The 275,042-nt window shown below is 42.3% G+C and overlaps 10 protein-coding genes and 1 pseudogene across 25 annotated transcripts; 5 read left to right on the forward strand and 6 right to left on the reverse strand.

Annotated features, from left to right (window-relative positions):
* Nucleotides 1–15,881: 15,881 nt before the first annotated feature.
* LOC135504334 (msx2-interacting protein-like) lies at nt 15,882–48,362 on the reverse strand. Its single transcript, XM_064922805.1, is given in 16 exon segments — nt 15,882–17,794; nt 17,941–18,099; nt 18,257–18,451; nt 18,620–18,955; nt 19,165–21,758; nt 21,761–26,979; nt 27,095–27,195; nt 27,319–27,432; nt 27,561–27,674; nt 27,817–27,942; nt 28,049–28,200; nt 28,335–28,535; nt 32,150–32,310; nt 38,135–38,755; nt 44,975–45,295; nt 47,962–48,362. Coding segments are annotated over 16 exon segments (10,629 nt in total). The 5' UTR covers nt 48,045–48,362; the 3' UTR covers nt 15,882–17,662.
* A 6,631-nt stretch (nt 48,363–54,993) lies between these two features.
* Nucleotides 54,994–58,844, reverse strand: LOC135559336 (transmembrane protein 82-like; annotated as a pseudogene).
* A 10,031-nt stretch (nt 58,845–68,875) lies between these two features.
* On the forward strand, nt 68,876–74,022 carry LOC135504335 (SUZ domain-containing protein 1-like). The gene is made up of 4 exons (XM_064922807.1): nt 68,876–69,029; nt 70,200–70,249; nt 70,483–70,752; nt 71,082–74,022. The coding sequence occupies exons 2-4, from the start codon at nt 70,203–70,205 to the stop codon at nt 71,188–71,190; spliced, it is 426 nt and encodes a 141-aa protein (XP_064778879.1). The 5' UTR covers nt 68,876–69,029; nt 70,200–70,202; the 3' UTR covers nt 71,191–74,022.
* An 11,612-nt stretch (nt 74,023–85,634) lies between these two features.
* Nucleotides 85,635–99,625, forward strand: LOC135504336 (ATPase family AAA domain-containing protein 3-like). The gene is made up of 16 exons (XM_064922808.1): nt 85,635–85,943; nt 86,808–86,884; nt 87,373–87,474; nt 87,683–87,742; nt 87,893–87,962; nt 88,392–88,557; nt 88,866–88,935; nt 89,072–89,227; nt 91,878–91,934; nt 92,109–92,234; nt 92,497–92,621; nt 97,537–97,588; nt 97,677–97,747; nt 97,905–98,072; nt 98,247–98,355; nt 98,437–99,625. Exons 1-16 carry the CDS (start codon nt 85,757–85,759, stop codon nt 98,980–98,982), a joined length of 2,142 nt encoding a protein of 713 aa, XP_064778880.1. The 5' UTR covers nt 85,635–85,756; the 3' UTR covers nt 98,983–99,625.
* Nucleotides 99,626–101,885: 2,260 nt separating this feature from the next.
* Nucleotides 101,886–118,997, reverse strand: LOC135503663 (transmembrane protein 240-like). Its single transcript, XM_064921813.1, has 4 exons — nt 118,140–118,997; nt 117,699–117,805; nt 108,017–108,225; nt 101,886–102,383 (listed from the first exon to the last, which is right to left on the reverse strand). Exons 1-4 carry the CDS (start codon nt 118,194–118,196, stop codon nt 102,229–102,231), a joined length of 528 nt encoding a protein of 175 aa, XP_064777885.1. The 5' UTR covers nt 118,197–118,997; the 3' UTR covers nt 101,886–102,228.
* A 19,571-nt stretch (nt 118,998–138,568) lies between these two features.
* otud3 (OTU deubiquitinase 3) lies at nt 138,569–144,234 on the forward strand. Of its 2 annotated transcripts, none has more exons than XM_064922809.1 (8): nt 138,569–138,696; nt 141,074–141,380; nt 141,648–141,796; nt 141,960–142,072; nt 142,477–142,599; nt 142,712–142,841; nt 143,127–143,317; nt 143,538–144,234. In XM_064922809.1, the coding sequence occupies exons 2-8, from the start codon at nt 141,172–141,174 to the stop codon at nt 143,694–143,696; spliced, it is 1,074 nt and encodes a 357-aa protein (XP_064778881.1). In that variant the 5' UTR covers nt 138,569–138,696; nt 141,074–141,171; the 3' UTR covers nt 143,697–144,234. The 2 variants fall into 2 exon arrangements, with proteins under 2 accessions (XP_064778881.1, XP_064778882.1); XM_064922810.1 differs by having other exon boundaries at nt 138,580–138,638.
* An 11,595-nt stretch (nt 144,235–155,829) lies between these two features.
* On the reverse strand, nt 155,830–176,528 carry vwa1 (von Willebrand factor A domain containing 1). The gene is made up of 6 exons (XM_064922811.1): nt 176,074–176,528; nt 171,079–171,627; nt 169,844–170,176; nt 169,342–169,617; nt 168,792–169,073; nt 155,830–162,050 (listed from the first exon to the last, which is right to left on the reverse strand). The coding sequence occupies exons 1-6, from the start codon at nt 176,156–176,158 to the stop codon at nt 162,022–162,024; spliced, it is 1,554 nt and encodes a 517-aa protein (XP_064778883.1). The 5' UTR covers nt 176,159–176,528; the 3' UTR covers nt 155,830–162,021.
* Nucleotides 176,529–197,277: 20,749 nt separating this feature from the next.
* On the forward strand, nt 197,278–214,719 carry tmco4 (transmembrane and coiled-coil domains 4). Of its 2 annotated transcripts, XM_064922812.1 has the most exons (14): nt 197,278–197,437; nt 197,970–198,120; nt 198,290–198,464; nt 198,686–198,713; nt 198,820–198,949; nt 199,330–199,427; nt 201,145–201,288; nt 201,459–201,578; nt 201,910–202,074; nt 202,781–202,917; nt 205,630–205,714; nt 205,996–206,113; nt 206,402–206,519; nt 213,461–214,719. In XM_064922812.1, exons 1-14 carry the CDS (start codon nt 197,386–197,388, stop codon nt 214,103–214,105), a joined length of 2,166 nt encoding a protein of 721 aa, XP_064778884.1. In that variant the 5' UTR covers nt 197,278–197,385; the 3' UTR covers nt 214,106–214,719. The 2 variants fall into 2 exon arrangements, with proteins under 2 accessions (XP_064778884.1, XP_064778885.1); XM_064922813.1 differs by lacking the exon at nt 201,145–201,288 and having other exon boundaries at nt 213,461–214,718.
* LOC135504340 (5-hydroxytryptamine receptor 6-like) lies at nt 214,626–225,933 on the reverse strand. The gene is made up of 3 exons (XM_064922815.1): nt 224,660–225,933; nt 220,513–220,647; nt 214,626–214,973 (listed from the first exon to the last, which is right to left on the reverse strand). Exons 1-3 carry the CDS (start codon nt 225,623–225,625, stop codon nt 214,626–214,628), a joined length of 1,449 nt encoding a protein of 482 aa, XP_064778887.1. The 5' UTR covers nt 225,626–225,933.
* Nucleotides 225,934–236,606: 10,673 nt separating this feature from the next.
* sike1 (suppressor of IKBKE 1) lies at nt 236,607–239,274 on the reverse strand. 2 transcript variants are annotated; one of them, XM_064922817.1, is made up of 6 exons: nt 239,186–239,274; nt 238,770–238,943; nt 238,558–238,663; nt 238,226–238,368; nt 237,990–238,103; nt 236,607–237,870 (listed from the first exon to the last, which is right to left on the reverse strand). In XM_064922817.1, exons 2-6 carry the CDS (start codon nt 238,926–238,928, stop codon nt 237,751–237,753), a joined length of 642 nt encoding a protein of 213 aa, XP_064778889.1. In that variant the 5' UTR covers nt 238,929–238,943; nt 239,186–239,274; the 3' UTR covers nt 236,607–237,750. The 2 variants fall into 2 exon arrangements, with proteins under 2 accessions (XP_064778889.1, XP_064778888.1); XM_064922816.1 differs by having other exon boundaries at nt 238,770–239,244.
* A 10,954-nt stretch (nt 239,275–250,228) lies between these two features.
* On the forward strand, nt 250,229–269,509 carry LOC135504342 (cold shock domain-containing protein E1-like). 13 transcript variants are annotated; one of them, XM_064922819.1, is made up of 21 exons: nt 250,229–250,296; nt 253,761–254,375; nt 255,336–255,581; nt 259,331–259,529; nt 259,888–260,054; nt 260,772–260,858; nt 260,928–261,046; nt 261,144–261,225; nt 261,321–261,449; nt 262,015–262,140; nt 262,238–262,477; nt 262,896–263,060; nt 263,359–263,529; nt 266,078–266,185; nt 266,306–266,481; nt 266,608–266,720; nt 266,837–266,956; nt 267,083–267,261; nt 267,466–267,629; nt 267,868–268,000; nt 268,117–269,509. In XM_064922819.1, exons 3-21 carry the CDS (start codon nt 255,456–255,458, stop codon nt 268,162–268,164), a joined length of 2,652 nt encoding a protein of 883 aa, XP_064778891.1. In that variant the 5' UTR covers nt 250,229–250,296; nt 253,761–254,375; nt 255,336–255,455; the 3' UTR covers nt 268,165–269,509. The 13 variants fall into 13 exon arrangements, with proteins under 13 accessions (XP_064778891.1, XP_064778903.1, XP_064778892.1 ...); XM_064922820.1 differs by having other exon boundaries at nt 250,241–250,296; nt 254,288–254,375; XM_064922831.1 differs by lacking the exon at nt 255,336–255,581.
* Nucleotides 269,510–275,042: the final 5,533 nt, after the last annotated feature.

The following is a 275,042-nucleotide window of genomic DNA, read 5'->3' on the forward strand; positions in this document are numbered from 1 at the left end:
GATGAAATTCTGTGAAAAGGTTGGCATATGAAGTCTATGGGTTTGAGACGGCAGTGATTCAGTGAAACCCACAAGAAGAGTCACAGTTAAGTAACACATAATTTCAAATGGATATTTTGGTATTGCTGTGTCAAGACCAGACAAGTTGCCTCCCAGGAGACATGTCCAGTGGTGTTGTGGATGTTGGATTAAGCTGTTATGGAGTCCAAAGATCTTAGTCGGAACACTGTGTCCCAGTGAGTCTGTAACGATTGTGGCGTAAATCACATTTTTATGTAAAAAACAGACAATAAACCAGTCCATGATAACTGCCTAAACACGGTTAATCCACAGTGTACTGTAAATGTACTGTAAATCTGTAGTGTACTGTAAATGTACTGTAAATCTGTACAGTGTACTGTAAATCAGAATGGAAGTAGTTTGAGAGGAGTTGATTTTATGAAATAACATCAAGTTTTTTTGTATCCTCCCCGATGTCAATTCACTAAACACCTGACTTTCTACAGTAAATTCCTAGCATCTTGCGACGGTGATATCAAATCACACTTTGGCTGTCTTGCGATATGAGAAAAAAATTAAACTTGCGATTGTGCTTGATGCCACAGTGGTCACCACAAATTGTGACGCAGAAAGAAAAAAAGGAACTTTTCAACCAGCAATAAACAAATACAAGGGTGCAACGATCCAGTAAAGGTTGGTGACCCTTCCTAACCCTTTAACTACCATCCCACCCCACCCTTTTTCTGATGAGCCCTGCACAAAACCCCTTGAGGAATTACAAAATTTAAAATAACCTGAGGTGACTTTAATCCTGCGTCACCATCTACCTACAGTAAGAACCCAACAGATACAATCTCTCACACTCATTCATTGTCACTGGCATATTGGATTTCAACTCTGGAACGGATATAGCCAAAATAGAAGGGGGCTGTACTGTATCCACAGAATTGAAAAACCACAAAAACACTATTTTATTTAAACCCTGAAAGTGAAACGAGCACAATCGACATCACTTCCACAAGTTCCTCCAAAGCCACATTTCATTTCATTACCATCCAAAACCGACTGTGACGTAACAGTAGAAGTGTGTGTGTGTGTGTGTGTGTGTGTGTGTGTGTGTGTGTGTGTGTGTGTGTGTGTGTGTGTGTGTGTGTGTGTGTGTGTGTGTGTGTGTGTGTGTGTGTGTGTGTGTGTGTGTGCGCGCACGCGCGCATACACGTAAGACCATTACAGAAAGTAAGAATGACACAAAGTTGTAGTGTTGATAGTTGTTGTAGTCGGTTGTGGAAAAAGTACCCAATTTTTATAAAGTACAGATGCCTAACCAAAGAACAATACATGATCTATTCTACTCTGAGATGCTTGATACATATGGCCCCAGGTCAGATTTCAGCCTGGGAGGAAAGGAGCTGATGAAACCAGATGATAACAAGTTTTTATGTATTTATGTTGACTCTGAGTCACCTGGTAAAGACCCATACCTGGAGCTCTCCCTTCCTGTCCCAACCTAAGAGTCTATTCTACAACATGTACCATGACCGTTTAGAGTTTGCAATTCCTCCTGTGGCATTGTATTGGGGTATTGACTGGAGAAAGTGGAACTGTCACGACTCCTACCGTAGGTGGCTCCCCTTCCTGTTCGGGTGGCGCTCGGCGGTCATCGTCACCGGCCTACTAGCTGCCACGGATCCCTTTTTTCCCCTTTTCTTGTTTATTGGTTTCACCTGTGTTTAGTTTAGGCTGATTGGTTGGTTGGGCTTTATTTACCAGCCGGCCCGCCTGCTGGTTGTGCGGGATTATTTCGATGTACATGTGTACACGTCTGTTTGTCACGGTTGTCCGTGTGTTTGGATTTTTGCTGGACTGTTTAAGTCCCCCGTGTTTGGGGCATTTGTTTTTGGTTGGCATTTGTTCCCCGTTGTGGTGCATTAAAAGTTAACACTACCCTGAACTCTCTGCTTCCTGCGCCTGACTTCTTCCCCACTACACCCCAGGCGTTACAGGAACTATCACCTCATCCTATTCCTTTCTCTGGTCCTATCATGTTTAGATGATAATATTGACCTTTTCGACAAAAAGGCCTCCGGATGTGAGCTCACTTAAAGGAAAGCGTGTTGGATGTATCATACATGCAGTATGTACCGTGGGTTGACACCTTTCTCTTATGACCAGGTAATAGGGACAAAAGAGGACAGGGAGGTATTAAACTTTACATATAGGAGTGTATGGAGGCATAGCCATGTTGTACTGAGTCAGAGACCAAATGCAGTATTAGTGGTATTAGGCTGTGTGATGTTTTGCATTACTGCATAAACTGTGTGTATATCTATACACATGACCTTTGCTCCCTTGTACTTCCTGCTTCTACTATTATTCTGCTACTATAAGCAGCCTGTCATCTGTCTCTCTCCAAGTTGTCTGTGTTCATATCAAGGCTCTTAGATTAAGGAGTTTACAGAAAGGCTCCAGTCTGTTACACTCCATAACATTTTGCATTCAATTGCCCATTACTAATGAAGTGCAATAGCCATAAATACCATTCATTAACTGATTATTGCAAATAATAAAAGGAGAAAATAGAACCAAGATTGGTGAACACCACCAAGATTGGTAAATATTCCCAAGATTGGTAAATACCAGAAGCTTATCAGGAACTCACAACAACATTAATACAGGATCAGTGTCCCCCAGCTGGACGGTTGAGCTAACATAGGCTAATGTGATTAGCATGAGGTTGTAAGAAACAAAAACAATCCCAGGACATACACATATCTGATATGGGCAGAAAGCTTAAATTCTTGTTAATCTAACTGCACTGTCCAATTTATAGTAGCTGTTGCAGTGAAATAATACCATTCCATTGTTTGAGGAGAGTGCAAAATTATAAACTTGAAAATGTATGAATAAAACAATTAGGCACATTTGGGCAGTCTTGATACAACATTTTGAACAGATATGCAATGGCTCATTGGATCAGTGTAAAACGTTGCACATACACTGCTGCCATCTATTGGCCAAAGTCTAAATTGAGCCTGGGCTGCATTTCAAAGATCATGGTACAAAATACATTTAAAAAAATGCATAGGTTTTTCTTTGTATTATCTTTTACCAGATCTAATGTGTTGTATTCTCCTACATTAATTTCACATTTCCACAAACTTCAAAGGGTTTCCTTTCAAATGGTATCAAGAATATGCATATCTTTGCTTCAGGTCCTGAGCAACAGATTTGGGTATGTCATTTTAGGCAAAAATGGAAAAAAAGGGGCGGATCCTTTAAGAGGTCTTCATCTTGACTTACAACTTAAGACATTAACCTCGAGTCCCACTTTCATGCCTGAGTGATGTAGTGCTTCTAACCCCTTTTAAACATTATGTGATTATCCTGTCTTATCTGGAGTCCTATGTGAATTTATGCATGCTCCCTCTAATTCTCTCTCTCCCTCCCCTCCCGGAGGACCTGAGGCCTAGGACCATGCCACAGGAGTACCTAGCCTGATGATTTTGGATTTGTCTATATTTCTTCTGCATCCACCGATACCAACCATTAGCCTGTGCAGTTGAAGGGTGCTGAACTAGAGCAGTGTTTGTGAGACAAGGCTAGATCCTGAAAACGGATCTTCTCACAACAACAACTGTAAAGTCTGAACGGTTTGAGCTGCAAACTATACTGAACAAAACTATAAACACAACATGCAAACATTTAAAAGATTTTACTGAGTTACAGTTCATATAAGGAAATCAGTCAACTGAAATAAATAAATTAGGCCAAAATCCATGAATTTTACATGACAGGCCAGGGCACAGCCATGGATGGGCCTGGGATTGCATAGGTCCACCCACTGAGGAGTCAGGTCCAGCCAACCAATATGGGGATTTCGCCACAAAAGGGACGTACTGCCAAATTCTGTAAAATGATGTTGGAGGCAGATTATGGTAAAGAAATTAACATTTAATTACTGGGAAACAGCTCTGGTGGACAATCCTGCAGTCAGCATGCCAATTGCACACTCCCGCAAAACTTGATACCACTGTGGCATTGGGTTGTGAGACAAAGCTGCACATTATAAAGTGTCATTTTGTTGTCCCCAGCACAAGGTGCAACTGTATAATGATCGTGCTGTTTAATCAGCTTCTTGATATGCCACACCTGTCAGGTGCATGTATTATCTTGGCAAAAGAAAAAATGCTCACTAACAGGGACGTGAACAAGTTTGTGCAGAAAATTTGAGAGAAGTTGTCATGTCTTGTTATGTCTGTTCCTGTCCTTTCTCTTCACTCTGTCTCTCTCTGCTGGTCTTTTTAGGTTACCTTCTCTGTCTCTCATTCTTCAGCTGTTCTACATCTCCCCTAACTAGCTCATTCACCCTTTCCCCACCTGTTCTCTCTTCCCCCTCTGATTAGGTCTCTATTTCTCTCTCTGTTCCTGCTACTTTCAGTGTCTGATTCTTGTTTGTGTTTTTGATGCCAGAAGCAAGCTGTCGTCTCGTTTGCTTCCACCTTGTCCTGTCCTGTCGGAGTTGCACTATACTAACGTTCTTTTTGTTCCGCTGACAACGTTGGAAGAGGATTTATGCCATTCCTGTTTTTCATTAAAGAACTCTGTTTTCTGTTAAAACCGCTTTTGGGTCTTCACTCAAGTTCATAACAGAAGAATCAGACCAAGAATGGACCCAGCGGCTCCGGACCCTTTTCACTCCGCCGTCGAGATCAGGGACTGTCTGCTGCTCAACATGCCGTTGAGACCCTGGCCGTCCAAGTCTCCGACCTCACAAGACAGGTTCACCAACTCCACCTCGATCCACCGCCCACTGGGTTTCCGAGTCTCCGGAGCCCAGGATCAACACCCGCCGTGTTACTCTGGGGAGCCCACTGAGTGCCGCTCATTCCTCACTCAGTGTGATGTGGTGTTCTCTCTCCAGCCCAACACTTACTCCAGGAGCGCAGCCCGCAACGTCATTTCTCTCCTTACCGGAAAATTTGAGTGTATTAACCAGTATCAGGACTTTAAGGAGGAGATGATACGGGTTTTTGACCGTTCTGTTTTTGGCGACATGTCAGGGGAATCGATCCATAACGGATTATTCTATTGAGTTTCATGGAACAGCCGGCTTTGCTCGCTCGTTTTCTGGAGGGTCTCCTCGTCGAGGTTAAGGATGAGATCCTCTCCCGGGAGGTTCCTTCCAGTCTGGACTCCTTAAAATTCATGAAAACATCTTCGTCGCCGAGCTCGTGGAAAGGAGCTCGCGTTCTCCGTTGCTCCCCTCTCCACATCACTGCCACCTGCCGCATCACTGCCACCCTCCTCCGCCGGCTCGGATGCTGAGCCTATGCAGCTGGGGGTATCATCTCGGCCATATCACCACCCTCTGTCTCTACTGCGGCTCCGCTGGTCATTTTGTCACCTCATGTCCAGTAAAAGCCAGAGCTCATCAGTAAGAGGAGGGCTACTGGTGAGCGCAACTACTCAGGCCTCTCCTTCTGGATCACGCACTACCTTTCCGGTCCATCTCCGCTGGCCCGGTTCATCTGCTTCCTGCAGTGCCTTGATAGACTCTGGGGCGGAGGGCTGTTTTATGGATTGCAACATGACATTCCTCTCAGACAGTTAGGGATTGTTCGCTTTAGATGGTAGTTCTCTCCCCAAGATTCAGCGTGAGACGCTGACTTTAACCCTCACTGTCTCTGGTAATCATCAAAAACCATTTCTTTTTGAATTTTTCGTTCACCTTTTACACCTGTTGTTTTGGGTCATCCCTGGCTTGCGCCATAACCCTTCTATTAATTGGTCTAGTAATACTATCCTATCCTGGAATGTTTCTTGTCATGTAACCTGTTTAATGTCTGCTATCCCTCCTGTTTCCTCTGTCTCTTCTTCACAGGAGGAGCCTGGCGATTTGACAGGGGTGCCGGAGGAGTATCACGATCTGCGCACGGTGTTCATGTTCCAAGGCCACTTCTCTCCCTCCACACCGGTCGTATGACTGTAGTATTGATCTCCTTCCGGGAACTACTCCCCCGGGGTAGATTATACTTCTATCGGCTCCCGAACGTAAGGCTCTTTATTTGTCTTTCGCACCATAGTCTCCTCCTCCTCTCCCGCCGGGCCGGAGCGGGGTTTTTTTTGTTCAGAAGAATTCCCTGCGCCCATGCGTGGATTATCGAGGGCTGAATGACATAACAGTTAAGAATCGTTATCCGCTTCCTCTTATGTCTTCAGCCTTGAGATCCTGCAGGGAGCCAGGTTTTTCACCAAATTGGACCTTCGTAACGCCTACCATCTCGTGCGCATCAGGGAGGGGGACAAGTTTTAGGGCACTTTGACAGCTGTCTTTCAGGCACTTTAACGAAAGACATGCTGAACATTTTTGTTTTCGTTTACATGGACGATATCCTGATTTTTTTCACCGTCTCTCTCGATTCATGTTCACACGTGCGACGTCCTCCAGCGCCTTTTGGAGAACTGTCTTTATGTGAAGGCTGAGAAGTGCACTTTTCATGCCGCCTCTGTCCCTTTTCTCGGTTCCGTTATTTCCGCTGAGGGCATTAAGATGGATCCCGCTAAGGTCCAGGCTGTCATTTTGATCTTCTTAAGAATCGATTGGCCCGTTCAACCCGGCTAAGTCACGCGTCGAGCTGCAGCGCTTTCTGGGCTTCGCTAATTTCTATCGTCGTTGGCAAAAGACGTGCTTTAAGTGGTCCGTTTCCGCCCAGGGAGCTTTTGATCTTCTTAAGAATCGTTTTACATCCGCACCTATTCTTGTTACACCTGACATCTCTAGACAGTTTGTTGTTGAGGTTGACGTGAGGTGGGCGTGGGAGCCATTCTTTCTCAGCGCTCTCTCTGACAGCAAGGTCCATCCTTGCGCGTTTTTCTCTCATCGCTTGCCGTCAAGTAACTATGATGTTGGTAATCGCGAACTGCTCTTTTAGAACATTTCTGTTCCTTTTGTCGACTGACCATTTGATATCCGTTCAGCCATGAAATGCAGGCTCGTTGGAGTTTGATTTCTTATCGTAAATGATTTTATCTACTCTTCAGTTCTTCTGAGGTCTCCACCGACCCCGATGGGATTCTCCCTGAGGGGCGTGTTGTCGGGTTGACTGTCTGGGGAATTGAGAGGCAGGTAAAGCATTCTGTTCGTTTCGTTCCGTATTTCTCAGGTCAATGACTAAATGTCTCCTGTGTTACAAAAAATGATTTCAAGTTTTATGTCTGTTCCTGTCCTTTCTCTTCAAAATTCCTGTTTTCATTAAAGAACTCTGTTTTCTGTTAAAACCGCTTTTGGGTCTTCACTCAAGTTCATAACAGAAGTAAGCCTTTTAGAACATTTCTGGGACTTTATATTTCAGCTCATGAAACATGGGATTGAGTAAATGTTTTTATTACTCATCAATCTACATACAATATACATCCTTGTCGGGCCGTAATAAAAAACTGAAATATGACATTTACATACTCATTTAAGTACTCAGACCCTTGTTGATGCACCTTTGGCGGCGATTACAGCCTCAAGTCTTCTTGTGTATGACGCTACAGGCTTGGCACACCTGTATTTGGGGAGTTTCTCCCATTCTTCTCTGCAGATCGTCTCAAGCTCTGTCAAGTTGGATGGGACAGCATTTGTGAGCAGCTATTTTAAGGTCTCTCCAGAGATGTTCGATCGGGTTCAAGTCCGGGCTCTGGGTGGGCCGCTCTAAGACATTGGGGTGGCAGGGTAGACAAGTGGTTAGAGGTTTGGACTAGTAACCGGAAGGTTGCAAGTTCAAATCCCCGAGCTGACAAGGTACAAATCTGTCGTTCTGCCCCTGAACAGGCAGTTAACCCACTGTTCCTAGGCCGTCATTGAAAATAAGAATTTGTTCTTAACTGACTTGCCTAGTTAAATAAAAAATCACTCCTGCATTGTCTTGGCTGTGTGCTTAGGGTCATTGGTGTACCAGTCTGAGGTCCTGAGCACTCTGGAGCAGTTTTCATCAAGGATCTCTCTGTACTTTGCTCTGTTCATCTTTCCCTCAATCTGGACTAGTCTCTCAGTCCCTGCCACTGAAAAACATCCCCATAGCATGATGCTGCCACCACCATGCTTCACCCTAGGGATAGTGCCAGGTTTCTTCCAGATATGATGCTTGGCATTCAGGCCAAAGAGTTCAATCTTGGTTTCATCAGACCAGAGAATCTTGTTTCTCATGGTCTGAGAGTCTTTCTGTGCCTTTTGGCAAACTCCAAATGGGCTGTCATGTTCCTTTTACTGAGGAGTGGCTTCCATCAGGCCACTCTACCATAAATGCCAGATTGGTGGAGTGCTGCAAAGATTGTTGTCCTTCTGGAAGGTTCTCCCATCTCCACAGAGGAACTATAGATCTCTGTCAGAGTGACCATTGGGTTCTTGGTCACCTCCCTGACCAAGGCCTATCTCCCCCGATTGCTCAGGTTGGCCGGGCGGTCATCTCTAGGAAGAGTCTTGGTGGTTCCAAACTTCTTCCATTTAAGAATGATGGAGGCCACTGTGTTCTTGGGGACCTTCAATGCTGCCGAAATCCTTTGGTAAGTTGTAGAACCATCTCAAGGATGATCAATGGAAACACAATGTAATATATTTGCAAATATTTAAAAAACATTTTTTTTCACTTTATCATTATGGGATATTATGTGTAGATTTCTGAGGATTTGTTTTATTTAATCCATTTTAGAATAAGGCTGCAACGTAACAAAATGAGGAAAAAGTCAAGGGGTCTGAATACTTTCTGAAGGCACTGTATGTAGTTGCAGCATTGTTATAAATGCATTTGTATCAGGTTCATGGCAAACTTTATTTGTATATTGACATTTGTCAATAAAACTCATGAATGAAACTGTTTATGTCAAATTGTTTTGTGTTCTACTTGTAGCCCTGGTTGTCCTGAAAATAAAATGTCAAAACACTTAATTTCAGCTTTTTCACATTGGGAGCCCGGGAACCAATTGTCACCAACAGTGTTTACTCATAACATTTATTTTCTCCATTAACATTGTTCACAAAAGTTGAATTTAATGACTGTATGTAGCTGTGATGTTCGCCGTGCTCACGCTATCACAAAGGCGCAGTGAGGGGGTGTTCTTTTAAAACATACTCCCTCAAATTACTCAGTTTTAGACAGGGATCTGGAATTCTCCATACCACCCTATTATCAAGTCCTCCCACACACAGTCAAGGGAGGGGTGAGCCATGCCGCTGAAATCTCCCATCCCAGAGTATCCACAAGACAAACATGTAAAGCGCAGGCTGCTCTGGTCTGATCCCCCAAATGAAGAGCTTACTGAACAATGAACATCCCATTCATCATTTGGGGTCACAATTCACTCCAGGGCACATTTGCTGCCCCCACTCTAGACCTCTTCTTAATGGTTCAGCCTAGGTCTTGCAACAGTTATTGTTCAGACAATTAAAATGTCAATCTGAGTTCTCCAGTGGTCTTAAGGATTATTTTCTGTTGCATCCAGAGCCACATTCACAGATTGTTAAGCAGCAATGCTGTAGAACCACTGATCCCATTCTTTACTTTTTATGCCTTTGCATGATGGAACCTGATTAGGTAAGGTGATCATTCGGTCATAAAATGGATGCCTGCATCACCCAGGAGGATGGTCCACATTGATGGTAGATGAAGTGAGTTTACCCCTACATAATGTAACTTCAGGGTATCTCTTACAGACCCAGAGGAAAGCATTTCATAAATGCATTCCATAATTTGTCATTCTTCCTGTCTAGTTGTGTTTATCATGTGTTGAAATGTGTCTGTGGATAATACATTCAGAACAACATCTGCATGGAATGTCATAGCAACAAGCCAAAAAAGGAAAAACAAGAAAACAAGCACTTATCAGTGTCAGAAAAAGCCAAAACCAGCATTTTCAACATTCTTTGTATTTTCTTTTAATACCTACATTTGGCCTTTGGAATGTAATGTTTGGGGCTAAGCATTCAAGAGACAGACTGAAAGATGAAGTTGGTTGAGCAAGCATTAAGGACGCATAACTTGTATCCTTTGTACTATAGCTGCTGTTAGGAGGGGGTGAGGAGAGGAGCAGCATCTTAAGCTTCCACTTTGCTTTGTGTCCTCCCCTCACACTGTGTCCCAGCACAGCATCTCTGCTTCTTCTCATGCTGGGCCTTAATTAACATTCCTTGTCTTAGCCTGTCTAGGCACTATATTGCGCTTCACGTCTTTTCATAGTCACACTCCCTTTTTCCTCCTATAATGAAAAGTGAAAACTTCATAGTGTCATGTTTTTGCAAAAAGTTTTGCATTACATTTACATTACATTTAAGTCATTTAGCAGACGCTCTTATCCAGAGCGACTTACAAATTGGTGAATTCACCTTCTGACATCCAGTGGAACAGCCACTTTACAATAGTGCATCTAAATCATTTAAGGGGGGGGTGAGAAGGATTACTTTATCCTATCCTAGGTATTCCTTGAAGAGGTGGGGTTTCAGGTGTCTCCGGAAGGTGGTGATTGACTCCGCTGTCCTGGCGTCGTGAGGGAGTTTGTTCCACCATTGGGGGGCCAGAGCAGCGAACAGTTTTGACTGGGCTGAGCGGGAACTGTACTTCCTCAGTGGTAGGGAGGCGAGCAGGCCAGAGGTGGATGAACGCAGTGCCCTTGTTTGGGTGTAGGGCATGATCAGAGCCTGGAGGTACTGCGGTGCCGTTCCCCTCACAGCTCCGTAGGCAAGCACCATGGTCATGTAGCGGATGCGAGCTTCAACTGGAAGCCAGTGGAGAGAGTGGAGGAGCGGGGTGACGTGAGAGAACTTGGGAAGGTTGAACACCAGACGGGCTGCGGCGTTCTGGATGAGTTGTAGGGGTTTAATGGCACAGGCAGGGAGCCCAGCCAACAGCGAGTTGCAGTAATCCAGACGGGAGATGACAAGTGCCTGGATTAGGACCTGCGCCGCTTCCTGTGTGAGGCAGGGTCGTACTCTGCGGATGTTGTAGAGCATGAACCTACAGGAACGGGCCACCGCCATGATGTTAGTTGAGAACGACAGGGTGTTGTCCAGGATCACGCCAAGGTTCTTAGTGCTCTGGGAGGAGGACACAATGGAGTTGTCAACCGTGATGGCGAGATCACAATGGAGTTGTCAACCGTGATGGCGAGATCATGGAACGGGCAGTCCTTCCCTGGGAGGAAGAGCAGCTCCGTCTTGCCGAGGTTCAGCTTGAGGTGGTGATCCGTCATCCACACTGTTATGTCTGCCAGACATGCAGAGATGCGATTCGCCACCTGGTCATCAGAAGGGGGAAAGGAGAAGAGTAATTGTGTGTCGTCTGCATAGCAATGATAGGAGAGACCATGTAAGGTTATGACAGAGCCAAGTGACTTGGTGTATAGCGAGAATAGGAGAGGGCCTAGAACAGAGCCCTGGGGGACACCATTAAACAATGGATGTTTATGTCAATTGGCCATGCTCCCAGCAGGCTTTGCGGTGCCAATAGGAAAAGATGAGCCTCAACCACTTGACGCTTATGTCAATACATCACAGTCAATGGGAAAAGATGATTGTCACAAGGTTGATACTTATGTCAATACATTTATGGTCAATGGGAAAATATGACTGTCAATACATGACATTTAAAGGTGAAAAGATGAGTGTCACAAGGATGAGGCTTATGTCAATACATTGCATTTAATGTAAAAGAAGAGTGTCACAGGGTTGCATTGCATTCAATGAGATGAGTGTCAAGTAGAGGTCTTCACAGGTCCACCCAAACCCGAATACCAGATACCCAACCCGGATCCGAGCGGGTCCAGGTCCAAAATTCTACCTTTTGCCTCGGTTCTGGGTTGGGTCCTGTCTGATTGTCATCGGGGCTCGGGTCTATTTAACTACTGTTGATTGACCGAGTGGACCCAAATAAGATTCATTTATTGACTTATATATGGCCTAACCAACATCTAAAATCCTATTCATTAACCAAAAGAACAAGTTGGCTGATAAACTTAGTTTTTTTGTCACTCCGGTCCAATCGGGTCTGTTGTAGACCGGGTCTGGGTTGGGTCTTGGTTTAGTTGTCATCGGGTCCATTCGGGTTCTGGGTCTGATTGTCCTTGGGTCTGTTCGGGTCCGGGTCAAACCTTTTGACCAAAGAAGACCTCTAGTGTCAACCAATTGATGCTTATGTCAATACATTGCATTCAATGGGAAAAGATGAGTGTCACAAGCTTGATTGTTATGTTAATACATCACAGACAATGGGAAAAGATACATGTCAACCAATTGATGCTTATGTCAATACATTTACAGTCAATGGGAAAATATTTGTCAACCTATTGATGCTTATTACAATACATTCCAGCCAATGGGAAAAGATGAAGAGGAGTATGTGGAGACCTGCTCGTCGAACATCTCATTACAAAATCATGGGCAGGCTTTCCCGGGGACTTGCTTCCATTCAGCCACAAGAGCATTAGTGAAGTCAGGAACTAACGTTGGGCAATTAGGCCTGGCTTGCAGTTGGCGTTACAAATCAGGGTTGAAGTCAGGGCTCTGAGCAGACCAGTCAAGTTCTCCCACAATGTCTCAACAAAGCATTTCTGTATGGACCTCACTTTGTGCACGGGGGCATTGTCATGTTGAAACAGGAAAGGGCCTTCCCCAAACCGTTGCCACTAAGTTGGAAACACAGAATCATCTAGAATGTCATTGTATGCTGTAGCACTAAGAACTAAGGGGCCGAGCCCGATCCATGAAGAACAGCCCCAGACCATTATTCCTCCTCCACTAAACTACAGTTGGCACAATGCATTCGGGCAGGTAGCGTTCACCTGGCATCCGCAAAGCCCAGATTCGTCTGTCAGACTGCCAGATGGTGAAGCGTGATTCATCACTCCAGAGAACGTGTTTCCACTGCTCTAGAGCCCAACGGTGGCGAGCTTTACACGACTCCAGCCGACACTTGGCATTGCGTATAGTGATCTTCGTCTTGTGTGTGGCTTGTGTGAGCCCATTTCATGAAGCTCCCGACGAACAGTTCTTGTGCTGACGTTGCTGCTCTGTGAGATTGTGTGGCCTACCACTTCAGGGCTGAGCCATGTTGCTCCTAGATGTTTCCACTTCACAATAACAGCACTTACAGTTGACCGGGGCGGCTCTATCAGGGAAAAAAAATCTAATGAACTGACTTGTTGGAAAGGTGGCCTCCTATTGTATGATGGAGCTACGTATGGAGATTGCATGGCTGTGTGCTCGATTTTATACACCTGTCAGCAACGGGTGTGGCTGAATCAGCCGAATCCACTAATTTGAAGAGGTGTCCACATACTTTTGTATATACAGTGCCTTTGGAAGGTATTCAGACCACTTCCCATTTTCCACATTTTGTTACGATACAGCCTTATTATAAAATTGATTAAATGACTTTGTTTCTCATCATACACACAATACCCTATAATAACAAAGTGAAAATAGGTTTTATAAATGTTTGCAAATTTATATATATTTTTAAAAAACATACCTTTATAAACAGACATACCTCATTTATGTATTCAGACGCTTTGCTATTGAGACTCAAAATTGAGCTCAGGTGCATCCTGTTTCCAAGGATCATCCTTGAGAGGTTTCTACAGCTTGATTGGAGTCCACCTGTTGTAAATTCAATTGATTGGACATGATTTGGAAAGGCACACACCAAGCCATGAGGTCAAAGGAATTGTCCATAAAGCTCAGAGACAAGATTGTGTCGAGGCACAGATCTGGTGAAGGGTACCAAAACATTTATGCAGCATTGAAGGTTCCCAATTACACAGTGGCCTCCATCATTCTTAAATGGAAGAAGTTTGGAACCACCAAGACCTCTCCACCCAGACAAACTGAGCAACCGGGGGAGAAGGGCCTTGGTCAGGGAGGTGACTATGAACCCAATGGTCACTCTGACAGAGCTCCAGAGTTCCACTGTGGAGATGGGAGAACCCTCCAGATGGACAACCATCTCTGCAGCACTCCAACAATCAGGACTTTATGGTAGAGTGGCCACACGGAAGCCACTCCTCAGTAAAAGGCACATGACAGCCCGCTTTGAGTTTGCCAAAAGGCACCTGAAGGACTCTGGTCTGATGAAACCAAAATTGAACTCTTTTGCCTGAATACCAAGCGTCACTTCTGGAGGAAACCTGGCACCATCCCTACGGTGAAGAATGGTGTGGGAATGCTTTTCAGCAGCAGAGAATGGGAGACTAGTCAGGATTCAGGGAAAGATGAACGGAAGTACAGAGATCCTTGACGAAAACTGTCCTTCTACAGGACAATGACTGTAAGCACACAGCCAAGACAACGCAGGCATGGCTTTGGGACAAGTCTCAGTGTCCTTGAGTGGTCCAGCCAGAGCCTGGACTTGAACCCGATCGAACATCTCTGGAGAGACCTGAAAATAGCTGTCCAGTGACGCTCCCCATCCAACTTGACAGTGCTTGAGAGGATCTGCACAGAAGAATGGGAGAAACTCCCCAAATACAGGTGTGCCAAGCTGGTAGCGCCATACCCTAGAAGACTTGAGGCCATAATCGCTGCCAAAGGTGCTTCAAAAAAGTACTGAGTAAAGGGTTTGTATACTTATGTAAATGTTATTTCAGTTTTTTATACATTTACAAAAAGTTATAAAAACCTGTTTGTTTTGTCTTTATGGAGTAGTGTGTTAATTGGAGGGGGAAAAAACAATTTAATCAATTTTAGAATAAGGCTGTAATGTAACAACATGTGGAAAAAGGTCAAGGGGTCTGCATACTTTCTGAATTTACTGTATAGGGTACATGACAGGATGGCGTTTTGAGGCTGATAATGGGATGAAAGAACAGAGGTGTGCACTCCCTCAGATATCCAGTGGCAACCTCAATGCATTTTGAGAACCTCCATTTTCACAACCTCAGCCCTTCTACATCTCTTTGTCTCCCTTTTCTCTCTGATACGATATACTGTTTTGAAAAGTTCTATATTATTTCATTAGGCATGGGGGATGAGTGTTTCAATTACCAGAAACCACAGTTGACAATTCAGGAAGAAGCCATTATTTAAGAAATATAGAACATCCTTGTAGGCTGAAATTGAGGGCTATAAAACCATGATGTACAGTTGGGGATCTTCGCTGCAGGCAGTCCCCCATTAATTTCCCCCTTTTCAGTACCTCCAAATATGAGTCCCCCGCAGGCCTGACTGCCAAACATTTCCGTAAGTAATACCTCACCACTATCTCACCATTGCCATTCCTCTGAGGATTCTCCAGTTGCTTTTGAATGTTACAGGAACAGCCAGGAAACCCACATTTTCAGGCACGAGTCTTTAAAATTCTCCAAACCATGGAGACCTATGGCCTCGGGGAGGATAAGTACAAAAGTGCAACTTTAACTGCCCTTCCCTTGTGCCGATTCCCAATTTAGACATTTTTCCAGTCACTAATCTTCAAACTGCTTCACAGAAATTCAAAATATTGCTACAGATTATCAGATACAAATGTCTGACTTGCAAGACTAAGAACTCAACTTCTCTACGCTCTCTCCTATGCATGTTCTGTTGATTTTGTTACGGCAGTTGCCTTGTGTATACATTTGTGACAGTTCTTAAAAAACAAATTTATGAGAGGCATTTGCCCACATAAACTAGGATTGTGAAATACAAGTGCAGATACAGGACTCCGACTCAAAACATAAAATGGCCATGGTCGGCTTTAGGCTACAGACACGTGCAAAATGCCTATGCTGACATCTTGTGACTTCAAGGTGCACTGCAACATATAGTAATAACATTATGATAAACTGTTGGCATTATATTATCATACAGTAATGTAATCTATAGTGGAACAAGCCATACCAAGACAACTGACACAATCAAGAAAACGCCAATCGAGAGTGACAGACCATTTAATGATCTGTAAGTATGTTAAACAACCATTTTACAGTTTAAAATGTCCTCATAGAGGAACAGCAAAATACACAAATTATGAAATAAGATTTGATCAAAAGACAGTCTAAGATTTTTTTGTTGTATTTAGTTGTCATTTGTATATCAAAATTAAGTGCCTTCAACATTACCATGAGAGTATTCAGCCTGCAGTAATTTAAATATTTACAGCACAAAAACTGAGAATCATGGTTTACTTTCTGCATCGGTTTACAACTAGCTGCGTCTCTTTCAGACTGCCTTGTTTTGTCACACAAATCAAAATATGAGGACCCTGAATGGAGACAGTAATACGGGAAAGTACACAAGAGCACAGATTGGGAACATGAGTATTTACAGCATTGGCTCAGGGAGACACTAGTTCAGAGAAAGGAAAGAGAGATGGACAGTTTACACATCCATTCCTGGCATTGTTTAAAGTTTAAGTCACATTTGTTGCCTCATGGATTGGTTTCCCCTTTACTTCTTCAAGTTAAGCATGCTACAGCTGTCATTTAGTAATTTGCTTTTTGACTTTGGGAACACATATTGGTATCCAGGAGTATTTTCAGGGGAGCAGTATGGGGCAGTGGAGGACACGAGGAGAGAGAAGGACTATGCTTACTAGTTTTCTAAACTGTATCCACAATTCAACATCAAATAGAACTGTTAATGGTACTCAATGGAAATGAGGACATGATTTCACAATGGAGTAGCAGTAGGCTGTAACAGGTTGGGCTGATGAAGAAAATATAATCAAAAACAGAGGCTATTACAGTAGATCTGAGTGACGAATACAAATTCAAGTATGAAAATAGGTTCAGATTATTTAGATACATTGTGGTGATTTTTCCTTTGAAAAATACATTTTGGCACATAATCAATTCTAAAAACAAGGGTTCATAAATGTCACTGAACTGAGTTTTGTTGGGATCCTTGTCAGTTGCCACCCCCCTCCCTAAAATTTTAAAAGTGATAATCTGTCATGTAATCCACTTGGTCTCCCTAAATCTTTTTAATCTTTAAACATTAGACTTGAAAAGGAGGCAAATAAAAATTCTATATTCTTTAAATATATATTTAGTCCTGTGTTGAGGCATGTACAACTCAAAGTTCCCATATAGCTTCCTGGGGAACATTGAGGAAAGCTGACTGGAAATGAAGTAGAAGGAAATTAAATTGTCAGATGGTAGAATAATAAAAGCAGTACAAAAGATTGGTCACTGGAGCATGTCTTATATGTGTTCTCTTTTTCTCAATCTGTAAAAATATCATGTTTTTGATTTACCTATTGATTTTGTTTTCTCAACATAGAAAACAATTCCGACCAGTCATTACGCAAAAAAAATAAAATCAAAACATTATTTAGATAAGAGTAAAAACATCCCTTAGCTATCCTTCTAATTTAGTTCCCTTGTCCCTTTCAATACTTAGAAAATCAAGACGCAATCCAGTTAAACTTCAACAATGGCAAAAGCGAAATGGATGATCATAGAATTGATCATCAAAACTCCTAATCCACCCTTCCGTATGCTCTCAGTAAAGGCAGAGATTTGTGGAATCAGAGGTGGTAGGATGATTTAAGGACTCGGTGAAGAGAAAAAATATTTTTTTAAAACAAAAAATGGTTAAACCCATCCAAACTGAGGCATTTCCAGTTTTCTAAACTGGATGAAAGTCCTAAAAGGCTGGTGTTGGCTTGGTTCTGGTGGGTTCAAGAAAATATAGTTTTTTTATGGAGAGGTATTACACGGAGGCAATGACAATCATGAGGTGAGGGGAGATGCTGGAGATACTGTTGAGAAGGTCGGGGGCAAGCCGGCACAGGTGGCTCTCTGAGAACTCACACGGTGGGAAAATCTGCACCACATATGCCGGCTGGGAAGAAATAGACAAAACACATGGTTTGAAGTCAGTTCAGTAGCATACTCCCATCTCCAACTAATGTTTACTTGAATACAGAAAGGAACAGGTCTGTTTGAAAATAGATGCTTACATGGCATAACAGTCAATGCACAACATACCTGATTAGAGCCGGGGTTGGGGACGTTGATGATCCCAGCTGCCTGTTTTTTCTGTAGGTAGGTGATGAAGCCTCCTTTCAAGAGAAGGGTCTGGCTGTGAACGTCCTCCTGATCTCGTCCACATGGCAGAGCTAGCAAGAGGCAGTAGTCATTCTCCACCTGTAAACAACAACCCAATCAAATCAGTTGAGCTTTTCTACTGAAATATTAAGCATGTTTAAGGAACTAGCTGCCTGAAAAGAAAACATCACCAATGAGCGTCCTAAGAATCGTGGTAAAAATGCATTGTTTTGATGGCGAACAGCTAGCATCTCACCATCATCCTGCGAGCCACGCCCTCCAGCTGGGACGCTTCCAGTCTCATCCTCTGTGCAATGCGGAGTGGGGCACCTCCCTCCAGGGGCGGCAGTGAGTGGTGAGCCAGCACATTGTTGCCAGAGACAAAGTGGAGCTGCACGGCAACTGAGTCACTCTTCAGTGCCAGCAGGCCTTGCCACACTATGGGGTATGTCTGCACAAACAAAAGTAGAGCAAAGACAGGTCAGATAAATAGGTTAAATCTTAAGAACAAGCAATGTTACGTAAACGGATTATTATTCTAATCTTACAAATGACGACTGAATGTCTTCAGTATTGCCCCTCTAGTAATTGTTCTTATTCCCATGATCAGCCTCATTACCGTTAAAAGCTGCACCATATCGACGGACCGGTATCCTGAGTGCCCCAGTTTACCCTCAGGGCGCAACTCCGAGGAACTTAAGAGGGGTGCTGCTGGAGGGCTCGACATGAAGACTGGTGGGCCCTTCTGCAGAACTAGCTCTTGCTTGTGGGAGAGAGCCATGGGAGATGTATAAGAGGGTGAAATGGTGTCCCTCTGTATCCGGGGCATGTGGGATAGGTCCATGGAGGTTGTGTGATGGAGGTGGGAGTTGTCCGATTTGGTTTCACATCCTCCACCAAGTGACCCAGCAGATAGTGACTGAGACAGCATTCCCCTGTGGCTGAGATCAGCATCCTGAGGAAACATATAAAAAAATAGATGTTTAGAAACATAAGTCACAAATAGGACTACAGTGCTGCATGCATAGAAGTAATCATGTAGGAGAGAAACAATGTAATAGTAAAAGTCCATCCTAACTGAAAACACTTTGGCAAAAACACTGAACAGATGAAAGCTTATAAACTAATGAACTAAATGTAAGCATGAATGCATTGTTCTCTGACCTGGGAAGGTGTGATGCCGCGGGAAGCCAGGTTAAATCCCATCGAAGAGTGACTGGAAAACTGGGAGTGGAAGCCCCGCATATCCCTGTACACTGGAAAGGAGCCAGCGCCGCCTGGATGAATCAGCTGAACCCCTTGAGGATGATGATGAGGAGATACCATAACAGGGACGGATGAATGGACGCCCATGATCCTGCTGCTCTCGGTATGAGGTGGGTGAGACATATTTGCTTCCAATGGTTTGGGAGTCTCCTTCCCCATCTGTGTCATGCCTTTTCCAACCAAGGGACTATTGGAAGCAGCAGAGATGTTGGTAATTGAGGTTGCTCCTGCCTCAGGAGTTCGTGACTGACGTCCCTCTGCGATGGTGTGCTCTCCTAGCTGATGGTGCATCAGGATGCGCATGTCCCGTATGTCTCTGATGTCTCGGGAGGCCATGCTGGACTGGTCCAGACGTAGACCTGCGTGATGCAGCCCTCTCCGTTTCTCTGCCTGCATCATCATCACATCTGACTGGAGCTGGGGTGTGGAGGATCTGCACAGCCCCTGGTGGTAGTGCCTTATGTCCTCCCCGACGCTGCAGTCTGAGGCTCCCCGAGTGGGGCCCACGTGGGACTGCACCACCATGTCTCTGATCACGGCTGGCATGTTGGAGCGCTGAGGGGGCCCGGTGTGGGAAGATGGTAGGAAATCCACCCGTCTTCCGTAATTCATTCCAGAAAGGTGTGGGGTGTTGATCCTGACCTCGCCGTGAGAGAGGCGACCCATAGACACTGACTGGGTGACGCTATGCGACACTGGGGTCATGATAACAGACTGCTCTGGGTGGGGGTGGTGCATACTGGAGATGTACAGAGACATCTCAGGCATACCAGGATGCAAAACCATAGAGCTGCCATGGGGGGACATTGAGTTGCTGGGAGGGCAAACTTTGGCAAAAGGTGAGTGGCCTGTTGTTCGAGGGGAATAGGGCTCTTGCTTGAGGTGTGGGACTGACTGATCAGTTGGGGTACTGGGACTAGGACTCATACGGTTTCCAGTCAAAGATGGGTGATGTGGATTCATGATTGGACTGAGGTTGGATGTCTGGTGTGCCTTTGCCATATCCGCCAGCATTGGTATAGATTCTACTCCAAGCCCTTTCTTGTACATCAATACTTGAGGACTTGTGACCGGTTGTTGAATCATCTTTGGTTGAATCATCATTACTGTGCTACCCTGAAGTCCAGTGTGATATGACGACTCTGACTTGTCAGAACCAGGACTCTCCTGCTTAATAGTGGAGATGACAGGCTGAAAATTGTATGACTGGCCAGTTAAGAGTACCCCAGGGTGTCCGTACCCTGTGGGTGTCAGGGGTCCCTTGGGGGTGGAAGGCTGGGATGGGGTAAGCGGTTCTTGCTTAATCTGAGATTTAGAGACAGACTGCTGGAACTCTATGTCAACTGCACTGGCTGGTGGGATCTGGCTAATTTTGGCGCTGATCCGTTGAGGTCCCTCTGTTTTTTGCCCTGAGTAACTTAGTACTACCACACCCTGTGATGTATTCACCCTGAGGCCAGGACTGGAGTCTGTGTTGTAGGGTGTGCTCTCAACTACAGACCATCCTCTGCTGTTCAAATCCACTGCCGCATCCACTCCATGGTAACGATTGTTCTCGTTCATACTTGATCCGAATTTCTGTTTGGGTAAAGATAGGCCAGCATTACGGTTACTTAGGGAGATTCGAGGTGCTTCCTCAGTATCATAGGGCATTGGAATCCGGCTGATGACAGAGGTAGTAGGCGAAGAAATTACTGAATGGACTATCTTCTCTCCAAAGTTCTGCTGGGTCTCTGTGAGCGGGGAAGGTTTTTGAAAAGTGGGATGTGGTATCAAAGGCGAGGTTCTGTCTTTAAGATGCTTGTTCCAAGTGGTCATTGTGTCAGACGAGTTCTCATTCTCTGACATGCGAATGTCTGTCAGCGTTGTCGTTAAGACTGTAGTAGGGATGGCATTGCTGTTTGATGCTGATACATATTTCGGCTCCATGAGGATCTTTCTTAGAGTGCTGGAGCTAGGGTCAATATCCGATGCCTTAGTATCAGGAGGCATGGGTGGATTTGCTGACTGGTTCCCAAGTGCAGTTACTGCTTGTGCAGAGGGAGTGACTACATTAACTTGAATTGCAGGAGTAGCATGAATTCTACTTTCTTCAGATCTGGGAAGCCAGTCTGGTGAAACAGGCATCATGCCGGGGCGGGGTGGAGGGACATTCAAATGGGTTGGATATGGTTTGAGCGCAAGGGATGAAGAAAGAGCAGGGGCTACTGCTGATAGTTGAAACGTTTTGAAATGAGGAGGACTCTTGGTGCTAGCGTGAAAGGCAGATTCTTCAGGTACGGGTTGTTCCACAGCAGGTTGTTCTGCCTCCTTAGGGGTGTCCACAGTCATGGTGCATGTGACATCCACTGTTGCTGTAGCAGTAGCTGCCTTAGAGTTGATTATTTCCATATCTTCAAGAATGGACTCTGTTGGCTTGATAGGGGAGGTCTCAGCTTCTGGTACATCTTCAGCAGTCTCTCCCTTCCTGTTGATACAAGCCTTTCGTCCCTGGACCTCTTTGGAATCTTAGCTCTGACTGCTTTCCCTGTTTTCTTGGGTGTTTCTGGTGAAGGGGAATCATCTTGGGCAGAGGCCCCAGAAACAGATGATTCAGAGGCTTTAGCATCTGGCATCAAGGGCTTGACACTGGGAATCAGAACTCCCATCTCTGGGTCTGGGTCAACAACATGTTTTTCTGGTTCCAAAACATAATCGGCAGAGGGGGAGACCAGGGGCTCTGGGGTAGGAACAAGTGCAGTGTAAGTGGGAGGAGCTGTGAACCCATCTGTATCAGTAGGTATGTCTTCAGCAGTAATGGAATCAATGGCAGCAGCCAGTTCGGTTTCACTGGCAGGATTAGCAGACTTCTCCCCCTCCATTTCTACAGTGACAGGGGGCAGTAGGGTACATGGCTCTGCAGGTGGTTCCTTATAGGGTTGAATAGGTTTCTCAACTGTAAGTTTGGCAATATTCTCCACTGCCCGTTCCAGTTCCATCTGACGTGCCAAAAGAGCGGCTGCTGGGTCCACCGGTGGTTCAGGGTCTAATAGAACTTCCTTTTCCTCTGGGCTGAGTTCTACTGCTTCTTTCAGATACTGAGTCCTTGTTTCTTCTTTATCTGGTGTTCCTGGTTTGGCCTTTTTAACAGTGGTCTCAAAAGATTCAGACTCATCCTCCCCAGAGCAAAGCAACCCTTTCACATCATCTACGCTTACGCGAATCTCAAAGTTTCTCAAGCAATGCGATTTATCCTCTGTCACCAATTTGGCATTTTGTGTCAACCTTGGTGCTTTTACTTTCCCACTCTTTTCAGATTGTTGTCTTTTCTCTACATGGGTAGATTCTATCCTCTCAATGTCCCTTTCAGATAACTTTTTAGCAATTTGATCAGTTAGATCTTTGTCTTTATGTGTTGGCAAGCATTGCTTTGCTTCCTCTAATAATGTCCCTGCTTCTTCAGACTCAACTTTTATTTTGGGCTCAGGCACTTCAGTATTATCACCCGACTTCTCTCCTGTTGATGTTGCACTCTCAGATTGTTTGTCTACTCTACTTTCTCTCCTGCCAACAGAGGTTCCAGTAGGTGAAGAGACTTGAGCGGTCTGCACTTTCTGCATACGAGGTGAATGCCACCCCTCAGACATTCTTAAACCCTCTCCAGTGTTCACAGGCTCTTTGATATCAATGTCTTCCTCGGTTGCTTTCTGTGAGTCTCCTTTCACTGGTGACACATCTTCCCCTCGCCTGCGTGACTTGGATGGGCGACCTCGCCTTGTGTTAGTAGATGTGTTCAATGTGTCCTGCTGCAGCTGCTGCACTGGTTCTTTGTCAACACCACGTTTACGTGTGGCGCGGGAATACTCCACCACCTCTTTACCTGGTGGCTGGGCCTCCCCTTCAGATGGTGTGGCATAAACAGACCGAACATTTCGGCGTCTAGTCCTTCCGAGGAATAGGCTTGATTCATTCTCAGGGTCAAGGACATGAACTGGTGACTTGGTTATAGGCTCTGATAATATTTCTCCTCGTGGAGATGAAGACCTTTTCAGTTTCTCTCTGTCAATTCGCTCACTCTTTCGGGTAACTGGTTTCTCAGAGACAACGGTTTCGGGGGGCTTCAGGATTTGTGTTTCGGACACATTTGGCTTAGCCCTTTTACTCTTGGGTTGTTTGCGAATTGGCTTTGCTGGTTTCATTTCAGCCTCTGAAACTGACACGTGAACCTCATGGGAAGCTTCATATTTCTGAGGTGTATCAAAGTCCTTAGAATCTGTTTTTTTCTTTACCATGTTCATATTCTCTTCAATCTTGGGGGAAGCAGAGCAAGGGAATTCGGCAGCCTCTGCATCAAAACAACTTAATGAGGCACCAGGAGTGGGAAGCTTATCATCAAAGAAAGACACATGATCCACTGTAATATTGCTCTCAGTTGTAAATTTGGGTTCACATAGTTCCTCTCTAGGTTCAACTTTAACCTCAGCCTCTGAAAGGACAGACCGTAGGGGTGTGATTACAATCGAGGATGGTGGTTGGATCTCTACTAGTGGAGGAGATTGGGGTGGGGACAAATCACGATTATGTTCCACTTTTTCCTCTTTAATCCGTGAGACAGTCTGTTCAGATGAGTAAGTTAAAACAGCCTCTTTCTCCTGCTGTGGCAATATCTCTCTGGGTAAAGGAAGAAACAATGAAATTGGTAGGATGAGAGAAGAGCCGACTGATTTAATATCAGCCTTCTGCATGAACTCTGAAACTTTGGAAAAGCCTTCTTGTTGTTCATTCTGAACTTCTCCTTCACTCTTATCAACCACATCAATGTTTTCAATTTCTGGTGGAAAGTGGTCCCTTGAGGTCTCCTTCCGTTGTTGAAGCTCTAGAAAGCGGCTATGAAAAAGCACTATGGGCTCTTGAAGGTCCACTCCTCCTGGCTCAGGTTGTCCTTCGACAGAATCCTGTTTGGAAAGATGTCTATCAAATCCAGACTTAGGATCTGGATCTTTGCGCTCAAGATGTTGCAATCGCCGTGAATCTTGCTCAAAGATTGAACTATGAAGAAAACGAGAGGCAAACAGCTCTTGCCGTTGCTGATCGTCTGCTTTGGGGTCCTCCTTTTTGTTATCCAGTTTACCTTCAGAGTCAGTATGAATCTTCTTCTTCTTCATGTACCAAGACGGGATAGGTTGTGGTGCAGACTCTGCCTTTTCTTTGTCTGATCTACTGTGAAGACTTGCAAAGCAAGAGTCTCTGTCAAGAAAGGACCAATTATCCTCCCTTGAGGAAGACAATGACTTGGCTCGCTCAAGAAGTGCTTTTGTGTCTGGAGTTATAGTCTTGTCTAATGCAAAAGAATAAAACTTATTCTTCTCCAGGGAGCCTGAGAAATTCAGGTCTGTCAACCTTTCTTCACGTTCCCTGAGGATAGAGGACAGTGAAGTGTTGGGCTTAGTGGAGTGGTTTTTGTTCTCCCCATCATGATCTGAATCTGACTGTACTTCTCCAGGCTCTAGTTCACGCACAAGACGTTTGCGAATGCTTTCACGTTTCACAATGCTACTGGGGAATGTCATGTCCATTCTGAGGATGTCAGATTTGATTCCGCTCTCCCACCGTTGAAGTAGCTCCTCATCACACCCAAGCAATGTTGTCTTAGACTTAGGAAATTCTATGTTCGGGGAACTGAGACTATTGGGTGTCACGTCCAAGCTGTATTTCAATGAATCTACATGCGAGTAGACTTTGTCCTCTTTTTTAGGAGAGTCTTTAGTCTCTTTATTGGTAACTGATTGTGATAACTGGGAAGCATACACTTCATTTGAGGGAAAGTGACCAGAGCCAGAAAAGGCTGTGACACTCCGGCAAAGGTCTTCATTTAATTCCTGGGAAGACCTGTGGTGTCGTTCTCTCTTAGCACTTAGCAAGTCAAAGTTAAAACTATCAGATTTCTTACGTTTGTTAGATGGAGAATCATGTGTGACATCTTGACGTGATTTTCCTACCTCATGCAACAGACTGCAACGTTCAAAGTCCTCTGTGTTGCTGCCTTGTGGGCTTTCAGTTTTATCTGATTTGTCAGGCTCTTCTAGCTTCTGCCAAAGCCATTGGCTCTGTTCCATTTGTTTTGGGCAGCTCTGAGAGTGGTCAATGTCAGACGCAAGTCGTTCCTCAGTCTTCCCTCTGCTTTTGTATAGTCCTACACCCTGCCCACCATTGTCTTCTTGCGGCTGTACCTTGAATGCGTCCTGGTCAAGACTCCCATCATCAGGGATTTTCATGAGACTTGAACTCCTCTGGATTTTTGATCCCCAAAACTCAATTTTCAGACAGGGTGGGTCTAATGGATCGGTTTCATCTTCTGTTGGCTCTCGAAGTCGTGACTGAAGTTCCAAACTGAGTCCAAGGCCCATTCCCATGGAGACAATATCAGACTCTTGTTTATCTTTAGGACTGAAAACAGTAACAAGTCTCTCAGATTTAGCTTTGCAATGCTCTTTCTTATGAATCCCTATTTGCAATAGGCTCTTGTCACCCTCATTCTCCTCCTCAGCTGGCTTCCTGAGTCCCAATCTACCACACTCTTCCTCTTCCTGACTGGCCCTCTTCAGTCGATCGGTCTTCAGCATGGATTCTTCAAAACGCCTCTTTCGTGCAGCTAGACGGTCAACATCTAAAGAGTTAGAACCATCAAACCCAGGGCCAGCTTTCATATGTATTTTGGCTTTCATTTTAACATCATTTTCTACAACTTCAACCAGTCTTGCCATGTTTTTGTCTTTGGGCACCTTTCCATGCTTGATTATATCTCCTTTTTGAGGCTTTATGTGAAAGGGAGGATTGTTCTGGTCACTTGAGGGTGATTCAAGCCGAATACTGTCATTCCCACGTTTTTGTTTTTCTAGGACAGCATGACCAAGCGATTTTCCTTCCTTCTCCTTCACACGTGTTAGCTGCACCACACAAGGTGGTAGGTCTAGCTGTCCTTTGCCCGAGCCTTCTTTTTCCTTAGGAGGAAACTTGCTGACTTTGGTTCGAAGGCCTGGACTACCTTCTCTTTCAAGTTCAGGGTCCGTCTCAGGCGATGGAATACTGGGCGATAGCAACTTAAATTTCCTCAGCTTCTCACCTTTCTCCTTTTCACCCTTCTCCTTGCGCCCGGCCCGCCTTTCCTTTTCACCGCCAATACCACGTTCAACTTCAAAGGATCTCTCCTTCTCTGGCTTATCACTCTTATTATACCGGTCAGGGTGTTCCTTGTCAGGCTTGTCAAATCTTGGAGGTGAGAGTGAACTGCAGCTGCCACTTTGCTCTGAGGATCTACAGCAAATGCGGCGATCAGAGTCACTTGGTAGACGCTCAGAGAGAGAGGGGGACACTGTAGGACTGACAGGGCAATTAGGGTGAGAAGGGCTCTGGCTGTGTTCAATTGTCCTCCGCCCATGGTCACGTTCACGGTCTGTTTCAAAGCGCTCCCTCTCACGCTCCCTCTGCAAGTAACTGTATTTGCGGATGTCCTGCTCATAAGGGTCTCTGTGATCTCTGTATTCACGCGGGTCATCAAAGTAACGTGGGTCATAGAAATCTCCCTGGTATGGGTCCCATTCAGCGTAGGACTCGCGGTTCCTGGCAGGTAACTTGCGACGGGGGTCTTCTATTAAGGCTCCTCCAGGTGTTCGCACATTGTTGTCAAAGAATGGCCGTTCAATTGCAAACTCATATTGAGGCCTGCATTCATCACTGAAAAACACAAAAATATACACAGGAACCAAAATCATTATTTATATATCATTTATATCATTATTTTTCAATGGGGATCTGTGATAAAAGAAAACTAGAGCTAAATTATACAAACCTTCCTTCAGATAGGATTTCATAGAAGTCGCGAATGTCCTGCCCAGATGCCTGCATTGAGCGATAGAAAGCCATCTGACTTTCCTGATTGGCAAAGTCCACCTGCAAACACATGGAAATTGATAAGGTGGACAACAATTATTGTTTGGACTATGGTCTTCAATCATCTGGCCTATTCCCCCCAACGACAGGCATTCTAGTTCAAAATATGTTTTTTCTGCTGACCTTAATTTTGTTGCCACCAATCTTCCAACCCTTGGTCTCTTTGACAGCGGCCTGTGCATATTCAATGTTTTTATACAGGATAAGGGCCATTCCTTTGGGTCTGTCAAATACAACCTGTGGTGGGAGGGGAGAGAAGTATGACATAAATTTGGTAAAATAATATGATCCTTTAGATAACATGTGGAATGAAATGAAATGTGTCATGAGAAAATGGCTTAAACAGGAATAAGCAGCAGGCTTACCTTGACAACGTGTCCATAACGACAGAAATGACGAGTGAGATACTGCTCTGTGATGTTGGAGGCTAAACCATCCAACCAAACACAAGTTGTGGGCATGCTTTTTCCAAATCCCAGCTGTAAAAATGGGGATAAATAACATATCAACAATATTATCCTGTTGGCAATAGTCCTGTCACTACTATCAACAACTAAAATCTCAGTTGTACATTCAGAATAAGTGTTTTGTGCAAAATGAGAGTTATAATGCTGTCCTCACCTTTAGCCTATTGTTGCAAAGGTACTCTCCATCCATCTTCGTTATGGCCTTACAAACACTGCCAATGTCACAGTACTGTAGAAAGGCATACTGAGGGGCACCATTAACTTTCTTGATGTCAATATCCTATGTGAATGGAAAGGAAGGCAACACTAAATTTAGAGAGGCAGTGTTGAATTAGGCAATTCCTCACAAAATCTCCTCTGCAACATGCAGAATGTATTTTACATACCACTATCTCCCCAAAACGCTGAAAGATATTGAGAAGGTCATGGTAGCTGGTGGTCTTTTCCAGGTTGCCAATAAACAGAGTTCGTGTGGCTTTGGGGTGAAATTCATCTATCCTCTCATCCAGAGGTCGGTACTCATTCTCGCTTTCAGTCTCTAAAAAAGAGAAATTCATGTTTTCATAAACCTGTATAAATCATGTTTAAAAAGGTAGAGCACAGAGATTTTCCTGGTCAGGTTAAGTGGTTAGGAAAAACTCAAGCCACTTTATATACCAGTTGTGGACGCACCAGTGCCATTCCAGATGATGACCTCAATTTGCATGCCAAAAAACAGCTTCCCCTTTGATGCGCCAAGGGCCTTCTCCTGGTCCTCTTGCTGGCGAAAGAACACAAGTCCATAGCGCTCCTCTAAAGCTCCATGGATTTGCACAGAAGTCACCTTCCCATACTTCTTGAACTCATGGAACAGGCCATCCTTCAGACTTGTATCTGAAAGAGGGAAAAAAGACCATATAAAAGCTTGACTAAATACTTTCAGGTGCATACAGTGCATTTGGAAAGTATTCAGACCCCTTCACTTTTTCCACATTTTGTTACGTTACAGCCTTATTCTAAAATGGATTCAAACATTTGATATCATTAATCTACACACAATACCTCATAATGAGAAAGTGAAAACAGGTTTTTAGAAATTTCTGCAAATGTTTAAAGAATATATAAAACAAAAAAAATGTATTTACATACAGTTGAAGTCGGATGTTTACATACACCTTAGCCAATTACATTTAAACTCAGTTTTTCACAATTCCTGACATTTAATCCTAGTAAAAAGTCCCTGTCTTAGGTCTGTCAGGATCACCACTTAAATTTAAGAATGTGAAATGTCAGAATAATAGTAGAGAAGCTTTATTTCAGCTTTTATTAATTTCATCACATTCCCAGTGGGTCAGAAGTTTACATGCACTCAATTAGTATTTGGTAGTATTGCCTTTAAATTGATCAACTTGGGTCAAACATTTTGGGTAGCCTTCCACAAGCTTCCCACAATAAGTTGGGTGAATTTTGGTCCATTCCTCCTGACAGAGCTTGTGTAAGTAACTGAGTCAGGTTTGTAGGCCTCCTTGTTCGCACATGCTTTTTCAGTTCTGCCCAAAAATGTTCTATAGGATTGCGGTCAGGGATTTGTGATGGCCACTCCAATACCTTGACTTTGTTGTCCTTAAGCCCTTTTGCTACAACTTTGGAAGTTTGCTTGGGGTCATTGTCCATTTGGAAGACCCATTTGCAACCAAGCTTTAACTTCCTGAATGATGTCTTGAGATGTTGCTTCAATATATCCACATAATTTTCCTCATCATGATGCCATCTATTTTGTGAAGTGCACCAGTCCCTCCTGCAGCAATGCACCCCCACAACATGATGCTGCCACCCCCGTGCTTCATGGTTGGGATGGTGTTCTTCAGCTTGCAAGCCTCCCCCTTTTTCCTCCAAACATAATGATGGTCATTATGGCCAAACAGTTCTATTTTTGTTTCATCAGACCAGAAGACATTTCTCCAAAAAGTACGATCTTTGTCCCCATGTGCAAACCGTAGTCTGGCTTTTTTTATGGAGGTTTTGGAGCAGTGGCTTCTTCCTTGCTGAGCGGCCTTTCAGGTTATGTCGATATAGGACTTGTTTTAATGTGGATATAGATACTTTTGTAACTGTTTCCTCCAGCATCTTTGCAAGATCCTTTGCTGTTGTTCTGGGATTGATTTGCACTTTTCGCACCAAAGTAAGTTAATTTCTAGGAGACAGAACGCGTCTCCTTCCTGAGCGGTATGACGGCTGCGTGGTCCCATAGTGTTTATACTTGCGTACCATTGTTTGTACAGATGAACGTGGTACCTTCAGGCATTTGGAAATTGCTCCCAAAAATGAACCAGACTTGTGGAGGTCTACAATTTATTTTCTGAGGTCTTGGCTGATTTCTTTTGATTTTCCCATGATGTCAAGCAAAGAGGCACTGAGTTTGAAGGTAGGCCTTGAAATACATCCATAGGTACACCTCCAATTGACTCAAATTATGTCAATTAGCCTATCAGAAGCTTCTAAAGCCATGACATTTTCTGGAATTTTCCAAGCTGTTTAAAGGCACAGTCAACTTAGTGTATGTAAATTTCTGGCCCACTGGAATTGTGAAACAGTGAAATAATCTGTCTGTAAACAATTGTTGGAAAAATTACTTGCGTTATGCACAAAGTAGATGTCCTAACCGACTTGCCAAAATTATAGTTTGTTATCAAGAAATGTGTGGAGTGGTTGAAAAACGAGTTTTAATGACTCCAACCTAAATGTATGTAAACTTCTGACTTCAACTGTAATTATTCCGATCCATTGATATGAGACCCAAAATTGAGCTCCGGTGCATCCAGTATCCTTTGATCATCCTTGAGATGTTTCTACAACTTGATTGGAGCTCACCTGTGGTAAATTCAATTGACTGGACATGATTTGGAAAGCACACACCTGTCTATATAAGGTCCCACAGTTGACAGTGCATGTCAGAGCAAAAACCAAGCCAGGATTGTGTCAAGGCACAGATCTGGGGAAGGGTACCTAAAATATTCTGCAGCATTGAAGGTCCCCAAGAACACAATGGCCTCCAACATTCTTAAAGGTAGGAAGTTTGGAACCACCAAGACTCTTCCTAGAGCTGGCCACCCGGCCAAACTGAGCAATCGGGAGAGATGTGCTTAGGTCAGGGAGGTGACCAAGAACCCAATAGTCACTCTGACAGAGCTCTATAGTTCTTCTTTGGAGATGGGAGAACCTTCCAGAAGGACAACCATCTCTGCAGCACTCCACCAATCAGGCCTTTATTGTAGAGTGACCAGGTGTAAGCCACTCCTCAGTAAAAGGCACATGACAGCCCATTTGGAGTTTGCAAAAAAGGCACATAAAGACTCTCAGACCGTGAGAAACAAGATTCTCTGGTCTGATGAAACCAAGATTGAACACTTTGGCCTGAATGCCAAGCGTCATATCTGGAGGAAACCTGGCACCATCCCTAGGGTGAAGCATGGTGGTGGCAGCATCATGCTGTGGGGATGCTTTTAGCAGCAGGGAGTGGGAGACTAGTTAGGATCGAGGGAAAGATGAACAGAGCAAAGTACAGAGAGATCCTTGATTAAAACCTGCTCCAGAGCGCTCAGGATCTCAGACTGGAGCGAAGGTTCAACTTCCAACAGGACAACGACCCTAAGCACACAGCCAAGACAATGCAGGAGTGGCTTCTCTGAATGTCATTGAGTGGCCCAGCCAGAGCCTGGACTTGAACCTGATCCAACATCTCTGGAGAGACCTGAAAATAGCTGGGCAGTGACGCTCCACATCCAACCTGACAGAGCTTGAGAGGATCTACAGAGAAACTCCCCAAATACAGGTGTGCCAAGCTTGTAGCATCATATCCAAGAAGACTCAAGGTTGTAATTGCTGCCAAAGGGGCTTCATCAAAGTACTGAGTAAATGGTCTGAATACTTATGTAAATGTAATATATATTTTTTTTAAATACATTTGCAAAATGTCTCAACTGTTTTTTCTCCGTCATTATGAGGTATTGTATGTAGATTGATGAGGGAAAAAACTATTAATCCATTTTAGAATAAGGCTGTAACGTAACAACAATCGTGGAAAATGTCAAAAGGTCTGAATATTTTACAAATACACTGTACATAGTGAATAATTCATTTCTGCAGTACAAAGAGCCTCAACAACAATGTCATTAACTCAACAAACGTAATTATTGCCAAAACCTAACAGTATATTGACCCTGTAGTCTAAACTAGACAATGTATGGTATATGGGCGACAGGGTAAGGGTAGCCTAGTGGTTAGAGCGTTGGACTAGTAACCGGAAGGTTGTGAGTTCAAACCCCCGAGCTGACAAGGTACAAATCTGTCGTTCTGCCCTTGAACAGGCAGTTAACCCACTGTTCCCAGGCCGTCATTGAAAATAAGAATTTGTTCTTAACTTACTTGCCTGGTTAAATAAAGGTAAAAAAAATAAAATAATAATTTTTTAAAACATATACACAGCAGAAAAGGGTTCAAATCCTCACCTGTAGAACGCACAGGAAGATTCTGAACCTTGACACCAAAACTTTTTCGAGGCTCATCCTTGTCAACGGCAGATAAAGCCAGAGCTGAAGGTGCAGGGACGGCAGCAGACAGAACTGAACGTGCTGGGGAGTCATCACTCGAACTACTGCTGGAATCACTGCTGCCAGAGAGGAACAGAGGCTTAGTGGAAAATAGCATACTGTGAATGTCATAGAACCTCAGACATAAGAAGAGGAGTAAATCTCTGTAAAGAACTCTAATTCAGAAATTGTGTACTTTTGTCTGAACAATTACAAAAGATTTTGATATAGCTCACAGATCTGTATATCGTAAACATCATCAATCCATTACACACTCAACAATCAGGTTTGTTTGAACAACCTTCTGTATGAGGTTGGAAATAATGAAGGTTAAACTAACATGAAGATATGGAATACCATTATTTGTCTTGCAGTGGCACTGTCATCGGCCCAATTCATCAACATGAAATTAAATCTGTTTTGATACAGGTTTTGTTCTATTCATATGTTGAAGCAGAATATTCTGCATAACCATTCACAAGTTAATATACAAATTATCCCACGAGTGCATTAAGGCTTGAAATATTGGCCACCATTGTTCCAATTTCTCAAAATGTTCAGCAGGTCGTGCCCATATGGATTTGAATGAAATCACCTTGACTAACAACCAAGGTTGGGAGAGTAGCATAGAACTACTACAATAGGGGAAATAGAGAGCAATTTGGACAGAAGACTGCTTGTGCTGTTAAATCGGTGTTTGAAATTCACAGCTCGACTGAGGGACCTTACCTTATGTATGTGTGGGGTACAGAGATGAGTTAGTCATTCAAAAATCATGTTTAACACTATTATTGCACACAGAAAGTCCATGCAACTTAATATGTGACTTGTTCAGCACATTTTTACTCCTGAACTTGTTTAGGCTTGCCATAGCAAAGGGGTTGAATACTTACTGACTCAAGACATTTCAGCTTTTAATTTTCTATTAATTTGAATACAATTAAAAAAACAACTCCACTTTGACATTATGGGGTATCGTGCGTAGGGCAATGACAAAAAAATTTGGGCTAGAACACAAAAGTCTAGGAGTGTGAATACTTTCTGAGTTTTCCCTTAATAGTACACCCCAATATTCCTTTCTCTATTTTCCAGCCTTCTCCCTGTCAATTGTTTCCTGCTGCTCCTCCTCCTTCTCTTAAACACTCCATGAAGTGCTGCTAATGGAGTCTGGCCTGTGGGAGTGGGCAGGGAGCCAGCAGTGGCCAGAAATGTCCAGTTCCAACTGGATCTCACGGAGGGGGGGAGCTATCACCCATACACAGAGGTAGGCAGTGAGAAAATGCACCAGCCATCTCCAAACATTCTCTGTAGCATTTGTCCCTTAAACCACATGTGCAGCTGAGTGCACACCCTGGTTTTCCAGAAATCCTGCTTATTCCCTCCTGTTTTCGGGAATCATCCAAACGGGATATAGCAAACATCAGGGAATTTATTGAACGTTTTTAGAATTTTGCAACCCTAGTCCTGTCATTACTAAATGTGTTGTGTGATATGTTTTTGAATATTTATTTATTTAAAAAATATATATTTTTACACACAAGAACATTTGATTAATAATAAAATATTTAAATCCGTCATCTTCCTCAAATATAGTCCGGAGAATGAAGGGATGATGACCCACTCTCCGAGAGGAAGGGAATCTACTTTGATTGGTCATCAACTCATGGCTCACACACTTCATTCAGGATAAGTAGAGTTAACCTCGAGTTAGCCTGCCCCGAAGCAGGTTAGTTCTGAAGGATTTGTTGCCATAGAAATTGATCTGGCTAAAAGGTGAGCCACTTTCGTGTCAGCAGTTATAACGAGTTGACCAAAGTTACCTCACTAACTCCTCGAGTGGCGCAGCGGTCTAAGGCACTGCATCTTAGTGCAAGAGGCATCACTATAGTCCCTGGTTCGGAATCCAGGCTGTATCACATCCGTCCATGATTTGGAGTCGTCCCATAGGGCGGCGCACAACTGGCCCAGCGTTGTCCGGGTTTGGCTGGGGTAGGCCGTCATTGTAAATAAGAATTTGTTCTTAACTGACTTGCCTAGTTAAATAAAGGTTAAATACAAAAATACAAAAAACATATTCATAGTATCGGGCTCTGAGGCCAGATTCACAAAACACTACTTAAGAAAAAACACAAGTTTCTTATGGAAAAAAAATAAAAAGTTCATATGATAGTTCGTAAGTGCATTCCTTAATGTTCTTAGGAATTCATAGTTTTCTTAGGAACTTCGTAAATATCTTTCCTAGAACTGTGTAAATACCTTCTCATGTGGCATTGACATTAGTGACGTGCTTGAAATCAATAAATAAACCTGTGACAGGGATGATAGGATTTGGCCCATTATAATAAAGTGTTGATATTTCAATTTTATTACATTTATTTATCTGCTTTATGTCTCGAGAATATAATTTTTTTAGGTGACTCGCAAACCCTTCAAACACAAAAATAAACATTTTTTACAGTTATATCAACAACAAAAATGGATAACCAAGAAAAGCACAAAATTTCAGCAAACAAGAGCTTAAATTAATGGTGGAGGAAATAGCAGCCAGGAAAAGGTTGCTGTTGGGGAGACTCGATAACTGTGGAGTCACTGCAGAGACCAAAAAGAGAGGATGGGTGAGAGTGGCCGAGTCTGTCTCTCCCGTCGGGGGTATGGCAAGGGACGGTGATGTTGTAAAAAAAAAAGTGTGTGGTGGGGGGGGGGGTAATCGACCATTCATGTGGACCAGCTGGAATGAAGGAGACACAGTGGTAGAGGGACTGCGTGACCGGTAAGTTAGCTAGTTAAGTTAGCCAAGTTCTTCTTTACAAATTGACGAGCTAACACTAGCTATTTAACACTTCTAGAATATTGTAATATATTGTTAATTACTAGCTAGCTAGATAATGCGCGTTTAATTCGTTTTCTTGCTGTATTTAAATGTTCGGAAGCAGACTGTCTGTGGCAGTGGCGCAAGAAAACGTTCACGGTTACAAAAATATCCAGTTGTCACAAGACAAGGGTTTAGCTGTGCTAAAGTTAAGTAGTTTTCCACAAGAAATCTTAAAACAATATTTTCAAGAATCCCATTTCCTCTTAACTTTTTACTTAGGAGAAACACAGGAAAAAAACTTAAGAACATTTCCAATAACTTTATTGAGGAACAGCAACTTTGCTTAAAACTTCTAATATATCCCATTTAGCAGACGCTTTTGTCCAAAGCGACTTACAAGTCGGCTGGGGCCACTACTTTTACATATGGGTGGCCCCAGCGGAGGCGCCATGCTCTACCGACTGAGCCACACAGTTCGGTGTTCAGCTAACGTAGGCAAATGTGATTAGCATGAGGTTGTAAGTAACAAGAACATTTCCCAGGACATAGACAGTTTTTTAATCTAACTGCAGTGTCCAATTTACAGTAGCTATTACAGTGAAATAATACTATGCTATTGTTTGTGGAGAGTGCACAGTTATGAACTTGAAAATCTATTAATAAACCAATTAAGCACATTTGGGCAACATTTTGAACAGAAATGCAATGCTTCATTGGATCAGCCTAAAACTTTGCACAAACACTGTTGCCATCTAGTGGCCAAAATCTAAATAGCGCCTAGATTCCTAAGTCATATATTGGCCTTTCTCTTGCATTTCAAAGGTGTTAAATAAAAATGTTAAAAGGTGTATGTTTTTTTTCTTTGTATTATCTTTTACCAAATCTAATGTGTTATATTCTCCTACATTAATTTCACATTTCCACAAACTTCAAAGTGTTTTCTTTCAAATGGTATCAAGAAGATGCATATCCTTGCTTTAGGTCCTGAGCTACAGGCAGTTAGATTTGGGTATGTCATTTTAGGTGAAAATTCTTACATACGCTAGCCTATTAACCACGTTATGACTGACTTGTTAGTCCTTGCTAGTTTGATTGTATTGACATACCAATCCTTAAAGTTACATTAGTCCGTTTATGTCCAAAATATTGAGTTATTGAAACTGAAACAGTGCATCACGAATGGAGGCAGAAAACAATGAACCAGGCTAGCTGTGATTTACAACCTGATAGCAATATGTTTTGGACTCCAATAAATGTATTGGTGAATTATATTAATCATGCATTGAACTGCATCGATCTATTCTGCCAACAATGCGTTAGTGTATGTCATTGGAATGTTAAATCAAATATAACCTATTTTTAAACCTCTTATAAAGTTGTTTTATGCCTCCTTACTCGCACACGCCTTTTCAGTTCTGCCCACAACTTTTCTATAGGAGAGGACAACACTTTGTGATGGCCACTCCAATACCTTGACTGTGTTGTCCTTAAGCCCTTTTGCCACAACTTTGGAAGTTTGCTTGGGATCATTGTCCATTTGGAAGACCCATTTGCAACCAAGTTTTAACTTCCTGACTGATGTCTTGAGATGTTGCTTCACTATATCCACATAATTTTCCCTCATCATGATGCCATCTATTTGTGCAGTGCACCAGTCCCTCCTACAGCAAAGCACCTCCACAACATGATGCTGCCACCCCCGTGCTTCATGGTTGGGATGGTGATCTTTGGCTTGCAAGCCTCCCCCTTTTTCCTCCAAACATAACGATGGTCATTATGGCCAAACAGTTCCATTTTTGTTTCATCAGACCAGAGGACATTTCTCCAAAAAGTATGATCTCTTAAGCTCGTAAAACTGACTATCCTACCGATCCTTGACTTCGGCGATGTAATTTGTAAAATAGCCTCCAACACTCTACTCAGCAAATTGGATGCAGTCTATCACAGTGCCATCCGTTTTGTCACTAAAGCCCCATATACTACCCACCACTGCGACCTGTATGCTCTCGTTGGCTGGCCCTCGCTCCATATTTGTCGCCAAACCCACTGGCTCCAGGTCATCTATAAGTATTTGCTAGGTAAAGCCCCGCCTTATCTCAGCTCACTGGTCACCATAGCAGCACCCACCCGTGCTCCAGCAGGTATATTTCACTGGTCACCCCCAAAGCCAATTCCTCGTTTGGCCGCCTTTCCTTTCAGTTCTCTGCTGCAAATGACTGGAACGAATTGCAAAAATAAAATCACTGAAGCTGGAGACTCATATCTTCTTCACTAACTTTAAGCACCAGCTGTCAGACCAGCTCACAGATCACTGCACCTGTACATAGCCCATCTGTAAATAGCCCATCCAACTACCTCATCCCCATAGTGTTATTTTTTGTTGTTGTTGCTTCTTTGCACCCCAGTATCTCTACTTGCACATTCATCTTCTGCACATTCATCTTCTGCACACCTATCTTCTGCACACCTATCACTCCAGTGTTAAATTGGTAATTTGTAATTATTTTGCCACTATAGCCTATTTATTGCATTACCTCCCTTATTTTACCTCATTTGCACACACTGTACATACTTCTTTTGACTGTATGTTTGTTTATTCCATGTGTAAATCTGTGTTGTTGTTTGTGTTGCACTGCTTTGCTTTATCTTGGCCAGGTCGCAGTTGTAAATGAGAACTTGTTCTCAACTAGCCTACCTGGTTAAATAAAGGTTAAATTAAAAATTAAAAAAAGAGCGTGCAAAGCTGTCATCAAGGCAAAGGGTGGCTACTTTGAAGAATCGCAAATATAAAATATATTTGGATTTGTTTAACACTTTGTTGTTTACTACTTGATTCCATATATGTTATTTCATAGTTTTGATTTCTTCACTATTATTCTACACTGTAGAAAATGGTAAAAATAAAGAAAAACCCTTAAATGAGTAGTTGTGTCCAAACTTTTGACTGGTACTGTATATATTTGTACTTTTTTGACCAATCAAAAGTGGAGCGCCTCCTCTAATGGACGAGCCGCTACTGAGAGACACCATATGATAAACTACAGGGGACAGAATGCATGACAGTGAAACTGATGAGAACTCGCTCTACCTACCTGCCACTGGTGCTGCTGCTGGTGCTGCTGACGCTGCTGACAGAGTTGGAACTGGAGGAACGGCTGCGAGAGCCAGTGCCACTGTGGGAGCGCGGAGGCCAGGATGCTGGACTCGCGAACCTTTGTGGAGAGAGGTTACGTGAATGTGAATGTGAAGAGTGTGGAGACAGGCTGCGACTGTCGTGGTAAGATCGATCTCCATGTCGTCCCTGCTCTTCTTGGTACAGATCCCTGTGATCTATGCTGCCCAGTATAAAGGGTTCTCTGGCACGAGTATCATATTGAGGCTCTGGTGTATCAAAGTGGCTCGGGCTCCGGCTATGTGAACGATAATATCCCACACCAACCGATGAAGATCCTCCACTTCCTCCAGCCACAGTCCCAGCCCCACCACCTGTTCCACAGGCACTGACGCAAGTACCTACAACTCCTCCACCGACCCCTGCAGAGCCAGCCCCAACACCTCCACTGGCAGTGCCGGAGCCAGTGTTAAGCATTCTCTCCCTGGTATCTCTGTAATAGTCTGAGTCGTAGTGACGCTGCCGGTCAAAGCTACTGCCAGCACGCTCGTGATGTCCGTAGGCATTGTTATCATATGCTCGATCCCGACTTTCAGCAGTCCTGAGTGACAGGGAGAGGGATGGAAGGAGGAAAAGGAGAGAGTGAGTGAGAGAGAGAGAGAGAGTGAGAGAGTGAGAGAGTGAGAGAGAGAGAGAGAGAGAGAGAGAGAGAGAGAGAGAGAGAGAGAGAGAGAGAGAGAGAAACGTTATGCTTTTTGACACTAATTAGTAATCAACTAGTTGAGCTTTACAAGGTGGTAAATAAGTGTCAGGCTATCAAATAACTAAGACAGCAGTCAAGTTGAGTGTTCAAAGGGTGTTTCTGTTTATTTGAGACTTAAAATATACAGTAAACATATCAATTGATATCATACTTTACTTATTAGATATTTGTAAAAATTTCTCATTCATTCATATTGCTCATTATATTTTGCATAATTTGTCACTTTTATGCAGATACTTTCTGATTTCTATCTAAATTAAATTGAACAATTACTAACTAGGCATGGCGATTAATCTTTCACTTGTTTGTGATTTTTTTCCCCCTAGTATTTGACAAACATCCAAATCTTCGCAATTGGAAAATGTCATGAAAACTAGATAAAAGGAGTAGATATTTTGTACATGGAATTACATGTGCTCGACAGAAAAGCAGAATGAAAAGAAAACTAGTTTCTATATAATTCACATGACCCACACAATAGAGAGCACAACCGGATGTGGAAAAACAAAAGTCTGGAGACTTCAATGGATGCAGTGCTAAAACCTAACGTTATTAAAAAATATATTTGTCCTATTCTGGACAGCCGTACATTAATAGTGCAGGATCAGACAGATCAAAGATGATGGTTAGCTCCAGTTTATATTTTGCAACCCTAATAACAATACAACAAATATTATTGACGAGAAACTATTTCAAAGTATGGAATCCATTCTTAAATTGAACTGAGGAGCATTTCAGGCACTAGACAAGTAGTTGATAGTTCAATACTAATGTACTGAGCTCGCATGTTAGCTTGTCATTAGGGATGTCCAGGATTAGATTTTGATATTATGATAACCCTAAAATATCGCAATTACATGGTTTTCACTGTATTGTGCAATTAAGATCATAATGTTATTGCACAATTTGTTATGTTATCTTATAATTCAATTCACAGGGGTAGCTGCTAGCTAGAAAGATACCACACTTATTCATAATCAATTATGTAATCAGTACAATGCTGAAGTTTCTGAGGATTATCCTGCAAGATACTGCAACTTGCTATCTAGAAAGTAGAAAATCACCAGACCTCCTAACTGGTAGCTTGTCAAGGTGTGACAGCCTTCATCTATGTCAGAATGGCCTAAAACACCAATCGAAATATTTTAGGTACACTGAAATTGATTGATATCCTCTGCTCTGATAAATTAGTACAATTCTATTCATTAGTTATGTTCTTATAGCAGGTACACCACCACCTCAATAAGGAGGCAGTCGGGGTCCATAAAAAAATGCATGAGTTAGCGAAGTGGTGAATTATCAACAAATATTTAAAAATGGTGTGAATTAGGGCAGAGAAATAAAAAAGCCCAATTCATGCCTACTTAAAAATGGAACAGCTTACAATGTAGCAAACACACTTAGATGATTAATTCACTTTTTCATACGTATGAGATTAATCTGTGACTTATTGAAACGCAGTATAAAAGGGGCTGGCGGTGTAACTTCTGCTTTGCTTGAGTCTATCAATCTCAAAGAAACCAAAGTATAACTAATATACAATCTAATTGAAATTATAAACTGGGTGATTCGAGCCCTGAATGCTGATTCGTTGACAGTCGTGGTATATCAGACCGTACACCACGGGTATGACAAAATATTTATTTTTACTGCTCTAATTACGTTGGTAACCAGTTTATAATAGCAATAAGGCACCTCTGGGATTTGTGGTTTAGGGCCAATATACCTCGGCTAAGAACTGTATCCAGGCACTCCACGTTGTGTCGTGAAAAAGAACATCCCTTCGCCGTGGTATATTGTCCATAGACCACACCCCCTTGTGCCTGATACATAGCTAGCTGTAAAATGAAGCTTTACAATAACTTCATTTCCGAATAAAGTGATGAGTATGACTGAAGTCTAAATGATTGGTTAGTCACAATTAGAAAGTTTCAAAAACCTAATGTTACTTTAAGAAGAATGGCCAAAGGGGCATTTCCCGAGTTGCAAAATACAATATAGTACTGCCTGTTGTCAAACTGGTGAAGTTGATCTTCCTTCAAAACAAAATAGATTTTTAGGGTAATTAATTGACTTTTCAAAAATGTATTTATAAGAGACAGTTTGGATTGGAGTGTTTGCAAGTTGTTTTAGATACATTAAGTAGCTAAAAGCCTGGGAATCTAAAACATTGTATGAATGAGGTTTAGCTATTAATTAGCAAAATACATATGAAAACCATTCTGGGTGAAACAAAAACAGTCAACTTAAGTGGAAAAATCATTTATTTGCAATGAGCTATTACTTAACAATCGAGCCCACTAGCCTTTTTTTCTGTGAGCAAATGCATACATATTTATGTTTTCAGGTAGATTTGCATGGCTGCATGATGACATGCTGGACAATAGAGCTATATAGAGGACTCCTCTTTGTATCTGTGCCATTATACCATCTGTGATATCCTCAATGGTGCTGCACATGCAATCTTTATTTTGAAGTAGTATATTTTCTTCTTCGCAATTGGCTGATCCCTCCTGATGACATGTTTAGACATGACTCCAACAAGGTTACCATAAGGGATCAGTCAATGAATTTGTAAGTCCCACCCAGTTGACTAAATTAAAATGGTGGAAACCCTCAATGGCGCTGCCCATGCTAATACAGCCTTATGGTCACTAGATTGGTCACTATCATTCTCTATATGCCCCCACCCTAAGTTTCTGAGCAAATATTTGTATTTATTTAATATTGGACATAAAATACTTTAAAAACACCAGGAAATCAGCCCCAAGCGATTTAAATGTTGGAAATGTGTTCCCAATTATTCCCAAGCATAACAGAGAGTCTCATAATCATATACAAATGCAAGCAAGATTTAAAATTATTATGGTTTAGTCAAATATCATATTACATCTTTTTGGGCTTCTTGCGGTCAATTTGCAGTCTACAAATTATTTGAAATGATGTTCCGGCCCCCTGACCACCCACTCAACAATTCAATTGGCCCACAGCAAAATCTAGTTGATGATCCCTGCTCTATGGTTTGGATGCAAACTTTTGTGAACTCCTCCATGTAGATATTTGCAACTATGCTGTTTAGTCCAAATCTGGACAGAACCGCGTTAACTTATTTTGGGACTTTCTGAATATTTGAATCTCAAATGTGTGTACAATGCCAGTGTCTCCATTGTCCTGACACTCATGGAATTTGAATTATTCATGAATCGTCAAATAATTAAACCTATTAAGGCAGGATTTTTATCTATAATTGTTTGTTACCATCACATGCTGGTACTGTATACAGCGAATGGATTGCTAGCTAGCTACTGTTGTAGGTGCGTTGCTGTCAAGTGCATGCACTGCCCATAGCCATAAGGAATAACGGTTCTTTGGCACTGACATATTTAGCTACTTTGTGGCTGCCAGTATCATGTAAAAACTGTGAGGTTAATGTGAATAGGTCATGCTACCTACCAGATCAACAAAAAATTATAATAATCGCAGTTCTCTGATTTTACATGCAACATTGTAAATTGTGACAATTAGGGGTTGCTGAAGCCAATGGATAATTTGGCTTTGAGTATAAATTCTACATCAGGAATCTGTTCCTGGACTTATCCTGCTCTTGGGCTCAGAAGAAAAAAGGACTTGACCACAAGTTTCCAAGGTTAGGCTACTAACGATCATGTAGCAAGACCAAATGAGAGACTAGCTATCTAAACATTGGCACAAACCCTTTAGTGGTGGCAAATCTGACAGTAAAATGTAATATACAATAGCAATTCAAATTGGGTTGAATATAATCCGATTTTGATTAACTGATACAACTATTAAATATGACGTAATTGTTCATGGTTTAAAAAGCATTCAGAGGAGGTGCATGATTCCTTCTCTGTTTACCATGATCTGGCCTGCATCTACATTTTTCACTTTAATGTGAAAAATGCCTCAGCAAAGTGGTACTATTGACTAGGGAGAGCAGGGATTAGCAGCTGGGAAGTGGGCAGGGTAGGTTCAAGGTGAGGGGAGACAGCAGGTAAAAAGTAAAGAGTCTGCAAATAACAACAAGCAGTTAAACCGTATGTTTAACAGCTACTTCTGTTAGTGAAAAATATGGAGAGAGACAGGGGTTCAAACTAGGGGTTAGAGAGAACAGCTAAAATACACAGGGCAGGATATACCAACCTTTTGAGACAGCAGTAACCCGACCTACAATTCCAAATACAATCTAGGGAGACAGAACTTTGTGAGCAAAAAAAGGAAAAACCAATAGGGTGGGCATAAAAATGTATCAAAAACATTCTGGTAGGTTATTGTTCAAACAAAAGTCTTCGCAGCCAAGATAATAAATTATTCCAAGCAGATGTTTGCAGTGCTAATTCCAAAAAGAGTCCATGTAAAAATATATCCACAGAGAAAAGCACACAGTATAGGGAGGTTTATGTTCAAAATAGTAATCCTCATCAGTATGGCAGGAATCCTCACTTGCTTTGATCAGATAAATCCAAAAATCAAATCCAATTGTAACAAGATTTTGATGTGGTGGAAAATAGTCATAGGACTAAACTATCCTTTCAAAAATGGTTACATAAAACATAACTGATAAAAAATAAAAATCATGGAAAATTAGGCTACAGAGTCCAGTCAAATCAAGAAATTATATCCAATTGTCCAGCTTCTGTAAACAGTGCTCTATTGATACCCCATGAGCAATGAGTCTGGAACATCATGGCACACGATTTTATGGAAAAGTCTTTCATCTTCATCTTTAATAGTCTGCCACATTCTGTGTGCAAAATTGAGCAATAGTCCAACTAGATCCATTGAAGCAAAAATGATCTGACCGTAACACAGTTTACCTGTCAGAAATAATCCAGTTCACCCAATGATTCTCCCGAACATGTACAGTTCCCTTAAAGGCAGTAGGTTTATTCTTTGGGAAGAAGTTGACAGGATGATGTGTGTTCTGATTCTGGGAATAATTGTATCCAAGGATGGACAGATGTAGTTCCACATTCAGGAGGCAGGTAATCCAATGCCAGAAGACAGGTAGCCCCATATTTCCATGTAATTGTATTGATTTGTATGATCCAAAAATAGTCCAAACCTCTAATAAATTATGTTTAATGCTTCCCCCTACATCCAATGGACAGTCTCACTCTTTCAAGAGCAAAAATATAAAAAATAAAATAATTTGAACCACCAACAAAATTAACTTTTCAAAAAAAGTGTTTGTAATTTGCTCAACATTTCTGTAATTTCTCTACAAAGTTGATCAACAGTAGAGGTCTCCCAGCATTTAATTCTTAAAACCTGAAACAAAACATAATCCCACACAAAACCGGAAAACCCACAACTTTATTGAATGATAGAATATCCTTTTGTGATTGGCCAGTTTTAATCCAACGGGAATACATATCCGGTTTAGGTTATCCACATGACTCCGGACCACAAGGGAAGTGATGCATTTGAAAACACCACTGGAATGGGTGCAGAATGATCGAGAACCCAATTTCTACTAATCCAAAAACAAATGAATGCGTCTTTAATATGCAAATATGTATTCTTGGTTGAATTGTTATACAAAAATGACCCATTAATCCACCAAGGAGGGCATGGTACTCCAGATCAGGGTGATTCCAGGGAAGGCCGCTGGAACAAACTCTCTCCAGCATCCATTAATCCCGGGAGATTTACGATATCCAATATGCCCCATACTCTCTGCAAATGGGATATCCACCTCACAGGAATGTTTAAGTTTACAAAGATAATCCTCAACAGCAAATACGCTATTTACTACACACATAGAAATACAATTGTGTGCATGATATACATACATGCTCATTTACAGTTTATCTTGGTGTCTACCATATCAATCCATGAGCGATGGTGACGCTCTGAGGACTTTGGAAGGGATGCCTACAGATTTATTCCTGCGTATGAACTTATTTTATTTCCCCCCCATTCTCCTCTTTAACCCCCAAACAAGTAAATTAATAGATTGTGGAATATGCTTGGAGGTAAGGCGTTACAAGAAACCAAGTTCCCCCTGCGTTCAGAGAAACTTTGTCCACTTACCCGTCTAGTCTGCGTTCATAGCGTCCCTCTCTGCTGTGGAGCAATGCAGGGGGCACATACACCAGGTCCCCTGCCACCCTTGTGAACCCTGAAACATCCCGCCCACGAGAGCCTAAGGACAGGCTATTGTCCAGCCCTCTCACGGCACTAGGGATTGTGCCTGGCTCATTGTAATCAGTGCGCAAGTCTCTATCCCCCATCTTGTTGATAGAATTATGAGCCTTCTGGGCACTTTTAATGTCCACAAAATCAACAAAGGCTGCAACTCCACCTTCTGACCCCCGCTTTGGAAGGACCTTGACACTCTCCACACGTCCATATCTATGGAGGAAAGGGGGAATTATAAGGAAAAGAGATCAGCAACAAATAATTAATTGATTTAAGGTGTATGCCATATTTCATTGGAAATGGAAACAAGTCAATGTGTAAAGGAGCCTACTGTTCACCATATATGTGTTTTATAATATTGAAATGGAAGGGAAAACCTAGTCAGTTGCACAACTGAAAGATCTCGCTCTCTCTCATCCCTTTGTGACACATTATTCGTTATTTTTCATAATGCATTGTTGGTTAAGCAGATAGCACTATACATACATTTTTCAATAGAGGATGTATTCTAGTTATGAGAAAAGTTCATCCTTCTAGCTATTCAAAGATGGAACTCTGATGAGGTCTGCACAATGCAGCATAACTACACGTGACATTTCCTGGTTTCCTCTTGCTTGTGGGTGCAATACGTTTTATGCAATATGGCATTCCAAAAAGGCTTAAGAGAAATACAGGAAAAAAGTGATGATTTCAATCGTTACCTTGAATGTATGTAGCCTAAAATTAAAATGGTTTACTGCCTGAAAATGTATCTTTTTATAGCCTATGGCGTTTATAAACCAACTGGAGAAAGAAAATTGTGTTTGGGGTTATTTGCCAGTCTTGGAGAGCTTAGCTCCATGCAACACTTTTTCTATTCAATGAAAACTAGAGCATAAATCTGTTTCTGCTTATTTTCCGAAAGACACCCTGAGAATGCCCATAAGTGTAGTCTCTCTGTCATGCCAGTTCCCACATTGAATACCCTCCGACGCCATTTTAGAAAACCGTTCACACTGCTTCCTCATTCTGCCGTCCCCCATCTTCAAGGACTCCAATCACAAATTTAGCTGTAATGCACCTGCATACGCTGGCTGTTTCTTGTTACAAAAGCTTTAACTAAAGACTGCTTGAAGAACAGTAAGTAGACTACCCCGAAATGTGTTTTCCACGCGCACTCATTCCCCTCAACAAAATGCTCCATCCTCAAAAGTCAAAACAATATGTATGTGATCAATTGTCCAAAACGTTTGTCTTATTATACGTGTTATAGCCTAAGCATATTACATTTTTATGACGTAACCAATGCATTAAAATCATAAGCATGACATAAATGCCCCGCAAGATTTGAAAAACAGTTATGCTATCATAAGCCATGCATCTGACAATACCATCAAAGGCTAAGGATTACATTAAAGGAAAGTATGCCTAAATAAACGTCCGTTTTGGCCATTTCGGGCTGTATTTTGTATTTTGATACTCTTGAAGTCATAATGATCTGATGAATATTGTCTACATACACTGCATAGCAAACAATGCGCTTGAAATCGTAGCAGAAATACATACGCCATTTAGCCTACAACACAGGATAGAGCCATAATGTTACATGAATGTAGCACTTCAGCTAACGTAAAGAAATAATATGGATGTCACATCTTTTAATTAGGCTACTCCTCGTGCCTAGATCGAAAGATAGGCAGGCTGTTTTTTCCTTGGCGGCCAGTATGGAGCTAGAGAGTGCACACAGCGTCGAAACAAGAACCAAATGTATTCAGATGTTGGGAAATGTTTAATGCACAAAAACGATAGCCTTTGCCGTCAAATCTGATTTGACATACTGATAACAATGTGAAGTAATAGTAATGGAACAATGTGGCAAAAATGTTGCCCTTTACATTTCAGTAGTGAAAAATAATTATTATCAACAATAGCCTACCGTTTTTATATAAAGTTTTTTTTTAAGTAAAAAAAATGCTATATCAACATGTAGTCTACAATCGAGAATATGATCCGTGCCATATATAGCCGTGTTTCTTATATGTTGGCAGTTTCATTAGGGCTTATAATCATCATATGGTCGTTTGTTTACACAACCTATGAATGCAACCAATGTAAAGGAAGGAAATCTTAGTGACATTGTAGGATATCACTGTAATCTATACCAAATGGTATGTTAATCAACTGAATAACAACTAATAGCAACATTCCATTAACATTTCAGTTTATTTTGATAGTCAACTGGTATAGCCACTGACATTTAATGACATTAGGCTAATTGACGCCATATCAGTTACATTATGATGCTGCTGGCAAAAGTCAGCTCTGCATCACTTCACACAAGCCACCTCAATATTTGCTACAATGTTGCAGTGAGTCTTGGCGGAACTGCAAACTACCTCAATTGTTTTTGCTTAGTTAGAATTCCATTGCACGAGACACTCTCCGCAACTGGCAAGTTTTAGGCTAACCATAAAAGTGTAAATACAATTCAAGTCACTGTCTTAACACACCACAACCGGTAGGCTGTTACAGTGGCAAGAGCATTCAGTGGTGCTAGCTATAGCTGTTTTGCTAAAGCAATTAGCTAGCTAGGCTATTTCCAAGTCCACGGTGTGGGAAAGATGGCTTACAAGACCGCGAAATGCAGGTGTGGGTCATAAGATTGCAATTTGTACGTTCATGTTAGTTAACTACAATATCTATCGACTTACTCTTCATCCGAGTTTTGTGAGCTTGTGTTGCTGGTTTGCTGGCAGTTGCCTAGCCAGGCTACCTACTGTCACTGCCTGGGCAATTCGCTCCAGGATTGATCATCTTCTGAGTTTAGGGGAATCCGGCAGACAGATGCTGACAGTTGTGACCTACTCAATCAAATATTCGGAATAAGATCGTTTACTCACCGCTTGAAGTGCTCAATGATTTTCTCCTCTCGTACATTTTCGGGTAAATTTCCCACCCATAAATGTCTGGTTTCACGGACCATACTGTGCGCTCCTGTCCCCCGATCATACAGAAGAGTTTGTGATGTCCTTATATTTTCCGATACAAAGTAAAATACGTTGCGAAATTGAGCGCAGCAAAGTATTGTGCGTAGATCATCAACTGTTTGTTCTGAACCAATGTAACCATTAGGTTCAATTATTGCACTCTGTTTGATTTCCTTTACTGTGCGCGATCTGGGTGTACGAGCATGCGGTCTATTACCATTCCCGTGACTAGGCGCGTCCCTGACACCATGCGACCTTTGGCTGTCGAAATAATGCTTGTAGCTACCTAAAAAGATGCAGCACCCTTGCTCGTAATGAGGCGCACACAGCGCACGCGTGGCACTGTGTGTGAACTATTTTTTTCCGCTTTCAGTTGAGATCGCCTTTCGTCTTGCGCATGCGTGGGTATCGAATGCTTGAGTTTGGGGTTTGGGTCATTGGTTTGGGTAGACGAAGGGTATGAAATTAATCTTTCACACACACAGGCAGCAACTGGAAAGCAGTCCAACAACAGGCCATTGAAACATGTTTTACATTGTGACATTGAATAGTGTATTATCCATTGGATAAGAAAACATATAAAACTGTAGGTTACTGCAGTTACTATACAAAGACGCAAATGACAAAAACAACACATTTAGTAATAAAACCTTTATTAGACAGTTGTACTAAGCTTATATGGAATTTATAAGCTAATAGACATGTATTATTTAAAAAAATTTGAGGTGCTTAATAAGGTTGAATAATTTTTTTTAAGTAGGCTTAGGTAGGTTGTACATGCCTTTATTATTATTGCATTATGTAAAATAAAGAGTTAATTATGACGAAAGATGAATGTTCAAATGTGTTATGGAATTGTTTCACCCTGCTGCAAATAGTTTTCTACAGAATAACCCCTTGGCTTGAAGGACATTGTGGTTACTGGTAGAGTAGAATTCCACTACCTTGGTATGAGAGAACTACAGCGACAGAATTCAGAACATGGACCGTTCTTACAGTATTCTCCCTGTACATCAAGTCAGAACCGTAGCATAAATAAAGGGGGAGACAATGAACGCTCTTACAATATTCGATGACTTCACGTGTGCTCCCTCTCCGGCCTCTAGGTCACCAGTCTACTCGTTATGGCGCACACCTGTCACCATCGTTACGCGCACCTGCGCGTCATCAGAATCACCTGGACTCCATCACTTCCCTGATTACGTTCCCTATATATATCACTCCCTTTGGTTCCTTCCCCAGGCATTATTGTTTTGTGTGTTATGTCTGTGTTATGTCTGTGCATTGTTCGTGTTTCTTATTTTGTATTATGCTGTGTTCATTTATTAAAACACTCACTCCCTGAACTTGCTTCCCGACTCTTAGCGCATATCGTTACAGAATAATGCCTCAACAAAGGGAAGCATCAGGGAGTGTTTTTAGTTTTTTGTGTCAGTGGAAAGACGTCAGATCCGGGAGCCGCTACAGGCTCTCATGCTTCAGCCAGATCGCCAGGCTCCCCTGCCTCCGCCAACTCGCCAGGCTTCCCTGCCTCCGCCAGCTTGTCAGGCTTTCATGCCTCAGCCGGATCTCTAGGCTCCCCTGCCTCAGCCAGTCTGTCAGGTTCCCGCACCCCAGGCGGATTGACAGGGTTCCCACGCCTCAGCAGAGGTGAACGGTCCACTCCTGATCCCCGGGATCGTAATTTTGGTCAGCGCCCTGCGGTCGGAACCGCACGTAACCGCCTCTCTGGCCTCTAGGTCACCAGCCTGCTCGTTATGGTGCACACCTGTCACCATCGTTACGCGCACCTGCGCATCATCAGACTCACCTGAAATCCATCACTTCCCTGATTACCTTCCCTATATATCCCCAGGCATTATTGTTTCTGTTCTTGTGTTATGTCTGTGCGATGTTCGTATTTCTTCATTTGTGTTAAGTTGTGTTTATTTATTAATACACTCCCTGAACTTGCTTCCCGACTCTCAGCTCACATCGTTAGATGTGCACCACCAAATCAGAACAGTAGGCTAAGTTATGAGGGGGAAAGGGACCAAATTATTAGGGTGAGGCACATGCGCTACAAACAGCTTACTACACAACATACACTTAGTATTACTTTATTAGCTACAGTGTACATATATACCTGGAATATTACATAAATTATGCAGCAGCATACAATACATTTGTGGACTCACCTTGTTGTGCTGTGCCCACTTGAACAGGAAGGTGACGCAACGGTCCTTCTTGTGGGTACATTTTGTCAATCAAGGTTTGTTATCAAAGTCTGGCATTCTCTGGATTTATGGTGCTTTTAAGATAACTGAAAACTCTGAAATAAACCAGGTCGAATCGTGACGTCAGTGATCTTCAAGTTGGAGCTCTAGAAAGAGGCTTGAGTTCCCGACTTGGAATTCCAAGTTGGAAACTTATTTTCCAAGTCAGAGCTTGTATTTTTTTTCAGAGTTCCCAGTTGTCTTGAACTCACTGAAGTCTGAGATTCTCCAGTTGTTTTGAACGCAGCAAAAGTCATGCTGGATTGACAGCATTGTCAATGTATTCAACGTTTTCTGGCCCATGGTGTTGATTTTTAACCTTTTAAGCTTGGAAAAGAGACCCTTAAACCCAGACTTGGACCACATACCCACTCCATTGAATAGCAGTCTAGTGATTGCTTTGCAACACTTGCAGTTAGCCACTGATTCCTTCCAAACGACTCATTGTTGAATTTGCAATTACCAACTTGTTGTGTAATGTGGATGTCCAATGGCCGATGAGCATCAATACGTTTTATCTATAATTTCTCTTCATATGACAAGGATTGAAAAGGATTTGCCACTAGATTGTCGAATTGAGTCATGACGATGACTGCTTGTCTAGCTTGCTAGCTAAGATTTTGAAAGTATGATGTTGACATGATCAGTCTAATCAAAGTACGGTAGATTAAACATAATTTTATCTGTGGCCAATGACCTTGAGCCTTTTTGGATGGGCATTTCTAATGTAACTCTATGGCAGCACCCAAAGGGCTTAAATTTGAGCTCTCCGCGTAGATTTTGCGGCGACATAGTGTCCCCATGCGTTACATAACACTGAGCCAATCACAGCGCAACTAGAGGACATTACCAACCTCTATGCTCCATATTTTCCGCTGGCTGCCCCACCACCACAGAAAGCACTGAGCTAGGCAGAAACACCTGCATTTTGGAGCTGCCTTACTCAAGAAAGCAAAAAAGAGACCATGTTTGTATGCATCTTATTAACTCAATATTTAATTTTTACATTGTTTGCAAACTGATATGTGACACCTGCCCTGAATGATGGGTCGCCACTTTAAATTGATCTTTATTTGCATAGGGTATACTCACAGCGCTCAGGGTTTCCCCCTTTTTTACCACTTCATCCCTGGAGGATAACTAACCTAGCAAAATACACTACATGACCAAAAGTATGTGGACACCTACTCGTTGAACATCTCATTCCAAAATCATGGGTATTAATATGGAGTTGGTTCCCCCTTTGCTCTATAACAGTCTCCACTGTTCTGGGAAGGCTTTCCACTAGATGTTGGAACATTGCTGTGGGGACTTGATTCCCCGTAGCAATGTCACTGAGCTCTTCAGTAAGGCCATTCTACTGCCACTGTTTGTCTATGGAGATTGCTTGGCGGTGTGCTCAATTTCATACACATCAGCAACAGGTGTGGCTGAAATAGCCAAATCCACTCATTTGAAGGGTGTCCACATACTTCTGTGTATACAGTGTATATCTTTGCCCTTTTGAATAAGTCAAATCAAAGTGTATTGGTGGCTTACCCAGATTTGCAGGGAAATGTAGCAAAATGCTTATGTTTCTAGCTCCAACACTAAGTTGCAATGCCATTTCAACTTAGTGGCTATACCACAGACGTCAGTAACTCAACTCTTTTGCTAGTTTCTGAGCTCTGTTTAATAATTAACAGCATAATCAGGCACAAGGCCACAAAACAAAGTAAGGTGATAAGATATAATTGCCTATAGGTCAAAGTCCTTGCGTTGCAAGTTCAGTAGGCCAGCCTTGTTAATGTTATTAAATATCAAATTACGTGATAGAACCGTAGGCTACAGTTTACAGTGAAGGTTTTATGAAATCTAATGGACAGTTTGAATAAAGATGGTTAGGCCTACGTGAAGAAAACAAATCCATTGTTTTAGGCTACGCATGCGCTGCAATGTGGTAAAAAAAAAGGGGGAAAGGAGCTGCATTTGAACAAGGACGCATGCGTATGGCTCACCTACCAAGGGGCCAGAGATAGGCATTTCTAGAAAGGCTACAGTTGAGTCAAGTCGTCAACGAGGAGGGACTGGCACGTTATAATTTCCACGAACTCCATACATGAATGCTCTTGGAAATAATCGTGTGCTTCCAATAACAGCGCAACGCAAGCAATTTTTTTTCTGATGTAAAAAGGAACTGCTAAATAAAATCCAATAACATCGTGGATTGTACAATTGTTTTATTGTCCAAGACAGGCATTTTGTGGTGGAACTATCAAGCCTATACCATGCCATATTCCTTTACACCTTCAGTCTTGGTCGACCCTGGATTATATTGATCATGCGGCACCGTTTTATTATCCACACTTCTTCAAATGATCATGGAATAAATAAACGGAATAAACAAGTCTAATGTTGGAGGCAGGCAAATAAATACCTTACTGTGAAATACAATCTGTGCATACAAATAGTGGCCAGAAAACTTCTCAAAAGATAGAAAAGGACTGATAAAAAATCGGCTCTGTAGGTGCCATAAATGTGGGGTTTAAATGTGGTAGGCCTATCTGCATTCGGCAAAAAACAGTGCCGAATAGATTTTTCTGTGAGGCGTAATTTACATTGTCATGTTTATATTCGATGTAAATTTGACTTAGACTACTTTTGGGGGTCCAAATCAAAGTTTATTTGTCACGTAAGGTCTACACCTTACAGTGAAATGCTTACTTACAGGCTCTAACCAATAGCGCAAAAAAAGGTATTAGGGGAACAATAGGTAAGTAAAGAAATAAAACAACAGTAAAAGGACAGGCCATATACAGTAGCGAGGCTATAAAAGTAGCGAAGCTACATACAGACACCGGTTAGTCAGGCTGGTTGATGTAGTATGTACATGTAGATATGATTAAAGTGACTATGCATATATGATGAACAGATAGTTGCAGTAGCGTAAAAGAGGGGTTGGCGGGTGGCGGGACACAATTCAGATAGCCCGGTTAGTCAATGTGCGGGAGCACTGGTTGGTCGGCCCAATTGAGGTAGTATGTACATGAATGTATAGTTGAAGTGACTATTCATTTATGATAAACAGAGAGTAGCAGCAGCGTAAAAAGAGGGGGGGGGGGGGTCACACAATGCAAATAGTCCGGGTAGTCATTTGATTACCTGTGCCTTTTTGTCCTAGACTTGGCACTCTGGTAGCGCTTGCCATGCAGTAGTAGAGAGAGCAGTCTTTGACTGGGGTGGCTGGGGTTTTTAACCATTTTTAGGGCCTTCCTCTGACACCGGCTGGTGTAGAGGTCCTGGATGGCAGGCAGCTTAGACCCACTGATGTACTGGGCCATAAGCACTACCCTCTGTAGTGCCTTGCGGTCAGAGGCCGAGCAATTGCCGTACCAGGCAGTGATGCAACTGGTCAGGATGCTCTCCATGTTGCAGCTGTAGAACCTTTTGAGGATCTCAGGACCCATACCAAATCTTTTTAGTTTCCTGAGGGGGAATAGGCTTTGTTGTGCCCTCTTCACAACTGTCTTGGTGTGTTTAGACCATTCTAGTTTGTTGTTGATGAGAATGGGGGCGTGCTCGGTCCTCCTTTTTCTGTGGTCCACAATCATCTCCTAAATCTTGGTTACGTTGAGGGATAGGTTGTTATTCTGGCACCACCCAGCCAGGTCTCTTATCTCTTCCCTATAGGCTGTCTCGTCATTGTCGGTGATCAGGCCTACCACTGTTGTGTTGTCTGCAAACTTAATGATGGTGTTGGAGTCGTGCCTGGCCGTTCAGTCATGAGTGAACAGGGAGTACAGGAGGGGGCTGAGCACGCACCCCTGGGGAGCTCCAGTGTTGAGGATCAGCGTGGCAGATGTGTTGCTACCAACCCTCACCACCTGGGGGCGGCCCGTCAGGAAGTCCAGGATCCAGTTGCAGAGGGAGGTGTTTAGTCCCAGGATCCTTAGGTTTAGTGATGAGCTTTGAGGGTACTATGGTGTTGAACGCTGAGCTGTGGTCAAAGATAGCATTCTCACATAAGTGTTCCTTTTGTCCAGGTGGGAAAGGGCAGTGTGGAGTGCAATAGAGATTGCATCATCTGTGGATCTGTTTGGGTGGTATGCAAATTGGAGTGGGTCTAGAGTTTCTGGGATAATGGTGTTGATGTGAGCCATGACCAACCTTTCAAAGCACTTCATGGTTATGGAAGCGAGTGCTACGGGTCTGTAGTCATTTTGGCAGGTTGCCTTTGTGTTCTTGGGCACAGGGACTATGGTGGTCTGCTTGAAACATGTTGGTATTACAGACTCAATCAGGGACATGTTGAAAATGTCAGTGACGACACCTGCCAGTTGGTCAGCACGTGCCCGGAGCACACGTTCTGGTAATCCGTCTGGCCCCGCAGCCTTGTGTATGTTGACCTGTTTAAAGGTCTTACTCATGTCGGCTACAGAGAGCGTGATCACACAGTCGTCCAGAACAGCTGATGCTCTCATGCATGCCTCAGTGTTGCTTGCCTCAAAGCGAACATAGAAGTGATTTAGCTCATCTGGTAGACTCGTGTCACTGGGCAGCTCGCAGCTGTGCTACTACCCTTTGTAGTCTGTAAACGTTTGCAAGCCCTGCCACATATGACGAGCGTCAGAGCCGGTGTAGTATGATTCAATCCAGGAAAATGTATGGAGTGAAAAGTACAATATTTTCTTAAAAGGAATGTAGTGAAGTAAAAGTAAAAGTAGTCAAAAATATGAATAGAAAAGTAAAGTACAGATACCCCCCAAAAAACACTTAAGTAGTACTTTAAACTATTTTTTATTTAAGTACTTTACACCACTGATAATCAATAATAATACAAAATATAATTGAAGACTGATGCTCTAAGAGTCCCAGCACAAACAGTTTCTTCCCATGTCAATTAGTCTAACTCTGGTGGTCTTTGCCAGGTGTCAGGCATCTCCTCTGGTTCTTACTCCTCTGAGAATGTGGTAACTGGTAACTTCCTCCATATCCTGCAAAATACACACATTTATATTATGTAAGATACATTGAAATGACAGAAATATTTAGATAAATTGATAAACGTACAACAAGCTGGAATAGCACGGTCAATTGAGGGACACTCATTCTCACCTGTGTTGTAACATCCAATAGGTCTCTGGAGGGTATCAGACAGCTAGACTCACCCAGGAAGCACAGGATGATGTGGACCACATCTGCCCAGCGGCTGACAAACAGCATCAGGACCATGAGCCTCCCCCAAGACGCACCACCACTGTGTTTATAACAGCTTGGCCACTTGGCTGACGATGTTGCTCCTCTGAGTAGAAAATAATTATCATCAGCTTTCTCAATGAGAATGACAACAATATGCTTGTCCTTTACTTGCTTTCTGCTATGTATAAAATACCAAATAGTCTCTGACATTCTGCTGTTTAAAAGTTTAACCATGTAGTCTACTGTATGTTCAGTCTCTCACCCTGCATATACACCACCAGCAGTGTGTAGCAGATTGTCAGTGGAGTCCAGAACCTGAGGGGGGCAATGGTAGCCACTGCAAAGGTGACCACAAGGTCCCTGGTCAGGCGAGGTAACAGAAAGCAACCTGATGTTAGCAGTGTCATGCACACTCCACAGTAGCACTGGGAACTGTGTAGTCTGTACAGTGCCATGACATGGAGTCGTAGGCACCCAGTTTGGCTGGCCAGGAACCAGCTCAGTCCTGCAGCAAGGAGCAGGCAGAGCCAGAGCGGTGGCGCCCCCTCGTGGAGGAAATGGAGACTGCAGCTGAGAGCACAGCCCAAGGAGAACTGACTTTTTTTTTTTTACCTTTATTTAACTAGGCAAGTCAGTTAAGAACAAATTCTTATTTTCAATGACTGCCTAGGAACAGTGGGTTAACTGCCTGTTCAGGGGCAGAATGACAGATTTGTACCTTGTCAACTAGGGGATTTGAACTTGCAAACTTCCGGTTACAAGCCCAACGCTCTAACCACTAGGTTACATTGGACCAGCAGCTGCTGTAGGAACCTACTGGACTCCTGCAGATTCAGAGAGCGGGAGGGAAATTAATTAAGAGGAGAGATGAATCAAGGCTGATGAATGTGAGAATGATTTTCATGTAATTTTTAGTGACAAGTATGCTATTATAATGCTCACTGGTCCAGCTGTGACCTAAACTGACATTGTTCTGAGGGAGAACTCTAGAACCACCAGGGATGAAACCCGAGAGCCCACTACAGACTGCATCACCGGCGGGAACAAGAAACTGGAGAGCTTCACTTAGCCCAATTTTAGTACTGGCTTGATGCCTTGGTATCTTCTGCATAGATGTATCTTTACTGCTGCCTTCATTATTTGAACTGAGTAGACAGAGTAACTTGAGACAGTATACATTTCAAGGCAGTGAAATACAAAACAATGATTTCTAAGGATACATTGATTACTGTTGCCAATGTAAATCATATAACAGTCTGTTCATAGTGATGAATACAAGCATGTTATTCAATAGCACAAATTAGTAAACTGTACATCAATAGTCCTAAGGTTAGTAGGGAAAAGGTCAGTTATACACATCTTGGATATCCTTTGGTCCACTTCTCAAGTGTTTGTTTTTTTATGAGTCCCTCCCTATCTATGAAATGATAATTGCATTCAGATTATAATTCTAGGGCAAAAGGAGGTTTAGCAACAATCGATTTCGAGTTTGTTTGCTAGTCAAATGGATGTAAAATTGTAATGTGTGAAACAAGTATAACAGCTAACAATATAGCCTAACCTATACACTGAAGCTGCCTATGTAACTAACATGTAATAACATTATACACTCGTTACTGAGACACGTGGAATCATATCTTCCCATATGATCTTTCGGGACATTACCATTGGCGTATACGTTTCTCACTTTTCAGCCTTTAAGAATAAGTGTACTCTCATCAGGTTACAGAGAACAGAGATCCCACATGCGCAGTCCTGTATATTACCAAGAATATTTGATCACCTGACATCTCCAAAATTGACGTATTCAACAAAAATGGTTCTTAAAATAAAGGTAGACTACAGCATGAGTGGTAACCTGCAAAAGGGCATTCAAAATAAACCAAGAAAGGATCAGGCCAAGCGCCGACCTACCTGGGGTAGCCTAGAGAACGATACGCAAATCTCACTTAAGAGTAGACTGTCCAGAGGGTTTGCGTCCAGCGTTAGCCATCCAGATAAACTCGGAAGAAATTAGGTAATGAAGGATAACATTTGCGGTAAATCGCTTCAGTATTAGCCTTACGTTTCCCTATATCTATAGTTTCGATATCAAACCTGTTGAAATTATAGGCTATTTTCGGAAATAGGTCATTTCATAGCAACAATTATATTTCGATAAAAGATAAGACCACGCCCGCTTATCAATTGACAGGATACTACAATAATTTCAAAATTTAAATTTCTACCTCGGCTGTTTATGTCCCTATGATTAAATAACACTGAGCTTTGCTCATTCATTGTGCTGTTTATAGGTCAGAGTCATGGGCAGACATTTTATTTTTATTTAACCTTTATTTAACTAGGCAAGTCAGTTAAAGAACAAATTCTCATTTACAATGACGGCCTACCAAAAGGCAAAAGGCCTTTTCCCCTTTTGGTAGGCTGGGATTAAAAATAAAATCAAAATATAGGACAAAACTCACATCACAACAAGAGAGACAACACTACATAAAGAGAAACCTAACATGCTGACTACACCGCTCACGTCACGTGCGTGAGCATTGCAAAATCAATTTAAACATACATGTTATTCAATTATTGCACCCACACTGCTCGCAAACGAGCGTCTGTGTTGCCAAGTGCTAAAATAGAAGTCAGTTCTATTTGTACCGCTTGATCGTGGAGCAAATCCTGCCTCTCCCATCTCCTCATTGGTTTATAGAAACAGATACCCACATGCCATCTCCTCATTGGTTATACCCACATGGGCGATTGAAAGACAACTGAGTTTGTCGGTCGTCGTGGTAATACTATGAAAGTTTAGATGCCAATCTCCATATAAAGTCCAAAGAAGAAAAAGCCTGGAAGGAGGAGAGATGACTAGAAACAATTCGGTTGACTGTTTTATGTGTGGATTAATTTGTCGGAATAGAGGACCTTGTACATTTCAGGTAAAATAACAACTCAACGTTTATATCCCAGGACAAATTAGCTAGCACCAGCAAGCTAGCTAAAAATGACAAATTCACCATGATTTAAGATCAGATCCACTATCTCCTGGGTCCATGTGGTTTCTATCAGGAATAGATATTGGTATCACATGCGTTCTTACTCACCTGATACTGATGATATTTGTATATTGTCAAAAATTCAAAATGTTGTCATAATACACCGTTTTTTACCCTCACAGAACAAGCATCCTCTTCCATTCCTACTTTATTCACTGTCGAATCATTCATTAGTTATATCTTTGAGTTGAGTATATACTTTTCCTCACCTGCCTCACCTTTTCCTTAGAATTTCTCCACTTGTTCCCAGTGTGAGACTATGGGCTCCAGCAATGGGATCCCTTGTATCTCCTTCAGGTGGCAACGCGTCCATCTCCACTATTTTTCACCTGTGGTGTGAGAGATCAAATAGGTGGAATGGTAGGAGTACTGATGGACGGTGGACCTCATTAGGCTATTATCTATCTTAGTAAACTGAACTCTGTTCATTAAGTAGATGGCGACTCGACTAAAGTGAGTTTAGAGCAGTGATTCGTTTGAGCCGTATCCAAAGCCACTGTAAGTAGTTTGGTTAGGGGCGCCACTTTCTCTGGAGACATTCTGAAATTGCATTTTTGCCCCCCCCCCCCAGTTTTATCATTGGAATGTGATTCAAAACAAGGCAACAGTTGCTTAAGGAACCTGCCTCCGAGCAGTCGGGTAAGCTGTTTGGAGTGTTTATCCTACTTGATAAAAAAAAAAACAATTACGTACCCCTCACTTTTAAATTCACAGTTAGGCCCCTGAGTTTGGGGGTGGATGTTGAATTATTTTGTTTTGCTATATACACCCTCAAATAATTGTCACTTTTTGCAATGTAAAAATTATAATAAAACAAATTATAATAAAAGCAATCAAAGTTCCTTCGGGTTCCCCCCCGACCCCGCAACAGTAATGTGAAGAAATAGATTTTCAGCCCGGGCATGAAATTCTAATGGTTGATTCACATTGGGCCTGCCCAGGTTTATGGTTTGCTTAACATTGTAACCTGGAGATCAATGCCTGGCTGTATGAGAGGCACACCTGTATCTCTTACAGAACTAGAATGAGATTCTCTTTAAATTATCTCTCGCCCTCTCTCAACTGTGATAGACCAAGACATGAGCCTGCAACTCTCATTTTATAGGCTTTCAACGCATCGACCATCACCCCCAAGTGAGCTGCACATCATTGGGTGAATTCAGTGAAACTGGGAGGCATTTTTAGGACTATAATTTCCTCTTCATATTGTAGCCTACAATACGTGTCTGGACACACCTAAGCCTTAGGCTATTTATGGATTCAAGATGAGGTCGTTTTTATTGATCTCAAATTCTCAGTTTGTCAGCGTCAAAGTAGCCTGTCATTTCGATCATTTGTACAGTATGCCCCAAAAAACATTCTGCGAACATCTCCAGTTATGTAAATGAAATGCGTTTATAAAAGGTCCTAGGTAAAAACAGATTCAGGTTGGATATTCGATAGATATTCGCCTGTAGTTTTCCTTACGTCCACCAACAGCAGTTAGGGACCATCAACATAGTGACAAATCAACATTTTCAAATTTCAATAGCTCTTTAACCAATACTCCTAAAACTTTCAAAACTGGTTCTAGCTCACCCGATGGCATAGACACACATTGCACACACTTTTTTGTTGATTTACATCTCGCACTATTTTTTATTATTATTTGTTTATTTTTTTATTTCAATAGCAATTTGGTCATGTGACCTACTGACTTCAAACAAGGTTCAGAATGTACACTCAGAGGGCCTACACATTGCACACCCTTCCCTTTAGTTTATCCCCCCCCCCCACGTGCGTCAAAACGAGTGCGCCCCACATGTGGTTGTGTGCAGAAGGCTACTCCAGTGGTTATAGGCCTGCATCTGTTTGCATTTATTTCATTGGAGAGTTGAATAAAGAATTTATTTAATTTACTATAAGGATGCCTAATGCCCAAACAATCAAATTCATTTTATTCTCAGTCAAGATGGTGATGGCAAGAGCTTTTAATGTTGTTTTTCTCTTGTTATTGACCCTGAGAGGGATAACTTATTCCTATCCTTTGGCTTTAAAAAAACAAGAGGTGGGCCTATCACGCTGGCCAGGACAAATCATCAATGTACGCTTTAGACGTGTCTCATCTATAAATGCACTAAAGAGGAACATATTGAAGATGTACATGCTCCACAGGATGTTGTTGGCACCTTAATTGGGGAGGACGGGCTTGTGGTAATGGCTGGAGCAGAATCAGTGGAATGGTATCATATACATCAAACACATGGTTTGATGCCATTCCATTTGCTATGTTCCAGGCATTATTATGAGCCGTCCTCCCCTCAGCAGCCTCCACTGCCACGCTTGCCCCCAGAATCTTTTCACGTGTGTATTTTCAAAGGATAAAGCAAAGAACATTAACAACCTATTAGTTAGGAACACTATAAGAATATGGAAGAAATTAAACCGATTCTCCACAATAAATTGGTCCACATGGAAAACTAATGGCATAGAAACCGTAAATTACTTGGTAATAGGAAATACATTTATTTCCATAACAGAATTCAAAAGTAATTATGGACTGACCAATGTAGATGTTTTCAAATAAAGTACATGCAACTTAAAAGTTTCATGTCATTACATTATGATTTGAAATATTTTGGACATTTTGAGGGAATCCTATTTGAGTCAGAAAAGGATACTCATATGATAGGTAAGATATCCAAATTTTACAGCACAACGACAGAGTCATGTCTTAAGGTGTAAAACGAACAATGACTCAAAAATCCATTACTTCTGGGAATGCTATGAAGTCCAAAAGTTATGAGCGCCATTAGAAAGTTGGCTGTCAGAAGTATTACAATTTACACTGAGTATACAAAACATTAAGGACACCTGCTCCTTCCATGACATAGACTGACCAGATGAATCCAAGTGGAAGCTATGATCCCATATTGATGTCACCTTTTAAATCCACTTCAATCAGTGTACAGTGCCTTTGGAAAGTGTTCAGACCCCTTGACTCTTATTTATATTGAGACCCTTTGCTATGAGACTCGAAATGTAGCTCAGGTGCATCCTGTTTCCATTGACAATCCTTGAGATGTTTCTACAACTTAGATTTCACCTGTGGTAAATTCAATTGATTGGACATTATTTGGAAAGGCACACACCTGTCTATATAAGGTCCCACAGTTGACAGTGCACATCAGAGCAAAAACCAAGCCATGAGGCGAAGGAATTGTCCGTAGAGCTACGGGACAGAATTGTGTCGAGGCACAGATCTGGTGAAGGGTACCAACAAATTCTACAGCATTGAAGGTCCCCAAGAACACAGTGGTCTCCATTATTCTTAAATGGAAGAAGTTTGGAATCACCAAGACTTTTCATAGAGCTGACCGGCAGGCCAAACCGATGGTCACTCCGACAGAGCTCCAGAGTTCCTCTGTGGAGATGGGAGAACCTTCCAGAAGGACAACCATCTCTGCAGCACTCCACCAATCAGGTCTTTATGGTAGAGTGGCCAGACACAAGCCACTCCTCAGTAAAAGGCACATGACAGCCCGCTTCAAGTTTGCCAAATGCACCTAAAGACTCTCAGACCATGAGAAACAAGATTCTCTGGTCTGATGAAACCAAGATTGAACTCCTTTGCCTGAATGCTAAGCGTCACATCTGGAAGAAACCTGGAACCATCTGTAGGGTGAAGCATGGTGGTGGCAGCATTATTCTGTGGGGATGTTTTTCAGTGGCAGGAACTGAGAGACTAGTCAAGATTAAGGGAAAGATGAACGGAGCAAAGTACAGAGAGATGTTTGAAAAAGACAATGCAGTGGCTTCGGGACAACCTCTCCCTCAAAACGATCAAGACAAAGGAGATGATCATGGACTACAGGAAAAGAAGGGCCGAGCACACCCTCATTCTCATTGACGGGGCTGTGGTGGAGCAGGTTGAGAGCTTCCAGTTCTTTTATGTCCACATCACCAATTCTTCCATTTAAGAATGATGGAGGACACAGTGACCTTGGGGACCTTCAATGCTGCAGACATTTTTTTGTATCCTTCCCCAGATCTGTGCCTCGACACAATCCTGTTTCGGAGCTCTATAAACAATTCCTTCGACCTCATGGCTTGGTTTTTGCTCTGATATGCACTGTCAATTGTGGGACCTTATATAGACAGGTGTGTGCCTTTCCAAATCGTATCCAATCAATTGGATTTACCACAGCTGGACACCGATCAAGTTCAAACACATTTCAAGGATGATTAACAGAAATAGGATGCACCTGATCTTATTTTCGAGTCTCATAGCGAAGGGTCTGAATATTTATTTCTAAAAACCTGTTTTCGCTTTGTCATTGTGGGGTATTGTGTGTAGATTGGTGAGGAAAGAAAATAATTTAGTCAATTTCAGAATAAGGCTGTATCGAAACAAAATGTGGAAAAGGTTAAGGTGTTCTGAATACTTTCCGAAGGCACTGTATGCGAACTGTAGAGATAAACATCCAACTGAAAGAAAATACTCTTAACACTCTCATACCCACAAATCATATTCAAGAATGTACCTTTTTATTGTAAATATTTCTTTAATTGACTGTGTTTGAAGACAGACAGGGATGCCCTCTGTCCAGTTATTGATTTGCTCTGGCCATAGAACCCCTAGCTTCAATAAATAGTACTCATATATAGTTTGGTGGAGAACAATGTGATATCATTGTATGCAGGTTACATTTTACTGTATTTATCTGAACAAGAACATTGTCAGTCATTTATTTGCTATTCCGGCGCCGACAGAGATAGCCGCCTTGCTTCGCGTTCCTAGGAAACTATGCAGTTTTTTGTTTTTTTTACGTGTTATGTCTTACATTAGTACCCCAGGTCATCTTAGGTTTCATTACATACAGTCGAGAAGAACTACTGAATATAAGATCAGCGTCAACTCACCATCAGTACGACCAAGAATATGACTTTCGCGAAGCGGATCCTTTGTTCTGCCTTTCACCCAGGACAACGGAATGGATCCCAGCCGGCGACCGAAAAAAACGACTCCGTAAAAGAGGGAAACAAGGCAGTCTTCTGGTCAGACTCCAGAGACGGGCACATCGTGCACCACTCCCTAGCATTCTTCTCGCCAATGTCCAGTCTCTTGACAACAAGGTTGATGAAATCCGAGCAAGGGTAGCATACCAGAGGGACATCAGAGACTGTAACGTTCTTTGCTTCACGGAAACATGGCTCACTGGAGAGACGCTATCGGAGTCGGTGCAGCCAGCGGGTTTCTCCACGCATCGCGCCGACAGAAACATCTTTCTGGTAAGAAGAGGGGCGGAGGCGTATGCCTTATGGCTAACGAGACGTGGTGTGATCACAGAAACATACAGGAACTCAAATCCTTCTGTTCACCTAATTTAGAATTCCTCACAATCAAATGTCCACCGCATTATCTACCAAGAGAATTATCTTCGATTATAATCACAGCCGTATATATTCCCCCCCAAGCAGACACATCGATGGCTCTGAACGAACTTTATTTGACACTTTGCAAACTGGAATCCATACATCCTGAGGCTGCATTCATTGTAGCTTGGGATTTTAACAAGGCTAATCTGAAAACAAGACTCCCTAAATTGTATCAGCATATCGATTGCGCAACCAGGGGTGGAAAAACCTTGGATCATTGTTATTCAAACTTCCGCGACGCATATAAGGCCCTGCCCCGCCCTCCTTTCGGAAAACCTGACCACGACTCCATTTTGCTGATCCCTGCCTACAGACAGAAACGAAAACAAGAAGCTCCCACACTGAGGTCTGTCCAATGCTGGTCCGACCAAGCTGATTCCACACTCCAAGACTGCTTCCATCACGTGGACTGGGATATGTTTCGTATTGCGTCAGACAACAACATTGACGAATACGCTGATTTGGTGAGCGAGTTCATTAGAACGTGCGTTGAAGATGTCGTTCCCATAGCAACGATTAAAACATTCCCAAACCAGAAACTGTGGATTGATGGCAGCATTCGCGTGAAACTGAAAGCGCGAACCACTGCTTTTAATCAGGGCAAGGTGACTGGTAACATGACCGAATACAAACAGTGCAGCTATTCCCTCCGCAAGGCTATCAAACAAGCTAAGCGTTAGTATGGAGACAAAGTAGAATCTCAATTCAACGGCTCAGACACAAGAGGTATGTGGCAGGGTCTACAGTCAATCACGGACTGCAAAAAGAAAACCAGCCCAGTCACGGACCAGGATGTCTTGCTCCAACAACATCTCCACCCCGCTGATCCTCAACACTGGGGCCCCACAAGGGTGCGTTCTGAGCCCTCTCCTGTACTCCCTGTTCACCCACGACTGCGTGGCCACGCACGCCTCCAACTCAATCATCAAGTTTGCGGACGACACAACAGTGGTAGGCTTGATTACCAACAACGGCGAGACGGCCTACAGGGAGGAGGTGAGGGCCCTCGGAGTGTGGTGTCAGGAAAATAACCTCACACTCAACGTCAACAAAACTAAGGAGATGATTGTGGACTTCAGGAAACAGCAGAGGGAACACCCCCCTATCCACATCGATGGAACAGTAGTGGAGAGGGTAGTACGTTTTAAGTTCCTCGGCATACACATCACAGACAAACTGAATTGGTCCACTCACACAGACAGCATCGTGAAGAAGGCGCAGCAGCGCCTCTTCAACCTCAGGAGGCTGAAGAAATTCGGCTTGTCACCAAAAGCACTCACAAACTTCTACAGATGCACAATCGAGAGCATCCTGGCGGGCTGTATCACCGCCTGGTATGGCAACTCCTCAGGAGGCTGAAGAAATTCGGCTTGTCACCAAAAGCACTCACAAACTTCTACAGATGCACAATCGAGAGCATCCTGGCGGGCTACATCACCGCCTGGTACGGCAACTGCTCCTCCCACAACCGTAAGGCTCTCCAGAGGGTAGTGAGGTCTGTACAACGCATCACCGGGGGCAAACTATCTGCCCTCCAGGACACCTACACCACCCAATGTTACAGGAAGGCCATAAAGATCATCAAGGACAACAACCACCTGAGCCACTGCCTGTTCACCCCGCTATCATCCAGAAGGCGAGGTCAGTACAGGTGCATCAAAGCTGGGACCGAGAGACTGAAGAACAGCTTCTATCTCAAGGCCATCAGACTGTTAAACAGCAACCACTAACATTGAGTGGCTGCTGCCAACACACTGACTCAACTCCAGCCACTTCAATAATGGGAATTGATGGGAAATGATGTAAAATATATCACTAGCCACTTTAAACAATGCTACCTAATATAATGTTTACATACCCTACATTATTCATCTCATATGTATACGTATATACTGCACTCTATATCATCTACTGCATCTTTATGTAATACATGTATCAGTAGCCACTTTAACTATGCCACTTTGTTTACATACTCATCTCATATGTATATACTGTACTCGATACCATCTACTGTATCTTGCCTATGCTGCTCTGTACCATCACTCATTCATATATCTTTATGTACATATTCTTTATCCCCTTACACTTGTGTATAAGACAGCAGTTTTGGAATTGTTAGTTAGATTACTTGTTGGTTATTACTGCATTGTCGGAACTAGAAGCACAAGCATTTCGCTACACTCGCATTAACATCTGCTAACCATGTGTATGTGACAAATAAAATTTGATTTGATTTGATTTGATTTTGCAACTCTTGGACACATAAGGTGCTGTATCAGAATTCAAAATTAATTGGGAGTTAATTCTAATTATGACTTGTCAAGCTTGAAAAGTAGATTTCAGTGGAACTGGACAAAGACACATATGTAATACCTGGTTGTATGGATAACATGCAATTTGGAGGTGGACGATAAAATCAACTAGTTTCCTTTACTAGATAAGATTGAATCAGATGTTCAGAGACAGAGAACTCTTCGTATATCTATGTTTGGTAGGATCAACATAATCAAAATTAATATATTTCCATGGTTAATATGCACTGCTCAAAAAAATAAAGGGAACACTAAAATAACACATCCCAGATCTGAATGAATAATACTTTTTTCTTTACATAGTTGAATGTGCTGACAACAAAATCACACAAAAATGATCAATGGAAATCAAATTTATCAACCCATGGAGGTCTGGATTTGGAGTCACACTCAAAATTAAAGTGGAAAACTACACTACAGGCTGATCCAACTTTGATGTAATGTCCTTAAAACAAGTCAAAATGAGGCTCAGTAGTGTGTGTGGCCTCCACGTGCCTGTATGACCTCCCTACAACGCCTGGGCATGCTCCTGATGAGGTGGCGGATGGTCTCCTGAGGGATCTCCTCTCAGACCTGGACTAAAGCATCCGCCAACTCCTGGACAGTCTGTGGTGCAACGTGGCGTTGGTGGATGGAGCGAGACATGATGTCCCAGATGTGCTCAATTGGATTCAGGTCTGGGGAACGGGCGGGCCAGTCCATAAGCATCAATGCCTTCCTCTTGCAGGAACTGCTGACACACTCCAGCCACATGAGGTTTAGCATTGTCTGGCATTAGGAGGAACCCAGGGCCAACCGCACCAGCATATGGTCTCACAAGGGGTCTGAGGATCTCATCTCGGTACCTGATGGCAGTCAGGCTACCTCTGGCGAGCACATGGAGGGCTGTGCGCCCCCCCCCAAAGAAATGCCACCCCACACCATGACTGACCCACCGCCAAACCGGTCATGCTGGAGGATGTTGCAGGCAGCAGAACGTTCTCCACGGCGTCTCCAGACTCTGTCACGTCTGTCACGTGCTCAGTGTGAACCTGCTTTCATCTGTGAAGAGCACAGGGCGCCAGTGGCGAATTTGCCAATCTTGGTGTTCTCTGGCAAATGCCAAACGTCCTGCACGGTGTTGGGCTGTAAGCACAACCCCCAACTGTGGGCATCGGGCCCTCATACCACCCTCATGGAGTCTGTTTCTGACCGTTTGAGCAGACACATGCACATTTGTGGCCTGCTGGAGGTCATTTTGCTGGGCTCTGGCTGTGCTCCTCCTTGCACAAAGGCGGAGGTAGCGGTCCTGCTGCTGGGTTGTTGCCCTCCTGCGGCCTCCTCCACGTCTCCTGATGTACTGGCCTGTCTCCTGGTAGCGCCTCCATGCACTGGACACTACGCTGACAGACACAGCAAACCTTCTTGCCACAGCTCGCATTGATGTCCCATCCTGGATGAGCTGCACTACCTGAGCCACTTGTGTGGGTTGTAGACTCATGCTACCACTAGAGTGAAAGCACCGCCAGCATTCAAAAGTGTCCAAAACATCAGTCAGGAAGCATAGGAACTGAGAAGTGGTCTGTGGTCCCCACCTGCAGAACCACTGCTTTATTGGGGGTGTCTTGCTAATTGCCTACAATTTACACCTGTTGTCTATTCCATTTGCACAACAGCATGTGAAATGTATTGTCAATCAGTGTTGCTTGCTAAGTGGACAGTTTGACTTCACAGAAGTGTAATTGACTTGGATTTACATTGTGTTGTTTAAGTGGTCCCTTTATTTTTTTTGAGCAGTGTATATTGTAGGCCATCTAATATGGTAAGCATGTATTTGAACTCACATTTCACTATCTGACATAATGTTAAGCAACGTTTTGGGCATTAAATTAGAGATTGACTATTTTTCATGGTTTTTCCATTTATAAACCTTACTGAACGAAGAACCGTTTGAGAGCCAAATGAGTGGCTCTTTTAGTTGAACGAAACCAAATGATCCGGCTCACAGAAAATACTCAATGTCCATCGCTAGTGACGATCGAGATTTAGAGAGGTTTTAGTGATTTTGACATCCCCACCCTCATTTAAAAATATATACCTGACGTTACCAGTGAATCCTTTTTTTTATAACTAGAAACTAAATCTATTGAACACGTATTCTGTAATTGTTTACTTGGTAAGGTGTCCTGGACTGATGTAAAACTATATATTCACAACAAAATGCATACAACCATTGAAATATCCAAATTTGACATATTATTTTACTACAATGATTCCACAATTGAACGTCAGTATGTCATAAATCCCTTTATTTTATTAGGACACATTTTCTTACACAAATCAACATATATGAAGAAAAATCGCTTTTTCTTACATTTTTCATCTGATTTGGAAAACTATTTAGAATCATTAAAACGCATACAAAACTAAATGTAAAAAAAAATGTATTCGCTACATGTCTGTATTTGATTTAATATAATGTGGATTTGTATTTTTTTTTCTTATCTTCCTTATTTATTTGTGCAATCCCTCTGTTTTGCATGTTACTGCGTAATAAATAATAATTTACACACAAAAAGAGGGAGAGGGAGGGTCACGTCATTTCGTAGGAACACAAACATGTCTACGCGGTGCCCTGGCTGTGTTGGTTCGTAAAACCAAGTGATGTCAGCGAGTGGGATAAGGGGCGGATCTGGCGTGCCCATGAACGAAACTCTTCAGCGTGTCTGAAAGAATGCAACATGGATGATGAAGTTTCCCAAAGTTGTGATTAAGTAGCGGACAGTGGGGTAAGAATATGCTACAATGGAGTTCTGTGGGAGTTCGTATGATTGGCATTTTTTTTTGCTGAGGAAAGGGTCACTTGACACATTTTTAGGCAGTCCGTATGACCAACGTTCGCTTAACTAGCTTAAGTTAGCTGGCTAACATTGATAGCTAGTAAAGTTAGCAAGCAATGCCAGAAATGAAAGACGAAGTGAGACAGATATTTTTAGACACAGCTAACTGGCTAATATTAAATTCGAGCCAGGGAACTGACACAGGAAATGCAATGATGGCCCAGTTGAACCAGCCACAACATTTAGCTAGCCTCTTCTTCGCGCCGGCAACCAGCATAGTTAGCCAGCTAACCAAAACTTCTAGCCATTCAGTCAGCAACTACCACAGATGTAGTATTTTTGACCGATTGGCAACGGGTTGCCAGCTAGCTAACGTTAGCTAGCTACCGCAGCTATTTGGCTAACGACGTGGAGTTAATCAGTTAACGTTAGCTAGTCAGATACTGGTATGTTCATATTGTTAGGCTAGCACCGTTAGCCAGATAACGCTACTAGTTACAAAAATAACACTACTAGTTAGCTAGCTTATGACATTACGTTAGCTGACGCCGGTTTGTTTGAACTAGCCAGTAACGTCGTTAGCTAATAACTGGCATGACGTTACCACAACTGAAAAGCAAGCCAAAACTGTCCTTGGACCTGATGTGATGGAAGATTGCCCTGAATGTTCAAAATAGCTTGTTGAAACGCTTTAGGTAGCTTCACTTTAAAAACCAGATGTCTTGTATAGCTGGATAACGTTAGTTGTGTGTCCACTTATTAATTAATGCATATTTCATAAACATATATACCGATTTATGTGCACCGATAGCTAGCGGTAATATTTGCATCTTGAAAACAAATCATGGTGTCAATCAGGTTTCCATCTTCAACGTCAATTTACCAGCTACTAGCGATCCTATATTTCAGCCTTGCTATGGTTTTACTGCCAGTGTATAAATAACTTTGAAATTGAATCCAGCCCTCCGTGGTTTGCAGCCATCCTCCACTCCCCCTTTCTACGTTGCTCTCCCAGGCTACCCCTTTTAAGTTGCATTTGGCTTAATGTTAGAATTTTTCATGCTGTATGAAATGTACATTTTAATGACCGATCGTTCTGTTCTGTCCTCTTAAATGCAGGAAATGGACAGAAGAATAGAAGGAAAGCTTAGGATCAGCCAGAAAGAGAAGTGAGTAAAGTGCTCAGTTCTGAAACACTGTTGGCCTTCGGGAGACACACTAGGCACTCACTTACACATTACTCATTACTCACTTACTAATCAAACAAGTCATAGAGCAAACATTTCTAATAATGAACAGGACTTTTGGATTATAGTCAATTAATGGCATGTGCAATTCATAACCTCATTACTCAAAACATCTGCCTCCCAGCATTTTTACTAGTTTGTTGTTTTGCTCCCAGAGTGTCCAGTAATAACACTACACAGTCGCCATTGAAGACGGGTGTCGTGATCCAGGACGACTCCCCACACGCTGCGCCCCCGCCCCAGATCCGCATTCTGAAGCGGCCCTCCAGTAACGGGTCGTTAGGGTCGCCCCAGGGCCAGAACCGGCCCGTGCCACAGGTCAAGTCCCTGGCCCAGCGGGAAGCGGAGTACGCTGAGGCCAGGAAGAGAATACTGGGCAGTGCCAGCTCTGAAGAGTCGCCTCAGGAAAAGCCCAACACAGACCGGTAAATAAATAACTCACACACCTACACCTGTTACCACTGGACAGTGCTGGGCAACGTTGTGTCCACTGCACATCTACTATGTTACAGCTCTTAATCCCAAGTGTACTGTGTGTACACCTGTACATGTTTGGAACAGACACCATAATCTCTATGATTCTGTAAACAAAGTTTGGGAATCTTGTCACAACTTTCTAATGGATTGTTATTGTATCTGCTCAATTTACAATTTCTTTTGTGCAAATAAAAAAACAGCTTGGAAGCCCAACTATTAACTAAAGCCTATTTTTGTAGTTGACTATATCCGTTCTTGGCCTTCTCCCTACCTCCAGACCAGGGCGTACAAATTCTACCACACCTCCAGAGGACCGGTCAAACAATCATGCTGTCCGCCAACCAGCAGGCCCCGACGGCACTCAAGGCTTCTGCCAAAACAGATAAGTGGAAGAGGGGCAATCCTGCTATCGGGAGAAATGGAGAGGAAGATGAAATGTCTGGGCTCCAGGGGGTATCACAGGGTTTTAAAACCATTTCCTTCTATTCCATGGTATGGGATCAGCTGTGAATCGGAATGCAAATGTCCTCCCCTCTCATGGCTCCCACTGGTAATGTGTGGGATGGATTAGAGGCTCTGTAGGAAGCATGCTTTCTCCCCCTCTCCATCCCACCCCCACTGTTTAACACTGTGATAAAGGACATCTTCTGCCTATTGTGATGATCCCTTTAAGTACCCCACCCTACACCCACGTTGTCCAAGGAGTCCTCTCCTTCTCTCGTCATGGGAAACCTATGGGGCTATTGCTTCTGTGGCTAATTTGGTCATCAGCCATGGACACTTCCATATGGAAATACTGAGAGCAGAGGATGCTTAACAGAAGAGTAGTGACCGAAGCAAAGCAAAATGAGGGATGGTAGTACAGTGCCTTCAAAAGTATTCATACCACCTGACTTATTCCACATTTTGTATTAAATGTAATTTTTTTTCTCATCTGTCTACACATGATACCCAATAATGACAAAGTGAAAACATGTCATTTCATAAGTATTGAATGAAATATCTAATTTACATCAGTATTCACACCCCTGAGTCAATACTTTGTGGAAGTACCTTTGGCAGCGATTACAGCTGTGTCTTTTTGCGTAAGTCTCTAAAAGCTTTCCGCACCTGGGTTGTGCAACATTTGCCCATTTAATTATTTTCCAATTCTTCAAGCTCTGTCATTGCTAGACAACCATTTTCAGGTCTTGTCATAGATTTTCAAGTAGACTTCAATTGTAACTTGGCCACTCAGGGGCATTCACTGTCTTCTTGGTAAGCAACTCCAGTGTAGATTTGGCCTTATATTTTAGGTTATTGTCCTGCTGAAAGGTGAATTAATCTGTGTCTGGTGGAAAGCAGACAACCAGGTTTTCCTCTGGGATTTTGCCTGTACTTAGCTCCATTCCATACATTTTTTGTTGTTGTTATCCTATAAAACTCCCCAGGTGTTAACCATTACAAGCATACCATCGTATGATGCAGCCACCACTATGCTTGAAAATATGGGGAATGCTACTCAATAATGTATTGGATTTTTCCAAACATAACTTTGTCCTGAATAAAAAGTATAAATTGTTTTTAAATATTCTGTACAGGTTTCCTTTTCACTCTCAATTAGGTTAGTATTGTGGAGTAACTACAGTGTTGTTGATCCATCCTCAGTTTTCTCCTATCACAGCCATTATACTCAGTAACTGTTTTAAAGTCACAATTGGCATCATGGTGAAATTCCTGCGTGGGTTCCTTCCTCTCTGGCAACTGAGTTTGGAAGGCTGTCAGTCTTTTTGTAGAGACTGGGTGTATTGATACACCATCTGAAGTGTAATTAACTTCACCATACTCAAAGGGATATTCAATGTCTGCTTTTTTTTTACCCATCTACCAATTGGTAGCATTCTTTGCAAGGCATTGGAAAACCTTGGTCTTTGGTTGAATCTGTCTTCGAAATTCACTGATCAACTGCGGGGACCTCACAGATAATTGTATGTGGGGTACAGAGATGAGGTAGTCGTTCAAGTATCATGTTATACACTTATTGCACACAGTGAGTCCATGCAACTTATGTGAGTTGTTTAGCAAATTTCTACTCCTGAACTTATTTAGGCCTGCCTTAAAGGGGTTGAATACTTATTGACTGACTCAACATTTCAGCTTTTCATTATTACGTAACATAATTCCTATTTGACATTATGGGGTATTGTCTGTGTGTAGGCCAGTGGCAAATCTAAATTTTAAATGTAGCTTCTAACACAACAATGTGGGGGAAAGTCGAGGGGTGTGAATACTTTTTGAAGGCACTATACCTGTTACCAGCTTCACCCAGCAATAATTCTAGAGATACCATTCAATTCCCCCTTACTCCACAGCCCTCATCTCATGTTTTTTGTTGTCAATATTCCACTTATATTTTGATTATTGATGATCAAATCTGTACATTGCCATTAGTTTTCAATGGAGGGTGATGTGTGGAAGTTGAGTTCTGATAACTTCTGTTTACGGTTGTCTTTTTAAAAATTTCGCTTGGGATGGGAAATAAATGTACTGCTGTACCCTTTACTGCCCCTCCATATCTACTGTCAACTGTATGTTCATTTCTTTTAATGTACTTCACTGAAGTAGTAACTCAGGTGCTGATGAGAGACAGTCTTTGACATTTCAATCTTAGGGAGGGATTGAGTGCAAAAAAAGGTGATGTTCATAATAATACCTGAGTTAGCACCTACTTTCAAAACTGATAATGTTGCACCGATGTGTTCAACAAATGTATGTTTGGAATGAAAGGAATCTGAGTCAGTCCAAGTCTGCCAGGTGGTTAGCCTATGGCCCCTTCAGTATGCCATGGTATTTGAATGGAGGAATATCACTACGCTACTCCAAAGAACCCAGTGGAGTCCAGGGCCCTCTAGCAGCCATGTTACTGCTTCAGATAGAAATGTGCAAAATGGACATTGGTAGTCACTTAACTATGAACCGTTCATCTGGAGTGTTCGGTTACATTGCTTCCCCACTGACTTAAGTTTTCACCTGATGTCATATTAGTGAGGAGGTTTTGGTTGTGTAAACTGAATATGCTAAAGGTTAAACCCTGGATACTGTAAGGGATTCCTGAAAGTCTGTCTGCACCAACCCAACTAGCGGGGGGAGGCAGAGGATCAACATGGTTTGTGAAGCTCTGAGTGAGAACACAAAAAGGCCTGTAAATATTGATTGAATAAAAATGATTTGTAAAATAATCCACTGCTTGTCCTTCATATCTCAACTTGGCCATGAGACAGTTTAAAATTATATGGATTTCACCACAGTGATACATTGTATATTCTCATACACATTTGTTGTACCAAGTCCATTGGAGTCCCCTATTGAACTAATCTTTATGGGATCAAATTCTCTCTTTACTAAACATTTCAAGTTTCTCAATTCTCACACATGAATGCAACCTGATGAGGTTATTTGATGTTTTATAGTCTAATATTGCTGGCTGCTACCAGTGGCACAGTATTGTACTTCACATTGCTGTTGAAAATTAAAATGTGTGAAACATACTCCAGAGTTTGCTCATTTGGCTCAGATCCCAGGCACTCTGGCCGGGGGAATAATATTGTCCAATGGGAGGGGAGGCTGATGCTAGCTCAGGCCAATGACTGCATTGGGGTGGGGCTAGTGGTTGGGCTAGGAGGGCGAGTCTGACAGGAGGACTTCTAGGCGCTTGTACTGCTTATTGGACGGTTGCCTCCCTTGTAACAGACGCAGACAGACCAAGGCATGCGGTACTATCAGTATCTAGAGGAGAGCCAGTGGGACATAGTAACACACAGTCAATCCTAAAATTAGTTGACCTCAAAGAAGGAAGGATGCTTTTAACAATATTGGAACATGGCCCTAGAGTTGGCTCTGCATACAGTACCTCCAATAGGAAGCAGATGACGAAGATGAGTGTGGCTACACTTTTTTTGTAACTGATTTGCAAGACACGTCAATACAACATTACCAAACCCAACAAATAATGTGATACATTACATGGCCAAAAGTTTTGATAACTGTTTAAATCTTTCTAGGACAAGGGGACTTTTATCAATATATTCCCCTATATTTACCATAATGTCTACTTTGATGCTAATCAGCATTTTAGAATCTGAGAGTAAATAAAGCTGAATATATTGATAAAAGACCTTGTCCGAGAGGAATTTACATGTTTATCAAAATGTTACGCAAGGGTAAACTTACATGAAACACAGCCCTTATTTTAAGCGTTTCTAAAATCCCCTATAGGAAATATGAGTGGTGGGAAAACGATTGGAACCATTTCCCTGTTGACCGCTAGGTTTTATTGGTATTATGACACCTCCATTGTGGGAGTCTATGAAAGGTGCTATACAATTCAAGTTGATCATAATCACTATTAATCAATGGTCCTTACCAGTACTGGGTGGTGGTGATCTGCAGAGTGGACACCTGGCCCAGGATGAGCAGCAGGGTGTGCAGCATCAGGCTAGCTAGGACCGGCAGCGCCAGAAGTCTGGTGTGGGGCCGCTAGGGGCACAGCTCAATGCTGGGTCCCCCTTTCCCCATAATGATTGCCAGCAGCATCACCAGGAAAGAACAGGAACTGCAGGTCGACCAGGTTAGTCTTCTCCTGAAAGGGGCACACAAAATGGCGGAGAGTCAACACGTGCTATAGGTGAGTGAGGGTAAAATAAAATTCCAAAGCATTCTTCTGATCCAGACAAATTGAACGTTAGATATCGACAAGAAGTAAGTTAAAACCTGTCATGAGGAAGTGTGCACCGTAAACCCCTCCAAAACATTGCACACATTATCTGTCATATCTCCTGCCTTTATTTCATTCCATAGGTAAATAAACTGTAGGCTTGGCTTAGCAACCACTATAGAACTCACAGTGTAGAGGATGAGTAAAGACGAGAACTTGGATGAGACTATACAATACTTAAAGAGACTGAACGATGTCACCAGAGAATACCGGTCCTCCATGTGAGACAGGAAGAATCACCCTTGTCAAAAATAATTATAACAGCACATGTTTTTTTCTATAACATTACAGTACTCGGTACTGTTGGTTGTCAGGTATCCTTAACAGCTGATGTTGTCTGACTTGGAGGTGAAGGGAGAGTCCACAGAAGCATCATCCTCAGACAGACACACTTACATCTGCGGCCCTCAAGGCTCCGCAGTCATTGAGCCCGTCTCCCCATATGCCCACACTGTAGCTACACAGGGAGGGAGATGGGGAATGGGTGAGACCTTAGGCCTGTACCCTTTTCACACTACTGAGCTGTGCCAAAGTGAACTGAGCCAATCAATGGAAGAATCTGCCCTGCGTCTGTCCTTTCATGTACCTCCATTTGCTACAGAGTTCCTTTGTCTTTCTCCTTTTCCATACTTTCAATCAATGCCATTCTAGTCCCGTCTCCTCCTCTGGGGACTAATTTATAAACCATGCGTACATACAAAACATACCCCAAAACATGCGTGTGCCAGTTTTCACACAAAACTTGCCTTTATAAAAACTCAATTTGAGGTTAGAATGTGCTCACCATCTCGCAAACTTTAGACCATTCGTATCCACAGTTTCTAGTGCTTGAAGTATTGTAAGCAGGCAAGTAGCCTAGTATTTTGTGCAAATGGGGGATAAGATGGACACGTTTGTTCATAACAAATTGATAAGATGAAATTGTTTGCCGTTAGTGAGAAGAGAGAACAGCAATTTTGTTTCTTTGCATTCTAGAATAATTAGAAATAGGCATCCTTTTCCTAGGTTATATTAGAATCATTGCAGAATAAATTCACCTTTTCTGTGATGGTTTTATACTCACAAGGTATCCTATAGACCCGCAACAAGTTAGGATACCACTCTTCCTGTCTTTCATTTAATTGGACCAACTTCACAGTAGTAAATAGATAAGCTATTTCAAGTATTTGTGAATGCCATCCGATCCAGAGCACAGTTTATTAACAGTAGAACAGACCATGTTTGGGCTACAAAGACAGAGAGATGCTAGCTATTCATACCAGTGACCATGATGGTATGAAGATGTGCCAATATGAGGGTAGTTATATGACCTCAGCACTCACCGACTTGATACGAGTGACCATGATGATATGAAGATGTGCCAATATGAGGGTAGTTATGACCTCAGCACTCACCGGCTTGATACCAGTGACCATGATGGTGTGAAGATGTGCCAATATGAGGGTAGTTATGACCTCAGCACTCACCAGCTTGACCAGATTGTTCATTACCAGCAGACCGCAGGGACTGCATGTCTATCTCTAACTCCCCCCTGTGGACACAAACACATCTCCATCAACACCTAGTAAATGTGATAGTTCACAATCGGTGTTACAGGTAGAGGTTTAGAAGAGGTCATGGAGGACTTGGGTAGTAGCTAGGAGGGACATAAAGAACATAAAATGTGGTCCAATGGTGAAACGTTGTTCAATGGTGCTCAAGTCAGTCTGCCCATCCAGAGGTTTGTAGCCGAGAGGTAGCACCCTGAAGCCTTTACTTGCAAAAGTATGCAGGGTGTTTGAGAATTGTGTAGGCACTGCAAGACATGGTTTAAAAGAAAGACAATAGAGCTAAACAATAATCAAAGAAGATGAGCTTAAAACACCTCGCAAAATTAATTTGAATAGGTGTTAATGCTAATCTTATCGCAACTTATTCTTTCTGTAAAATATCTATAACTTCATGGCTCTCTTTATCTCTCCTCTCTCTTTGTCTTTCTCCCATACTGCTTTCTTTCAGGCAGAGCCTGGCCATCATCTCGGGCCCTCTTTGATAAAGGCGAGGGATGGCTGTCCCCCGGGGGCCACCGTCACCACACTCATCTGCTGGAGGGATGAGAAGGGCAACAGCGCAAGAGGGCCATAGGCTCATGAATGGATTGATAGAACATGACAGAAGAAAAACATGGTTAAACTTCCCATGAATCCATCATAACAGTGTTATAAAGATGTCATAAACAGGCATGACAACTGGAAGTCAGTTTATGACAACAGCCTTAACCCTTATTTATTTCTTAACTTTTGTTGTTGAACAAACTCTTATTCAAATGCAGGCTATATAGTCCATACTGTATGGGCTTCCGTAGGAATGTGCTTGCCAGTCGTATAGTGACAATGATTTTTTTGTTCTTGGGTTCCTCCCAGAATTATTAATTCATAATTTATAGCATCTCTGCCCAGATCGGCATCTCTGCCCAGACTCAATCTTTCTTGTTTTTGGCAAAAAGGAAACATCCAGAGAGCCTCTATTGGCCAGAGAGCTTCTGTATGGCCCAAACCCCCTCATATTTACATCAAATGGTTCGGTCCTGCCCCCAAACCAGGCGCGAACTGTACTTGCAAGCAGTGAATTGCGAGTGAGGAGTGCCGGTGGAGCATCATGTCTCAGCTTCCCAAAGAAAGATCTGGCTTCCAAAAGCGAAAAGGACACAGGAGAGAGAAAAGGGCCATAGTATGTCACCCAATTTTTGACAAAGGAAGGGGGGTATACTCCGTGAGTGATGGAAATGACCTTTTAGCTTAGTCCATAGTGAAATGGGCTACTTTTGCTCCCCCAACATTAACGTTAGTTGACAGAAAATTCTGTGTTTACATTTCGCTCCTCTAACCCGACATTTAATCAATTTAGGCAAACTTTTAGCAAGCTATTCATACTAAATTGGTTGTCCTTGCCCCTGTCTGGTGCCAGGCCCAACAGAAGCAGTATCAGACATGGCAGCCCTGTCTCCCCATCACCATACCCCTGAATCATCCCTACTCCCAACTGAAGAAGGTGAGCAGCATTGTGTTGAATGACATGCAGGTACTGCAATGAATTGAGGACAGGAATGTGATTCTCCAGTCAGGAAAAATCTCATTTGACACACAGCCATAAAGGAAGAGATAAAGGCTCTTAGAGATGGATGAGAGTCTCTCCTGTTTGAGGCGCCACTGATTGCTACACAAATGGATGTTGCACCTCAATTTAGCAAGGAACACAGCCGTCAAAGGAAAGGGATTATTTTTTATTTTATTTTACTAGGTAAGTCAGTTAAGAACAAATTCTTATTTTCAATGACGGCCTAGGAACAGTGGGTTAACTGCCTGTTCAGGGACAGAACGACATATTTTGTACCTTGTCAGCTCGGGGATTTGAACTTGCAACCTTTCGGTTAATAGTCCAATGCTCTAACCACTAGGCTACACTGCCGCCCCATGATGAGACGTCTCAGGAGACAGCTCAGGACAGTGCAGCAACGGTGTTTCGGAACACAGTGTTTTTTACTGCTATGGACAACATTAGTGACTTCGACACTAGGTTCCACACCACTGCAAATTGTAGAAAAATGTTCTGCTGTTCTGAAAGTTGGGATGATTAGTGAGGATAAAGTCCCTTCTGTGTGTCAACCACCGATCATGAAATATTCCAGAGATCTGACACCTGAGTTTCAAAATGAAGTAAGACATCTGAACACTATATATGCTGACACTTTCCCCCCTAACCTGTCCCCTCTTGGTCTCCGGAATGCAATTTGTAAGATGCAGCTGCAAAGCATTTTTGGAGAAGTGTGCATTGCTTTATGTATATTTTGCACACTGCCTGTGACTGGTGGTGAGAGAGCTTTCAGTAAGCTAAAACTTATTTAAAAAAATATTAAAATAGTTGAGGTCCACTATGTCAAAGAACAGGATTTGCAGTCTTGCCATGCTGTCCATTGAAAGTCAGTTAGCTAGAAAGCTGGATTTCAAAGACCTGATCAGTGACTTTGCTAGCAAGAAGTCTCGGCCCTGGGCTCTTGGTGAGTAAGGCTGAGCAAGGGCCAGTGACAACTGTTAAATGGCATGGCTCTTGGATCACTACACAAACAGGCTGAGAACAAGACTGAAAATAAGAGATCTGAAAGTAATGGCTGGATTGCCATAAAAATGTATTGTGCAAAATCAAGACCAAGTGGAAGAAACCTATTGATTTGGTGACCACTTGACCTTTCCGCCACCATCAGGGCTTTTCATTTCCATTTTTACAGCTGCTTATTTTCTAGTTCTAGATTTTATTATATCATTCTATAGTTGTTAATTTATTTTAATTGAAGAGGTTAATGTATATTTAAGTTATTTATTTTAAGTTATTCATTAATGTTAATATAATTTTCCATTCAAGAATTTTACCATTAATTACATTTAGACTGTAAAAGATGGCCTTTAGCACATTTCTTATAAAGGATATCAGTCTTGAATTTGACTGTATGCAGAATGTTGCATGCATGTCTGCACAGTGTTATATTTTCACAGCTCACTGTCAGTAAATATTGTACAGTAAATATTGGACTACAAGAGAGTTCCAAGCCTGCAAAGGTAGAGTTATTTAAAGCTTTGAATGGATCGATTGGGTTCTGGAGGTGTGTGGTTACAGCAATTGCGCAGGGTTGGTGTGGCCTGTGGTGGTGGGGCCCAATGTGCTTTCTTTTCGTGGTGCCCCAAAATCTCTGGCGGCACCCCTGACTGTACATAAAAGAACAGGGAATACTGGAGGGTACTAAGTATACACCCCTGAGGGGCCCCTGTGTTGAGGATCAGTGTGGCAGACCTGTTGTTGCCTACTTTTACCACCTGGGGGCTGCCCGTCAGGAAGTCCAGAATCCAGTTGCTTGGTGATGAGCTTCCTGGGCACTGTGGTGTTGAACGCTGAGCTGTAGTCAATTAAAAGCATTCTCACATAGGTGTTCCTTTTGTCCAGGTGCGAAAGGGCAGTGTGGAGTGCGATTGAGATTGTGTCAGATCTGTGGATCTGTTGGGGCGGTATGCAAATTGGAGTGGGTCTAGGGTGTCCGGGAGGATGCTGTTGATGTGAGCCATGACCAGCCTTTCAAAACACTTCATGGCTACCGACTTGAGTGCCACGGGGCGGTAATCATTTAGGCAGGTTACCTTCACTTCCTTGGGCACAGGGACTATGTTGGTCTGCTTGAAACATGTAAGTATTACAGACTCGGTCAGGGAGAGGTTGAAAAAGTCTGTGAAGACACTGGTCCGCACATGCTTTGAGTACACGTCCTGGTAATCCGTCTGGCCCAGCGGCTTTGTGAACGTTGACCTGTTTAAATGTTTTGTTCACATTGGCTAGCGAGAGCGTTATCACTCAGTCGTCCAGAACAGCTTGTGCTCTCGTGCATGCTTCAGTGTTGATTGCCTCGAAGCGAGCATAAAAGGCATTCTCGTCTGATAGGCTCGTGTCACTGGGCAGCTCGCGTCTAGTTTTCCCTTTGTAGTCTGTAATAGTTTTCAAGCCCTGCCACATCCGACGAGCAGAGACGGTGTAGTAGGATTCAATCTTAATCATGTATTGACACTTTGCTTGTTTGATGGTTCGTCTGAGGGCATAGCGGGATTTCTTATAAGCGTCCGGATTAGTCTCCCACTCCTTGAAAGGGGCAGCTCTAGCCTTTAGCTCGATGCGGATGTTGTCTGTAGTCCATGGCTTCTCGTTGGGATATGTATGTACAGTCACTGTGGGAACGACGTCGTCGATGCGCTTATTGATGAAGCCGATGACTGAGGTGATGTACTCCTCAATGCCATTGGATGAATCCCGGAACATATTCCAGTCTGTGCTCGCAAATGGTGTGTGTGTTTTTTTTCCCTTAGATGAACTGTCTAATAAGCCAAATATGATTACCAGTTGAATCCATGCCATAAACCATACATACATTCATACACCTATTGACAACTAGTAAAAACACATTGCATGGCCAGGCAGGGGGTATACCCATTCATAGGCCCTTTTTCATTCCCTTTTTTCTTAATGTTCTTCTTCTTTAAAAAACAACACTCTCCCTAACTTGCCACCATTGGCCAAGTGTTCAGTAATGCCACGATATTGCAGCCCATACAGGTGCAAACCACGAATACAGCGCGATGCCGGGTTCCAGCCTATATAACTTTTTTCTGTACACCTCAGGCATGACCTCAGGTTATATCAAAATCAGGAGGAGCCTACTGAAAGCTATGTATTATGTCAGAGCCTAATTGCTTATACAGGGTTCGGTTATAGAAGGACATTAGCATAGTTAGTAGGATAGCCATGGGAAGTTGGGGTGCTGAGTGTGCTGCAGCATCCCCTGAATAATCAGAATTAAAAATAATATATTTCTTCACAAAAGTAGTGCACTGGGCCTTTACTTGTCCTGTATTAGCGGACCGATATAGACGTCTGAAGCACAGGCAAAACAAAAAAAAAGTATGCTTTGCTGCTGTGTCAAAAAAGGTAGTTGTATACTTAAGAACAGAATCTTGAAGGATTCAATAGTTGGAATTGTAAGACTTGTTGCCCCGTCCTTTTCTCTGTGATCGTCATTCTAATGGAATCCAGAAAGAACACATTTCTTCGTGCATAAGAACAGCCCTTAGCCATGGTATATTGGCCATATACCACATCCCCTCGGGCCTACAGCGGAAATAAATGTAGTTGTATTACAATGGTGTAATACAGTTGCTACTGTTGAATTAAAACCATCTTACCATCTCCCTGCATGGGTATTCTGTGCCCACCCCATGTCTTACCATTTGTCAATAAAGATTACTTAAAGGATACTCATTACACTCTGGCTGGTCTGGAGAGGTTTGGTAGGCTGTCATTGTAAATTAGAATTTGTTCTTGAAACTTCTTATGGCTTCAGGGGCAGTATTGAGTAGCTTGGATGAAAGGTGCCCAGAGTAAACGGCCTGCTCCTCGGTCCCAGTTGCTAATATATGCATAGTATTAGTATTGGATAGAAAACACCCTGAAGTTTCTAAAACTGTTTGAATGATGTCTGTGAGTATAACAGAACTCATATGGCATGCAAAAACCTAGAAGAAATCCAAACAGGAAGTGGAAAATCTGAGGTTGGTCGATTTACAACCCAGTCCCTATTGAATACACAGTGGGATATGGATAAAGTTTCACTTCCTAGGGCTTCCACTAGATGTCAACCGTCTTTAGAAACACAGCTTCTACTGTGTTGTGGAGCCAGATGGGAGCTCTTTGAGTCAGTGGTCTGGCAGAGAGCCAGGTCCTGGTCACGCGCATTTCACATGATAGCGACCTGCGTTACATGGCTTCTCTACAGACAGGAATTCTCCGGTTGGAACTTTATTGAAGATTTATGATAACAATATCCTAAAGATTGATTCTATACTTAGTTTGACAAGGTTCTTCGACCTGTAATATAACTTTTTGAAGTTTTCGTCCGATGTTCAGATGGACCTGCACGAGCGTTTGGATTTGTGTACTAAACGCGTTAACAAAAGTAGCTACTTGGACATAAATAATGGACATTATCGAACAAATCAAGCATTTATTGTGGAACTAGGATTCCTGGGAGTGCATTCTGATGAAGATCGTCAAAGGTAAGGGAATATTTATAATGTGATTTCTGATTTCTTTTGACTCCAACATGGCAGATAATTGTATTTATTTTCTGAGCGCCATCTCAGATTATTGCATGGTTTGCTTTTTCCGTAAAGTGTTTTTGAAATCTGACACAGCGGTTGCATTAAGGAGAGGTATATCTATATTTCCATGTCTAACAATTGTATATATCGATATTTATAATGAGTATTTCTGTAAAATGATGTGGCTCTGCAATATCACTGGATGTTTTTGGAACTAGTGAATGTAACGCGCCCAATGTATACTGAGATTTTTTTATATAAATATGAACTTTATCAAACAAAACATACATGTATTGTGTAACATGAAGTCCTATGAGTGTCATCTGATGAAGATCATCAAAGGTTAGTGATTAATTTTATCTCTATTTGTGCTTTTTGTGACTCCTCTCTTTGGCTGGAAAATTGGCAGAATTTTTCTGTGAGTTGGTGGTGACCTAACATAATCGTTTGTGGCGCTTTCGCTGTAAAAGCCTATTTGAAATCGGACACTGTGGTGGGCTTAACAACAAGATTACCTTTAAAACGGAATAAAATACATGTATGTTTGAGGAATTGTAATTATGAGATTTATGTTGTTTTGAATTTGGTGCCCTGCACTTTCACTGGCTGTTGTCATATCGATCCCGTTAACGAGATTGCAGCTCTAACAAGTTTTAACTGACTTCTCTAGTTAAATAAAGGTTAAATAAATAAAAATAAAAAGTAGCCCAAACCACACACGAGATAGTGTTCTCCGTTTTGCTCTACCAATCCCACAACACATACATGTCGGTTGTGTTGCTCTAGGATGCCCACAGGCCTCACAAGATTTGTCTGAAGGTCCTTTGGCACCAGTTTAAAAAATGAATGGAAGTATATATGGAGACTGTTCGGGGCCAAAATAAGGGGTTAAATACATGTAAAAAAAAAATATATATAAAAAAATACGTTTCCTGATCTTTCTTATATCTCTCAGATATAGGACAAACACTTCAGAACAAACTTCCTGTTCCATGTAATGAATCTGTTATTCAATGCGTTCGTATGGGCCAATAGCAGTAAGGCCAACAATAATGGTTTAATATTTAATATATTGATACTTCAGAGGGTCTTAAAATTCAAAATCAAATAACAAAATTAACCTTGGTAGGACCTTCTTAAAACTATTTCATATAGCTTTGTAGAATTAGACAGGGTTAGATTGTTATGGGTTAAGCATTGTGTGCATCCATAGATACCAACCATTAATCTGTGTGATTAAAGGGGGCTGAGTTAGAACGGTGTTTGTAAGACAAGGGCCGATACCGAAGGGCCCGGGGCTGGGTCTTTTGACAGAAACGTCAGCAGTGTCTGAATGGTTTGAGCAACAAACCTATCTATGAAAAGCTGAGACTCTCGTGAACCCACACATATAAAATGTTTTGCACTATGACGCTCACAAGTTACACAAGACTCGCTGGAAGGTAAAGGGGTTATAGAATATCATAGAAAATCTCAGGACATTTGTGTATATAATGCTGTAATAAGCTCACATAGTTGCTGTCGCAAACTCCACACAGTTGTCACTGACTAGTTGGATATTTGTTTCCCAGTGAGTAAAAGTGTTTTGTACTTACAGCATTCATATAAATTCATTTTCACCAGGTTTTTGCTTTGGCGGACCCTGTTAATTGTATTGACATTTGTCAATAAAATGTATGAATGCAACTGTTTATGTCAAAGTGTTTTGTGTTCTATTTGTAGCCCTGTTTGTCCTGAAACTAAAATGGTAAAACACTTCATTGCGAGTCAAGATCTAAGGGCTGGACATGCAGATCAATGAAAGTCAGATAAATGAAAAACAGATTTTTGTTGGGGTCTTGGGTTGGATTTGTAGAATCAGGTGTGTTACTGCTTGGCTGGAGCACAAGTGACTGTTTTGCAAGGTGGATGATAAAATGTACATATATCCAATGCATAATACGTTTTTGACTGTTATGCCATTTGCCTAATATCTAGCTCACACACTGGAAAGTGTATGCAAGGCTTAATTTCTCTGATAAAAGTTTAGAAATTAGTCTAGAAATTTGAGGAATGGGTGGCTTTCATGCACCTGGCAATGTCCTTGTATGGTGTCGTCTACCATTTATATTTTTCTTTCAATGGTACTTGATGTTTTTATGTAATGCAATGTTGGTTAACATAGGTAGTGTGTTCTATTATGCTTCCTGATTTTTTGGGGCATAATTTTGAAGTTGTCCCTAATCTATTCAAAATGTGATGTGCGCAATGGACACTCAGGCAGTCCAGGTCATTTGGAATATAGCAAACCGCAGCATCCGATGCTGTCGAGCAGGAGAGAACCTCGTCAGTGTAGTAACCAATAAGGATGCAGTATTTTATATATAGTCCTGCCCACCACACGTCGCGCTTGCGTGGAAGAGTCTACCCGACACACATGGAGCTATAGTGGTGTTTAGGGTCCTGTGTATAATAGTGGCGGTAGAAGAAACTGGACCCTTCAGTCCACTGCAGCACGGGGAGTTAGAAGACGAATCCATTTAAGTAATCATGTCGTGGCTCTTCGGCTGGGGAAAGGGGGCCAGCAAACCCCCGACAGATGAAGCAGAGTCCCCTGGAGGAGAAGGGGGATCTTCTGATAAATCGTTCGGAGAGAAGCCCAAGGACAAATGGAGTAACTTCGACCCGACCGGGCTTGAACGAGCCGCAAAATCTGCGAGGGAACTTGACAGATCACGTTCGTACAATAGTTATCACATTGTCATGTCATTTGTTAAAGCTTGTTGTTCCTGTCGGAAGTTACCTTTTTGTTTTGTTTGCAGATTTTGTGTGAGTTCAGTATCGCATGCAACTGTACGATAACGTTGCAGAATATGAGCAATTAACCGTTCTGACAACTGCAACAAAGTATCAATTGAACATGAATCAACTATAGAAAGTATGTAATGAACTGGAATCGACTGTATCAACAAAGACTATCTGCAACAGGCTTTGGTGGGCGTGACAGTGATCGAAAGAACAAAGTGTTCTTCATGGGGATGTTTTCTGACCTGCCACTTGTTCAAGATAACATTCCCGTTCGATGTTTACAAGAGAGCATGTGGCCTGCATAGACGTATGACCTGCTGTTGCATATATGGGGTTATAAATTTAAGCAGTAAGGCACGAGGGGGTGTGGTATATGGCCAATATACCACGGCAACCTGCTGTTTTTTGCCTGGACACAGCCCTTAGCCGTGGTATGTTGGCCATATACCACAAACCCCCAAGGTGCCTTGTTGCTATTATAAACTGGTTACCAACGTAATTAGATAAGTAAAAATACATGTTTTGTTATACCTGTGGTATATGGTCTGATATACCACGTCTGTCAGCCAATCAGCATTCAGGGATCGTACCACCCAGTTTATAATTAACCATGAACGTCAGTTTGGCGCATGCTTATGTATGCCATGACAGTGAAAGTGGTATCATTTGTGAATTAATGGCAATTCATGTTAAATAATTTATCCTGTTCCCCAAATGAACATCTAAACTCATAGTATCAAGTGACCAATTGACATTGAAGTGTCTTAATTTTGTTTCCATCTCAACTCTATAGGCCATGCGAAAGAGGCGCTTGATCTGGCTCGCATGCAGGAGCAATCGGTACAGCTGGAGCATCAGAGTAAAGTGAAGGTGGGACACTTTCAAATGTCTGGTTACTAGGTTTACCCATTGAAATGTTGGGAGCATAAAAAGTGTGCAATTTTCTGATTTAAAAAAAAATACAGTTTACCTACTCTACTGCTACAAACATTTATGGGTGTTTTTTAGCTCATGCTTTTTACTTTTAGTTTTCAAGTGTCAGCCTTCTTCTATTTAGCTGCAGCATTTGTTTTTGTAGAAGAAATCAAGTGTTATCCACTATTGTCTTATGATCTTCCCTGTCCTAGACATTCCAGTACTGTCACCTACATTTCAAAACGGGAACACAGGGGTTCTCATTTCTATATATTCATCCACTTTCTCTCAATCCTCCCTTGACTTTTCTTTTTGGGTCCATATACTTGGCATCTATGATGCTCGGAATAATGAGATTAGGGTTTAAGCATAACAGTTCTCTGTCCTTCAAACTTACTACATATTCCTCTCTGAAAACATGCTTTAATCCCATTCACTAACAGGAATATGAAGCAGCCTTGGAGCAGCTGAAGGGGGAACAGATCCGTCTCCAGGCCGAGGAAAGGCGGAAAACACTGACAGAGGAGACCAAGCAAAATCAAGCGGTATGGGAGTGTTTGAGAGTTGCTGACAAATAGTCCTTGACTACATTCCGCTGATGTAATTTACCAGTCAAGTGTGAATAAATCTAGTGTTGTGCTAAGTATGTTGTTATGGGGATAATGTACATTATTTGTCTTTATTGTATTGCATCCTTAATGTTGGCTCATGCTTTAAATGGTGCAAATGTGTTTTCTGTCTTATTTCCTCTAGAGGGCACAGTATCAAGACAAACTTGCCAGACAGAGATATGATGATCAAGTCAGGCAGCAGGTAAGCTCTCTGTTCTGATTTCTGTTGAATCTCAGCCATAGCTATAGAAAAACACAAAAAGAAACCCAATTGGGACCCATGCTGATAAAAAAAGGACAAGAATGAGAAATATGGTTAAGTGTATGTTCAGCATGTGTTTTGTATTTGCAGCAAGCCCTCAATGAGGAGAACTTGCGCCAGCAAGAGGAATCAGTAACAAAGCAGGAGGCTATGCGAAAAGGTGCAGGAAAATTCCCCATGTCATTATGACACACAGGAGAAGGTTTACTAAGCATTTGCACCTGTTCTTCATCAAGGAAAATGAAACATGAAGAATAGTGAACTGAGACCGTTTCATGTTTTTGTCATTGTTTACAGCAGGGGTAGGCAACTCTGTTCCTGGAGTGCCGCAGGTACTGCCAGATTTTGTTCCGTCTAGGCATCACACCTGAGCTAATTGATCAGTTCAGCCAAGCTGGCCTTCCGGGTCAGTAAATCAAAAACATGAAGTGCCTACGGTTGTCTACACCTGGTTTAGAGTATATCTGTAGTTCTCTTCTGACAGAAACTGGTGCAAATGCTTTGTAAATCAGTCCCACAGTATGTTTACTAATAGCAGACTCAGTCAAAAACATATTTGAACTTACTTTAGTTCCACTCTCTTTCCTAGTCACTATTGAACATGAAATGGCTTTGCGGCACAAGAACGAATTGCTTCGTGTAGAGGCAGAGTCTGCAGCTCGTGCCAAGGTAGAGCGGGAGAATGCGGACCTCATCCGTGAACAGATCCGCCTTAAAGCAGCCGAACACAGGCAGACGGTCCTGGAGTCCATCAGGTGAGATGGGAAGGGTCAAAATGGTTCTACACTCTACAGCAGTGTCCCATTATTGGGTCGGGCCCAATGGCGGGTTGCACTTGCAGTTACTTTTTAGAGGGTCACAGCTTGAGACTGGGCTGTGGAAGACAATCAGTTGTAAAGAGCTTTATACATTCCAATTCTTATCACATCTCATATTATGTAATACATTTAATTTGATCAGCCAGTATTCTGTTATGTTTGGATAAGAACCCAGGAATGCTGTGAATGTTTGGTAGTCATAATGGGAGCAGTCACTGTAATAATTATGTTTTTGTTTCTCTCAGGACTGCAGGAGCAGTCTTTGGGGAAGGGTTCCATGCCTTTGTGTCCGACTGGGATAAACTCACTGCCACGGTAAAAAGTCTCCCCCTTACTACCAATCTTCTATCACACTTTCACCCTACAAGCTGCGATATAGCTTGAATTTCACATTGTGGTTGCTTACCATATCTGAGTCATTGACACACACTGTTTGGTGAATGCCCTGCAGGTGGCTGGGTTCACACTGCTGGCAGTAGGGGTGTATTCAGCGCGGAACGCCACCGGGGTGATTGGGCGCTATATAGAGGCTCGTCTGGGAAAGCCTTCGCTGGTTCGAGAGACCTCCAGAATCACTGTTGCCGAGGCCATCAAACACCCTGTTAAGGTATCTAAAGACGAGATAAAATAGTTCCCTTTCAGTACATAACAAATTGATATGGGATATTTGTTGTCCCTGTTCTTTGAAGTGCACTGAACAAAAATATAAACACAACATGCAACAATTTCAAAGATTTTACAGAGTTACAGTTCATATTAGGAAATCAGTCAATTGACCCTGATCTTTGGATTTCACATGACTGGGAATACAGATATGCTTCTGTTGGTCACGTACCTTAACTAAAAAGGTAGGAGCGTGGATCAGAGAACCAGTCCATATCTGGTGTGACCACCATTTGCCTCATGTAGCACAACACATCTCCTTCACATAGAGATGATCAGGCTGTTGACTGTGGGCTGTGCAATGTTGTCCCACTCTTTTAATGGCTGTGCAAAGTTGTGGGATATTGGCGGGAACTGGAACATGCTGTTGTACATGTCGATCCAGAGAATACCAAACATGGTCAATGGGTGACATGTCTGGTGAGTATGCAGACCATGGAAGAACTGGGACATTTTCAGCTTCCAGGAATTGTGTACAGATCCTTGTGACATGGGGCTGTGCATGATCTTCCTGAAACATGAGGTGATGGCGACGAATGAATGGCTCGACAATGGGCTTCAGGATCTTGTCACAGTATCTCTGTGCATTCAAATTGCCATCAATAAAATGCAATTGTGTTCGTTGTCCGTAGCTTATGCCTGCCCATACCATAACCCCACTGCCACCATGGGGGGCACTCTGTTCACAACGTTGACATCAGCAAACCGCTCGCATACACAATGCTATACACGTTGTCTGCCATCTGCCAGACAACATTTGAAACCAGGATTCATCCATAAAGAGCACACTTCTTCAGTGAATCAGTGGCAATCGAAGGTGAGCATTTTGCCACAGAAGTCGGTTATGACGCCGAACTGTAGTCTGGTCAAGACCCTGTTGAGGACAATGGGGACGCAGATGAGTTTCCCTGAGACGGTTTCTGATAGTTTGTGCAGAGATTCTTCTGTCTTCTGTTGTGCAAACCCACAGTTTCATCAGCTGTCCAGGTGGCTTGTCTCAGACGATCCCTCGGGTGAAAAATCCGGATGTGGAGGTCCTGGGCTGGCGTGGTTACACGTGGTCTGCGGTTTTTAAGCCGGTCGGACCTACTGAGAAATTCTCTAAAATGACGTTGGAGGCGGTTTATGGTAGATATATTCAAATAAAATAATCTGGCAACAGCTCTGGTTGAGACATTTGTGGCATTGTGTTGTGTGAGGGAACTGCACATTTTAGAGTGGCCTTTTATTTTCCCCAGCACAAGGTGCACCTGTGTAATGATCATGCTGTTTAATCAGCTTCTTGATATGCCACAACTGTCAGGTGGATGGATTATCTTGGCAAAGGACAAATGCTCACTAACAGGGATGTAAACAAATGTGCTCAAAATTTGAGAGAATAAGCTTTTTGTGTAATGGAGCTCATGAGACCAACACTTTACATGTTGCGTTTATATTTCTGTTCAGTGTAGTTAAAATGATGCCCATTATACAGTGAATTCGGAAAATATTCAGACCCCTTGACTTTTTCTACATTTTGTTATGTTACAGCCTTATTCTAAAATGGATTAAATTACTTTTTTCCCTTGTCAATCTACACATGATACACCATAATGACAAAGCGAAAACAGGTTTTTAGAATTTTGGGCAAAATGTATTAAAAGTAAAACAGAAACACCATATTTACATAAGTATTCAACCCCTTTGCTATGAGACTCGAAAATGGGCTCAGGTGCATCCTGTTTCCATTGATCATCCTTTTGATTTGTGTCCACTTGTTGTAAAGTCAATTGATTGGACATGATTTGGAAAGACACACACCTGTCTATATAAGGTCCCACAGTTGACAGTGCATGTCGGAGCAAAAACCAAGCCATGAGGTCGAAGGAATTGTCCGTAGAGCTCATAGACTGGATTGTGTCTCGGCACAGATCTGGGGACGTGTACCAAAACATTTCTGCAGCACTGAAGATCCCCAAGAACACGGTGGCCTCCATCATTCTTAAATGGAAAAAGTTTGGAACCAGCAAGAATCTTCATAGAGTTGGCCGCCCGGCCAAACTGAGCAATTAGGGGAGAACCCAATGGTCACTCTGACAGAGCTCCAGAGTTTATCTGTGGAGATGGGAGAACATTCCAGAAGGACAAGCATCTCTGCAGCACTCCACCAATCTGGCCTTTATGGTAGAGTGGCCAAATTGGAGCCACTCCTCAGTAAAAGGCACATGACAGCCCACTTGAAGATTGCCAAAAGGCACCTAAAGGACTCTGACCATGAGAAACAAGATCAAACTCTTTGGCCTGAATGCAAGCGTCCTGTCTGGAGGAAACCTGGCACCCCCTACGGTGAAGCATGGTGGTGGCAGCATCATGCTGTCGGGACATTTTTCAGCGGCAGGGACTGGGAAGCTGGTCAGGATCGAGGGAATGATCAACGGAGCAAAGCACAGAGAGATCTTTGATGAAAACCTGCTCCAGAGCGCTCAGGAACTCCGACTTGGGAATCCAACCTACAGAATGCACTTTAGGTTGAATATCATATTAACTGTATTATAATACATGTATGAAGTGTTTAACTGTATGTATGTAAACTCTGAATTCTTTTCTACCTTCAGACAATGAAGCGTCTGAGAAGTAGACCACAGGATGCTCTGGAGGGAGTAGTTCTTAGTGTAAGTACACAGTGTATATTCAGTATTATTCCATTCACAGCATGAAAGAATTCTTTACATTACAATAAAAGCAGATATCCCTACACACTGATGTCACTGCTAAAGTTAGTTAACCTCCCTTAAGTTGACATTTCTCCTGCCCTCTCTCTCTTCCCTCCCCTCTCTGTTGTGTAGCCATCCCTGGAGGAGCGTGTGCGGGACATTGCCATTGCGACTCGTAACACTCGACAGAATAAGGGGCTCTATAGAAACATCCTTATGTATGGACCCCCTGGGACTGGCAAGACCCTCTTTGCCAAGGTATTACATGGCATGCACTATACATGTTAGTATAGTTTAACATGTACTTTACTAGAATAAGGAAAACATTTCGACATTTTTCAAAATTGTATTGGTTAGGTGCAGGGTGGCAAAACTGGAAAATAATGTTTTGCTATCAACTTTACACCGGTGTGTATAGTACAGTAGTCACGAGCTGTCCATTGTCAACAGGGTCACACTTAGCCAATAGTTGCTGCATCCACTATTTTACTGAATGATGGTCTGTTACGTTGCCCTGCAGAAACTGGCCCTCCATTCTGGGATGGATTACGCCATCATGACAGGTGGAGATGTAGCCCCTATGGGCCGTGACGGCGTGACGGCCATGCACAAGGTCTTTGACTGGGCCAGTACAAGCCAGCGCGGGTAGGACATTCATTCACTGTGTTGTGTTAAATGTCCAAAATTAAATGTACAGATCCTCTTTGGCACAAATCTTATGGGTGTTTATGTAAAATCAGAGCCATACACTATCTGTCAAAAGTTTTTAGAGCACCTACTCATTCAAGGGTTTTTCTTTAATTTTACTATTTTCTACATTGTATAATAGTGAAGATATTAAAACTATAAACAAACAAATATAGTGGCAAGCAAAAGTATGTGAACCCTTTGGAGTTACCTGGATTTCTGCATAAATTTGTCATAAAATTTGTCAAAGTCAAAACATCTAAGTCATAACAATAGACAAACACAGTCTGCTTAAACTAATAACACAAACAATTATACGTTTTATGTCTTTATTGAACACACCATGTAAACATTCACAGTGCAGGGTGGGAAAAGTATGTGAACCCTTGGATTTAATAACTGGTTGACCCTCCTTTTGGCGTTTTCTGTAGTTGTGGATCAGACCTGCACAACGGTCAGAAGGAATTTTGGACCATTCCTCTTTACAAAACTTTTTCAGTTCAGCAATATTCTTGGAATGTCTGGTGTGAACTGCTCTCTTGAGGTCATGCAACAGCATCTCATTCGGGTTGAGGTCAGGACCACTTCAAAAGGTCCACTTCAAAAGGCATATTTTCTTCTGTGGAAGCCTTCTGTTGTTGATTTACTTCTGTGTTTTGGCTCATTGTCTTGTTGCATCACCAAACTTCTAGGTGATGTCCTATTGCGCTTCAAATGGCCTTACATTCTCCTGCAAAATATCTTGATAAACTTGGGAAATCAGACTGATAGCAAGCTGTCCAGGCCCTGATGCTCTCTCCACCATGCTTTACAGTTGGGATGAGATTTTGATGTTGGTGTGCTGTCTTTTTTTACTCCACACAGTGTTGTGTGTTCCTTCCAAACAACTCAACTGTAGTTTCATCTGTCCGCAGAATATTTTGCCAGTAGCGCTGTGGAATATCCAGGTGCTCCTTTGTGAACTTCAGACGTGCAGCAACGCTTTTTTAGGACAGAGGTGGCTTCTTCCGTTGTGTCCTCCCATGAACACCATTCTTGTTTAGTGTTGTACATATCGTAGACTTGTCAACAGAGATGCTTGCATATTCCAGAGATTTCTGTAAGTCTTTAGCTAACCTCAATGAGCATTCTGCGCTGTGCTCTTGCAGTCATCTTTACAGTACGACCACTCCTAGATAGAGTAGCAACAGTACTGAACTTTCTCCATTTATAGACAATTTGTCTTACCGTGGACTGATGGACATGAAGTCTTGTAGGGATACTTTTGTAACCCTTTTCAGCTTTATGCAAGTCAAGAATTCTCTTTTTTTGTTTGAGGCATGGTTCACATCAAGCAATGCTTCTTGTGAATAGCAAGCTCATATTTTGTGAGTGTTTTTGATAGGGCAGGGCAGCTCTAACCAACATCTCCATCTCGTCTCATTGATTGGACTTCAGGTTAGCTGACTCAAGTCATTAGCCTAGGGGTTCACATGCTTTTTCCAAAATACACTGTGAATGTTTAAATGATGTATTCAGTATAGATGAAAAATACAATAATTTGTTTGTTATTAGTTTAAGCACACTGTTTGTGTATTGTTGTGACTTAGATGAAGATAATGTAAAATGGTATGGCCACTTTATGCAGAAATCCAGGTAATTCCAAAGGGTTAACTTACTTTTTCTTGCCACTGTATGGAATCATGTAGTAACCAAAAAAAGTGTTAAACAAATAGAAATATATTTTAGATTCTTCAAATTGCCACCCTTTTCCTTGATGACAGCTTTGCACACTCTTGGCATTCTCTCAACCAGCTTCACCTGGAATGCTTTTCCAACAGTCTTAAAGGAGTTCCGACATATGCTGAGCACTTGTTGGCTGCTTTTTCTTCAATTTGTGGTCCAACTCATCCCAAACCATCTCTATTTGGTTGAGGTCGGGTGATTGTGGAGGCCAGGTCATCTGATGCAGCACTCCATCACTCTCTGTCTTGGTCAAATAACCCTTACACAGCCTGGAGCTGTGTTTGGTCATTGTCCTGTTGAAAAACAAATGATAATCCCACTTAGCCCAAACCAGATGGGATGGCGTATCACTGCAGAATGCTGTGGTAGCTATGCTGATGGTGTGCCTTGAATTCTAAGTAAATCACAGACCTTGTCACCAGTAAAGCACCTCCACACCATAACACCTCCTCCATGCTTTACTGTGGGAAATACATGCAGAGATCATCCGTTCACCCACACTGCATCTCACAAAGACACGGCGGTTGGAACCAAAAATCTCCAATTCGCGCTCCAGACCAAAGGACACATTTCCACCGGTCTAATTATCATTGCTTGTGTTTCTTGGCCCAAGCAAGTCTCTTCTTATTGGTGCCCTTTAGTAGTGGTTTCTTTGCAGCAATTCGACCATGAAGGCCTGATTCACGCAGTCTCATCTGAACAGCTGATGTTGAGATGTGTCTGTTACTTCATCTCTGTGAAGCATTTATTTGGGCTGTAATTTCTGAGGCTGGTGACGAGGAACATATCCTCTCCAGCAGGGGTAACTCTGGGTCTTCCATTCCTGTGGCAGTCCTCATGAGGGCCAGTTTCATCATAGGGCTTGATGGCTTTGCAACTGCGCTTGAAGAAACTTTCAGTTTTTGAAATTATTATATTATATTATTATATTGAAATTTTCCGTATTGACTGACTTTCAAGTCTTAAAGTAATGATGGACTGTCATTTCTCTTTGCTTATTTGAGCTGTTCTTGCCATAATATGGTCTTGGTCTTTTACCAAATAGGGCTATCTTCTGCATACCACCCTACCTTGTCACAACACAACTGATTGGCTCAAACACATTAAGAAGGGAAGAAATTCCACAAATTAACTTTTAAGAAGGCACATCTGTTAATTGAAATGCATTCCAGGTGACCTCCTCATGAAGCTGGTTGAGAGAATGCTAAGTGTGCAAAGCTGTTATGAAAGCAAAGCATGGCTGTTTGAAGAATCTCAAATATAAAATTATTTGTTTAACACTTATTGTTACTAAATTATTCTACGAGTCCATAGTTTTGTTGTCTTCACTATTATTCTACAATGTATAAATAAATAAAAACCCTTGAATGAGTAGGTGTTCTAAAACTTTAGACCGATAGTGTGTATATAAAGATCCATCTGCAGTTGAAGTCGGAAGTTTACATACACCTAAGCCAAATACATTTAAACTCCGTTTTTCACAATTCCTGACATTTAATCCTAGTTAAAATTCTCTGTCTTAGGTCAGTAAGGATCACCACATTATTTTAAGAATGTGAAATATCAGAATAACAGTAGAGAGAATTATTTATTTCAGCATTTCTTTATTTCATCACATTCCCAGTGGGTCAGAAGTTTACATACACTCAATTAGTATTTGGTAGCATTGCCTTTAAATTGTTGAACTTGGGACAAACGTTTCAGGTAGCCTTCCACAAGCTTCCCACAATAAGTTGGGTGAATTTTGACCCATTCCTCCTAACAGAGATGGTGTAACCGAGTCAGGTTTCAGGTTTAGGATTGATGGCAGGGCTTTGTTATGGCCACGCCAGTACCTTGACTTTGTTGTCCTTAAGCCATTTTGCCAGAACTTTGGAAGTATGCTTGGGGTCAATGTCCATTTGGAAGACCCATTTGCAACCAAGCTTTAACTTCCTGACTGATGTCTTGAGATGTTGCTTCAATATATCCACATAGTTGTACTTCATCATGATGCCATCTATTTTGTGAAGTGCGCCAGTCCCTCCTGCAGCAAAGCACCCCCATAACATGTTGCTGCCACCCCCGTGCTTCACGGTTGGGATGGTGTTCTTCAGCTTGCAAGCCTCCCCCTTTTTCCTCCAAACATAACGATGGTCATTATGGCCAAACAGTTCTATTTTTGTTTCATCAAACTAGAGGACATTTCTAAAAAAAAAAATTTAAAAAAAGAAATACGATCTTTGTCCCCATGTGCAGTTGCAAACCATAGTCTGGCTTTTTTATGCCGGTTTTGGAGCCGTGGCTTCTTCCTTGCTGAGCGGCCTTTCGGGTTATGTTGATATAGGACTTGTTTTACTGTGGATATAGACACTTTTGTACCTGTTTCCTCCAGCATCTTCACAAGGTCCTTTACTGTTGTTCTGGGATTGATTTGCACTTTTTGCACCAAAGTATGTTTATCTCTAGGAGACAGAATGTGTCTCCTTCCTGAGCGGTATGACGGCTGCGTGGTCCCATGGTGTTTATACTTGCGTACTATTGTTTGTACAGATGAACGTGGTACCTTCAGGCGTATGGAAATTGCTCCCAAGGACGAACCAGACTTGTGGTCTACAATATTTTTTCTGAGGTCTTGGGTGATTTTCTTTTGATTTTTCCCATGATGTCAAGCAAAGAGGCCCTGAGTTTGAAGGTATGCCTTGAAATACATCCACAGGTACACCTCCAAATGGCAAAGGCTAATTGACATAATTTATCAGAAGCTTCTAAAGCCATGACATAATTTCCTGAAATTTTCCAAGCTGTTTAAAGAAAGACACAGTCAACTTAGTGTATGTAACCTTCTGACCCACTGGAATTGTGATACAGTGAATAATAAGTGAAATAATCTGTCTGTAAACAGTTAATGGATAAATTACTTGTAGATGTCCTAACCGACTTGCCAAAACTTTAGTTCGTTAACAAGAAATTTGTGGAGTGGTTGAAAAGCAAGTTTTAATGACTCCAACCTAAGTGTATGTAAACTTCCAACTTCAACTGTATCTATGTGCGTGTCAGATTCAAATAACCATTGTGGTTCAATAGTAAAAATAAAAAAATACCAGTTTTCTAATAAAGCCATTAGATTTGCTAATCTCTTTCTCTTCATTTGCCTCAACTTCTGTAGCCTCCTGCTTTTTGTAGATGAAGCAGATGCATTCTTACGCAAGAGATCCACAGTGAGTCCAGTAACAGAACTAAGCGCATGTTCTGTTTTCAAGAGTCAACATGTCGGCTATTTTGATCACATCAATTACTTTGTTGCAGGAGACAATCAGTGAGGACCTCAGATCCACCCTTAACGCATTCCTTTATCGCACTGGAGAGCAGAGCAACAAGTTGGTACCAACCTAAATAAAAAACTATGTTCATTTTAAGTGATTTTACACTGGCAAGTTACCATAGTGATTTTCTTCCGAAGTATATTATTTGAGTTTTGAGAAAGTGCATGAAAAGTTTGACTTGACTAAAAAAGATCATTGTCTCTCTCCCCAGGTTTATGCTAGTGTTGGCCAGTAACCAGCCTGAGCAGTTTGACTGGGCCATCAACGACCGTATTGATGAGATTGTAAACTTTGCCTTGCCTGGGCTGGAGGAGAGGGAGAGACTGGTGCGCCTGTACTTTGACAGATTTGTACTGGAGCCTGCCACATTAGGGAGACAGTGAGTACACTATTCTCCACTTGTACTACAATGCCACTATCTATGTGGCATAATGATTTGGGTAATCTCTACAATCAATATTCATTAGATGTATTTTTCAACTAATGACTTCTCTGACGAAACAATAGTGTGTTGAGTTGAAGGTTTATTTCACTAACATATATCCCCCTGCAGGAGAATGAAGTTGGCCCAGTTTGACTATGGCCAGAAGTGTTCGAACATTGCAATTCGTGCAGAGGGCATGTCGGGCCGTGAGATCTCTAAACTGGGTGTGGCCTGGCAGGTTAGTACATGTGACCTGTCCAGTTAGTTGTCTTTAGATAACGGGACACAGGATAACATTCAATCCCTGTTTTCTCATCAGGCTGCTGCATATTCCTCAGAAGATGGCGTCTTGACAGAAGCTATGATCGATGCACGTGTTGACGACGCTGTCCATCAACATGCGCAAAAAATGGACTGGCTCCACATGGAAAGGGGCGCGGAAAGTGCGGGTAAGCACGGAGTGGTGGTGCCAAAGGAGGCGGAAGCAGCGAGTGTAATAGGATTCACACTGGTGCAAGAGGCTGTAACACAGGCCCTGGATTCAGTCCCCACCATCCAAGTGGTGCTCCCTGTCATGGAGGCCATCATCTCGAACGCTCAGGCCGCAGCGGAAGCTGAGCCAGTGAAGGTTAACGAGGCAGCTGCCATTATTGAGGAGGCAGTTACCCTAGTTAACGAGGCAGAGGGTGTTACCCCCATTGTCACTGAGACTGTTGCAGCATTTCCAGCACTCAAGGAGGCAGAAGTGGTGGAATCCTGTGGAAACTGCTACTGCTCTACCATTGGTACAGGAGGTAGAAATAATCAAGGATGTGCCCGAAAAGGCTACAGCATCTCTTGTTCCAGAGACTGTAGCAGTGCCTAAGGTAGAGGTCTATGTGACAGCAGAGGTGTCTGTACCCAAGGACACAGAAGCAGAGGTACTTGTAGACACAGCCCCTATCATTAAAGAAGAACCAGAGTCGGAGGCCACAGCAGTTCCTGTTGCCCAGGAGACAGAGGCCGCAGCCACCCCCGTTGTCGCGGGGGCTGCGGCCACCCCCGTTGTCGCGGAGGCCTCTGATTCTGAAACTAAGACCACAGCAATCTCTGTTGCCCAGGAAACTGAGACCCATGTAACCAAGGAGACAGAGGCCACAGTAACCCCTGTAGCCCAGAACACAGAGGCCACTACAGCAAAGGTTGACACAGAAACTGCAGCTGAGGTCCCTGCAACGGTTGTGGCCAAGGAATCTGAGGCGACTGAAACTACAGTTGCCAAGGAAGCAGTGGACCCTGAAATCCCTGTCACCCACGAGGCAGATGCTAGTAAAGTTAAAACACCTCAAGCAAAGGACCAGGAAGGTTGACGACTTAACCAAACCAAAAGACCCTCCTAAAAATGTTGAATAAATGGTGATGCTACTGAAACACTTTGGTAGGGAGCAAGTAGGTTAAATATTTTGAAGCAAAAATATGTACTGTATTGAATAATGGGTATTTTGTCATGATTAAATGGCTATTGATCATTCTGTCTCAATGGTGTCTTATTACACTTATCTATTGAACTATTTGTTTTTGTTTTTCAAAATTGCATGTCTTTATTTTTCAATTAAAGCACTTTGGAATTGTAATGAAAAGCGGTATAAAAGTTTCATAAATTATACGTTCAGTTTAAGTTGGATTTGCAAGTTCTTAAGTATATGGGAAATGTAATGGTTACAGGGGGTGACCGGTTGTCTGGAAGATTGGAGACAATAAGAAAATGGCAAAAGATAAGACTTTAGGCCTGTATACATCTCATTAGCAAATGAACTAGGTTGGTTGAGCACCATGTTACATCAATCCCTCTTAACATGTCTGAGAAAATATCTTTCCCTTACATTATTTTCCATGTGAGGTGCAAAGGCTCACAAAGCAACATCCAGGTATTTTAGTATTTGCAAGTGCAAAATCAAAAAAGAAAAGGAACAGGTGCCCATAAGGTAATAATATATAACCACACAGCATAGTCTCATAGACTAGATGTAACATAGTAAATCTGGGACACTCATATTCGTATGATATGTTACATTTGGTATGGTTACTTAAGGCAAAAACTAAAATAGGCTGGTTGGTCGGTGTGAATGTGTGGGTGTATAATGTGAATGTCTAGCGCATTAGAATCTCATCACGGACAACTTTAGCATTTTTGCAACTTTTCAACTACTTACTACTTATTAGCTACTTTGCAACTGCTTAGCATAATAGCTAACCTTAACCCTTTTAGTTTAACCGAACTCCTAACCTTAACCCCTAGCCTAGCTAACGTTAGCAACATATACGTTTTGAAAATGTGTAGCATATTGTAAGTTGTGTACATTTAGCAAATTCTTAACATGTAATACGAATTGTAATTCGGGAACATATCATACACAATGAGTGATGGATACCCACAAATGAATACATACCATGTGAAACATAACATCATACTAAATGGAGTGTCTCGGATTTACATACAGAATAATACAAAATGCTCCGAGACCAGGTTGAACCACAGAGGAAAGAAAAGCTACAGATTGAACCTCTACTTGCAAAGTTTTTACATTCATCAACATCAAACTGATTTTGTAGATCATGGTGTCCCGAATATAGGACGAGAGGATTGACCACTGACTGATTTCAAATGTAATTCATATACAAATGTCAATGCGTAATTATACAAACCACAAGTCTGTAACTACACTGTAATTACTGTATCTGCCTATGTAAGCACAATGTTTAAATACCTAGATATTAAGAATGCTTACGGGAAAGTGGTGTTGATCATTTAGCAAAAATGGACAAATGTCACACTATCCCTTTAATCTTATTTTTAAAAGTCCCAGACATACCAGAAGGAGCCTGTCTGAGGTTAATTGGTGTTCACAAAATCACATTTTTATTTCTTGATTAATTAAACCACAATTAGGTTTACTGCATGTGGATGGCATATACTAAAATATTAAATTGAACTGAACAGTTGATTTACATTCCATATTTCCTGTTTGAAAACATAACCGCTCACAAGTACAACCTCTAGGAATTATTATTTTTCTCCATACATACACTGTTCAATGGTAATGGTTACCAATGTTGAGGCAATGACACATTCAAACGTCAGGGGTCACTGTTGTGCTTCAATGGCACTTTTAATAAAACAGACATTTTATCTTCACAACAGCAATGTCTGGACAGAGAGGGAGAGAGGGACTGGGTGAGGGTTCCCACTGCTTCTAGGCTGGTTGCTTTTGAGTAAGTATGAAGGAATTGGATGTAGCAAAGTGGGAAGTGCTATTGGACACAATATTGGGAAGACGAGGGAAGCACTGAACTGTCTCCGTCTTATCTTGACTGGCAATTCATTTTCTACCTTCTCATAAATAATAACAGTGCAGAGAACCCTAACCACAAACGTATGCTCCCCTCCCCCTCTTATATTTACAGGTAAAATTAATACATTCATTTAATTCACTAGGTAACAAAACAAATTAATCTGTTTTTAGCAGACATCACACTGTTCACTTCCAGACGGCTGTCATCCTCCTCTTTCCTACGCTCCGTTTATCCTTCCATACAGCCCATCAGCTCTACTCGTAACACTTGACTCACCATACTCACGAACAAACCTACCCTGTGTTCCCACTTCCCCATATTTAGAAGTATTTACAGAAGCAGCAATCTAAACTTCCCATCATAAAATCTTGAAACCCACCCCTATCCATTTACCTCCCTCCCACTTTAGAGAAATACCCTCCCCATAGAGATTTTTTTTAACAAACACTGTGCCCCCCATCATCGTACCCTGTTCTAAAAGATCATGCCAAGTTTCAACAATGAACACAGAACATTTTTCTATACAGAAAGCACCCTTAAAAATGCTTGTTTTTCCTTCCTACCTCAATGGTGGATATGGACATAGACAAGATTTCAGTGACGACTATCTTCTGCTCGAGTTTGGATTGGTGGGTGCTGACTTGTGTCAGGGTCATCGTAAGAAAGTTTCGGGCCAGATGTGTTATGAACAGTCGGAGGGCAGTTTTCCAGTGTCTCTGAGGCAGCAGTTGGCCTTGGGGCAGTTTGAGGGGCTGGAGGGGGGATTCTTGTTTCAGAGTCAGAGGTGGCGTGGGCTGGGGTGGCCGTTGTGGTAGAGCTTCTGCTTGATGTGGACCATGTTGCCAGTGGAGTCCTCCAGCTGTCTGAGCTGGGCGCGTCGACGCAGATCTCGAAGGTTACAGAATGAGGGGAGCCATGACCAGGAAGGGGTGTCTGGGGGACAAGAGGAGAGAGGGAGGTTGTTTGAGGAGTGAAGAAACTAGAGAAGTGAAATAAACGATTAGAACATGTATCTTGGGGTAATAAGAGAATGGGAGTGCATTTGGTTAGGTTTATTAGATGCCCAAAATATCCTTGATGCTCCCATCAACCTAATCCTTGGTAGTACAATAGTCCAATTACAGAAACACATTTGTTGCCCACACATTCATCTGCCAAACATAGAATTTTACCCATACTGTATGTGGTACACTATATATATAAAAGTATGTGGACACCCTTTCAAATTAGTGTATTTGGCTATTTCAGCCACACCTGCTGGCAGGTGTATAAAATTGAGCACACCGCCATGCAATCTCCATAGACAAACATTGGCAGTAGAATTGTTACGTTCGTTGAAAGGATCGGACCAAGGCGCAGCGTGGTATGCGTACATTCTCTTATTTAAAAGAATGAACACCGAACAAACCAACAAAAATAACAAATGAAACGTGACGCTATACAATATAGTGCTGGCAGGCAACTACACATAGTCAAGATCCCACACCAGAAAGTGGGAAAAAGGCCTGCCTAAATATGATCCCCCAATCAGAGACAACGATAAACAGCTGTCTCTGATTGGGAACCATATCAGGCCAACATAGATATACAAAAAAATAGTACCCACCCTAGTCACACCCTGACCTAACCAAAATATATAGAAAATAGAGATATCTAAGGTCAGGGCGTGACAAGAATGGCCTCAATGAAGAGCTCAGTGACTTTCAACGTGGCACTGTCATACAGTGGGATGCCACCTTTCCGACAAGTCAGTTCATCAAATTTCTGCCCTGCTCGAGCTGCACCGGTCAACTGTAAGTACTGTTAATGTGAAGTGGAAATGCGTAGGAGTAACAATGGCTCAGCCGCAAATTGGTAGGCCACACAAGTTCACAGAACTAAATCGGGGAGCGCCAACATCGTTTGTCCTCGGTTGCAATACTCATTACCAAGTTCCAAACTGCCTCTGGAAACTTCACCATCTGGCAGTCCGATGGACGAATTTGGCGGATGGACAAGTTTGGCGGATGCCAGGAGAATGCTGTAAAGTTTGCTCAAGGAGGAATAATGGTCTGGGACTGTTTTTCATGGTTCGGACGAGGCCCCTCAGTTTCAGTGATAGGAAATGTTAATGCTACAGCATACAATGACATTCTAGATGATTCTGCTTTTCCAACTTTTTGGCAACAGTTTAGGGAAGGCCCTTTCCTGTTTCCGCATGACAATGCACCCATGTGAAAAGAGGTTCATACAGAAATGGTTTGTCGAGACCGGTGTAGAAGAACTTGAATGACCTGCACAGAGCCCTGACCTCAATCCATCAAACACCTTTGGGATGAATTGGAATGCCGACTGCGAGCCAGGCCTAATCGCCCAACATCAGTGCCCGACCTTAGTAATGCTCTTGTGGATGAATGGAACCAATTCCCCGCAGCAATGTTCCAACATCTAGTGGAAAGCCTTCCCAAAAGAGTGGAGGCTGTTATAGCAGCAAAGGTGGGACCAACTCCATATTAATGCCCATGATTTTGGAATAAGATGTTCGACGAGCTGGTGTCCACATACTTTTTATCATGTCGTATATGTACGTTTCAATTTATATATCCTGTTATACATTAATAATAGCGACTTGAAAAAATCATTTTGGATTTCTTTCCCCAAGCATATGAGTGTGAGGTAGAATTTGTGGAGGGATTTGTCCCTGTCAGACTTAGATGGTGAGGCCCGCTGAGATGGGAGAGAAACAGGAGGGAGAGCCCCAGACAGCACTAACAAATGTCCCTGCAAAAGGTTGGGGGGGGGGAGTAGCTGGAAGAAGGGAGGGAGGAGGGAGTTATTTATAACTGTGAATGGGTATGAAATCCACAAGGACTGTTCTGAAGGGTATCCAAAGGAAACGTCAGAACGAGACAGGTCCTTCTCATTTCAATAAAAGGATGGAGAGATGGAGATGGAGTCAGGAGAAAAATGTAAATGGTAATGTAATGCGGAAAGTGGGGTGAGGGCAGAAATGTTAAGGTCTTTCTACGGAGGGAGGGAAGGGGGCGATGGTTTTGCCAAGTCATAATTTTCCCCTTTCGTTATCATATTTTGTTACCCTATTTTGCTAAATCAAATGTCTTTCCACCGATGTCACTGGTGCCAAAGAATATGAATCAGTTATTCATGAGAAACAGACAATAAGAAAGGAATCATCCCTTTCCAAAAGGATGCTGTATAAAGAAAATGGATAGAAAAGGGGGATTCAATAACTGAATGGAGAGCATATAGGGTATATAGATATAGGGTATATAGATGGAATTAGAAAAAGCAAAAGGAATCAATGTGCACCTCAATGTAGTGTGTGTGTTTGTGTGTGTGGTGTGCATGTTTCTTCCTCGCCCGCCATTCCAGCTGCTCTCTTTCACTCTATTAATAGCTCCCGAGAAGAGAGGGTGTGTGTGTGTGTGTGTGTGTGTGTGTGTGTGTGTGTGTGTGTGTGTGTGTGTGTGTGTGTGTGTGTGTGTGTGTGTGTGTGTGTGTGTGTGTGTGTGTGTGTGAGCGAGCGAGAGAGAGAGAGAGAGAGAGAGTGTGTATGTGGGGGTGGGGATGTGACCGTATCTGCACCCCCCCTCCTTCCTTCCCGCTCCATCAGCCTTACCTTCACTCCCCTTCTCAGGGAGGCTAAACGAGTCTGACCCGCCATCAACGTCACAGCCAAACACCGGTGAAGGGGCATTCCTTCCATGCACAAGGATTCCAGCACAAAGTAAAGCCTAGAGCCACTCTTATATACCTCGAGGGAATCATTTGAATGTATAATCTGGGTATATTTTTTATGTTGATGTTATGCACAGAATATCAAATGAGTTGATTCTGTGCCGCAAAGCTAAACCAGTTGTTTCTTGCCAAATACTACTAGAATCACAATCTAAGACTGGCAATATATGTATGCTTCAAACTACCAAATTCTCTTTTATCATCAAGAAAAATATGACATGCATCAAAAAAATATGGCATTACTACTTTTAATTGAGTATTTTCAGGATAAAAAATAATGCAATACTGTTTTTTAGTACCCCATCTTTGTGTACTGGTTTCATATTAATCAAAGGTAATTAATTGGCCATCTCTTTCATTTACACTCACTAGATATTTTACACCTCTATTTTCTGACCGTAAAAGCAGTCATCCAGGTCACATCACCTACATTAGCATTGTCTTATATCTAAAGGATCCATGCCAGCTACAAAATATAGGCCTGTTCTGAAAATTGAGAGCTGCACAAGATAAAGCTTAGCTGACATAATTGGAATATTCCAACACTTATATAAGAACACTGGATAAATGATTGAATCAGGAGTAGGAGTATGGACAAGAAGTCCTCTAATATGTTCACATTGGCATAGCCTCGCCCCCAGTGACGTCTGGCTTGCTAATCTAACATTGGCAAGACTTGAGACATTGTATATCTTTGTGGTGTATAGACAAGTGCCCTCTGTATTACGGGTAGGGAATCGTTGTCTCAGTCAATCAGCATGTACTAAACACATGACATCTGAGGGCAGCAATATTTCCACAGTAATATTCATACACTGCTCAAAAACATAAAGGGAACTTAAACAACACAATGTAACTCCAAGTCAATCACACTTCTGTGAAATCAAACTGTCCACTTAGGAAGCAACACTGATTGACAAAACATTTCACATGCTGTTGTGCAAATGGAATAGACAACATGTGGAAATTATAGGCAATTAGCAAGACACCCCAAATAAAGGAGTGGTTCTGCAGGTGGGGACCACAGACCACTTCTCAGTTCCTATGATTTGGTCACTTTTGAATGCTGGCGGTGCCTTCACTCTAGTGGTAGCATGGGACGGAGTCTACAAACCACACAAGTGGCTCAGGTAGTGCAGCTCATCCAGTATGGCACATCAATGCGAGCTGTGGCAAGAAGGTTTGCTGTGTCTGTCAGCATAGTGTCCAGAGCATGGAGGAGCTACCAGGAGACAATCCAGTACATCAGGAGACGTGGAGGAGGCCGTAGGAGGGCAAAAACCCAACAGCAGGACCGCTACCTCCGCCTTTGTGCAAGGAGGAGCACTGCCAGAGCCCTGCAAAATGACCTCCAGCAGGCCACATATGTGCATGTGTCTGCTCAAACGGTCAGAAACAGACTCCATGAGGGTAGTATGAGGGCCCGATGTCCACAGGTGGAGGTTGTGCTTACAGCCCAACACCGTGCAGGACGTTTGGCATTTGCCAGAGAACACCAAGATTGGCAAATTCGCCACTGGCGCCCTGTGCTCTTCACAGATGAAAGCAGGTTCACATTGAGCACGTGACAGACGTGACAGAGTCTGGAGATGCCGTGGAGAACGTTCTGCTGCCTGCAACATCCTCCAGCATGACCGGTTTGGCGGTGGGTCAGTCATGGTGTGGGGTGGCATTTCTTTGGGGGGCCGCACAGCCCTCCATGTGCTTGCCAATTGAGCACATCTGGGACATCATGTCTCGCTCCATCCACCAATGCCACATTGCACCACAGACTGGCCAGGAGTTGGCGGATGCTTTAGTCCAGGTCTGGGAGGAGATCCCTCAGGAGACCATCCGCCACCTCATCAGGAGCATGCCCAGGCATTGTAGGGAGGTCATACAGGCACATGGAGGTCACACACACTACTGAGCCTCATTTTGACTTGTTTTAAGGACATTACATCAAAGTTGGATCAGCCTGTCGTGTGGTTTTCCACTTTAATTTTGAGTGTGACTCCAAATCCAGACCTCCATGGGTTGATATATTTGATTTCCATTGATAATTTGTGTGTGATTTTGTTGTCAGCACATTCAACTATGTAAAGGAAAAAAGTATTTAATAAGAATATTTCATTCATTCAGATCTAGCATGTGTTATTTTAGTGTTCCCTTTATTTTTTTGAGCAGTGTATTAGTTTCACTATTCCTGTACTTTACACACATAATTATTCCCCCTCAATGGAAACAAAGCAAGCTTTTTCCAATTTCCTTCACCCACTAATTACCTGCACAACGTCTTAATTCCAATCCATGACCACAACACACTGCATACAGTACTGTACATTAAATATCTTGTGAGACAATTCATTTAGCCTGGAACACACTTTTCCATTTTCCCCCTATTTAATTAAAAAACAACTGAGCCCTTATGTCCTCAAGTTCTGTAACGTTTCCCATAACCATCACTTATAGCCAGGTGGGTTGGGCTATCCACCCACCCAAGGAAGGTCAACAGCAGCCTGTATGTCAATTCTGGCCATTTGCACATCCCCACGAAAATATGTAGGAGTAACACATTACATTTAACATTACATTTAAGTCATTTAGCAGACGCTCTTATCCAGAGCGACTTACAAATTAACACTGATCAACCTCATATAATGTAGCAGTCAAAATATTAACGCCAATACCACTTCACTCACCATCTCTCTTTTCACGGAGGTGGGAATCAACAAAACAATACTTCTCTCATCAGATTATTGAAAACATTTCTGCTCATTCTGAGGCACATTTGTCAGGTCATGTCAAACTTTTCCCAGTCAAACGGACCAAGTCTCTTGTTGACTCACCATAGTAGCGGCTGGCCCTCAATGCCCTGACAGCACAGTGCAGCACTCCATCCAGCCACAGTAGTAGCCAGCTGATACAGAAGCCCAGCAGCAGCCCCAGCATCAGGTCCATCTCCTGCTTGGTCACGCTGTCACTGACAAAGTAGTTCTCCGACGAGTCCACCAAAGAATGGTCCCCATCGTAAGGGATCACATAGTGGACATGATGCCTGGAAGAGACCAAGCTGGAGGTTAGAAGGTGTTAGTGATGGAGGGAAGGACAAGGATAAAGATGATATGGGGCAAGGGAGGTGAAATTAGGGGGGTGGGTGATGAAATTGGATAAATAGCAGGAATTCTCATTACTAATTTGGTACAAATTGGAGAATAGAAAGGCATGCTGGTGACTAGAGAATAATTAATATCTAGAAACATACTCGAACATCAGTGAAAACAGCTGTGATATGAATATAAATGTCTCATTCCCGTTTCCAATTCCAAATAAACACCAGAGTTTTATCAAAGCCTTACATAACAGCATACCTAACGTTGCTCTCAAAGGTAGCCTACATCTCATACAATGAGAACCTGTGGTTCACAAGCAGTGATCTGACAAGCTAGCAATTGCTGGTGCCAAATGAAATTACTGTGGATGTGGCCTCAGGCCTGATCCTCAACACAGGGGCCCCTCAGGGGTGCGTGGTTAGTCCCCTCCTGTACTCCTGTTCACCCATGAATGCGTGGCCAAACATGACTCCAACACCATCATTAAGACAGCTGACGACACAGCAGTTGTAGGCCTGATCACTGACAACGATGAGACAGCCTATATGGAGGAGGTCAGAGACCTGGAAGTGTGGTGCCAGGACAACAACCTCTCCCTCAACGTGAGCAAGACAAAGGAACTGATCGTGGACTACAGGAAAAGGAGGGCCGAACAGGCCCTCATTCACATCGACGGGGCTGTAGTGGAGTGGGTAGAGAGTTTCAAGTTCCTTGGTGTCCACATCATCAACAAATTATCATGGTCCAAAAACACCAAGGCAGTTGTGAAGAGGGCACGACAACACCTTTTCCACCTCAGGAGAGGGAAAAGATTTGGCATGGGTTCCCAGATCCTCAAAAAGTTCTACAGCTACACCATTGAGAGCATCCTGACCAGTTGCATCACAGCTTTGTATGGCAACTGCTCGGCATCTGACCGTAAGATTCTACAGAGGGTAGTGCGTACGGCCAATACATCACTGAGGCCAAGTTTCCTGCCATCCAGGACCTACAGTATATACTAGGCAGTTTCAGAGGAAGGCTGAAAAAATTGTCAAAGACTTCAGTCACCCAAGTCATAGACTGTTCTCTCTGCTACCGCAAGGCAAGTGGTACCATAGCGCCTTAGTCTAGGTCCAAAAGGCTCCTCTACCCCAAGTCATAACACTGCTGAACAATTAATCAAATGGCCACCAGGACCATTTGCATCGTCACTTGACCCCTACCTATATGTACAAATTATCTTGACTAACCTGTACCCCTGCACATTGTATCCCCTGTATATAGCCTCGTTATTGTTATTAAAAATATATATATTACATTTTTTACTTTAGTCTATTTAGTAAATCTTTTCTTAACATTATTTTCTTATAACTGCATTGTTGGTTACGGGCTTATAAGTAAGCATTTCACGGTAAGGTCTACTACACTTGTTGTATTCGGTGAATGTGACAAACACAAATAGATTACATTTAGTTTGATTCCACATGCACTTAAGCTCGGCTCAGGCAACATTCAAGCTCAGGTGGCCTCATCTGTCTATCTGTTCCATTAAATGTTTATGCTGAGAGGATAAACATTTTACGTAAAATTAGTAGCTCTTATTTAAGAGCATTTCCATTGCAGTAAAAGACATCGTGGGCTGCGTCTCAAATGGCACCTTTTCCCTACATAGTGTACTACCTTTCACCAGAGCCTGAATGCAGCCACTGTGTCACTCACTTTCCATTGGCTTAATTCAGGGGAGTCATGCACCCCCAAAATCTGACAGGCCACAAAGTAATTGAGGATGTCTGGGGGTTGATCAGGAGACTGTAGTTGGAGAATATTGGAGAATATTGGATTTTTAAAAGACCTGAAATACTGTAGCTTTTTCCTGCAATCTAGAGCCATAATCATTATGCTTAATTCTATGTAAAAAAAAACATGTCTATTTTTTTGCATATCTAAGCATATCTCTTGGGCTGTCTGTATCCGCCTGACTGAAATAAAATTGTTAGTAGTATTACAGAGAAACAACGCCAAAAAAGATTATACGGTGCATTCTGAAAGTATTCAGACCCCTTGACTTCTCCACATTTTGATACTTTTGTTACAGCCTTATCCTAAAATAGATTAAATACATTTTTTCCCTCATTAATCGACACACAATACCCCATAATCACAAAGCGAAAACAGGTTTTTAGATTGTTTTGCAAAAATATAAGATCCTATTGTTGACAGTGCATGTCAGAGCAAAAACCAAGCCATGATGTCGAAGGAATGTCCGTACAGCTCCAAGACATGATTGTGTCGAGGCACAGATGTGGAGAAGGGTACCAAAAAATATCTGCAGCATTAAAGGGCCCCAAGAACACAGTGGCCTCCATCATTCTTAAATGGAAGAAGTTTGGAACCTTCCTAGAGATGTCCGCCTGTCCAAGCTTAGCAATCGCGTGAGAAGTGCCTTGGTCAGAGACATTACCAAAAACCCATTGGTCACTCTGACAGAGCTCCAGAGTTCCTCTGTGGAGATGAGAGACCATTCCAGAAGGACAACCATCTCTGCAACACTCCACCAATCAGGCCTTTATGGTAGAGTGGCCAGACGGAAGCCACTCCTCAGTAAAAGGCACATGACAGGCACCTAAAGGACTGACCATGAGAAAGAAGATTCTCTGACCTGTTGAAACCAAGATCAAACTCTTTGGCCTGAATGCCAAGTGTCACTTCTGGAGGAAACCTGGCACCATCCCTACGGTGAAGCATGGTGGTGGTAGCATCATGTTGTGGGGATGTTTTTGAGCGGCAGGGACTGGGAGACTAGTCAGGATTGAGGCAAAGATGAACAGAGTAAAGTACAGAGAGATCCTTGATGAAAACCTGCTCCAGAGCGCGCAGGACCTCAGACTGGGGAAAAGGTTCACCTTCCAACAGGACAATGACCCTAAGCACACAGCAAAGACAACACAGGAGTGGCTTCGGGACAAGTCTCTGAATGTCCTTGAGTGGCCCAGCCAGAGCCCGGAATTTAACCTGATCAAACATCTCTGGAGAGACCTGAAAATAGTTCTGCAGCAATGCTCCACATCCAACCAGAGTTTGAGAGGATCTGCAGAGAAGAATGGGGGAAACTCCACAAAAATACAGTTGTGCCAAGCTTGTAGCTTCACACCCATCAACCCTTTAATTGCTCACAAAGCAGCTTCAACTAAGTACTGAGTAAAGGGTCTGAATAGTTATGTAAATGTGACATTTCAGTTTTTATTTTTAATTAAGATCAAGGGGTCTGAATACTTTCAAAATGCACGGTGATATATATATATATACAGTATATATACTGAACAGAAATATAAACGCAACATGCAACAATTTCAACGATTTTAATGAGTTATAGTTCATATAAGTAAATCAGTCAAATTAAATAAATTCATTATGCCAGAATCTATGGATTTCACAATGCTGGTCAGTGGTGCAGCCATAGGCCCACCCACTAGGCAGCCAGGCCCATCCACTGGGGAGCCAATCAGAATGAGTTTTTCCCTACAAAAGTGCTTTATTACAGACAGAAATACTCCTCAGTATCATCAGCTGTCTGGATGTCTGGTCTCAGACGATGCCCCAGGTGAAGAAGCCGTGTGTGGAGGTCCTGGGCTGGTGTGACGGCGGTGTGAGGCCGGTTGTGAGGCCGGTTGGAAGAACTGACAAATTCTCTAAAATGACGTTGGAGGTTACTTATAGTAGAGAAATTAACATAATTGTATCTGGCAACTGCTCTGGTGGACATTCCTACAGTCAGCATGCCAATTGCACACTCCCTCAAAAGTTGAGACATCTGTGGCATTGTGTTGTGTGGCAAAACTGCACATTTTCGTGTGGCCTTTTATTGTCCCCAGCACAAGGTGCACCTGTGTAATAATCATGCCGTTTAAATCAGCTTCTTGATATGCCCCCTGGCCGGTGGATGGTCCCGTGCAGCTCAGTAGGCATGGCACTGGAAATGCCAGGGTTGTGGGTTTGATTCCCACAGGGGACCAGTATGAATGAAAATGTATGCACTCACTACTATAAGTCACTCTGGATAAGAGCGTCTGCTAAATGACAAGCAAAGGAGAAATGCTCACTAACAGGGATATAAACAAATTTGTGCACAAAATATGAGAGAAATCAGCTTTTTGTGCAGATGGAACATTTATGGAATCTTATATTTCAGCTCATGAAACATGGGACCAACACTTCACATGTTGCATTTATATTTTTTGTTCAGCATATACAGTACCAGTCAAAAGTTTGCATCAACACCATTATCCCAGAAACCCTAGACCCACTCCAATTTACATACCGCCCAAACAGATCCAGAAATGATGCAACCTCTATTGCACTCCACACTGCCCTTTCCCACCTGGACAAAAGGAACACTTATGTGAGAATGCTATTCATTGACTACAGCTCAGCGTTTCACACCATAGTACCCTCAAAGCTCATCACTAAGCTAAGGAACCTGGGACTTAACACCTCCCTCTGCAACTGGATCCTGGACTTCCTGACGGGCCGCCCCCAGGTGGTGAGGGTAGGTAGCAACACATCTGCCACGCTGATCCTCAACACTGGAGTTCCCCAGGGGTGCGTTCTCAGTCCCCCCCCTGTACTCCCTGTTCACCCACGACTGCATGGCCAGGCACGACTCCAACTCCTTCATTAAGTTTGCTGACGACACAACAGTGGTAGGCCTGATCACCGACAACAACGAGACAGCCTATTGGGAGGAGGTCAGAGACTTGGCTGGGTGGTGCCAGAATAACAACCTATCCCTCAACGTAACCAAGACCAAGGAGATAATTGTGGACTACAGGAAAAGGAGAACCGAGCACGTCCCCATTCTCATTGACGGGGCTGTAGTGGAGCAGGTTGAGAGCTTCAAATGATCCAAACACACCAAGACAGTCGTGAAGAGGGCACAACAAAGCCTATTCCCCCTCAGGAAACTAAAAAGATTTGGAATGGGTCCTGAGATCCTCAAAAGGTTCTACAGCTGCAACATCGAGAGGATCCTGATCGGTTACATCACTGCCTGGTAAGGCAATTGCTCGGTCTCCGACCGCAAGGCACTTCAGAGGGAAGTGTATACGGCCCAGTACATTACTGGGGCAAAGCTGCCTGCCATCCAGGACCTCTACACCAGGCGGTGTCAGAGGAAGGCCCTGAAAATTGTCAAAGACCCCAGCCACCCCAGTCATAGACTGTTCTCGCTACTACCGCATGGCAAGCGGTACCGGAGTGCCAAGTCTAGAACAAAAAGCCTTCTCAAACAGTTTTTACCCCCAAGCCATAAGACTCCTGAACAGGTAACCAAATGGTTACCTGGACTATTTGCATTGTGTGCACCCCCCCAACCCCTCTTTTACACTGTTACTACTCTCTGTTTATCTAATATGCATAATCACTTTAACTATACAGTCATGTACATACTACCTCAGTTGGCCCGACCAACTAGTGCTCCCGGACATTGGCTAACCGGGCTATCTGCATTGTGTCCCACCACCTTCCAACCCCTATTTTTACGCTACTGCTACACTCTGTTCATCATATATGCATAGTCACTTTAACCATATCTACATGTACATTCTACCTCAATAAGCCTGACTAACCTGTGTCTGTATATAGCCTTGCTACTCTTATTTTTAAATGTCTTTTTACTGTTGTTTTATTTCTTTACTTACACACACACACACACACACACACATACACACACACATACTTTTTTTTCTCCACACTATTGGTTAGAGCCTGTAAGTAAGCATTTCACTGCAAGGAATACCTGTTGTATTCGGCGCACATGACAAATAAACTTTGATTTGACTTTGACACCTACTCACTCAAGGGTGTGTCTTTATTTTTACTATTTTCTACATTGTAGAGTAATAGTGAAGACATCAAAACTATGAAATAACACATATGGAATCATGTACAGCAATAACCAAAAAAGGGTTAAACAAATCAAAATATATTTTATATTTGAGATTCTTCAAAGTAGCCACCTTTTGCCTTGATGACAGCTTTGCACACTTGGCATTCTCTCAACCAGCTTCACCTGGAGTTCCCACACATGCTGAGCACTTGTTGGCTGCTTTTCCTTCACTCTTCGGTCCAACTATCTCAATTGGGTTGAGGTCGGTTGAATGTGGAGTCCAGGTCATCTGATGCAGCACTTGATCACTCTCCTTCTTGGTCAAATAGCCCTTACACAGCCTGGAGGTGTGTTGGGTCATCCTGTTGAATTACAAATGATAGTCCCACTAAATGCAAATGGGATGGTGTATTGTTGCAGAATGCTGTGGTAGCCATGAAGGTTAAGTGTGCCTTGAATTCTAAATTAATCACCGACAGTGTCACCAGCAAAGCACCCCCACACCATCACACCTCCTCCTCCATGCTTCACAGTGGGAACCACACATGCAGAGATCATCAGTTCACCTACTCTGCGTCTCACAAAGACACGGAGGTTGGAACCAAAAATCTCACATTTGGACTCATCGGACCAAAGGACAGATATCCACCAGTCTAATGTCCATTGCTCATGTTTCTTGGCCCAAGCAAGTCTCTTCTTATTATTGGCGTTCTTTAGCAGTGGTTTCTGTGCAGCAATTTGACCATGAAGGTCTGATTCACAGTCTCCTCTGAACAGTTGATGTTGAGATATGTCTGTTTGTCACGTTCGTCTAATGAATTAACGGACCAAGGTAAGTAGAGTTCCATATATTTATTAGACAGTGAAACTTAGAAAAAACAAAACAATAAAGAACAAACTAAACGTGAAAATGCAGTGCAAACAGGCAACTAAACATAAACAATATCCCATAACCCACAGGTGGAAAAAATGCTACTTAAGTATGATCCCCAATTAGAGACAACGATAACCAGCTGCCTCTAATTGGGAATCATACAAATCACCAACATAGAAAATAAACCTAGAACCCCACATAGAAAATATAAACTAGAACAACCCCCCAGTCACGCCCTGACCTATTCTACCATAGAAAATAAAAGCTTTTTATGGTCAGGACGTGACACTGTTACTTGAACTCTGTGAAGCATTTATTTGGGCTGCAATTTCTGAGGCTGGTAACTCTAATGAACTTATCTTCTGCAGCAGAGGTAACTCTGGGTCAGCAGAGGTAACTCTGGCAGTCCTCATGAGAGCCAGTTTCAGCTTTGCGGTTAATGGCTTTGCGACAGCACTTGAAGAAACTTTCAAAGGTCTGGAAATTTTCCGGAATGACTGACTTTCATGTCTTCAAGTAATGATGGACTGTTGTTTCACTGCTTATTTGAACTGTTCTTGCCATTATATGGACAAATAGGGACATCTTCTGTATACCACCCCTACCTTGTCACAACACAACTGACTGGCTCAAACACATGAAGACGGAAAGAAATTCCACGAATGAACTTTTACCAAGGCACACCTGTTAACTGAAACGCATTCCAGGTGACTACCTAATGAAGCTGGTTGAGAGAATGCCAAGAGTGTGCAAAGCTGTCATCAAGGCAAAGGGTGGCTCCTTTGAAGAATCTCAAATATAAAATATATTTGGATTTGTTTAACACTTTTTTTGGTTACTACATGATTCCATATGCATTATTTCATCGTTTTGCTGTCTTCACTATTATTCTACAATGTAAAAAATAGTAAAAATAAAGAAAAACCCTTGAATGAGTAGGTGCGTCAAACTTTTGACTGATACTGTAAAAAAATGTATAGGACAAATCTTAGGGGTCAAGTACCCCTGTTCCCCCTATGGGCATGACGCCTCTGGCTTAATTAAAGACAATGACAAGCAGAAGTGTGTTGGAAACAAAAGTGCAATTGTTGGGGTCTAGTTTAGGACTAGATGTACTGTATGTCCCCGGGTACAGAAAGGTAACAAGCACAAGTATGAAAATGTATAATTAATTCAAAGCTAAGAATATTATATGCATTGCCCATTGAATATTGAATAGCAGAGGATTTATCAATATTTAAAAACGACTTCAAAATAAACCACACAAAAAAACATTGCAATGATAAACGGCATAAATTATGTCACTAGACATAATTGGCATATATTTTTTTTACAAATGTGTCTCTACAATTCTTCTAAAGGCATATATAGGCCTAATATAGCATTACAATGAGATTTTCTTGAAATTAGAGGGAGTGAGAGAGAGGCCCTTCTCCAAATTTTCCCTTATGATGACAATCCTGATCTTAGTGACACTTCATGACCCATATCTCAGGTTGTTGAACTGTAGGCAGTCAAAAGAACAGTATTCATACAGGGCCAAGACCTGCTACAATGTGACTATGCAGTGATATCACATCAGCGGGGCAACTCAGAACAGATTTTCCTGTCCTCAGTGAATGTATTAGATCCAAGCAAGTTAGGAATTCACTTGACTAAGATTCTGCACTGACCAAGAATAACCCAGCACTTACAAAATGTTGCAATATGTATGTGTTCAGACTCAGGCCTCAACTTGCCTTTATCCAGGGCGTAATATCCTAATGAAGTCGATAGGTGTGTATCTATTGGATCAGAGGGCTCTTATTTTAAAACCTGGCACAACACTGTTGCCATACCCTTGGGCAAGCTACAGCACTTAACAGAAATAAAATAAAATAAAACTTCCATGACCAAGGGCCCAATTTTGGTTTACATTTCCTGTATGTGAGTCAGTCATGTAAAACCTGTACCAATCTCATTGCCATTATTTAATGTTTTAAAACACACTAATTGAAGTAGTAAGAAGCCTAGACCACCAATTGACAGAATATGAGGCTACATATAACTTGTATAGGCCTAATCACAACAGTAATAGAAAACCTGGCCTAATTGCCTAATTATCATTACACTAGGCCTAGTTGTTTTATGTTTCATTCCATTTTCAGCCTTCATAATACGAGTTATAAGTAATAGATCAATGTATATATAGGCACATTCTCACAACTGGTTCAATATAGGTATAGGCTAGCCCTAATGTCCTCTCTCCAACAACATTTCCTCATATCTAAATATTTAAAATTATTCCTTAGCCCATTCCTCATAATTCATAACATATTTATGGCTCACGTATGCAGTAAAAGCCAAATAACCGAATAAAGCTTAAAAACACCGTCACAAGCTAGGCATCGCAAAAATAAGGCTATCCTTCGGTTAGACACACGCATACTCGAATAAAACCATAGTCGACATCCATTGGGTACATTTTCAAGAGATTAGGCCTATGCATGGAGCATGTTTGGAGGCTTATTAAAACGAACAGTTCAGCAGGAGAAATCATTCGAGAGGCCTATTGATCGAGTATGAGCCTATGATTAGACGGGTAACATAGCAGCTATATTGACTCTATAGGCTACGCTTTCATTTCAGATGTTTGTATACATCCAAACGAATCACTGTATGCTATTTTTTTTTTTTACCTTCCACAGTTGCAATGACAGACGCGGTCTTCCCCTCGTAGATGCGGTAAGATGTAGTTGTGAAAGCGATCCAGTAGTGCGTTCATGTCCATTAAACAGGCAATCGCCTGCAAATAACCATTCGAGTCAACTCACATGACAAGCACCATTTCCAACACAGCACCGTTATATGACCTGGCATTAGGCTACAGTCCATATAAGAGAAATCGAAAAATACATTTGGAAACCCACTTTATTTAGATTGTTTATTTATGATAGCCAAGGTATGTATGTAGGCTACTGTCTCAAGTCATCATTATTTTCAGTGATATCAAATGTGATCTGTATGCTATTTGTAATAGCCATAGCTACATTATTAGACTATAGACTACATACGTTAAAAAAATGTTGTAGGCGTTTAACACACACAATGGGGGGCACAATAAAAAGCAAATATCTTACCATTACAACTGAAGCGCCAAGAATCATAAAAATCATGGTGGTTGTGATCATATGCATCAAAACTTCCAAACACGCCGCCGTTCTCTAGCCTTCTCTACCTGTCCCGGGATGAGACGGTCATTGAGGCGCCCTTACTGCACCGGACTCTCCGTCCCTCCAAACTTGCCAGATTAGAGCGCAATTAACAGGTGCAGGGGGTTGAGCTGGCCCGGTCTCCCTCTTTCCCTCTTTTGACACACGCACTCACGGTCTTCACAGTCTGTGCTACTCCCCATCCAGTAATGCGTCGATTTGATGGCGCGGACCGGGTCGTGGACGGTTTTTGCCCCTGGAACGGCGAAAATAGGGTGCTGGTGGAGAGGGTGTCCTAGTCTGATTACTAATGCAATTATGTTATTTTCACAGCAGCCTACGTACCGATCTCATTTTTAAAAAATCGCTGCAAACAGGAGAACGGGTGAGCCGGTCGTCTCACGGGGATGTCCCTGGTTATTTCCCTTCCTCCAAGACAGCACTTCATTAGTTATTATAAATAAGCCAGCACTTCATTAGTTATTATAAATAAGATCCTCCTCCATCGATGGTAGCATTTAATTACTCCATTCAGATTTGTTCAATAATTGCGGTTGCGCTTTTTAGGCTACATCAGTCGTTGTCTTCTTACATGTAAATAGCTTGATAACATCGATGTCAAGCCTAATCGAGATGAAGATCCAGTCGGAACCGGAACAACCCTACTCTCAGCCCAGTAAAGATCAGGCAACGGCAGCTGCATAAACGCCCGGGGCCAGACACGCATGATTATCCCACCTCGCCTTAGCCATCGAGTCAGGAGCATCCACCATCCCTTTTCGTGTGTGTGTGTGAGAGAGAGAGAGCGAGAGAGAGAGAGAGAGAGAGAGAGAGCGAGAGAGCGGGGGGGGGATTCTGTGTCCGGATTGCATTTCTCTGTGAGACATTCAAGCAAATCATTCCAAGAATATGCGCTGTGGTTTAACATATATATTTCACCCGCTTTACTGATCACCCCCTCCCCTTCGTCATACCGGTCTCTCGCTCTATAGTCTCTCCCCCCTCGACGTTGCAGTTCGTTTTCGGATTCTGTGCCATCGCTGAATTCCTGATTGCGGCCAACTTCTCATTGGCTCTTATGCGCACCTTATGCGCTTTTTGTAACAGCCTTTAAAAAACGACTGCTTTTTTAAATTTACCCGCATTACAACGGGTAAATAAAAGAAGGTTGGGTTTTGATTGGTGATGTCCATTTGCCAACTAAGGGGGTGAACGACTGCGGTCATTGCTCTCTATCCAATATCACAGACAGTGAGACAGACCTACCCAGTAGCTCCAACTGTTTACATAAGACAACACGTCGCACAGTTTTTTACTTGATAAATACGACACCAAACACCTTAGTTAGATGTGAAACGGAACAACTAAAACATACTTGGCAAAACAGTCGAAATTAATTACAGATTTCTAAAATTATCTTTGATTCATTTCGGAGATTTTGAGGAAATGAAATAGGCTTCAACTTCTCATGGGGGACAAACATCATTAACCAAACCCAGAATCGGTCAGGATACACACCTCCAAGACTTGAATCTCAAGTTTTTCTAATGAGCAACATAAAAACACGTGTCAATCGGCATGTTCTGTGGATCTTCAAGGCAAAAACGTGAACTTCTAGCAACACAAAGATTGCAAGTTCGAATCTCATCTCAAACCATGTTTCCATCAACAGTTTTGATGCGAGTAAAGTCATACTGTAAATGCCGATTTATAATTTGTTCTTTTGACACGGTGGGATCTTTGTGTGTTGGTAAAATTAATTATGCAATAAATGGTGGTGGAAACACCTTTATGCATAAACACTGATATAACCATCAAAAGTCTTGGAAAAACTTGTCAATAATCAACTGACTGGCTTTCTTGATGTCTATAGTATTGTCTCCGGTATGCAATCTGGTTTCCGCTCAGGTTATGGATGTGTCACTGCAACCTTAAAGGTTCTCAATGATGTCACCATTGCCCTTGATTCTAAGCAATATTGTGCTGCTATTATTATTGATTTGACCAAAGCTTTTGATACGGTAGACCATTCCATTCTTGTGGGCCGGAGAAGGAGTATTAGTGTCTCTGAGGGGTCTTTGGCCTAGTTTGCTAACTACCTCTCTCAAAGAGTGCAGTGAATAAAGGCAGAAAATATGCTGTCTCGGCCACTGCCTTTCACCAAGGGAGTACCCCAAGGCTCAATTCTAGGCCCCACGCTCTTCTCAATTTACATCAACAACATAGCTCAGGCAGTAGGAAGCTCTCTCATCCATTTATATGCAGATGATACAGTCTTATACTCAGCTGGCCCCTCCTCGGATTTTGTGTTAAATGCTCTACAAGCTTTCTTAGTGTCCAACAAGCTTTCTCTACCATTAACCTTAACCAACAAGCTTTCTCTACCCTCTACCCTTAACAGCAGAGATAGCCTGCAGAGTTCTGTTATACTATCCAGGTCTGTGCCCAAACAATTTGAGCTTCTGCTTTTAAAAATCCACCTTTCCAAAAACAAGTCTCTCACCGTTGCCGCTTGTTATAAACCCCCCTCGGCCCCCAGTTGTGCCCTGGACACCATATGTGAATTGATCGCTCCCCATCTACCTTCAGAGTTCGTACTGTTAGGTGACCTAAACTGGGAAATGCTTTACACCCTGGCCGTCCTACAATATAAGCTAGATGCCCTCAATCTCACACAAATCATCAAGGAACCTACCAGGTACAACCCTAAATCCGTAACCATGGGCACCCTCTTAGATATCATCCTGACCAACCTCCCCTCTAAATACACCTCTGCTGTCTTCAACCAGGATCTCAGCGATCAGTGCCTGTGGGCGTACTGGGTCCGCATTCAAACGACCGCCCCTCATCACTGTCAAACGCTCACTAAAACACTTCAGCGAGCAGGCCTTTCTAATTGACCTGGCCCGAGTATCCTGGAAGGATATTGAGCTCATCCCGTCAGTAGAGGATGCCTGGTTGCTCTTCTAAAGTGCTTTCCTCTCCATCTTAAATAAGAATGCCCAATTCAAAAAATGTAGAATTAAGAACAGATGTAGCCCTTGCTTCACCCCAGACTTGACTGCCCCTGACAAGCAGAAAAACATCCTGTGGCATTCTGCATTAGCATTGAATAGCCCCCGCAATATGCAACTTTTCAGGGAAGTCAAGAACCAATATAGTCAGTCAGTTAGGAAAGCTGAGGCTAGCCTTTTCAAACAGAAATTTGCTTCCAGGAGCTCTAAATACAAACAGTTTTGGGACACTGAAGAGGGGGAGCCCCTCTAGACCCAAACTGTTATAGACCTATATCCATCCTGCCCTGCCTTTCTAAAATCTTCGAAAGCCAAGTTAACAAACAGATCATCGACCATTTCGAATCCCACCGTACCTTCTCCACTATGCAATCTGGATTCAGAGCTGCTCATGGGTGCACCTCAGCCACGCTCAAGGTCCTAAACGATATCATAACCTCCATCGATAAAAGACTGTGCAGCCTTCTTCATCGACCTGGCCAAGGTTTCCGACTCTGTCAATCACCGCATTGTTATTGGCAGAACTCAATAGCCTTGTCTTCGCAAATGACTGCCTCACCTGGATGTCTGGCCCTCTGGCAGTCTCTATGGGGATGCCACAGGGTTCAAATCTCGGGCCGACTCTTTTCTCTGTATACATCAATGATGTCGCTCTTGCTGCTGGTGATTCTCTGATCCACCTCTAAGCAGACAACACCATTATGTGTACATCTGACCCTTCTTTGGACACTGTGCTAACAAACCTCCAAACGAGCTTCAACGCCATACAACACTCCTTCTGTGGCCTCCAACTACTTTTAAATGCTAGTAAAACTAAGTGCATGATCTTCAACCGATTTTTGCCTGCACCCTCCCGCCCAATTAGCATCACTACTCTGGATAGTTCTGACCTAGAATATGTGGACAACTAAAAATACCTCTGTGTCTGGTTAGACTGTAAACTCTCCTTCCAGACTCACATTAAGCATCTCCAATCCAAAATTAAATCTAGACCTGTATGCTCTAGTTGGCTGGCCCACACAACATATCCGTTGCCAAACCCATTGGCTCCAGGTCATCTATAAGTCTTTGCTAGGTAAAGCCCCGCCTTATCTCACCTCACTGGTCACCATAGCAACACCCACCCATAGCACTCGCTCCAGCTTCGCGTTCCTAGGAAACTATGCAGTATTGTTTTTTTTACGTGTTATTTCTTACATTGGTACCCCAGGTAAACTTAGGTTTCATTACATACAGTTGGGAGGAACTACTGAATATAAGATCAACGTCAACTCACCATCATTACCACCAGGAATATGACTCTCCCGAAGCGGATCCTGTGTTTTGCCTTCCACCCAGGACAATGGATTGGATCCCAGCCGGTGTCCCTAAACAACAACGCCGTAAAAGGGGCAAATGAGGCGGTCTTCTGGTCAGGCTCCGGAGACGGGCACATCGCGCACCACTCCCTAGCATATTACTCGCCAATGTCCAGTCTCTTGACAACAAGGTTGATGAAGTCCGAGCAAGGGTAGCATTCCAGAGAGACATCAGAGACTGTAACATTCTTTGTTTCACAGAAACATGGCTTTCTCGAGAGACGCTAACGGAGTCGGTGCAGCCAGCTGGTTTCTTCACTCATTGTGCCGACAGAAACAAGCATCTTTCTGGTAAGAAGAGGGGCGGGGGGTATGCCTTATGATTAATGAGACGTGGTGTGATCATAACAACATACAGGAACTCAAATCCTTCATTTCACCTGACTTAGAATTCCTCACAATCAAATGTCGACCGCATTATCTACCAAGGGAATTCTCTTTGATTATAATCACAGCCATATATATTCCCCCCCAAGCAGACACATCGATGGCCCTGAACAAACTTTATTTGACTCTATGTAAACTGGAAACCACATATCCTGAGGCTGCATTCATTGGGGATTTTAACAAGGCTAATCTGAAAACAAGACTCCCTAAATTATATCAGCATATTGATTGCGCAACCAGGGCTGGTAAAACCCTGCATCATTGTTATTCTAACTTCCGCGATGCATATAATGACCTCCCCCACCCTCCTTTCGGAAAAGCTGACCACGACTCCATTTTGTTGCTTCCAGCCAACAGACAGAGACTAAAACAAGAAGCTCCTACGCTCAGGTCTGTTCAACGCTGGTCCGACCAATCTGATTCCACACTTCAAAACTGCTTCGATCACGTGGATTGGGATATGTTCCGCATTGCGTCCAACAACAACATTGATGAATACGCTGATTCAATGAGCGAGTTCATTAGAAAGTGCATTGACGATGTCGTACCCATAGCAACGATTAAAACATTCCTTAACCAGAAACCGTGGATTGATGGCAGCATTCGCGCGAAACTGAAAGTGTGAACCACTGCTTTTAACCAGGGCAAGGTGACTGGAAACATGACCGAATACAAACAGTGTAGCTATTCCCTCTGCAAGGCAATCAAACAAGCTAAGTGTCAGTATAGAGACAAAGTACAGTTGCAATTCAACGGCCCAGACACAAGAGGTATGTGGCAGGGTCTACAGTCAATTACGGATTACATGAAGAAAACCAGCCCTGTAGCGGACCAGGATGTCTTGCTCCCAGACAGACTAAATACATTTTTTGCCCGCTTTGAGGACAATACAATGCCACCAACACGGCTGCTAGCAAAACCTGCGGACTCTCCTTCACTGCAGCCGACGTGAATAAAACATTTAAACGTGTTAACCCTCGCAAGGCTGCAGGCCCAGACGGCATCCCCAGCCGCGTCCTCAGAACATGCGCAGACCAGCTGGCTGGTGTGTTTACGGACATATTCAATCAATCCTTATCCCAGTCTGCTGTTCCCACATGCTTCAAGAGGGCCACCATTGTTCCTGTTCCCTAGAAAGCTAAGGTAACTGAGCTAAACGACTATGTAGCACTCACTTATGTCATCATGAAGTGCTTTGAGAGACTAGTGAAGGACCATATCACCTCCACCCTACCTGACACCCTAGACCTACTCCAATTTGCTTACCGCCCAAATAGGTCCACAAACGAAGCAATCGCAACCACACTGCCCTAACCCATCTGGACAAGAGGAATACCTATGTGAGAATGCTGTTCATCGACTACAGCTCAGCATTTAACACCATTGTACCCTCCATAGTACCCTGGGTCTCGGCCCGCCCTGTGCAACTGGGTACTGGACTTCCTGACGGGCCGCCCCCAGGTGGTGAGGGAAGGTAACAACATCTCCAGCCCGCTGATCCTCAACACTGGGGCCCCACAAGGGTGCGTTCTGAACCCTCTCCTGTACTCCATGTTCACCCACGACTGCATGGCCATGCACGCCTCCATTTCAATCATCAAGTTTGTGGACGACACTACAGTGGTAGGCTTGATTACCAACAACGACGTGATGGCCTACAGGGAGGAGATGAAGGCCCTTGGAGTGTGGTGTCAGGAAAATAACCTCACACTCAACGTCAACAAACAAAGGAGATGATTGTGGACTTCAGGAAACAGCAGAGGGAGGACCCCCTTATCCACATCGACGGGACAGTAGTGGAGAGGGTAGTACGTTTTAAGTTCCTCGGCGTACACATCACGGACAAACTGAATTGGTCCACCCACACAGACAGCATTGGGAAGAAGGCGCAGCAGCGCCTCTTCAACCTCAGGTGGCTGAAGAAATTCGGCTTGTCACCAAAAGCACTCACAAACTTCTACAGATGCACGATCGAGAGCATCCTGTCGGGCTGTATCACCGCCTGGTACGGCAACTGCTCCGCCCACAACCGTAAGGCTCTCCAGAGGGTAGTGAGGTCTGTACAACGCATCACCGGGGGCAAACTATCTGCCCTCCAGGAGACCTACACCACCCAATGTCACAGGAAAGCCATAAAGATCATCAAGGACAACAACCACCCGAACCACTGCCTGTTCACCCCGCTATCATCCAGAAGGCGAGGTCAGTACAGGTGCATCAAAGCAGGGACCGAGAGACTGAAAAACAGATTCTATCTCAAGGCCATCAGACTGTTAAACAGCCACCACTAACATTTGAGTGGCTGCTGCCAACATACTGACTCAACTCCAGCCACTTTAATAATGGAAATTGATGTAAAAAATGTATCACTAGGCACTTTAAACAATACCACTTAATATAATGTTTACATACCCTACATTACTCATCTCATATGTATATGTATATACTGTACTCTATACCATCTACTGCATCTTGCCTATGCCGTTCTGTACCATCACTCATTCATAAATCTTTATTGTACATATTCTTTATCCCTTTACCCTTGTGTGTATAAGGTAGTAGTTGTGGAATTGTTAGGTTGGATTACCCGTTGGTTATTACTGCATTGTTGGAACTAGAAGCACAAGCATTTCGCTACACTCGCATTAACATCTGCTCACCATGTGTATGTGACAAATAAAATTGAATTTGATTTGATTGCACTGGTCATCCCCAAAGCCAACACTTACTTTGGCCGCCTTTCCTTCCATTTCTCTGCTGCCAGTGACGGGAATGAATTGCAAAAATCTCTGAAGCTGGAGTCTTATATCACACTCTCTAACTTTAAGAATCAGCTGTCTGAGCAGCTTGCCGATCACTGTACCTGTACACAGCCAATCTGTAAATAGCACACCCGACTACCTCATCCCCATATTATTACTTACCCTCTTGCTCTTTGGTACCCTAGTATCTCTACTTGCACATCATCATCTGCACATCTATCACACCAGTATTAATGCTAAATTATAATTATTTTGCCTCTATGGCCTATTTATTGCCTACCTCCCTACTCTTCTACATTTACGCACACTGTACATAGATTTTTCTATTTTTCTTTTCTTTTGTGCTATTGATTGTTTGTTTGTTTATGTGTAACTCTGTGTTGTTGTTTGTGTTGCACTGCTTTGCTTTATCTTGGCCAGGTCACAGTTGTAAATGAGAACTTGTTCTCAACTGGCTAACCTGGTTAAATAATGGTTAAATATTTTTTTTTATAAAAAATAAAACATTGTTTTGAACACCTCCAAAACAAAGGTCATGTGGTTTGGTAAGAATAATGCCCCTCTTCCCCCAGGTGTTATTACTATCTCGGAGGGTTTAGAACTTGAGGTAGTCACCTTATATAAGTACTTGGGAGTATGGCTAGATGGTGCACTGTCCTTCTCTCAGCATATATCAAAGCTGCAGGCTACAGTTAAATCTAGACTTGGTTTCCTCTGTCGTAATCACTCCTCTTTCACCCCAGCCACCAACGCTCCTTATAGGACACATCACTGCACTCTATACTCCTCTGTAAACTGGTCATCTTTGTATACCCGTCACAAGACCCACTGGTTGATGCTTATTTATAAAATCTTCTTAGGCCTCACTCCCCCCATCTGAGATATCTACTGCAGCCCTCATTCTCCACATATAACACCCATTCTGCCTGTCACATTCTGTTCAAGGTCCCCAAAGCACACACATCCCTGGGTCGCTCCTCTTTTCAGTTCGCTGCAGCTAGTGACTGGAACGAGTTGCAACAAACACTCAAACTGGACAGTTTTATCTCAATCTCTTCATTCAAAGACTCAATCATGGACACTCTTATTGACAGTTGTGGTTGCTTAGTGTGATGTATTGTTGTCTACCTTCTTGCCCTTTGTGCTGTTGTCTGTGCCCAATAATGTTTGTACCATGTTTTGTGCTGCTACCATGTTGTGTTGCTACCATGTTGTTGTATGTTGTGTTGCTACCATGCTGTGTTGTCATGTGTTGCTGCCTTGCTATGTTGCTGTCTTAGGTCTCTCTTTATGTAGTGTTGTGTCGTCTCTGTTGTTGTGATGTGTGTTTTGTCCTATATTTATATTGTATTTATTTATTTTAATCCCAGGCCCCTGTCCCCACAGGAGGCCTTTTGGTGGGCCGTCATTGTAAATAAGAATTTGTTCTTAACTGACTTGCCTCGTAAATAAATGTTAAATAAATAAAAAATAAATATTGAAGTAAACTTGGAGTCACACGATGATATGGTCTGTGGTCCTCCCACCATGAATCGGGAAACCATGCAGTTTATTAGGCTACAGGGTGGTGAAAGGGCACTGTGATCTTGATGCTCCTTTTCAGTAAATATTGAGGGTCTTATTCTGGTGACATGATGATCGATGCTTGACTGCCGTTTGACAAATAAATATTCTTGCTCTTATCCATAATAATCTCATAATGTAGACTAGCCTAGCCTACCAGCACAGTTTACCTGCACTGTATCTGCAAGCTGTTGGCTAGAACGCATGTGCCAAGACCAGAGTATGTCTGTTGCTATTCAACACAACAGTTTTTGTTGACAAAACTATTGGTCGATTTGAAAATCAGATGGAAACACATTGAACTTTAGATTTTTATTCAGTACATGAAAACTCAAGCAAAAAATACATTTTGTGTGCACTACGTCATCACGCACTGAAGTATATTGCGTGAGAAAATGCTTATATTTTCTTTGTGTGGATTTTAAAATATTCACATGAAAACCTAGCTCCAGACAAATTTAGCAGTTTAGCTAATTAGAAACTTTGCAACTACGTACTACTTTTTAGCTATAGCACTTTGCAACTACTTAGCTTGTTGGCTAACCCTTCCCCTAACCCTAACATTAACCCTTTAAACTAACCCTAACGTATACCTAAGCACTAACCCCTAGCCTAGCCTTACGAACAACCTGTAGTGAAGGGTAATTTGTTGTAATTTGTGTGGCTAATGCTAACATTAGCCACCTAGTTAGCATTAGCCACCTAGCCACTTAGCTAACGTTAGCGAAAACACATTGGAATTGGTAACATGTCATATGTTTTGCAAATTTGTAAGATATTATACGAATTGTATTTCGTAACATATCATACAAAATGGATGAAGGACATCCACAAATTAATGTATACCATACGAAATATAACATATCATACAAATTGGAGTATTCTCTCTGCTACCGCACGGCAAGCGGTATTGGAGTGCCAAGTCTAGGTCCAAGAGGCTTTTAAACAGCTTCTACCCCCTAGCCTATAGATTACTGAACATCTAATCAAATGGCTACCCAGACAACTTGCATTCCCTCCCTTCTTTACGCTGCTGCTACTCTGTTATTATCTATGCATGAGTCACTTGAATAACTCTACCCACATGTATATATTTGTCACGTCCTGACCTTAGAGATCCGCTATGTTTGGTTAGGTCAGGGTGTGACTCGGGTGGGAAAATCTGTTTTCTATTTCTTTGTGTTTTTGGCTGAGTATGGTTCCCAATCAGAGGCAGCTGTCTATTGTTGTCTCTGATTGGGGATCATATATAGTTTGTCATTTTCCTTTTGGGTTTTGTGGGATTTTGTTTTCTGTATAGTTTATTTTGCCTTACAAAACTGTGCGCTTTTGTTTTTGTCATTGTTATTTTGCTTTTGGTGTCATCAATAAAAAGAACGATGTATGGCTACCACCTTGGTCCGTTCATTCCACAAACGAGAGCCGTAACAATATTACCTCGACTAACCGGTGCCCCCGCAAGTTGACTTTGCACTGGTACACCCTGTATATAGTCTTGCTATTGTTATTTTACTGCTGCTCTTTAATGATTTGTTTTGAGTTGATTTGTATCCCGGATTTACATTTACTATGTTACGCTTACCCCTGAGTCCAGGTTGTTCATTCAGACCCAACTGGTTGTGCAACACAACCCAAAGACAAATCTCACAAGATGTAAGCTAGATCACAAATGTTTTTAGCCCTACTTAGGAGGCTGCTTCTATAGTCTAAACATAAAAATTAAAATAGGCTACGCATTCTGGACAAAATCCAGAGGACATCCACTGTTAGGCTACCTATTAGTAGATAAACTGTAATGTAATTACACTCTACTTTGTTACCTTCAATATTCCTGGCTGTATGTTATTTAACTAGTTAGCTAGTAGCCCAACACAGAGAAAGAGGGAGAAATCCATTGGCAGTGGTGCTCTCCATGATCCGGAACTGATAGCAAGCAGCCTAACAGCCCAACACAAAGGGAGAGTGGCAGGCTGCTTTCCATGGTCTGGAATTAGTAGATTAGCCTCGTGGCTTATTTTATTGAACCCCTTTTTTTAAATTTCCACCTAAAATGACATACCCAACTGTAACTGCCTGAAGCTCAGGACCTGAAGCAAGGATAAGCATATTCTTGATACCATTTGAAAGGAAACATGTAGAAGTTTGTGGAAATGGGAAATTAATGTAGGATAATATTATACATTAGATCTGATAAAGGATAATACAACAACAAAAAACAAGAGTTTTCTATTAATTTTTTTTTATTTGAAATGCAAGAGAAAGACTTTTTGATGTTGTCCACAAGATGGCAGCAGTGTGTGTGCAACGTTTCAGATCAATTCAGTGAAGAATTACATCATGACACAATATTATGCATATTAAAGTTTGCCCCCACATGTGCCAAATTGGTCAATTTATACATTTTCGAGTACATAACTATAGAGAACATACAAAAATGCTATAGTAATAACAGATTTAAGTTTACACACTTCCAGAAATGTAATACATGATGGATTAGTAGCTTCCCTACAGACATTTATTTTATCAAACAAAACTATGCTACATTTAATCTCTGGGAGCCTCAGGATGACAAATCAGAGCAAGATTACTGAATGTCAGTACATTATTTACCTTCAGAGGTTAATCAAATCAAAGTTTAATTGTCATGTGCGCCGAATACAACAGGTGTAGGTAGACCTTACAGTGAAATGCTTACTTACAGGCTCTAACCATTAGTGCGAAAAAAAGGTATGTGTGTGTGTGTGTGTGTGTGTAAGTAAGTAAGTAAAGAAATAAAACAACAGTAAAAAGACATTTAAAAATAAGAGTAGCAAGGCTATATACAGACACCGGTTAGTCAGGCTTATTGAGGTAGAATGTACATGTTGGTATGGTTAAAGTGACTACGCATATATGATGAACAGAGAGTAGCAGTAGCGTAAAAATAGGGGTTGGCGGGTGGTGGGACACAATGCAGATAGCCCGGTTAGCCAAAGTGCGGGAGCACTGGTTGGTCGGCCCAACTGAGGTAGTATGTACATGAACGTATAGTTAAAGTGACTATGCATATAAGTTAAACAGAGAGTAGCAGCAGTGTAAAAGAGGGGTTGGGGGGGGGGCACCCAATGCAGATAGTCCGGGTAACCATTTGGTTACCTGTTCAGGAGTCTTATGGCTTGGGGATGAAAACTGTTGAGAAGCCTTTTTGTCCTAGACTTGGCACTCTACTGCTTGCCATGCGGTATTAGCGAGAACAGTCTATGACGGGGTTGGCTGGGGTCTTTGACAATTTTCAGAGCCTTCCTCTGGCACCGCCTGGTGTAGAGGTCCTGTATGGCAGGCAGCTTTGCCCCAGTGATGTACTGTGCCCTACGCACTACCCCCTGAAGTGCCTTGCGGTAGGAGGCCGAGCAATTGCTGTACCAGTCAGTGATGCAACCGGTCAGGATGCTCTCGATATTGCAGCTGTAGAACCTTTGTATCAAACCAGTTGCTGTGATAAATGTGTTTTGTCATTGTGCACTATCCTCAAACAAAGGATATTTTTTAGCTACTGTAATAGCTACTGTAAATTGGACAATGCAGTTAGATTAACAAGAATTTAAGCTTTCTGCACATATAAAATATGTCTATGTGTAACGCTTGTCTGATGAAGAAGGAGTGGACCAATGCGCGGTAAGTGTTCAAGATTTAGTTTCCAAACACTTGAACAAAATAACAAAGAGCAAAACGACAACGAACATTTCTGTCAGGTGAAGAAACACAAAACAGAAAATAACTACCCACAAAACACAGGTGGGAAAAAGCTGCCTAAGTATGATTCTCAATCAGAGACAACGATAAGACAGCTGCCTCTGATTGAAAACCACACCCGGCCAAACACAAAGAAATAGAAAACATAGAAATAAAGAAACTAGAAGGCCCACCCTAGTCACACCCTGGCCTAACCAAAATAGAGAATAAAAGCCTCTCTATGGCCAGGGCGTGACACTAGGTCCCGGAAAGTTGGCTGATGTTTACGTCATTCTTGTCACATTATCACATATTGAGCAACAGCTGTCCCGGTTTAGGGACACCAATCCCGCAGAGGTTAACTAGTTCAGTACCATGGAAAGCACCACATCCAACGGATTTCTCCCTCTTTCTCTCTTTGCTTTTTGTGTTGGACAACTTTCCTGTTCGAAAATGTGTCTTTGAATAGATTGACTTTGCTGTTCCTCTAGGCCACAATAATAAATAGTGGCCTATGTACTGGGGTTGGAACAACACGATCTAACACTTTTCCTCAATGATATGTATCTGTTCATCCCCTATTCATTCAACTAACTCCCTGCTTTTCGCACTATCCTCTGCTAGGAGCCTGTGAGCCTCCTTCACACGGTCCAGGATCCAATGTCAGTCAACCCATTGACCCACCCTCCTGACCGCCTGCCTGCTCCAATGGACTCTCTGCAAAGTGTATTGAGACTTTATGAAATGGACTTTGAATAAATTGCGACTTGACTTAAGTTGACTTAACTAATGATTGTACTTGTGTCTTCTTCAGTAATGTACACTATTTGCTGAGATGAGGGTTTTAAATGAACCATTTTTTAAAAATGATTTCACCTTAATTTAACCAGGTAGGCCAGTTGAGAACAAGTTCTCATTTACAACTGTGACCTGGCCAAGATAAAGCAAAGCAGTGCGACAAAAACAACAACACAGAGTTACAGTCAATAACACAATAGAAAAGACAAATTGAAAAGTCTATGTACAGTGTGTGCAAATGTAGAAGAGTGGTCGAGGTAGACAATAAATAGGCCATAGAGGCAAAATAATTATAATTTAGCATTAATACTGGGGTAATAGATGTGCAGATGATGATGTGCAAATAGAGATACCAGGGTGCCAAAGAGCAAGAGGATAAATAATAATATGGGGATGAGGTAGTCGGGTGTGCTATTTACAGATTGGCTGTGTACTGGTACAGTGATCGGCAAGCTGCTCAGACAGCTGATGCTTAAAGTTAGAGAGAGAGAGATATAGGACTCCAGCTTCAGTGATTTTTGCAATTCATTCCAGTCATTGGCAGCAGAGAACTGGAAGGAAAGGTAGTGTTGGCTTTGGGGATGACCAGTGCAATATACCTGCTGGAGCACCTGCTACGGGTGAGTGTTGCTATGGTGACCAGTGACCTGAGATAAGGCAGGGCTTTACCTAGCAAAGACTTATAGATGACCTGGAGCCAGTGGGTTTGGCGACGGATATGTAGTGAGGGCCAGCCAACGAGAGCATACAGGTCGCAGCGGTGGGTAGTATATGGGGCTTTTGTGACAAAACGGATGGCACTGTGATAGACTACATCCAGTTTGCTGAGTAGAGTGGTGGGGTTACTTTGTAAATGACATCGCCGAAGTCAAAGATCGGTAGGATAGTCCGTTTTAGGAGGGTATGTTAGACAGCAAGAGTGAAGAAGGCTTTGTTGCAAAATAGGAAGAAAATTCTAGATTTCATTTTGGATTGGAGATGCTTAATGTGAGTCTGGAAGGAGAGTTTATAGTCTAACCAGGCACCTAGGTATTTGTAGTTGTCCACATACTCTTGGTCAGAACCGTCGAGAGTAGTGATGCTAGTTGGGCGGGAAGGTGCAGGCAGCAATCGGCTGAAGAGCTTGCACTTAGTTTTACTAGCATTTAAAAGCAGTTGGAGGCCACAGAAGGAGTGTTGTATGACGTTGACGCTCATTTGGAGGTTTGGTGCCGCACAGAATGGTGTCGTCTGCGTAGAGGTGGATCAGAGAATCACCAGCAGCAAGAGCGACATCATTGCTATATACAGAGAAAAGAGTCGGCCCGAGATTTGAACCCTGTGGCACCCCCATAGAGACTGCCAGAGGTCCGGGCAACAGGCCCTCCGATTTGACACACTGAACTCTATCAGAGAAATAGCTGGTGAACCAGGCGAGGCAGTTATTTGAGAAGCCAAGGCTATTGAGTCTGTCGATTAGAATGCGGCGATTGACAGGATGCCTGGTTTGACAGAGTCAAAAGCCTTGGCCAGGTCGATGAAGACGGCTGCACAGTACTGTGATTGACAGAGTCGAAAGCCTTGGCAAGGTCGATGAAGACGGCTGCACAATACTGTCTTTTATCGATGGTGGTTATGATATTGTTTAGGACCTTGAGCGTGGCTGAGGTGCACCCATGACCAGCTCAGAATCCAGATTGCATAGAAGGTACGGTGGGATTTGAAATGGTCGGTGATCTGATTGTTAACTTGGCTTTCGAAGATTTTAGAAACGCAGGGCAGGATGGATATAGGTCTATAACAGTTTGGGTCTAGAGTGTCTCCCCCTTTGAAGAGGTGGATGAACGCGGCAGCTTTACAATCTTTGGGGATCTCAGACAATACGAAAGAGAGGTTGAATAGGCTAGTAATAGGGGTTGCAACATTTTCGGCAGATCATTTTAGAAAGAGAGGGTCCAGATTGTCTAGCCCAGCTGATTTGTAGGGATCCAGATTTTGCAGCTCTTTTAGAACATCAGCTGTCTGGATTGGAGTGAAGGAGAAGCGGGGGGGGGGGGGCTTGGGCAAGTTGTTGATGCAGGGAGTGCTGAGATGTTGGCCAGGGTAGGGGTAGCCAGCTGGAAAGTATGGCCAGCCGTAGAGAAATGCTTATTGAAATGATTGATTATCGTAGATTCATCAGTGGTGGCAGTGTTTCCTATCCTCAGTGCAGTGGGCAGCTGGGAGGAGGTGCTCTTATTCTCCATGGACTTTACAGTGTCCCAAAACTGTTTGGGACAAAACAGTGAGTGCTCCAGGATCAAAAAATGAGGATCAAAAAATTAGTGCTCCAGGATGCAAATTTCTGTTTGAAAAAGCTACCCTTAGCTTTCCTAACTGAGTATATTGGTTCTTGACTTCCCTGAAAAGTTGCATATCGCAGGGGCTATCCGATGCTAATGCAGAACACCACAGGATGTTTTTGTGCTGGTCAAGGGCAGTCAAGTCTTGGGGCATGCTTATTTAAGATGAAGAGGAAAGTACTTTTGAAGAGCAACCAGGCATCCTCTACTAACAGGTTGAGGTCAATATCCTTCCAGGATACCCGGCCCGGGTAGAGAGGTCTGCTCGCTGAAGTGTTTTAGGGAATGTTTGACAGTGATGAGGGGTGGTCGTTTGACCGCGAACCCATTACGCACACAGGAAATGAGGCAGTGATCGCTGAGGTCCTGATTGAAGACAGCAGAGGTGTATTTAGAGGGCAGGTTGGTCAGGATGATATCTAAGAGAGTGCCCATGGTTACGGATTTAGGGTTGTACCTGGTAGTTTCCTTCATAATTTGTGTGAAATTGAGGGCATATAGCTTAGATTGTAGGATGGCCGGGGTGTTAAGCACGTCCCAGTTTAGATCACCTAACAGTACGAACTCTGAAGATAAATGGGGGGGACGATAAATTTACATATAGTGTCCAGGGAACAGCTGGGGGCTGAAGGGGGTCTATAACAAGCGGCAATGGTGAGAGACTTGTTTCTGGAAAGGTGGAATTTTAAAAGTAGAAGCTCAAATTGTTTGGGAACACACCTGGATAGTATGACAGAACTCTAAAGGCTATCTCTGCAGTAGATTGCAACTCCACTCCCTTTGGCAGTTCTATCTTGATGGAAAATGTTACAGTTAGGGATGGAAATTTCAAGATTTTCCTAAGACAGGATTCAGACACGGCTAGGACATCCGGGTTGGCGGAGTGTGCTAAAGAAGTAAATAAAACAAACTTTGGGAGGAGGCTTCTGATGTTAACATGCATGAAACCAAGGCTTTAACGGTTACAGAAGTCAACAAAGGAGAGCACCTGGGGAATGGGAGTGATGCTGGGGGCTGCAGGGCCTGGGTTAACCTCTACATCACCAGAGGAACAGAGGAGGAGTAGGATAATAGTATGGCTAAAGGCTAAAAGAACTGGTCGTCTAGTGCGTTCGGAACAGAGAGCGAAAGGAGCAGATTTCTGGGTGCGGAAGAATAGATTCAAGGCATAATGCACAGACAAGGGTATGGTAGGATGTGAGTACAGTGGACGTAAACCTAGGCATTGAGTGATGATGAGAGAGGTTTTGTCTCTAGAGGCACCATTTAAGCCAGGTGGGGGGGGGGTGGAACAAAAGGGCTAGCTAAGGCATATTGAGCAGGGCTGGAGGCTCTACAATGAAATAAGACAAAAATCACTAACCAAAACAGCAGTAGACAAGGCATATTGACATTAGGGAGAGGCATGTGTAGCCAAGTGATCATATGGTCCAGTGAGTAGCTCGGCGAGCTGGAGGCACAGCTATTTAGACAGCTAGCAGACCGGGGCTAGCAGGCTAGCAGATGGGCCTCAGGGAGACGTCGCAACGGATGAGCCTGTTGAAACCCCCTCGGACGGTTACGTCGGCAGACCAGTCGTGATGGATGAGGCTTTGTGTCGGCAGCAAAGGGTCCAAGCCAATTGGCAAAAGAGGTATTGAAGCCCAGGTATTGTCTGATGGATTTCTTCGGCTAGCCGGGAAATGGGCCTAGCTCGAGGCTAGCTCCAGGCTAACTGGTGCTTTCTTCGGGACAGAAATGTGAGCCAGGAGTAGCCTCTTGGATAGCAGCTAGCTAGCTGCGATGATCCAGAGTAAAGGTTCAGAGCTTGCGGTAGGATTCCAGAGATGTGGTAGAGAAAAAGCAGCCCGATATGCTCTGGGTTGATATTGCGCTGTGCAGACTGGCAGGAATTGACCGGGCTGAGGCTGGCAGATGTCTGAGTTAATGGTGATGACTGCTAGCAGTGGCTCACTGACTACTAGCTAGTAACAATGAACTGTATAGGCTACACATAGTAAAAGGGGCATCATGTTAACCTTGTTAATCCTTACCTTCTCATATAGGGCTAAGGTAATGAGTAGAGCAGGTATAGTACATCCCTTTACACTTTAAACAAAGCAGATAGCTACTTTATGTACAAGATGTCAATGCATAAACAAATACACAAGAAAATACATTCCTAGCTTGTAAACCAGAACACATTGTTTTAGTTTCTAATGCCAATCTCTAATACAACTGGGAAGGTATACACTGGAATGTGTTTGTTATATAGACCGTCTTCTTTCCTTCCAATGCCTGCTGATGCACTTTTTGGTCCTGAGGCTACATCTGTGACAATGTCTGATGGTATTCTCCACAGCAAACACTCTCTGTCCTCCTCAACCCACTCCTCCTCCACAAGACTCTTTCCAACTGCAATCTGTCATAAGGAGGAGAGGACTGGAAATTAGGGCCTGCATTGTGGGGCATCAAAATATAAGACATTTTCACTTTATCCTGAGTCATACACTGTAACACACAAATTTCTGACATTAACATGATTCAGAGCTTGTTCGTTTGATGACTGTTGACCGTCATGTACCAACCAAATTTTCATATCTCAGTTGGTAGATATGCAAAGTTGTTTTATAGCACAGAAAGCTTGATCTGAACTTAACCACAACTTTAATAAGTAGGCCTAGCCTACACAATGACCAAAGATATGTAACTGTTGTAAAGATGATTGCCAAGGGGTTGTCTTTCCCTGTTATTGTGCCCCACTCTATCCCCAATTTCTCTACATCAACATTAGCTAAACCATTCTTGCTTAGTGAAAATCAAGTAATTCATATTTATCAACACAGTTGAAGTAGGGGTTTTATTGTTAGCTGAACGTTTTACGAATAGGTCATTTTCAATAAAATGTCACAAAAAGGTGTAGTGTTCGATTTCTCTGTTGTGAAACAAGGAGACCCATAGCTTTTCTAAAACCATTGACAACTGTGTGCTGTTTTCAAGGGATTGTCAAATACATGTTAACTATTTGGTTGTAATATCATCACCTCCTGAAGAGCATAGTCAGACCTACACATTTCTGATTATTCCATGCAAAACAATTGCACACATTTAGCTCTATCATCAGTTATACAACATCAATTGATCATGTAATTTCAGACATGTAGGGTAGCCTCATGATATATCTTAATATAGGCCACCATTAATTGGATATTTGAGTGATATTTAATACAAGTGAACTATATCTGACAACTATGAGTGGTTTAGGTTAATTTCACATCTTTTGTGGGCTCTGCCTATCAAACAGCAGAAGGACCATTTACCGTGGTACATAGCCGCGGGAAGTAGGGGTGCTGAGGGTGCTGTAGCACTCCCTGAAAATCATAATTTAAAACATATATTAATATAAAGATATATATATATATATATATATTCACAAAAGTAGTGCACTGGGCCTTTACTAGTATCAGCGGACCAATATAGACATCTGCAGGATTCAGTAGTTGGAACTGTCGAGCTGTAGCCCTGTCCCTTTCTCTGCTATTGTCATTCTAATATAATCCAGAGAGAACAAAACCCAATCCTCAAAGGTGCAAAGTGATGGACAAAGACACAAAACATCCACATCAAATTAAATAATTTCTTGATCAAATAACATGGAAAATATTACTATAACATCCTTACAAACCACTTAATGTATATTACTGTATTGTACATAGGCTGGTAATCTAGGTTTGGTACCTGTAGACCTGAGTACGTTGAGACATCAAGTGGATTGTGATGATATGTGGCTCAGTTGGTAGAGCATGGTGCTTGCAACACTAGGGTTATGGGTTTGATTCCCATGGGAGACCAGTACTATAATGTAGGCCTTACTACTGTAAATTGCTCTTGATAAGAGCACCTACGAACATGTAATAGACCGTTTCAGTTAAACTTATTTCTAAGTTTAAATTGCTAAATATTTAAAGGAAGTGGAAAACATATCAAGCAAATATTTTTTATATTCCACAAGTATTATCAGATTAACTGTTTAGTACAAATCATTATCAGACTCAAATTACAAATGCTGGTAAATACTCAAATACATTTCGTAAAAACATTTTCACAAAATTAGTTATTTTAACAGACCAATATAGACATCTTCAGTGCGGACATTTTCTATTATGCATCATTAATGTTTACTCATCATGAAAATCATGCAATTACTTGCAGTATAACTCTGATGATACAGCAAATGTGCGCAATTGTTTTGCATTGAATAATCGGACATTTGTCGTTGCTGACTATGCTCAATAGGTGACGATATTAAAACCAAATAGTTATAAAATGTATTTAACAATCCCTAGAAAACGGCAAGTAGTTTGTCAATGGTTTTAGTGGAGCTGGGGGTCTACTTGCAGCCAAATCAAACGTATTGTGACGTTTTAATGAAAACGACCTGTTGATATGATTTGATGCACTCACACTTCCGTACTCGGAGATGGTGGCGCTGAACAGCAATTGTAAACAAGCTCACGAGTCAGATCTTATTTAGGTAAAAATAACGTAGTACAGGACGTTCGTTGAGTATCATCGGGTGTTTTCTGTGGAATGTGAGTAACTTGTTACCTTCGTTGTATTCTGATGGCTTGACATGTATTCACTGTTGTGGTTAACTCGAAATCAGCGATAACGAGACTGGAGCTAGCCAACTGGCTAACAAACCTATCCAGTAGCATTAGCAGCTAACGTTTGCAAACTAGTTACCTAGCTAAAAAAGTCGGCTAACCTAGCTTTCTTGCAGTCATATCCAGCTGACATAACAGTTGCTCGCAAGCTAGCTAGTTGCTGATCAGCGAATGCAATTAGCTATATCTAGCTACGGTAACGCGTCAACTGGCCAGTCCACTAACGTATGACTGAACCGCTTTTTTTCTGATAACTAGTTCTTTACATCCGCCGTGCAGCCCAGTTTCACAATATTACCATATGTCCCAGCTGCTTGAAGTAATCACGAAAAAACAGGCATTATTTTGGTGCATTTTTCACCCTGCCAGCTTCTATTAGTTCTATTGAACACCGTGGCACCAGTTCGTCTCCTGAACGTTCTATTCAATTAAAATTGCTATGGCCTCGCGCTAGTGTTCCAGTTTAGCCAACGTTCTTTTGCCGTTTTTCAGCCTTGGGTGAATTTAGACTCGTTCTATTGTCCAGCCTACTGACGCAGCCGTAGTCTCGCCTAAGCTTGTCGAAATCAACCCGTCACAGAATTAGGCATTAGAATATAATATATACTAATATAATTAGTAGTTTAATAAGATCTCTATGCCCTGTCAGCTGTTGCTGTTATCCAGGATGCCAGGTCTACCAGCTTGCTAGCATGACCGGTCCTTGATCATGACTTTTGGTCATGTAGTGTATGTGGGCACCTGCTCCTCAAACCTCTCATTCCAAAATCATGGGCATTAATATGGAGTTTGTCTCCTTTTGATGCTGTAACAGCCTCCACTCTCCTGGGAAGGCTTTCAAATAGATTTGGAACATTGCTGAGGGGACTTGCTTTAATCAGCCACAAGAGCATTAGTGGGGTCAGGCACTGATGTTGGGCGATTAGGCCTGGCTCGCAGTTGGTGTTCCAATTCATCCCAAAGGTGTTTGATGGGGTTGAGGTCAGGGCTCTGTGCATGCCAGTCAAGTGTTTCATCACAGATCTCGACAAACCTTTTTTTGTATGGACCTCGCTTTGTGCACGGGGGCATTGTCATGCGGAAACAGGAAAGGGGCTTCCCCAAACTGATGCCACAAAGTTGGAAGCACAGAATTGTCTAGAATGTCATTGTATGCTGTAGCGTTAAGATTTCCCTTCATTGAAACTGAGGGGCCTAGCCCGAACCATGAAAAACCACTCCAGACCATTATTCCTCCTCCACCACCAAACTTTACCGTTGGCATAATGCCTTGGGCCAGATTCGTCTGTCAGACTACCAAATGTTGAACCGTAATTCGTCACTCCAGAGAACGCGTTTCGACTGCTATGATGGTGCCACTTTGAAAGTCACTCAGCTCTTCAGTAAGGCCATTCTACTGTCAATGTTTGTCTATGGAGATTGCATGGCTGTGTGTTCGATCTTTCTACACCTGTGAGCAACAGGTGTGTCTGAAATAGTTGAATACACTAATTTCAAGGGGTGTCCACATACTTTTGTATATATAGTGGAAGTCATTGGATGAAGGAGTCTTCTCTATGGAGTAGTTTTGTTAACCGCCCAACGCATCGTTTGCGGTATGATTTTGGAAGCATAAGGATCTTATCTTTCATATCAGCGAGAAATAATAATACAAGGAAAGGTTAAATAGATAACCCTAAGCCCTGTAAAACGGTGTAACTCAGTGTTCCCACATGACCATATCTCCATGTTACAGCGCTTGTTTAATGAAAAAAGACGTGCTAATTAGCTATCTAGTGTGCTCCAAACACTTGTTTCTAAGCATAACTCAGTAAGTTTATCAGAAGTGTAGTTTTGTGGATTGAGGCACCCATAGATGTATGGATCTGTGCAGAACTGCTACAGTAAGTGTGTGTATATATATATATATATGGTTAGTTTCTCGCTTATGACAGATAAAGGCCATATGTTTCGAAAGCTATATCACAAGCGATGATTATTGATGTTTCTGAACAATAAAAAACAGCTTTGGGATTGTAGTTCACATGAGCCAGTCGTGGGCGAAGCAGAATGCTGCCTACAGTTTGAGAGCTAGACAGCTACATCATAATTAGCTAACCCATTTGGAATTGCAATTGCCTGCTGTGCCACGTATCAACTGACTGTAACTAGCTAATATGAACCATCTTTTTGTAGCTGGCTACTATCTCAGTTAGTGTATGTGAAATGTGGAAGTAACTGAGTTGTTACACGTTGTATCTCATTTTCTAAGTTGCATTCAAACTCTCATCTCCATTCTTTCCCTCCTCTTTCTGAAACACAGGATTCCACCTGTGTGGAAGTAACCCAACTGCATGTGCCAGTGAATGACTGAGAGATCTACTGCATCTGTAAAGATCTGTGTCTGTAGGCCCGGCAGCCATGTCTCGGAAGCAGACAGGAAAGCCAGTGCGTGGTGGAAACAGGAAGTGTGATGCGGAGCGGAAGCGGGATGAGCGGTCCGCGCGCAGGGCAATCGCAAAGGACCGTAAGAACCGCCCCCAGGACAGGGATGATGGAGAAGAGTTCGTCAGCTTCTCCAACCAGCTCCATGCGCTGGGGCTCAAACTGAGAGAGGTGCCTGGAGATGGGTAAGATTCAGAGAGAGAAGGACCACGTTCCAGGCTGACTACATTGCAGACACTTGCCAGACCTCACAACGCAATAGGTATTTAACATATCAGCTAACCACATATTATATGATATAGCATTCTGATGCCAGACTGTAATTGATGATGTGGCATGTAATCATTGGTTGATGCAATGCAAAGTCTGGAATGAAGTCAGCCTGGAATGCCACCAAAGTGCTGTTATAAATGTCTGTTATAACGTTGACTAATACTGTGTCCGTCCTGTAGTAATTGCCTGTTCCGGGCTCTGGGTGACCAGTTGGAGGGACACTCTCGGGGACACCTGCGCCTGCGCCAGGAGACTGTGCAGTACATGATGTCACACCGGCAGGACTTTGAGCCCTTTGTGGAGGATGATGTGCCCTTCGCACAGCATTGTAAGGAAATGGCCCAATATGATAGAAACCAAATACTATTTGCATGTGAAAATGTTGTTGGCTGCCCAAGTTTCTGATAGCATGCAAGTCAACCTAAATATTGTCTTTAAAGGTCTTGTCACTAATGTTTCTCTCTGTTGTTATGTTGTTCTCTTCCTCTCAGTGTCAAACCTCTCCCAGCCTGGCACTTTTGCTGGCAATGATGCCATCGTGGCGTTCGCCCGCAGCCAACAGCTTAAAGTGGTGATTCATCAACTCAACACCCCACTGTGGGAGGTAGTAACCTCAATGACACCCTATTGCTCATATAGTTTACTACTTTTGGCTTGAGATATTAAGCTGTATAAAGGGTATAGCAATGCAGAATTGGGTAAGCACTTCATTTGACTTTGTTTGTTTTTAAAGGAGATCCCAATCTCATTAAGTAGACCTATTTTTGTTTTGTTTATTATAATTTTTTTCTGAAAGAACAATAGGAAAGTAAATAAGGGCGTAGTACAAAATAGAAGGGTATATATGAAAAAGTCAGCGAGGAGAGGCATGAATCCCCTGTTGCGAGGTGGTATATATGGTATTCTGGCACACTACTCTTTTTTTAAACTGAAGTCCTCTTCTAATGAAACAGAATGTACGAAATACCCCTATTGATAGTTCCTACTCATTATGTTTCCTCAATTCAGATAAATGGCTCTGAGAAGCTGGTTGGCCGAGAGTTACACATTGCCTATCGCTATGGAGACCATTACGACAGTGTAAGACCATTCGGTGACAACTCTGAGAGCCCTGCTCAGCTGCGTATAGAGGTACGAAAATGACCCTTTCAGCTAAAACACACTACCAAATATTTTGACCTTTGGATTAGTCCTATTCTCACAATAACCTTTACCTCCCCCCACCCCACTCTTGTCCCTTCAGAATCTACATAATTCGAGTGGGCAGCGTGAGTTTGGTGACAGCCAGACAGACAGACGGAAAGCCCCCTCGCCCACCTCCTCAGAGGAGGACAATGTGATCCTAAATTCCCTGAAGAACATGGGCCCGAACTGTGAGTGTCTTCTCCCCCAGTGCATTCTGATTATCAGTGTCTACTAGCTGTTTGGGGTCCTTTTCTAACCCCAATTCCCTATCAAACTTTAATTTGTCTGCAGTCTTAGCCTACCTCTTATAATAAACATTGCTAATAAATACAACTGATGTTTATTGGCTGTTTTGGGGAGTTCCATCTTTTAGAGGGAGCTACCAACCAAAAATCTCTTGATAATGATCAACAGGAGCATCTGATATATTCACTGCAACTGACCCCATGTGTTTTGTGTGCTATGTCTCTCAGGTGAAGAGGATCATCTGTTTCAGCTGAGTGTCGCCACAATCAACGCTGGGTGGCTGTTGGATTCTGAGCTATCAGCCCAAGTGTGTCACGGCCAGTGTGCCTCGGGATCATGCTCTGCGTGTAGAGAGGCAGCGACAGAATGCAGTGATCACAAACTTCCACCTGATGGAGGCAACCTACACAAATCCAAGGTAAGATGCTCAAATTCTAATTCTTTAAAAATATATATTCTTTTGTAATTTAACACATTCTATTCAGACAGTAAGGAAATTAGATGGGGAGACAGGCAAGTTGGAGAAACAGTGGGAACACTGGGAGTGGGAACAGTGGGAACACATGGATTGAACCCTGGTCTCATGTGGGGAGTTGTAATAGTATATGTGACCCCCTGATTTTCAACCCCTCTCTCAGGCTTCAAACAAGCAGAGGAAAGAGCAGCAGCACTTGGTGAAGAAAAAGCGACAAGAGGAAAGGCATCGACAGAAGGTTCTTCAGAGCAAAGGAACACCTGACCAGAACCTCTCGGAGCCGGTCACTCTAGTGCCAGCTCTAAATACACTTAGTATATAGACAGAGCATAGCCAAATAAAGCAGCGGTTGACAATGTTTTGCACACAGAATCAATCACATTGGATGACTTTCATTACCCTTTAGTTTCTTTGCAAATGTATAGTGCCTGCGATAGGGTGTGTGTGAATGTGTTCAGGGTTGTGGTTGACTATGAGGATATTGTTGTACATGGTTTCCTCTGTAGAGTCAATACAGTGTGTCTCTTTCTATGCTGGTGAATGAGGGATGATGTTGACATTGACCATGCAGTACATCTTGGCCTCTTGAGTTTGTTTTGTGTTGAATTTCTCTGATTACAGCCAAAGAAGAAAGGGAAGAGAGAAACATCATTGTAAACAGAATGAAATGTTTTGTGAACAATACTGAAAAGTTTAGGTGACTTGTAATGAATTTATATTTTATCTGGTTAATGGCAGTTCCAGTATTATTGATCAGGTTTAAAGAAATGCTTCATTTGGGAGATTTGCTTATGAATGATTGTGAAGCACTCTGTCTTGTATGACATGTAATGTGGCAATAAATGAACATCTTTACAGTATTTGATTTCATTAATATTTTGAAATATCTCATCTTAAATGTATATTTTTTTAACTTTTTGATTAAGTACAGTATGTCAATGACTGAATCAATAGATATCTTCAATAGCTGATACAAGATAGCATATTACATTCTGGTAGGCTGCACTGTTATTTTCTGTGATAATTTGGGCAATATTTTGGCCAATGATCTTCTTAAATTACAAGTATGTTTTATAAAACTGATTTATTATTTTACCATGGATAATGTAGATTGGAGCAGTATCAATGTTCAGGATGTTGACTGACTCCTCCCCTTTACTGTGTACTGTGTCACAATAAGGGTGCATATATGACATCAGTGGTCCAGGCTGCAAGCATAGAACACAGTTTCACTCATAAAATCATTATGACTCAAGGTTAATACACTCTCCAATAATGTTCTGAATCTGCAAGGTGGTGAGTACCTCTAATGAGAACTGTATTGATTTTAATTTGTAGCATTGGTGATGTGGTTCTGAGAGCAACATGTGTGAGAAGCATAATGGTATTAAACAATTTAGGTTCAGGTGAATATAGGAAGCTAGAGGTCAAGCAACATTTTTTAAAGCTATAGGGATACTGAATTTTGATTGCCAAGGCAGCAGCTACTCATCCTGGGGTCTGGTAAAATTAAGGCAGTTAAACAATTTTAAAAACATTACAATACATTCATTACAGAATTCACAACGTAAGTGTGTGCCCTCAGGTCTATACTCCACTACAACATATCTACAAAATAAAATCCATGTGTACGTGTGTGTATAGTGCATATGTTATGTGTGACTGCATGTGTCTGTGCCTATGTTTGTGTTGCTTCACAGTCCTCACTCTTCCATAAGGTGTATATTTCTCTTTTTAAAATCTGATTATACTGCTTGCATCAGTTACCTGATGTGAAATAGAGTTCCATGTAGTCATGGCTGTATGTAGTACTGTGCACCTGCCATAGTCTGTTCTGGACTTGGGGACTGTGAAGGGGCCTCTGGTGGCATGTCTTGTGGGGTATGCATGGGTGTCTGAGCTGTGTGCTAGTTGCTTAAACAGACAGCTTGGTGCTTTCAACATGTCAATACCTCTCATAAATACATTTACATTTAAGTCATTTAGCAGACGCTCTTATCCAGAGCGACTTACAAATTGGTGAATTCACCTTCTGACATCCAGTGGAACAGCCACTTTACAATAGTGCATCTAAATCATTTAAGGGGGGGGGTGAGAAGGATTACTTTATCCTATCCTAGGTATTCCTTGAAGAGGTGGGGTTTCAGGTGTCTCCGGAAGGTGGTGATTGACTCCGCTGTCCTGGCGTCGTGAGGGAGTTTGTTCCACCATTGGGGGGCCAGAGCAGCGAACAGTTTTGACTGGGCTGAGCGGGAACTGTACTTCCTCAGTGGTAGGGAGGCGAGCAGGCCAGAGGTGGATGAACGCAGTGCCCTTGTTTGGGTGTAGGGCCTGATCAGAGCCTGGAGGTACTGCGGTGCCGTTTCCCTCACAGCTCCGTAGGCAAGCACCATGGTCTTGTAGCGGATGCGAGCTTCAACTGGAAGCCAGTAGTTATGAAGTCAATCTCTCCTCTACTTTGAGCCAGGAGAGATTGACATGCATATTATTAATGTTTTCTCTCTGTGTACCTCCAAGTGCCAGCCGTGCTGCCCCGTTCAGAGCCAATTGCAATGTTCCTAAGTCCCTCTTTGTGGCACCTGACCACACAACTGAACAGTAGTCCACGTGCGACAAAATTAGAGCCTGTAGGACCTGCCTTGTTGATAGCGCTGTTAAGAAGGTAGAGGAATGCTTTATTAAGGACATACTTCTCCCCATCTTAGCTCCTGTTGTATCCATATTTTTTGACCATGACAGTTTACAGTCCAGGGTTACTCCAAGCAGTTTAGTCACCTCAACTTGCTCAATTGCCACATTATTAACTACAAGATTTAGTTGAGATGTAGGGTTTAGTGAATGATTAGTCCCAAATACACTGCTTTTAGTTTTTGAAATATTTAGTACTAACTTATTCCTTGCCACCCATTCTGAAACTAACTGCAGCTCTTTGTTAAGTGTTGTAGTCATTTCAGTTGCTGTAGTAGCTGATGTGTATTGTGTTGAGTCATCCGCATACATAGACACACTGGCTTTACTAGAATTCCAATTCTACCTGGATTATGTTGTAGAGGCCTCGATTAAAGAACACCCTCTGTGTTCTATTAGACAGGTAACTCTTTATCCACAATATAGCAGGTGGTGTAAAGCCATAACACATTTTTCTAGCAGCAGACAATGATCGATAATGTCAAAAGCAGCACTGAACAAAACAACAAAACATTTTTGAGTAATTGACTCATAAAAGCTATCGTCTTGGTATCGTATTTTAAATTGATCAAATATCAAAACAAAATGGCACTGCACACTGTTAGACCTAATTTTCCACTTATTTTTAGTGTTGAAGCATCATCCAAATAGTTGTTTTAGTCAGAGTTCCATTCCTGAAATTTGTTTGGCTGGCTTAATTGCTTGCATGAGCCATTTAGTGGTAGTGGCCTGACTATGTGCTTTAAAACGTCCCCACAATAAACTCAACAGCCATCTCATGTCTTTGCAGGCTATACACCAGTGTTCCGTCTTTTAACCGAGACGCCCACCAACAGAAAGATTGATTATGCTTTGATCATGCAGTGTTATTGCACAAATGATATGCAGCAATCATCTGGATATGTGTGCAACAGAAATTCAATATTCCTCAGTATTTGAAAAATATTTCCAACATACCCGGACATGATAATCACCAAGCCTTGCTGTGAAGGGCAAAATATAATGATCTGATGATCCTATATATCCAGTAAAGTTGTCTGTACCCAGTTCACTGGCACGGGAAACTCTGAGGGTCCAGAATAGGCTATTTAATACAATGTTTCAAGTTCGCTAGCGACAGCTTCTGGCCGGACCCAGTTGATGATTTGATACAATGTTGGACTTCACTAGTGATAGCTCAAGTCAAGAAATAAAGGGAGGCAGACAGGCGGAGTAGAGAGATAAATGTGATTGAAAGAACAGGCATTTTTATTTGTCGGCTATAGGCCTATTTATTTTTACTTAGTTAACGATGGAAGTCATAGGCCTACTGCTGCATTGGTCTATCCTATCTCTGAGTTATATGTGCTCATTTTGTTAGCTGCCAATGGACCACAGGTCAAGGGCAGGCAGAGGTCAGTAATCCAGAGCGGAGTCCGAATGGTACAGAACGGCAAGCAGGCTCGGGGTCAGGACAGGCAGACGTCAGTAATCCAGGGTGGTGTGACAAGGTACAGAACCAAGAACGGCAGATAGGCTCAGGCAAAATGGTCAAAACCAGGAAAACAGGAACTAGAGCAAGACAGGAGCACAGGAAAAATGCTGGTAGGCTTGACGAAACATAACGAACTGGCAACAGACAGAGAACACATGTATAAATACACTGGGGATAATGGGGAAGATGGTCGACACCTGGATGGGGGTGGAGACGAGCACAAAGACAGGTGGAACAGATCAGGGTGTGACACGCACCTGCTTCTCTGTACCACTTGATTTTCAAGAATGTATAAAGACTGAATACGTAATGACGCCAAGATGTATTACACAACATGTCTATGGCTATAACCATGTAAATACAAGGTGTATAAGTGCCTTTGACTATGTCAACAACATAAAGTTACTTGTTCTTTAACATTGTTCCCAAATAATTTTATGACACATAAGCATGTTCCCAAATAAAGGTAACACTGTGCAAGTACAGTATATTTTGTAGACAATTGATTTGTAATAAAGGTTATAAAAGTAAACACACATACAGTACAACTAATAAAAAAATACACTTTTGCATAAGTAAATGAACATATAAACATGTTCTACACTACTACTTTAGCAATCCAACAACCTATGGGCTCCCGGGTGGCGCAGTGGTCTAAGGCACTGCATCTCAGTGCAAGAGGTGCCACTACAGTCCCTGGTTTGAATCCAGGCTGTATCACATCCAGCCATGATTGGGAGTCCCATAAGGCAGCGCACAGTTGGCCCAGCGTTGTCTGGGTTTGGCTGGGGTAAATAAATAATAATAATAATTGTAAATAATAATTTGTTCTTAACTGACTTTACTAGTTAAATAAAGGTTACATGTAGCTTCTTTGTCATCTAGGCTTTCTGTAATCTTATCCCTGTCCAAGCTAGTGACATCTAGGCCAACTAGAACAATGAGACAGATATTTCACTGGACATATAAATGTGAAGTATCCAGTTGGCATTTCCATTCACTGCCAAATATGGTGATGAAAGGAAGCCCAGTGGGAGAAGATGGATTTTGGTTGACATTCTTAAAATTTTCTCATCTATTAAATATTTGACCTCCATACGGTTTTCTGTTTCCAAAACTATAATCTGTAACAACAGAGTGGACAGGGTTTTGTAGACTTTAACCTTTGCCAAAGTTTCAAAAAATGGCATTGTTTAGAAGGAATGCAAATTTAGTTATTGCACAAGCGCACTTCACAGAGTAGACTTTTCCTAACGGAAATATGCAAATAAATGCTAGAACGCGCCAGTAGGATCTCACTAACTCATGCTTGGCTCTGCCCACGTCCTTGCTTGTTCTGCCAACTATTATTAATTTGCTCCCATTGGAAACGACCAACTCTGGTCTATCTTGGGTTAGTTATAAAAATCTTTGCATGCAACGAACTACGACTGAAGTAGCTAGTCCATTTTCTTTAAAAGCACAATTGCGAAAGTTTGCAGAAAAAGACAATATCAGATTTTTCTACAGCCTCCCCGAAAACTTAATAGTCTTTAGAATCTTATGTGGAGATTTTTTGAAGCACGTCTTTGGGTGAGTCTGGCCACTACCACTATGTGGCTAATGCAAGCACCTAAGCCTGCCAAAGAAATATCAAGAATGGAACTCTGACCAAAAAAAACTGTCTGGATGATGCTTCAACACTAAAAGTAAGTTGGCTGGATGTCCTTTGGGTGGTGGACCATTCTTGATACACATGGGAAACTGTTGAGAGCGTGAAAAACCTAGCAACGTTGCAGTTCTTGACATACTCAAACCAGTCCGCCTGGCACAGACTACCATACTGTGTCCAACAGCACTTAAATACTTTGGCTTGCCCATGGCACACATACACAATCCACGTCTCAATTCTCTCAAGGGGGGATTTGTACTTCAAAATAGTTTTGTTGAAGTAACTTAAAAAGTTGGGATGAGACAGATTACATTTTTTTGTTGAGCAAAACTAGTTGCATCTGTTTAAAAAAATGATGACATAAACTGTTTTTGTGAGAATTACAGGAGTGGGGCATTTAACCCCAAGCCACCCTACATTAGGAGGTTGGAGTAAGTTCTCTCAGTTACAAAGGCCCAACTGATTCAATAATTTACCTATTAAAATCCAGGAATGAAAATCACACAGTGAATTGTTAATTTTAAGAAAAAACTGTTTCTGTTTTTTTAGTAGAAACATCACCATGTGAAGATATTTGTAAGTGAGTATATATGTACAGTATATATTATAGGTACATGTTTTGTATTAGTTGTATTAGTAATTGTAGCAGTAGTTTTTATTAGCTGTAGGCCTATTAGTAGTTGTACAAAAATGACTTTATTATGCTCTTAATGTATGCTTTTTTTATATATATAATTTAATTGTTACTATTATAAGATAGTAGTTGCCATTATTTTTGTTACTGAGTATTATTTTATTTATACACTCTTGAAAATGAAATGGTGCATATCAAGAGATTTTATCCTGCAAAATGTCAAATAAATAACATAAATAAATATTATTAAAGAATTTTATTAGATATAATTGATTTATTTCACAATTAAATGTGTTCTATATAATCAACGAAAGGCAGTTTAGTCAGTTTCTCATTAATGATCATGACTGACCTTTTTAAAAAGGTAGCTCCAGTGGCTTGCGAAAGTATTCACCCCCCTTGGCATTTTTCCTATTTTGTTGCCTTACAACTAGGAATTTAAAAAAAACAGAACATTTGTGCACGCATAACTATTCATCCCCCCCAAAGTCAATACTTTGTAGAGCCACCTTTTGCGGCAATTACAGCTGCAAGTCTCTTGAGGTATGTCTCTATAAGCTTGGCACATCTAGCCACTGGGATTTTTGCCCATTCTTCTAGACAAAACTGCTCCAGCTCCTTCAAATTGTATGGGTTCCACTGGTGTACAGCAATCTTTAAGTCATACCACAGATTCTCAATTGGATTGAGGTCTGGGCTTTGACTAGGTCATTTCAAGACATTTAAATGTTTCCCCTTAAACCACTCAAGTGTTGCTTTAGCAGTATGCTTAAGGTCATTGTCCTGCTGGAAGGTGAACCTCCATCCCAGTCTCAAATCTCTGGAAGACTGAAACAGGTTTCCCTCAAGAATTTCCCTGTATTTAGCGCCATCCATCATTCCTTCAATTCTGACCAGTTTCCCAGTCCCTGCCGATGAAAAACATGCCCACAGCATGATGCTGCCACCACCATGCTTCACTGTAGATCATTAATTTTTATTTTCCAATGATTGCATGTTAGCAAGTAGAATTGATGGCAGTGGGAGTTTACTCCCTCGCCTACGGATTCTCAAAAGGAAGCCTGATATGCATCCTCTTTTCATCTGCCTTTTATTCACACAAATGACGAGGATCTGGGCCTGTTCCCAGGAAAGCAGTATATTTTTCTCGCCGGACTCGTTAAAGAAAAACGCTTCTTCCAGTTTGTGGTGAGTAATCCCAGTTCTGATGTCCAGAAGTTATTTTTCGGTCATAAGAGACGGTAGCAGCAACATTATGTGCAAAATAAGTTACAAACAATGCAAAGAAACAAACAAAATAGCACAATTGATTACGGGCATGTAAAACGTCAACCAACCTCTTCGGCGCAATCTTACAGGTGACTAGCTCATGAAGCTGGTTCAGAGAATGCCAAGAGTGTGCAAAGCTGTCATCAAGGCAAAGGTGGCTATTTTAAGAATTTCAAATATAAAGTATATTTAGATTTGCTTAACACTTTTTTGGTTACTACATGATTCCATATGTGTTATTTCATAGTTAATTAATCTATAATGTAGAAAATAAGAAAAATAAAGAAAAACCCTTGAATGAGTAGGTGTTCTAAAACTTTTGACCGGTAGTGTATATTAGAAAATATTTGTCAAATTCACCTCTGGAATTTTGAAATGTGCTTTCTGAGTTCGACCAGAAGCTGACAGAGCTCAACCAGAAGATGGAGACAGCCATGTTCAAGATTCTCCAACATGGAATAGCAGCAAGCTGTCCCACCCTGATCTTTTTTCACCTGTCTTTGTGAATGTCTCCACCCTCTTCCAGGTGTCGCCCATTATCCCCTGTGTATTTATACCTGTATTCTTTGTTTGTCTGTTGCCAGTTCGTTTTGTTCATTCATACCTACCAGCATTTTTCCCCTTGCTCCTGTCCTGTCTATAGTGCCTGTTTTCTAGTTCTTGTTTTTTTTTAGTTTTGACCTTTCTGCCTGTCCAGATCCTGTCTGCAGGCCTGTACCTTTGCCCCACTACTCTGGATTACTGACCTCTGCCTGACCTGACTCTGAGCCTGCCTGCCATCCTTACCTTTGACTGCCCATGTTAATAAACTTTTGTTATTTCGACATTATCTTCACCTGGGTATTACCTTCAAACATGTTAGTACAAACTAGCCATGACTGACCCAGCAAACCCGGGAAGGGGATAGGTGACCACCTTCAACACGGCCAGCGACCACTACGAGTATTTGGTCATGCGATTTGGCCTCATCAACACCCCTGTTGTGTTACAGGCTCTGGTAAATGATGTTCTCCGCGACATGTTGAACTGGTTCATCTTTGTCTACATTGATGACATCCTTGTCTTCTCCCGCTCCGCCCAAGAACATGTGCTCCTAGTCCGACAGGTTCTTCAACAATTCCTGGAGAACCAGCTGTTTGTTAAGGCAGAGAAGTGCGAGTTCCATCGCTCCACCATCCCCTTTCAGGGGTGCATCATCTCCGCTGGGAGTGTCCAGATGGATCACAGGAAGGGGAGAGTGGTGGTGGACTGACCCCAGCCTTTGTCCAGGGTGCAGCTGCAACGATTCCTGGGGTTTGCCAACTTCTATCGCCGCTTTATCCGGGGTTACAGCACCCTGGCTTCCCCCTTGTCAGCACTCCCCTCTCCCAAGGTTCTGTTCACGTGGTCCTCTGCTGCTGAGCGGGCCTAAAACATCGCTTCACCACTGCTCCCATCCTGGTTCAACCTTCCCGTCAGTTCATGGTAGAGGCCAATGCGTCTGATGTAGGAGTGGGGGCAGTCCTGTCCCTTGTGAAACTGAGGAAGTGAGGAGGAAGTGAAAGGAGTACCTAAAGGAGAGTGAGAAAAAAGAGAAGAAGGAGAGGGAGAAAACCTCTGAGTGATAATGAGGGTGATGAGGAGGAGAGACTGGTGTTAAACAACAAAGACAATTCATAGAACAGGAGTTAAAGAGCAAACAGCAGATCCTCAAGAAATTGCAGCAGAAGGCAAAAGCAGGGAAGAAAAGGCAAAAAGACAGAACAGGTGATAATGGGAAAGGAGGAGAAAAGGTGTTGGGAGAAACAGAGAATGAGGGAGAAAGAGAGGGAGAAAATATAAGAGAAGGATAGTGTGGGAAAAGGAGGAGGAAAAGAAGCAAGTGCAGTAGGAGGCAAAAAAGAGAGCCGAGGAGAAAAAAAGGATTGAATGAGAAGAAGGAAGAGGCAGAAGAAAATATGGAAGCAACAATTAAAAGAAAAACAGCAGGAGGCGAAAATGGCAAAGAGGGAGAAGAGAAAATTAGAATATTGTGAGGGCCATGAAATAAGACTCATCCTTTGACAACCTCCATTTCCAACCAATCGCTTTCCCTCGCCAATCAGCAAAGGTGGGGCATACATCTGATTCATGTTCATCCTAATTTCTGCAATCCCTTTTGTTATCAACCCTTCCTTAATGAATTCCTCCAATCAGCATCCCGATCCTCAATAAATAGTCAAAGGCATTCAGTCCCTGTGTCTTAACTGATGTACAACTCCCAATTTATTGAATATGAACCAACCTAGAACCTTGAACGCATCTAAAAATGTAGATCTAAAACACATCAGTACAACTTCCACAGGGAGGCAGCAGAGACCAGCAGTAAACAGAGCCAGATACTGTGAACAGATCTACACAGTACAGTATGAACATGGTCAAAGGAATTTGGTAGAATCATTTATATTTCCTCTGCAGACCTACAGTGGGTATCATAAGTATTCATCCCCTTTAGATTTTTTAAATGTTGTTGTGTTACAAAGTGGGATTGAAATAGATGTAATGGTGATCTACACAAGATACTCTATAATGTCAAAGTGAAAATACAATTTTACAAATGTTTACAAATTAAATAACTAAAATCTAGTTGTTGCATAAGTATTCACCCCCTTTGTTTAGGCAAGCGTAAATTAGTTCAGGGGTAAATTTAGGCTAAACAAGTCACATAATAAGTTGCATGGACTCAATAATAGTGTTTAACATTATTTTTGAATGACTACCTCATCCCTGTACCCCACACATACAAAAAATCCCTCAGTTGAGCAGTGAATTTCAAACACAGATTCAACCACAAAGACCAGAGAGGTTTTCCAACGCCTCACAAAGAAGGGCACCTATTGGTAGATGGGTAAAACAAAATCAGATATTGAATATCCCTTTGAGCATGGTGAAGTTATTAATTACACTTTGGATGCTGTATTAATGCACCCAGTCACTACAAAGATATCATAGCTGCTGGAAGTAGGGGTGCTGCATCACACCCTGATAAATAAATACATTTTAAAAAATCACACAAATATTTAACTAGGCCTTTATTGATCCTGTATGAGCAAACAAAAATACTCCTCGGTACCCCTGTCCCTCAACCCACACCCCTAACCCAAAACATCTTCCCGCGGGCATGCATGTGTCCTTCCTAACTCAGTTGCCGGAGAGGAAGGAATCTGCTCAGGGATTTCACCATGAGGCCATTGGTGACTTTGAAACAGTTACTGAGTTAAATGGCTGTGATAGGAGAAAACTTAGAATGGATCATAATAATCATAATCATAATAAATTATGGAGTGAAAAGAAGCCTGTACAGAATAAAAAATATTCCAAAACATGCATCCTGTTTGCAATAAGGCACTAAAGTAAAACTTTTTTTTTTTTTTATATATTGCCAAATAAATTAACTTTATGTCCTGAAAACAAAGCGTTGTGTTTGGGACAAATCCAACACAGTTATTGGCGAGGAAACTCAATCATTTCAATAGCGTTGGAGGTTCAGCGGTAAAGTTGTTGCCTACTTCCTCAAATTATGACAGAGAAAAATTGGTTGTGTCATTTAGAGGGAAAATGCGTGCATTATAGCTTTGAGTCACTTTTCAAAAGTGGCTCAAAGTTCCAAATACATTTTTTTTAAAGTAGATGAATTTCGTCAGAATAGTCTGAAAAGATGCTTACAGCTAGCAACAGAATTGCCAGGCGTTTCATTGGGCTATACTTGGCTATAAGATAGAGAGGTAACAATAGTTGAATTGTAAAAAGTTGTGGTTGTTTCCCGGGTATTGATTTTTGGTTAGGTAACACCAGTGAATTCGAACAAGAAGTTAACGTATTCTAAACACTATCTGTTTTCATTACGGGGAACAATGAAAGGTCTACAATAGGGTATAGCTGGCTGGGAGTGTTTTATTTTAAAGGGACAGTGCACGTTTATCACAGTTGTTTGAGTGTAATGGCAGAGTATAAAGTATTTTGGGGCGACAATTTGGAGAAAGACTGAATAAGTTACATGAAACATAGAGGAAATTTAAAACAAATGATTTGAGGGGATTATCATAATTATTAGGTTTTGTATTTGCAGTAAACCTTAGGGTTAAGGGGATTTCCCTGTTCCCAGAGACAAGATCTCTTAAAGGGGTACACTCACATATGGAATATTAGGAGTTTTATTTTCTGAGTTTTAATTAGACAAGTGAATTATTATTTTTGAAGATAAAGGGTTATTTAATATGTCTAATGTGGTATGGCACACGAATGTAAAGGGGTGGTGTAACCTTTGACCAGTTTTCATGGCTCTCCCAGTTGGTCTGATCAGCCACAGGGGGGAGCCATTTGAATAATGAATTTGTGGTCATGGGTGATACTGGTTTTTAAGGTAAATTAATTATAATGGAGTTTATAGTACTGCAACAGGAACAGAAATCATATTAATCATCGATAATAAATGGGGGAGGATGGTCCTTTGAGGTTTGGACAGGACACCGTTTTAAGCCAATAGGGCAGGAAAATACATGATAGAAAAGGCGATTTTATAAGCATTAAAATTATTTATGAAAATAAATAAGTTGCAGTTCTTAGGGATGGTAAATTACGGTAGATAAGGTATCTCAAACTATGCAACATATATTAAATTATTGATGTGACTGATTTTTAAGGTTAACCCATGTTATTTTTAGATAAAATACAGTGGATTCCCGAAAGAGAGATTTCATTAACACAGGAAAGAGATAGGATATGGTTAGCATTCGTTTTGGCTTTAATTAACCATTCAAATATTTTTATTTAAATAGTATTGAAGTTTGACAGGGATATATGACATCTGTGGTGATTCAGAATTATGGATAGGATCGAGAACCTTAATTAACCTATATAAGGACTTTAGAAATTGACACCATGGACATGTTTTTCTAAAAAAAATCCATGAGTTTAGATAAAGCCAAACAGTGAGACATTAGGTAAAATTTGGAAGCAACACATGGTTGTTACAGAGCAGAGAGGAAATGAACACAGATACCTATTAAAGTAGATAAGACACTTGACAGAGAATTGGTACAGGATAGATATGAATGGACGCCAAAGGGAGAATTGGACATACATGATAATGTCAGAACATAAGGATAATTTACGAATCTTACATAAGTCATTAATTAGAATAGATAAAGTTGTTACCTGGGCAGAGCCAGGTATCAAACCGGGGATGGGTAAATTGTGGTCTAGGATAGGACACTTAGTGGCCTATTGGATATTAAACTAACAATAACATTTTTTTTAGCTAACAAGTAGGCATAGAAGTTAAATATATAATCAGATAGAACATATGAGAAACTGTTTGTTAACCAAACCTGTATGTCCAAGATTTATGCACTACAGGTGAACTACAGGATAAGGTGATTCACTCAATTCAGTCCCCGAGGAGAATAGACGGGAAGCAGCACGGTGGGTGGGGCCATACCAAGTACTCCTGGTGACTGCCTACGCGATGAGGATAGCTGAAAGAGCAACTTGGGTGCATATCACACATTGTAAGAGGGTAGGACACACTGACACTCACGAACAATCATAGGGGTAGGAGCAGAACCGTAATCAACAGGATACGGGGGTTACACTCCTACTGAAGACTTCCCTTTAACCCGACCTTTCCCCGCTGTGAGTGTTCATAGAAGTGAAAGTGTGTCTTGGCCTCTTGCTGCTGATATGTTTGGCGGAGATCTTTGCGGGCTATACTCATCTTTGTCTCAGGATGGTAAGTTGGTGGTTGAAGATATCCCTCTAGTGGTGTGGGGGCTGTGCTTTGGCAAAGTGGGTGGGGTTATATCCTTCCTGTTTGGCCCTGTCCGGGGGTGTCCTCGGGTGGGGCCACAGTGTCTCCTGACCCCTCCTGTCTCAGCCTCCAGTATTTATGCTGCAGTAGTTTATGTGTCGGGGGGCTGGGGTCAGTTTGTTATATCTGGAGTACTTCACCTGTCCAATTCGGTGTCCTGTGTGAATCTAAGTGTGCGTTCTCTAATTCTCTCCTTCTCTCTCTCGGAGGACCTGAGCCCTAGGACCATGCCCCAGGACTACCTGACATGATGACTCCTTGCTGTCCCCAGTCCACCTGGCCGTGCTGCTGCTCCAGTTTCAACTGTTCTACCTTATTATTATTCGACCATGCTGGTCATTTATGAACATTTGAACATCTTGGCCATGTTCTGTTATAATCTCCACCCGGCACAGCCGGAAGAGGACTGGCCACCCCACATATGCTCTCTCTAATTCTCTTTCTTTCTCTCTCTCGGAGGACCTGAGCCCTAGGACCATGCCCCAGGACTACCTGACATGATGACTCCTTGCTGTCCCCAGTCCACCTGGCCGTGCTGCTGCTCCAGTTTCAACTGTTCTACCTTATTATTATTCGACCATGCTGGTCATTTATGAACATTTGAACATCTTGGCCATATTCTGTTATAATCTCCACCCGGCACAGCCAGAAGAGGACTGGCCACCCCACATAGCCTGGTTCCTCTCTAGGTTTCTTCCTAGGTTTTGGCCTTTCTAGGGAGTTTTTCCTAACCACCGTGCTTCTACACCTGCATTGCTTGCTGTTTGGGGTTTTAGGCTGGGTTTCTGTACAGCACTTTGAGATATCAGCTGATGTACGAAGGGCTATATAAAATACATTTGATTTGATTTTCTGGGAAAAGGGTGGGGCTTCACCGGAGTGCTGTCTTATCGTGGGAGCCATATTCCTGATACACCACGCCCACCTGAGTATGCGGAGAGTGGTCATTTGACCCATGGTTTAGACGATGAGGATTTTGTTCCAAACAAGCATAAGAGATCCCTAGATCTGGGTAGACAGGAAGTTAGAGTAGAGGTTGGGAAGGATGTCTCAATGGAGTTTTATGTAGACCAAATGGGGTCTCTAACTACATGGCAGTCTAGGACTCTGAGCCATTATGGTATATATCGGTGCAGGTCCCCATGTTGGTCGTGGACACAGGTCATAGCTCATACAGAGAGAGAGGGCTATATGAATTCACTCACCCAGTATGGAAGGAGGTGGAGTATAGTGAAGGTGAGAGTTTTTGACTGTAATCCGGAGAGAGGGATGTATTGCATAAAGATACGCCTTACCCTTAAAAAAGTAATGAAAGAGGATCTAGTGTTATGGTATGTTGGATTTTAACAGTTTTCGGTCAACAACCTAGTACGGTTCCGGGTAGAGGAGGTTAGGCCAAGTGGTAACTCTATGTCAGCAGGAATACAAGCAGAGCACCTGACACAATAGACACTGACAGCAGAGTAGTCCAGAGCCAAGGGCCGGTGAAGATAGTGAAGACGAAATATCTGAAGGAAGTGATTGAGGTAGGAACTGGTTATGGGGATTCTAACCTTTGGTTAGAATGGATCCACTATACAGCCAGATCAGTAGCTAAAGAAGAATGTTATGCCTGCGCCATAGCCAAACCTCAGCTGACTACCATCCCCTTTCCATTTGATGGAATTGATTCACCCAGGGGAATGGCCTGTATGGAAAGCTGCTCTTGAAGGCCGGAGAAGCCAGACAATGACAGTTGCATTGATCTGCATTATTTTAGGTTTCCCTTCCCTTCGATGTGTCCATTGCATCCAGGCTTCCCCCTTTCACAGTTACAGGAGGACATTATTATTGTATGGCTCGCTACATCACAAACGGATGGGACGTAGGAGAAGTAAGAACATGCAATAGGACAGAGAATGTTACAGCTGACGAGACAATGAGGGACCTGACTGTGTCTGAGGACTTTAGTAAGATAAAAGGCCTAGAACGGATGTCTGGTGGTTTGTGGAGGTGTGAGACTGGGGCCTAACCTGCCTACCAATTGGACCGGTAGTTGTGCAACTAGTGCAGTTAGGCATGCCTTTCCCCTTATCAAACACAAAGACCTAGAGCCAGGTAGAAGAGAGAGAGTGCTCCGTCTGGATCTTTTAACAATAGAATTTACATAGGATAGTATTGGATATGTTTGTTGGCTGGAAAGGGTGAGAGTGGGTGGAGGTGGTTTGTTTCCCGATGGCACAGCTCCAGACAAATCAGTGACGAAAGCCTTAGCTGGTTTGACCACCCTGGCTCACGAGTTGGCAGAAAACTCTGGGGTGGATACTTCTCTGACTAATTGGTTTGATAGTATGTTTGGAAAATGGAAAAATGTTATGATCACTGTGTTATGGGTTACCTTCACCTGTGTGACTGTTTTAGTTTTTTTTGTGGCTATTGTCTAATTCCCTGTGTATGAGGTCTCATTTCCAGGACTCTGGAGAAATCAATGAGAAAACAGATGGTGCGGTATGGACTGATTCCAAGATCTGACCAGTGGAATGATGAATATATGCCTCAAACCTAAATAGATGAATGAATCCGGATTCTTCACATGCGAGGAACTTAGGTCTTGATTAGACCATTTTGATATTTAGAGATGTTAGGTTGTATCTTGTTTCGATGAAGATTGTAACGAAAATCCTGATAAGAAGAGTTATGATTCTGATGTAGGCCTAAAAACAGTCAGGGTGAATGCAAGTATTGGTTTATGTTAGAAGGTATTTTGATAACAACAAATATTTCTAATAAAAATAGATGTATGCTTTTTAATATTTTAATAAAACTGGATGTGTGATTGGATGTATAATATTTAATCATTGGGTGGATATGTTAAGGGATTTTTTTATCAATAATGGCTAATTATGTATACATTTCAATCAGGACTGACTAATCAGAATACTATTATGTTACTGTATAATTTTCTTTTAATCCTAGTACTGAAAATAATGTGTGTAATTATAATCAAGAATTAGAGCAATGACTGTCTGTTCCTTGGTAGAAACGAATGAACTTATCGTCAGACTGGCTAGAATGCTTATCTACACAGGAAGTGGCTTGGTCATAAATTATCTAAATTAGTGAGAGACGATGTAGGAAGGCTTGAGAACTATACTGCCATTGTACCGGAGTGGAGGAGCGACGGAACAGTTCGAAACCTAATGACGTCATTTTCAGTTTATAACCTGTTGTAAATTGTATCATGTTCAGTACTCTCGAGAATAAATGCTAGTGCTTGATTTTGAGACTGGTCTCCGCCCATTTTATGCAAATAAGTTTCTTACAAATCCTTAGAAATGGGCTGAGTGTATTAATTTAATTGGGTATTAACATATAGGAATTTAATTCCTCTATCAAAAACCTGGTTCAGTCTGCATTCCAACAGACACTGGGAGACAAATTCAACTTTCACAGGACAAAAACCTAAAACACAAGGCCAAAATATACACTGGAGTTGCTTACCAAGATTACATTGAATGTTACTGTGTGGCCTCGTTACAGTTTTGACTTAAATCGTCTTGAAAATCTATGGCAAGACTTGCAAATTGAAGAATTTTAAGAAGAATAATGTGCAAATATTGTACAATCCAGGTATGCAAAGTTCTTAGAGATTTACCCAGAAAGACTCACAGTTGTAATTGCTGCCAAAGGTGCTTCTAACATGTACTGACTCAGGGGGTTGAATATTTATCTAATCAAGATATATTACAAATGTTAGAATTTTTCTTCCACAATAACATATTATTTTGTGTAGATTGTTGACAAAAAAAAAGAATTAAATCCATTTTAATCCCACTTTGTAACACAACAAAATGTGGAAAAAGTCAAGGGGTATGAATACTTATGATACCCACTGTATGTCCCCTGGTTCAATGGCCAACCTGTATGACTGAATACAGCATCATCCAATGTAACAGTTTGCCAATACCTCCATGTATAAGTGTTGGTGGTGATGAGTCAAAACAATCCTGGAAAATATCAGTGTGACCATCCTTTATCAAAAGCACATCTGCAACATCTCACGAGTAGAACATCTATCTGTAGTTTTATCAGTGTAGCCACATAGAGAATCTGTTTGGGATTTGTAATTAGTTCAAAGGAGTTCCTCTCTGTTATTAAGGGTTCTGTGTTCACTTGCCCTTCAATTAAAGTCTAAGCTGAGTTTGAGCACTTATTTATTCAATGTTCCAAAATATTACGGGTGGGTGTCTTGGGAAACATTGAAAGTATATTGCATAGTTGCTCTCTGTGCACTAGAAAAATGTGTTACTGTACGTTAATCTTTTTGATTAAAGCTACATCTTGTATGATACCGCAAACCAGAATTAGCTTGAACTAGACTGCTATGCTTGGCCAACCTCTATCTTAAGATCATATCAAAAACAAACAGTAAAACATTACATTACATTACATTTAAGTCATTTAGAAGACGCTCTTATCCAGAGCGACTTACAAATTGGTGAATTCACCTTCTGACATCCAGTGGAACAGCCCCTTTACAATAGTGCATCTAAATCATTAAGGGGGGGGATGAGAAGGATTGCTTTATCCTATCCTAGGTATTCCTTGAAGAGGTGGGGTTTCAGGTGTCTCCGGAAGGTGGTAATAGACTCCGCTACCTGTAACCAGAGTCTATAAGGCCCTGGTCTAACGTAGTGCACTACCTGTAACCAGAGTCTACAAGGCCCTGGTCTAACGTAGTGCACTACCTGTAACCAGAGTCTATAAGGTTCTGGTCTAAAGTAGTGCACTACCTGTAAAACAAACAAATGTTTTAAGTATGATTACAGGTGTTAGGCAATATGTGAAAATCTGCATTGCAGAAGATGGCAACCCACAGTTCAGTTAGGGTGCTGACTAATAGAGCAACAGTTTTATAGTATAGTAAGCCTATATGTATTGTATCAGTATCTATTAAACACAAGTGCTTTGTAAGCCAAAGGCCTTGTGTATTGTGGATGATGTCCAGAGAGGATAGAATGAACTGAGAGAGGGATGCAGGTTCAGATGTATTGTTCTTCTATCTGTTCTTCTCCTTCTTCCCTCCATCCTTGCCATAGTACAGTGCCTGTTAAACTCAGCAATGTTATGATCTGTGGCCCCAAGCCGATGCATCTGAAAGGCAGAAGGAAACAGACGCACATTAAAACCTCACACCAGACCTTCCCAGTAGCAAGCCAAGAGGCATACCATATCAAACTGTAATGAACACAGACCCCTAGAATGAGACATGAACTAGATGCAACAAAGTCAAACTTGGAGGGGGGGTCTCTAAATAATACTTATTTAACCATTCTCCTATTTGTTTCAAATGCAATTTGTACTGGTACAGTGGTAAATATTAAAATGAAAGCTTATTCCAAATTAAACACACACCCCTACCTCTGTCTCATGGTTTAAACAATTTTTTCCCATGTGGCTGCATTTGTCATCCCAGGACAGTCCCCTATCTCAGCCTCTTTTCAGGTGTCTCAACTTTTCTTTCTACAAAAAAAGGTCCTTTCTTCAGCAAGACGCCAAACTTAATTATACTTTTCTTTGTGTTTTTGTTTTGTTTAGGGGGCAGATCAGCTTTAATATTGCAGATATATTGTAGCTTCCATCAATATAATTGTCTGCATAATTTCCAATCCCCTATATATGTTTTGTAAATATATATATATATATATGGTGCCTTTGGAAAGTATTCAGACCCCTTGACTTTTTCCACATTTTGTTACGTTACAGCCTTAATCTAAAATGGATTTGTTGGATCGTTTCCCCCCCTCATCAATCAACACACAATCTCCGCCTTAATTACAAAGCAAAAACAGGCTTTAGAAAGGTTTAGAAAGGTTTGCAATTTTATAAATAATAAATAATAATAAAAAAATAAAAAAATGGAAATATCACATTTACATAAGTATTCATTTACTTTGTTGAAGCACCTTTGGCAGCGACTACAGCCTCCAGTCTTCTTCGGTATGATGCAACAAGCTTGGCACACCTGTATTTGGGGAGTTTCTCACATTTTTCTCTGCAGATCCTCTCAAGCTCTGTAAGGTTGGATGGGGAGCGTTGCTGCACAGCTATTTCCAGGTTTCTCCAGAGATGTACGATCGGGTTCATGTTTGGGCTCTGGCTGGGCCACTCAAGGACATTCAGAGACTTGTCGCAAAGCTAATCTAACAAGGCTAATCTGAAAACAAGACTCCCTAAATTTTATCAGCATATCGATTGCGCAACCAGGGGTGGAAAAACCTTGGATCACTGTTACTCTAACTTCCGCGACGCATATAAGGCCCTGCCCCGCCCCCCTTTCGGAAAAGCTGACCACGACTCCATTTTGCTGATACCTGCCTACAGACAAAAACTAAAAAAAGAAGCTCCCACGCTGAGGTCTGTCCAACGCTGGTCCGACCAAGCTGACTCTACACTCCAAGACTGCTTCCATCATGTGGACTGGGACATGTTTCGTATTGCGTCAGATAACAACATTGACGAATACGCTGATTCGGTGTGCGAGTTCATTAGAACGTGCGTTGAAGATGTCGTTCCCATAGCAACGATTAAAACATTCCCTAACCAGAAACCGTGGATTGATGGCAGCATTCGCGTGAAACTGAAAGCGCGAACCACTGCTTTCAATCAGGGCAAGGTGTCTGGCAACATGACTGAATACAAACAGTGCAGCTATTCCCCCCGTAAGGCTATCAAACAAGCTAAGCGTCAGTACAGAGACAAAGTAGAATCTCAATTCAACGGCTCAGACACAAGAGGCATGTGGCAGGGTCTACAGTCAATCACGGACTACAGGAAGAAATCCAGCCCAGTCACGGACCAGGATGTCTTGCTCCCAGGCAGACTAAATAACTTTTTTGCCCGCTTTGAGGACAATACAGTGCCACTGACACGGCCTGCAACGGAAACATGCGGTCTCTCCTTCACTGCAGCCGAGGTGAGTACGTGTTAACCCTCGCAAGGCTGCAGGCCCAGACGGCATCCCCAGCCGTGCCCTCAGAGCATGCGCAGACCAGCTGGCTGGTGTGTTTACGGACATATTCAATCAATCCCTATACCAGTCTGCTGTTCCCACATGCTTCAAGAGGGCCACCATTGTTCCTGTTCCCAAGAAAGCTAAGGTAACTGAGCTAAACGACTACCGCCCCGTAGCACTCACTTCCGTCATCATGAAGTGCTTTGAGAGACTAGTCAAGGACCATATCACCTCCACCCTACCTGACACCCTAGACCCACTCCAATTTGCTTACCGCCCAAATAGGTCCACAGACGATGCAATTCCAACCACACTGCACACTGCCCTAACCCATCTGGACAAGAGGAATACCTATGTGAGAATGCTGTTCATCGACTACAGCTCGGCATTCAACACCATAGTACCCTCCAAGCTCGTCATCAAGCTCGAGACCCTGGGTCTCGACCCCGCCCTGTGCAACTGGGTACTGGACTTTCTGACGGGCCGCCCCCAGGTGGTGAAGGTAGGTAACACCATCTCCACCCCGCTGATCCTCAACACTGGGGCCCCACAAGGGTGCGTTCTGAGCCCTCTTCTGTACTCCCTGTTCACCCACGACTGAGTGGCCATGCACGCCTCCAACTCAATCTTCAAGTTTGCGGACGACACTACAGTGGTAGGCTTGATTACCAACAACGACGAGACGGCCTACAGGGAGGAGGTGAGGGCCCTCGGAGTGTGGTGTCAGGAAAATAACCTCACACTCAACGTCAACAAAACAAAGGAGCTGATTGTGGACTTCAGGAAACAGCAGAGGGAGCACCCCCCCTATCCACATCAACGGGACAGTAGTGGAGAGGGTAGTAAGTTTCAAGTTCCTCGGCGTACACATCACGGACAAACTGAATTGGTCCACCCACACAGACAGCGTTGTGAAGAAGGCGCAGCAGCGCCTCTTCAACCTCAGGAGGCTGAAGAAATTTAGCTTGTCACCAAAAGCACTCACAAACTTCTACAGATGCACAATCGAGAGCATCCTGTCAGGCTGTATCACTGCCTGGTACGGCAACTGCTCCACCCACAACCGTAAGGCTCTCCAGAGGGTAATGAGGTCTGCACAACGCATCACTGGGGGCAAACTACCTGCCCTCCAGGACACCTACAACACCCAAACTCACAGGAAGGCCATAAAGATCATCAAGGACAACAACCACCCGAGCCACTGCCTGTTCACCCCGCTATCATCCAGAAGGCGAGGTCAGTACAGGTGCATCAAAGCAGGGACCGAGAGACTGAAAAACAGATTCTATCTCAAGGCCATCAGACTGTTAAACAGCCACCACTAACATTGAGTGGCTGCTGTCAACACACTGACTCAACTCCACTGTATGTGACAAATAAAATTTGATTTGATTTGATTTGAATCTCATAGCAAAGGGTTTGAATACTTACATAAATAAGGTTTTTATTTAATCAATTTCAGAATAAGGCTGTAACGTAACAACATTTGGAAAATGTAAAGGGATCTGACTACAGTACCAGTCAAAAGTTTGGACACACCTACTCATTCAAGGGTTTTTATTTATTTTCACTATTTTCTACATGGTAGAATAACAGTGAAGAAATCAAAACTATGAAATATCACATGGAATCATGTGGTAACCTAAAAAGTGTTAAACAAATCAAAATATATTTTATATCTGAGATTCTTCAAAGAAGCTACCCTTCGCCTTGATGACAGCTTTGCACATTTTTGACATTCTCTCAACCAGCTTCACCTGGAATGCTTTTCCAACTATCTTGAAGGAGTTCACCACATATGCTAAGCACTTGTCGGCTGCTTTTCCTTCACTCTGCAGTCCAACTCATCCCAAACCATCTCAATTGGGTTGAGGTTGGGTGATTGTGGAGGCCAGGTTATCTGATGCAGCACTCCATCACTCTCCTTACACAGCCTGAATGTGATTTTTTGTCCTGTTGAAAAACAAATGATAGTCCCACTAAGCGCAAACCAGATCAGATGGCATGACGCTGCAGAATGATGTGGTAGCCATGCTGGTTAAGTGTACCTTGAATTGTAAATAAATCACTGACAGTGTCACCAACAAAGCACCCCCACACCATCACCTCCTCCATGCTTCACGGTTGGAACTACACATGTGGAGATCATCCGTTCACCTACTCTGCGCTCGCAAAGACACGGCGGTTGGAACCAAAAATCTCACATATCTTCTTCTCATTGGTGTCCTTTAGTAGTGGTTTCTTTACAACAATTTGACCATGAAGGCCTGATTCACAAAGTCTCCTCTGAACAGTTGATGTTGAGATGTGTCTGTTACTTGAAAAATAAATAAAAGTTCTGATCCCTTCTATTCTCATAGTTTCTACAGATTGTAAATTAACAAAACATTTTTGCTAAAAGTATTATTACATTATTGATCGATTGACTATGACTTTTCAAATCACTGAGTAGTGCTATCTGCAGAGTTAGCTCCAGGTAAATGTTGCAATTCTTCGGCCATCCCTGGACCTGCGACCAAAAACAAGCTATATATGGACAGTACCAAAACAAATGATGTATTGATTGTCTCTTTGCAGCAAAATCTGCAGAGCTGGTATGGTTGTTTCCCCATAACATTATATTGGTTACAAGAATTTTGTATAATTTAAATTGAAAAAGTTTTGAAACCGGTGTCATTTTGCGTATCAGTTCATAAAACGTGCCATGGAATCGGTAGATAGAAAATCACTTCCCAAATATTTTGCAACCTATATGACACAGCTGTCAATTTTTTGGTCCTTAAATGAAAGTGGTATACTTTTTTATTTATCACAATTTCCTTAAACTAATGTTGGTCTTTATGTCAGAGTTTACTAGGAGTGGTGGGTTGGAGTCAGGCGCAGAGAGCAGAGGGTTCGGTAAATCGTAATATTTATTCTCCAGCACAAAACGGTCACGCCAAAATACAGGGCGCATGAAACAGACCAGCCCAAACACAGGACAAAACAGTCTGGAGACAACAAACACATCCACAACCAACAGAGTAACAATCCCGCACAAACCTAGGCGGACCTAACAGGCTTAAAGAAACATAAATCAAGAAACGAAACAGGGAACATGTGCAACCAATAAGACAAAACGAAACGAAAAAGGGATCGGTGGTGGCTAGTAGACCGGCGACGACGACCGCCAAGCGCCGCCCGAACAGGCAGGGGAGCCACCTTAGGGCAGCGGAACAAGTTCCAAACTTTTTCCCCATTCCACTTGCCTCTTTCGTTTTTGCGTTAATGCTGCAATTAGTTGATTGTAATTTTGCGTAGAGCAGACAATTCCATATATTTCTGTTAGGTGCATGTGTGACATAACTCCACCAATTATATTTATGATATCATTTACAAAGATTATACCTATTTTTTTTTACATTAAATATATATATATTTTTTTAAATCAATGAGTTTGTATATTTGCGTTTAATCACAATAGTTGTTGTATTATTTGTTCTGTCTTTTCTGGTGGACTAAACTGAAATTGCAACCAACTTTCTAACAGATGTCTTTTCCATTCATCAAATGGCGTGAGTGCACAGTGCACTGTTGGGTTGCTGAATGTATTTTAGACGAGTGGACGAACATATGCATGTACCCTACTTTTTGAAGTAATTTGTTTGACAGTAAGATGAAAACATCATGACTGGTAAAGTTCATGCCAAATTAAAAGGTAATCAAAATATATTTTGATAGCATTTTGAGTAGCATTTAGCACGCAACATTTTCACAAAAACCAGATAACCAAATAAATAAAATCATTTACCTTTGAAGAGCTTCGGATGTTTTCAATGAGGAGACTCTCAGTTACATAGCAAATGTGCAGTTTTTCCTGAAAGCATCTGTGTGTAGGAGAAATCGCTCCGTTTTGTACATCACATTTGGCTACCGAAACGAACCGAAAATTCAGTCACCTACAACGTCAAACTTTTTCCGAATTAACTCCATAATATCGACCGAAACATGGCAAACGTTGTTTGGAATCAATCCTCAAGGTGTTTTTTCACATATCTCTTCATTGATATATCGTTCGTGGAAGCCTGCATTCTTCTCTGAATTCTGTGGAAAAATACTTGCAGCTGACTTTTGCGCACCAATTTCGGCGCAGGACACCGGGCGGACACCTGGTAAATGTGGTCTCTTATGGTCAATCTTCCAATGATATGCCTACAAATACGTCACAATGCTGCAGACACCTTGGGGAAACGACAGAAAGGGCAGACTTACTCCTCTCACATTCACAGCCATATAAGGAGACAATGGAAATCAGAGCCTCAAAAATCCTGCTCATTTCCTGGATGCCGTCTCATCTTGGTTTTGCCTGTAGCTCACGTTCTAGGGCACGCACAGAAAATATCTTTGCAGTTCTGGAAACGTCAGAGTGTTTTCTTTCCAAAGCAACCAATTATATGCATAGTCGAGCATCTTTTTGTGACAAAATATTGCGCTTAAAACGGGCACGTCTTTTTATCCAAAAATGATATAGCGCCCCTAGAGTTTCAAGAGGTTAAATTACATGCCTTTACTATTAGGCTCATACATTTTTTTATAGGAACATCCTGTCTAACAGGAACTATTTTGGAGTTGTTAAAACAACTCTCAGGAGTCCTGGCGACATACTACCAGTGAATCAATGTTGTAATATGGGCAATAAAAAGGCTACCTTTTCATCCAAACAAAGAGTTGGCTTGGATGGATTCAAAAGCGCCAATTCTAGGATCCAATTGAACATGCCTTTAAAATATCCATGTTTGCTCCAATTGACCAACTGAACACAACTGATATTAACTGACCCCAACCAACAGTGCTGAAGGGTTCACATCCTCATTCAAAATGGCGGCGGCCCGTTCTCTCACCTGAATGAAACTGGGCCGTGCAGCAGAGGCCCTTCCCGCGTGTCGTCCGGTATACAGGCCACACACACACTCTGGTGGCGGGGGGCAGGTGTGTCAGACGTGTGGACAGTAAGTTGGGGGGCAGGTAGAAGGAGGAGCGCTGGGCGTTGGTAGAGCCGTGGCCATCCTGTCCCTCCCAGGTGAGCCAGTAGCCCCTGAGGCCGTCCATGCTGGCTTTCCAGTCCACCTGCACAGAGTCACTGCCCACCGTGGTCAGCCGCAGGTCTGCAAGATCCGGCCTCACTGAGAAGGGAGGGAGGTAGGGATGGGATTCATTTTCCAAAGTACACTTTGGCAATATATACATTGTTACGTCATGCCAATAAAGCAATTGAAATTAAATTGAGAGAGAGAGAAAAAGACCTACGTGCTGCATCTGTACAGTGGTATGTGAAGGGTAATAGTACATTTAGCATTTTCCCATTTTATTGCTTCAGTTTAAAGACTTTGAGGCTAATCCCATACCGCATCTGTGCCTAAGAAAATATCCTTAATGCTATATGCTCCTTACCCTCCTCAGTGCACACTTTGACAGACATGGCCCTCTCCTGGCCATAGGAGTGACGGGCGCTCACGGTGACCAAGTACTGGGTGTCAGGCTGGAGGTTGGTCAGCATGGTGGAGTTCTGCCCCCGGCCCACAGTAGTCATGTGGAGCTTCCCCCCCGGGAGCGCTGAGTACTCCACCTGGAAGCTCTGGACAGACTCTGGCTGCAGAGGACCCCAGCTCACCCTCACACTATTGGCCTCTGAGTCTGACACCGTCACCACGGCTGGGCTCAACACCTCTGAGGAGACGATAAGTTATATGTAATAATATAATATTATAATATATATATTATCTGGTGATTTACCAGGTGCTTTTGTCGAATGTGACTTCAGAATATTCGGTATACAGTATGCCCATGCTGGACACTACCCCAAAGATATAACATCCCAACCAACTGAGCCAGCATTGTTACAATTAACAATGTAAATGTTGTAAATGTCAAATGTAAACATGCCACCTCTTACCTGGCTTAGTGGTGAAGGTGACGGAGAGGGGGTTGAGCACCTGCAGGTTTGACTCAGGAGTCAGTGTGGCTGTGTAGGTGGTGTCTGGCTTTAGTCCCGTCAGCCTGGCCGTGCTAGAATCCCCTGGCCGGGTGAGTCTCTGGTACTGGCCACCACTGGTACTGGGGCTGGTACCAGGCCCCCCTGCTCCTCCTCCAACCACTCCCCCACTGGGAGCCGGTCCAAACCGTATGTCATAATAACCGTTCAATCCGGCCAGAACCGGTCGCCACTGCAGCACAGCGCTGTCTGTGGACACATCTCGCACCTGGAGCCGTTCAGCCCAGAGGATCTCTGTTAGAGGAGACAGAACGAGACCGGAGGACTGAAACACTAGTGAAATATAAAACTCCACTTTAAATTGAAGGACATGCTCATTGTAATGGCTGAAATTGAATGAATGGAACGCCATATTGGGACGATGGCGGTATACCGTTCCATTTATTCCATTCCAGCTATTACTTGAGCCACCCTCCCTTCACCAGCCTCCTCTTGCCTAAACACCTTTACGACCATATTATCACAGTGTGCAGATTCCTTTCTCTCACTGGTGAGCATTCATCCTTGGATAACCAGAACAAGATGACAAAAAAGAGAGAAGGATGAAAGAGAGAAGCTCAGACAGACACACAGACTGTGGGTTCCCCAATGCATTCACAATGTATGCCATAAAACCCCTCGAAATAGACAACCCAGTTCTGAAGATACTTCTGGAACAAATAACAAACCCAAGAAAGGTTTCAGTGTCAGAGGATAGGAACTTCAGGCACTCGCTAGAGGGACCATGGATTTCTCCTTCTGTGTCGTAAAGAACCTGTATTTACACTATGCGTCTGCCCATCACTACAGTATGCATCCTGTCTTAGAGCTACATATGTTTACTGGAAGTGATTGCGTCCATATGACTGCTACTCTATCTGACCAGAGAAATACCCTCTATATATCTCTGGCACCATAGAGGGGCACGGTAGGATCATTTCTTTATTAATAGCCCCCCCTCTCTCATTACAGTCTAGCATACACTGTCTCTGCATCCCTCTGTGTCTCACAGTCTCTAGGAGTGGGTATGTGATAAAGGAGTAGAATGGAGAAATGCATTTGTACAGTAGCAAAGTCTAGAGTAGAGCTCAAAAGAAGGGGTCAGGTCCATGTCAATTGCTGTCAATTGAGGAATCAAATTGGACACCCACACTCACCAATAATGGCATCCCTCAGGTCCTTGGTGATGATACTCATATCGTCGATGTCCACAAAGTACAGGTGTGACTCCACAGGTGGGGTGACCACCTGCCGCAGCACCTGGTAGTTTCCGTGGCCCGTGGAGATCACCAGAACGGCTACGCCCTCCTCTCTCAGCTCCTCCATTGGTCCAATCACATCACCCGGCTTCACCCCGTCCGTCAGCCACACTAGAACCCTGGGTAGCTCTGCCCTGGCCCCTCCAGGCTTCAGCACCCAGTCCTTGGCCATCCTGAGGGCCTCCTCTGTATTGGTGTCGCCCCTCAGAGCCTTGGTGTTCCCCAGTGCCTCCTGGAGGCCAGATTGGGTATTGTGGGCGTCAAAGCCAAACTCGAGGCGGGGTTGGGTGCCCACCTGCAGTAGCCCCACCCTCACCTGGTCCTCGCCCAATGAGAAGGGGAGGAGGAGCTCGGACAGGAAGCCCAGCATGCGGGAGTACTCATAGGATGAGACGCTGCCTGAGGAGTCCAATAGGAAGAGGATGTCGCCCTCACAGCAGTTCAACACTGAGAGGAGAAAAAAGGAAAGGAGAGCGTTACAGATGGTGGACACTAGATTTTTACAGATATAGGGTATATAGAATATAGATTCATATCTATAGGCTATAGCTATAGAATATAATGCTAATATTATGTGAAAATGAATAACTGAATAAGTCACAGCATACTGTTGAGAATTAAATACTCCCTGAGTTTAGCAATATTTACACCACTGTGGGTCTTCACGATGGGGAACTTTCTATAAGCATAGTGCTTATAGTAGATGTGTGAGATACACTACAGTTAGTGTATGTGGGAAACAGGGAAACAATGTGGTATAGTTATTTGTTTACCCACAAACTTACCGTAGAGAAGCAAACTAATTATTAATGATAGCCAGCCAAACATTTACAGGGATAAGTACAATCCCAGAACTCACTGAGTCTGTGTGGAGCATCTGTGGGAAAACCCACTACTATTTTCAACTTTCTCTCTCTTTTCTCACTCTCTCTCTGATTCCTTCTCCCTCCCTTAACTTTATCCAGTGGTCCTCCTTCTGTTCAGTATGTGAGTGTGCACACACTGGCACACACGCACGCACGCACACACACACACACACACACACACACACACACACACACACACACACACACACACACACACACACACACACACACACACACACACACACACACACACACACACACACACACACACACACACACACACACACACACACACACACACACACACAAAGAATCTCCCCCTCACCATCCACCTCTTTAGCATAACACTATCCCAGAGTCATTAAAACCTTTATAGAAAATGCCATAAGTCTGAAAGCGGGAGAAACTGAAACAAAATGAAAAGAAAAAAATGTGTGGAGAGGTGTGAACTGTCTGTAGAAAGGAAATGAGTGGAAAACAAGTAATTACAGCAATAAGACCAGATCAAAACAAACAGGCCAACCTAAAATAAGGGATGAAAAAGTGAGCTAGATCAGAGGAGTGGTGGCCAGATGAGGGATGGATGAAAATGCTGTCATAACATTTAGACTAGGCAACATTTTACAAATATTCCATATTTCATAACAGTAGCACAGAACAGTGCTTCTCATTAAAGAGAGAGAGTGAGTAAGAAGGGGTGAGGGGGAGAACTGTAGGAACTCCTTATATTGGTGTTATAAGGAGGAGGGTAGGTTGGAGGTGGGGATAGAGAGAGAAATGTTAAGGGGGAGGTGTGTATTGGCAGTTCCATTTGTGAGAAGAAGAGGAATGTTTGGTAGTAGACGTATACCCATATACAGAGAGAGAGAAAGAGAGCGAGAGAGCGAGAGAGAGAGGGAGTGAGGGATAGTGAGAGAGACGTGCCATGTTCATTTTCTAGCGTTGAGTGCTTTGGAATATCATTATTTTCTTTGGGCCCTTAGCAATGAATTTCTTAACGCTTCAATTTGACACTCGATGTGTGGTCACTGTACTGATAAGAGTGTAGTGTTGAAAGAAGAGTGTACACTCAAGCATGCACACACGCACGCATGCACACACACACATCTGGACTTTGTACTCCAGCTCTCTAGGAGGGAGGGGCTGCAGTTACACTGCACATATGGCCTCTAATGTTAAGCCCCAGTAAACTGTAGTTCTGTCTGTGTCTCTCTGGTCTCTATGTTTACTGTAAACCAACTGTTTGGGTCTGAACTGTCTTGTACATTAGTATTAGCTTTATTGCGGTGTTAGGTTTACAGTACACCCTGAACAAGCTTGACAAATACCGTATACTAGTGGTTACACACTGAATGTAAATTATGAAACCACAGAGCCTTCATGGGCATGGGAGTAACTGACAATAACTCTTTAGACATGCTTCACACATGCACACACACACATACATACATACCCACGCGTATGCATGTATTCTTGCATGTGCGCACACACACACACACAGCTCAGATGTGTTAGAAAAGGCCTCCTCCACAGCTCTTCTTGGTTCTAAAACATCATGTGGTTATATCACCATCAGTAGGCTATAAGTAGGATCAAAATACATCATCACGGGGGATCAAACCTGGATCATCTGTGATTCTCTGCCAGTCTTTAGTATTAAAAGCATTCCTATTAGTGGAGGCTCCTGAGAGGAGGAAGGGGAGGACCATCCTCCTCAGTGAATTTAATAAAAATAAAAATTGTAAAACATTGATAAAGTTATCATTTTTAGATAAAACTATACTAAATATATTCACATGACCAAATAATTGATTAAAACACAGTAGCCTCAACAGCACTCTGTAGGGTAGCACCATGGTGTAGCCGGAGGACAGCTAACTTCCATTCTCCTCTCGGTACATTGACTTCAATATACAACCTTGGAGGCTCTTGGTTCTCACCCCCTTCCATAGACTTACACAGTAATTATGACACTGGAGGACGTCCTCCAACCTATCAGAGCTCTTACAGCATGCACTGACATGTTGTCCACCCAATCAAAGGATCACAGAATTAATCTAGTACTGAAAGCATAAGCTACAGCTAGATAGCATTGTAGTGCATAAAATATGGTGAGTAGTTGACTCAAAGAGAGAGAAAGATAATAGTTGAACAGTTTTCAACAAATTAATTTCTTCAAAAATGAAGGAGAAGCAAGAGAGAGAGAGAGAAAGAGAGATCTTTTTTATTTCATTTTCAGTTTAACTTACTTAGCTAGCAAATGCAGCTGGATAGTTTAGTTACTCAAACACCTCAAACAGAGGGATGCTATGTTTGCTAGCTGGCTTTGACTATCCAACACAACACTGAAGGTCTTCCAAGTCAAGGTAAGCTTTTCGTTTTATTAATGTATTGTCACCAGGGCCTGCCGGTCTAAATACTTACTGACTATACACTAGCATTACTGCAAAGATTGTAGCGGGTTTACTAACACATTAGTTATATTAGCTATGTTGACTAGGATGTTACTTTAGCTAATATAGAGACAATGATGTAGGCTGTGTGTTGCGGTTATGACATGGTTTGGCTTGGAAAGTTTTTTTAACCTGGTCACATACAGCTGATGTATTGTTCATTGAAGTCCACAAACAAAGGGAAAATGTGAGAGGAGGAGAGTGCATAGAGGCTAGAATGAATACATTGTGGCTACTATGAAAGTGATTAGGGGTGTATTCATTCTGCCAATTCTGTTGAAAAACGTTTCTTAAACGGATGCAAATGAAACAGAGATTAAAAAATAGCTGAATTTGTTGAATAGAAACTCTCATTTGCAACTGTTGGACTAATGATTACACCCTATATAAGCTAGATACAGGCAAGAGTGTGTAAGGCAGTATTGAATGTGTCACTGTCTGGCCATGTGTCACTGTCTGTTTTTCTCTCAACCTGTGTGCATCTACGTTGTAAACTTTTATTCATAGGCTAGGTTGTAGCAACCTCATGATGGATATAGGGAAAACTTGAGTATCATGTAGTAGCCTAAACCTATCGATGTTACATTGAACTGGGTTGAATGGAACATGAATGACAGTCTTCCAACATGCAACAACGGCACTGACCGCAACTGATTTCTATGTTTGAGTGAGAAGCATAGAAAGTAATTAAGCTATGTTAGTCAAAGCCTGTCTATTCTCCATAGATGGAAGTCTGTGTGAGAAGTCTAATGTTCTGTCTGTCCACTGTATACTTACACTGAGTCATAAAGACAGACCACTGACAGATGGAACTGACTCACCAGCAAGTTTAGTTTTCACCATTACAGTATATGTTATGAGCTCTAACTACCACATGCATGGTTGTAACAAGCATTCAGTAATTAGTAATGGTGTTATAATCAATCATTTGTTTTAATTTACATCACATGTAATAATAAGCACAACAATTCCACATAGTGTTAAAGTCAGGAACAGATATCAACATACACTGAGTATACCAACATTAGGAATGCCTCAATTCATCGGGGCATGGACTCTACAAGGTTTCAAAAGCATTCTACAGGGATGATGACCCATGTTGACTTCAATGCTTCCCACAGTTGTGTCTAGTTAGCTGGATGTCCTTTGGGTGGTGGACCATTCTTTATACACACTGGAAACTGTTGAGCGTGAAAAACCCAACAGCACTTTAAATATTTTGTCTTTCCCATTCACCCTCTGAATGGCACACATGTCAGAAAAGGCTTACAAATCCTTCTTTAACCTGTCTCCTCCCCTTCATCTACACTGACTGAATTGGATTTAACAAGTGACATGAATAAGGGATCATACCTTGGATCATAGCTTTCACCTGGATTCACCTGGTCAGTCTATGTCATTGGAAAGAGCAGGTGTTCTTAATGCTTTGTATACTCAGTGTATATTACTGTCAAAGTGGTAGAAATTATATGACAGATAATATAATAACACCAGTTGGAGATACTCTGACTTCTCCTCCCTAGTCTCTCAGTCACCCCACCACTAGACCATCGGCCACCACCTGCAATGCTCACCTTCTTCAGTTGCTGAGTTTTGACCACAGGATTTCCGCAGGAACATTCCAAACAGTATGCAAGTAAACAAAATCCGATTCTCCATCTCAAGTGTTTATTGTGATCAATTTCGGTAGAAAGAATTATGATGATATCAATAGGGTTTCCTCCAAAAATGTGTTCATTTCCTGAACCGTCGCTCCAACTGAAATGGTAATGAGCCTTCCATTCAGGATACTTAGGCTATAAATTGCGGCTTGAAACTTCATATCCCAAATTCTCACTTTCACCGAGACTTTCCCGTTTTGTTTCCGCTTTTCTGGAACATTACATTCTTGTAATATTTCCCACAGATCAAATGTTGTCTGTTGGTTGCTCTGGTAGCCTCCGTGAATTAGTGCGCGCAAGTTAAAAAGCGCGAGCATTCTAGTCGGTTCTTCGCTCTGACCCCCCCTCCCCTCCAGTGTTCACTCCCTTATTTCTTAACCGTCTTTCAAGACACTTCGAATAGCAATAGGCGTAAGAGCTCTGGCCAAACGTCATTGCTCTGGAAAGGTGCCCATTTTCTCATATCTTTACATTTTATGGCAAACTAGACAATCTTGCAAAAAGTGAAGAGTCTTTAGGTCTTTAAAATGTAAAACAATATAAGGAAGAATTTAAACTTTCAGCTTTGAAATTAACTAATGGAGATGTATAATTATCTAGACAATTAAAACTAAGAAATGCAGTTAATTATGGAGCCTTATCTGAGGGCCACTGACTTTCAGCACTAAAATCCTTGGAATGAGAGTGCCTTTTCAAGATCATAGGTCCAGGGGTGGAATGGTTTTGTGGTATTTTGGGCAAATGCCAGATGGGCTGGTCCATTTTTAGACCAGTGGGTCTGTCTCACTTGGGTTTTTTGCGCAAAATAATAATGATCTGGTGAATAATGGGGGCCTCAAGGAATAAAATGGGCCGATGCGGGGGGCCTCAAGGAGAAACATTTGCTGGTGTGGGGGCCTCAAAGGGGAAGAAATGGTCAGGTGTATTAGAAATGCCAAGGATGTTTTCTGGTTCCAGTCCACCCCTGGATAGGCCTACATGTAGGCTATTGTCTATTTCATTTGTTGGCCTTCCACTGGGCACAGACATCATCAGTTCAACGTCTACTTTTTATGTACATTTCGCTGAGTTATCAACTAACATGAAATCAACATTTCTACATGTCATTGGATTTTGGTTAAAGGTTGGGAGGAAAAAAGGCTAAATTCTCTTACGTTGATGACGTTTTGCAAATCCAATCAATTTTCCTTGTTGATTTAAAGTCATCACATCACATTGCATTTTGTTGTTGTTGAAGTGACGTGGAAACAACATTGATTCAACCAGTTTTTTGCCCAGTGGGCTATGTGCATGTTTAGATAAATGTGAGACTATAAGAACATGGGACACAATTATGGAGTCAAGCTCTTGGACTTCAGCATCAACTGCTCAAGTTGGCGAAATAGATTCCATGGGAAATATTATTTTTGATTGAATTGCATCAGCCTATAGTGCCTCAGGATATTTGGAGAATGTGATATTGAGATGGTGTCTGTTTGAGAATGAAAAGCAGCGTGCTTATGAGAGAGAGACCAAGAGAGAAAGACCGAGAGAGAGAGAGAGGTGAGGAGGAGTGGGAATAGGGTAGAAGACATAGTGGGAATTAAGAGAAGGGACAAAGGTCTGATGTCTGGAGACCTCGGTGACACATCACATGACCTAAGCTTATTTCTATTGTTCCATTGTAACAGAACACCCCATCACACACCTAGTAACTAAACACTGAGTCTATACAAACCTGTGAAAGATTGGCACTGTTCTATGAAAGATAAGTAGTTGACCATTTCCAAACAGACTAGTATGTTGTGTTTGACCTACAGTATTGAGTGGCTGTTTTGAATTGTGTTTCCCACACACTAAACTTGCCCTTACATGCAACCCCTTCTGCCCCCCTCAGTCTGGTCACTGACCCCACTGTATAGTTTACTGTTTATGTCTTCAGATGGGAGTCCTGCTCTTTCAACTGTCCAATAAGCAGTACATCGGTTAGAAATACCCACCTGAAATAACTTTGCAGTGGTATGTGTGTATCGTATGTGTGTGTGTGTGTGTGTGTGTGTGTGTGTGTGTGTGTGTGTGTGTGTGTGTGTGTGTGTGTGTGTGTGTGTGTGTGTGTGTGTGTGTGTTGTGTGTGTGTGTGTGCATGGCATGCAGGTTTTAACTGATGGATCAGGTAAGTGGCCCGGCTGTATGCTATTCGCATAACATGTTGTTACCGGGGGACCAGAGGAAAGGAAATGTTTTAAATCTCACACACGTTCATGTCAACACATTTCTATCCTTTCAATAACCATAGGTTATGAAACCATACGTGGTTGTCTTTGTTCTCTTATTTGCACATTCCCTATAAAGAGTAGTAAGCTCCTCTGAGATTCATGTGTCTTTGGAGTACAGTTTCATTGAAAGTGATTGGGTAAAGCTGCAAAGAGTGGTTAGTTGACCATTTTTGGCAGTGAACAAGGCTATGGGAATAAGGGAGGAAGGGAAGTGAAAGAGTAAGGGAGGTGGAAGATGCAGACAGATGGATGACGAGTCCCATATGACAACCCTCACAGTGTGACAACATGGAAACACAGAGAAACAGCATTACGTGAGAGGAGAGATCTATTTTGTTGAATTCTGAACACTTGAAGTTTATACAACTGAGCACCATTTGTAATTGGGTTTTATACAGTCTCTTGACACTTTGGCACATAGTAGCGCTCCCGCTGTTATTTACCATTAAAACTTTGGCCCCAGTGCTTCTGGCATCACAATGGAAATCCCATTTCATTAGTAAAGAGAGTTCTCTCCTTCACTACTTGCCAGTTATTCCCCCTTCTTTGGTGAGATTGAGACATTTTAGGTTTATGTAGCATGCCATGTTCTGATAGATTTTACTTGGACACCAGCCATAAATAAAAGTATAAATAAGTCAGGAAGGGGAAGTCAGAGGGGTTTCCCATCACTGGGCCGTGTTGAAGTTCTTATTTGCCAAAAATGCACAGAGTCTTCCTGGCACGCTCTGACCCTTCTGTTCCTGCATCACTAGATCACCCTGCTCATGGTGTCTGGATCTGGCACATTGCTCATCCTGCAAGCTTTTTTACCAGGTCTGTTTGTGAAGTACTGATAGTTTTTATTTGACAGTTTCCTGTCTGTTCTCAGGGTGATGGTGAGATACTGGTCCAAAGGGTAACAGAGGAATTCCAAGCCAAGGGCAGATGCTATGCACACTGTTACTGTTTTATGGTTGCTTCTTAGTACAGGACAAAATGACTAGCCAAATGCAGGACATCCCTTACAAAAAAATTACATATAAAAAAAGATACACATTTATTAAATGTAGATTTGACATACAAACATCACATTTCAACATGAGGAGAATAGTGTCTTCACCTCACATGTGAATTGCATGTTCACATTTGAAAAACATTAACATGTGAAAATCCATTTGCTGTTGTACATGTAAGAAACCTCCACATGTGTAAATCTCACTTTCTCATGTAGAATTGCAAGTTCACATGTGAAAAACAATCACGTGACAATCACATTTGCAGTTTTCCATGTAAGAAAACTCCACATGTGAAAATTGCAAGTTAACATGTAGGGGTGAAATAGTGTTATTCTCCTCATTTGAAAAGGTGGTGTTAACATGTTGCAGTAGCAATGTTTCCTCAAATTCTGTAATGCCATTCTGTAAAAAGGTTACTTAGCCTACCCGAGTAGAATAATTGAAGTGCATTAAAATGAGTGATTTCTTATTTCTGAGCCATCCACTCCATTATTATTATTGTAGTAATCCATAATGTTGCTTTTGATATATATGTATACTTAGCGCTACACTAGGGAGAGTCATTCGGAGTGTTACTACTGCTGGGATGCGCCTCTCTTCTTTGAACGTGTTGCTCCTTGACAATTGGAAGAAGCACAGAAAAAGAACAAAGAAGCTAGCTCTCCATGTCTCTTTATTTTTTTAATCCTCTTTTGTGGTTTGTAGGTTTGGTAAACTACTGAAAAACGAGGGAGATTTTTCCATTCACATGCTCACTTTTTTTTACCAACTAGTGCTCATATTGAGTGAATTTAAATGTGTACATGTATTTTAGAAGGTTACTTTTTATAAAATTTGTATCTAATGGTCACATGTTAATTGTTAACCGCTAGCTAGCTTATTGATAGGTGATAGCGAGCCTTCCATTTCCTCCTAGCTAGCTATTTGTAGCTTCTATAATTGTTAGCAGTCCATTGATTTGTGTTACATTTAATACTCAGGCCTAAAAGGGATTTTAAGGAATTTGAAAATGTGTGAATGTGTTTGCTTTAGGAACGAATGTTGACAGATTCTTTTCCACAAAAAGATGATTTTGAATTAGGGCTGTCAGAGTTAATCAAGTTAATTCGAGCACATTTTTGTGCACAATTTTTTTTTTAAATTGATTATTACATTGTCTGAAAGCATTCAAAATGCACAAAAAAACATTTAAAAAATACATAATCTATACAGCTAAAAATGCAATGTCAAAACAAGTTAACATTGAGGTTAAAGAAAATGTGCTTCATCAATTTACCTGATTTTGCTATGCCTTACTTTGGACAAAATCAAGCTGTCAGTATTCTGGTAATGCTTTTTACATAAAATATCTTAAATGAAATTATTACTTAAATTCTGAATTTGTGATTTTCTGATTTGTGATCCTTTGATTAACTCGATTACATTTTTAAACATTTGACAGTCAATATTCTGAGATTGAGAGAAATTGATAATAAATGGGAAGAAAACCCATAGCCTTGGTCGAATGGTCAAGAGGCTGAGACCCAGGTTGTAATCCCACCGGTTACAAAGATACACATGTGAAGCTTAGAATATCACATGTGAAAGATTGTTACATTAAACACAGCGTACCATACAGTACTTTTTTTTAAATAATTTTTTTGTTGTTGTTGAATTTTACCCCCTTTTTCTACCCGATTTCATGGTATCCAATTGTTAGTAGCTACTATCTTGTCTCATCGCTACAACTCCCGTACAAGCCAGCCGCACCAATGTGTTGGAGGAAACACCTTGGTTAGCGCGCACTGTGCCCGGCCCGCCACAGGAGTCACTAGTGCACGATGAGGCAAGGACAAGGATATCCCTACCGGCCAAACCCTCCCTAACCCGGACGACCCTAGGGCATCGACAGAGCATGGGCGTGAACCCAGAGTCTCTGGGTTCGCTGCAGTACAGCGCCCTTAACCACTGTGCCACCCGGGAGGCAGTACTTTGACTTTATTTTCTTGGATATGTCAAACATTATGTATGTTGATTTTAGGGAGGTAAACATACTACACTCGTCTCGTCTGTGCACTGTCTTTGTGTGAATGATTGACAACTGCTGTATTCATCGAGCAATGATAAACATCTGTGCTATAATCTGCATTGAGTCTTTCCCAAATTCTTGGGGCCCTCTATGCAACATTTCAAGATTCCATAGTGAAATATTACAGTTTCCCATATTGCCAAGATCGACTCATGAAAGTTCTCTCTAAAGATGTGCTGTCTTCTCCAGAGGATTGGCCTTATTGTGACAAGGACTGTCTATATTTAGAGTTGGGGGTCCAATGTGGTCATGCTGTTAAATGGCTCATTTACAGAGAAACAGATGGGGGTAAGTCTTTCACAATTTACACTAAAATGGATATATCTAAATAGCCAGTCTAATTATGACATGATAACTGGCTTTGTAATTAATTTCTCTTAACAATTTGTTCAGATGTGGTTACAGTACTAATTATATTCTACAATTTAATGGATAAACAGAAAATGTATGATTTTCATACAACACTGTTAATAACTTTGTTAATAACATTTAATAGAAAATGTATCAGCCAAATGTCCTTTTTTCTTGTACTATGACTTGAACTTCCATTCAATAGCTTGTCATTTGGTAAAAATATGCAGCAAGTTATTCAGTAGCCATGGACCAAGGTCAGTGTCATGAGTCATCGATGTCAGAGTTCTACAAGCCAAGCTCTTACTCCAACGTTCTGTCATACAATCTGGTGGAAAGACTGCAAAATTAAAATGTACCACAACACAAGTGCTCACAAACCTCCAGCTCTGTGCAGAAGTGTTCACATTATTGTTCACACATTAACTGTTCACATTATAAGGATTCCACCTCTCCAGCTACAAGGCCACACTCTTCTATCTCCCTCTCTTCTTCTCCACCTAGGCCCCCCTATATTCTTCATTCTCTCACTTCTTGTCTGAACCAACACCTCACAAAGAAGGGCACCTATTGGTATATTGGTAAAAATAAAGAAAGCAGAAATTGAATATCCCTTTGAGCATTCAGAAGTAATTAATTACACTTTGGGATGGTGTATCAATACATCCAGTCCCTACAAAGATACAGGCGTCCTTCCTAAATCAGTTGCCAGAGGGGAAGGAAACCACTCAGGGAATTCACTGTTTGGACAATGGTAACTTTAAAACAGTAACAGAGTTAAATGACTGTGATAGGAGAAAACTGAGGATGGATCAACACATTAAAGTTACTCCACAATACTAACCTTAATGACAGAGTGAAAAAAGGATGCCTGCTCAGAATTAAAAATATTCCAAAACATGCATCCGGTTTGCAATAAGGCACAAAAGTAAAACTGTTAAAAATGTGGCAAACTATTGAACTTTATGTCCTGAGTGTTATGCTTGGGGCAAATCCAACACAACACATCACTGAGTGTCATACCATCAAGCACAGTGAAGGCTGAATCATGGTATGGGTATGCCTGTCATCAGCAAGGACTAGGGAGTTTTTCAGGATGAAAATAAACTAAATAGAGCTAAGCACAGGCAGGATCCTAGAGGAATTCAGTCTGCCTTCCAACAGACACTGGGAGACAAATTCCCCTTTTAGCAGGACAATAACCAAAACAAAAGGCCAAATATACACTGGAGTTGTGTACCAAGATGACATTGAATGTTCCTGAGTGGCCTAGTTCCAGTTTTGACTGATTTGCTAAAATCTCTAAAAATATGTTTTGACTTTGTCATTATGGGGTATTGTCTCTAAATGGGTGAAAAATGTTTTTTATGTAATCCATTTTTAATTCAGGCAATAACACAACAAAATGTGGACTAAATCAAGTGGTATGAATACTTTCTGAAGGCATTGTTTACACACACTGCTTACATTCGTGCAAACCTAACATTCCGTTATATCTGTACTCACTAGTACTCACTAGTCGTCTAAGCAAGGATCTGCTAAGAGTTGGCCATTGTGTTTTCCTGATCCAGGTACCGTAGCTGGGGGTCATAGACTATATGAATGTGTTTGTGTGCATTCTTCTTTTGCTTCTTTATTTCTGGAGCGAGTGGATGCAAGTAAGGGTTTACTTTATGAAACCTTTGATTGGTTGCCAAGTTCTCCAAATCTCTCTGAACCTGCCCTAACAGATTCCACTGCGGATGTACCCACAGCTGCACATCCCAGTTCCTGTGAGCTAAACACAACAACAGTGTGTGTGTGTATGTGTGTTTGTGTGTGTGTGTATCTGAGTTTGCAACTGCATGTACATCTTGTGGAGACAGACAGCAGTGCAAACCTGCACTCATATCTCTCACAAGATGTGTAATGACACATTTATGAAATTGCTTATTGCAGTTACTAATAAGCATGCACCCATTAATTAAGAAAATTAAGAAAAATGGTATGAATGAGAGGGACGAGGCAAAAGGAATGGCAAATAAGTCTGGCTGCACAGCTGATAGGCAAACGTACTGTATATTGAGAAATCAGGTGACTAAATTAAACAAAAATAACTAGAAACTGTATTATGAAACAAAGAACAATTATATAAAGGATGATAGTAAAAAGCTTTGGAGCATCTTAAATGAAATTTTGTGCAAAGAAATGCGAACTCTGCTCCATCCTTCATTGAATCAGATGGCTCATTCATCACAAAACCAATGATATTGTCAACTACTTTAATGATTTTTTTTGCATTGGAAAGATGAGCAAGCATGACATCCCAACAACAAACTCTGAACATACAGATCCATGCATAACTAAACAAATTATGAAAGACAAGCATTGTAATTTTTTTAACGGAAAGTGAGTGTGGAAAATTAGATTGTTTGTTGTTGTCTATCAACAATGACAAACCACCTAGGACTGACAATTTGGATGGAAAATGAGTGAGGATGATAGCAGACTATATTGCCACCCCTATTTGCCATCTCTTCAATCTAAGCCTACAGGAAAGTGTGAGCACTCAGGCCTGGTGGGAAGCAAAAGTCATTCCACTGCCCAAGAATAGTAAAGCAACCTTTACTGGTTCAAACAGACGACCAATCAGCCTACTACCAAGCCTTAGTAAACATTTGGGGAAAAAATGGTGTTTGACCAGATACAAAGCTATTTCACAGTAAACAAATTAACAACTGACTTTCAGCACGCTTATAGGGAAGGGCACTCAACATGTACGGCACTTACACAAATGACTAAAGATTGGTTGAAAGAAATTGATAATAAGAAGATTGTGGGCACTGTTTTGTTAGACTTCAGTGCAGCTTTTGACATCATCGATCTGCTGTTGAAAAAAATGGTGTAATGGCTTTACTCCTTCTGCTATATCGTGGATCAAGAGTTACCTATGTAACAGAACACAGAGGGTGTTCTTTAATAGAAGCCTCTCCAACATAATCCAGGTAGAGTTGGGCATACCCCAGGATAGCTGTCTAAGCCCCTTATGTTTTAAATGTTTTTACTAATGACCTGCCACTGGCACTAGTAAAGACTGTGTGTCTATGTATGATGACTCAACATTATTCATGTCAGCTACCACAGCAAGTGAAATCGTTGCAACACTTATCAAAGAGCTGTAGTCAGTTTTAGAATGGGTGGCAAGTAATAAGCTAGTGCTAAATATTTCAAAAACTAAAAGCATTGTATTTGGGACAAATCCTTCACTAAACCCTAAACCTCCACCAATTCTTGTAATGAATAATGTAGAAAATGAGCAAGTTGAGGAGACTAAACTGTAACCCTGGATTGTAAACTGCCATGGTCAAAACATATTGATTCAATGGTAACTAAGATGTGAAGGGGTCTGTCTGTAATAAAGCGCTGCTCTGCTTTCTTGACATCTCTATCAACAAAACAAGTCCTACAGACCCTAGGTTTATCACACCTGGTCTACTGCCCAGTCATATGGTCTAGTACCACAAAGAGGGACATAGGCAAATTACCGTTGGCCCAGTACAGAGCTGCATAGCTGGTCCTTAAAAGTACACGGGGAGCTAACATCAATAATATGCATATCAATCTCTCCTGGCTCAAAGTGGAGGAGAGACTGACTGCATCACTACTTGTCTTTGTGAGAGGTATTGACATGTTGAAAGCACAGAGGTTTCTGTTCAAACGACTAGTACACAGCTCAGACACCCATGCATACCCCAAACAACATGCCACCAGGGGTCTCTTCACAGTCCCCAAGTCCAGAACAGACTCTGGGAAACACACAGTACTCCATAGATCTATGACTACATGGAACTCTGTTCCACATCCAGTAACTCATTCAAACAGTAAAATCAGATTTGAAAAAAAAAATAGATAAAATCTTAAGGAACCATGTGGACTGTGAAGAGACACACACACACAGGCACACACACGCTTTACGCACACACAGGCACGATACACACATGTACATTGTAATGTATTAGGAAGAGTCCAAACATGAACCGACTAATGGGGATCCTTAATAAATACAAGGACAAATTACTTATTTAGATGACAGTCAGTGTGCCCAGCTCATCCTGCCTGTTAACATACTCTACTATTATCAATGTTTTCCTTTCATTCCACATGTTTCACTTCTCCTTTATATCTCCCCCTCCCTTTCTCAGTGCCCTAGGGTCAGTCGGTGATGCTGCCTGCCTTATTTTAATTTGTCAAGGAACAAGAGGGAGGCGAAAAGAGGCATCACGTTGTCTGTCAGTGATATGGTACCTGTGGGGTTGTGTTTGAACTTGTCTGCAAGAGCATTGCTGTCTACCTGTCTGCAGTCAAAGAGTAATCAATCCATCCTTTGTCTAAGGCTGATCTCACACAGAATTGAAGCGTGTGTCACATAGTTCAGAGTAAACGCATGCGGAAATGTGTGTTTTGCCTGGGGGGATAGATAAAGGAGATAGTCAGGAGTGTTCCAAGGTTAAAGGATTGACGGCTATCTCCAACAAAATCAAGATAGGATCTGTCGGATATACATCAAGGAATATTTATGGTATATAATGTATAGCCAAAGTTGTTTCGCAAACTTGATACATAGACTACAAATAATCACTTATAATAGTGATTATAACTTTTTCTTTGTGTCACATGGCTTTCAGATTTTTCCTTTTACGCACCAAGTAAACAAACTTTTTTTCTTGCAACACCCAAAAGTAATGGGCTGCGACCCACAAGTGGGTCATTTATTTTTTCATCAGTGAACTCCATCAAAGTATTTCTCTTTACTGCCACATTGTAAGTAAATGCAATCTCTTTTTCCAGAGTCAAATTAATAACTTGTGAACAGGGCTATTTAACCAAATCAAATCAGATGAAATCAAATTGTATTAGTCACATGCGCAGAATACAGTAGGTACAGTGAAATGCTTACTTACAAGCCCCTAACCAACAATGCAGTTTAAAAAACACAAATAAGAATAAGAAATAAAAGGAACAAGTAATTAAAGAGCAGCAGTAAAAAATAATAGCGAGACTATACACAGGGGGTACCTGTACAGAGTCAATGTGTGGGGGCACCGGTTAATCGAGGTAATTGAGGTAGTATGTACATGTAGGTAGAGTTATTAAAGTGACAATGCATAGATAATAACAGAGAGGGGGCAACGCAAGTAGTCTGGGTAGCCATTTGATAAGATGCTCAGGGGTCTTATGGCTTGGGAGTAGAAGCTGTTAAGAAGCCTCTTGGTCCTAGACTTGGCGCTCCGGTACCGCTTGCCATGCCGTAGCAGAGAGAACGGTCTATAACTACGGTGGCTAGAGTCTTTGACCAATTTTAGCTATAGAACCTTTTGAGGATCTGAGGACCCATGCCAAATCTTTTCAGTCCCCTGAGGAGGAATAGGTTTTGTCGTGCCCTCTTCACGACTGTCTTGGTGTGCTTGGGCCATGTTAGTTTGTTGTTGATGTGGATATCAAGGAACTTGAAGCTCTCAACCTGCTCCACTACAGCCCTGTTGATGAGAATGGGGGCGTGCTCGGTCCTCCTTTTCCTGTAGTCCACAATCATCTCCTTTATCTTGATCACGTTGAGGGAGAGGTTGTTGTCCTGGCACCACACGGCCAGGTCTCTGACCTCCTCCCTATAGAGTGTCTTGTCAATGTCCGTGATCAGGCCTACCACTGTTGTGTCATCGGCAAACTTAATGATGGTGTTGAAGTCGTGCCTGGCCATGCAGTCATGAGTGAACAGGGAGTACAGGAGGGGACTGAGCACGCAACCCTGAGAGGCCCCTGTGTTGAGGATCAGCGTGGCGGATATGTTGTTACCTACCCTTACCACCTGGGGGCGGCCCGTCAGGAAGTCCAGGATAATGGTGTTGATGTGAGCCATGACCAGCCTTTCAAAGCACTTCATGTCTACAGATGTAGTCATTTAGGCAGGTTACCTTAGTGTTCTTGGGCACAGGGACTATGGTGGTCTGCTTAAAACATGTTGGTATTACAGCCTCAGACAGCGAGAGGTTGAAAATGTCAGTGAAGACACTTGCCAGTTGGTCAGCGCATGCTCGCAGTACACGTCCTGGTAATCCGCCTGGCTCTGCGGCCTTGTGAATGTTGACCTGTTTAAAGGTCTTACTCACATTGGCTGCAGAGCGTGTGATCACACTGTCGTCCTGAACATGTTTCAGTGTTATTTGCCTCGAAGCGAGCATAGAAGTAGTTTAGCTCGTCTGGTAGTCTCGTGTCACTGGGCAGCTCTCGGCTGTGCTTTCCTTTGTAGTCTGTAATGGTTTGCAAGCCCTCCCACATCCGACAAGCGTCAGAGCCGGTGTAGTACTATTCGATCTTAGTCCTGTATTGACGCTTTGCCTGTTCGATGGTTCGTCGGAGGGCATAGCTGGATTTCTTATAAGCTTCCGGGTTAGAATCCCACTCCTTGAGAGTGGCAGCTCTAGCCTTTAGCTCAGTGCGGATGTTGCCTGTAATCCATGGCTTCTGTTTGGGGTATGTACATACATACGGTCACTGTGGGGTTGACGTTATCGATGCACTTATTGATGAAGCCAATGACTGTTGTGGTGTACTCCTCAATGCCATCGGAAGAATCGCGGAGACCCACAATTGCACATGCCCATATCCATGAGTTCATCCGACTCTGCGTAAGAGGAAGGGCTGCCTTCATTGCCCAAATCTCTTAATGTGGTTGTTATTAGCTGTGTGTGCAGGCAATGGTCTCGTGAGTGCTGAGCAGCAGACAAACAAAACAGTTGCTTTGGCTACTCACAACCCAAGCGGGAGACAGACAATTTCCAGTAGATGGCACAGCCACAAAGTCAAAATTGCCTATATCGTAAAAATGCATGAAAACTCAAATTAAGTTTTAGGTTAGAGTTAGGCAGTGTGATTAAGCTTAGGCTGTGTTTCTGACTTTGTGACTGTGGTAACTAGTGATGACCGGGACAAACAAACAGCAACTAATAGAGACATTTTTTCTGATTTCCTCTTGTAAAAATGGGCACGAGAGGGATTTTTATCGGGGTGGGACAGGAACATTTCCGGGTTATAGAACTGTTGTGGGATCAGGACTGTACAGGGATTTGTCTTTTACAGGACAAGACTGGACAGGAATACATTTTCACTCCCGTGCCAACCTCTAATTTGACATCCCAAGTGCTATTCTGATACCAGCTGTTATGGAAAGAGGTGCTCTGCTTTAGGCCTAATATAAATGTAGCAGTAGGTCTAATATATAGCAGTAGGCCTAATATAAATGTGTGTTTTACATCACATTGAGCTATGATATAATGTGTTTACATGCATACCCACATATGTACAGTGTTTTATAGAGCTTTTATAAACTTCTGAAACTGTGGTTTTGAGTAATAAACTTTAGTCTGGTCTTTTCTCTTTGAAACCTCTTGTGAAGTGCACATATGCTAATCAATTGAAAAACATATGATCAGTGTTGCATCCCGAGAAATCGGATTTGACTATGCAATGTTTCAATCAGTGTTAGCCTACATCTGATTACTATGCAATGTTTCAATCAGCGTTAGCCTACATCTGATTACTATGCAATGTTTCAATCAGTGTTAGCCTACATCTGATTACTATGCAATGTTTTAATCAGTGTTAGCCTACATCTGATTACTATGCAATGTTTTAATCAGTGTTAGCCTACATCTGATTACTGTGCAATGTTTTAATCAGTGTTAGCCTACATCTGATTACTATGCAATGTTTTAATCAGTGTTAGCCCACATTTGATTACTATGCAATGTTTCAATCAGTTTTTTTTGCTCGTTTTTTTATATTAATTTGTCTTTAGGTGGAATCATATGAACTGAACTTGTAGCTCCTGCGCAGAATGCCTCATATTTCTTATTTTCCCATGGTGTTCCTTCTAGATAACATTGGGGTATGTACGTACGGTCACTGTGGGGTTGACTTCATCAATGCACTTATTGATGAAGCCAATGACTGATGTGGTGTACTACTCAATGTCATCAGAAGAATCCCGGAACATATCCCAGTCTGTACTAGCAAAACAGTACTGTAGCTTAGCATCTGCTTCATCTGACCACTTTTTTATTGACCGAACCACTGGTGCTTCCTGCTTTCATTTTTGCTTGTAAGCAGGAATCAGGAGGATAGAATTATGGTCAGATTTGCCAAATGGAGGGCAAGGGAGCGCTTTGTACGCGTCTCTGTGTGTGGAGTAAAGGTGGTCTAGAGTTTTTCCCCTCTGGTTGCACATTTAACATGCGGATAGAAATTTGGTAAAACGGATTTGAAGTTTCCCTGGATTAAAGTCCCCAGCCACTAGGAGTGCCGCCTCTGGATGAACGTTTTCCTGTTTGCTTATGGCGGAATACAGCTCATTGAGTGCGGTCTTAGTGCCAGCATTGGTCTGTGGTGGTATGTAGACAGCTACGACAAATACAGATGAAAACTCTCTAGGTAGATAGTGTGGTCTACAGCTTATCATGAGATATTTAACCTCAGGCGAGCAAAACCTCGAGACTTCCTTAGATATTAAGCACCAGCTGTTGTTTGCAAATATACATAGTCCGCCCCCCCCTTGTCTTACCAGACGCCGCTGTTCTATCCTGCCAATATAGCGTATAACCAGCCAGCTGTATGTTGATAATGTTGTCGTTCCACCACAACTCTGTGAAGCATAAGATATTACCGTTTTTAATGCCCCGTTGCTGAATCGAATCATTTATTTTATTCAAAGCTGTCTTTTTTCTCTCCCTTTTATTCATTTCAATATCAGCTACAGCTTGATGGCATCTACTGGCAGCATTTACCTGCCAGATTCCGATGCTCAAAAACCCTGTTAGCTAAAACGCTTAAAAACACCTTTTAAATTTTGCCCGAAGATTAGAAGAAAAAATCTTAACATCATTTGTGAATTTTTAAAAACATATTTTAATTCGTTTTGAGTCAAAGATAATAGTTTCAGTATAGGTTTCGTTGTTCAAATGTTTTTGTTTAAAATTTTGGTCAGTTTACAAAATAGTTTTTCGAATTTTAGTTTTTATTTTAGATTAAGTTTTTTGTTTACTATAATAACCTTGGAAGCTGCAGACACAGATGAGAAGCACACAGTCAGACAAGGTCATGGCAAGAGTAATACTATGTGATGAGTGAAAATACATAGAATTTGTTTAGATCAGATGTGTAATGGCTTATGCCACACATTCACACTCTGTTGCCCCTGAAAGCCCCAATAATAAGTGTAATAACATACAACATGTATTAGTCTCCTCAAATAATAGTGCAGCACACTCTTATTTATTAATGTTATATGGTTTCATGATATATACCGTGTTCATAATTCAAGTATGATGGTACATTTGTTTGTGTAACTGTTCTGGATGTGTCTGAAAATATCTCCATCCCCCCCCTTATGACTCACTGTGTCACCAGTTCATCCTTGGCACCATTTGCGGGCCCGGCACATCTTACAGTGCATCTGTATAATGACAGGGGTCTATGGAAAGACAGGAAAGTGTGTGTGGGTGGATTAAGAGCAAGGCCTTTATGCAATGAAACTGTTAATACAACCTGGGTACTCTGTCAAACTAATATCCTGCCTCATCAGTGTGGAATCCCCAGCCTACGTGGTGTATATTAAGGTCACGTCCCAAAACGGCACCATTTCTCCAATTAAGTTCACTACTTACGGAATAGGGTGCCATTTGGGATGCACTCTAGGTCTCTGTAAAGCATCCTGCTTACACTGTCTTTCCATTCTTGAGTCTTCATTGTATTATAAACATTTCTTTATGTAGCAGGGACACACATCATAAGTAGCCTATATAAATAAGAAAAGTAAAGTAATTAAGTAAGTATAACAATTAAGAATAAGAGGCATGTGAAATATTTTCTAGTGAATCTGGCTAGAATTGCTGTAATCTCTGTCATCCACCCGGCATGCTCTCATATGCAGTAGGTAGCAACTGAGCCTTGGGATGAGGTTAGAATTGATGAAGTTGGTGAAAATATGTTATGGAGCAAGACATCTAATGTTTGACTTCCATTTATGTGCAGTGCCGTGTTCAATTCAGTCTATGCCGATGTTTCCAATAGGCCTAGCTTGTCCATCGCTATCAATAGCTAACAGGTAAGAAATCTGAAGGTGAGAACAGAGCGTGAGTGGGCCTCTGTACGCAAGGCACTACAGAGGGTAGTGCGTACGGCCCAGTACATCACTGGGGCCAAGTTTCCTGCCATCCAGGACCTCTATACCAGGCGGTGTCAGAGGAAGGCCCTAAAAATTGCCTAAGACTCCAGTCACCCTAGTCATTGACTGTTCTCTCTGCTACCGCACGGCAAGCGGTACCAGAGCGCCAAGTCTAGGTCCAAGAGGCTTCTTTTGGACCCCCCCTATTTTTATGCTGCTACTACTCTCTGTTTATTATTTATGCATAGTCACTTTACCTCTACCTACAAGTACATATTACCTCAATTACCTCAACTAACCTGTGCCCCCGCACATTGACTCTGTACACGTACCCCTGTATATATATATTTTTACATTTTTTACTTCAGTTTATTTTAGTAAATACTTTAACACATATTTTTCTTAAAACTGCATTGTTGGTTAAGGGCTTGTAAGTACGCATTTCACAGTATTTCACCTATTGCATTTGGTGCATATGACAAATACAATTTTATTTTATTTTGATTTGCAGCAGCTTGCCTGATGGCCCCACATGTGTTTCTAGTACTTCTCTCAACAGAGATGGAGCCGCTAAGGAGGGTAGCAGAGTCTGTTGTATTTCAGAAAATCAGAGAGTACAGCCATCGAGCAGCACAACCCCAGGAAGATGCCAGCACGATGAATCCAGCAAGCATCTCAACCACAGTGCTTCAGAAATATAGCTTTGTCGTATCGAAGATTGTGTCTGAGGTCACTGTACAGCCAGAGGGTCAACCTGGCAGGGCATTAAGTTCCCTGTGTAAGCTGTGGAAATACCTAGAAGAGGTAAAATGTGGTATGTTTACAGAGTCACCTCTCCAGTTCTGGCAGTGCAACACACATTTTTTATTGGTTGCAAGGGTGCTAGTGAAATGTTTTTACCTGGTCATGTTAGTTTTTGGTTCACAAAGCTTTTTTAATAATCATGTTTTATTCAAACTGTAATGTGCAATTGACCAAACATAAACCAAGTTTCTGAAGAGGCAACAACTGCACGACAATGCCCGTCTGTGTGTGTCAGGGCTCTACATACAGGGGAGATTTTGGAAACCCTCTGGGCCAGTCGATCTTCCCTGTCAGTGGGCCACTGACAGGGAAGAAAAATATATTGTAAAAATTTAATTTTTAATCTAGGCTATATAATTGATAAAAAAAAGGGGCTTTCCAAAATGGCTTTCCATACAAAGTGTTCCATTACAAAGGGAACCTGGCTTTTGGTTGCTTTCTTGTTTTAAAACATGATACAATAACCCCTCTAACTCTCAACATCTCAAATGGCAAGACTGACGAGATACCACATTGACAGATACCACACTGGTGTGTTTGTGTCGGGAGCATGTTGTCTATTTAGCCATGCAATGCCCACATTATTCTGACATATTTTAGAATGTAAAAATAATGTGAATGTCAATGCATAATGCATAATGCCATTGGGTTGGCCGATTAAAAAATACATTATTTTTTAAGTGGTAAAGCAAACATTTTTGCATGCATTTGAGGGGAGTTGGCTTTCTATAGGCTATTACAACAATTAAATATAAAGGTCCTTGAAAATTACAATTAAGTGCTTGAAAATGTAATTGAAAGTCCTTGAATGTGACTAGCCAATGTCTGTATAAACCATGTATATGCTCTACATCTTGAAAATCATATTTAATGTACGGCATATAAATCTAAAGTTCAATGTGTATCCATCGCATTTTCTACCGATATTTTTCTCACAAAAACTGGTTCAAATAGCAAATGCGCAGACTCTGGTCTTGGCACGCGTGCTCGAGCCAACAGCAAGCAGATTCAGTGCATGTAGGATAGTCTACATGATGAGATAATTAAGAGAGATAATATTTTTATTTGTCAAATGGGAATCAAGCATCAATCATCACCTCGCTAGAATCAGACCCTCGATACACTGTGAAGTTCATCATACATTATTTCATCTGTAGCCTAACTAATAAACTGCATGGTTTCCGAGTCAGTGGAGGACCACACACCATATCATCTTGTGAATCCAAGTTTACTTTTATATGATGGTTATTAGGGTATATCCATATTTGCGTATTAAGGCATCCCCACCGCTATTTCTCGCATTATTCATTTTACCCACACAAAAAGATCCCACCATGTCAGATGAACAAATGTTCTGCAGCATTTATAAAATTGTGACAAAACTTAGTTTCCATCACAGCGGTCATGATTGTATTAATATGGTTGGCCTATGACATTACTTGCGGGTTGGATGCGCGCTGTGTTAAGAAGCAGTGCGGCTTGTGTATCGGAGGACGCATGACTTTCAACCTTCGTCGATGACAAGAATACCACGAAATTGGGGAGAAATTGGTTAGTGGTGGGAAAATGCACATTTTTTTATTTTATACATTTTACCCCTTTTCCTCCCCAATTTCGTGGTATCCAATTGCTTTTTAGTAGCTACTATCTTGTCTCATCGCTACAACTCCCGTACGGGCTCGGGAGAGACGAAGGTTGAAAGTCATGCGTCCTCCGATACACAACCCAACCAAGCCGCCATCCCGCCACAGGAGTCGCTGGTGCGCGATGAGACAAGGATATCCCTACTGGCCAAACCCTCCCTAACCCGGATGACGCTAGGCCAATTGTGCGTTGTCCCACGGACCTCCCGGTAGCGGCCGGTTACGACAGAGCCTGGGCTTCGAACCCTAAGTATCTGATGGCACATACAGCAGTACATACAGCGCCCGGGAGGCCTTGAAATAGACCGCACATTTTATCGGTAAACTTTCTAAATGTCCACAAAACAAAATACGATAGAAAAGTTGGGATATTTTTGTGTTAGTAAAATAAATTGTGTTGTGTGGTCCTCCCAAGGTTCAGGAAAGCATGCAGTGTTGCCAACTTAGCGACTTTGTCACTATATTTAGTGAGCATTCAGACCCCTCCAGCGACACATTTTCATGAAAATCGACTAGCGACAAATCTAGTGACTTTTTCTAATGTTATTGGAGATTCTGGCGTGAAAGCACGTATCTTTCTTACTCTTCTCAACGAGCAGCGGGTGCTGTCGTGGGGGCCCCACCCGGGGCCCACCCCCGTCCCAAAACACTCACTCACAGGTGGCCCAGTCCTCGTGCAGCAGTCCCTCCCAGCTGCAGTCAGAGCAGGAGATGTTCACACCTCCGCCTCCACGTACCGACTGGAAATGAATCGCGCATGCGGGAAGCCGCTGCTGGCTGATCCCGCCCTGGCTTCCATTCAGGGTGGGATGCAAATGTAAAATGTTCTTTGTCTAAAATAAATCACTGCACACAAAAAATCATTGCATTTGACTCACACAACCTCAGTCACTTACTCACCTTGTCCACTGTGTGTGCCTCTCTGTGACATAAGTTAAACATCTAGCTGGCTAGCTCATCATGTCTCAGTCTAAACTGTACACTCAAAAATACAGAAAGCAGTGGGAATCCTGAATTCAAAGGCTGGTTGAAGCCGTTTATTTGGAGATGATACACGAGCATACTGCCTGTACTGTAAGGCTGATTTCTACGCCAAACTTGGTGATGTAAAAAAACACATGACAACTCAGAAACATACTCAAAAGGCAAGAGGCCTTATAACAGTTCCATCCAAAACAAGCTGCCATTTATGGTTAAAAAAATTGACTCTGCAAAAAAGGCTGAGGCCACCATGGCATTAGCTATCGCTAAACACTGTTCTATGCTGGCATGTGATCACATTGGAGAAGCATGTAGATCTGCTTTCTCAGACTCCACTGCTGCTACCCACTTCAAAATGCACTTGACAAAGTGCACATAAATTATTAATGGTGTTCTAGCACCATACTTTCTGAAAAAGTTGGTTGCAAATGTGGGTGACCAGCGTTTCAGCCTTCTCCATGAGTCCACGGATGTAAATGTTTCAAAGTACCCGGAGGTTGTGATAAGGTACTTTAGTGACACCAAGCAGACAATTGCATCAACATTTCTGGGGCTTGTTGAGTTGGAGGGAGGAGATGCCAAATCCATAGCCCGTGCAGTTGTGGCTTTCCTCGAGTTGTCTTAAAAAAGAGAAACTCCTGGGGATGGGGACTGACAATGCCTCTGTTATGACAGGGATTAACAAAGGGGTCCATAAAGTGCTGAAGGAGGCGTATGGCCTCAAATATCTGGTTCTTATTCGCTGTGTGTGCCACTCTCTGCAGCTTGCTGTAAGTCATGCTTCCAATGACATCATCCCCCGTAGTGTGGAGTATTTGGTTCGAGAGACTTATAACTGGTTTTCAGTGTCTCCAAAGCGCTGGGAGGCCTACAAGGCCATATATGAGACCATCAACTGTGAGGAGAAACCTTTACAGATAACCATACGTTGGCTCTCCATTGAACCCGCGGTTTCATGCATTTTGGACCAGTGGTAGGAGCTTAGGCTGCATTTCGCAGTCACCAAGTCCAGTGAACACTGCTACATGGCTGAGGTTTTATACTCCATGTACAGTGATCCTCAAAACATATTGTATCTGACTTTTTTGAAGTCAGTGCTGGGTGAGGTATAGTTGGCCATTAAGGCTTTTGAGGGAGAGAAAGTAGATCCTCTTAAGCTACTTGACAGCTTGGTTAGCCTGATCATGTCTGTGAGCGGCAGGGTGCTGAATCCACTGGCAAATGTTGATGTACTCAAAGGGCCAATAGATGGATACATCAGTCCCAAACAATACCATGGTTACCTTTTTGAGTCAAAGGCAGCTGAGCTCCACCTTGCGCCTGAGGATTAAAACAATGTCTGAAAGTGGTGTGTAGCCTTCACCATATCCCTCACTAATGAGTTGAGGGTGAGACTGCCAGACAACATCGAAGCACTGCAGTACATGTCAGTTTTTAATGTGGAGGAAACTCTAAAGCACAATAAGAGCCCTGGAGAAATATAAGAAATAGCCAAGATTGTCCATTAATGGCGTGCCATCCATTTTAGTAAATGGAATGAGACAAAAACACACGGGGCTTGTTGGCAACACTGAAATTATGCAGTTTACAGATGAAATTATGCAGTTTGCAGGCTACAGATGAAAAGTTATGATGCACTTCACAGTATGGTGAAAGTGTACGTTGATGAGCTTGATGCTCCTTTCCAATAAATATCGAGGGAACATAACATAATAATTTCCCCTCATCCATTTACTCTTGCCGAATGAACGAACGAGGTGTTTCAGATCGTTACACGTCTGTACAAGCTGTGTCTCAACGTTACAATTTTGAACACGACCTTGCTTGGACGCGTCAGCTCTTTGGTCAAGTTGCATAAAGTTCATTGAACTTTCAACCACAAGTAGATAATAACAACCTAGCTGAGCCATCATGCTAACAAAGTGAAATGGAGGAGGAAAGATCAAAACAACACTGTTTTAATCCAGTGTTGACTCAAGGTAATCGATCATGTTTTGCATTTATAAAGACACATCTACGTGTCAAAGTGGGGTTGTCTAGCTAGTTAACTTAAACCAGCTAACGTAAGCTAGCTAACTTAACGTTACATAGCTAACGTTAGCTATCTATCCGCCAGCTGTTTCGAACAATGAGTGCACGTTAGCTAGATAACTTGTATCATAGTCCCCAGTCTATTTGGATAGATTGCTAACTAGAACACGTAACTTATTTTTTGTTGTCTAACTAGTTAGCGAACGTACTCATTTGAGGCAGTGTATGGAAGGAGGTAGCTAGCTAGTAAGTTGCTAAATATTTTTTGGGGGACTTATTTTTGCCTGGGTTCAGTGAGTTTCTCCGTGATGCAGGAGAATATTTGTTTTTCATGTAGCTAGCTAGCACATTTTTGTATATTTGTTGTTACCTTTCACTGACTGTTCTAGTGTAGCATCGTTGAAAATGTCAGATGTATCAAACCTTTATCAAGATATGATACATTTTGTACTTGTGTAATAGCAGTAACGTTATCTTCAGATCCAGGGGGGGAGAAGCCCGGTCGAGAAAGGCCGGATGAACCAATCGCTGTGGCAGTTATTGGCAGGCAGCTGACTGAACCAGGGCGCTTTGCCTACGCTGGGCTCTGTGGGGTCTCCTTGGGCCAGCTGTTTCCTGGACCTGAGAACAGGTACTGTACTGCAAGGGTTGCCAAACTGTTTCACATGGGCCCTTTTCAGCATTGGGGAACAATGCAGAGATGGTTGTCCTTCTGTAAGGTTATTTTAATGCATTTGTTCATATGAATATGAACGTCTTGCTGGCTTTGCCTAATCTTTTGTCCTCTAATCATTGTACAGGTGTTTCCGGGAGCTGTACCTGGAGGGACTGGTGCAATGGCTGGGTCTGGACGAGTCAGTGATGCCCGTCATGGGGGCCTTTCTGGCAGGCCTGGGATTCGAGGGCAGCGACACCTTCCTCTCTATCCTTCAGGCTGAGCCACTACTGTCTGCAGGTGCCACTCCCATCACACAGGTGGGTTCGGTCACTGCCCTGCACATATCTAATCAAATGCTGGAATGATTAATCAGTGTATTGGTGATATGACCATGCTCTCTCTTTCTTTTTTGCACAAGTGACTTGCATGTAACTTATTATGTTTGTGGCCCAGCACTTCAAAACAAAGTAAGCTTTGGGCATACTGACACTTCTAAGATCATTCACAAGATCCTTGTGCCATTCTCTCTCACTCACAGGACCTTGTGTCTTTTTCCGTCAAAGATGGTAAGTAGCTTACATTAATTAGTAGTGTTGGCCTTCATCATAACTGGAAAGTTCATAAAGTACTAACAATGTCTCTGAATGTGACCAAAACATACTTTGTCCACAGGCCTGTATGACTCCAGATCACGAGTCCTAATTCGCCATGTCAGCTGTCTACTGCGAGTGTCCCCTCAGCAACTGGAGGAGTTTGAGGCGACGCTGGGCGAACGACTGAGAGAGGGAGTGGTGGAGACCGCGTAAGTGAGGGAGAGAAGAATGAATTAAAATGAATTTCCCTCGTCATGAAGATGTTTAACTAAATAAAATGTTTAACCATGTAGGCGGCAGTGTGATTTTTGCATGGGTAATTACATTCAGTGTACTCTCTTTTTATGTGTCATTGCTTTGCCTCAGGACTGACTACAACAGTAAGTTTGTTTATCCTTTATGGTCTACTTGGTTTGGCTTTTAGTATGGAATGACCCTGTGGTGAAACATGTAACCATAAACTGTAGTACTTCCTTCACATGGTAAACATTGTCTTTGAGAAGCCTATATGAATGCACCAATACATATATTGTTTATAGACATTATGTATCTCACTGTATATTCAGATTGTCTTTCTTTTATCTCTCAGAGAGGAGTCATCTCGGCGACAGACAAAAGAGAGAGGACGCAAATTACGACGCTACCTTCTCATTGGCCTGGCCACTGTGGGTGGAGGAGCTGTGATTGGTCAGTGCTTTTACTTGGGCCAATTGCTAGTATGAGAGGCAACATTGAGAAATTCCCCCACATTGGAAAATTCTGCCATTATTTAATGTACAGTTGAAGTCAGAAGTTTACATACACTTATGTTGGAGTCATTAAAACTATTTTTTCAACAACTCCACAAATGTCTTGTTAATAAACTACAGTTTTGTCAAGTCGGTTAGGACATCTACTTTGTGCATGACACAAGTAATTTTTCCAACAATTGTTTACAGACAGATTATTTCACTTATAATTCACTGTATCACAATTCCAGTGGGTCAGAAGTTTACATATACTAAGTTGACTGTGCTTTTAAACAGCTTGGAAAATTCCAGAAAATGATGTCATGGCTTTAGAAGTTTCTGATAGGCTAATTGACATTATTTGAGTCAATTGGAGGTGTACTTGTGGATGTACTTCAAGGCCTACCTTCAAACTCAGTGCCTCTTTGCTTGACATCATGGGAAAATCAAAAATCAGCTAAGACCTCAGAAACAAAATTGTAGACCTCCACAAGTCTGGTTCATCCTTGGGAGCAATTTCCAAACGCCTGTAGGTACCACGTTCATCTGTACAAATAATAGTACGCAAGTATAAACACCACGCAGCCGCCATACCGTTCAGGAAGGAGACACATTCCGTCTCCTAGAGATGAACGTACTTTGGTGCGAAAAGTGCAAATCAATCCCAGAACAACAGCAAAGGACCTTGTGAAGATGCTGGAGGAAACGGGTAACCAGGTATCTAAATCCACAGTAAAACGAGTCCTATATCGACATAACCTGAAAGGCCGCTCAGCAAGGAAGAAGCCACTGCTCCAAAAACGCCATAAAAAAGCCAGACTACGATTTTCAACTGCACATAGGGACAAAGATCGTACTTTTTGGAGAAATATCCTCTGGTCTGACGAAACAAAAATAGAACTGTTTGGCTGTAATGACCATCTTTATGTTTGGAGAGAAAGGGGGGGGCTTGCAAACCGAAGAACACCATCCCAACTGTGAAGCATGGAGGTGGCAGTATCATGTTGTGTGGGTGCTTTGCTGCAGGAGGGACTGATGCACTTCACAAAATAGATGGCATCATGAGGAAGTAAAATGATGTGAATATATTGAAGCAACATCTCAAGACATCAGTCAGGAAGTTAAAGCTTGGTCGCAAATGGGTCTTCCAAATGGCCAAATGGCCAATGACCCCAAGCATACTTCCAAAGTTGTCAAAATGGTTTAAGGACAACAAAGTAAAGGTATTGGAGTGGACATCACAAAGCCCTGACCTCAATCCTATAGAAAATTTGTGAGCGGAACTAAAAAAGTGTGTGTGAGCAAGGAGGCAAATCCTACTCAGTTACAGCAGCTCTGTCAGGAGGAATGGGCCAAAATTCACCCAACTTATTGTGGGAAGCTTGTGGAAGGCTACACGAAATGTTTGACCCACGTTAAACAATTTTAAAGGCAATACAATTAGTATTTGGTAGCATGTAAACTTCTGACCCACTGGGAATGTGATGAAAGAAATCAAAGCTGAAATAAATCATTCTCTACTATTATTCTGACATTTCACATTCTTAAAATAAAGTGGTAATCCTAACTGACCTTAGACCATGAATTTTTACTAGGATTAAATGTCAGGAATTGTGAAAAACTGAGTTTAAATGTATTTAGCTAAGGTGTATTTAAACTTTCGACTTTAACTGTAGGTGTGACGGGCGGGTTGGCGGCGCCACTGGTGGCGGCGGGGGCATCGGCCGTACTAGGGGCAGGAGGGGCGGCTGTTCTGGGCTCAGCCACTGGCATCGCCATCATGGCCTCCCTGTTTGGAGCAGCAGGGGCTGGCTTAACTGGTGAGATCACTGGTAGATGAAGGGACTTTGGCAGTGTATGAAGATAGTTGGTCTTGGTTTTTTTTGGTGATAGTTTGTCTACTTTTTACATTTTTTGTTTGAGATCAGAATGTCTTTCTTTTGATCATTAACCTTATTTTCTCACTCGCTCTTTCTCTGTCTCTCGCTAGGCTATAAGATGAATAAGCGGGTGGGAGCAATAGAGGAGTTTGAGTTTCTGCCACTGAGCTCAGGGAAGCACCTACACCTGACTGTGGCTGTGACCGGCTGGCTGTGCACTGGAAAATACAGTGAGCAAGCATAACCTCTCACCAGTCTCACTTTAGAATTTACCATCAATAATACTAACATCAAACTGTGTCCACATACACTGACTGCCACTTAAAAACTACCAAGGTCATCTACTGTACATACTTTACAAACCCATGGAGGCAAAATGTAGGAGAATCTTGACGGAACAGAAAGTTGCAATGTTATTCATAACACCATATGATATCGGTATAGATATAGATTTTCCGTATCGGTGTCTATCACTATTACAACTAATAGTTTCATGGGACGCACACTTACCGGTATCCACTTTGCTGAACTCCCACTTCCTGTCCCCTCTCCCACCCTCAGGTTCTTTCCAGGCTCCTTGGTGCAGTCTGGGTGCGTGCGGGGAGCAGTACTGTCTGGTGTGGGAGTCTCGTTTCCTTCGGGACCTGGGTTCCACCATGGCTGCTCTTCTCGACGGCCTGGTCAGCATAGTGGCCCAGGAGGCCCTCAAGTATACCGTACTGTCAGGTGGGTAATCACACCACGCCTCCCCATCAGAACATGCCTCACCCCTGGCTAGTTGTTTAAAAAAAAATGTAGAGTGGAATTCCACTGAATTGTACAGATTTGTATTTATTTAATTAGACAGATATTGCATTGAAATGAGGGAAGACATAGAGGGATACATTCAGAGAAGCTGGTTGAACAGACGATACCTTATGTTGATCTTGTCAAGGGGAGGCATATTTTTATGGGTTACAATATCTTGTGCTGAAAATGCCATCAATAGGGATGACACGTCGTGATGCGGAGGCTTGTCTGGTAGAACGTCGGCAACAGCTGTTAGAAAGAAGCCTGAGGGTTCCTTTGATATTTGTGTGGGTGGAAATAAGGGGCCATGTGAGTTTATATGCAAGCAATGTGACTAAGTTAAATGAGCCTTTGTTTGGTTGAATAGGATTTTGTAGTAGGCTACACCATTGAGAATTCTTTCCGGTTTCACCCAGGAGTTCAACAACCAACTTTGAACATGCCCCTCACTCAATTAATCCTGCACTGTAGAAACAAAGTCTAAATACATTTTTGTTTAAAGTAAAACTTTTCCATGAACATAGCAAGTTTGATTGTTGAATTCCAACCAGCATCCTAAATTGAGTGTTGTCCTCCAGTCTCATAGATAGCCTAGTAACCCTCCACTACTGAGAAGCTCTTTCCCCTACTTGTCCCTGTCTAGGTATTGTGACTGCTCTTACGTGGCCTGCCTCTCTGCTCGCGGTGGCCAGTGTTATAGACAATCCATGGTCTGTGTGTCTTAGTCGCTCAGCCGAGGTGGGAAAACACCTCGCTCAGGTGCTGAGGAGTAGGCAGCAGGTACGCTTCTCACTACTGACAACAGCTGCCACCACACACCAGCATGACCGCTCAGTAGGATTCAATCCCGTTGAAACAGGGATCTCTTGTTAATTACATAAGTAAATACGTTTAAGGATGGATGAAATATAGATTTACAGTGCCCTCTAATTATTGGGACAGTGAAGCATTTTTTTCTTTATTTGGCTCTATACTTCAAAGGTTTGGATATGAAATCAAATAATGACTGAGGTTAAAGTGCAGGCTGTCACCTTTAATTTGAGGGTCTTTACACCCATTATGGGTGAACCGTTTCGATATTACAGCACTTTTTGTACATAGACCCCCCCAGTGGAGCAAAAGTATTGGGACAAATTCACTTGTGTATCATTATTCACGACTCATTCAGGGTTATCTGTAATCATGGTAGCATCTATAGTGGGGCAAAAAAGTATTTAGTCAGCCACCAATTGTGCAAGTTCTCCCACTTAAAAAGATGAGAGGCCTGTAATTTTCATCATAGGTACACTTCAACTATGACAGACAAAATGAGAAAAGAAAATCCTGAAAATCTCATTGTAGGATTTTTAATGAATTTATTTGCAAATTTAAAATAAAAGTGACTCCAAAATGGCACAGTACATTATTTACCATTACTTTCTGTTGGGCACAAAATCATCTGAAACAACCAAAACAAAGAGTCACAGGCTTGATGTAGTCGTTGCATGCTATGAATATGGAAACATATACTTTTTACTACACAAGTGCATTTGTACCAATACTTTCTGATGTACAAGACTGCTGTAATTTCTAAATCCTTCACCTGATATGGATGAAAATACCCTAAAATTAAAGCTGACAGTCTGCACTTTAACCTTATAGTCATTGTTTGATTTCAAATCCTAACTTTTGGAGTATAGAGCCAAAAGAAGAAAAATGCTTCACTGTCCAAATAATTACGGAGACACTGTAGCTGTAATTGGGGCTTGGCGATACATCAAATTAATAAAAATGATGAGATGTATTTGAAATATCTTGATATCGCAATAATGGAGTTTTATTTAATTTTTGTATGAGCGTTAATGTCCACTTGTTCTCATGTCTATTTGTCTCGTCTCCTTCACTTCTTCTGCTGTGACTGTGCACCTTCCCATTTACACACACACCAAGCCCCTGCCACTCACAACAACAAAGAAGAGAGCTCACTTCTTCCTCTCTGACAAACGGTTTCAACTTGCTATTTGCAATTGAGGTTTGGTCACACAGAATAGGTCACATGGTCACCGAAAGACATTGAGACATGATTTTACTTTAAAAGAACTTAACCTTTCGAACAATGCCCTTTTTCTGTCTCAACTCTTCAAATTGCACTCAGAACAGACACTACTAAAACAGGAGCATCAATTAACATTGGTTCTGGAAAATGAGTGCGCAGTTTGAACAAAGTGGACAGGCTAGCATGCTGTTCAAACAGTTGGAGATGGACAGAGGGGTGTGTTCATAACAGTTCAGCTGTTCTACCTTGTTAGCTTGCAAACAGTGTGCATTAGTCTCCTGAGTGGCACAGCGGTTTAAGGCACTGCATCTCAGTGCAAGAGGCGTCACTACAGTACCTGGTTCGAATTCAGGCTGTTTCACCTCTGGCTGTGATTGGGAGTCCCACAGGGTGGTGCACAATTGGCCCAGTGTCGTCTTGGGTAGGCCGTCATTGTAAATAAAATAAAAATTCTTAACTGACTTGCCTAGTTAAATAAAGGTATTTTTCAGGGAGATCTGCTATTGGCTCCTTGATTTGTCGCTAGATTATGTTTTTCAGTGACGACGTCACAGCACAAATTTGCCTTGCTGCGGTCCCCGACGTAGATTTTCACCCCCATCCCTTGTGCTTCTACACCTGTGTGTGCGAAGTTGCTGTGACTTCTGTTGCACAGACAGCTTCTCCTGCTCTCATTTGTGGCAGAATTGGGAAAGTGGGAAAAGTTGTTGAATACTTTTCAAAACCAGTAGTAACCTTTGGTGTCATAACTCCCTGAAGGCAGCCTGAAAAAGTAATTGAATTTGTTGCTAGAGTCTTACCAATACAAGTTGCTGGGGGGGTATGAAAACTCACAAAATATATTGACAACATTGCTAATTTGGTTTAACTTGAAATATAAAGATGAGCTGGCTACTCACAAGCACGTGGGCTTGTGCTTGAGAGATTGTTTGAGACCTGTTATTGTTTTAAATGCCTGCTACAAGAAGTTATTCGTTATTAGTGACTGCATTATGCATGGTTCTGGTTAAATATGAGACAAAAAGGGCATTTTCATAGCCAGATCAGTGATTTTTGCAAAAATGCTGGTTTAAACCATTTTAATAAAAATAATTAAATTATTAGTGGGTCTTATGGTTGTGGAAGGATTATTTATCCTAGGTATAATTTCACAAGCACTGAATTCATTAGATTATTGCAGACTGTTTGAAATGCAGTGTGTAAAAATATTGTGAAAATCCTGTAAATTAAAATTAAATCCAGATATGATTTTTATGCCATATCGCTGAGCCCTAGCTGTAATTGTCATTGGAGTTTGAACATTCACATTGAAGGTTTTACAATGGACATATCTTTATACAACTAAAGTTAGATTTTAAAGATTTTTTGCTGTAGATGTGTTTACAATTATCTGGATTTTGAAAGCCTGTGTCATGATGTTTGTTGTGTCAACAAATCAGCATTGGTGTTTTTTAAAGGGAAAGCGTCCTGTCAGTCTCATTGGCTTCAGTCTTGGAGCGAGGGTTATCTACTTCTGCCTTCAGGAACTTGCCAAAGATCAAGGTACAGCAAGCACACTAAACCCTTGCCTGACTTTATACATACTATAGAGTGTAACAAGCCTAACAATCGTCAAATTGTATTGTTGCATTTAACTGAAATGCCTTCAGAGATTTTGCATAATCATCTAGGTATGCTTATGATCTATTAATCAAAATATTCATTTTTGTGAGATTTTTGCCAGATACATGTCACCGCTTCCACACACACACACACACAACTGCAATACAGAACTGTTCAAATTAACAATATCTCTTTTTCTATCCTGTTGTACATGGTCTCAGATTGTGAGGGCGTGGTGGAGGATGTTGTCCTATTGGGTGCCCCAGTAGATGGCACCGCCCAAGCCTGGGAGAGAATGGTCAAGGTGGTCGCTGGGAAGATAGTGAATGGATACTGCAGGTGAGAAAGACATCCCATCATACCTTTGGGGGTGAGATTGTTGTCTTGGTGACGCAAAATATGTATACAGCAAGTTTTGAATTTGAGCTTTGTCAACTAAAAATATTAATGTATATGACCATTTCAAAATGAGAAAAATGTAATAAATATTTTCATATGCATGCATTCTTTATCTACTAGGAATGGCATAAGTATGCATATAAATTATTTAGTCTCTTCATTGATAAAGAGCACATTCATGATACAAAGGTGCTGTGGTTTTTATTAATTGGTCCATCAACCTGTCAGAGGGGACTGGCTACTGGGATACGTGTACAGGGGTTCGTCGGCACAGCTGTCTGTTGCAGGGCTTCAGCCAATCAGCTTGAATGATCGCCGCATATTCAACGTGGATCTATCTTCTGTGGTGAGTTACACTATTGTACCTCAAATAGTCATTTCCAAATGAAAAGTGGCAGCTTTTACATGACATTGCATGACACTAGGTTTCAGCTTAGTCCATTTATTTTCTATCCAACAACAAGCTTTTGTTATTGCACTGACTGTTGTTTAGCACTGACTGTTGTTGTTTAGCACATGCTGCTTAACAAAATAATTTGCCTGAAGTCACTGACTACCAGCTGTAAGCAGATGGAGAATTCACACATCACTGTGCAGTACCGACTCGCCTGGTGATTTTTATTTTTTAATTCACCTTTTTTGAACTTTTCTTGGATATGTGGGACGGTCGCGTCCCACCTGGCAAACATCCAGTGAAAATGAGGAGCGCCAAATTGAAATAAATTACTATAAAATTAAACTTTCAAGAAATCACACATACAATTCACCAAATTAAAGCTATGCTTGTTGTGCATCCAGCCAGCATGTCAGATTTCAAAAAGGCTTTACAGCGAAAACATAATATGCTATTATCTGAGTATAGCACCTCTGCAAACAAACACAGACGATCATATTTCAACCCGCCAGGCGTGACACAAAATGTAGAAATAAAGATATATTTCATGCCTTACCTTTGAAGATCTTCCTCTTTTGGCACTCCAATACTTTCCCGTAAGCGTCACAAATGGCCATTTTGCTTGATTAATTCCATTGATATCTATCCAAAATGTCCATTTATTTGGCGCATTTGATTCTGATAAACACCGGTTCCAAAACGCGCGACATGACTGCAAAATATCTCAAAAGTTACTTGTAATCTTTTTCCAAACATTTCAAATAACATTCCTGATACATCTTTAGGTATTTTTTAACGTAAATAATAGATTAAATTTAAGACGGGATAAACTGTTTCATACCGGAGAAAAAGAAAGTGGAGCGTGCTGTTCAGGTCGCACGCCTCTAACAAAGAGTACACTTCCCTCAAGCTTCATTCTGAACAGTGTTACTTCTTCTTTTCTCAAAGGAAAAACCTCAACCAATATCTAAAGACGTTTGACATCCAGTGGAAGCAATAGGAACTGCAAGCCTGCCCCTTAGAAATCTGGAACCTCAAAAAAAGTGACCTCAAAAAAAAAAAAAATCTGAATGGTTTGTCCTCGGGGTTTCGCCTGCCAAATAAGTTATGTTATACTCACAGACATCATTCAAACAGTTTTAGAAACTTAAGAGGGTTTTCTATCCAAATGTACTAATAATATGCATATCTTAGGTTCTGGGCCTGGGTAGCAGGCAGTTTACTTTGGACACGCATTTCATACGGATGTGAAAATACTGCCCCCTATCCCAATAAAGTTAACCAGGTAGGCCAGTTGAGAACAAGTTCTCATTTACAACTGTGACCTGGCCTAGATGGAGCAAAGCAGTGCGACACAAGCAACACAGTTACACATGGGATAAACAAACGTACAGTCAAAAACACAATAGAAAAGTCTCTATATACAGTGTGTGCAAATGAGGTAAGGCAATAAATAGGCCATAGTGGCGAAATAATTTCAATTTAGCAATTAAACAGTGGAGTGATAGATGTGCAGAAGATGAATGTGCAAGTAGAGATACTGGGGTGCAAAGGAACTAAAACAACAATATGGGGATGAGGTAGTTGGGTGGGCTATTTACAGATGGGCTATGTACAGGTGCAATGATCGGTAAGCTGCTCTGACAGCTGTCGCTTAAAGTAATTTCGGGAGATGTAAGTCTCCAGCTTCAGTGATTTTTGCAATTTGTTCCAGTCATTGGCAGTATAGAACTGGAAGGAACGGCAGCCAAAGGAGGAGTTGGCTTTAGGGGTGACTTGTGAAATATACCTGCTAGAGCACATGCTACGGGTGGGTGCTGCTATGGTAACCAGTGAGCTGAGATAAGGTGGGGCTTTACCAAGCAAAGACTTACAGATGACCTGGAGCCAGTGGGTTTGGCGACAAATATGAAGCGAGGGCCACCCAACAAGAGCATACAGGTCTCAGTGGTGGATAGTACAGTGGGGCAAAAGTATTTAGACAGCCACCAATTGTGCAAGTTCTCCCACTTAAAAAGATGAGAGAGACCTGTAATTTTCATCATAGGTACACTTTAACTATGACAGACAAAATTAGAAAACAAAATCCAGAAAATCACATTGTAGGATTTTTAATGAATTTATTTGCAAATTATGGTGGAAAATAAGTATTTGGTCAATAACAAAAGATTATCTCAATACTTTGTTATATACCCTTTGTTGGCAATGACAGACGTTTTCTGTAAGTCTTCACAAGGTTTTCACACACTGTTGCTGGTATTTTGGCCCATTCCTCCATGCAGATCTCCTCTAGAGCAGTGATGTTTTGGGGCTGTTGCTGGGCAACACGGACTTTCAACTCCCTCCAAAGATTTTCTATGTGGCTGAGATCTGGAGACTGGCTAGGCCACTCCAGGACCTTGAAATGCTTCTTACGAAGCCACTCCTTCGTTGCCCGGGTGGTGTGTTTGGGATCATTGTCATGCTGAAAGACCCAGCCACGTTTCATCTTCAATGGCCTGGCTGATGGAAGGAGGTTTTCACTCAAAATCTCACGATACATGGCCCCATTCATTCTTTCCTTTACACGGATCAGTCGTCCTGGTCCCTTTGCAGATAAACAGCCCCAAAGCATGATGTTTCCACCTCCATGCTTCACAGTAGGTATGGTGTTCTTTGGATGCAACTCAGCATTCTTTGTCCTCCAAACACGACGAGTTGAGTTTTTACCAAAAAGTTCTATTTTGGTTTCATCTGACCATATGACATTCTCCCAATCTTCTTCTGGATCATCCAAATGCTCTCTAGCAAACTTCAGACGGGCCTGGGCATGTACTGGCTTAAGCAGGTGGAGCCCCAGATTGAGGGAGATTATCAGTAGTCTTGTATGTCTTCCATTTCCTAATAATTGCTCCCATAGTTGATTTCTTCAAACCAAGCTGCTTACCTATTGCAGATTCAGTCTTCCCAGCCTGGTGCAGGTCTACAATTTTGTTTCTGGTGTCCTTTGACAGCTCTTTGGTCTTTGCCATAGTGGAGTTTGGAGTGTGACTGTTTGAGGTTGGGGACAGGTGTATTTTATACTGATAACAAGTTCAAACAGGTGCCATTAATACAGGTAACGAGTGGAGGACAGCAGAGTCTCTTAAAGAAGAAGTTACAGGTCTGTGAGAGCCAAAAATCTTGCTTGTTTGTAGGTGACCAAATACTTATTTTCCACCATAATTTGCAAATAAATTCATAAAAAATCCTACAATGTTTTTTCCTTATTTTGTCTGTCATAGCTGAAGTGTACCTATGATGAAAATTACAGGCCTCTCATCTTTTTAAGTGGGAGAACTTGCACAATTGGTGGCTGACTAAATACTTTTTTGCCCCACTGTATATGGGGCTTTGGTGACAAAACGGGTGGCACTGTGATAGACTACATTCAATTTGCTAGGTAGAGTGTTGGAGGATATTTTGTAAATGACATCACCAAAGTCAAGGATCGGTAGGATAGTCAGTTTTACGAGGGTATGTTCGGCTGTATGAGTGAAGGATGCTTTGTAGCAAAATTCTAGATTTAATTTTGGATTAGAGATGCTTAATGTGTGTCTGGAAGGAGAGTTTACAGTCTAACCAGACACCTAGGTATTTGTAGTTGTCCACTGTTACAGGAATTAAATTCCTCTGTTTTAATACCCAATTAAAATTAAACACTGTCAATTCCTAAGAATTTGTAAGACTCTTATTTGTATAAAATGGACAGAGACCAGTCTTTGAAATCAACCAGCTGCGTTTATTCTCGAGAGTACTGCCCGTGATACATATTATCACAGGTTATAAACTGAAAATGACGTCATCGTTTTCTAACTGTTCCGTCTCTTCTTGACATTGGTACAAAGGCTGTATAGTTCTCAAGCCTTCCCACATCATCTAGAGCCAAGGCCAGCCTGTGTAGATAAGCATTCTAGCCAGTCTGGCGATATAGTTAATTCATTTCTACCAAGGAACAGACAGTCATTGTTCTAATTCTTGATTATATTTACACACATTATATTCAGTACTAGGATTAAAAAGAAAATGCATACATATACAGTAGCATAATAGTATTATGATTAGTCAGTCCTGATTGAAATTTATACATAATTAGTCATTATTGATAAAAATTCCCTTAACATCCACATATTCAGAACCGTCCAGAGTAGTGATGCTAGACGGGTAGGCGTGTGCGGGCAGCGATCGGTTGAAGAGCATGAATTTAGTTTTGCTTGCATTTTAGAGCAGTTGGAGACCACGGAAGGAGTGTTTTATGGCATTGAAGCTCGTCTGGAGGTTTGTTAACACAGTGTCCAAAGAAGGGCCAGAAGTATACAGAATGGTGTTGTCTGCGTAGAGGTGGATCAGAGAATCACCAGCAGCAAGAGCGACATCATTGATATATACAGAGAAAAGACTCGGCCCGAGATTTAAACCCTGTGGCACCCCCATAGACTGCCAGAGGTCCAGACAACAGGCCCTCCGATTTGACACACTGAACTTTATCTGAGAAGTAGTTGGTGAACCAGGCGAGGCAGTAACTTTGAGAAACCAAGGCTATTGAGTCTGCCGATAAGAATGCGGTGATTGACAGAGTCTCAAGCCTTGGCCAGGTCGATGAAGACTGCTGCAAAGTATTGTCTTTTATCGATGGCGGTTATGATATCGTTTAAGACCTTGAGCGTGGCTGTGGTGCACCCATGACCAACCCGGAAACCAGATTGCATAGCGGAGAATGTATGGTGGGATTCAAAATGGTCGGGGATCTGTTTGTTAACTTGGCTTTTGAAGACTTTAGAAAGGCAGGGTAGGATAGATATAGGTCTGTAACAGTTTGGGTCTAGAGTGTCTCCCCCTTTTGAAGAGGGGGATGACCGCAGCAGCTTTCCAATTTTTTAGGGATCTCAGACGATACGAAATAGAGGTTGAACAGGCTAGTAATCTGGGTTGCAACAATTGTGGCGGATAATTTTAAAACCGGTCCAGATTGTCTAGCCCAGCTGATTTGTAGGGGTCCAGATTTTGCAGCTTTTTCAGAACATCAGCTATCTGGATTGGCTGAAGGAGGAATGGTGGAGGCTTGGGCAAGTTGCTGTGGTGGTTGCAGAGCTGTTGACCGGGGTAGGGGTAGCCAGGTGGAAAGCATGGCCAGCCGTAGAATAATGCTTCTTGAAATTCTCGATTATCTGTTGTCCAGGGCACAGCTGTGGGCTGAGGGGGTCTATAACAAGCGGCAACAGTGAGAGACTTATTTCTGGAAAGGTGGATTTTTAGAAGTAGAAGCTTGAACTGATTGGGTACAGACCTGGATAGCATGACATAACTATGCAGGCTATCTCTGCAGTAGGTTGCAACTCCACCCCTTTGGCAGTTATATCTTGGTGGAAAATGTTGTAGTTGGAGATGGAAATTTCAGACTTTTTGGTGGCCTTCCTAAGCCAAGATTCAGACACTGCTAGGACATCGGGGTTGGCGGAGTGTGCTAAAGCAGTGAATAAAACAAACTTAGGGGGGAGGCTTCTGATGTTAACATGCATGAAACCAAGGCTTTTGCGTTTACAGAAGTCAACAAATTATAGCGCCTGGGGAATAGGAGTGGAACTCGGGGCTACAGGGCCTGGGTTAACCTCTACATCACCAGAGGAACAAAGGAGGAGTAGGATAAGGGTACGGCTAAAGGCTATAAGAACTGGTCGTCTAGTGCATTGGGGACAGAGGAAAAAAAGGTGCAGATTTCTGGGCATGGTGGAATAGATTCAAGGCATAATGTACAGACAAGGGTATGATGTGAGTACAGTGCAGGTAAACCTATTCATTGAGTGATGATGAGAGGTTTCCTCTCTGGAGGGACAAGTTAAGCCAGGTGAGGTCTCCGCATGTGTGAGGGGTGGGACGAAAGAGCTATCTAATTAATTTTGAGCGGGACTGAAGGCTCTACAGTGAAATAAAACTGTAAAAACTAGCCAAGACAGCAGTAGACAAGGCATATTGACATTCGAGAGAGGCATAAAGCAATCACAGGTGTTGATCAGGTGTGATCCTTTCATCCTCTAAATGCCCATTGTAGCTTCATGACGCTACAGGCCTCAATGCCTCCACGGCCTTGGGAATGGAGTTAGAGGCCAAGCTATTGAGATCTGAAAATGTTTACTATTGAGCTGCCGGGAGGCATTGATTGCGTGAGTTTTTCAGCAGACTGAAGGTTGAGAAGACTTCTAGCTATACAATGGCTGTGTTCAATAGTACATTTCAGTTGGTGTCAGGCAACCTTGTACTTTCTCTTGTTTGCCAATACTGTCTCTTAAACCTTTTATTACTACAACATAATAGACATGTATTCATAATAAACCATTTATTTCAAGTTTAAGGAAAACTATGTTAAGGTAACTGTAGCTTGTACTGTCAGTTCACGGCCAGGCTTAGGTATTCAGCCACCACCCCCATGGACTGTCATATGAAAAGACAACCTTTGACAGAAAATCATCACGGTAGATTTAAATTTTATTTTAAATGTAACCTTTACTTAACTAGGCAATGCACAAAGGACAACTTGGAGAGCATTACAACCTTGACATGTGTTGAATAAGGTCGGGATGATACCAGTGTCTTGGCAAGGAAACAGAACACGAATCATCATTAAATCATTATCACATGTATTTATTTTCCAAGCTATAGCACACAATATACACACATACAGCAGGTTTAGAGGACCAGAGAGTTTGGTCTGCTTCGTGTTTTCATTTTTGCCATGAAAAAAATATTGCGACACTGGTATTGTCCTGGCCCTACTGTTTGAATGGAAATAATGGAACTCTACAGCATTATGTTTTACATAAAGCTGTTTGCGGGTTATAAGTGGCCTATTCATGGCAACCCCCCCCCCCTTCTTTTAGGTGAAAGGTCACTTGGACTACATGCGTCAGATGGATACCATCCTCGTAGCAGTGGGCGTGCCCACCAGAGAAGTTCCAGGAGCTGGGGGTGGACCTCTTCAACCACTCACTATGACCGAGAGAAAACTGGACATAGCCATGATCCAATCAATACAAGGGGACGTGGCTGAAAAGCAAAAACTGGTTGGTTCTTCGGCTGGAGCAGGTGAGATTTGCATGGGTGAGGGAGGGCAGCTGGAGGAAAAAGAGGACATGGGAGACGGTTGGGATATCCCCGACATATCAGATCTGTTGGACTCGCTAAACGAGATCGATGTTGTTTCAACTGAAAACATTCTTGAGGGCAACTCATGGAATGCCACCCATGAGGACAACAGTGCACCTTCCCATCTAGAGTTTGATGGATGGGGAAAAGAGCTGGAGGAGATATGGGGGGAGGGAGTGGAGGGGACAGAGTCTGACACTGAACACACGTCCTGGAGTTGGGAGGACACACGCTGGACTCCCAAGCACAAACACATGGGACCAACAGGCGGACATAGGAGGTTACAGGACCAACTGCCTCACTGCAGTTTGTCTGCCTCTTCTCAACTTGAATTACCAACAACATCCCAATCGTGTGTGGAAAGACCTCCTTTACCTTAACAGCACACTCGGGTGCCAGAACACTCACCTAAGGCATCCGTACCACAAACGTAAAAGAAAAACAATTTTTTATTTAACTATGGCAGTCTAAGTTTTGTCAATCATTTCATTTACAAGTTAATCTGTTGCATAATGTATAGTGTGTTTAAAGTATTGCCATTTTTATGTAGGCAGGATGTAAATTAAAAACTTAATTACAACACATTTAATTATAGACATCCCCCACTTTTATGGATAGAAAGACAATGCAGCACGAATGAATTCTAACTATATTCCTAGATTCCTGCGGTCGATTATTCCATCTGTTGGGGATTATGGTTATCACAGTGACGTCGCCCAGTGATTCTCAGTGCCTAGCTCTTCCTCATCCACTCCTACCCTGTATGCTAAATTACACCTTCTAGATAATTTTTACATCTTGCTCCCAACCCCAACAAGACACACCTTCCTCCAATGTATGGTGGTCATACGTTAGTATGTAACACAGCATCTGTTCATGCTCTCTTCTCCATCGTCCCCTTCAGTCCAGCGTGTCCACCTGATTAGGCAGCAGCAAGGGCAGCTCAATCCCAGCATGCTCTGCATCATACAAGTTGACGGCGTCTGTGGCGGTGGCGGGGGGCTGTCGGGGATCGGAAGCCAGGGAGGGGGGCTCTGTGGGCAGGTTGGGCTCACCAGAGTTGCAGAGGGAGAGCTCCGGCGAGGGTCTGTGGGGCGAGCGGGTAGAGCAGCAGGGCAGCAGTCGCCCCAGGGCCCGTTTGAAGTCACGCATGAACAGCGGGTAGATAATGGGGTTCATGGTGCTGTTACAGTAGCCCAGCCAAGTGATGGCATCGAAGAGTGCCGGGGGAACACAATCGCATACCGCCTGACAGGTGAGAGAGAGGGCAACAGACAGGCATTGGGGTTGTGTTCAGTATGTACACAACATTTAAGATTTTGTGAAACAAAAGTATTCTTATCAGAAATATGTAGCTTGTCGGAAATATAGTGCCTATCATAAGTATGCACCCCCCTTGTATTTTTTGTTCACGTTTTGTTGCGTTACAAAGTGGGATTTAATTTTATAGGGGGTCACCGATCTACACACTTTTTTATAAATGTTTACAAATTAATGAAAAATATTTTAACTAAAAGGTTGCATATGTATTTATGGCAAGCCTAATTAATATACAGTGCATTTCAGAAAATATTCAGACCGTTACAGCCTTATTCTAAATAAATAAAAACATTCATCAATCTACACACAATACCTCATAATGACTAAACAAAAACAGGTTTTTAGACATTTTTGCTAGTTATTAAAAATAAAAAACTATTAAATTCACATGCACTACCTGTCAAAAGTTTTAGAACACTTTAGACTCATTCAAGGGTTTTTCTTTATTTGTACTATTTCTACAATAATAATAGTGAAGACATCAAAACTATAAAATAACAATTGTAATCATGTGGTAACTCAAATCAAATCAAAATCAAGGTAACCAAGGAAGTGTTAAACAAATCAAAATATATTTGAGATTCTTCAAATAGCAACACTTTGCCTTGATGTCAGCTTTGTACACGCTTGACATTCTCTCAACCATCTTTACCTGGAATGCTTTTCCAACAGTCTTGAAGGAGTTCCCACATATGCTGAGCACTTTTTGGCTGCTTTTCCTTCACTCTGTGGTCCGACTCATCCCAAACCATCTCAATTTGGTTGAGGTTGGGGGATTGTGGAGGCCAGGTCATCTGATGCAGCACTCCATCACTCTCCTTCTTGGTAAAATAGCCCTTACACAGCCTGGAGGTTTGTTGCATCATTGTCCTGTTGAAAAACAAATGATAGTCCCACTATGCTCAAACCAGATGGGATTGCATATCGCTGTAGAATACTGTGGTAGCCATGCTGGTTAAGTGTGCCTTGAATTCTAAATAAATCACACAGTGTCACCAGCAAAGCACCACCACCTCCATGCTTTACAGTGGGAAATACACATGCAGAGATCATCCGTTCACCCACACCACGTCTCACAAAGACCGTGGTTGGAACCAAAAATCTCCAATTTGGATTCCAGACCAAAGGACAAATGTCGAACCGGTCTAATGTCCATTGCTCGTGTTTCTTGGCCCAAGTCTCTTCTTATTATTGGTGTCCTTTAGTAGTGGTTTCTTTGCAGCAATTCGACAATGAAGGCCTGATTCACGCAGTCTCCTCTGAACAGTTGAAGTTGAATTTTTTGGGGCTGCAATTTCTGAGGCGGTTAACTCTAATGAACTTAGCCTCTGCAGCAGAGGTAACTCTGGGTCTTCCATTTCTTTGGTGGTCCTCATGAGAGCCAGTTTCATCATAGAGCTTGATGGTTTTTGTGACTGCACTTGCAAAAACATTAAAGGTTCTTGAAATGTTCCGTGTTGACTGACCTTCATGTCTTAAAGTAATGATGGACTGTTGTTTCTCTTTGCTTATTTGAGCTCTTCTTGCAATAATATGGACTTTGTCTTTTATCAAATGGGTATATCTTCTGTATACCCCGACCTTGTCACAACACAACTGATTGGCTCAAACGCGTTAAGAGGGGAAGGAATTACGTAAATTAACTTTTAACAAGGCACACTTGTTAATTGAAATGCATTCCAGGTGACTACCTCATGAAGCTGGTTGAGAGAATGTCAAGAGTATGCAAAGCTGTCATCAAGGCGAAGGGTGGTTATTTGAAGAATCTGAAATATAATCACTTTGGGTTACATAAAAATAAAAGAGAATTTCACCTTTATTTTACCAGGTAGGCCAGTTGAGAACAAGTTCTCATTTACAACTGTGACCTGGCCAAGATAAAGCAAAGCAAAGCAGTGCAACACAAACAACAACACAAGAGTTACACATGGAATACACAAACATACCATCAATAATAAAATAGAAATAGTCTGTATGCAGTGTGTGCAAATGAGGTAGGATAAATGAGGTAAGGCAATAAATAGGCCACAGTGGTGAAATAATTACAATATAGCAATTAAACACTGGAGTGATAGATGTGCAGAAGATGAGTGTGCAAGTAGAGATACTGGGGTGCAATGGAGCAAAATAAATAACAGTATGGGGATGAGGTGGTTGGATGGGCTATTTACAGATGGGCTATGTACAGGTGCAGTGATCTGTGAGCTGGTGCTTGAAGTTAATGAGGGAGATATGAATCTCCAGCTTCAGTGACTTTTGCAGTTCGTCCCAGCCATTGGCAGCAGAGAACTGGAAGGAAAGGTGGCCAAAGGAAGAATTGGCTTTGGGGGTGACCAGTGAAATATACCTGCTGGAGCGCGTGCTACGGGTGGGTGCTGCTATGGTGACCAGTGAGCTGGGATAAGGTGGGGCTTTACCTAGCAAAGACTTATAGATAACCTGGAGCCAGTGGGTTTGGCGACGAATATCTGAGAAGTAGTTGGTGAACCAGGCGAGGCAGTCATTTTGAGAAACCAAGGCTGTTGAGTCTGCCGATAAGAATGTGGTGATTGACAGAGTCGAAAGCCTTGACCAGGTTGATGAATACAGCTGCACAGTATTGTCTCTTATCGATGGCGGTTATGATATTTTGTTTCATTGTTTTGATGTCTTCACTATTATTCTACAATGTAGAAAATAGTAAAAAATTAAGAAAAACCCTTGAATGAGTATGTGTTCTGAAACTTGACAGTAGTGTAAGTATTCAGACCCTTTACTCAGTACTTTGTTGAAGCACCTTTGGCAGCGATTACAGCCTCAAGTCTTCTGGATATAATGCTACAAGCTTGGCACACCTATATTTGGGGAGTTTCTCCCATTCTACTCTGCAGATCCTCTCAAGCTGTGTCAGGTTGGATGGAGAGTATCGCTGCACAGCTATTTTGAGGTCGCTCCAGAGTTGTTTGATCGGGTTCAAGTCCGGGCTCTGGCTGGGTCACTCAAGGCCATTGAGACTTGTCCCGAAGCTACTCATGCGTTGTCTTGGCTGTGTGCTTAGGGTCGTTGTCCTGTTGGAAGGTGAACATTTGCCCCAGTCTGAGGTCCTGAGTGCTCTGGAGCAGGTTTTCATCAAGGATCTCTCTGTACTTTGCTCCGTTCATCTTTCCCTTGATCCTGACTAGTCTCCCAGTCCCTGTCGCTGAAAAACATCCCCACAGCATGATTCTGCCACCACCATGCTTCACGGTGGGGATGGTGCCAGGTTTCCTCCAGACGCAACGCTTGGCATTCAGGCCAAAGAATCTTGTTTCTCATGGTCTGAAAGTCCTTTAGGTTCCCTTTGGCAAACTCCAAGTAGGCTGTCATGTGCCTTCTACTGAGGAGTGGCTTCCACCTGGTGCCTCTACTATAAAGGACTGATTGGTGGAGTGCTGCAGAGGTGGTTGTCCTTCTGGAAGTTTCTCCCATCTTCAAAGAGGAACTATAGAGCTCTGTCAGAGTGACCATTGGGTTCTTGGTCACCTCCCTGACAAAGGCCCTACTCCCTCGGTTGCTTAGATTGGCCGGGTGGCCAGCTCTAGGAAGAGTCTTGGTGGTTCCGAACTTCTTCCATTTAAGAATGATCGAGGCCACTGTGTTCTTGGGGACCTTCAATGCTGCAGAATTGTTTTGGTACCCTTCCCCAGATCTGTGCCTCGACACAATCCTGTCTCGAAGCTCTACAGACAATTCCTTTGATTTCATGGCTTGGTTTTAGCTCTGACATGCACGATCAACTGTGGGACCTTTTATATAGACAGGTGTGTGCCTTTCCAAATCATGTTCAATCAATTGAATTTACCACAGGTGGACTCTAATGCAAACGGGATGCACCTTAGCTCAATTTCGAATCTCGTAGAAAAGTGTCTGACTACTTATGTAAAGTATGTTTTTCATTTTTAATACATGTGCAAAAATTTATGAAAACATGTTTTCGCTTTGTCATTATGGGGTATTGTGTTTAGATATTTAATACATTTTAGAATAAGGCAGTAACGTAACAAAATGTGGAAAAAGGGAACAGGTCTGAATACTTTCCGAATGCACTGTATTTTTACTTACCCAGAATTTGGTTGTTCATCATTGCTAGACAGCCATTTAGCAGTTATGTCCTTGAGCTGTTCTTGTCTATTAATGTTCTGTATTATTTCATGTATTGTGTGGACCTCAGGAAGAGTAGCTGCTGCTTTTGCATCAGCTAAAGGGGATCCTAATAAAATACTAAATACCAACTTGACAGAGCTTGAACAATCTTTGAAAATAATTATGGGCAAGTATTGTACAATCCAGGTGTGCAAAGCTTAGTCTTAACCCCCCAAAACTCAGCTATAATCGCTGGGGGGGGGGGGGGGGGGGGGGTTAATACTTATGATAGGCACTGTATGTATCCAATGGAAATATGTAGCCAATAAGAGGTAAAACAGAAAATATTATTTCAAATGCTCTTTTCATCAGTGTACAGCTACTGTAATTGGGCCTGAGTAGAACATATATATGTAAATTAGAGACATAACCCATAGAAGGGTGAGAAACGGGCTCACTATGGCATATCAGAGAGAGAGAGGGTGGAGACTGCTGTTGGAGGAACGTGTCCTATCTTATCAAGATGGAAGGAGGCAGGGAGTGAGAAGGTGAAAAAAGGGAGGGGGTGTTCACATACCACATGGAGTGTGAAGGGAGGGGGGAGGAAGGCAGACACTGAAACCTCTGTTGGCTATATTCTGGAAGAGTGAAGTGAGGGACACAGATGGGAAATGAAATGACTGGCTCATTGAAAGCCTGAAAGCAGGACAACAATAATTACCACTTTAGATTAGATTAAATCCTTTTATGTTACACACTGTGCTGACACCTTTCCCAGTCAGAGGAATAAGGTAACCTTAGAGTTGGAGCACAGACAAAGGGAAGCTTAATTGCTATAAGATGATGCATCAGGCATTGAATTTATGTGATCCAGGTTCTGTAATACAGGGAATTAATTTCAATGAATAGGCTGTACACAATGAACATAAGGAGAACAGATCGACAATATACTGTGTGCTTGTGGTTTGCAAGTTTCGACCCTGAGAAGATGAGCAGCAACCAATTTAAAGATTTCTATTAGTCTCAGCTCTGAGCAGCTAGCTGATCCCATAGTGTTTTGGCTCATCGTTCTTCCTGGAAATCCCTCGATTTAAGATGTTAAGAGAGTCCTTTTGAATCTAAAAGTTGACAGCAACAAGGCACAATATCATTGATAAAGAAAAATAATGGCCAGATTTGATTACGCATCCTATAAGCTTATTTCATTTATTAACTTGGACATAAAGTGCAAGTTTGGAAATTGAGATTTCACTAGAATTTCAGAAGATCATGTATACTCTTCCAAGTTTGACATTAAAGGGATAGATTGCTTAAATTGCTGAACTATCCCTTTAATCCAAAGGCTCACCTAGTCTGAGCCACTGACCTGGGCCATGTTGGTGATGAAGAAGGGTAGCCAGGCGCTGAAGAAGAGGCCCAGCAGGACTCCCAGGGTCAGACTGGCCTTCACTGCCCTCCGGCCCTGCCTGTGGGCCAGCCGCCGCTCGCTGTTCACTGACAACTGAGGATAGAGGGACAGACAGGGCAGTAAGAGATAAGGACTGCATCACAATGTGTCCAAAAACCTAGGTATTTAAATTGACATGGTAGCTACAGGTCCACATTGTTACATGATTCTTACAACTGTTACACACGTTTGCGGCATGCACATCTTCAAGGATTTTCAAATGAACTCAATGGAATTAAAACAATAATTCCAGGGTGAGTACAAATCTAATGCATAGAAAGTTCATTATATAGAAACAGCAAACGGGTATAAATAGCTGTAAGTATTATGTAACAATGTGCACTTACTCTGTACCTAAGAGCTACCATGTAAATACTTAGGTTTTATAATTGGAGTGGCGAAAGAAAATAAACTATAGCTTCCACCATGTTGCTTTCAAGAGAAGAAGATGACACACTTTAGATGCATCCTTGGCCTGGTATTGTCAAGGAGTCTGAGAAAAGTTAACGCTTGCATTTAACAAGATGTAATTATCACATTGAAAGAGATGTGACGTGTTGCTGAATACATTGAAAAGTCTGCGTGGAAAAACATTGTTATGAATTATTGTCCTTGGCACTCAATCTCAGGAGTGGAGATGCAGGCTCTTGACTACATAAATACAATGCAAGGTCTGTGCCATTTATTCTAACAAGCAACCACTTTGCCTTCAACAGGCGCCATCGTCTCTCCTCCCTCTGTTTCTTTCAGATGTTTCTTTTCTGAATTTCAAGCTCTTTCCCATCTTTCATCTTAAACTGTCTTTCACTTATTTCACTCTATTCCGTTTCTTTTATTTTAGTGGATGTAAGAAAATGTATTCAGTGTGTCAATTCCTCAGCTGCCCACCTCACTTTAATAGAGGGAGATCAACGAGTGCAAAGTGGCAAGGCAAACTCTCACACACACAATCACACACTTACCTACAGTGCCTTCATAAAGTATTCATAACCCTTGACTTATTCCAGACTTTGTTGTGTTACAGCCTGAATTTAAAATGTATTAAATGTTTTTTTTCTCACCCATGTACCCCATAATGACAAAGTTTTTAGACATTTTTGCAAATGTATTTGAAAATGAAATACCAAAATCTAATTTACATAAGTATTCACAACCCTTTGCTATTACACTTCAAATATATTTCATCATCTTTGAGATGTCAATACAACATGGAGTCCAACTGTGACCATTTTTTTTGGACATGTTTTTAGAGAGAAACACACCTGTCTATATACGGTCCCACAGTTGACAGTGTATGTCAGATCAGAAAATATACCATGTCCAAGGAACTGTCTGTAGATCTCTGACATATAATTGTGATGAGGCATATATCTGGGGAAGGATATAAACCAATTTCTAGTGTGTTGAAAGTTTCCAAGGGCACAGTAGTCACCATCATTGGAAAACTGAAAAAAATATGGAACTATCCAGAACCTGCCAGAAGGACAACAATCTCTAAAGCATTTCACCAATCTGGGCTTTATGGGAGAGTGGCCAGACGGAAGCCACTTCTTAGAAAAAGGCATATGACAGCACGCTTGGAATTTGCAAAAAGGCATGTGAAAGACTCAGAGCATAAGGCAAAAGATTCTGTGATCTGAAGAGACAAAAATGTAACTATTTGGCCTTAATGCAAAGCGCTATGTCTGGAGAAAAGCAGGCACAGCTCATCTCCCGTCTAACACCATCCTTACCGGGAAGCATGGTGATGGCAGCATCATGCTTTGGGGGTGCTTTTCAGCAACAGGGACTGGGAGACTGGTAAGGATAGAGGGAACAATGAATGGAGCCAAATACAGGCAAATCCTTAATGAGTACCTGCTTCATAGTGCAAACGACCTTAGATTGTGGGCGAAGATTTATGTTCCAACAGGACAATGACTCCAAGCTTACAGCCAAGGCAATGCTGGAATGGCTTCAGAACAAGAATGAGTGGCCCAGCCAAAGCACAGACTTAAATCCCATTGAAAATCTGTGGCAAGACTTGAAGATTGCTGTTCACCGCCACTCCACATCTATTTTAATAGAGCTTGAGAAAATCTGCAAGGAAGAATGGGAGAAAATCACCAAATCCAGATGTGCAAAGCTAATACATACATTCCCAAGACAACTCAAAGCTATAATCGCCACCTAAGGTACTTCTACAAAGTAGTGACTCAGGTGTATGATATGTATTTCATTTTCAATAAATTAGCTAACATTTCAAAAAACATGTTTTCGTTTTGTAAATAAATGTTGAATTCAGGCAGTAACACAATAAAATGTGGAATAAGTCAAGGGGTATGAATACTTTCTGAAGGCTCTGTAACCCACCCACTCCACCTTTAAAGAGGAACTGCCTTTAAATCCATTTGAAAACAGCCTATGTGGCAACGATATGAGTCAAACAGTTATTCTAGTGTCAAAATGTGCTACATGTGTAAATAGGATAATTTTGGTCATAAAGTAAGTAGTCTAAAACGAAGTTTAGAACATCCGTGCACCACAGCGGGTAAATGAAGGATGGGTTTTGATTAACTGATTTCTATTTGCCTACTAACATAGGGTGATCAACTGTGATTGTTCTCTATCCAATGGCATAGACATTGAGACAGACCTGCCCCAGCAGCTCTGACTTTGTTTGCATAAGACAACACATAGCAACACATTGCACATTTTTTTACTTGAGAAATACTGCGCCAAACACCTTAGATTTAAAATTGTGCAACTATATCATCCTCAAAAAAAAATCTACATTTAATACCGATTTCATGAGTTATTTTAGATTAATTCTGGGGATTTTGAGGAAGTGAAATAGGCTTCCACGTCTACAGTGTCTCATGGAAGACAAACATCATTAACCAAACTCAGAATCAGTCAGGAAACACACCTCCAAGACTGAAATCTTGTTTTTCTAATGAGCAACATAAAAACACACGTGCCAATCGGCATTTGTTCAGTCGCTCTTTAATCTCACCTTCTTGATTCATCTCCCAAGTCAATGGCCGCTTCCTAATTATCTTAGCTAGATCACCACATTTGTTTTCCTTCATGACAACTGGGTCGTTCCACCAATTTGGTAACTTTTAAGCAGTGTAACTTAGGGGGGAAAAAGGTTTAATTTCACCTAATTTGAACATCCTATCATTAAGAGCACCTGTTCAACTTAATAAAAAACATGTTTTCCCATCTCAAGAGGTTCAATAAAAAATATACTATAGTAAGTGCCTATTAAGTGCTGAATAAAGTAGGGTTGATTGAAAGAGTTGACTTCATCTTAAATCAACCATAAATCCCCTAGTTGTGTGAAACAGGGAGTGGCAATTGTTTTATTTTTTAATGTTAAAACATTTCTAGCTTGTCTATCTATGGACAACGGTTGAAGCGTTATGGTCTACCAAGTCAGTTTTCCACCAGAAAATGGCCAAAAAGAGTAGAACTAGCTCACCTGCTTTTACACTATGATTGACTATAAGATATTCAATGTTTCTTTTTTCTTTAAAAAGCAATAGTTTCACCTTATTAAAATGAGAGTTCAGTTCACGTAACAGGGTTGACCTTATAATAATCACTAATCACATTAATAAATAATAATCGTCATGAATGACGTTGTCAAAGCAACCAAATAACTAAGGCTTTACAATGATGGTGAAAACTTGGAGACATTTTGGGGTTACGTGGGTTAAAATCTTCCAGAAGTCACAGAGTCCATGGTGGGACATGGATGTTGAATATGTTGAATATGAATAATATTTAAAAAATCAGATTTCTTGAATTCTCCATGTGGTTTGTATTAAAGGGGTACTTCATTTAATATAACAGGCTTTTACAATTCAATATTGGAACTCAATTTCTATAAAAATATCAAAGGGACGCGAAAGGCACTCTTTTTGTGGAACGACCCAACTGATATGAGAGGCAGAAAAGGCATCATGGTGGAAATCTATCCAGGCACACAGTGATCATGCAGTGACAGTTTACACAGCTGTGAGATGTAGCCTCAATGTATCTCCCTTAATTTCCTCTACGACTCCCCTCTCCCTCTCACCGGTACTTGGTGTGACATAGAGCGCTCCTGATTGTAGTCTTCTCTGTCATGGTGAGCATGTCCCACGGCGCACCCACCTGGTGAGGGAGGCTGAGAAGGCCCTCTGGGCGAATGTTGCGGGTACGGAGGGTGACTTAGTGCCGCCACTCGCCTTGCCTGTCTCCGTGCCACCAGGAGAATCCGACAGTAGGTGAAGCAGATAGCGCTGGATGGCAGGAAGAAGGTGAGGACGGATGCCACCAGGGCAAAGGGCAGGGTGACCCGCAGACAACACTGGAAGGACAGGCCATCGGCGGGTAACAGCTGGAAGTAGGAAGCGGGGTACCGCAAGCTTAGCTCTGGGTATGTGCTGATGTTGGCACTGCCAGCCCCGTGCATTGGGAAATGGTGACTTCGGTGACCCAAGCTGTGCCAGTTCATCTTGATGGGCAAAAAGGAGGCGAGGGCGGCCAGACCCCAGGCCCCTCCCACCAGAAGCAGGGCCCGGGGAAGTGTCATCCTCTGCTTGTAACGCAGAGGCGAGATGATGAGGAGGTAGCGGTCCAGGCTGATCACACACAGGTTGAGAATGGAGGCACTGCAGCACATGACGTCGAAGCAGAGCCACACGGGGCAAAAGCCCGGCGACAACACCCAGGCCCCGCACAGCACATTGAGCATGGCTGGCGGCATCACCACCAGCGCCACCATCAGGTCCGACAGGAAGAGAGACACCAGGAAACAGTTGGAGGTGTTGCGTAAGGAGCGCTGGGCAAACACCAGAGTGATCAGCAGAGTGTTTCCACAAGCCGTCATCAGGATGATGAGGGTTAACATGCACGCCAACAGCCACGGACCGCTGCCACTGATGCCCCAGGCACTGCTCGTGGACAAGCTGCCATTGGAGCTCCCTAAAGGGTTAACAGCATCCACACCTGCTGACTCTAAGCCAGTTAAGGCAGAGTCGCCCATAGCGGTAGTTGACATTGGTCAATGTGAGAGCTTTCCTGTTCCTCTCCCAGTCTGTGAACACGAAAAGTTGCTGTGAAGCGCAAAATGTATGTGACTTCTGGTGCTTGTTAGTGCCGCTAATGCTTTCCTGACACTTGAGGAGAATAAAGAGAAGCCACCAAAGTCCTGTGTTGATCATCCATTCACCACATCCTTCCCAAGGTTAAAGAGGAGCCTGTGAGTCATTTCTCTCTCTTAAGTGTGAAAATCTCCTCTTAACACTGCGTGAAGTGCCAACACCGTTTCCATCTCTCCATCGTGTCAAATAGTCCTGCTTCTTCTCAGCTTTGGAGCCAGTGTGAGCAATTCTGTGGCTGTCAGTGCGTCACGATGACACTCGCTGGGGGAGGGAGAATTGAGAGGTGGGCTACAACGTGGGAGCGCAAAGGCAGTTAGAAACGAAATGCGAGAAGAGGGAAAAATAAATTATCCAAGATATTCTTTACTACACACACAAGGCTAATGATATTACGTTGTGTGTGTGTGTGTGTGTGTGTGTGTGTGTGTGTGTGTGTGTGTGTGTGTGTGTGTGTGTGTGTGTGTGTGTGTGTGTGTGTGTGTGAGAGAGAGAGAGAGAGAGAGAGTGAGTGAGCGGTGTGAAGTCTATTTGCTGCTCCCCTTTTCTTGAATAGAATAAACACCACTGTGAGGCTGTCATTTGTAAGCAAGGCTCTGGCCACAAGTGCTCTACAGGTATCATGGTTGCTGTGGGGTTGCCTCTGGATCCCCGCTCTTGATAATCCTCATGCCAGCCACTCCAGCGTGCCTCCCAGCAAGAGCATTTTGCTCCCGGGGAAAGAGCGTGTCTGAGCATTGAGCTGCTAATACACAGCTAGGTGATGCAAATTCTGTACCACAGCAAGGAGTCAGTGTGTGCTTTATACACTCTACATCTGTTGTACAATTTCATTTAATAGCCAGTGCTTGTTGTGACATTCTGCATTATTTCTGTGAAAAAAGTTGGAAATGTATTGACTCATATTTTCTTTGTAGAGCATATCTGGTATATATAATTGTGAAATTGTGTACTATTCAATTCTGTGGGTATATGTGGTTTATCATATTTATTTCACTTACTTATTTAATAATAGCATAACGCTTCATTTTTCACAGAACTACTAATAGCTTTTTGTCCCTCAATGTTAACATCTTAACAATAGACTAAGTAAAAGTCAAGGATGTCAAGAACATTGTGTTTCAGACAATTATGCAGATTCTCTGACACCGTTTACAATTGATTCTTAAGAGAAGGTAAATTAGTCGGCTTATTCGGAGGGCACGTGAATGCTAATGAGTACAAAATGTGCTTCCATAGAAGTGTTTGTATCCGCACAAATTAATGCCGGTTTTGCCTTGTTGATGTATCTTTCAGTTCACTCTATGATATAACACAAAACACATCTAATCATATGTTTTAAATGTAGATTAAGTTATATGATTTAGATGCACAAAGAAAACAGTATAGTGGGTCAATTACCGCAACAATAAGAGCGTTGAAGCGCGAGGCTAAACTTCTCCGCTGTTTTGCTCCCGTAACTACCACGTAACAGTGTGAAGCGAATCCCTGCACATAAGCAGATGTGACTCTGTGAGAGCGAACTATTGCATCTCGCTATCGCAATATCTGCGGTGCTGCTCGTGGCAACGTAATTTTGTCTTCCTTCAAAAACCTCAATTATCCTTACTTTACCTCAATTATCCTAATTGTCCTTTATTTTATTTAATAAACAGATTTTCCTGTTCAGGCACGTATAACTTATATGAGTAAGTATGGAAGGGTCGATCCACAGAAATAAATTAGTCTGGATGGAGATCAGTGCAAATGATGGGCAACCAAAAAAAGACAGTTTGTCGCTGACATGTGGCTACTGCTCCTGTGAGGAAAAGAGTGAAGATAAAATGGAGTCCGTTTTCATTTGGATTTACATCTCAGTACATTATACAATAACATTAATGCAGGATATGGTCTTGAATAGTGGTCCAATATACTATGCATTTGTACCACATCTTCAATACGAAATGTGCAAAGATTCTTATATTGAACTTAATGTTTCTCTGAAGTAGATATGCTTGGGCCAATGTAAAAAAAAATCTAGGCTATGTAATTGATTTTAAAAAACAGATGGATTCCCGAAGTGGTTATGAATTTTGAATGTAGATCATTTACCCCAGGAGTGACTTCGGGCAGGAGGAGCCCGCATCTCAAAGAACATCTTAAACTACTTGAACACAACTCGGACACCCATACATACCCAAGAAGACAGTGACCAAAACATTACCCATACTAAAAATGCTAAACATTTGAGAAAATGTACATTTTCTCTCATGTTGAACTAACAGGAAGTCTGTAAAGACCAACTGAGTGGACTGGGAGCTCAACTTGACTGGCGGTTCTTTGAAAATGACTACTAATTATATTTGCTAGCATGCTACAGTCAAATTTTGGCACCAGTAGACCACGCCCCTCTGCGAACAGCCATCTGTGAAGGTGGCTACAAGGCAGTGCTTATTTAAATTAGGTAAGAGAATAGTAAGTTACCATTGGTGTATTAAAAGGATTTTTTTTGTGATGTCACAAAAAGTCCTTAATAATCCCACTTCCATCCCCCCTTCTGAATCCAATTGTATGAGATGGGGAAGGGGACCAGTAACTTTATGACCAATCTTTATCAATGTAGAAGCAACAGTAATTTTTCATACTTTGTTCTTTGGTTTCATCCAAACATAATTCAAATTTCATAAAAAACATGATTTTGACTATTCGGGACCTTTAAGCATTGTTGTGGACTTAATTTGGTTGTTTTTATATAAAACAAAGTGTGATTTTAATAGTGAAAACCTGAAAAAAATAGGACAACTCGGAGACCTGTGGGAAAAAAACATGGAAAATGTCCCACCCCACCCCAAATCTAAAGACACAACCTTAAAATCAAAAAATATATATATATTTACGGTGACCGCACTGCAGTTTCCCCCAGTGGGTCACGACCCCGACATTGAATACCACTGCTGTCAGTTGTCTATGGATATAATATTACAGCAATCCATGATTTGGTTTTGTTGTCCACTGTTTCAAATCCAAACATTTTTTGCATTTGTGGCACAAATCCAAAGCAAGTCAATGGTACCTATATTAGCATTTTCACAGTTCATGTCAAACTTATCCTAAAGTATATAAAAATGTATTGTGTAACTCAATCATGTCACTTATAGATAATTTGGATATGAATTATGAAAATGTTAATATAGGTACCATTGACTTGCACTGGATTTGAGCCACAAATGCTAAAACGTTAGCATTTGAAAGAGTGTCTAGGTAAAAATCAAATCAAATTTTATTGGTCACATACACATTTTAAGCAGATGTTATTGTGGGTGGAGCGAAATGCTTATGTTTTTAGCTCGGCAGTGCAGTAATATCTAACAATTTCCCAACATATACCCAATACACACAAATCTAAGTAAAGGAATGGAATTAAGAATATATAAATATATGGATGTCAGAAGGTGAATTCACCAATTTGTAAGTCGCTCTGGATAAGAGCGTCTGCTAAATGACTTAAATGTAATGTAAATGTAAATGGATGAGCAATGTCAGAGCAGTACAGATTAAGATACAGTAGAATAGTATAGAATTCAGTATATGCATATGAGATGAGTAATGCAAGATATGTTAACATTATGACAAGTGACTAGTGTCTTCCATTTATTAAAGTGGCCAGCGAATTCAAGTCTATGTATGTAGGCAGCAGCCTCTATGTGCTAGTGATGGCTGTTTAACAGTTTGATGGCCTTGAGATAGCTGTTTTTCAATCTCCCGGTCCCAGCTTTGATGCACCTGTACTGGCCTCGCCGTCTGCATGATACAGTGCCTTGCGAAAGTATTCGGCCCCCTTGAACTTTGCGACCTTTTGCCACATTTCAGGCTTCAAACATAAAGATATAAAACTGTATTTTTTTGTGAAGAATCAACAACAAGTGGGACACAATCATGACGTGGAACGACATTTATTGAATATTTCAAACTTTTTTAACAAATCAAAAACTGAAGAATTGGGCGTGCAAAATTATTCAGCCCCCTTAAGTTAATACTTTCTAGCACCACCTTTTGCTGCGATTACAGCTGTAAGTCGCTTGGGGTATGTCTCTATCAGTTTTGCACATTGAGAGACTGACATTTTTTCCCATTCTTCCTTGCAAAACAGCTCGAGCTCAGTGAGGTTGGATGGAGAGCTCAGTATTTAACACCATACTACCCTCCAAGCTCATCATTAAGCTCGAGGCCCTGGGTCTGAACCCCGCCCTGTGCAACTTGGTTCTGGACTTTCTAACGGCCGCCACCAGTTGGTGAAGGTAGGAAACAACACCTCCACTTCGCTGATCCTCAACACTGGGGCTCCACAAGGGTGCGTGCTCAGCCCCCTCCTGTACTCTTTGTTCACTCATGACTGCATGGCCAAGAATGCCTCCAACTCAATCATCAAGTTTGCAGACAACACAACAGAAGTAGGCTTGATTACCAACAATGACGAGACAGCCTACAGGGAGAAGGTGAGGGCTCTGGGAGTATGGTGTCAGGAACATAACCTCTCACTCAACAAAACTACGGAGATGATCGTGGACTTTAGGAAACAGCATAGTGAGCACACCCCTATCCATATCGACGGGACCGCAGTGGAGAAGGTGGAAAGCTTCAAGTTCCTCGGCCTACACATCACTGACAAACTTAAATGGTCCACCCACACAGACAGCCTGGTGAAGAAGGCGCAACAGCGCCTGAATTTGGCTTGCCACCTTAAACCCTCACAAACTTTTACAGATGCACAATTGAGAGCATTCTGTCTGGCTGTATCACTGCTTGGTATGGCAACTGCACCGCCCAAAACTGCAGGGCTGCCCAACGCATCACCGGGGGCAAATTACCTGCCCTCCAGGACACCTACAGCACCCGATGTCACAGGGAGCTTAAAAGATCATCAAGGACAACAACCACCCCAGCCACAGCCTGTTCACCCCGCTACAGTGCCTTGCGAAAGTATACTATAGTCAATGAACAGCATTCTTACATAGGTATTCCTATTGTCCAGGTAGGATAGGGCAGTGTGCAGTGTGATGGCGATTTCATCGTCTGCGGATCTATTGGGGCGGTAAACAAATTGAAGTGTCTGCACATGTTCTGAGGACGCGGCTAGGTATGCCGTCTTGAGCCAGCTCGTGGAAGCCCAACGAAGCTTTGGAAGCCCAACGAGGCACCCCTGGTTACCTCGGCGATAGCACCCGGACCCGATGTCTCCAACCAAAACTCCCTGATGCTTCTTTTAGTGATGTCTGTGTTCTGTAAGGGTTGACGCTGGTAGAGACAAGAAGCTGGCACAGGGAGTGAACATTTAATGTTGATGGACATGAAACAGGACAGGACAGCGTCAGGACAGGACACATAACGACATTAAATGCAGACACAGGGAACAGTTATAGACCGGGCAATCAACAAAGGGAAGGAGTCCAGGTGAGTCCAATGAGCGTTGCTGCTCGTAATGATGGTGACAGATGTGCGTAATGAAGGACAGCCTGGCATCCTCGAGCACCAGAGAGGGAGAGGGAGAGCGGGAGCAGGCGTGACACAAATAGTTTTATGTTTAATTATTTGTACAGGATACGCATTGTATACATCATCCAACGAAATCCTTACTTACAGATTCCTTATCGGCTATGCAACAACAATAAGAATACGAACATAAATTAAACGGCAGTGGAATACATTTTTTATAGCAAGTGTAATAGAGGAAGACACAATTTATAGTACAATATTTACAGGTGTATTTGGGAAGGGGGATGGGGGCAAGTGTATAAATTGAGCAGTATAATAACCGACTGGTAGCAGCAGTTATGTTGTGCTAAGGTGCGGATAATCAGAGCAGGTGGTCAGTTCAGTTCAAATGTTCAGCAGTCCGATGGCTTGTAGATAGAAACTGTCTGAGCCTGTTGGTATCAGATCTAATGCTCCGATAGTCTGCCCGACGGTAAGGGAGGGAACAGTTTGTGACTGAGGTGTGTGGGGTCCTTGATGATGCTGTGTGCCTTCAAGCACCGTTTCGAGTTGATGTCCTGGATGGGTGGAAGCACAGTCCCAGTGATGTACTGGGCCAGCTTTATCACCCGCTGGAGGTCCTTGCTGTTGTGGACAGAGCAATTCCCGTACCAGGCCGTGATGCAACTGGCCGGGACGCTCTCAATGGTGCACTAGTAGTATTTTGGAGATGACCTGGGGCGGAATGGCAAATTTCTTCAGCCGCCTTAGGAAGTAAGGACACTGTTGTGCCCTCTTGACAAGAGTGGGGGTGTTGTTGGTCCATGACAAGTCCTCAGAGATGTGGACGCTGAGACCCGTGACTCTGAGACCCGTGATGTGGACCTAAAACCTGTGACTCTCTCTAAGGTGAATTCACCAATTTGTAAGTCGCTCTGGATAAGAGCGTCTGCCAAATGACTTAAATGTAAATGTTAAATGTACTACAGTCCCATTGATGTGGATCGGGGCATGTTCCCTCCTCTGCGTCCTGAAGTCAACAATCAACTCATTTGTTTGCTGGCATTGAGGGAGAGGTTGTTGTCATGACACCACAATGCCAGTTCACTTTCCTCCTCCATATATGCTGACTTGTTGTTGCTGGTTATCAGGCCTACAACCGTGATGTTGTCAGCAAACTTGATGATGGAGTTGGTGTCGTGCAAATACACTCAGTCGTGGGTGAACAGGGAGTACAGCAGAGGACTGAAGACCCACCCCTCTGAGGCCCCTGTGCTAAGAGGGGGTGTTGTTTCCAATCTTCAAAATTTGTGGTTTACCTATCAGGAAGTCCAGGGTCCAGTTGCAGAGGGTGGTGTCCAGACCCAGGGCTCTAAGCTTGGTGTCGATCTTGGAGGGAAAAATAGTGTTGAATGCTGAACTGTAGTCAATGAACAGCACTCTCACATAGATGTTCCTCTTCTCCACATGTGCTACGGCTGTGTGAATAGCGATGGAAATGGCATCTTCTGTGGCTCTGTTGTAGTGGTAGGCAAATTGGAGTGGGTCCAGTGTGCCTGGCAAACTGGACTTGACGTGGGCCATGACCAGCACTTCATGATGACCAAGGTGAGCGCAACATAGGCGATACTCATTTGGGCATGTCACCTTGTCTTTCTTGGGCACTGTGACGATGGTGGTCTCCTTAAAAAAGGTAGGGTCTACAGCTTGGGACAGGGACGCGTAAGATGTCCGAGAAGACGCCCGCCAGCTGGTCAGCACACACGGAGGACGCGTCCAGGGATGCCATCTGGGCCGGTGGCTTTGTGAGTATTCACTCTTTTGAGAGTTTTCCTCATGCCAGCCTTGGAGAGCGAAAGCACCTGATCGTCCGGAGAGGCGATAGTCTTCCTGGATGGCTCTGTATTGTCTGTCTTGAAGCGAGCATAGAAAGTGTAAAGCTTATCTGGCAGGGAGGTTTCGGTGGGTACCTCACAGTTGGATTTTCCTTTGTAGTCTGGGATAGTCTATAATCCTTGCCACATGCGATGTGAGTCTGAGTTGTCAAACATCAATTTAAGTTTTAGTCGTCTTTATGCATCCCTAATGGGTTTCCAATGCTTAGACCTGCTTGCCTTGTATGCGTCGCTCGCCACCGAGTCATCAGGGTTTGTTCTGCTGACATTGAATGCTGTAAAATAAAAAATAAAAATAAAAGCCTATTGCTGACCTTTTTAACATGTCTCTCCTCTCTGGGGAGGTTCCAATTGCTTGGTAGGCAGCCACGGTGCGTCCTTTATTTAATTAAAGGGGAGATTAAGCTGATCCTAACTGTTATAGGCCAATTTCTATTTTGCCTTGTTTATCAAAAGTGTTGGAAAAACTTGTCAATAATAAACTGACTGGCTTTCTTGATATCTATAGTATTCTCTCTGGTGTGCAATCTGGTTTCCACTCAGGTTATGGATGTGTCACTGCAACCTTAAAGGTCTTAAATGATGTCACCATTGCCCTTGACTCTAAGCAATGTTGTGCTGCTATTTTTATTGACTTGGCCAAAGCTTTAGATATGGTAGACTATTCCATTCTTGTGGGCCGGCTATATTGGTGTCACTGAGTGGTCTTTAGCCTGGTTTGCTAACTACCTTTCTCAAAGATTGCAGTGATAAAGTCTTATACTCCCCTGGCACCTCCCTGGATTTTGTGTGAACGCTCTACAACAAAGCTTTCTTAGTATCCAAAGAGCTTGTTCTGAACACCTCTAAAACAAAGGTAATGTGGTTTGGTAAGAAAAATGCCCCTCTCCCCACCTCATACAATTACTTGGGAGTATGGCTAGATGGTACACTGTCCTTCTCTCAGCACATAAATCTAGACTTGGTGTCCTCTATCGTAATCACTCCTCTTTCACCCGAGCTGCCAAACTAACCCTGATTCAGATGACCATCCTACCCATGCTAGATTACAGAGATGTAATTTATAGATCGGCAGGTATGGGTGCTCTCGAGAGGCTAGATGTTCTTTACCATTTGGCCATCAGATTTGCCACGAATGCTCCATATAGGACACATCACTGCACTCTATACTCCTCTGTAAACTGGTAATCTCTGTATACCCGTCGCAAGACCCTCTGGTTGATTCTTATTTATAAAACCCTCTTAGGCCTCACTCCCCCCTATCTGAGATACCTACTGCATCATCCACGTACAACACTCGTTCCGCCAGTCACATTCTGTTAAAGGTCCCCAAAGAACACAAATCCCTGCGTCGCTCCTCTTTTCAGTTCGCTGCAGCTAGCGACTGGAACAAGTTGCAAAAAACACTCAAACTGGACAGTTTTATCTCCATCTCTTCATTCAAGACTCAATCATGGACACTTACTGACAGTTGTGGCTGCTTCACCTGATGTATTGTTGTCTCTACCTTCTTGCCCTTTGTGCTGTTGTCTTTGCCCAATAATGTTTGTACCATGTTGTGTTTCTACTACGCTGTGTTGTCATGTGTTGCTGCCATGCTATGTTGTTGTCTTAGGTTGTCTTTGTTGTTATTCTAGCTGCACTGTTTGACTTAAGTTAGCCGTATTTGGCTAGCTAGCAAGCAAGGGATAAGAATGTTGATAGCCAGTATGGCAATAGAACATTTAGAAAGTATGAATGATTGGGTCGTGTCCATAGATACAAAACAAAAATACTTAAAGACAGGGTCGCGTCTCTGGCAACCGAACCAATAGAACGAACTTCCAGCCGGTTTGGGTAGCAACCCTAGATTTATGTCTGGACTATATCTTGTGGGATGAAATAGTATGAATATATTCATCAAAATATATTTTTTTATGAAAATATGCAAATCATTATTTGAATATTGGTAACCCATTGTATAAAAGTTACAATGCCCTCGATGCCGGTGTTTGGAGGATATATTGGCATGGTTTGCCGGCCCAAGAGAACAACACCCATGCCAATATATCCCTCAAACACCGGCATCTCTGGCATTAAAATGTATTTATTTGTATAACTACCTGAATATTGATACTCATTAAAAAAAATTGAAAGTTGAGTGATTTTGATAAATTAATTGTTATAACAACATAACATTAGAATTGTTATAACAATGTTATAATTAGGTGCTAATGCCAGAGAAGCATTTTTAAACACCCAGCACTTGGGAAACATAGATCAGGCGTGGCCAACACTCCTGTAGTGTAAGCAGGATTTTCTTCCGGACGTATTTTAAAGAATTCACCCAAATTACAAAATGTTTGTGTTCTTACCTTGAAAGCAGTCTATGGACAAGGAGACTGCTATCTATATTTGGTTACCCACTGCCATCAACCATGAATATTAGTATTTCCTGTGCAGAGCCTTGGTGTAGTGGTAAACACTCTCCGACATATGTTGCATACAACTTTCCACATGAGAACAGGAATCAATCACGGCTTCAAACCTTCCACTGTTTTTCCCCATTAGTGTGTCTCCATCTAACTTCAAACAACCTAAACAATTATGTAAAATAAATATATATGTGCATACTTTAAATTGAATCCCCCGAAAATCACAAAGTAAGAAAGTGATACAATTTTGAGTGTTCACTTAATGTTCAAAGCATTCTGAATACAATTGACCTGTATTCAGATCATAGGCGTAAACCATATAAAATACATAGAATTGCAGGAAATGAGCTTTAAAACAGTAACATTTTCAGACCCCCCATCTTGGGGTTGTGCCAGGGGGCAATAAAATGATCATAGCAAATCTCACTCCCAAGCTTTCTTCAAAAGTTGGCAGCCCTGGAAATATTAGGCTACTCTTATGCAGCTCAACACCCTTTTGGACGACACTGACAGGTAGGTAGCAGCAATATAGTGAGACATGTCATTAGATGTCTGCTACTAGCAAAATATATGGTTATGCACATCTTGCATACTAGCTAATTTACTAGCTGGACTGATAGTGAGTGTAAATTACTGTGTTACTATAATAGCTATATAATGAGAATAGGATGGCTGGCTACTACAATACTAGTCTTTAGCAGACCTAGCTAGCTAGCCAGCAAATCAAGACATGTGCATGCTTTTATTATCTGGCAAAGCAGAACGTAGCTAACGTTCTGGAACAAATTGGGTTATTTACCAAGTTTGATGGCACTCTCTGCGAGGCATCAGTTAATCATGCCAGGAAAAAAGCGTAACTGTCAAACGCAGGCCCTGGATTCTGGAGCCATAACATTAAATCTCACGATAGCTCGTTTTAATTGAAGCCCTTAAAGCAATGTCTCCATCTAGCGAAAGCCCCGAATTTCAGATCGCCATTACTTTTGAGTGAACTGGGAAATTCAAATAACATTTTGTCATCTGAGTAAAGGGAAATTTTCACCAAATCTATCAATCAAGCAAGTGCTCCATATCTTGCAATGTCCGCATTTCCTTTAGCTGTAACAATAAAATCAGTGAAATTAGGCATTTGATTAATATTTATTTGACACATCAAATTAATAAATTCACTCATCAAAGCATTGAAGAAATTACAGCTCACTTTTGCAATAATGACAAGAAAGTTTCCTGAGATGACAATGTCATATACAATTTGACAACAGTCCGTCAAGCTGTTGGATTGTTAAAAATAAAATTTAAAAAAAGATCCTCAAATCTAAGTTATGGTCAAACGCTAATGTCAAGAACATCACACACTGACTCATTATGTAAGTATTATACCAGACATGAAAAATATATATTTTTACACATGAATTACAGACATTAACAAAATATTTCTAATAGTTCTAATGTAGCAGATAATTACATACAGATACAAACTGTTAATCTGCTACAAGCAAGTCAGACTGAAAATTGATTGACTGAATTTCTTACTGTTTTAAAAACTCTGCATTGTTGGTTAAGGGCCCATAAGTAAGCCCATGTGAAAAACGCAATTTGATTTGAAACATTTGGAGACAAGATGTCATATCAGGCCCAGGGGAATAAACATCAAGACTTGCAGTTTGACAGCATAACATTTGCTAAACCATGTGGGGGAGAGTTGGCATTTGGTTTCCCATGAATTGACCACATGATTATTTCTACAATGTTGCAAGTACATTTGAACAAATGACTCAAAATGAAAAGCTAGAGACCATGCCATAAAAAGCAAATGTGATTATCTTTGGCCAATGCAAAAGTTCACCCTCTATACTAAAACTGTTGTACAGGAGCTAATCTTTCCCGACAAAAACAGTATTCTCTCTTCTCTGTGCCTTTACAGTGCTTCATTGGGCAGCAGGAGCACCTTTGGAAATATATATTAAATGGTAACTAACAACACAAAACATGGACTTTGTCTTAAAGGGAAGGGGTGACCGGTGGTGAAAATGTAATCAACCCTGTCTTGTGGCCCCAGGGAACTGTTCTTCTCCATGAACAATCCAAACTCCTCTCTATGGGAAGTTCTCGATTGCATACTCCTACTGTCCTCTCTCCTCAAAACCCACTGGAGGAGAATGTCAGAGGGGCGGGACCTCTGGCTTTCTCATCCAAAAGGTTTTGAGAAGGAGACGAGGAGAGGATGCGAGGAGTATGCAACTGAGATCTTCTCTATCGATTCCATCACTGATTGGTCCCCGGTTCGGCTTCTTCCTCTGTCGCTGATTGGCTGGAGTCTTCCTTCTGTGGCCTCACAGAACTCTTACTAATGGTCAGTAGATCTCGCAGCTCCTTGTTTTCAATCTAAATGCATGAGAATATTGGCCATGGGTTGATAAATAGTATTTTTATTTACCCTTATTTACCCTGACCCAGTCATCGATAATAAAAATAGTAATTTGCTTGATTTAACCATTTTTTACCTCTAGTTGGGCAAGCCTCTCTCGCACAGAGCAGTAGTGCTGGTCATCCACCTGAACAGCTCTTCTCATCACCTGACCCATCTCGCATATCCGCTCCAGTTGGCTTTGCACTTCCTTCATGATAATGCAAATTCAAACAAATAAAACATGACACATAGCTAATTCTATTTATCATAAATGTGAGTCAATATCAAATGTTATTACATTCATTCTGAGTAGACAGAAAGGGTGTGTACCTTGGCATGGTCCTCATGAAGGCTAAGAACAGGCTTTGTGTCCAGCTCCTTCTTTTCCATCATAAGCTGTAGCATTTGCTTGCGGTATCTACCCATGATCAATTCTAGCGCATACTGGTGCTCCTCCAAAGACAACCACAGTTCTGTGGAGATTTAACACATTACCAAACATCTGTGCCTCAAATATATGGCACATACATTGGTGTAATATATTAACAGATTATATTGTTTTTCTCGTGCTGCAAACATTTGACACCGAATGACATTTGACTGAGACAAAGTGGGGTAGAATAAAATATTACAGTGAATAAAACATGTGAATTGTGTCTTGCCTCGGTTTTCTTGCTGTAGTTCCTTTATTTGGGTATTCTCTTGCGTTAACAGGACGTGAGGCTTGTACTTTGACAACTCCTGTATCTCAGAACTTTCCTCCGTGTACTAGGGGAACAGTGAACAGATAAATCCAAGGCTCTCATCTATATGCCATTAAAAAAAAATACTAGATACGTATTCAGCAAGCTCGAAAGATAGCAACCAAATGTACCTTGTCTGGAAGGGCATTCCCCACCTCTCTCATGCCCTGAACCTTCTGGCTGAGCGCTCCAGACTGCTCGATCAGTCCTTCTGCCGCCGTGTCGTGCTCTTTGAGCCTCTCAAGCAGCGTGCGAGCATCGCCAAGAACCTTTTCCAAAGTGCACGCCATAGCCTTCTGCACTAGCTTGATTACAAACGGAAGACGCAGGTCCTTTTTACATTACATTTGCTAGCTAAATTAGCTAACCAATCATCGAAATAGCTAACCTTAGCTAGCTAGTTATAGTGGCAGATATTTTGTAGATTAGCGGACAGATTAAATCCTTGCTTTACTGATATGCGTCATAGATAAACATGAGTATCGTCAAGTATTTTGTGAAAATTGACCAAAATATCAAGAAATACTTCAAAAACAAACTCTCTGACCTGGAGACCGCTGTTTTCGGAACAAAATGTGACTCATTAGTTTTACATCACTTCCGGTCGTAAGCAGGGTTGTGTTCAAGATAGTAACAATTTCTAAACCCATACGCGCAACATCGCGAGACTACCAGGAACGCTTTTGTAATAGACCAACCAGACCAGCCTGCGGTTTGGCGTTAGAGAAGTCACTGAACACCTTTACATGCAGACCAATGTCCCGTTATTATTCGGGTACTGAAGTATTCGATTTTTGAGTTGTCATATAAACATCACATCCCGTTTACAATAACCCGAAAAAGTTTTTATCCCAGTTATGAGAAACCCGGATAAGATGCCTGGGATATGCTAATTTTAGACGGGGTACTGTGGCATGTAACCAACTTATCCCCTTTACCACAGATAACAATTAGGTTTAGGTATAAGAATATTTGCCTTTACCATTGTTTTCCACGGTCTGCGCAGGCTCAGTTTCGCATATCATAGGTGTTGTGTGATGTCAAACAAATCACTTTAAAAAAAGTCGGCTACCTGCGCAGCTTGATCCACCATGATTCCATAATACGTTGTGCTGATACTCTGCACTGGACATTATAGCGGAGCCCACTGGCCACTTCCACATCTAATTTAGACATGTTTCTGCTTATAATTTCCAACATTTGGTAGGCCATTTGTTTGTCAACGAAAGTTAGATAAATGCAGCTTCTCTTCTGTCATAACTTGTTGCCCCAGAAAACTATAAAGTAGTTCTCACCTGAATAATGTCTTACATCAATAGAATTAATGAGTTTGCAATCTAGTTAAAATATGTCAAGGGGTCTGTTTCATTTAGGGACCGGGGATTAAACTCAATAACTCCAAAACAGTGGAAAGATTGGTCCTGCGCAAAATGTCATCAGTTTGACCGGTTTTAATGGGGAAAAACCTGAGAAAACAATAAAAACATGTTTCTGACTCCATTCAGTTCCTCTTGGGTGCATATTTTTGTTGTTGAAATACTGTCTGCTTGTATTAGGTGTCAAAGATAACACATTACATGCGTATTCACATTTTCTCAAGAGATGCTGAAATAATATTTCTCCATTCCTGTTCAAGACAAAATTACCATTTGTATAATTTTACTGCAAGAAATGCATAATTCTGCAAGAGTTAATGGCATATTACTACATGTGAAAGGTTATAGGCCTACCTACAGTCAGTGTCCATATTTCAATATTCTGTTTAATCATGGATACAGGGATACTCAAAGCGCAGCGTGGTGTGAATGCATCATTTTAATGGATGACAAAAAAACACGACTAACTCGCCTTCTTTTTTGGAGAAGGCGAGAGCCAAATCGGCATATTCAGGGGGAATGCGCACGGTGGAGACCTGGTCTGGACTTTCCACCATAGCAGCACCAACGGAAACCCCTAAATACCTTCCAGAGCACTCTTGCGACCACCCTGTGAGAGCCCTCTGTGGCCAAGAAACAGTGGGGTCATGACAAGCTAACCCTGTAGGCCTCGCACCACGGGAAACGCAAGAGAGTCAATAAGGAAGAGACTAATTCTCTCCTTGTGACCCCCCTGCGTCACTATGCACAGAGGAGCGGTGGCCTCCCTAATCAACCCTGACCCTAATGGTCGACCATCGAAGGCGTGAATGGAGAAGGGCACAGACACGGGAACAATGGGGGTCCCTAAACTATGGGCGAACTATCTATCTATAAAATTCCCAGCCTCGCCTGAATCGACGAACGCCTTATGCTGGGAATGCGGGGGAAACTCAGGGAAAGTGACATACACAAACATATGTGCAACAGATGTCTCTGGGTGAGAATGGTGCCGACTCACCTGGGGTGACGCCAGAGGACCCTGCCTGCTGCCTCGATACCCAGAGGAACCAACCCAACACCCAGCACCAACAGGCAGTGTGACCTCTGCGGCCACAGATGGTGCACGAGCTGGACCATCTCCCTGCGCACCGCCCCTCCCAACTCCATGGGTATCGGAGAAGGGGTGGGGGGGATGGAACAAACAGACCCCGATCTGAACGTCTGCGGGTAGCCAGCAGGTTATCCAGCCGGATGAACAGGTCCACCGGCTGGTCGAATGTGAGGTGTCTCTGCAGGCCAACTCCCGACGGACGTCCTCGCGCAGACTGCAGCGATAATGGTCGATCAGGGCCCTGTCGTTCCATCCCGCACCGGCGGCCAGGGTCCGAAACTCCAGCGCGAACTCCTGGACGCTCCTCGTCCCTTGCCTCAGATGGAAGAGGCGTTCGCCCGCCGTTCTACCGAAGACTGCCCGGAAGCGCCGGGTGAACTCCTCAAACTGGTCCTACGCCACATCTCCCTCTCTCCACACGGCGTTGGCCCATTCCAGGGCTTTCCCGGTGAGGCACGAGATGAGGGCGGACACCCTCTCACGGCCCGAAGGAGCCGGGTGGACAGTTGCCAGGTATAAGTCCAGCTGCAACAGGAACCCCTGTCAGTTCGCAGCCGTCCCATCGTACTTCTGTGGAAGGGAGAGATGAATCCCACTGGGTCCAGGAGAAAGCGGGACACATAGTGGAGACCCCGGTTGTGCTGGTGGAGGCGCTGGTAGAACTCCCTGTCTCTCCCAGCGGACCATTGTCTGGATAACGCGGTCCATGGCGGTGCCAAGATGGTGGAGCATTGCTGAGTGCTCCCGGATGCTCTCCTCCACCCCTATACCCGGGATACCTGCTCCTGCTGACTCCATAAGATTGGTCCGGAATTCTGTAGGGGGTGCGTACTGGCGGCAGAGAGTCAGGCGCAGGAGAGCAAAAACTGATTTACAACGGCGTAGTTTAATAAACAAAAAAAACACCGTAAACAGAACAATAATACAATTGGTAAACAAACAAATTCCGGACAAGGACATGGGGGGGAACAGAGGGTTAAATACACAACATGTGATGATGGAACTGAAACAGGGTGTGTGGGAAGACAAGACAAAACAAATGGAAAAATGAAAGGTGGATCGGCAAGTCCGCCGAACGCCGCCCGAACAAGGAGCGGGCCCGACTTCGGCAGAAGTCATGACACCTGCCCACAAATGTTCTATAGGATGGAGGTCAGGGCTTTGTGATGGCCACTCAAATACCTTGACTTTGTTGTCCTTAAGCCATTTTTCCACAACATTTGAAGTATGCTTGGGGTCATCGTCCATTTGGAAGACCCATTTGCGACCAAGCTTTAACTTTATGTTAAATTTTTTTTAGCTTTAACTGATGTCTTGAGATGTTGCTTCCATATATCCACATATTTGTACAATTTTCTACATTGTAGAAAAATAGTGAAGACATCAACACTATGAAATAACACATATGGAATCATGTAGTAACCCAAAAAGTGTTAAACAAGTCAAAATATATTTTACATTTGAGATTCTTCAAATAGCTGTTCTTTGCCTTGATGACAGCTTTGCACACTCTTGGAATTCTCTCAACCAGCTTCACCTGGAATGCTTTTCCAACAGTCTTGAAGGAGTTCCCACGTATGCTGAGCAGTTGTTGGCTGCTTTTACTTCACTCTGCGGTCTGACTCATCCCAAACCATCTCAATTTGGTTGACTTCAGGAAATTGTGGAGGCCAGGTCATCTGATGCAGCACTCCATCACTCTCCTTCTTGGTAAAATATCCCTTACACAGCCTGGAGGTGTGTTGGGTTATTGTCCTGTTGAAAAAAAATGATAGTCTACTAAGCCAAAACCAGATGGGATGGCATATTGCTGCAAAATGCTGTGGTAGCCATTTTGATTAAGTGTGCATTGAATTCTAAATAAATCACAGACAGTGTCACCAGCAAAGCACCCCCACGCCATAACACCATGCTTTACGGTGGGAAATACACATGCGGAGATCATCCGTTCACCCACACCGTATCTCACAAAGACACGGCGGTTGGAACCAAAAATCTCCAATTTGGACTCCAGACCAAAGGACAAATGTCCATCGGTCTAGTGCCCATTGCTCGTGTTTCTTGGCCCAAGCAAGTCTCTTCTTATTATTGGTGTCCTTTAGTAGTGGTTTCTTTGCAGAAATTCGACCGTGAAGGCTTGATTCACACAGTCTCATCTGAACAGTTGATGTTGAGATGTGTATGTTACTTGAACTCTGTGAAGCAGTTATTTGGGCTTCAATTTCTGAGGTTGGTAACTCTAATGAACTTATCCTCTGCAGCGGAGGTAACTCTCTGTCTTCCATTCCGGTGGCGGTCCTCATGAGAGCCAGTTTCATCATAACGCTTGATGGTTTTTGTGACTGCACTTGAAAAAACTTCCAAAGTTCTTAAAATGTTCCGTACTGACTGACCTTCATGTCTTAAAGTAATGATGAACTGTAATTGCTCTTTGCTTATTTGAGCTGTTCTGCCATAGTATGTACTTTGACGTTTACCAAATAGAGCTATCTTCTGTATACCCCCAAACCTTGATACAACACAACTGACTGTCTCATACGCATTAAGAAGGAAATCAATTCCACAAATGAACTTGTACGGAGGCACACCTGTTAATTGAAATGCATTCCAATTGACTACATCATGAAGCTCTTTGAGAGAATGCCAAGAGTGTGCAAAGCTGACATCAAGGCAAAAGGCTATTTGAAGAATCTCAAATATAAAATATATTTTGATTTGTTTAACACTTTTTTGGTTACTACATGATTCCATATGTGTTATTTCATATTTTTAATGTCCACTATTATTCTGCAAATTGTTAAAATAAAAACCCTTGAATGAGTCGGTGTTCTAAAACGTTTGACCGGTAGTGTATATATTTATTTAGCTAAAAATATGGGCCTCAAAACAGGTGGATGCATTCAAGCAGAGAGGAAGAGGTAGAGAGAGAGGCCCAACTCTGCAGAAAATCTTCCTCCTGTGGCTGCTTTGTGTGATGTATTGTTGTCTCTACCTTCTTGGCCTTTGTGCTGTTGTCTGTGCCTAATAACATTTGTACCCTGTTTTGTGCTGCTACAATGTTGTGCTGCTGCCATGCTGTGTTGTTGTCTTAGGTCTCTGTCACGCCCTAATCTGTTTCACCTGTCCTTGTGATTGTCTCCACCCACTCCAGGTGTCTCTCTGTGCCAGTTTGTCTTGTATGTTTCCAAGTTAACCAGTGGTTTTTCCCTGTTCATTGGCTTTTTCCCCTTTAAAAAAAAGGTCCTCTCGCTTGTGACCCTTGCCTGTTTCTGGACTTTATACCTGCCTGCCTGACCATTCTGCCTGCCTTGACCATGAGCCTGTCTGCCACTCTGTACTTGGACTCTGATCTGGTTTTGACCTTTTTGCCTGTCCTCTACCTTTCTCTTGCCTACCCCTTTGGATTAATAAACCGTGTAAGATTCCAACCATCTGCCTCCTGTGTCTGCATTTGGTTCTTGATAGTCTCGTTTTGTGCTGTGTTGTCTCGTTGTCCTATATTCGTATTTAATTTATTTTTAATCCCCCATCCCTGCATGAGGCCTTTCACCTTTTGGTAGGCCGCCATTGTAAATAAAAATGTGTTCTTAATTGACTTGCCTAGTTAAATACATAAACTCCCTCCAGCAGGCATAACCACGGGAAGTAGGATTGCGGATGGTGCTGTAGCACCCCCTGAAGAATCTGATTATTGGATATTTTAATCATCTATATTTAGTTTTGGAAAACATGTGTTTTTAGCAAAAGTTGTGCACTGGGCCTTTACTAATCCTGTATTAGCAGACCAATAGAGCAGTCTGTAGCGCTGGCAAGAAAAAAATATGTTGTGTCAAATTTGGTCTACAAAAAATGTATGGCTTATTTGTTACTTGAGGTTTATTTGATTGAATATAAGTTTCATAATGCTTAGGTCAGCGTTACCCAAACTCGGTCCTGTGGGTGCACGTTTGTTTTTTAGCACTACACAGCTGATTCAAATAATGAACTCTTCATCAAGCTTTGATTATTTGAATCAGCTGTGTAGTACTAGGGCAAAAAACTGAACAGCCATCCCTTGGGGTCCCCAGGAACTAGTTTGGGATACACTGGCTTATACTCATCTCCATGCTATCCTGCTCTAGGGTGACGGGTCTAAATCTCTCCAGGTGCTCATGGACTGGGGCTGACGAGAGCTTCATGGACACTACCCTGGTATCTGAACTGGGTATCTCTATTTCCATGGACGCCAGAGTATTGGACGGACGCTCCTTTGGCAGGGTCACTCACAGTATGGTTCCCATTAACCTGCGAGTGTCGGGCAATCACAGTGAGTCCATACAGTTTCCCTGGCTTTCATTTGACAACATTTTTGGTGGACCACCATGGTTCCTGACGTCTCCGCATTCGTCGCCGCCTGCACTGTGTGCGCACAGAACAAGAAGCGGCAAGCTCCGGCTGGCCTCCTTCAACCACTCCCTATTCCTCACCACCCCTGGTCCCATATATCCCTGGACTTTGTCACTGGTCTTCCCCCATCAGTTGGCAACACCACCATCCTTACGGTTGTGAATAGGTTTACCAAAGCCGTACATTTCATTCCCCTTCCCAATTTGCCCTCAGCCAAGGAGACGGCCCAGCTTAGGGTGCAGCACATCTTCCGGATCCATGGACTTCTGGTTGACATGGTCACCGATCATGGTCCTCAGTTCTTGTCCAGGTTCTGGAAGGGATTCTGCACCTGATTGGGTTATTGGCCAGCCTGTCCTCCGGGTTTCATTCCAAATCCAATGGCCAATCGGAGCGAGCCGATCAGGACCTAGAGACGACTCTTTGTTGCCTTGTCACTGCCAACCCCACCACCTGGAGCCAGCAACTCGTGTGGGTGGAGTACGCCCGCAACACCCTTCCCTGCTCAGCCACTGGTCTCTAGTTCTTAGAGTGTTCCTTCGGTTACCAGCTTCTGCTCTTCCCTCAGCAAGAGGAAGAAGTCAGCATAACCTCAGCCCAGATGTTCGTCCGCCGCTGTATGCGTACCTGGAAGAGAGCCCGGTCTGCTCTTCTTAAGACCACCTCCAGGTATTGGTGACAGGTGGACCGCCAAGGGACCCCAGCTCTCTGCTATCATCTCAGGCAGAGGGTATGGCTCTCCACTCGAGATCTGCCCATCAGAGTCCTGTAAACTTTCCCCCTGCTTTATCGGCCCTTTCCTCATCTCTAAAATCTTTTGCCCCACTGTTGTTCTTCTTCTGTTGCCCTGCACTATCCGTGCACATTCCAATTTCCATGTGTCTAAGATTAAAACCTCTGTCTCACAGCCCTTTGTCTGCCTGCCGTTCTGTCCCTTTTTATGGTTAAATTTTTTTTAATCGAACACACAAGAATGGTGTATAGGTATACAAGACCGGTATACAATTCTTATCTAAACATAAAAGAGCTGACAGGAACAACAAGACCCAGAGTTCTAGGTACAAAACAAATAATACAAAACATGACATACAGAACAAGGACATGTAGAAAGAAAGAGGGTTATTCCCACTTATTCCCCTCCTCTTATCCCCCCCAGATTTGATAAAATGTTGATAATTTATTGTTCAGATGACACAACAGTAGTAGGCTTGATTACCAGGAGGAGGTCAACGTCAACAAAACAAAGGTAATGATCATGGATATCAGGAAAAATCAGAGGGAGCACCTCCCTATCCACATTGATGGGACAGCAGTGGAGAAGGTGGAAAGTTGTAAGTTCCTTGGCGTACACATCACGGTCAAACTGAAATGGTCCACCCACACAGATAGTGTGGTGAAGAAGGTGCAAAAGCACCTCTTCATCCTCAGGAGGCTGAAGAAATTTGGCTTGTCACCTAAAACCCTCACAAACTTTTACAGATGCACAATCAAGAGCATTCTGTCGGGCTGTATCATCACCTGGTACGGCCACTGCACCGCCCTCAACTGCAAAGCTCTCCAGAGGGTGATGTGGTCTGCACAATGCATCACCAGGGGCAAACTACCTGCCCTCCAGGACACCTCTAACACCCGATGTCACAGGAAGGCCAACAAGATCATCAAGGACAACAACCACACAAGCCACTGCCTGGTCACCCTGCTATCATCCAGAAGGCGAGGTCAGTGCAGGTGCATCAAAGCTGGGACCGAGAGACTGAAAACAGCTTCTCAAGGCCATCAGATTGTTAAACAGCCATCACTAACACAGACTTGAAATAATTGGCCAATTTAATAAATGGATCACTCGTCACTTTAATTATGCCACTTTAATAATGTTTGCGTATCTTGCATCACTCATCTCATATGTATATACTGTATTTTATACCATCTATTGGATCTTGCCTGTGCTCCTCAGTCATTGCTCATCCATATATTTATATGTATATATTCTTATTCCATTCCTTCACTTAGATTTGTGTGTATTAGGTAGTTGTTGTGGAATTGTTAGATTACATGTTAGATATTGCTGCACTGTCGGAACTAGAAACACAAGCATTTCACTACACTCGCAATAACATCTGCTAACCATGTGTATGTGACAAATCAAATTTGATTTGATTAGATTTTTATAAGACTCGAAATTGAGCTCAGGTGCATCCTGGTTCCATTAATTATCCTTGAGATGTTTCTCCAACTTGATTGGAGTCCACCTGAGCATCCAGGACCTCAGACTGGGGCGAAGGTTCACCTTCCAACAGGACAACGACCCTTAGCACATAGCCAAGACAACACAGGAGTGGCTTCGGGACAAGTCTCTGAATGTCCTTGAGTGGCCTAGCCAGAGCCCGTACTTGAACACGATCAAGCATCTCTGGAGACAACTGAAAATAGCTGTGCAGCAGCGTTCCCCATCCAACCTGACAGAGCTTGAGAGGATCTGTAGAGAAGAATGGGAGAAACTCCCAAATACAGGTGTGCCAAGCTTGTAGCATCATACCTAAGAAGACTTGAGGCTGCAGTCGCTGCCAAATGTGCTTTAACAAAGTACTGAGTAAAGGGTTTGGATGTTTACATAAATGTGATATTTCAGTTTTTTTTTATTTTAAACATTTGCAAAAATGTCTAAAAAACTGTTTTTGCTTTGTCATTATGGAAGAAAAAACAATTTTATCAATTTTAGAATAAGGCTGTAATGTAATAAAAAATGTAAAAAGTCCAGGGTTCTGAATACTTTCCGAATGCACTCTACATGTAGATAGGGATAAAAGTGACTAGGCAATCAGGATAGAAAATAAACAGAGTAGCAGCAGCATATATGAAGAGTGTGAAAGAGGTGTGTCTATGTGTGACGTTAAAATACGTGTGTATTTTGTCTGTGTGTGTGTGTGTGTGTGTATGTGTGTGTGTGTGTTGTATCAACTAGGAGGCGATTGTTTTTGCAAACTGCCATGATGTGCTGCAGCAGTGGTCTACCAAAAACATGTCTAGATAGACACATACATCTCTTGCTTGATACGCAATTAAAGGGGAATTACACCAACAACAAAAAAATACATTTGTTTGTTTTTTTCATACCTCAAAAAAGGTATTCTTAAGTGATTTAAGCATTGACATGGACTCCATTTTTGTTGTTTCTATATGAATAATTGTAATATTGAGAGTAAAAAAAACTGGAAAACCCCCCAGAAAAACAGAAAAAATAAAACAGAGAAAACAGAATTCAGGAAAATACAGAATATAATTTTATGAGGCCCCTTTATAGTTGTTTATTAACCATTATCTTACCAGGTATATTGACAGAAAACACATATTTAGTACACCAAGAGTTGCAAGATAGAGGAGAAGAGAAGAATGTGCCTATTTGAAAGCTACTCTATACAATAACGATTCATTTTTCAAAAGTAGTTCTCTATAAAAGGTTATAGACCCCTGGTCTATACACACAATTATATTTGTATTCTGGACTCTGGCATTGCTCGTTAAGATGTTTCTTAATTTCTTTATTTTTGGATTATGTGCGTATTGTTTTGTATTGATAGGTATTATTACTGCACTGTTGGAGCCAGAAACAAGTATTTTGCTGCACCTGCGAGAACATCCACATGATTTGCAAGATGGCGCCGATAGTGATGGTCGCCTCGCTCCAGGTCCTTAGGAAACTATGCAGTTATTTGTTTTTTTAATGTATTATTTTATGTATTATGTCTTACATTGTTAGCCCAGGAAATCTCAAGTGTTATTACATATAGAAATGTATAGAAAAAACACTCACAAACTTTTACAGATGCACAATCGAGAGCATCATGTCGGGTTGTATCTCCGTCTGCACCGCCCGCAACCACAAGGCTTTCCAGAGGGTAGTGCGGTCTGCACAACGCATCACCGGGGGCAAACTACCTGCCCTCCAGGACACCTACAGCACCCAATGTCACAGGAAGGCCAAAAAGATCATCAAGGACAACAGCCACCCGAGCCACTGCCTGTTCACCCTGCTATCATCCAGAAGGTGAGGTCAGTACAGGTGCATCAAATCTGGGACCCGAGAGACTGAAAAACAGCTTCTATCTCAAGACCATCAGACTGTTAAACAGCCATCACTAACATAGAGAGGCTGCTGTCAACATACTGACTCAAATCCCTGGCCACTTTAATAATTGGACTTAATAAAGGTATCACTAGTCACCTTAAATAACACCACTTGTTAATGTTTATATATTCTACATTACTCATCTCATATGTATATACTGTTCTATACCATCTACTGCATCTTGCCTATGCCTACCATTAGTCACTTTAAATAACACCACTTTAATAATGTTTACATATCCTACATCACTCATCTCATATGCATATACTGCTCTATACCATCTACTGCATCTTGCATATACTGCACAGCCATTGCTCATCCATATATTATTATGTGCATATTCTTATTCATCCCTTACATTTGTGTGTATAAGGTAGTTGTTGTGAATTTGTTAGATTTCTTGTTAGATATTACTGCATTGTCAGAACTAGAAGCTACACTCGCATTAACATCTGCTAACCATGTGTATGTGACCAATACAATGTGATTTGACCTGTTTACCCGATCTATAAACTTTGATTTGTGACACAAGTTTCTCGTCATTATATCCATGATGTCTAGTATAACCTCTCAGTACCGTATCATATGAAATCTCGCGATAGGATCGCACTCCGATTACTACGTAATGTGCCGTGCTGCTTCTGGCGGCGCTGGTGACAGTGCTGAAAGCTGTTGGGGTGAGTTTTGTTTAATTTACTAATTGAAAGTTACGGTTGAAACCACAATAATATGAGATTATCTCCAAGTTATAGCGATATAAAATCATTTTGAACCAAGTTTTTATCCTTCAAAACGTATAGGCGGGGTAGTGTTATCCGGTGTTTTTACTCGTCCTAAATCATACGGACACGTTACAGTACTGTGTAGCTATTTTGGTAAACGTTTCGACGTAATTAATAACCTGTATAAACATGATCAATTGTTTAATGCCTACCGGTATCCTCGCGTTATGTTTGGCGTTAAACAAATTTGCTGAAGTGACAAACGAGCTGACTCCATTTGTTATCTGGACTTGCACGAGTTTAGCAAGCGTTGGCTAGGTAGCCACAAGCTAGTGAATTTATCTGTCGCAGTTCCTTTGTTGTCCGGTGCCACACTACCAACTAATGCGCCTGCCCATCTTGAAATGTTAACCCTTGCGAAGTAAATGGGTTGTTGAAATTGGCACAATAGGCATTGTTCGTGTTCACAATTACATGAATTAGGAACAAACCATTTTTAATATGATTACCTAGCCAAGTGCTCGTAGTAAGTAACAGTTAGGGAAGTAAAGCTAACGCGTTGTTTGCTAGCTAATGTCAGCTAGTGAGCGTTTAACAAATATCTAACGTTAACTAGCCATTCGATTTAACCATTTGTTAACACCTTCATTTGTTTTGTAGTTAGTTTGCTAGCTAATTAGTGTCCGTTAAACTTAATCGGCTAGCTAGCAATGCAAACTAATGATGCGTTGGCTAGTAGGCCACGTTACTGCATTACAAAGCGTGGTTGCTTGATGGCAAATCACATGGCTGTGCATAGTTATAGCTAATAGTACGCTGGTTAGTAATTAATGATTTGCTTGGTGTCAAACATTGTTCAACCAACAGGGACAGTTAAGTGACGTTACGACTAGTAACAATGAACCACCTAGCTAGCTTGTCATGATGCATGAACGCTACAGTTCTAGCCAGCTAACGTTATCTAGCTGAGATGAGGCCGTGTACGTATTCTTGTTGTTGCCAACTTTATTTAGTATGCTTTACTGACATGAATTCAGAATTTGGTGAAGCATCAAAACAATAGTTAACGTTAGCAAGTAAGATGACAAACAAAAGTTATGGGCTTCTGAAATCGACAATGTACGACCACTTATTTCAGAAATATGTGCCAAAAGGCCAATCGTGGCCAGTGATTTTAGTGGGTGGGCACTGGTAGGCAAATGTTGATTTATGGCTGCGTCATGAGCAACTGAAAAGCACTTGCTCCCAAGAGCCTGTTTTTTTTAACCATGTTGATATTCTTCATTGCTCTATTAAGCAAGAGTTGTTTTCTGAGTGAACGTTTTCCCCACTCTTTCAACCAACGTCACCCTATTACCAAGGGTGATTCAATTGCATACCATTCTTCAGTTTGACAGTACAGGTGTTGTCTCAACAAACCTTGCTAGGTGGTAGTTGTGCCAATCCATTGACAGCCTAAACACAATGACATGTAACCAAATTGTCACTAATGGCAGTGTTGTCAAGATGCGAATAGAAATCATATAATGGCAGGGTGTTATAATGGTTAATAATGTAGATAAGTGGTATAAAATTATCCATTATGATGGACTGTAAGTCAAATTGTAGAATTTCTCTGACACTGATTTCCAAGAGGTTCAATTTAGCACTGCTGTCCATAAACAACTGTAACCTGGATACCAAGTATGAGCTTTAAAGACCCATCCACTCATTGGAATTATATTTGACCCCTTTCACAACATTTAGCACTCACTGTGACACAGCCATGATGCATTAGTTAAACTTTGTGGATATGTCCCTGCTTCTTGTTACTGTGCAATGTCCTATACAGTTAAATGTTAGGATCAGTGTCTGAGCCTTTTGTCATGATCCACATTGCTCATAGAATTACACAGACCTTACTGGTTAGAAACTGACATGCATATCAGTACGGCCAATGGTATGCATAGGGACTTGTTTATCCGCAGGACTTCTAGTATCTAGTCAGCTGGCACTGTGTGCAGGGGCAGCTGAGGAAGGTCTATATTTAGGCCTGGGAGTCTGGGGGCGAAGAATCTGGATTTCAATTCACATGAAAAGTGACCCAGGGCACTAGTCTACAGGTTGCTATAATGTTTTTTCAAAGTGGTCTTGAATCTAGAAAGACTATTTAGAATGCTCTAATGCTTGCCCCTTAGTACTTTGTTGCAGTGTTTCCAACACATGATGTCCTAATTTATTGTCAACCTATGGGCTAATGGTACCACCACCATCATAAATGGTGACATATGTCTTTGATGGCACATTTATCAGGTGTTGTGTAATTTGCTAGTTCATTCAAATTAGTAGGTCATGTACATTTGATAATGACTAAATCTGATTCATTTTAACTTCTTGATGCACCCATCCCGTTAGCGGAATCATTTACGTCAACATCCAGCTGGATTGCACCACGCCAAATTAAAATACTAAAAATATTTAATTTTCATGAAATCACAAGTGCAATATAGCAAAACACAGTTTAGCTTGTTGTTAATCCACCTGGCGTGTCAGATTTCAATAAAGCTTTTCGGCGAAAGCTATCCTAGCATTTATGTAAGAACATCTCTCTCAGTAGACAAAATATTACAAACAGCTAGCAGTCAAGTAGATTGGTCACGAAAGTCAGAAAAGCAATAAATTAAATCGCTTACCTTTGATCTTTGGATGTTTGCACTCACGAGACTCCCAGCTACACAATAAATGTTCCATAAAGATTATTTTTATATCCAAAATACCTCCATTTGTTTGGTGCATTATGTTCAGAAATGCACAGGCGTGAGCGGTCACGACATCACAGACAAATTCCAAATAGTATCCTTAATGACCACAGAAACATGTCATGTTTTTTATAATCAAACCTCAGTTTTTTTTTTCAATATATAATCGATAATATATCAACCGGGACTTTAGCTTCGTCAATAGGAGAGAGACACACAATGGCTGCTCCAAACTTGCACAAGCAAAATTCTGGGGACACCCAGCTATACCCTGACATGATGTGATCTTTCTCGCTCATTTTTTCAAAATAAAAGCCAGACACTGTCTGAAGACTGTTCACAACATGGGGAAGTCGTAGGAAAAGGAATCTGGTTGATATCCCTTTAAATGGGAGGGGGGCATTCAATGGAACATGGCGCTTTCAAAATAGAGGCCACTTCCTGTTTGAATTTTCCTCAGGTTTTCGCCTGCAATATCAGTTCTGTTATACTCAGACAATATTTTGACCGTTTTGGAAACTTTTTAGTGTTTATCCTAATCTGACAATTATATGCATTATTCTAGATTCTGGGCCTGAGAAATAGGCAGTTAATTTTGGGTACGTTTTTCCATCCAAAAATCAAAATACTGCCCCTCCACTCAACAGGTTAAACTAATAGTGGATCTCTTTTTCTCAACAGTATGAAGTGAAACGGAACTGAATTTTTTTTTTGTACCATACGCAACTGCTTCTTCAAGTTCAGATCACAACGAAGAAACAAATTCAAGAGAAACATCCCGAAACGTACAGTCGCAACAACTCAAGGAAAGGATCACTTCAAAGGAAAATCTAGAAGCAACTAAACTAAGAAAACACCAAAGACACAAGATACACACCTGCCCAATCGAAACACACTCAAGAGAAGCAATCCTTTGCCAACATTGCAAAACCGTGAAGATAACAGATCTGAGACCAGAAGTTTGTGCCTACTCAACAGCTTTGACAAAGCACACGTCCCAACGCTACTCCCAGCCGCTCTCATCCTCACCACCGACTCTACCCTGGGGTGCCGAGAGGGCTTCTATTCCCCCCCCAGTTCCTTTAACCATCCGATCACCTACGTCTATCTTTTCTTGCTCTGTTTATTTTGTTTTCAAGCACTATTGCACCTGTTTTTGCCTTTTAAAATATTTTTTCTCCCTTTTGCTTCATGCTACTCGTATCTAGAACTTGTGCCAGAAACCTGTAACAAATAAGTGTGTGAGATCTGCAAAGGCGTTCAAGACGACCAGAAGTTTCAAGACTCCAAATCAAGGCAGGTCCATTTTTTTCTTTGTTTTACTTATTTCATAAATGTGTTGTGGTTTTGAATAACTTTGTTTATTACATTTCTTGTTTGTGTCTAGAAAGGCATCCTTTATATAAGTCCAGCAATCTCCAACTATATTGTTGCATGTCAAATGTATTTACTTTGCTTTCACTTATCTACACATATCAAGGACTGATTTGATAGGACGCCATTAACAAATGCATTTGCAAACTACTGTAATGGTTTATTACATGGCACTACAAATTGATGCTCGTGTTAAATTTGACGTTGAACTAATTAAGAAAGAAAACACACCTTCCCAAGTTCCAGTCTGGTCCCCTGAAGTGCTATCATAGGGCAGGAATGTGGAGATATATTTGTTATGATAATGAACACAAATAACCCACTAAATGTCCCAACAATTCTGCCATTGTACGTGTGCACATCCGCTACCATTTTAACTAAGGCGGGGAATATTGCCCCTTACCCAGATGGTCGTTTTTTGATATCATAAATAAACTTGCTATTTTTGGTGACAACATGCACACCGGCTCCCCTAATTTACTTGAGTGACTTAAATTTCAGATGCAGTTGGACTAACCATCCTGTACCTCAAATTATGACAACTCTGCGTCTACTTGATAGGGCTGAATCATTCTTCAACGTGTTTTAGATAAATTAGTAATAAAATAAATTAATTGCGATAACTCCAGTAGAGAGCTTTAGCACAGTTAAAGGCTTTTAGTGAGCCAGTCTTCCCTGCCATAGGCCTACTTCGTTATTGAAGTTTAGCAATCTTTCCTCTGGCTCTCTATCCTGCCCCCTCTACCTGGTCATATCTAGCCTTCTTTTCCCTTGTCTCCTCACACCCACAGACCTTTCCCTTAATTGTGACACTGTTCACTGGCTGACCTTTTTGCCTCCCCTATATTTATTTTTGTCCCTTTCCCATTTTCACCCTTGCAGACATCCAGAGGTGTATCATTGGGTGGTTGAGCAAAAAAACAAAACAAATCGAGGCAGTCAAGCAAACAAGTTATCAAGTACAACAAAGGGGTGGAGTTTGGCTTGAGTTTATGGAAAAATATGGGCAGCCCCTGGAAAGGCTTTGTTGAGTTTACCTTGCCCACGTCGCCACCTGCCGCGTTTATTAGCGCTGACCTGAGCAGCACCTCCCCCGTCGGACTCAGCCTGTCACCATACGGCCGATCCGTAAGTTCCATCTTCCCCACCACCTCCCGTCTCCCCCCCATCGAACACTCATTCACCCACCTTGCCCTACCTCTCTCTGCTCTGACTGGCCTTACCTTTCCATTCCTCGGGGCTCCGAGACTAGCCTCTGCTCAGGTGCAGTCAAGACGTTACAGGGTGGTCTAAAGGTTACTTGGGATTTGGTTATGTTTCAAATTTGCTTTTACCCACCACAATTTAAGGCTGTAAATGCTTTGTGCCATGCCCAATGTCACCTGAAATTAGTGGTGTGGGATATGATTAGTGCTGCAATTTCTGTCTAATGTAGGCAATATAAACAAACTGAAGTTTGTTTTTGTCTTAGTGATCTAGTACAGGCAAAGGAAAACAATGGGCATGTAATAGAGGTCGGCCGATTTATGATTTCTCAACGCCGAAAACCGATTATTGGAGGACAAAAAAAACACATTTTTGTAATAATGACAATTGCAACAATACTCAATGAACACTTATTTTAACTTAATATAATACATAAATAAAATCAATTTAGTCTCAAATAACATGAGAACATATGTTAAAATGAACCACCAGCTTTCATGGGTCTTCAATGTTCCCAGTTAAGTTTTAGAACACATACAGCTCTGAAGTGACAATGATACTGAAGAGTCTGCTTAGGAGACAAATACTCTCAACTGTTTGAATAAAAATAGTTTAAGTTACCTGTGATGAATGTTAAAAACAAAAAGGAAATCCTATTTTTATAATGGGCATGGTAAGAATTGAGTACCGAAGTGCGAGTCATAATTCCCATGACACCTAGCAAAATCTGAAAAGCGGTTCCTTCATTCATTTATTCCATAGGATATTTTTAGATTCACTTAAAATAAGGTCTGTGTTTCATGTAGGCTTACACCACCTTGACAATTTCATAACTGTAGATATCCATAGGACAAGGTAACTCTGCTCAATATTGGCTAAATATAAGCGAAGATCATATTGTTTGTATAGTGGTTTATGAAAATATGTTGACTGTTACCTTATCCAAGTGAGATTTACACGGGTATCAAAACACGGAGGCGGTTTAAGCCTGCACGAAACGGACCTTATTTGAAGTAGATCAAGACCTTCTCTATGGAAGACATGAACGGTAAAATAACAAAGGAACCCCTTTTTAAAATTCAGCCGCAAGTTATTACAGGAATTATAACACGTCGACTATTTCTCTCTAAACCATATACCTTTGACTATTACGAGCCTGCTGCTGCCGACCACCCCTAAAGTCAGACTGCTCTATCAAATCATAGACTTACCCTGACTCTGCGTGCAATAAACGCAAGAGGTGACAGAATTTCACCTGGTTAATATTCCCTGCTAACCTGGATTTCTTTTAGCTAAATATGCAGGTTTAAAAATATATACTTGTGCATTGATGTTTATGGTTCAGTACACATTGGAGCAGCGACAGTCTATGGATTGTTTTTTATAAGATAAGTTTAATGCTAGCTAGCAACTCACCTTGGCTTCTACTGCATTCGCGTAACAGGCAGGCTCCTCGTGGAGTGCAATGTAATCAGGTGGTTAGAGTGTTGGACGAGTTTGCTGTAAGTTTGCTAGATTGGATTCCCCGAGCCGACAAGGTAAAAATCTGTCGTTCTGCCTCATTAGGCCGTCATTGAAAATAAGAATGTGTTCTTACCTGACTTGCCTAGTTAAATAAAGGTGTGAACCAAGAAAATCTGCTTGAAATCGGCCCTAATTAATCGGTTGACCTCTAGAGTGTAATGTAACATGAAGTGAGAATAAAGGGTGACTTTAAAATATTTTTTCCTGTGGCCTACAAACAGGATTCTGATGCAGAGGTGAAGGAAATAATATTGATTTTCTGGTTTATTACGAAAGCAAAATGTGTTTTTGGCTGGGTCAATTATACCATGCCCATTTCAGATTTCACTGCTTTGACAAGTCCGCTGGTGAACTCATTGATCCTGCTTTGTAGTACACCCCTCAGGTGACGTTAATACTCAAAATGTTCCCAGTAGAAATTGACAAAACGATTTATACAATGTCAGTTTGACATTTTTTCCCAATTAATAACTAGACTGAAATAAGTTAAGGTAGGCTAGTTTGTAAGACGAGTTGATTTTAAACTGTTTCCCCGATGGCTGGTGCCGTTCAATGTCGCTTAGTCTGGAATCTTAATTATCGAACCAGCAAATGGGATTATTCATCTCTTTAAGGACAGACCACTCAATCTACTAACTACTGGGAATTTCAATTTTCAACATTGATGCTATGCTAGTAAGGGACCTAACAGATGAGGCTGCTCTGGGACCCTTCATGTACCCACTATCATCTTACTGTGTAGACGTGCTTCTGTCTAAACTGTCTTTCACATCAGCACTTTCTGAATCTGTCAACTCTTATTTTAGCAGTAATTCAGGCAATAAAGATAACTTAAAATGTTACATGACCACCTTTCTCAACACTTTGTTCCATTCTGTCAGCTGTTGATGGCAAATGTTTAGTTTTACTGATCAGTCTGATTATTGTAGGTGTTTCAAAGACTACCTCGCCTGGACATTAACCCCCCCCCCCCCCATTTTAGTGTTGTAGAGCCAAACGGCACATACATTTCCATCCATAATACTAGATGCTAGGTCTCTGCTAATAACTTAATTTATGAGTTTCTCTTATGGAATTAGGATTCCCACGGTCAGTATCGATCTGTTTTTATTATTACTTGCCTCTCACTTTTACAATTGGTCTAAGAAGATAACTTCAAAGGCCTAGAAAGCTACAGTGTAATGGAATGAGAACTCATGAGCAAAACCACAGCGCCAAGTATCTGAATCTCCAAAACACCCTTTGACCCCCCAACAGTGTTTTCCAGTCCCGACCCCACTGTTGGATATGGAGAGGGTGCACTCCGAACCCCCTTTGGCACGTAATACTGCTCCTTCCACCTCTGCGGTGGCTATCCCCCGCTCCTTCTCTGTCTCACACAAAAAACACAAGCGGACCCCCCTGTATCAGAGATCAGTAAGTGGGCATGTTGTGTGGGAATCACATCAGTTGCACCCACAGTGGTAATGACTGCCAGGGGGATGTTAGCTAACCGCATGGTTTGTTTTGCAGTGGCTCTTGATTGCTTTGAGGGAGATCAATTAATGAACATTTGGCTCTGTGTGAAGTCCTATTGTAGCTCCCAGTTCATGTTGCGTTTTGTTAGTCAATGGGAGATGCAATGGTTTTGTAGTAGGTTTGGATAAAGATTAAGTCCTATAACAATTGTTTTTGCATGTATGGTGTTCCCAACTTTGTCAATCCAGGGGTGCTTGTTTATTTTAGTTGCAATAGTGACTGTGTCAACAGAAGTGGAGGATTCTCTTGAGCCAACTAGAAATAACTATACAGTGTGGCCTTTATTGGTAGTGAATGGTCTGAATCAACATAAAAACCATCTGGGGTTGGCCAACTGTGCTCACCGGCATTCAGAAGAGAAATGGTCAGAACACCAGAAAGCTCTTTTGGTTAGTCTCTCCAAACTTTGGTTCAACCATTAGTCAGGAAACACAATTTAATGGATTGTGTGTAAATTAGATCTTATTGACGTATTTGGGAGTTTCATTTGTGAAAGATAATTGTTCTATCATATACATTTACACAATCCCACTCATAAACTCACATCTGCTCACGTTCAATGTTCAGAGCTATATTTTGTCAGCCCTTTTTTCTTTTTCTAAAATAATCTCTGTTCTTGTTCTGCTCAGATGAGTTTTGACCCTGGCATGCTCCACAACAACGGGCACACGGCGTTTGCCAACGGCACGGCGGCGGGCATCAGGGAGACTGGAGTGGTGGAGAAGCTGCTCACCTCCTACGGGTTCATCCAGTGCTCGGAGCGGCAGGCGCGCCTCTTCTTTCACTGCTCCCAGTACAACGGCAACCTGCAGGAGCTCAAGATAGGAGGTGAGTCCAGTGCTGCTTCTAGTCATTTAGTAGTCAAGTCTCATCCACCAGCCTTGTACTGAACAACAAGCTTTTAGGGGTTGTTTCCCCAGACACGGATTAATCCTGGACTAAACATTTTCAAATGAGATTCTCCTTGAGACTAGGATTAATTTGTCGGTGGAAACTTCACAATGTTTATCTGGCCAAAAATGAGAATTCCTTTAAAAAAAATCCTTTCTGTCCTGGTCTTTTCACAAGCTACTGTGGGCAGCTTTTAAGTCGATTGACCTCCATGAATGTCCGGTCAGCATTTGGTGTCAAACGCATTTTCTCACAACCTGTTTTCTTCCTTCTCTCTTCCCCTCTGCCTCTCCAGATGATGTGGAGTTTGAAGTGTCCTCAGACAGGCGCACTGGCAAGCCCATAGCAGTGAAGCTGCTTAAGATCAAACCAGAGGTGCTTCCAGAGGAGCGCATCTCGGGCCAGGTGGGGCCAGACTCGCACGCCTCTCCCTTTACTGTGCTGCATGGTTATATTCATCCAGTTAAGGAACACCATTTTACTTTTGGTTCTGTTTTTGTCCCTGTCACCTCAATGTCGGTGTTTGTTCGTTAGTTGGGTGTATGTTCAAGCTCATTGTGAATCTTTAAAATAATTTGTTTATTAATAGTTTCATAGATGTGTAATTCTTAATAATAACCCCGCCCGTCTGATTTTTAAATCCACAATTTTATTGTTGTTATTTATGTTGGCCGTGGTCTGTTTATCTGAAATGCTAGGAATATCGTCTGTTTCCATGGAGATTTACAATGGGCTTGACTGTCCTCGACATACATGTTGTGTGGTGATGGTGTTCACGGGTGAAGGTGGGATTTGACGCTTAAACAAAACAGCCTAAATCTTTCTCTAAAGTTCTGCCTAAATTAAGTTGAAGGCTTATTTTCAAAGGAATGACAAATTAATTCAGTAAATTGAATAGGTTTGATTGGCTGTAATATTTTGATAGCCATTGCTTTATTAGCCTTTTCTTCAAATGGCCTTTACTCATTCAAATGAAGAAATTTGGCATTTCAAGCATTTCACATCTCATGCAGTAGTATCTACATTGATATACTTTTGAAAATCAACCAGTTTGTTTCCACAGAATCATTGATTGTAATTTCCTTATTTAGGTGCACTGATTTATAGCAAGGCAATCATGTTGAATCACCCAAATGCCATTCTTAACCATCTCCCCCTGTGGTTCTTGCTGTCTTTTAGGTTGTCTCAGCGATTCCCACTCACCTGGATGGCAAATCTGCACCGGGGCAGGTGCCCACTGGCAGTGTGTGTTACGAGAGAAACGGGGTAAGACTGTCAATTGGCCTGTAGAAAGATACTTTTCATGACAAGGCTGGTAGTCAATGTAATGTAAAGTATGGATTCCTTCCCACGCAGGAGGTGTTTTACCTGACCTACACCCCGGATGACATAGAGGGCAACATGCACCTGGACACGGGAGACAAAGTCAGCTTCTACATGGAAACCAACAAGCAGTGAGTTGTTTTTCAAGTGTCTTATTGTTTCACAATTTAAAATGTTTTGATTGCATACTACCGTAGCCTTTTCCTCATGGTATATTCTGTGTTTCAGTACTGGTGCAGTCAGTGCTCACAACATCGTCCTGGTCAAGAAGAAACAGATGAGGTGCCAGGGGGTTGTCTGTGCCACCAAGGTAAAGCCACAGTAGAGCCTTGTGGATCCCTGGCTGGACATTGGCTACTGCATGTGCCTGATTATAATCTAATCTATAATCCTTTTGTCTGGTAGGAGGCCTTTGGGTTCATTGAGAGGGCTGACGTGGTGAAGGAGATCTTCTTCCACTACAGCGAGTTCAAGGGTGACCTGGAGGCCCTACAGGCCGGCGACGACGTGGAGTTCACCATCAAAGAGAGAAACGTAGGTGGCATCACATGGAACCGTTCTGGCTAGCCAACTTGAGTGACTCGTTCTAATGGCTTGCAAAAGTATAAAATATGAGGCCAGTATTGGAATCAAGTTATTCTTATGTTGGGGACTTAACTTGTCAAATCAAGCAATGGCTGTTTAATGACAGTCTGTTCAACAGAAATTACTCCTGCTCATGTATACATTTTGAATACATATTGATGCCATGAGCCTGTAAATATGGAATAGAATGTCTTAATGGAAAAGAAGCAACATTGAAATAACTAAAGCATTTATGGCATTACGGTGTCTGCAGATGTCAGGGCATTCATACTACTTGTTTCGTGGAGCTAAGCTGTGTTTACACATGCTCTTCCACTTAGCGTCAACCAATCATCTCATTGCGGAGCGATATGGAGCCCTCTGCATTGTTACAAAATTTGGGAGGTGCATGGCATTGCCATATGGAGCTTGATTTGGCCTCCGCAATTGCGTTAGACCCTCTGTACAGAACCTTTAGACCACATTGCCGAATCAAGCATAAATTGGCTGTAAAGCATTTTGTTTTTCTCTCTAGGGGAAAGAGGTGGCCACTGACGTGAGGCTGCTTGCCCAGGGAACAGTCATATTTGAGGACATCAGCATTGAGCAGTTTGAAGGCACTGTCGTCAAAGTCATCCCTAAAGTTCCAACCAAGAACCAGGTCCGCAACTTACGAGATGCCTGCATACTCAGAATTAACCCGAGCTTGGTTTTTACTGAATCCTTGATTATTTGTATTGTTCCTCCCAATCTTTTAGAATGATCCGCTCCCAGGCCGCATCTGTGCTAGGATCAGCTTCACGGACAAGGAGCTCCTTTTCGGCGAGAAGGATACCAAGTCCAAGGTGACCCTGCTGGAGGGCGACCATGTGCAGTTCAACATCTCAACAGACCGCAGGGACAAGCTGGAGCGGGCCACCAACATCGACATCCTGCCTGACACCTTCCACTTCACTAAGGAGTCCCGTGAGATGGTAAGGACCATGAGGAGATCTATGGTACGCTCACAAGTTCATTTGAGGAAGCTTTTTGTGGAGTTTAATCAATGAATATGGCAACCTGAAATTTGCATTCCTAAAATTGATTTCCTATTCCAAACTGTTGTTATCTATTACATGGAAGAGCGTAAACCTACAGTCACGAATGAAAGGGAAGGATTGGCATTTTATCTGCAGTGCACTGTTTCTTTAATCTCGTTTAACTCGAAAGTAAAATCAAAGCACTCAGTGAAGCAGTTTAATAAGGGCTGCTTTTGCCCAATCCTGATACGTCCATATAATTAGTGATGAAAACACAAGGATCGGGAAACTAATGCAGCTCGTAAACTCACGCATCCCATTCAGTCCCAGCAGATTCTTCGGTCTACATGCAGAGTCGATGGCATCTCTGCTGTGTTAACGGCTCTCTGTCCTATAGGGTGTGATTGCTGCAATGCGTGACGGCTTTGGCTTCATCAAGTGTGTGGACCGGGACGCCAGGATGTTCTTTCACTTTAGCGAGGTGCTGGAGGAGGGCCAGCTGCACATCTCTGATGAAGTCGAGTTCACAGTTGTGCCCGTGAGTCCAGAGAGAACGCCCATGGTCCGTTTTTCAATATACAATTGCTGTCTTTAAAATTCCTTTTCTCACCATCCTTCTTTTTCTGTCAATCTTCCAAGGCTGTTAGTTTAGTGGGAAACTCTTGATTTTGAAATGAACATCCAGTAAATTCTTATAAATATTAGGAAATCTCACTTTTGAACCCATTCACTTTTCCTAGGCACATTGTTTTCCAAATGTATTTTGGTCTCTGTCTGGTTTGTATTGTGAGGTAGCCAATCTCAATGAGAGCATTATTGAACACACATTGAAACAGGTTTTTTCTCCCTTTCCTGTGCAGGACATGCTGTCTGCCCAGAGGAACCACGCGGTGCGCATCAAGAAGCTGCCCAAGGGCACAGTCTCCTTCCACACCCAGTCTGAGCAGCGCTTTGTGGGTGTGGTGGAGAAGGAGGCCACAGCAGCTATCACCAACAACAAGAGCGCCAGCCCCAGCAAGGCCAAAGAGAAGGTACGGAAGCACCCAGGGCAGCACTTGGGAACCCACAGCGACATTGTCAACATTTGCCTTTTTTATTTTGACGGTACATGTTTGTCCTTCCCTGCCTGATCTTTCTTTGCCTTTTCTTTCCTCATCCCCTCCTAGTCTGATCAGTATCGAAATGTATAACTGCTCCGAGACCCGCACGCACACATTTCCCCTTACGATCAGGCATTTTTCAGCCCGTTTGATTTGACTCCTTAGTTCTAATTCTCTGCTTTGCTTTCTCCTTTCACCCTTTCCCCCTCATGCTCCTTCTCTCCATTAGAAAAAAGACAAGGTAGGAGTTTTGTCTTTGCATGATGCCATCAAATTGAACAACGCTAGATAGATACATCTATCAGAATGTTTTCCTACTGGATTGACACTGAGGCAACGTACTAACCACTAATTTTGTCTCATGTTAGCTAGATATGACATTGATTTGCCAGACATTTTACATGGCAACTGACAAATTCCCCTAGTTACCTTAATAAAATTCATCATGTATAGGTTTTTGCCCAATTGCTTAAATCAGTTTCATTTCTTAACCTTGCTCTTCACATTGCTGCAGACATACATATTGTATTTGCCATGTATGCTCAAATGGGTAGACTAATTGTGCATATTTCTCAAGGGTAAAGTAGTACAAAAAGGTCAGTGGTGTTGTCTATGCCCGCTGAATGTGCTCCTCACCCCATGTTTGACTGTGGTTTCAGTCCTAATCAATTCCTCTGTAAAAACATGTTATTCTCACTTTTGCAGTCTTAATTTACTAGTTCCTAAGGAGATATGGCGTTTAACTAAGGCTGACTCCATTAAGTCGACTGTTTGGTCTATAGGCTTTTGGTCGACCAAGGTTTCTTTAGTTGAGCAGTAGCTAAAAAAAACTAATTCATATCTTAGGATCATTATCAAAAATTGTGATTTATTACTTATACAAATGTGCTACTACTACTTTTGCCCATAACACCACCAATTCTACAGTGACACCTCAAACCCACCAATGACAATTTTAATACTGAGGGGTTGCAATGCCGATCGGTTGAAGATCCTGCCTGCTGCTGGTTTGTTTAATAGCCAATTTATTCCGTGAGCACCAAGCCTCACGTAACCACAACACGTCGGATAAACAAGTTCAGAAATTTAGCTGTTTAAGCTTTGCAATGCTGTAGTAATGGCTTTACATCTTGGTTTTGTTAGTACAGCCTCCTTGGTTTTATTTAGTTTAACTTCCAAATTGTCTGAAAAATATTAATAATAAGCCGCGTGATCTCTGTATTGTAACTAATGTCATTATCATTAAGCGCTTTCAAGCTTCTTCGATATAAAATAACAAAGCCGCCCTTAAATAATTAGCGTAAATAATAAATAAACCATTCAAATTTGGGAAAGAAATTGCATTCACAAACAAATAACTGTCTTTAATCTTTGCTGTAATAATGGATTTACCAAAAAATAGTTGGACTGGTACGCATATAATTTTATTCAGTGGTCACTTTGTTCCAAACGGTCGGGAAAATTATATTGTAATCTAACAGCACCTGTTTGGCACACATAATATGTACACAGCGCTTGTGCCTTAACTTCTTGATCTCCAATATTTTCCACAACTGGTCAAATTTATTCTGCACATCTAACTTCCCCTTTACTTCCTGAGCAACCAGTAAACATTCCCCCACTTGAGTGCATCTGTTTTGATGTTACGGTGTTCTGAGTTTATAACCAATTTGTTGATGTGATTGCTGTTCTATAGGCCAGGCCCTATGGGTCACGTGCATGTGACACATAGGTGTCATGTAAGGGTTCAGGGAATGTTTTCCCTCAAGAAATTAGGGATTTCAGTAACATGACTTCAGTCAGAATTGGCTGTGATTATTACAGGAATGTGGACAGTGCTATAAACACTACCCTTTCCTTAGCTGCATTTTTTTTGGTTAAGGGCTTGTAAGTAAGCATTTCACTGTTTGTATTTGTCACATGCATCAAATCTGATTTGTTCTGTGGTGGTCACCGCAGCAGGGAGGTGAGAATGGGTGCTTGTCACTGGCTTTTAAAAAAAAATAATTGTGCAGCCCTACATTTAACACTGTTTGTACAAAGGTGTTGATTTCAAACACTAGTCAATGCTAACTGAATACTAACGAGGTGCATCACACATTCCAAAGCACATCATTGTGCCAGTCATCTACACTTTTAGCTTTAACAAGAAGTTGCTACTGCTGTTCATCTGATATACTCCTAAACTTTTCAAATGCATCATTCCGCCCTTCCTCCTGAAGTTATTACTGATGTGCACCGGCTTGGATGAATTAAAACATTATCCTACTCTTTTACTTTCAACTATCCAGCCTTGTCATATTATTGATTTGTCAGGCTGAATGCATTTTTCTGAAGTATTAGAACGTGCCCTAATGCTCAGCAGTGGTGTTATCCACTTGTAACAGTTGAATGCCTGATTTCTGGAGAGGAGTGCAGTAGCCAGCCTTTGACTGGAACTGCCAGTCTAATCCGTTTTCTGATGTCTGTCCTCATGTAGGAAGCAGAAGAGGGAGTGATTTCTTATGAGGACTGTGGAGTGAAACTGACTGTGTCGTACCACGTCAAAGATCTGGAGGGAGCTACCCAGCCACAGGCAGGAGACAAGGTACTGAAAACCAAACAAGTTCACACTGGCTCAAACTTGCTTTGTTGAAATGGCAATTTACCAAAGAGCGAATGAGTTGGCTCTGTTTTCATGTGCTGTAAATTCAACCTTGTCCTCTAGGTGGAGTTCTCCATCAATGAGGTAAAGAGGACTGGCCAACAGAGCGCTGTCACCATCAAGATCCTCAACCGCACTGTCAACACCAAGAGGCTGCTGGGATACATTGCCACCCTGAAAGACAACTTTGGCTTCATAGAGACAGCCAATCACGATCAAGAGATTTTCTTTCATTACAGGTACAACTATTCAACACATGCAAGCTAGTATAAAATGTTGGTTGGTGTGACATTAGATCTGTCCAAAAAATATCTGCCCCATGTTTTTCATGCTGCCTGGTTGTTCCTGCTGCCTGTTTGTTCCAGTGAGCTGTGTGGAGACTTGGAGAACCTGGAGCTGGGCGACACTGTGGAATATACCCTGTCCAAGGGCAAAGGAAACAAAGTCAGCGCTGAGAAGGTTACTAAGGTGGTAGCAGGTAGGCAGTGAAATGCTTTAGTTATTGTTTGAGTTTGCACCACAATCAGTTCTATAGTGAAGCATTTATTTATCAACCTTCAAAGTGAGTATGCTAATGGTGTTATGTTATTGCAGTGAATGGTGTGGGGCAGGATGTTGGTGAGACAGTGATGTTGGGGAAGGTGGTGCGCCCTCTGCGCAGTGTGGACCCGTCCCAGACAGAGTACCAGGGACTCATTGAGCTCCTGGAGGAAGGTAAGTCACCACTGGCAGTGGAGGTTTATGTCCAAGTCAATTTAATGTTTTTACTAATGCATTTACTCTATAATAACCAAATGGCTAAATTGACTGTTCCTCTTCTCCCCACCTGTACCCATTCAGATGGCACTAAGTGCCAGAATTACTCCTTTGGCATTGTGGGCATGGCAAACAAGGCAGACTGTCTGCAGAAAGGCGAGATGGTGAAGTTCCAGCTGTGCACAGTGGCCCAGACAGGACAGAAGATGGCCTGCAACGTTGTCCCCCAACGTAAAGCCCTGGTGGAGTGTGTCAAGGACCAGGTATCTGATCATGCTTGTCAACATTTTTGCCGATGGGCATGATTAAATTGAACTGAAAGATTCTGCGGTTTATTTATGTATGGTAAGTAACCCAAACATTAAGTAATTAGTGTTTTAATTTGTTTTGGGACTTTCTCACTATGGTTCACTGTGGCTACCTATGAGCGCTATGCCTATTCATTCTGGAATGTCTTGTCTCCCCAGTTTGGTTTTATCACGTATGAAGTTGGCGAGAGTAAGAAGCTGTTTTTCCATGTCAAAGAGGTGCATGATGGCTTGGAGCTCCAGACCGGGGATGAGGTGGAGTTCTCAGTCATCCTCAACCAACGCACAGGGAAATGTAGTGCCTGCAACGTGCGCAGAGTTAGGTAAATACTGCAGGGGGGGTGTACTATTACCATGAAGTAGGGTAAAATGTTCGGAAACTGAAGTATTACCTCAACTTAGCCAATAATGATGCCCACCAAAGTCAATGGAACTGAGTAAGGGACATTGGATTTCTAGCCCCTGCATTTACTAATCGTGTCTCATTTATGGCCCAGTTATCCTAAACCTAGACAGTATATTGTTGGTTAAAAAAGCCCTCTTGTTTCTCTACCCCCACAGTGAAGGGCCTAAACCGGTGGCAACCCCCCGTCCTGATCGCTTGGTCAACCGGCTCAAGAGCATCACCCTGGATGACGCTAGTGCCCCCCGCCTAGTTATTGTGAGACAGCCCCGCGGCCCTGACAATTCAAAGGTACGCACATTTGAACACGTAATGCTGTATAATAAGTTCGGATGTGTGTACACTTTGTTTTTATCTATAAAGTGTGTTGATTTCATTATTACTGGTCTACTTTATTTTGTACCCAGGGCTTCAATGTGGAGAGGAAGACCCGTCAACCGGGTGTCATTGACTGAGCAGTATATAACCCTTCCCACCTGACTAGGTGGGCCCTGATTTAGAAATGCAACGTGAGAATGGACGACAACAATGGAAAGGGATTTTTGCTGTCTTGTGGACACATGCTCCTACACACACTCTTGATACACACAGAGAAATAAGCATGTGTAACCCCTCCATGTTCCATCACCTGCAAGGGAACCCTCATTCCATTTGTTCTCTGCTGCCTATGTATGATGTACTTGATAGTTTCGTACTGCAGTATACAAGGCGGGATCTCTCTTCCGAGTGTGCGCGTGTGACCGTTGTGCGTAAGGTGTTTTTAGAAATGATAAAAGTTACAGAGGAATTTGTTTTGAGGGTTTCTGTGCGTTTAGAATCAGTGACGGTTGCGTGGCAGTGTCTTGTCCCATCTGCCTAATTGTCTGGAATTCTGCACCTGCAACCTGTTGTATGTGTGTGGGCATGTATTCGAGCTCATCTGCTTCTTTTCCTCCATTGTTCTCCCTCATTTAAGGCAACTAAATGATTATCATTTGCCAATGGTTTTCACTATGCTTTCCTAGAAAATGCATAAAGTAATGTTCCCTCCATAAGGAGGGTGATGTTTCTCATGTGTGGACTAAAACAGAGGCTACTTCTCTGCTCGGTTTTTTTGAGCAGTTTTTTAAACTCTTTATCCAAGAGCTGGAGTGAAAGCATGGTGTTGTCTGTGAATGTTTAAGTGGCTATGATTTGGATTTACTTTCACAAATCTGGAGCCTTTAAATACCTTTTCGTTATTAACACGCTTTGTAAGGAATTTCCCCAGGTGCAGAATTCCTAATGGCATCTTATACCGAGCAGTTTTATACTATGTACTTTATTTTTTTGCACCTCCTTTGCTTTTTTTGTTTCAATGTAAGAATACGGTGCCTAAACTACAAAAACAAAAAAAATGACATATCCTCTGTCCCCAGCCCAACTGCCAAAATATGAAGAAAGGATGGCTTTTTATTCCCAGTAGAAATAATACTGATCTGCATCCCAAATACCTGTTGGTTGAAATATACTGTATGTAATGTGTGCATTTTTTTTCTTAGTGAAAGATTAAACATCACAATATAACAAATACATTTTAACTTCAGTAAAAAAAGAGCGGGGTAACAAAGCATTAAAATTAAGTTGTCTTAAGGATCAGGATATCTATTGTGCTCTGGCGGTGTTGGAAGGTGATCTGTTGTGCCTGTACGCACTTACGGCAGTTATAGACTATTTAAACTCTGGAGATCACTGGGTTGATCCTGAACTGCACAGGCGCTCCTATGTACTTTTGTTAATGGTCTTGAATGAAGCAATTTAATTAAAGTTTTATGAAAATCATTTTGTTACTTTATTTGAAAGAACATCCAGGCAGTTATTTGTTCCTTTGAATTCCATGCAGTTTAAAGAAACTATTTTATTCAAGATGGCAGCAAGAGACCTGTCTTGAAACGGTGCAGTGAAAAAGAAATGCTGTCCTTACTTTCAAACAAAAATGTGCTGAACAGTGGAGCAAACCAGATGGGAAAAGCTATTCAGCAACTTTTGGTAGGACAATAGAAGTTTGCTTAAAGAAATGCATGTTATTGTTGCCACACAGAACCTTTCAATATAGAAATGTAAAACTGGGAACAAATCCCTGCACGGTTTGAATTATCACGCACATTAAGTTGCTGGTTTGCTTGTTTTTAAACCGGAAAGTTTCAGATCTTGCGCTACCTCATTCAAACCATTGTGCTGCCCAGATGTATCGTTATCTTGGCGCGATGCACAACCCCTGGTTGTTTCTGAATTTGGACTTGGCGCTTCAGACCAGTGTGTACACCAGTCTCTAAGCAGACTTGGCCACGAGGGCCGCAAGTCCTTGATCTGGTTTGGAGGAACTAGCGCATGAGGAAGATCGGAGTTCTCTCTGGGAGCAAACTTTCTATTTATCATGCGAAGAGCTCTTGCCTGATTTCAAGGCCTCATTTGGCCTTGTCCACTGTGCAGTAGATGTGGCATCGTGGCTTGGAACATTAACTTTCTCCCTTAGAACTATTCAATCTCTTGAGGAATCAAGTCCTTGCATTTTAATTTTGTAGTCTTCCAACTTGGCCTTACACTCCACAGCTTTCACCTTCATCTCCAGGAACTGTTCCAGGTCTTTCTCATATCTACCTTTTAGTTCATTATCCCCAAATTCCGGCTGCACTACCTTCTGCTGGGCCTCTTCGTCAGTTTGCCTGATGTTTTGTTTCTCCTCCAGCTCATGACTCTGGCTATCCGTTGAGTTTATTTGGACCTGCAGCTCTTTCAGACTAGTGTGTTGGCGAGCAACTAGTCCTCTTAACTTTTCTCTCATCAACCATTTTAAGGGCACTGGTTGGATTCTGCCAGCCCTCTGCTTTTATCTTTGCCATGTCAGCCTCTTGAGTGTTTCATAAAATGTTGGTTATCCTCATCAGAAATGCTTATGCTACTCTTCTCTCTGTCCCTGCCCTGGTCTCGCATGCAGCAAGAGATTCGCTGGTGCTCAATGGACTTGGCACTCTTCTCTCCTCTGACTTTGCTCTGTAAAACCCCAAGATGGAGGGATCCATGGCAACTGTGACAAACATTCAGGGAATTATACCATCCCTTTTGTCAGTGTCCTTGCTGTTTCCTTTTTCGCGGCCTGATTGGTTCACTCTTCCTCAACTCTCCAGCCATCCCCAAGCCTCCATCAGGGTCGGGACTTTCTTTTGGACTTCTTCGGTTCTTCCGGTGGCCGTTCGGCTTGTTGCCGCAGGCGTGATAAGGGAGGTAGGCTTTGACTGTGTACTAAGACCATCATTACCCCTTTTGTACTTTGCCCCCCAGCATCTGCTCTCCTCAGCTGAGGCCCTACCTGGTATCTGCCGCCTTTCCCTCTACTAGACCCTTCCCAGAAGGATGGCCCTTTATGCAGCAGGGTGAGCTTGACCTCTGGTCTGCTGGCCGTACCTCAAGTGACTTCAGAAGCTGTTCATTGGGTTCTGCATTCCGCTCAAACGCTTTGAATTTCTCTAGCTGTTTAGCACCCAGGACGACCGAAGCAAAGGAATATGATAGGGATGAATTTATCACCGAAGAAGATTGATTTGAATTTGACTTTTCAAGTGAAATGAAACAGTAAAATGTAAATACTGCTGGACGTGTACACAAAGGGATTGTGCCAAAGCTGTGACCACTTCCTGACGTGGTTTTCTCAGTAACTCCAGACATGTGGGACTCCTTCCATTGATACCTTAACCACAGTTTCTTATTCGGTATTCAGATAGTTTATGGGATGAGCTAAATTCAGCTTTAATGTAGGTTCTGAGGTCTTTGGGTATTAGTTTCTCACACTGGATGTGGTGGAGATTGGCCATGAGGGTAATGTCATTCTCTTAAGTTTGTGCTCACCATCTTGGCCAGGCTTGAGGGCAGTCACAATTACATATTTGTAAGTTGAATGCAATCAGTATTTTCAAATGGAGCCTAATGATACTCAAGGAGGTACAAAAAACCAACTTGTCTATTGAGGGTAAAACTTGATATCAAACAACGGCATTAATGCACAAAACATCCAGCTACTGGCGAAATCAGATGTGAAAACTGATACACTAGATTTTAAGCTAAAATGTATGCAGTTCCACGTTTGGGAATTGCTCAAGATAATTGTAAATAGTTTTCCAGAATCACATGCATATACTGTTAAATTGTCCACATACCTCATCCTTGAAGTTGATTCGATGCTGGGAGCCATCCACTGTGCTGAAGGCACAATTCTCTAAGGGATGCACAGGAGTGATTACGGCCAATTTTTAAGTCCGTTGGGGTTCTAGTACTTCGGCAAAGTTTATGAACCCGCCCCTCTTGCAAATAAAAATATTGAGGGGTGATCTGTGAAATATGTACAGATTAGATTTAAGGACTGTTAATCAGTATGTTTGCTATAATGTATGTATTGGCCATTTGTTACAAAACTTCTGAGGTACAGTGGATTCAAAGACTAGTTTGTATGTCCCATGCTGGTGTTTGATGTCAACATTAGATTTTAAAATTCAAATTCCCATTCTGTCAAGAAGTCTGGCGTTGCCATACCTCCCAAATCGCGTGGTTCGCGACGAGGCTACGTCGACTAATGCATTTATATTAATCTCACTCGGGTATAAATACAAATTCGAGCTGACATAATGTACGTTTAGCTACTTATTCTATCCAATGACACCAAATACTGTAAACGTTCGTTCACTTGCGTCAGTAAACTGTCAGATTTTTGGCTTTGTGTATTTATATATCTTTCTGACACGAAGGGTGATCTTTATCAGAATGGAATATATAAACATGTTGGTCAACTGTCCAAAGCGTCAGTAGGCATACGCCAAGATCTGGAACATTCCACAACTATTTCCTGTTTTTTTTGGTCTCAGTCCTTGTCAAACAATACAGTAATCCCTCATTAGCTACCGACCCTTGATCGTCATGAAACATGACCACAGCGCCCCGACAATTTGTCTGAAAGTCCCCTGATTAGATATTCTATGGTAGCCGTTCTTAAATTATGGGTCGCGGACTTGTGGTGGGTCGCGACGTGTCCGTACATGTATAATTATTTAATGAATAGATTTGGCCAAGTGCAACTGCGGTCTCTGTTCAGTGCGGTCTCTGCTCAGTTTGGCAGCTGCGGGAGAGGGATATGCGGGTGTGCTTCGCGGTTTACCATATTATTTTTTTTCTGGAGTTTTCTTGATCACTCCGCGTCACACGCTGCAGCACTGTCGTTCAACAGCAGATTATGCGCTGTAAACCACTTTGTAATTCCCACTCGCCAAATGGACTCAAGGTCGCAACAAGTTCTGACTTTAGCTCAATCGTCATGCAAAGCCAGTACAGCGATGAGTTTCTCTTTCATACAAATTGAGAATTAACGAGGAGCTCCCTCAATGTGTTTTGTGTGGGGAAGTACTTAGTAATGAGTCAATCGAAACGAAAAATTCATATAACGACACGGTTACTCCCTTATTAACATGACTAGCTATTTATATTGCTATTTCATTGTTATTTGTTTGTCTAAAATGCATTTGTTTTGGGTATAAGGGAAAAGATATGTACCAACATTTACGTATATTGGTACATTTACCTAAATTTCGGTCCCAGCAAAACACATTTCTCATTTGGGTCCCAGGCTGAAAAAGTTAAAGAACCCCTGTTCTAGGGCATTGCTTCCCAAACCTTTTTATAGTCCCGTAACCCTCCAAACATTCAACCTCCAGCTGCGTATCCCCTCTAACACCAGGGTCAGCGCACTCTCAAATGTTTTTGCCATCATTGTAAGCCTGATGCGCACACACTATACGATATGTTTAATAAATGTAAGAATTAGTGCGTTTTTGTTACAACACGGCTCATGGGAAGTGACAGAGTTCTTATAGGGCCAGGGCATATATAATAATCAATAATTTTGCTCTTTATTTAGCTATCTTACATAACCTTATTTGTTCATCTCAAATTGTGAATAACTCACCACAGGTTAATGAGAAGGCTGTGCTTGAAAGGATGCACATGACTGCAATGCTGGGTTGTATTGGATAGTGTCTTAAATCATTTCCAGTGTGTCTGTGCCTGTATTTAGTTTTCATGCGAGTGATGGCCGAGAATCCAATCTCACATAGGTACAAGGTTGCAAAGGGCATGAATGTTTTACCAGCGCGATTTCTCAATAAGCTCGTCTCTCAATTTAAAAAAAGTCAATACTTTACCCCTTGATAACCAGCGCACTTCTCTGTATGTTGTAAAAGTGTTACATGGTCTTAACCCATATCATTGCATAATGAAGAAAATACACGAGAGTTCAGGGGCCTTGCTTTAAAAAAGTTAACCATTTTCACTGTAGTGTCCAAAACGTCTTTCAAGCACAGTAAGAGCCTCTTGGTGGATGCTGCAGTGTTCCCAAGTGGTGTCGGGAGCAACCGCTTGCATCCGTGTTACCACTCCACTATGTCTCCCTGTCGTGGCTTTTGCTCCATCAGTACAAATACCAACACATCTTGACCACCAAAGTCGATTTGATGTCACAAAGCTGTCCCGTACTTTAAAAATATCCTATCATGCTGTCCTGGTTTCCAGAAGAGGATGTCGTCCTTAATTGACACCCCCCCCCCCCCCATAAATGTAACGGACATATACCAGGAGCTGTGCCAGGCCCACCACGTCTTTTGACTCATCCAGCTGTAACGCATAGGATTCACTGGCTTGTATGCGAAGCAGTAGTTGTTTCAAAACATCTCCTGTCATGCCAATGATGCGTCGTGAAACGGTGTTGTTTGAAGAAGGCATTGTCTGTATAGTTTTTTGGGACTTCTCCCCCAGCGTTGTCCCAGCCATATCCGCGGTAGCAGGAAGAATTAAGTCCTAAACCAGGCAAGCCCCACACAATAGTATGGGGCTTGCCTGTCCAAGCCACTCGGTAGCTCACCATATAAGACACTTCTAGCCCCTTCTTATTAACGGTATCTGTTGCTTTTATACATGTTTTACTACTCAAGTCGTCTTCATTTTTGCTCAAACTCCTGTCTTATTTTTCAAATTGTCATGTTTAGTTTCTGAATGTCTGCGCAAGAGTGAAGATTTCCCGCGAGAGACTAACTGTTAATGTGATTGGATGTTAATTATCTGACGAGGCTTCCTGTATTTGACGTTATTTCGCGGAACACTAGATGGTTTAATATTTTTGGCAGTGAAACGAGGCCACTCAGGAGAGGAAACAAACATTAACCAAAGGTATATCCACGTTTGAAAATTTAAATGGACTGTTTGAAAATGTGAATCACATTTTTATTTGACGTACCCTAAACGACATTGTGCGTTCCACAGTTTGGGATTAGCCGTT

The sequence above is a fragment of the Oncorhynchus masou genome, chromosome 18, assembly GCF_036934945.1.
Source record: "Oncorhynchus masou masou isolate Uvic2021 chromosome 18, UVic_Omas_1.1, whole genome shotgun sequence".
Taxonomy (NCBI): domain Eukaryota; kingdom Metazoa; phylum Chordata; class Actinopteri; order Salmoniformes; family Salmonidae; genus Oncorhynchus; species Oncorhynchus masou.

Bases quoted from the DNA above. Each gene is read 5' to 3' on its own strand.
- LOC135503663 (XM_064921813.1), bottom strand. From the start codon at position 118,196: ATGCATATGATCACAACCACCATGATTTTTATGATTCTTGGCGCTTCA. The intron at 117,806-118,139 runs GTAAGATATTTG...GGTTATTTGCAG, and splicing joins TTGGCGCTTCAGTTGTAATG to GCGATTGCCTGTTTAATGGA. The intron at 102,384-108,016 runs GTGAGTCAACAA...CTTGTCCCCCAG, and splicing joins GAGGGCCAGCCGCTACTATG to ACACCCCTTCCTGGTCATGG.
- LOC135504335 (XM_064922807.1), top strand. From the start codon at position 70,203: ATGGACAGAAGAATAGAAGGAAAGCTTAGGATCAGCCAGAAAGAGAA. The intron at 70,250-70,482 runs GTGAGTAAAGTG...TTTTGCTCCCAG, and splicing joins AGGATCAGCCAGAAAGAGAA to AGTGTCCAGTAATAACACTA. The intron at 70,753-71,081 runs GTAAATAAATAA...CCCTACCTCCAG, and splicing joins GAAAAGCCCAACACAGACCG to ACCAGGGCGTACAAATTCTA.
- LOC135504340 (XM_064922815.1), bottom strand. From the start codon at position 225,625: ATGTCAACTACCGCTATGGGCGACTCTGCCTTAACTGGCTTAGAGTCA. The intron at 220,648-224,659 runs GTGAGAGGGAGA...CTCTATCCTCAG, and splicing joins CTATGTCACACCAAGTACCG to TTGTCAGTGAACAGCGAGCG. The intron at 214,974-220,512 runs GTCAGTGGCTCA...CTCACCTGTCAG, and splicing joins TCATCACCAACATGGCCCAG to GCGGTATGCGATTGTGTTCC.
- sike1 (XM_064922817.1), bottom strand. From the start codon at position 238,928: ATGGCGTGCACTTTGGAAAAGGTTCTTGGCGATGCTCGCACGCTGCTT. The intron at 238,664-238,769 runs GTACATTTGGTT...CTGTTCCCCTAG, and splicing joins GGAATGCCCTTCCAGACAAG to TACACGGAGGAAAGTTCTGA. The intron at 238,104-238,225 runs GTACACACCCTT...ATTATCATGAAG, and splicing joins TTCATGAGGACCATGCCAAG to GAAGTGCAAAGCCAACTGGA.
- vwa1 (XM_064922811.1), bottom strand. From the start codon at position 176,158: ATGGAGAATCGGATTTTGTTTACTTGCATACTGTTTGGAATGTTCCTG. The intron at 171,628-176,073 runs GTGAGCATTGCA...TTCTCCTCTCAG, and splicing joins AAACTCAGCAACTGAAGAAG to TGTTGAACTGCTGTGAGGGC. The intron at 170,177-171,078 runs GTGAGTGTGGGT...CTCCTCTAACAG, and splicing joins CCTGAGGGATGCCATTATTG to AGATCCTCTGGGCTGAACGG.
- LOC135504342 (XM_064922818.1), top strand. From the start codon at position 258,471: ATGGAGAGGGTGCACTCCGAACCCCCTTTGGCACGTAATACTGCTCCT. The intron at 261,226-261,320 runs GTAAAGCCACAG...TTTGTCTGGTAG, and splicing joins GGGTTGTCTGTGCCACCAAG to GAGGCCTTTGGGTTCATTGA. The intron at 263,061-263,358 runs GTCCGTTTTTCA...TTTCCTGTGCAG, and splicing joins GTCCAGAGAGAACGCCCATG to GACATGCTGTCTGCCCAGAG.
- otud3 (XM_064922809.1), top strand. From the start codon at position 141,172: ATGTCTCGGAAGCAGACAGGAAAGCCAGTGCGTGGTGGAAACAGGAAG. The intron at 141,381-141,647 runs GTAAGATTCAGA...TCCGTCCTGTAG, and splicing joins AGAGAGGTGCCTGGAGATGG to TAATTGCCTGTTCCGGGCTC. The intron at 142,600-142,711 runs GTACGAAAATGA...TTGTCCCTTCAG, and splicing joins CTGCTCAGCTGCGTATAGAG to AATCTACATAATTCGAGTGG.
- LOC135504336 (XM_064922808.1), top strand. From the start codon at position 85,757: ATGTCGTGGCTCTTCGGCTGGGGAAAGGGGGCCAGCAAACCCCCGACA. The intron at 88,936-89,071 runs GTAAAAAGTCTC...AATGCCCTGCAG, and splicing joins GGGATAAACTCACTGCCACG to GTGGCTGGGTTCACACTGCT. The intron at 92,622-97,536 runs GTAGGACATTCA...CAACTTCTGTAG, and splicing joins GCCAGTACAAGCCAGCGCGG to CCTCCTGCTTTTTGTAGATG.
- tmco4 (XM_064922812.1), top strand. From the start codon at position 197,386: ATGGAGGAGGAAAGATCAAAACAACACTGTTTTAATCCAGTGTTGACT. The intron at 201,579-201,909 runs GTGAGCAAGCAT...TCCCACCCTCAG, and splicing joins GCTGTGCACTGGAAAATACA to GTTCTTTCCAGGCTCCTTGG. The intron at 206,520-213,460 runs GTGAGTTACACT...CCCTTCTTTTAG, and splicing joins ACGTGGATCTATCTTCTGTG to GTGAAAGGTCACTTGGACTA.